The sequence below is a fragment of the Schistocerca americana genome, chromosome 2, assembly GCF_021461395.2.
Source record: "Schistocerca americana isolate TAMUIC-IGC-003095 chromosome 2, iqSchAmer2.1, whole genome shotgun sequence".
Lineage (NCBI taxonomy): Eukaryota > Metazoa > Arthropoda > Insecta > Orthoptera > Acrididae > Schistocerca > Schistocerca americana.
In genome coordinates, this window is record NC_060120.1 from 379528496 (window position 1) to 379772288 (window position 243793).

Genomic DNA, 243793 nt, shown 5'->3' on the forward strand with positions numbered 1-243793 from the left:
CTTATTAATTTGATTGGACCAACAACTGCAAAACATACCACTACATTTAGCGAGTCAGTGTCAGCCAAGGAAATGTTGGTTTAACATTACGATTTCTAGCAACAGGAGATTCATACACTAGCCTTCAGCATCTCTCCAAAATATCGAAACAATGTACATCTCTCGTTGTGCACACAGTTTGCAGAACTCTAGCTGAAGCACTAAAGGATTATATAAAGGTGAGTAATAGTCAGTTATACTACTATACAATTCAATTTTCATTTAATATTTTGCGAAGATGTGAAATGCACAAATACTACTAATGGTAATAAAGTGTTCTCTTCCAAGTTCGTAGGCGAAGATGAAACTGATGTCGATGGATTCACAAATTCTTCATCGCTCACTATGTTCGAGCCATTTTTTGAATTTTATGGTGTACCTGTACTTGCAGATGGGGAATTTGAGTACATGATCATCTCAACTTCATACAACAGGTTATCAAATTTATGAATCTAATTTGACTTTGTCACAGAATCAAAATTATTTAATTTCTCTGCAAGGTATTTAGCATATTTTCTTGTGGCGTCTTCTGCTCCCACAGACGTTGCAAAATTTTATAAGCCTCTTCGTCGCGGGCCGGTATTCATTTCCTCTTTGTTTTTTGACGCTTTATAAAAGATCCATTTTGCTGTTCCTCTGAACTGCAAGGAGGGGCCATTAATTTCTCGGCGCTCTGTCCTGTGGCATCGCTTTAGAATAGTCTGAAATTTGAATTTGAGTGTCTGTCTCATACAAATAAACAAGTTACATAAATTAATACAGAAATTATGTGATTATAAACTAACTAAAACAATAATATATTTACACTAAACTAGGTAGATAATGAAAATCAGCAAAAATCGTATCTGGAAAACAAATAACTAATGAGGGGACTTCCTACAAAATACAATGTTTCATTGCTGCACTTTTTTCCTTTGTTATTTGAGCAATTCTTTTTCCAGATGCCAAAACTGCTGAAGAATGATTGAAAATATCTGAAGATTTTGAAAGACTCTGGCAGTTTCCCAGCTCTCTTGGATAACTTAATGGTAAGCACATAACACTTCAAACGCCCTTTACTAGTGGCAGTGAACACATAAATTACGAAGGCTTTTTCAGCATAGTGTTTTTTGCCCTGGTTCATGCAAACTGCAGATGGAGGAGTGCTCCGTAGTAGTGAGTTACATCCCAAGATTGTGTATCACACTTCAAAACTAGCGCCTACAAAGCCCCTTCCTCAAATGCGTGAAGATGTCACTTACGTATTTGTTGGTGAAGAGGCTTTTCGATTAAGCAAAACTGTTTTGAAGCTATGTACAGAGGTGCAATGGACAGTTGCTAGAGGGTAGTTGGAGAAATGGACAATATTTAACGTAGAGCAACTTTACAGCAAAGGATATCAGAGAAGAATTTGTGAGTTATTTTTCTACAGCAGGAGCAAATTCAAGCAATCTCTTTATGCATAATCAGTTGTTCATATGCATAAATAAAAACAAATCTGTATGGGCGTGAATTATAAATGATAATTAACTCTTAACACACCTTCAGGATTTATTGTTTCTCTGGGTTCGTTTTTATCCAAAAGAAAAGCGAAACCCTTGAAGGCAAACCAGTCTGATTTGTATGTCTCTGTCGCTCCTACAAACTACACAATGAAAGTGTTTCAAAAATGAGTCACAAACAAATAAATTAATTACTAATTTAGTACTACCTAACATTTGTTTACTTATATTTATCGTTGCCAACTGATTTCCTCCCTTTTTTCTCTCTCTCCTGTAAGATCCCAGGAGGACAGCAATAGTTTTCTTGGTATCTTCGATGCAGATTCCTATCGATTCGGTTATCTCTTGCCACACATCGTTTTTCTTTATTTTATTGAAACGTTATTAATGTTTTGGGTCCCACAGTACATTTCGCTCTTCGTATTTGTGCATTAAGTGTTCGCCGAAAATTTTTGTAGGTGTGAACCTGGCTTTACACGGGTCGGTAGCTTCGTCAGACAGGTTCGTCAAAAATTGGTTCTTCCACACAATGAACTTGCAAAATCAAATTGATCGTAGTTCTTGAGCATAACATTGCTGTGTCTAATACGGTCCTGCATTGTCTCTGAACAATACGCGAACAAGAATACGTGATAGAAATCACCGTAAGTTTCTCAGTCTTGTACGAAATAACGCATTCTTGTGGCTGGTTGCTCTTTTAAAAAGCTGAACATAAATTCCAATTTATGAGAAGTTGGCTACGTAAGTGGAGGAGAATGGCTAAATTGTTATAGCCACTCTCAAGGGTGAATTCATCATCAATATTTTTGAAAACCTTAAACTTCCTAACAGTCCAGTGTGGAAATGGTTGTAATATAAACCATCATTACTATGTGAACATGAATTTGCTCTCACGCCACAAGCTTTCTCCCAGCTATCTTATCTCCGAAATCTGCTACATTCACGAATAGGCTAACCCGCATACTGAGTCCATTCGTTTGTCCGAATCTGCCAAATGAATACTGTTTCGCCTATTGTCGTCACCTGTTTGGTCGATTTTGTTTTCAACATGCGAAAGCTGTTGGCGCATTATCTTTAATTCCTGCTTGGTTTACCGGTTAATTGTCACCTGACCTTGTTTAACTCGTTTCAAAGATTGAAATGGGACAGGCTGCGCATGTTCAGATTTTTTTATCAGAATTTGTCGATCAATGTGCCACACTCATAGTGAGTTCCTCAATCTGATTTATGACGGTGCTCAGATGCTGATTAATTTTACTTGCCTCTGTTTGTAATTCTTGTGTGTCTGTATTTTGCTGACTCCCTTGTTTCTTTAGCTGCGCAGTTTCCATACATCCAGCTGTTCAAGTGTGGACTCAGTTTTATTTAACTCAGACATTTTTTCCTAATCTGCTTCGATAATTCCTTAAAGTTAATTACGCGTTCATCTCTGAATTTTTGACTACCCTCTTCTAGCCTCTCAACAAATTTCTCTTCCTGTATTTTGAAATTCTCTTCCTATGCTTTGCTATTTCCTGTAATCTGTTTAAACATGTCAGATATATTTTGGACAATATTCCCATTCCCAACTGTAGGATTACTATTTACTAAGAAATGGGTTACATTCGTCTGTGTCACTTGCAAGGTATCCTTCATACCAATTTCCACATGACTACTGGAAGGCGGTAAATCATCAATTTGCATTGGTATCACAGTGGCAAGACCTGAGTCTTCGAGCGCTGAACTTGTATGTTGTGATAAATCGCATCCTACAAAAGTATTATCACGTGTGGAATCTTCTACCACAGTCTCGCCTTCATCTCTAATTACTAATATATTTTTCCCTGATCCTGTCTGTCTGCCATCATTGCATCTGCCTGACAATCATTACTAGTATGAGCAGGCCTCTGTTCGCCCATTGTTTCTGCATTTAATAACTCATAAGATCAGCTTCCTCTAAACCTCAAACATTTGATTTGGATGTGGTGGATATCGACATGTTAACACAGTTGTAGACGATAACAAATAAAAAGTCAAAATTCTTTCAACACACTCAATGAAGAATAATTAATTCTCGGATAAATAGTTAACTGCAAAAAAAGAAAAAAATATGCTATGCAGCGTACAGGCACGTTATTACTAATACATGAAATATAAGAAAAAGGTCAAACCACATCAACAAATTTACGTTGTAGATGCAGTTGCAGAACAAAGCTTCATCTAACCACGAAACTGAAACAACTACCAAAAAGAACGTATCCTGAGCAGAAAGGTCGACAGATGAAAGCTGTATGTATGTTAAAAGTTGTATGCGGAAACTGTGTGTAATTGAATTTTTCACGAACAATCTGAAAACTGCTTCTAAATACCGATTACAGATTCTGATCTAGAATCGGCGTAGCTACGCTTCTTTTGAACATGGACTTATTTAAGCAAATTACTTTTTAGGAATATGATTTTAATTAAGCTGTAATACATTCGACTGTCTCAAAATCATATTGCATGAAAAGAATGATTCATAACAATACTCAAAATGACTAACTGTTACGTAATTTTAATGTGTCCTTTTACAAAAAACGCATCTATTGAATTTACATGACATTACACTAACTGATAAGTGCTCCTAATATTTTGTCAAAATGTTCACTAAGCTTGTACAACAAATTCTTACCTTACAACGGATAACTTGTCTCTGCTCTGGCTGCGCTGTAAGAATGACGAGCTGAAGTGTCACTGCACAACTGGTTGCCTTCTTATTCATATTTCTTTTAATTTGCTGTTTTATGAATTAGTTTTTTATCCTCTCTTCAAAATTATTAACTACTTTTGAGGAAAAATTGCTAGGCGAGACAGTGTAAATTTTACCAAACAAAAATTATTTTACAGTGGGGATATGCTGTCTGAAATAATTATGAATGACAATAAGGAATACTTTGAAATTATATTCAGTCCTTTTAATGACACAAAATTAAACGTAGACTAATGTGAAGAATCAGGATTGTCTTTCTCAGTATTATCATACACAATAATTTCTGTTTCTACAAAACGTTTCTAATACAAAATTTGTTTTCTTGGATTCTTAATGCAATAATATTTAACTAATCTAAATAACTGATAGTTGTCCCTGATTACAAACATGTACATATTATTATATACAATGAAATTTTGGCGCTGCAGTAATTATTGAACTCGCACTTGCAGATAGCAAACGCCAAATAAATTACTTTTTTCTGAAGTGCTGTCTCTTTATACATTCGTCTTCCTCCTCAGGTTAAACATCATGGAACACCTTAAACATAAATATCTGTGCAGCTCATGTGCTTTCCGAGCTCCTCGTTCTGTCATAACACAACACCATCTCTCCACGACTCTACAAATACTAGTACTCAGGGGCGCAACTCGACTCGACTCTTACCTACTTGCTTGCCCGCACTGTACATAGTAATGCTATTCCTGGAAACCAGAGATTGTGAATCGGTCATGCTTTCAGAATGCAAAGACGTTTAAAGTGGTAACATTCCGAATAAACTGATAATTTTTATTAACATTCCATAGTTTAGTAAATGAGTCTTTAATAAATCAACCTTTTGGGGTCATCAACTGCCAATACATATAAGGCTATATTTTAAAGAAAACAACTTGTCATTGGTTTAATTAAGATGACTCTTATATTAAAAATACAAAATGTACATTTCACAATAAAAAAAGTGGGCCACTGATGAATGCAACCACCATAACATAGTTGTGTCGAATGCCCTCTAAACGCCGAAACCCTGTGTGGTTCAATCGTTTGACTATACGCAGTGGTTATCACAAGTGACCACTAGAGAAAACTGCTCATTATGGCAGTTAGTCCAGATGTAAACTAATACCATCATCTATTAAATATTCAAAATACACGTTCTTAGAGACGAGACAGTCCTTAATGCTTGTAAATTAAACTTCACTACAATGAGCGACATTTCAGAAGTCTTATCACACTCATTAAACGTAATGATGAGTTGCTGTTCGTGATCTTATTTTGAACCCACTGTTCACCAAACAAAGCTTGCATGTTTGATCGAGAGTCGACTAGGCATAAAGAGACGTAAAATACAAAAGTGTTCACCAGTATCAGTTTACAGGGCCGAATGTCCGAACCTGGAAATAAATGACGACACGTTTAACACTGCACTGGGAACCCCATTAAGCTTATATTCCCCCTGAGAAATAACCACGAAAGGTATATGATAAAGTGCAATGCACATGTGTGAATCGTCATGAAGTAAAGTTTTGGTGATGGATGGAGAGTATAAAAAAGTACCTATATGAATTGTTAACCAAGCAAAATCAAATGTTAGATATTAAAAGTGTTCACCAATTGGATATTGGAATGTGAAACGACGATACAAATGATTTTTGCCTGCCAGGAATTCGAACACGGCACATTTTCCATTGTCTTATAGCTACGAATAGACATGAAATATGTTCCCCCACCAGTAGCGAGACACATACATGTTCAGCTAGATGTAACTCAACGAATAGTTCTGTGCTGTCTGGGACTCCAACCCCGCGCATATCGTCGCTGTTGACCCCGCAAAGGGGTACTTAGGATCGCACCGTTCGTAGAGACTTGGAGGAGTTTGGCACTACGAGGAAACAACAAAATGATGACACAGTATCATCTCGAAGGAATCGGATTCAGAGAAAGATTGGAATCAGAGGTCGAATCCCAATCCTCAGTCCAATCAACCACAAGTGTTATCATTTTTTTCTTAATAGGACACGCAGCAGACTATTCCATCTGTCAGCCAAGAGAATCCGTCTGGCAGAAGGTCAGAGACAGTTTCGCTTATTTTCGAACTAGCCAGTAATAGAAAAGTCTTGCGGAAACATTTTTGTGAAAGGGCTCGCTGGCAAGCTAATTTCAGCGCCATGAGCAGCGACTTCTTGATTGAGACCTGCATCCCCCCAAGTGATCACAACGCATAGGGCATACAGACTACGATCTCCAGCGAACTTTTCTGCTCTCGAATTAGCAAGTATAACATCATGTAAGTTGCGTTTGATACAATACTATGTTTCAGCATGCTCTGTGGCGATTTTGTATGGCATTTTGCTATAAGCGTATTTAACTATGGTCTTATTTTGTTGAAGTTTGTAGCATAGCTCGTGCCGTGACAACTTGACTATTTCTCATTGTTGACGTTATGAGGAGTGTCGTTAACGGATTGAAAACGAATTCTAAAATGGAGTTAAGTCTAAAATTTGTGACATTGTGTTTTGTTTGTGTTTTTAATAAAAGGGTAAAATCAGTGGAGGCAATTCGAAACACCTGTGCACTGTATGGTCCAAGTGCTATTAAGAAAGTCAAGCTGTATCGTTTCAAGTACGATCGTTTTCATTAAAATTAACTATCACATTCAGGAAGATAAACAGGCTTAGATGAAGGACATTTCTGAGATTTACAACTATGGTCAATGACAATGTATCCGATAATGGTCAAGTGTGACGACCAATTAACCTTCCTCTGACAATTGCCTTTATTAGTCGAATTAATATTAAAAGAAAGGAAGCAGGATTATGTGTGTGTGAATTACTAAGGGACCAAAATGCTGAGGTCATCGGTCCTTAGACTTACACACCACTTAAAATAAACTAACTTATGCCAAGAACAACACACACACGCACACACACACACACACACACACACACACACACACACACACACACACGAGGGAGGACTCCCAACCCCCGGCGGGAGAGGCCACGCAATTCGCGTCGTGGTGCCTGATGCCGCGCGGCCACTAGAAAACGAGATTAGCCACGAATCAGAATCTCAAACTGGGAAGGATGGAGAAGGAAGTCGTCTGTGTCCTTTCAAAGGTCTGATCCTGGCATTTGCTGTAATAGATTTAAGCTCACCGTAAATCTAAATTAGTGCGGCCTGATGGCGATTTGAAGTACCGTATGGTAACTTCAAAAAGCGAAAAAAGTGGGTAAGCCGAAATAAACATTATCTCAAATTATGGCCTGTATACGTCCATAGAAAAGCAATGTGGGTGGAAGCCGCTTATGAGGAATGATATCAAAAGCATTTTTGGAACTCTGTAGGTACGTAATCAGTTAGAGAGCTCCAGTATGAAGTAAGTCTTGCGAATAAAATGCCTGTTGCATCTCAAAAGAGTGATGCCTTCCAATCCACGTTGGTTTGGTGTCAACAGATATTTTATAGCGTTGGAACAAAGTACTTGCTCACACGTCCTGCTACATTTGATGTCAATGAAATGGATCTTCAACTCAGTTGATTACGCTTATTTTCTTTCGTACGTATTGCGGTGGTCTGTGCCACTTACCATTCTTCTCCCTCACCACAAATACTAAAATGCTCCTCATGACGTCGTAGGAAAAGTAATTAAGCCGCTGCATCGTTGATGTGTAAGTGTACTCCTAAATAGTTAGCCCACTCATGAAAGACGTTGCCTGCTACGACTATGATAGGTTCATGACAATATAGTGGAACATGTCTGGTGAGGCTGTGATAGTGTTGTTACTTCCTGGAATGACAGAGAGTTATCCTGCAAGATTCGCTATATATATTTATGGTACACCAATCATGCATTCTGAATGAAATCCACTTTGGTGTGTCATCGGCTTATCAAATATATGTTTACTGTGTAGACTACTTTCACATAGCAACTACAACTAATTTCGTTGTCTACCTTGCATCAGCCATAGCAAGGGTAATGAGCAGGTGCTGAACGCTGCAGTTGTCGCTTGCTCCATCAAAATGTGACACACTCCAAAGAGTAAGATGCAGTAGCTCTCAGTTCGGAACTGGTGCGAGAGTAGCATTTTACCCCTGTCCGACAGAGCTACAAACAGCTATAGCGAACTCAGAACGACATCTTTAGAAATTTTGTCACCACAAGACGTCTCGCAACGTTCAGAAGCCAGGTTAGAAACATAGAATACTGCGGAACTGCTACTAAAAGTACGTAATTCTCATGATGAAATCGTATTACTGAACACTCTGTTAAGCGTGTTTCATACAGCAAGTACTCTCAGAGCCACATTGTCGTATTTACGTTCTGTAAAGCTACGCAAGTATGTCGAAAGACTTAATGCTTACTTAAGACAGCCATTCGTTGTGTGCTCGTATAATGAGACACCAGTTGTATTAGTATAGTGCGTATTAATAGCGTTTGCCGCTACGTTATTGAACAATACAGACACAAATATCAGAGAAACTGTCAATAATATATTCCACCTAATCATCGAAAATCGTGTGACGATGCGCAGGTAGTTTTTCGATCCCACGCGTGTAGCGACTTGCTGATTCTGAGTTAAGCCAAGTTTAAAGTGCAATCGCCAAAACAACAGAAAACAAAAAAACTTTCTTGGTGTTTGATCATTAAGGGGCGAGAAAGGCAACACAAGCGTGTGCCAAATTAGAAGATGTGCAGTAAGCATGTTTGCCAACCAGGCTCCTTGGTATTGTATTCCGGGTCGCATTTGAAAATCTGCGACTTCAAGGCATCTCATTTGTTGGCAACAAATGTCAACTGCGAAGGACACATCCCTGTGAAGCAGTTCGTAACACAAAACACCTTCTTTGTGCCGCCAGATGTATATCAGTAACATTAAATTTTGTGTCATATACAGGCCACCATTGGAGATAATGTTTGTTGTGGCTTACCCACTATTTTCTCCTTATGAAGTAATCATACGGTACTTCAAATCGCCGTCAGGCCGCACGCATATGGGTTTACGGTGGCCTCCTTAAAATAGCAAATGCCAGGATCAGTCCTTTGAAAGAGCACAGACGACTTCCTTCCCCATCCTTCCAGTTCGAGATTCTGCTTCGCGTCTAATCTCGTTCTCGACGAGAAGTTGTACCACAATCCTCCTTTCTTTCTTTTAACTTCAATGAGACTAATGATGTCAAGTTTCACATGAATGTTAAATGGTAGTCACACTTGCCAGTTATCCGATACGCTGTCATTGACCACAATAGTAAATCGCAGAAACGTCTTTCATCGGCGCCTCCTTGACTTCCCACATGTGGTGATTAATTTGTCTCAAAACGATCGTACTTGAAATGATACAACTTGACTTACTCATCAGCACTTCCACCATACAAGGCACATGTGTTCCGAATTGCCTCCACTGCTTTCACCCTTTTATTAAACACAAACAGCACACAATGTCACAAATTTTAGACTTAACTCCACTTTAGAAACTGGTCTTACCTTAACAGACACCCACGGGGCCTTTCACAAACATGTTTCCGCAAGATTTTTCTATTAATAGCTCATTAGAAAATGAAGGAAACTGTCTCTGACCTTCTCTCAGACTGATGCTCTTAGATGAGAATTGGATACGGTTTATAAAGGAAAGAAAATGGATGGGTTTGATATGATGACTTCGCGTTCGCACTGTATGATGTTGACTTCTAGACAACGTATAGGTTATTCACAACAACAGCTCAAGTGGAAGTCAACACTTTTCGTACCCTGTGCTGCATACCCATTGTGACAAAGACATGATACTAAAACATGTGAAATTCGGTGATTGATTGGACAGAGCCTACCTTGTAATGGCTAAGGCGTGGGTTCGATTCCCACTGGGGGTACCAGCTATAACAGCCACAGACATACCCTCTTCACCTTCAATAACGCCAAGTAAAGAACGCAGAACTGTGTCATGGTTCCAAATCAACATTAAACATGTCCACCCGGTACTGGCTGGAACAGAGTTGGATTAGTTTTGGCTGTCAGAAGCAGAAGTCCTTGATTGCAGAAACTCTGTCGCTATTAAGCGTTCCTATACTAGTAATGTTATTTCAGTTCACGAACAAATCGTCATGTAAGGTCATAGGACCTTCATTTCTGATGTTAAGTGAATCTGAGATTTTGAAAATATTGTCACTGGACAGGGATACGAACCCGATTCCAATTTTTCTCTGAGTTTCAATCGTTTCGAGATGACACTGTCCCATCATTTCGTTGTTTCCTCATGAATCAGCCGGCCGAAGTGGCCGTGCGGTTAAAGGCGCTGCAGTCTGGAACCGCAAGACCGCTACGGTCGCAGGTTCGAATCCTGCCTCGGGCATGGATGTTTGTGATGTCCTTAGGTTAGTTAGGTTTAACTAGTTCTAAGTTCTAGGGGACTAATGACCTCAGCAGTTGAGTCCCATAGTGCTCAGAGCCATTTGAACCTCATGAATCCAAACACCTCCAGGTCTCTACAAACGGCGCAATCCTAACTACTAGAGAAAGACAATTTGATAGTTGACACCTCGTCGTGTGGTGTCAACAACGACGATATGTGTTGGTTTTGAGTCCCAGGAATCGCAGAACTATTCGTTGCGTTACATCTAGCCGAACATGTGTGCACGTCGTCTATCCTTAGCTGTAAGACAATAGTGAAAGGTGATGGGTTCGAATCCTTGGCACGAAAAAATCATTTGAATCGTCGTTCCACGTCCATTATCACGCTATTGGTGAACATAATTAACACCTAACATCTGATTACGCTTAGTTAGCAATTCACATAGGTTCTGGATTCTATCCCCGTTCATAACCACAACTTAACTTCATGACGTTTCACACTTGTGCATTGCACTATATTACATACCCTTCACGGTTACTTCTCAGGGGAAATACAAGCTTCATGGAATTCCCAGTGCAGTTTTAAACGCATTATCATTTACACACATAAAAATTTTTGCATCACCTCGGTCACCTGTAAAGAAAATTAGAATAGAGATCAACACAAACATCATTTCCGCTCTTTATATTGCTCATGAAAACCACACATTGCATGTTGTACCACCATACAGCGAGACCTTCAGAGGTGGTGGTCCAGATTGCTGTATACACCGGTACCTCTAATACCCAGTAGCACATCCTCTTGCATTGACGCATGCCTGTATTCGTCGTGGAATACTATCCACAAGTTCATCAAGGCACTGTTGGTCTAGATTGTCCCACTCCGCAACGGCGATTTGGCGAATATCCCACAGAGTGGTTGGTGGGTCACGTCGTCCATAAACAGCCCTTTTCAATTTATCCCAGTCGTGTTCGATACTGTTCGTGTCTAGAGAACATGCTGGCCACTCTAGTCGAGCGATGTCGTTATCCTGAAGGAAGTGATTCACAAGATGTGAACGATGGGGCGCGAATTGTCGTCCATGAAGACGAATGCCTCACCAATATGCTGCCGATATGGTTGCACTATCGGTGGGAGGATGGCATTCACGTTTAGCACAACCATTACGGGCCTCCATGATCGCCAGCGGCGTACGTCGGCCCCACATGATGCCAATCCAAAACAGCAGGGAACCCCCACCTTCCAAAACAGCAGGGAACCCCCACCTCGCTGCACTCGCTGGACAGTGTGTCTAAGGCGTTCAGCCTGACCAGGTTGCCTCCAGACACGACCCTCATCGGTGAAGAGAACGTGATGACAACCCTGAGCGGTCCATTCAGCATGCTGTTGGGCCCATCTGTCCCGCACTGCATGGTGTCGTGGTTGCAAAGATGGACCTCGCCATGGACGTTGGGTGTGACGTTGCGCATCATGCAACATATTGCGCAGAGTTTGAGTCATAACACGACGTCCAGTGGCTGCACGAAAAGCGCTACTCAAAATGGTGACGTTGCTGTTAGGGTTCCTCCGCGTCACAATCCGTAGGTAGCGGTCATCCACTGCAATAGTAGCCCTTGGGCGGCCTGGGGGAGAAATGTCATCGACAGTTCCTGTCTCTCTGTATCTCCATGTCCGAACAACATCACTTTGGTTCACTCCGAGACGCCTGGACACTTCCCTTGTTGAGAGCCCTTCCTGGCACAAAGTAACAATGCGGACGCGATCGAACCGCGGTATTGACCGTCTAGGCATGGTTGAACTACAGACAACACGAGCCGTCTACGTCCTCCTGGTTAGATGACTGGAACCGATTGCCTGTTGGACTCCCTCCGTGTAATAGGCGCTGCTCATGCATTGTTGTTTACTTCTTTGGTCGGGTTTACTGACATCTCCGAAAAGTCAAAGGGACTGTGTCAGTGATGCAATATCCACAGTCAGCGTCTATCTTCAGGAGTTCTAGGAACCAGGGTGATGCAAAACTTTTTTGATGTGTGTATTTCCCGGTTCGGGACATTTGGCCTTGTTAACTGATACTGGTGAAAACTTCGATATCTTACGTCTCTCTATGCCTTGTTGAGTTTCGATCACACACACAAGCTTTATTTGGTCAACAGTGAGTTCAAATCTGGATCACGAACAATAACTCATCATGTCATTTAATAAGTGTGATAACAGTTCTGCAATGTCACTTATTGTAAAGAAGTTCAGTTTACAAACGTTAAGGACTCTCTCATGCCAAATAGTGTGTTTTCTAATATTCGTTGTGTGGCGGTATTAGTTTACATGTAGACTGACTGCCGTAACGAGCAGTTTTCTCTAGTAGTCTCTTGTGGTAACCACTGTGTACAGTCAGTCGACTGTATTGCAGAGGGTTTAGAGTATCTGTGACACAGTTATGCTATGTTCTTTGCATACAGTCAGGTGCTTCCTACACATTGGTACTGAGGGGTGGCCCGTTTCTTTTGCTGTCAAGTGTACATTAATAAAGCCGATAAACTGCAGAGACGGATTTCTGACTCTAAATTGAGGAAAAAGGTCCTACTAACACATTTCCGTAAATGCATCGTTGCCATTGCCATGTGTTTCTTGTGTGTTGCAGGCTATGTAATTGACACATCGTAGTGTAAACAGCAGGATGATCCGGTATTTATGTTGGAAACAAACCGAGATAGCGTTTCTGTACGGCCAGGCAAATGGAAATAGCACAGCTATGCCAAAAGAAGTACATTCATGGACACCAACCACATCATACAACATTTCAAGCCCTTTTAGGGCGTTTGTGTGATCGTGGACCCTTTCAGACAGACGAACATTGTTTGATGGGGTTGGTGTCTGAGGGTACTTGTTCTGTTATAGCCGTGCTGCCTCTTAATCATTTCTATCTGCTTGGCCGTACCCACAGACATTCCCGGCTCGTTCCCGAAACGAATACCAGACCATTCTGCTGCCTATAGTATGCTACGTCTATCACACATTCTGGTTGTTGGTTTCTTTGGGAGAAGAGACCAAACAGCGATGCCATCGGTCTCATCGGATTAGGGAAAGACGGGGAAGTTGGCCGTACCCTTTCAAAGGAACCATCCCGGCACATGCCTGGAGCGATTTAGAGAAATCACGGAAAACCTAAATGAGAATGGCCTGACGCGGGATTGAACCGTCGTCCTCCCAAATGCGAGTCCAGTGTGCTAACCACTGCGCCACCTCGCTCGGTCACACATTCTATAACACACAAGGAACACACGGCATGTGGTAAGAGGAACTTTCATTCGCCAGCGCCATCATGGCAACGATGCATTTCCAGACACATGCTCATATGACATTTTTTCTTTCATTTACAGTCAAGAATTCGACCCCACAGTTTGCTGCTTTTATTAATGTTCATCCTGTATAGTACACAGTATAACCAGACTTTTTAACTGAAAAAACTCTAAGCAGCTATCTCTTATTATTAACTGATAAGACAGTTTTCATTCCTTAGAATCAGTTATAGGGCTAGAGTTACGTGCTTGGTTACCACGTGTTGTTACTCTGAAAAATCTGCTTTGACGGATGCTATTTGAGAAAATCTGGAGAAAGTGACTTTCCTATTTAGATTAACTTTACAATTTTTTGTTAATGTTATGCTTTTCATCAGAAAGAAACACATTTTTATATGGCAAACTTTTCTTATAACTTTTTGTGTTTCTTCTTATACAGGATCGTCCGTTGATCGTGACCAGGCCAAATATCTCACAAAATACGCGTCAAACGAAAAAACTACAAAGAACGAAACTTGTCTAGCTTGAAGGGGGAAACCAGATGGTGCTATGGTTGGCCCGCTCGATGGCGCTGCCACAGGTCAAACGGAGATCAACTGCTTTTTTTTTTTGAATAGGAACCCCCATTTTATTACATATTCGTGTAGTACGAAAAGAAATATGAATGTTTTAGTTGGACCACTTTTTTCGCTTTGTGATAGATGGCCCTGCAGTAGTCACAAACATATGGCTCACAATTTTAGTTGGTAACAGGTAGGGTTTTAAATTAAAATACAGAACATAGGTTCGTTTGAACATTTTATTTCGTTGTTCCAATGGGATACATGTACCTTTGTGAACTTATCATTTCTGAGAACGCGTGCTGTTACAGCGTGATTACCTGTAAATACCATATTAATGCAATAAATGCTCAAAATGGTGTCCGTCAACCTCAATGCATTTGGCAATACGTGTAACGATATTCCTCTCACCAGCGAGTAGTTCGCCTTCCGTAATGCGCTGACGACATGTTGTCAGGCGTTGTCGGTGGATCACGATAGCAAATATCCTTCAAATTTCCCCACAGAAAGAAATCCGGGGAAGTCAGATCGGGTGAACGTGCTTCGACGACCAGCCCACCTGTCATGAAATATGCTATTCAATACCGCTTCAATCGCACGCGAGCTATGTGCTGGACATCCATCATGTTGGAAGTACATCGCCATTGTGTCATGCAGTGTAACATCTTGTAGTAACATTAGTAGAACATTACGTAGGAAATCAGCATTCATTGCACCATTTAGATTGCTATCGATAAAATGGGGACCAATTATCCTTCCTCCCATAATGCCGCACCATACATTAACCCGCCAGGGTCGCTGATGTTCCACTTGTCGCAGCCATCGTGGATTTTCCGTTGCCCAAAAGTGCATATTATGCCGGTTTACGTTACCGCTGTTGGTGAATGACGCTTCGTCACAAAAAATCTGTCATCGTCCCGTAATTTCTCTTGTGCCCAGTGGCAGAACTGTACACGAAGTTCAAAGTCGTCGCCATGCAATTCCTGGTGCATAGAAATATGGTACGGGTGCAATCGATGTTGTTGTAGCATTCTCAACACCGACGCTTTTGAGATTCCCGATTCTCGCGCAATTTGTCTGCTACTGATGTGCGGATTAGCCGTGACAGTAGCTAAAACACCTACTTGGGCATCATCATTTGTTGCAGGTCGTGGTTGACATTTCACATGTGGCTGAACACTTCCTGTTTCCTTAAATAACGTAACTATCCGACGAACGGTCCGGACACTTGGATGATGTCGTCCAGGATACCGAGCAGCATACATAGCACACGCCCGTCGGGCATTTTGATCACAATAGCCATACATCAACAGGATATCGACCTTTTCCGCAATTGACAAACGGTCCATTTTAACATGGGTAATACATCACGAAGCAAATACCGTCCGCAGTGGCGGAATGTTGCGTGATACCACGTACTTATATGTTAGTGACTCTTACAGCGTCATCTACCACAAAGCGAAAAAAGTGGTCCAACTACAACATTCATATTTCTTTACGTACTACACGAATATGTAATAAAAAATGGCGGTTCCTATTTTAAAAAAGGCAGTTGATATCGTTTGACCTATGGCAGCGCCATCTAGCGGGCCAACCACAGCGCCATCTGGTTTCCCCCTTCAAGTTTGACGGGTTTCGTTCTTTGTAGTTTTTTCGTTTGATGCTTATTTCGTGAGATATTTGGCCCGGTCACTATCAATGGACCACCCTGTATACTTCAAAAATATTGATATAAATAGAACAAAGTTAAAAGATTTTGTATGAACGAGCAGATATCTGGCATGTGTTCTGCATCTGAAAAATTAGAGATTATGGGAGAAAACTGGTACAATTTTTTGATGTCAGCATTGTTAGTAAACTTGGAAAAATTTAAGTTTGGCCTAACAACATGTTTGTTGGTCAGTGGGGCTTTGTCGCGGTGAAAAATTATGTGTTATCATTTTATTACATCCATTTAATTGACGGGCCGCTCCATGAATTACCACCACTCGTAGTTTTTCTTTATCGAATCTGCAGAATCAGAATTGACTCCCACCGTTTTAAAACTGTTATCTGAAGAAATGTCGTCTGTTGGCTTCCTGGACTCACTGTGTTGTCTCAAAGCCAAAGGAAAGGAGACAACAAACCTCCTCCTACTTACAATTCCTTTAGCCAGAGCCTGAAGAACCACCTCAGGGTATCCTGCAGTTTGACCTTGGGCGTGCGCTTGTAATCACGCAGACAGCAGTGAGCAGAGTCTTGTATTAGTTACAAATCAAAAACTTAGAAGGGTGAGGGGAATATCTGACAAAGAGACTATAACAAGCTCGGGAAAACAAGCGTTTAGATCGAGAGTGATACGCGATTACTGGCAATAGAGTAGTGTATTTATCACATACCCCAGCGCACACTTAACAAACCTACACAAATTACAAACAAACAATAACGACAAGGGTTACACAGAGACTTGTTTGAGCGTAATGAGCAACCTAAATAATACCAATTCTTAGGGTCGGACCATACTGTATGTGGGAATTACAATACCAGAAAGGTGTAATCTTTCAATCATATTTATCCCTCGTATATCTTAGCTTGTTTGGTCTTCCTGCTTGCTTGTCCTGAATATACTCGGCTGATCTAAATCGATGGAAACTGTATACGTATTCTGAACAGTGTCTGATCCCAGCATCAGTATTTTCGGTTGCTGAATAAGAATTCATCTGAGATCATAATGCAGAACCTGAATTTCACTGCTAGAGAACTGTGTATCTGTATCGAAGGATATAAGTATTTCATAACAATACATTGTGCAGTTTTAACTGACGAATCAATCCCGTTATGTGTGTGGTTTTTGTAAATTATAAAAGCTTTTAATAACAGAGTTCCTTCACTGACTGTCAGTACCAATCACGTAACACCGAAGGTATTCAATGCATGTTTATCTTTCGTTATTAACCAAGCCTGTGAGAAAGATAAGGAACGAGTAAATAACGTCTAGGATATTTCTGATCGCCTGCATCATAATTTCACTGAAAAAGGTAAAAAAGGGAAAACATGGTGTTTTAACGTCTCGTAGGAATCAATGGAGCGGTGCACTAGTTTAATCAGATGATAATAAATTACGAAAACAGCTGTAACTTCGTTGTTAGAGGCCACACTCGAACTGAGAGAATTCAGAAGTTTGCACGACCATGCCAATAAACTCTTCCATTGCTTCTCCAAGTATCTTAAGAAGGGTTCTGCTGAGTCTCTGATAACATATTGGTCGACAGGACGTTGTATTCTAAATCTTCGTCCTTCCTTTTCAGAGGAAAGCCTTGGAATGTCAGATGAACGTCGCTAGGAGGTTGTTGTGAGTGGAGCAGGGTATCCCACATCGACAATACGATACGTCATTAAAAACTACCCTCGTCACACTCCGAAATACACCGAAACGATGTTGGCTATCATTGAGGACATCACTGTCCAGTCTGCTAATCATAATCAACTTACCACTTTCATTTCCGTCAACCGAGCAGCCAAGATTCCCGCAATTACGTTATCGTGATTCAGACTGGGTAATCTTCGCACAAGTCTCCTGGTTGAACCCTTACGAGGAGAAAAAGAGGATTAGGGTTTAACGCTCCTGTGACGGCAAGGCCATTAAGATAGTGTACAAACTGAGATCGGGGAAAGAGAGAGAAGAATAGCGAAGGATATTAATCCCTCCTTTTCAAGGAACCAACCAACCATTTACTTAAGCGATTTAATTTTACTACCGTAGTGACCTCGTTACGAAATGAAGTATTACAAAAAACTTTTCGCACATAGTGTATTACTTCTTTTTAGCTGTTTTGTTACTCATTACAATATTTATCGTAACTATTTATTTCAGTCAGGAAACAAGAGATATTCAAGAAAGCATACATGAGAAAACTATAAGTACAAGTTATGAGTGTATACACCTTTTATGTCTAGTAGAATTCAATCTAGCAGCAGTGTTCTTCTAATTAACAGAACAGCAATTAACGACTATTACTGCTTACAGCACTAGTTTTGAGTAAAGTAATCACTACTAACCATTGCCTTTTCCTTACTTGTGAGGCTTCTTGAGCGTATTGTGAAACTTAAGTGTTTGGCAGTCTTCTGTTGCTTCTTCTGTATCACTAGTGCTCAAGGCACCGTTAACTGCCAGGTGAAGGATGCCAAACATGGGTAGTATTCTTTCTCTTTTATGTTCACTTCGCGAGCGGGACAAGGAAAAAAATTAACTGTCTTTTTCTCAATGTCATGACGAATGAAATTCGCTGCGGTTGTATTTTCCGCATTTATAGACATACAACCTGTCGGCGATAGAATGAGTTGTTCACTTAAGGCGGTCAATAAAACCGCTCAAACCTATCAATTCTCATTCAAGCCACATCTGTGATCTGACAACACTGTAGGACGTGGGAGTATCTGAAGGAAGTGCCCTCTCCCTCTCGAACTGTGACAGTCTTCTGTCAGCATGTGCTCTAAAGGTAAATGTTATGCAATGTACACACAAAGTCGTGACTTTGAGTCCACTTTTCCTGCTGTTTTTAAACACCAGTTCGGCTGCACGCTACGGTTGTCAGTCTGATGAAACCGCAAAGATAATTCATTTCAGTTTCTAACTCACAAGAAATAGTAAAAACTTCCAGAAACAATTTCGCAGAACAACTGTGGCTGTGTCAAGATCAGAACAGATTACGATCGATAGTTTCCTCATCTACCGCAGCTAGTGACTACGAGCTACCAGCCACGTGTGAGGCCACACAATAGCAGTTGTGCACTATCATAAGGTTTTCGACCTTGCACTGTGAGGAACTGGAAGTTGAAGGACAACTTTTGATGGAGTGTATTCTTAAGATTTACTTATTGAATTTTAATGTGGATGCTTCCAGCTTTGTCATGGAAGGACTAAAAAATATGGTATTCTGCGTGACTCACACTGCAAGCCAAAGCAGCCTTCACTTTATGAGCGACGACATTACCTCATAACTAGTGAAAAAGAACTTATGTTTCTCTCCCTTATTATCGCAGTTATGGCTGGGACAGACAAGTTGCAGTATACAACACGAGATTAGCAGCAATGTCAGCGTGGAACGGCTTTCCTAGACACAAAATTATACATTGATAACCTTATAACACACCTTATGTGAAAATCACAAATATTATTCAAAGGAAATTGCTCGAAAAATCAAGTGACCTGAAAGCAGAATATTTCTGTGCCAACCATGAAGTAACGCATGGGCCACGGGGTTGCCAACCTCATTTTGAGTACATGCGTGTATATATATATATATATATATATATATATATATATATATATATATATATATATACTAGCAGCAGGAAGAATACTAGCTGATGTGTCCTTTGAGCTGGCTAGGGTATGACTCTCCCTTGCATCTCAACGCAGCTGTTAAGAGCCGGAGTACTCATACTACATGTCAAAGACTTTTATTTCTGTTCCTCTAACTAGGTTTAGGGACTAGATCGTAGTTACTAACAATACTCAGATGTACCGGCTGCAAAATAAATATCATCAATCAATAACTGTCACAACTGTTGGAGTTTTTCTGTCTTGAGTATACTAAAAACTAAAATCCTGGTTAAAAAGAGGAGATACAGGTTTTGAAAGCGTTGCAGTGGTTATACTGTAAACGTTATGGGTAAGTCATAGTTCTGTTGATCATTATAGACTGTGAAAATATTTTTCTTAAGAACGCTGTCTTTGGCACTATTTCCAAAACATAGAAACACAAATAAATAGATAACAACTCAAGGCTGATTGCATAACGTAAACATTCACAGAGAGACTTCGTAGGCTATGAATAACCTAAACTTCCAAATCAAGGTAGTCTACTGTGAACGAAAAACATTCGCTATCACCGAAAATGCGGGCTCGAAAAGGAGAGTAGGAAATCAAACCATATAACATGAAAGGAGAAGCAGTTCTCACCAGGACGTGTAATAAGGAACACAGAACAGTGAAATTAATGTTTACCGTAAGTCATCCTTAAGCATAGCTGCCATTCACTCTATAAACACTGAAAGAATGACTAAAGATCACCTGCTGGTACTGTAGATAATATTATCACTTCTGATGCTTTCTCAAACAAGTAAAGCTTCTATGTTAAAGAATTTCGCAACTTGTAGTACGCCGAAGACATCGAGAACCAAACTGGGCGCGGTGCTAATTTTCTGTGCAGCACTTTGCAGTCGGTGGGGAGTGTTATTAATTTAGTCCTTAATAGTTTCAAACAAAGGACGCCTCTAGGCTGGCACAAAACTCATATGAGAATTATCGAGGTATAATGCAAAGACTGTGGTAAGTAAGTGTTTTCCTCACAAGATGGTGGGCACAGAATCATCACAAGCAGTGGCGATCCTGTTCTATACGACCATTTGTTCTTCATCACCTCTATATCCTGAGAAAAACATGCCCCAAAAACCCTTATCTGTCCAAATCTCTATAATTCCTATTGAAACTTCCACCTCAATCCATGGAAAGAGACAGTTCAAATCTTCGTCAGTCAAAATGTCGAATATTAAACAAGCACACCCCAGGCTCAGAATCTCTCACTGAATCCGCAGTCTGCCCCATGGATACTGGGGAGAATGAGGGTGGCGGCAAAAAACTGACTAATAAAATTAAAGAACAATATAAACACAAAGGAAATGGGAAAAACTTCAACAAATCATTTTATACTGCAGGTTATACTGTTTCGCTCAATGAGATTCGAAGAACATCTCGGCTGTGAGGAACATCAATTCCAGAGCATCAAATGGGACGTAATCGGATTCAGGGTGACGAGGTTCAAAGGTGAATCGACTGCCATCCTCGTGTCACTGTATCTTTCACTTCAGAATAACGCAGACGTAAATTCGCATATTGGTGGCGTAGCTCTGCCAAGTCATAACAGGAGGGAAGCCTTTTCATCAAGACCGTATCCATTTCAGACAGAGTGACGAAATCATTTATACCTGCCCTATGGGCTTCAATTGCAGAACGTTGTCATTCGTTTCAAGAAAAATTAAGAGAGGAACTGTTTAATCTAGACATATACAATTCTAGACAGGTAAGCCTAATAACGTATTTTGAGAAACATTTGAACAAGACTCGCTTCTGCGATGAACCTATATTTTCAAGGCAAGTCTCCGATTCACATCAGAGAGAAGCTAGTGGAGGTACTTGAATCCAATTTTGAATATGTTGTATTGGCTGAAGAGCCAACACCGTGTTACGAGAGGAGGCCGAAATGCATGCGTTTTAGCTCTCGCAGGCTGGCGTGAGGAGGGAAGAACTATACTGACGTGAGGTCTGGAACATGTCAAGGAATTTGAATTCAGAAAGCGGACGTAATTAGTTTGATACTTAACTTTAATCCATTAATTATGAAGGTCGCTCTTGACGGTAAATGATTCACAATATTATCTGTTCAGAATACATTCTAGTACTGAATATGGCGCCTTGCTAGGTCGTAGCAAATGACGTAGCTGAAGGCTATGCTAAACTGTCGTCTCTGCAAATGAGAGCGTAAATAGTCAGTAAACCATCGCTAGCAAAGTCGGCTGTACTACTGGGGCGAGTGCTAGGGAGTCTCTCTAGACTAGACCTGCTGTGTGGCGGCGCTCGGTCTGCAATCAATGATAGTGGCGACACGCGGGTCCGACGTATACTAACGGACCGCGGCCGATTTAAAGGCTACCACCTAGCAAGTCTGGTGTCTGGCGGTGACACCACAGAGTACTTTTTATTTGTACTAGACTCAGAGGATGATTCTCAGCCTTCAAGGTCCGGCCAATCGCAGAGGGTGGGCTTATTGGTAGTTGGGAGCTCCAATGTTAGGCGCGTAATGGGGCCCCTTAGGGATATGGCGGCTAAGGAGGGGAAGAAATCCAGTGTGCACTCCATGTGCATTCCGGGTGGAGTCATTCCTGATGTGGAAAAGGTCGTTCCGGATGCCATGAAGAGCACAGGGTGCAGCCAGCTGCAGGTGGTGCCACATGTCGGCACTAATGACGTGTGTCGCTTTCTTTGCCTGCCATGCATATGGGGGATACTGTCCTACATTTTAGACTCCAGGTTGTCATGGCTGCCACACCTACGTGACTTGAAAGCCAGAACGCTGAAGGCACTGAACATCCTCAAGAGCCTCAGCCACAGGTTTTGGGGCGCGGACAGGGCGTGTCTCCTACAGTTTTATGGAGCTTTTGTGCGTTCACGGCTGGACTATGGGTGCACAGTATATGGGTCAGCGAGGCCATCTTATTTGCGGATCCTTGACGCTGTTCACCATGCTGGGAACCGACTGGCCACGGGTGCTTATCGGACCAGTCCCGTACCCAGCCTCTGTGCTGAGTCTGGCGAACCGCCACTTACCATCCGGCGGCAGCTCCTGCTGGTGCTCCAGGCTTGTAAGTTTCTTGCAGCTCCCAGGTCGCCTGCACACCATCTTGTTGCCCATCCACCTCTGGACCGCCTTTTTTCCCGCCGTCCCCGGGCTACGTTGCCGTTTGGGATCCGTGTGCAACGTGTACTAGAGTCCCTCGGTGTGGAGTCTGTACAACCCCAAATCCAAGGTTTTAACCGCCTGCCACCCTGGTTACTGAAGAGGCCCGGAGTGATTTTAGATTTATTGCAGTACAAGAGAGATTGCACTCCTGCCACAGTTTTTAATGCAGCATTATCTGCCATTTTATCTGAGCACCACGACTATGTAGCTATTTTTACGGATGGGTCGAAACAAGGGAATTCTGTTGGTTGCTCAGTTGTTTTTCCACATCGTGTCCTGAAGGTCCGACTGCCTCAGACTTTTACTGTCTTTGATGCAGAATTGTTTGCGATCTTGCGGGCACTGGAGCACATGAGACATTCTTCCTCTCCTAAATTTCTTGTCTGTTCCGATTCACTCAGTGCCCTTCACTCATTGCAACGTTTGTATCCGGCAGACAAAATTGTCCAGACCATCCAGGATGCCCTCCTCCGACTACAGCGACTGGGGAAGGTTGTAGCTTTCTGCTGGGTTCCGGGGCATGTTGGCATTGCTGGGAATGAAAGGGCAGATCTCGCAGCCAAGGAAGCGTGTCTTGTCCCACAAGTATCTCAGTGTGCTATCCCCTTGCACGCACTCACCTCGCTGTTGAGCTCACGGGTCTTGCAGATTCCTTGTCTTGCGCCATAAGGTGGTCGGGTTTCGGGTTCCGCTGAATAGGTCAGGAGTTCACTACACTCAGCTGGCGGCTACACGGGCAGCGGAGGCTGTGTGGCGTGGACTGGGCGGTTTTTTAGGTTAGAAGGCCTCGGGAAAGTACGGGGTGGGCTGCAATCCCAAAGGGCGGATGGCAAATACAGGACGTGCTTGGATCAAGGAACAGTCGGAATTGTAGTTGTAAATTGTTGTTGTGCTGGGAAAGCCCATGAGCTTCAAGCGCTAATAGAAAGCACAGAAGCTGAAATCGTTATAAGTACAGAAAGCTGGCTAAAGCCTGAAATAAGTTCCGCGGAAATTTTTACAAAGTCTCAGACGGTGTTCAGGAAAGATAGATTAGGCAGAATTGGTGGTGGAGTGTTTGTGTCTGTCAGTAGTGGTTTATCTTGTAGTGAAGTCGAAGTAGATACTCCGTGCGAATTGGTATGGGTGGAGGTTATACTTAACAGCCGAACTAAGTTAATAATTGGCTCCTCCTACCGACCCCCAGACTCTGATGATATAGTTGCTGAACAGTTCAGAGAAAATTTGAGTCTCGTAACAAATAAATACCCCACTCATACGGTTATAGTTGGTGGGGACTTCAACCTTCCCTCGATATGTTGGCAAAAATACTTGTTCAAAACCGGTGGTAGGCAGAAAACATCTTCCGAGATTGTCCTAAATGCTTTCTCCGAAAGATATTTCGAGCAGTTAGTCCACGAACCAACGCGAATTGTAAATGGTTGCGAAAACATACTTGACCTCTTAGCCACAAACAATCCAGAGCTAATAGAGAGCATCATGACTGATACAGGGATTAGTGATCACAAGGTCGTTATAGCTACGCTCAATACCGTTTCTTCCAAATCCACCAGAAGCAAACGCAAAATAATTTTATTTAAAAAAGCGGATAAAGTGTCACAAGGAGCCTTCCTAAGAGACAATCTCGATTCCTTCCGAACTGACTGTGCAAATGTAGACGAGATGTGGCTCAAATTCAAAGATATAGTAGCAACAGCAATTGAGAGATTCATACCTCATAAATTGGTAAGAGATGGAACTGGTCCCCCACGGTACACAAAACAGGTCCGAACGCTGTTGCAGAGGCAATGGAAAAAGCATGCGAAGTTCAAGAGAACGCGAAATTCCGAAGATTGGCTAAAATTGACAGACGCGCGAAATTTGGCACGGACTTCAATGAGAGATGCCTTTAATAGGTTCCACAACGAAACATTGTCTCGAAATTTGGTAGAAAATCCGACGAAATTCTGGTCGTATGTAAAGCACAAAAGCGGCAAGACGCAGTCAATACCTTCGCTGCGCAGTGCCGATGGTACTGTTACCGACGACTGTGCCGCTAAAGCGGAATTATTGAACGCAGTTTTCCGAAATTCCTTCACCAGGGAAGACGAATGGAATATTCCAGAATTTGAAACACGAACAGCTGCTAGCATGAGTTTCTAAGAAGTAGATACCTTAGGGGTTGCGAAGCAACTCAAATCGCTTGATACGGGCAAGTCTTCAGGTACAGATTGTATACCGATTAGGTTCCTTTCAGATTACGCTGATACAATAGCTCCCTACTTAGCAATCATATACAAATGTTCGCTCACCGATAGATCTGTACCTGCAGATTGGAAAATTGCGCAGGTCGCACCAGTGTTTAAGATGGGCAGTAGGAGTAATCCATCGAACTACAGACCTATATCATTGACGTCGGTTTGCAGTAGGGTTTTGGAGCATATACTGTATTCAAACATTATGAATCACCTCGAAGGGAACGATCTATTGATACGTAATCAGCATGGTTTCAGAAAACATCGTTCTTGTGCAACGCAGCTAGCTATTTATTCGCACGAACTAATGGCCGCTATCGACAGGGGATCTCAAGTTGATTCCGTGTTTCTAGATTTCTGGAAAGCTTTTGACACCGTTCCTCACAAGCGGCTTCTAATCAAGCTGCGGGCCTATGGGGTATCGTCTCAGTTGTGCGACTGGATTCGTGATTTCCTGTCAGGAAGATCGCAGTTCGTAGTAATAGACGGTAAATCATCGAGTAAAACTGAAGTGATATCAGATGTTCCCCAGGGAAGCGTCCTGTGACCTCTGCTGTTCCTGATCTATATAAATGACCTGGGTGACAATCTGAGCAGTTCTCTTAGGTTGTTCGCAGATGATGCTGTAATTTACCGTCTAGTAAGGTCGTCCAAAGACCAGTATCAGTTGCAAAGCGAGTTAGAAAAGATTGCTGTATGGTGCGGCAGGTAGCAGTTGACGCTAAATAACGAAAAATGTGAGGTGATCCACATGAGTTCCAAAAGAAATCCGTTGGAATTCGATTACTCGATAAATAGTACAATTCTCAAGGCTGTCAATTCAACTAAGTACCTGGGTGTAAAAACTACGAACAACTTCAGTTGGAAAGACCACATAGATAATATTGTGGGGAAGGCGAGCCAAAGGTTGCGTTTCATTGGCAGGACACTTAGAAGATGCAACAAGTCCACTAAAGAGACAGCTTACACTACACTCGTTCGTCCTCTGTTAGAGTATTGCTGCGCGGTGTGGGATCCTTACCAGGTGGGATTGACGGAGGACGTCGAAAGGGTGCAAAAAAGGGCAGCTCGTTTTGTATTATCACGTAATAGGGGAGAGAGTGTAGCAGATATGATACGCGAGTTGGGATGGAAGTCATTAAAGCAAAGACGTTTTTCGTCGCGGCGAGATCTATTTACGAAATTGCAGTCACCAACTTTCTCTTCCGAATGCGAAAATATTTTGTTGAGCCCAACCTACATAGGTAGGAATGATCATCAAAATAAAATAAGAGAAATCAGAGCTCGAACAGAAAGGTTTAGGTGTTCGTTTTTCCCGCGCGCTGTTCGGGAGTGGAATGGTAGGGAAATAGTATGATTGTGGTTCGATGAACCCTCTGCCAAGCACTTAAATGTGAATTGCAGAGTAATCATGTGGATGTAGATGTAGAACTAATTTGATAAATGAAGATGCAAGGGCTAATAGTAAAGAAAATAATCATCGGAATGGGAATGGAACGTATCGATCTACGCAGCCGCGTCACCAGTACGGCAACAATCACGACCGCTAGCGTCGGATTTGTTGCCTCAAATGTCAGTAGTTGTTAAGTATGCAAATAGTGACACTCCACAGGAGGAGGAACGATGACAGACACTATCCGAGCTATAAAAAAGAATGGTGTACGCCCCTGGTATAACCACAATAACCGTAATCCGTGGTAATCCAATGCTCAGTTCATTACAACACCAAGTAATTCAAACAACCAGTGGCATTCTAATCAGCAGAATCAGATACCCTTTAATGTATATAGTAACACTTATCTATAGCAGATTCCTGCAGTGTGAATCGTGATGTTGATACTGGTCGGCGTAATCAAAATCCTACGGTGAATATTGTCGAAGTCACAAATGAGACTCGTTCGTTAGTGGCTAGTTCAACAAATTAGTGTCACCTGTCAGTCACATCTAACCCCCCTCCCCCAATTCTGGCCGTGGGAGTGAGTGAAGTGAAACTGATTTACGTGATTTATGTAGATTTGAGACACGAATTAATAGATAGTTTTCACATACGTGCTGAAGGTTCAAGGGAAATAGTGCAAGCATTTATCAAAGCTTCTGTAGAAACTATTCCAATCGTTATCTTGGTCGACACTGGGGCAATGATTAAGGTTATGTCTAAAGTATAATTGGTTGAAATAAGTCAAATTCGAAAGCTCCAAAGTTAGCCAGTTCAAAATTGCAGGTTTGTTGGTTCAGCGGGTAATTAGTTGAAACAGTAAGTAAACATCGAAACCCATTGAACGTGACGGTAGGAGGCATTGAGTTCTGAAGGCAGAAGTGTGTCAAAATTGACGTAGAGATGCGTAAATGCTATATTCGTGTTGATGAGGAGGAAGTGCTGTAGATTTAATCAAAATTCCAAAGCCCCACGATAAGTATTGTCACAACATTCGATTACAGCTTGTCAAAACGAGATCGTTACTGGTTGATTATTCGTTTCATCAGAGTAATTTGAATTGTGAAGATGAAAAATTAATTCAGGATAAAATCTTGGAATCTACCGATATTACTCGTCAACAGCAGGACTAGTGGAAAGATTTACTGTCAAATTATATTCAGGTGTTTGACAAGAACCCAGGATTAATTAAAACCTATGAATACCTCATGGAGGTGAAGCTCCATGAAACTTTTCGTAAAAACCACCTATTCAATTCCGCTGTCTAAGAGAGAGGCTGTGACTCAAGAAATACGATATATGTTAGAGAGAGCGGGAGGGGGAGGGTCCTCATCTAGCTTTGTTTCTCTCCTTACTGTAGTCTATTTCTTCCTGTGGCCAAGCCCGATGGGGAAGTACGCCTCATACTCAACAGAAGGGAAATAAATCGCGTCCTGAAAACTCGGAGAAGCAACTACAGAAGTCTTTCGGTGTTAGGTATTTACCATCATCGACATGCGATCTTCATACTGGTGGGCTTTGGTCTCGGAAAATTCGAGGAAATATACTGCGTTTATGTGTGCTAGAAGATCTTACCGATCCCACTTCGTGTGTGAATGAGATACGAATTGTCACTCCCACTTGGCAGGAACATATTGAATTGTTACAAAAACACTGCAGAAATTTTTATCTGCTGAGTTACTGCAAATTTATCAAAATCAAGATCAGTTTCCTATGAAATGTAATTTTATACGAGGGTATAACACCAGATCCTGCGGAACTGCATCTTACTACAAATTTATCGTTTCCAAGGAACAAACGACAACTGAGAGCCATTATAAGGTTATGTTCATTTTTAGGTGATTTGTCTCACATCTGATGTTCAATAAGAATGGTTTATTAGGCCTTTTAAAGAAAAATAGTCCATGGACCTGGATGGAGCATTACGAGGAAGACTTTGAGGCTGTAAAGCATGCATTAGTACACTCCAATATATTGTATCATCCCGACATGTCGAAAGACTTTTACTTTGGCTCCGATGCCTCACATTCTGGGTTGGAGGTATACCTTTTTTAACTTATAACCAATGAAGGAAAAGATTAGTAAGGATAATCAGCTTCACCAGCCAGACATTATCCTAGAGCAAACGAGGATATTCTGCAACTGGACTAGAGGCCTTGGCTATTGTTTGGGTTTTAGAAAATTTAGCTATTATTTGTTTGGGAGAAATGCCAAGGTTTACTGTGATCACCGAGCCTTGTATTTCTTAACGTCGTGTAAGCTGTTACACAATCGTCTTGCCAATTGGACAATGTTTCTTCAGTCATATGACTTTGAGATTATTTACATAAAAGAAGTGACAATATTGTTGCTGACGCCTTATAGTCATTGCCTCAAGGATTAGCCGAATTTGAAGATCTGGTAGAACACAGCTCCGAATTCAATATTATACTCAAAGTATAAGCAATATTTTCTAGACTTGTGTAAGAAAATGAAGGAATAATGAAGTAATGACCGTAGGTGGAGTAAGGTGAAGCTTCCTCTTCAGCAGGGGAATAATCCCAAGATACATCATCATCAGTTATATGAAGGAGAGATTCTCTATCTGACGAGTGGTATGTGTGTGTCCACACAGCCTATCAAAAGGTTCTTGTATGGCATGATCATTGTATATGGGGGCATTATATCACGAAGAAGTGCTGCAGGAAATTGAACCATTACTGCTATTTCCCAAATATTTTGTGATAGGCGCAACAAACTCCGAAAGTTTGTCTACTTTTCCAAAAGGTAAAATCTTAGAACCTGGGTATTAGGACGGAAATGCATCCGATATTACCTACAAAACCTCTGAGAATTCTTTATATTGCCCATTCAAGGCCGCTACCTTCTGTCTGTGGGGGCGTTAAATACATTGTTGTCTTATGTGACATCTTTTCTAAGTATGTTAAATTCCATGCAGCGAAATCAGCTGCTAACCTCTGATTAATTAGGAGGATAGTAAATGACTTCATTCCTATGGTAGGAAAACGTGAATCGATTTTGTCCAACAATACACTCAATTTCTCTAGACATAAATGGACGCAGTTTTTGAAAGATCAGCCGATTAAGCAATAATTGGTCTCGCGGTTCACGCCAAAAGCCAACCTCATGGAGAGGATTTTTAGTAAGTTTAATCATTTTATGAGGATCTGCGCCCCTCACAAACAGACCAAATGAGTAGAATTTCTAGGTATTTAAGAATAAATAGTGAATAATCTTCTTCTATATTCCACCTCACGCACTTCAGATGATTTAGTGAAAGTGGTAAAGGAAAAGAATGAGTGCTTGAACCCATTCCATGTCTGCCACGAGCGGAGGAAACCCTGGAAGGACAGATAAATCAAATGTCGACCTCTGTCATAGAAAACGCTAATCTCGGAAAGGAACGGTATAGCAAGAGACTAGGCAGAATACAAGGATCCTCCGTATGCGAGGAAGTGATGATGAACACCTACTGTAAAGAAATTCCCATATACTGAACCATTCCAGAATCTCCAGATTCCCCATGAAAGTAGTTATTTGTTGGCCTACCCAACTATGAGGAAAATCAGAAGTCTGTATTCTCATCATTACTTGAAGAAGTATTTCCAATAGCTGAATGCATATATTGACAGAACCAATGAAATAGGATGAGTATAGCCTTTAGTAATACAACTCTGCTAATTACAGTGAACATAATTTAATGCTCAATTAATAATGTTAAGAAATTGGGACTGTAAATTACCTCGACCAATTAAGTTTTCGTACAGGAAATGGCTTGGCTGTGAGTACGTCAGAATGTGTATCTAATCCGTATGCAGGTGTTCTTGGTGTAGGAACAGGAACTTGGACATAGACGACTGGTCTCCCATTTCAGTGAAAACATGCACTTGATGTGTCAGAGGAGAATGTTCGAGTAGCATGACCACTGCAACCTTAGGTTAATACTGATTAAGGTAATCGGAGTCGCTGAACACAACCCGTTTAGTATGCAAATAAAAGCATTTGGTCATATGTGTATTGGTTAAGAGGAAACGAAGATTTAACGGCCCTATACTAAGTACACATGTGTTTTGTACAATGAGAGAGGGAGTGTATGTAAAAAATACTTCACATTTCACATGTATAGCCCGACTAATATTATATCCTTAAAAAATAGTCTGCTAAAGGTTTAGTAGTCATAAAATTTAGGAAAAAGATCATATTGTAAGCCTACCAGCCATCTGCAGCTAAGATCTAATGTAAATGCGCTAGACTATAATCAAGGAATTTTATGCAGCCATCATGTACCTGAATCTGGGTCAATAAGTGTTCTCATTACATCGTAGTATAAGTTTTCTGTCATGCGGTTTTAAGCCTGATGAGCAAGAATTTGATAAACATTTATCGTGTCTGAGTGTCATATAAGTAAATTCGTAGGAATATTTTTGTAATGGACAATTTCACTTTCATGGTTACATGAAATGCAAGTAGTAAAGATTGTCCACCGTGTCGGAAATTCAGTAAAATTTGTTAAGCACACAGTGAAGAGCAAGCCCATGATTGAAATTAACTATAATACCAATAAGGGTAGAACGCAGAATATTACTATAGCGTTGAAATAGCGACGAAGAGGTAGCATTAATCTTATGAATTACCACGTCAAAGTATGTTTGTACGTTTATATACGTAAATGTGTCCGCCGATCGTGGTCACGCGGTAGCGTTCTCGCTTCCAGAGCACGGAGTCCCGGGTTCGATTCCCAGTGGGGTCAGGGATTTTCACCTGCCCCGAGATGACTGAGTGTTGTAGTGTCGTCTTCGTCATCATCATTCATCCCCATTACGGTCGGAGGAAGACAACGGCAAACCACCTCCATTAGGACCTTGCCTAGTACGGCGGTGCGGGTCTCATTCATCGTACTCCTACGATCTGTCAAGAGGCATGGGACTTCTTTTCCATTTCCATACGTATATGTAGCAATAAGTTTTGTCACGCTAAATAGCAATGAGCTATTACATATGATAAAAGCAATGCAAAAGACGAAAGTAATGTCATACAGCAGGCACTCTAGGAATATTTCGATGCGTGCATTGTGTACAAAGAATGGTGTAACCTAGTCCAAGATCTAGGATTAATGTAAAACAAGCCTCACTCATAAAATTTTCCTTTCCCAAAGAAGTTACGCGAATAGTGATTTTACCACGTGTCTTCGATATTGAGACTTATTTCTTGCACATGCGTAATGGTTTTGAAAGTTGCGAGCTCTATCTTCTTATCTCGTATTTTCTACTGAAATCTCGTGCTTGTACTCTTGTTAACTTTACTATTACAGAGATCGCCAAAACTTTATTTTTTTTATTGGTCCTGTGCGCAACAAATAACTTACTTGGTCTTTCTGCTGCCACTGCTTGATCTGCTGCATTCCATTATTTAACAAAAACATAAAAAAACCTATTATTTTTGCTGAGTGTAATGCATGTTCTGTATGGCGGCTATAAACTATATTCTGAAAGCGATTCTTTCTCATTCAATTAACAAAACGCTAGCTCTTTGAACAGTCGCTTCGTTTAAAGCATTAAAGCAATATTACTAATTAATCAAACTCTTGAGACAGACTGAAATACTTCTCAATTGAATACATAGTGAAACAATTCCCTGACAATTACAAAAGAAATCAATGACAAAAATCAATACTTAATGTAACAATGGTTTCCCCTTATGAATTCAACTGCTATCATTATCAAAATAACCGTCTGCTGCAACGCACATACACAAACCCTTTCCTTTAAATTAATAAGCGCGCTGCAAATTATAAAAAAATACCAACTAAATACCAAATCCTGTGTCGCTGCTGGCGGACACGGCAGTACGGCAGCTCGGCGACGACCCTTCGCCCAACACACCCGCGCACCACAGCAGGCGGCCTGCTACACTGGCCTCCAAATTGCTACTAGTTAATCCGTGCGCTGCGAGGCGCGACAACAATATCTTAGATTCCAGAGCTTGTGTATGCGCGCTGTAGCCAACCTTTACATCCCAAGAGAGTATTGCCAACTCTCAGTTTTCATAGAAGGACTAAAATGACTGTAAGCTTCTGGTGAGTGATGGCAAACGTTAATGAGTGATCCTGCTGTGTTACGAACAATTTATGGTGACACTATCCGTAAAAAAAATTGTGTTTACGTAAAATGAGAATGAAATATTAAGACAATATGTAAATTTGTAAAATTGTTGTAACGAAATGTTAAGACATTAGACACGTCAGTGACTGTTTTCTGACCGGATTTCACGTGAGTGAGGCCTAGAAACGTGTATCCATATCAATACAACAAGGCGGAGATGAATCATGATAGTAATCAATTTCAAGCAGCCAGTATTAAAACTTCCTTGCAAACCGAACAGTGTAGGTAAATAGTACAAATAAGGTTGCCATATCTTGCTGGCACCTCGTCGAGACACTCTTATATTGGGATGCGGAACCGAAATGGAATGGAGCTGAAGTCCCGTGCTTCTTGACAGAGCGTAGGTGAACGGTGCAGGAGACAGGACCGCCGCAATACGCAAGGTCCTAATGCAGGTGGTTTACCGTTGCGTTCCTCCGACCGTAATTGGGATGAATGATGATGAAGATGATGACGACACAACAACACCAGCCACTCGGGTAGGGTGAAAATCCCTAATCATCTCCGTGAATCGAACCTGGGACCCCGTGCTCGGGAAGCGAGAATGCTACCGCAAGACCACGAGCTGCGAACAGAACCGAAATAAAAAATTTATTTAGTGTACTTACTTTTTATTTGGAAGACAATTACGTGGAACTTGTTGCGGCTGAAGTAGTTGGTACACCATATTTTTCGGAATATTTCACGTTTTCAGCAGTCCATTTTCCCTGTTACGTATTTATAAAACTTCATACAAGACAGCTTGCAGTTAAACTGGCGCTGTAAGATTGATTCAACAGTATCTGCCAAGAGTCGATTTCTTTTATCAGTCCACTGGGCCGACGTCAGCTAAAATATTCTTTGCACAGTTCCGTTGTTGCGGAAATAGAAAGCAAATACTCGTAAAATTTTAGCAGTTGGCATTGCATTCAGGATTTTTAATTTCCTTAATAAAGTAAATGCACCTTTCATCCATGCACTGTTTAGACTTCCATTCTTCCGAGTCACGCTTAGTTTCTAAGAAGCTCTTCAGATACATATACTCCTGAAAACAGTTGTTGCCAGAGATCTTCACACGATTTTTAGTCAGATATACAATAGTGTTTTCACTCACCACCCAATCTGGCATTTCAGGCAGCGTTATCCAGTTGAATACTTGATAAATGTTAAAAGAAATAGCCCATTTCTCTAAATAATCAAAAGCTATGGTACAGAGAGCCATTGTCTCTTCCTCACATTTCAAAATAAAATTAATTATTTCTTGGTTAGGGTTTTCATTCTTTACGAGTAATTCGTTCGGATTCGTCTTGGTTTGCATACCGATAAAACTGGTAATCTTCCTTTCATTGAGTCATCTTTGAGTGTCTATTAATACATTTCTTATTTCAATTATCGAGGCATTATTCAGCTCCACGCTTTTTATAATTTTTTTCAAATAGAGCCAAGTTTGACTGCAGAAACGCTAAGTAAATTTCACAGATCGGACTACTGAAAAAATTTGAAATTATATTAGGTGCCTTGTCTTCGGCGTCAAAAAATTGTTTTAATGGAATTTAAACCTTAAGGCCTCTCTCAACTGCTGCGATTAACGACAGCCATCTTATTTTTGAGTGATATAGAAGAGTACGATGATTGACGTCAACGTATAAGCAGAACTCTTCCTGCTTCTTTGTCCTTACTGTGCATACTGAAAACTAATAACATGTTCTCATGACTGTTATTTCAATGCCGACAGTAAGGACTCCAGTTGCGCTTGATACAATATTATGAAGAATGTGAGCAGGGCATCCAATTCCTTCTATATTTTTCCGCAGGCTGCGTCGATGAAGGCCTCCGACTTGGCATTGGTGTTTTCTCCACAAAAGCGATTAGTTTGTCTGATGGAATTTGCAGTTGCCTTAAAGTGTGTAGACAAAACATTGCACTTGTCTCCGACTTTTCGATATGAAGCTAATCAAACTTCAACAACTTCTCTTAGATTCCGTCTGTTTCAGTTAAGTAATGAACAACTCACGGAAACATCTTTTCAGCCTTGTGGTTCGATGTGTCGATGCCTATGCCTTAAAATGAAACTTCTTTTAATTGCTTCTACATCTACATCCATACTCCGCAAGCCACCTGACGGTGTGTGGCGGAGGGTACCTTGAGTACCTCTATCGGTTCGCACTTCTATTCTAGTCTCGTACTGTTCGTGGAAAGAAGGATTGTCGGGATGCCTCAGTGTGGGCTCTAATCTCTCTGATTTTATCCTCATGGTCTCTTCGCGAGATATACGTAGGAGGGAGCAATATACTGCTTGACTCCTCGGTGAAGGTATGTTCTCGAAACTTCAACAAATGCCCGTACCTAGCTACTGAGCGTCTCTCTTGCAGAGTCTTCCACTGGAGTTTATCTATCATCTCCGTAACGCTTTCGCGATTACTAAATGATCCTGTAAAGAAACGCGCTGCTCTCCGTTGGATCTTCTCTATCTCTTCTATCAACCCTATCTGGTGCGGATCCCACACTGCTGAGCAGTATTCAAGCAGTGGGCGAACAAACGTACAGTAACCTACTTCCTTTGTTTTCGGATTGCATTTCCTTAGGATTCTTCCAATGAATCTCAGTCTGGCATCTGCTTTACCGACAATCAACTTTATATGATCATTCCATTTTAAATCACTCCTAATGCGTGCTCCCAGATAATTTATGGAATTAACTGCTTCCAGTTGCTGACCTGCTATATTGTAGCTAAATGATAAGGGATCTTACTTTATGTGTATTCGCAGCACATTACATTTGTCTACATTTGATTCAATTGCCATTCCCTGCACCATGCGACAATTCGCTGCAGATCCTCCTGTATTTCAGTACAATTTTCCATTGTTACAACCTCTCGATATACCACAGCATCATCCGCAAAAAGCCTCAGGCAACTTCCGATGTCATCCACAAGGTCATTTATGTACACTGTGAATAGCAACGGTCCTACGACACTCCCCTGCAGCACACCTGAAATCACTCTTACTTCGGAAGACTTCTCTCCATTGAGAATGACATGCTGCGTTCTATTATCTAGGAACTCTTCAATCCAATCACACATTCGGTCTGATAGTCCATATGCTCTTGTTGTTGTTGTTGTTGTGGTCTTCAGTCCTAAGACTGGTTTGATGCAGCTCTCCATTCTACCCTATCCTGTGCAAGCTTCATCTCCCACTACCTACTGCAGCCTACATCCATCTGAATTTGCTTAGTGTATTCATCTCTTGGCCTCCTTCTGCGATTTTTACCCTCCACGCTGCCCTCCAATACTAAATTGGTGATTCAATACCTCCTCATTAGTTATGTGATCTACCCATCTAATCTTCAGCATTCTTCTGTAGCACCACATTTCGAAAGCTTCTATTCTCTTCTTGTCCAAACTAGTTATCGTCCATGTTTCACTTCCATACATGGCTACGCTCCATACAAATACTTTCAGAAACGACTTCCTGACACATCTATACTCGATGTTCACAAATTTTTCTTCTTCAGAAACGCTTTTCTTGCCATTGCCAGTCTACATTTTATATCCTCTCTACTTCGACCATCGTCAGTTACTTTGCTCCCCAAATAGCAAAACTCCTTTACTACTTTAAGTGTCTCATTTCCTAATCTAATTCCCTCAGCATCACCCGACTTAACTCGACTACATTCCATTATCCTCGTTTTGCTTTTGTTGATGTTCATCTTATACCCTCCTTTCAAGACACTGTCCATTCCGTTCAACTGCTCTTCCAAGTTCTTTGCCGTCTCTGACAGAATTGCAATGTCATCGGCGAACCCCAAAGTTTTTATTTCTTCTCCATGGATTTTAATTCCTACTTCGAATTTTTCCTTTGTTTCCTTTACTGCTTGCTCAATATACAGATTTAATATCATCGGGGATAGGCTATAACCCTGTCTCACTCCCTTCCCAACCACTGCTTCCCTTTCATGTCCCTCGACTCTTATAACTGCGATCTGGTTTCTGTACAAATTGTAAATAGCCTTTCGCTCCCTGTATTTTACTCCTGCCACCTTCAGAATTTGAAAGAGAGTATTCCAGTCAACATTGTCAAAAGCTTTCTCTAAGTCTACAAACGCTAGAAACGTATGTTTGCCTTTCCTTAATCTCTCTTCTAGGATACGTCGTAGGGTCAGTATTGCCTCACGTGTTCCAACATTTCTACGGAATCCAAGCTGATCTTCCCCGAGGTCGGCTTCTACCAGTTTTTCCATTCGTCTGTAAAGTATTTTGCAGCTGTGACTTATTAAACTGATAGTTCGGTAATTTTCACATCTGTCAACACCTGCTTTCTTTGGGATTGGAATTATTATATTCTTCTTGAAGTCTGAGAGTATTTCGCCTGTTTCATACATCTTGCTCACCAGATGGTAAAGTTTTGTCAGGACTGGCTCTCCCAAGGCCGTCAGTAGTTCCAATGGAATGTTGTCTACTCCGGGGGCCTTGTTTCGACTCAGGTCCTTCAGTGCTCTGTCAGACTCTTCACGCAGTATCGTATCTCCCATTTCATCTTCATCTACATCCTCTTCCATTTCCATAATATTGTCCTCAAGTGCATCGCCCTTGTATAGACCCTCTATATACTCCTTCCACCTTTCTGCTTTCCCTTCTTTGCTTAGAACTGGATTTCCATCTGAGCTCTTGATGTTCATACATGTGGTTCTCTTATCTCCAAAGGTCTCTTTAATTTTCCTGTAGGCAGTATCTATCTTACCCCTAGTGAGATAAGCCTCTACATCCTTACATTTGTCCTCTAGCCATCCCTGCTTAGCCATTTTGCACTTCCTGTCGATCTCATTTTTGAGAAGTTTGTATTCCTTTTTGCCTGCTTCATTTACTGCATTTTTATATTTTCTCCTTTCATCAATTAAATTCAATATTTCTTCTGTTACCCAAGGATTTCATCTAACCCTCTTCTTTTTACCTACTTGATCGTCTGCTGCCTTCACTACTTCATCCCTCAGAGCTACCCATTCTTCTTCTACTGTATTTCTTTCCCCCATTCCTTTCAATTGTTCCCTTATGCTCTCCCTGAAACTCTGTACAATCTCTGGTTCTTTCAGTTTATCCAGGTCCCATCTCCTTAAATTCCCACCTTTTTGCAGTTTCTTCAGTTTTAATCTACAGGTCATAACCAATAGATTGTGGTCAGAGTCCACATCTGCCCCTGGAAATGTCTTACAATTTAAAACCTGGTTCCTAAATCTCTGTCTTACCATTATATAATCTATCTGATACCTTTTAGTATCTCCAGGGTTCTTCCATGTATACAACCTTCTATCATGATTCTTAAACCAAGTGTTAGCTATGATTAAGTTGTGCTCTGTGCAAAATTCTATCAGGCGGCTTCCTCTTTCATTTCTTAGCCCCAATCCATATTCACCTACTATGTTTCCTTCTCTCCCTTTCCCTACACTCGAATTCCAGTCACCCATGACTATTAAATTTTCGTCTCCCTTCACTATCTGAATAATTTATTTTATCTCATCATACATTTCATCAATCTCTTCGTCATCTGCGGAGCTAGTTGGCCTATAAACTTGCACTACTGTAGTAGGTGTGGGCTTCGTGTCTATCTTGGCCACAATAATGCGTTCACTATGCTGTTTGTAGCCAGTTTTCTTTCTCCTGATAATGCCGTCCTCTTGAGTAGTCCCCGCCCGGAGATCCGAATGGGAGACTATTTTACCTCCGGAATATTTTACCCAAGAGGACGCCATCATCATTGAATCATACAGTAAAACTGCATGCCCTCGGGAAAAATTACGGCTTTAGTTTCCCCTTGCTTTCAGCCGTTCTCAGTACCCCAACAGCAAGGCCGTTTTGGTTAGTGTTACAAGGCCAGATCAGTCAAACATCCAGACTGATGGGCCTGCAACTACTGGAAAGGCTGCTGCCCCTCTTCAGGAACCACACGTTTGTCTGGCCTCTCATCAGATACGCCTCCGTTGTGTTTGCACCTACGCTACGGCTATCTGTATCGTCGAGGCACGCAAGCCCCCCCCTCCAACGGCAAGGTCCATGGTTCATGGGGGGGGGGGGGGGGGGCATATGGTCTTTCTTACTTTGTTCATTAAACGCATTTGGACACAGAGTGTGGTGTGACAATACTTTTATCAATCGCTGTAGACTGCTTTGCGGTCACTTTGGAGTCAGGATACATAGCGGCATTCAGTTTTACGGTACTGTCAAGAGAACTGAATTATTGACGATGGCCGGCCAGGGTGGCCGAGCGGTTCTACAGTCTGGAACCGCGCGACAGCTACGGTCGCAGGTTCGAATCCTGCTTCGGGCATGGATGTGTGTGATGTCTTTAGGTTAGTTAGGTTTAAGTAGTTCTAAGTTCTAGGGGACTGATGACCTTAGAAGTTAAGTCCCATAGTGCTCAGAGCCATTTGAACCATTTATTGACGATGCCTTACAACTTGTTACTTCTGCAGCAGTGACGAGAAATTCTTCCTGGGTATCTTCTTTAACCCCCCCATGAACCATGGACCTTGCCGTTGGTGGGGAGGCTTGCGTGCCTCAGCGATACAGATAGCCGCACCGTAGGTACAACCACAACGGAGGGGTATCTGTTGAGAGGCCAGACAAACGTGTGGTTCCTGAAGAGGGGCAGCAGCCTTTTCAGTAGTTGCAAGGGCAACAGTCTCGATGATTGACTGATCTGGCCTTGTAACAATAACCAAAACGGCCTTGCTGTGCTGGTACTGCGAACGGCTGAAAGCAAGGGGAAACTACGGCCGTAATTTTTCCCGAGGGCATGCAGCTTTACTGTATGATTAAATGATGATGGCGTCCTCTTGGGTAAAATATTCCGGAGGTAAAATAGTCCCCCATTCGGATCTCCGGGCGGGGACTACTCAAGAGGATGTCGTTATCAGGAGAAAGAAAACTGGCGTTCTACGGATCGGAGCGTGGAATGTCAGATCCCTTAATCGGGCAGGTAGGTTAGAAAATTTAAAAAGGGAAATGGATAGGTTAAAGTTAGATATAGTGGGAATTAGTGAAGTTCGGTGGCAGGAGGAACAAGACTTCTGGTCAGGTGACTACAGGGTTATAAACACAAAGTCAAATAGGGGTAATGCAGGAGTAGGTTTAATAATGAATAGGAAAATAGGAATGCGGGTAAGCTACTACAAACAGCATAGTGAACGCATTATTGTGGCCAAGATAGACACGAAGCCCACACCTACTACAGTAGTGCAAGTTTATAGGCCAACTAGCTCCGCAGATGACGAAGAGATTGATGAAATGTATGATGAGATAAAATAAATTATTCAGATAGTGAAGGGAGACGAAAATTTAATAGTCATGGGTGACTGGAATTCGAGTGTAGGGAAAGGGAGAGAAGGAAACGTAGTAGGTGAATATGGATTGGGGCTAAGAAATGAAAGAGGAAGCCGCCTGATAGAATTTTGCACAGAGCACAACTTAATCATAGCTAACACTTGGTTTAAGAATCATGATAGAAGGTTGTATACATGGAAGAACCCTGGAGATACTAAAAGGTATCAGATAGATTATATAATGGTAAGACAGAGATTTAGGAACCAGGTTTTAAATTGTAAGACATTTCCAGGGGCAGATGTGGACTCTGACCACAATCTATTGGTTATGACCTGTAGATTAAAACTGAAGAAACTGCAAAAAGGTGGGAATTTAAGGAGATGGGACCTGGATAAACTGAAAGAACCAGAGATTGTACAGAGTTTCAGGGAGAGCATAAGGGAACAATTGAAAGGAATGGGGGAAAGAAATACAGTAGAAGAAGAATGGGTAGCTCTGAGGGATGAAGTAGTGAAGGCAGCAGACGATCAAGTAGGTAAAAAGAAGAGGGTTAGATGAAATCCTTGGGTAACAGAAGAAATATTGAATTTAATTGATGAAAGGAGAAAATATAAAAATGCAGTAAATGAAGCAGGCAAAAAGGAATACAAACTTCTCAAAAATGAGATCGACAGGAAGTGCAAAATGGCTAAGCAGGGATGGCTAGAGGACAAATGTAAGGATGTAGAGGCTTATCTCACTAGGGGTAAGATAGATACTGCCTACAGGAAAATTAAAGAGACCTTTGGAGATAAGAGAACCACATGTATGGAAACCCAGTTCTAAGCAAAGAAGGGAAAGCAGAAAGGTGGAAGGAGTATATAGAGGGTCTTTACAAGGGCGATGCACTTGAGGACAATATTATGGAAATGGAAGAGGATGTAGATGAAGATGAAATGGGAAATATGATACTGCGTGAAGAGTTTGACAGAGCACTGAAGGACCTGAGTCGAAACAAGGCCCCCGGAGTACACAACATTCCATTGGAACTACTGACGGCCTTGGGAGAGCCAGTCCTGACAAAGCTCTACCATCTGGTGAGCAAGATGTATGAAACAGGCGAAATACCCTCAGACTTCAAGAAGAATATAATAATTCCAATCCCAAAGAAAGCAGGTGTTGACAGATGTGAAAATTACCGAACAATCAGTTTAATAAGCCACAGCTGCAAAGTACTAACACGAATTCCTTACAGACGAATGGAAAAACTAGTAGAAGCCGACCTCGGGGAAGATCAGTTTGGATTCCGTAGAAATGTTGGAACTACTGACCTTACGACTTATCTTAGAAGAAAGAGTAAGAAAAGGCAAACCTACGTTTCTAGCATTTGTAGACTTAGAGAAAGCTTTTGACAATGTTGACTGGAATACTCTCTTTCAAATTCTAAAGGTGGCAGGGGTAAAATACAGGGAGCGAAAGGCTATTTACAACTTGTACAGAAACCAGATGGCAGTTATAAGAGTTGAGGGACATGAAAGGGAAGCAGTGGTTGGGAAGGGAGTAAGACAGGGTTGTAGCCTCTCCCCGATGTTATTCAATCTCTATATTGAGCAAGCAGTAAAGGAAACAAAAGAAAAATTTGGAGTAGGTATTAAAATCCATGGAGAAGAAATAAAAACGTTGAGGTTCGCCGATGACATTGTAATTCTGTCAGAGACAGCAAAGGACTTGGAAGACCAGTTGAACGGAATGGATGGTGTCTTGAAGGGAGGATATAAGATGAACATCAACAAAAGCAAAACGAGGATAATGGAATGTAGTCGAGTTAAGTCGGGTGATGCTGAGGGTATTAGATTAGGAAATGAGACACTTAAAGTAGTAAAGGAGTTTTGCTATTTGGGGAGCAAAATAACTGATGATGGACGAAGTAGAGAGGATATAAAATGTAGACTGGCAATGGCAAGGAAAGTGTTTCTGAAGAAGAGAAATATGTTAACATCGAGTATAGATTTAAGTGTCAGGAAGTTATTTCTGAAAGTATTCGTATGGAGTGTAGCCATGTATGGAAGTGAAACATGGACGGTAAATAGTTTGGACAAGAAGAGAATAGAAGCTTTTGAAATGTGGTGCTACAGAAGAATGCTGAAGATTAGATGGGTTGATCACATAACTAATGAGGAAGTATTGAAGAGGATTGGGGAGAAGAGAAGTTTGTGGCACAACTTGACCAGAAGAAGGGATCGGTTGGTAGGACATGTTCTGAGGCATCAAGGGATCACCAATTTAGTATTGGAGGGCAGCGTGGAGGGTAAAAATCGTAGAGGGAGACCAAGAGATGAATACACTAAGCAGATTCAGAAGGATGTAGGTTGCAGTAGGTACTGGGAGATGAAAAAGCTTGCACAGGATAGAGTAGCATGGAGAGCTGCATCAAACCAGTCTCAGGACTGAAGACCACAATAACAACAACAACATCTTCTTTAAGCATGAATGCAGACATTCTTCTTAGAAATACATCTGCCTTACCTCCGTGTGTGTGTGTGTGTGTGTGTGTGTGTGTGTGTGTGTGTGTGTGTTACTGAGATGAAACAGCTACGAGTCTCACGCAACGCTTCCTGATCCGTACGTCCTTTTTTAAAAAGGACCACTCTTTTGTGTCATCATCCGAAAAGTGACACTTTCTCTTTCTGTCCTGAAGCATTTTCATAAGCTAAAATAAGTTTATTAGACGGTAAACAATCGACAATAACACTTAAGTCATCGAAGTACACGTCACTATACACTCCATGCCCCATACACCCGCAGTAAACACTTCAAACATTACTAAATTGCAATCGTTGTTCGTATGACATTTAGAAAGAAACGTCTTATCAGATCGCTATTCAAAAGGGAACTGCCCGATTCTTCCGTGTGGCGCTGCTTAACTAGCTCTGTACTACTGAAGTCTGGTATTTTCACGAATGATGGCCCCAGATCTAGAAGGTGCTTGCATCGTCGATACGCCACGTACAACGCCACCTGTGAGACGACCTTGTCAACATAAACTTGTTGACATAAATAAAACTAACTGAGGCTGCATTTTACATCTTGTGCTAACAGTTGGCGTTGCTTCAGTATTTGAGCCAAGCTCGTAACAGTATTTTGCAAAATCGGAACTTTCGTGATGTCGGGACAAGGAGGTCTATAAAGGTGACGGTCCCGATATATCGGGACGGATGGCAGTCCTAGGTACAAGCGTAGACTACAGTATATAACAGATTGGGAAAGAGCGCCTGGTCCCCGGCACGAATCCTCCCGGCGGACTTGTGTCGAGGTCCGGTGAGCCGGCTAGTCTGTGGAAGGTTTTTAGGCGGTTTTCCATCTGCCTCAGCGAATGCGGGATGGTTCCCCTTTTTCCGCTATGTCGGAGATTGCTGCGCGAACAAATTCTCCACGTACGCGTACACCACCATTACTCAACCACGCAAACATCGAGGTTATACTCATCTGGTGTGAGACGTTCCCTGGACGGGTCCACCGGGGGCCGAACCGCACAATAACCCTGAAACAGTGGTTCGGTGTGGGGCGGCGGAGTGGGTGAAGTGGACTGCGGTAGTCGTCGTGGGGTTGTGGACCACTACGGCTGCGGCGGGGACGGAGCTCTCCGTCGTTTCTAGGCCCCCGGTTAACATACAATACAATACAATACAAATAACAGTAATGTGCCATTTGTGTATGTGTCATACGCTATGGCGATCTTGAGATAAGCTCCCGTCGTCCACTCGGAATGTTATTCCATTCGAGAGACAACCGCTGTTGAGAAATGCACGCACAGAACAACACGAATCTTTCACGGGTGCTGCTACTGCCTAGCCTCCCGGTGGCGTGAGCACTGAACCGGCCGCTGCGGCGGTTTAGCTCTTATTGTTGGCGGTGCCTTGGATGTGGAAACCGCATTCCTGATTTTTAAATCGATGAGTGAAGACAACTAGTAGTCTACGAATGATGTAAACAGGCGATGCCACCTATAGCATCTGTTTCTGCTATTTTATATTTAGCTGCTATCAAGTGAATAAATAAATCCAAGAGCTACAGACAGCATTTTGTAAACAAAGTATGTACAAGGTGAGACCACTACAATTAGCTAATGGTAACACGGCCTCTCTTACACTCAAGGGGAATAATATGCAAATCAATTCATGTATCACCAAGAAAGTTCTGCAAGGTATGCAGGAGAGCTTCTGTGAATTTTGGAACGTAGGAGATGAGGTATTGGCGGAAATAAAAGTGGAAGGACGGGTGCTTTGGTAGCTCAGTTGGTAGAGCACTTGTCCGCGAAAGGCAAAGGTCCCGAGTTCGAGTCTCGGTCCGACACATAGTTTTAATCTGCCAGGAAGTTTCAATAAAGGTCAATGCCTAAATATCATCAAAGACCGAACAAATAAATGACTAATGATATTTATTCTGCTGCACGCGCAAGTAACTCGAGTGGGGAATCACTCCTATCCAAAGCGGCATTTAAGCACCTAACCTGATTGTCCTGACAGACTTTTCTGGAGGTTCCTGGTTCAGCCGGCGGATCCTTGGTCGTTACATCATTGCACATGCGATTCGTCGCTCCTGATCCATGTCTACCACAAGCATCTTCACAATCCAATGTGAATGAGGTACATTTTAGTTGAAATAAATGATTAAGGTACTATGTCTCAATTTTCTTTCTATAGAAACACTCAAAATAATTTTTTTTAACTTTCTGTTAAATTAAGTGAACACACTAAAATCGAGGGATGTAGTCTTTCGCCCCTGCTGTTCAATCTATACGTCGAAGAAGCAGTGACGGAATTAAAAGAAATGTTCAAGAATGGGATTAAAATTCAAGGTGAAACGATATCAATGATTAGATTCGCTGTTGATATTGCTATCCTCAGTGAAAGTGAAGAAGAATGGTAAGACACACTGAATGGAATGCATTGTCAAATGAGTTCAGGATATGGATTGTGAATAAGTCGAAGAAAGTAATGAGAAATGAGAACAGCGAGAAACTTAACATCAGAATTCGTGATCACGAAGTAGATGAAATTAAGAACTTCTGCTGCGTAGACAGCAAAATAACCCAAGACAGACGGAGCAAGGAGGACATAAAAAGCAGACAAGCACCGGCAAAAGGGGTGCTCCTGACAAACAGAAGTCTACTGGTATTAAAAATAGATCTTAACTTGAAAAAGAAATTTCTCAGAATATATGTTTGGAATACAGCGTTGTATGGCAGTGAGACCTGGACTATGGGAAAACCAGAATAGAAGAGAATAGAAGCATCTGAGATATTGTGCTACAGAAAAATGGTGAAAATTAGGTGGACTGATAAGGTAGGGAGTAAGGAGGTTCTTCGCAGTTTCGGCGAGGAAGGGAATAATTGAAAAACACTGACAAGAAGGGACAAATATAGGACATCTGTTAAGACATCATGGAATAAATTCCATGATAAAGTGACCTGTAGAGGGTAAAAACTGTAGAGGAAGACAGAGATTCGGATATATCCAGCAAATATTTGAAGACTTAGGTTGCGAGTGCTACTCTCAGACGGAAAGGTTGGCGCAGGATTGGAATTCGTAACTGGAAGACCAAGAACGAAATGCACGGATTAGAAAGGATGTAAGACAGGGATGTAGTCTTTGGCCCATGCTGTTCAATCTATACGTCGAAGAAGCAGAGACGGAATTAAAAGAAAAAAAAAATGTTCAAGAGTGGGATAAGAGTATAACACTGACGACTAAAAAGAAAAAAAGGGGGGGGGACGAAAATTGGAAGCGAAGAAACCATGAGTAAAGACTAACTATGAGTTAACGCAAAAATGATCTAGACAAAAAACTGTAATTTTTCATGTTGTATCTAAATCATTACGTCAAACGTATAGCAAGTTGTTTTACATATGAAATACGTGTCCTATATAGGCACTCCTTGCAGTGAAAGGATACACCAAGCGATTTGTATTTTGTATAGCAGATGCTATTAAATATATGTAGTCCATGTGTGTTATATATCATTGATTACGATGAAAATCAACAAAACGCAATCTCTGAATTTCTTGTAAGTTGTTCATCACTTGTACTTGTTTTCGAGACACTCTCGCTTGTTCTTTAAAGACAGACACTTCGCTCTCTCTCCTGCTTTGGCCACTCCTTGTGTAAGCATTTGTAAGTTTCGTTAATAATAAGTAAGTTAACACGAAATTGTGTAAGTATGTTTATTTCAAAGAATAATAGCCACAATATTCATAGCTGACGTACCTGGTGTTGAGTTTTTGTAAGTGCTTGTAACGCTTTCCGGAAAAACGGCTTGTCGACTAACAATTAACAACTATTTCTTCCCATCTCATCCAGATCGCTACTAGCGATAGCAAACTTTTTCAGAGCCTGAAATTATTAATTCTCTACAAAGTCCGATATCTCAGCGCTGTCAAATTGACGTGCCTGTAATAATTATTATTCACGGGCTCACGAATTAGAAACTGCGAGCCCATTATTCCGGCAACGGACAACGGTCTACATATCTCAATCTCAGAATCACAATAACTGACAATATTTGTTCTTTTGCCTACATAATTCTTGTTCTCTGTCTGAAAGGGAGAGTAATAGTCTCTTTATTTGCGTGCGTCTCTGTCCGTGTTTCGCCTTTATCCTATCTATTCTGTTTCGAGGCTAAACCGGGGATTTTTCCGTTTTTGGAGTACACTGTACTGTTTTTCAAATACTGCTGCTAATTTCTATCGAGGATACGCTCAGTTCTAGTCCCCTCATCTTTTCTAATGGTAGATTCTTGTCTATGCATTGGTTAAACTGACTTCTTTTCTCTTTCAGCTCCTTTATTTTAGGCCGGACCTTTCTTTCCAACATGCCTTTCTCTCGAGCTGAGTCTTAATATAGATACCGTCTCTGACTAGCCTATGGCAGCTACTGACTAGCCTATGGCAGCTACCTATGTTAGAGCGATTTATAATTCACACGTCTGAAGACATTTAGATGTTCAAGGCAAGGATGTAATCAATTCCATTCTTAACTGTGCAGCAAAGTTGTGTACAGGTTCACTTCCTTTCCGGATTTGTCTTGTAAAATGTGTTCATGCAGTATAAGTGTTCCTTGTTACTAAGATTTATCATCATTTGTCCTCTTTGACTTCGCATTGACAAGCTAAATTTTCCAATGAAGGGATCGTCTTCTGTGAACTTCAGTCCTATCTTGATATTAAAATCAATTCTTATGGAAAATGTAAAGGTCTCTGAACTTTCTGCTGTTGACAGATCTTATAGAAATGTTCTAGCTCTTTATCAGTAGACGTGTAGGCACAGATGATGTGAAGGCTGTCTTAGCATTCATCTCAAAGATCATGTAGAATACCTTGTCTGAAATGGACGTGGCCTTCGTGATAAGGTGTTTCCGCCTTTTATGACTTAGCAGATCTACGCCACCAATATGAGACATTACGTCCGAGACTTGAGGTTATTAGTCGCTTCATCTTTTGATCCTCCTCTCACTAAATCCGAGTATCTCCCGTTTGATGCTCGGCAACTAATGCTCCAAAAAGATGAGATTTTCGTCAAGTCTCATGGAGCGAGTAGTATATGCTGCGGTATAGGAAGATTTGTTGTTCCTATTTCCTTTGTTTTCATTTTGTTGTTTAATTTGATTAGTCAGTTTTTTGCAACCACCATCACTTTCCTCAGGACCCATGGGGTAAAGTGACTCTTCGGTGCGAGATTCTGAGCTTCTAGCTCTACTTGCGTGGGCTGTGTTTGTTTTAAAGTTCAACTTTTTCACTAAGGGACATTTGGACCAACTGTTCTCATTGGATCCAATATGAGTGGAGGTGAAGGGTTCGTAGAAATTGATAGATGTTTGGATAAATAAGGGTTTTAGGGTATGTCCTTCTCAGGATATGAAGACGACCAAGAACAGTTGCTCGTATGTGAGAGGGTCGCCACTGCCTGTGATGATCTTTCTGCCACCATGGTCTTGTAAGGGAACGACTTTCTTTCCCAGCTGACGCATTGCAGCTCGACAATATTCATATGAGTAGTATGGTAGAAAAGAGTTTGTGAGATAACACTCCAGGCCGACCGCGAAGTACTGCATAGAAAATAAGCACCACGCTCAGTGAACTGCAAGCTGAAATGCTCTTCAACACAGACGGTTTTCGTTTTTATTGAGAAAGCACCAGAAGTGGTATTATTGTCAACATTAGGACTAGCTGATCTTTTCGTTCTTTCACTATCCATAGAGTGAATGGCAATTAAGCTTCAGGATGACTTTTGCTAGACATTACTGTAATCGTTCTGTGCTCCTTATTACACGTTCTGATGACAACTGCCTCTCCTTTCATGTTAGCTGGTTTGACTTCCTCCACTCCTTTTTAAGCTCACTATTTTTGTCATGGCGTATTACTTCCATACACAGTAGACTATCTTGATTTGGAATTTTGGGTTATTTGTAGCTTATGAAGTCTCTCTGTGGATGTTTATGTTTTTCTATCAGTGCCGTGTTGTTCTGTTCATTTGTTTCACTAGATTGTGGAGATAGTGCCAATAACAGTGTATTAAAGTAAACGTTTTGAAAGCCTATACTGATTAAAAGTCATGTGATTTACTCATAACGTTTACAGTATAATGTCTGGGTCGCTCTAAAACTGAGAGTCTCCTCCCATGAATGAGCTCTTTAGTTTTCAGTATACTTAAGACAGAAAAACATATGCAATTGTGACAGTTTCTGATTTATAGTGTTTATTTTGCTATCGGCGCATCTGTGTGTTGTTAGTTACTATACTCTACTCCCTAAACTTAGCTACTGAAATGATGATAAAACTCATTGACTCAAAACTTATACACTTTGAGTACTCCGGCCCTTGACAGCTGTGTCTTTGAGATGCAAGCTGTAGTCAATTCCCAGCCAGCTGAATGAACACATTGGCTGCTATTCTTCCTGAGGGTAGTATAAATAAATCTTGGCAACAAAACAGAATAAATTTACCAGCGAATTGCTCCTGGTTGGTAGATAAAAACTCCGTGCTCAGTTCACTCGATTTTTCATCTAATTTCCATTGAATAACCATTGTGATTTTCATTGAAAGCGTGATATAACGTTATCAGTGTATGTATTTGAGTCTAGGAAAGTCGTTGCACATGGAAACTGCAAATAATCTCGTATTTCACACTGTGATTTATCTGCTCTAGCCACCAGTACGACAATAAGGGAAAGATATACACTGCAGCTGTTTGCTAGCGCTGAGGCAATGTGGTTTCCTGTGAAGTGAAGGTGTCTTTGGTTCGTGGTTCCTGTTTCGCTGAAGGCCTGCAATTACATCGAATATCAACAAATAAATTTTAACAATACTACTCCATCAAAACTTCTTCCACTATTTGCAGTAGCCCTTATAGTAATGGCGAAGTAAGGGTAGAGCACGATAATGCACAACTGATAATGCCTTTTTGCACTACTGCTGACATAATTTTTGGTTTTTGTGAGTACACATTTTTATTTACAAAATGCCATATTTCCATAGCACTTGAGTGTGACATAGGATAGCAAGTAAACACAGCTGTTTCGAAGTTCAAAGTGAGTAATATTTTACTAATTTGTACCCATATAGGCACACCCATGTTATAAACTCTTAGTGTTACGTGAAAACAGATTTTCGTTGTAAGGTTATCGTGGTAAGTTGAATTTAATTTTTATTAATACAATGCAGTGTCAGCCGACTTGACGCCACTGGAACTGAAGTTCGAAAATAATATTCAACTAATTTCCCAGGCTTCTACTGCAAAGCTAAACCAAGAGCCTCCGCCTGAATTTGCTTAGTTGCATGCATCTGATATTACACCTACACTGATTCAAAGTGAAGTATCATCCATGTTTAGGACATGCGATAAAAGGTACATTTTGTACTCTCTGTCAGTTATAATTAAGATGAGAATAAAGACAAACAAATTGATGTTCGCAGAGTGATCTTCCCTCTGTGCATGGGAAATATGAATCTGAAAAAAAAGATACCCTGCCTATCTTGATAAGACCAAACCACCAAAATTACGTGCGAGGCAGATTGACTTACACCTTTCAAGTGGATAAATACACTCATAGCGCAACGACATTGTCATCTGACCAGCTGGTGCTTGTCAAGAGGTGTCCAGTGGTGTGTGGCCAGTGGCCGCTGTAGGCGTGGAAACTCTCAAGGTTAAACCTTATTTTTCTGCACGTTTTTGCTATTACTGGTGGCCTAGAAGCTGAAGCGAATTATCTTAGAGGTTCCACGAGACTGTTAATTCTAGGTGGCAGCCGAAACGCTTTTTAAAAAATAGCGTAAAGAGTGGACGCGAACTCACGATTTTTACTCTACATTCGACGTTGTTCATGACTAGACGATGCGCTGATACTGCACTCTAACAGATTCTCCAGACACTTGTGCAACCTACAGTTCTGCCAGATTGTTCACATGGCCGGACTTAGTATTCTGAAGATCGGCCCATTTTATTGGCTGCCTTAAGTGAATGACTCAGATTTAATCACTATGGTAGCCGGTCGGTGGTCAGGTTTTGTGTCTAAGACTATACATTGTCTGGTTTTCAGAACACTAGTTTCATCTTCAGGTGCCTCTGTAAGTCTAGGTGGCACACTAAACAAAGTAAATGAACAGAAGAGGGCGGTTAAGACTGTGAACCAACCATACGACCTAACTGTGAATGACGAAATGTGCAAGTTACATGGAAACATTAACAAAATATTTATCCAGTAGTGTGAGACAGCTTGAGCAGGTGAGGAATGAAAACTGTGAGGTCAGCTGACGAGACTGATCAAGAGAACAGGGCTAAATCTCTAAATATGCACTGATGGACGGAAGTGACGGAACCAGACGACCTGCTGCAGATAACCAGATGTGTGGCATAGACTAAAGAGAGGCAACATCAAAGCAAAAACGGTTTCACAAACAACCAAAATGCCAATTGCAATTCAAAAAAAGGTATTTACCATATAAGTGCTCTAGCAGCCATATATTGAGTACAGCCAGTATGACCAGGATAACTGACGACCTTGTGAAGTGCAAGCAGGCGCCATCAGTACACACACTCCGTAATGTGGCCATGCCATACACTAGTACCGAAAGAAGCGTAATAATACTGAGAAAGTGCAGCTAATAACGTCCACGGTTCACCCCCACGATGTCTCAAAGCAACGCAATACATATACGGAAAAATAGTACTACTAAAAGAAAGGCATATGGCTTAGCAAAAAATGTGCAGTGCAGTGCACTGCAGTAAATGCATTTGTTGAGAAACATATACAGCGAAACGCAATAAATGCAGTTGCCAGGAAATGGTAACAAAACAATAGTATAAGATACGTAAAATAGACAAAACAGTAATACCGAGAATGAAGTTTTTTCCGTCTAGAATTCCCTCTAGAGACCACGGAAGTTATTCCCCAATTTCTTAACTTATGTTCTGTCATCCTGTACCCTCTTCTCGTCAGTGTTTCCCATATATTCCTTTCCTCACTGATTCTACAGGGAACCTCCTTACCTTATCAATCCACTTAATTTTCAAAAGTCTTCTGCAGCAGCGCATATCAAATGCTACGATTGTCTTCTGTTCCGATTTTCCCACAGCCCGTGCTTCACTAACACCCAACGCTATGCTCCAAACGTACATTCTCGGAAAATTTTTCCTCAAGCGGTACAAGATACATAAAAATATACGGAAAACTACAATATCAAAAATTTCAGAATATGAGGACGAAGATGTTGCGGCCTGTCACATTAGGACAGATATACGTATCAAACCAAAACCTGAGCACAATTTGCTTAATCATGGAGTATATAACCCACATTATGGCGCTTGTGTACTGGGGGCGGCTTCTTGTACACCGTACTGCTGTTAGTCAGGTCATGTTGGCTGTACTCGACATGCGGTTTTCAGAGTGCTTATATGGCATGTTGCACTTTGTACATCGACAGTTGGCATTTTGGTTGTATGTAGAGGCAATTTGCCTTGATGTCACCTTAACTGCCTGCGACATCTTTGACCGTTTGTAGTAGGACGTAAGTTTGTATTATTTTCGTCCATCGTTGCATATTTATGGAGTTATTGCTCTTTTCTTGGTCAGGCCCAGTTTGTGACGAGTCTCACCAGTGGACCTCACATTTTGCATGCCTCACCTGCACAGCCTGTCTGATAACACTGCACGAATTTGTTAATGTTCCAACGTGACTTGTACGTTTTGTCGTTCACAATTCAGGAATGTCCTACTGATGGTTTACTGCCTCAACGAGCCTTTTATGTTTATGTATGTTGTTTAGTGTTCTATGTAGGCTTTATTAATTCTATAGTAGCACTGAAGATGGAATGATTGTTCTGAAACCTGGATAGTGTACAGGCCTTCATCCAAATACAGGCACATTAAAATTAAAACTAAAGTGGATTTTATTTATCATTAACAAATCAAGTAACAGCTGTGGATGTCCCAATAAGAATATATCTCGTGACTGTAATTGCAGTCTCCCATGAAAGACATATCGTCTTTATTTCAAAAAGCCTGCGTCACACTCTAGTGTTGGGTGAATGTACAGATTATGATAATAAACATTAACGTGTCCTTAAATTTATTTGATCTTCTCACTTACTTTGACATGCAAATACACCATGAATCCATAATTATGTTACAGATTTTCAGGAACGATGGGAAAAGGTAAATCTATCAATCTGAGGTAAAGGACACTAGCCCGGTAAAAGCAATAAGCGAAAATCGTTCTCATTCCTCTAACAGCGGTATGTGTAATGGTACTGTTGTTGCTAAGACTCTAGGGTAGGTAACTTTCGGAGGCGGTAACAAGGGCCAAAACAATAAAAAAATGTTTGGTAAACATGGGCTCTGAAATGCATATCGTAACCCTTTCAGACCTGATTTTTTTTCTGAGAACAGGGAATTTCTCTTTATGCACTAATGCCATTAAGTGATTATTTCATGATTGTAGATGCAAGATTTATACAAATATATGTACCCATTTTCAACGTATGCTTTGTATACTTGGCTTCTTTCTGTGGACTAAAATGATTACTGTCAAATATTCACAGTTGTAATAAATGCACTGATAATTCAATAACTACTATGCAAAAACGGTAATAATACACCGTTATACAGTGGAATATGATTAACCAACATCTCCCGTGAATTCTTCACAGAAGCGTACGTAAAGTTTCCGTTGAGGAAAAATACTTCTGTTACAGATAACACACTCTAAAAATTAATGTACGCAATTATAGCCACATCGTCTGAAAGGGTTAAGAATTATACACTGTTCGTCTTCCACGCTATGAAACACATCTTTTCTAGTGCAAGCTCTTTGAAAATTAGAAATTTGTGGTAAGGTCTTTTGGGACCAAACTGCTAAGGTTATCGGTCTCTAAGCCTACACACTACTTAACCTAACTTAAACTAACGTACACTAAGGACAGTACACACACCCATGCCCGAGGGAGGACTCGAACCTCCGACGGGGGACCCGCCCGGATCGTGACAAGGCGCCCTAGACCGCGTGGCTACCCCGAGTGGCAAGCTCTTTGGTTTTCGCATATTTGGAAGGGATAGTACAGATAAAAACAAGTAAAAATTGACCAGTAAGCAAGAGCTCTAAAGTGCACAAAGAGCACTTGTTCATCTTCACTATTGTGAAACTATTGAGAAACACATATCTTCTGCTGAACAAATGCCCATACTCTTAAAGGACACATTTTAGAATCCATATTTACTGGACTTTTTTCCTTGTTCTGGTCCATGCTATCTCCTCCAAAAATATGGAAAACAAAGAGCTTGTAGTAGAAGAGAGATATGTCACAGCATCGAAGATGAACAAATGCTAACAGCTCTTAGGTTATGCATTTTAATGCCCAGGTTTATTAGACATTTTTTTCTTATTTTGGTCCATACAACCACCTCTGAAAATTGCCTATTGTACAGTATTGGCAATAGCAGTACTGGTACGTGTATTTCGCTGTCAGAAGAATCAGAACGAGTTTCGCATACAACTTTCGACTCGGTCGTTTCTGGACCAGGGTCTATTGCCGCTAATTAATAGATTTACCTTTCACCATCATCTCTGAACGCTTGTAACATCATTAGGAAATCATCCTGTATATTGCGTCTTTTATTAGTACGAAAACGCAAGGACATTTTACTGGTAAATGTTCCGCCGATATCAGCTGCAGATTAATTTTAGGTGGAACAGAAAAAGATTAAATACTTATGCAGCGCAGGATCTATTTTTTCCTTTATTGTTGTTTCTTCTCCCTGGCCCCCATAAAGAAGACCACCCCCCCTCCCCCTCCCCCCCCCCCCCCCCCGGTCAGCAATGCAGACTTCCCACTCTCCACTCTCCAACGAGAACATTCCTTTTCGTTCATTTTTAAACTGAAAACAGTAATAATAAACAACATTTTAAAAAAATATGGTGTAGGAAAAGGTAAGATCTGGGTAAGAGGCATAGTAGTTTATCTTAAATTTGAATAGGGTACACTGGGATGAGATGGAGTTAGGAGAGACAAGGTTAGAGTTTTGCAGGGTTGTAGGATGCGAATATAAACAAAGGGTTCAAATGTTGAATGGTAGGGAACAGAACTGGTGTAAGGGACTGGGGTGAGGACCAGACCATGGCGGAAAGAGTAAAGGAACCGGAAAATATGAGGAGTGAGAGGCGAGCCCGGATGTGGTTTGAGATAGGGAGAGATGAGTTACAGTGCATAAATATAAGGGTGGGTTTTGTTGTCTGGAAGAGGGAGTCATTCAAAACATGATTGGCAGAGGGTATAGAGTGTGTGCAGATGGTATAGTGCGTGTGCAGCTGTGAGGTTGGTAGAATGTGTCGGCATCATACCAGAATTGGAAATTAAAGGGAGAACAAGGGAGTGAAGATAATGTTGCAGATCTTTCAAGATGTACAGAGGTGTTCTGTATGGGTGAGGGAAGAGACGTGGAAAATTGATGACGCGGTGAAGTATCCATGTAAAAGAAGGTAAATGGATGCGGTTGGTACAACCTACTACAAGAAATTCAGGGATAGGATGGAGTGATATAACTTTGGTGGAGTCAATATCTGGTTAAGACTGATGTAGGAGAATGTATGTGAGATCACGGTTTTGTAGATGGGAATAATAGAGAAAAACTGAAATTCCTATGTTCAACTGGTCAATAGTTTTAGTAGTTACTAGATGACGTCAAGCTTTAGTGTGAGGTAATGTAGAGTGTTTGTTAATTGGATACAACGGTGCTAAATGGTTTGGTAATAGTCTTGAACGCCGAAACTGCAGGTAACTTGTACAGTAATTATTGCTGAATTTCGAGGGATGCATTTTGAGGAGTCACTGGCTTCATCAAGAGGTGAAATTATTGAGGCAGAGTTGAAGAGACTCTTGGGAATTCTGGAGGACAACAGAGAGAGCTAGGAAAGCGGTGTCATCAGCATGGCGGAGTAGGTGAGCAGTTCGTAGTGATTTAAAAATATTTGCAGTGAAAGGGAGACATGAGAGGAGTGGAGAGAATACAGAACCTTGGGACATCCCTGCAATGGAATGTAAGATGCGGGAATTTATGTTTTTGATGCTGACACAGGCTTTTTGGATAGGAAGGACGCAATGAGGCGGGCATAATTGATTGGAGGTGCTTATTTCTGGTATTCGTAAAGAAGACTGAAATGCCATACAAACTCATAGGATTCTTCGAGGTCAGTGGACATAAATATCGCGGATATTTGATTGTTCCGCTGATGGTATGTGAGACAGGTGAGGTACATTAGTTGATCGTCGAATGAGTGAGTTGGAGGAAAACAGAGAGCATACTACATCAATTGTGAAACACTGCATAGAAACTCCACCCCTCCTTTTTACGTGTTCCGAAGACAAGTGTTTCTCTTTTCATTGCCACTAGAGACTGAAATCGAACTTGTTTTGCATAATTTCACAAGTTTCATTTCTTCATGTTATTTGTAGCTTATATTTTTCGGTCGTTGTGGATGGTTTCCTTTCACAATTCACTTTCTTTAACTGAAATATTCAAAAACGCTTCAAATGGCTGTAAGCACTATGGGACTAAACATCTGAGGTCATCAGTCCCCTAGACTTAGAACTACTTAAACCTAACTACCCTAACGACATCACGCACATCCATGCCCGAGGCAGGATTCGAACGTGCGACCGTAGAAGCAGCGCGGTTTCGGACTGAAGCGCCTAGAACCGCTCGACACAGCGGCCGGCAACTGAAATATTGCATTACCGATAACTTGCGTTATTTCTCTGTAGACGTTCGTATTTTCCACTCCCAAAGGAAGTCTCTCATTTCCAACAGGAATTCCGTGTTCCAATTATATTTACAAGCTTTACGTACCACTGTCATTAGGAAGGTGAAAGCACTGGATTGTGTTACTCTTAGTTTGCCCACTTTCGGACTTGGAAAAAGTATATGAGGTTCCTCAATAAAATGTATGAAACCATAAGCCGAATCACAGTAGCCACTTTCGGCGAAAGCAGTATCTGGACAATCCTCAGAATCACATTCTTGAGCTGCAGGATCAAATGCCACTTGAATCACGTTCTTGAATTTCATAATATGTTCGGGGGGTATTGCACTGAAGCACTTGCAAGGAGTATTGAAATATAGGCTGACACACTGAATCAGACCCCTGGTTACGAATAACAGAATATATTTTTCACTACGAAAATTCTGTTTCCTAATCAAATGTCGAAGTCATTACAGAGAGTCCTTATAGAGCTTGATGTCCTTCTTGCATAAATTTCAAAGTGGTAGAAGAAATATACATCCAAACGCTGTACGTATTCTTTTTTTTTTTTTTTTTTTTTTTTTTTTTTTTTTTTTTTTTTTTTTTTTTTTTTGACAGCATGATCATGAATTCAATGTCTTTACACAAATGAATCATTTATTATTACCATACCTATACAACAGATCTAGGACTTCTACTGAGTGTACACATAACCAAAAAAACTGTATATTTGTCTTCAGCGAAAAACTTTCGGCCAGAGAGCCTTTTTAACTTTACCGTTAAACGAAAAAAAAAACAACCCTGAAAGAGGTCACTTGCAAAGTGACCGAAACGTCGGTAGTTTTACATACCGACAATGCGGTCACAAACCCAGAAAAAATTTATTCACAGAAAACAAAAGTCTTATTCTAAGCGTCGGGTCTTGTTTCGAGCGAGTAGATAAAGCAACGGACATCTCGATCGAAAGACTTCCTCCTAACACTTCCGTAGTGTTGTGCCACTTTGTGAAGATAACCGGACTTGGGGTTCTGAAGGCAGCCAACTCTATGGTCACCTCAAATAAATAGCTTGGTGTTAGTCACTAAAGCTGCCAGGTTTGCTGTCAAAGACTCTACAGCACATTCTCTAGGAAGTCCTCCCAGAAAAAATTCAACATACCGTAGAACAGGTGTACACCTTGGCTATTCAACGGGTCCGGCTTAACCTAACCAATGTTGCCCCAACTGAATGGTCGCAATGGCTAACACACTGGACTCACATTCTGGCGGAGCAAGTTTCCAGTACCCGACAGGCCTTCCTGATTGTTTACCGTGTGATCAAATGTGATCAGTGCTCGGGTAGTTTCTTTATAAAAACTGCCTTTATCCAATCCGAGCTTGCGCTCCATCTCAAATGATTGCGTCGCCGACAGCCTTTAAACGTTGATTTTCCTTTCGTACAACAGTCTTGAAATGTGCTGATGCTCCACTATACTGGAACCAGAGATTCTGTAAACAGTTCCGTTAGTGTGGTATGTAGAAACTACTGACGTAAGATGCTCCAGTTCAGCATGTTGTAAAAAGTGGAAGTTAAAAAGTATTTACACTCCATCATTGTGACAGCTTCACCTGTTGAAGAACAACCATGCACAAATTAGGTCTCATTTTTGAATACCTCAAGTGCTTGAAAGGCAGCAGGATTAGCATTTTCATAAAGAAATTATTGCACAAATCAATTCGCGTTGCGAGCCCTTTGGTCCTAGTGACTATACTGTTTAAAGGTGGTACACACGCAGCATGCACTCCTCCAGACCTTCCAAATGCTTATGTAACCTTTGCCCATAGCAAGTACCACAAAACGCATACTGGTCGGAGGTGCAACACGACATCTTCAGAATCCAGTGTTCTCATACAGTGTCATCACCCGCCAAGAAGTCACGACGAAGGCTTCCTCTTTCGAAAAATATGAGAAAAATTGAACAAAATGTGTGCCGGCCAAAGTGGCCGTGCGGTTAAAGGCGCTGCAGTCTGGAACCGCAAGACCGCTACGGTCGCAGGTTCGAATCCTGCCTCGGGCATGGATGTTTGTGATGTCCTTAGGTTAGTTAGGTTTAACTAGTTCTAAGTTCTAGGGGACTAATACCCTCAGCAGTTGAGTCCCATAGTGCTCAGAGCCATTTTTTTTTTTTTGTATTGTGGTGTGGTTGTTTACTGTTTAACAAGTCGACGCTCGTTTATATTAAAGGCGTCTGTTTCCATGCCTCCTCGCCTCGCCACGTTACATAACCATGTTTAACGACTCATAATTAATAATGTCATAAGTAAACAACATGAGCGAACTACGAGACCTCCGGTTTCAGTAGCAGATCTCTCCTCAGGGTGAAGTTCTAATTCGTGAAGCTACACAACCGATTTTGGACTAAGGGGTCTGGTGTACGAGGGACCTTAAGCACTGCATCCCGAGTGGGGTCTCTCTGAAGACTCGATAATTCTTTACTATGACATGAGATTTTCTGCCTGTGAAAGTACAACCTAAATTACAATATTCAGAATTTATTTCACAAAAAACGTTCGAGTTTGCAGCTTTCAAGGATTGAACATTTTTTGACTAAAGTTCAGCCTTGATCACATCATGTATGTTTTAATAACATAGGTAACCGGTTTCGGTTCTTTCTACAAAACCATCTTCAGACCCATGGCTCCCTTAGGATGGTAGGCGGAGCTCTCCTCGCTGCTACGCTGTCAACTGATCAGTTGACTGCGAAGCAGCGAGGAGAGCTCCGCCTACCATCCTAAGGGAGCCATGGGTCTGATGATGGTTTTGTAGAAAGAACCGAAACCGGTTACCTATATTATTAAAACATACATGATGTGATCAAGACTGAACTTTAGTCAAAATATAACAATTAATTGATCACTGCTTTCCAAAAATGTTTACCAAAATTGTTGAACATTTATGATTCACACTTTCTTCTCAGTTAATGACAATCATCATTATTGATTCATGAGATTCAGAGATGAGTATTGATGTCAATCAGGATACGGCGCCAGCCTATCGTACTTACAGATGCGAGAAGTAGTGCGGTAGGTAAGCAGTGATTCCACGGCAAGGGCCGGCGCGGCGGGAGTGGCCTAGCGGTTCTAGACGCTACAATCTGGAACCGCGAGACCGCTACGGTCGAAGGTTCGAATCCTGCCTCGGGCATGGATGTGTGTGATATCCTTAGGTTAGTTAGGTTTAAGTAGTTCTAAGTTTTCTAAGTTCTAGGGGACTGATGACCTCAGAAGTTAAGCCCCATAGTGCTCAGAGCCATTTGAACCATTTGAACCATCCACGGCAAGGAATTGAGAGTGACTGAAGATAACGCTCCTGTTGGGGCAGAACGACCGTTCTGAACGCCACTGCTTACACTCGAACGAACGAATCACGATGCCCATCTGTCCCTAGCAAGATGTTGCATTAGTGTATTCTTACCATGAGATGTGCCGACTAGCGTCGAACCGTGTACTCGAGGTGGCCCTCCGTCACTGCCAGTCTTGTGTGCCTTCGCTGATGTCCTCCGTCATCGTTGAGATGTTTTACTCCTGCTCTTTTTCGTGTATCCCTTCCAGATGTAAAAGTCTCCTCTTTTCTCATCCCGATTCAAATCTTAATAGTCAGCTCTTCTCCGCATCCCCGGTCCGAATGTTAATGTAACTCCGTTCTACTCACGAGGGGACCTTTTGGTAGGTGCATCAAGTTATGAGCTCCCACTTCGCCTGCTTATAGTGAGGGTAGGCACCTATCACACCCTAAAATTGTAGGTGCCAATGCGGCCTCGTTTTAGAAATATTGCCTGTTAAAGTTTCGGCAGCTCTTTATATACAGAAAAGTTTCACTATTGCGGCAAGTGAGCGAGTAGCCGAGTGGCTGTAATAAAAAAACTGAGTTAATGGATCAACGACGAACTGAAATGGATGTCTTGTGACGTCCGCCCCGAGCAGATACAACGAACGAAAACGAACAAAATGAGATTTAAAAAAAAAAAGTGGCAAGCGAGCGAGACCCCCGTCCAGGCGACCCTGGTTCGAGGCCCGTCTATGCTACTTTTGTTTTCTTTTTGTTTTTTCAAATGCTTATTTTAATTTATGATTACACATGAAAATTTTGCAAGGAATTGATTAAAAAGAATCACAAGCCTCTATAAATCAAAATTACAAATTGAATGTCACATTTTGTTTCAATCTTTTGCGTTTATTTTTTGTTTTAAACAGGAAATTAACCGTAATCAAAACGTTGGCATATATAAATTTGCCTACTTACCTAGAAAATTTTATACCTGTCAGATCGCTGACGCGTCGTCGGGCCTAATCCAGTTTATGGTCTGTGACTGTTGGCGTTCCCCTATTTGTACCTGCCGTTTTACGAATAAAGAGACTATACTGTCTGTGTACGTGAGTAGCGACGGTTATAACTGCCGAATAAACATTTCTCGTCAGCTGAAAGCTTGGCACATGTTTATCATTTAAAATGGAGCAAAAAGTGCAAGTTGTTCACGAGTTGTCAGTCAGTGCAGTTTTGACAATGTTGAACATTTGGCGGAAGACCAAGGAGGTCTTTTGTGGGCTCCACCTAACAATGAAGAACGGCAGGAGTTGACAAATTTTGACAAAATTTTACATTCAATGTGTAATTTTGATTTGTAGAGGCTTGAAATCCTTTTTTGATGATTATTTATAAATTAGAAAAGGCATTTGAAAAAAAAGGAAACGAAAGCACCATAGACGGGTCTCGAACCATGGTAGCCTAGACGGGAGTTTCGCTCCATTGTCACTCGGCTACTCACTCACTTGCCACAATAGTGAAACTTTTCTGTATATAGTTAGCTGCCGAAACTTTAACAGGCAATATTTCAAAAACGAGGCCGCATTGGCACCTACAATTTCAGGGTGTTCAAAAAATGTTCAAATGTGTGTGAAATCTTATGGGACTTAACTACTAAGGTCATCAGTCCCTGCCGGCCGAAGTGGCCGTGCGGTTAAAGGCGCTGCAGTCTGGAACCGCAAGACCGCTACGGTCGCAGGTTCGAATCCTGCCTCGGGCATGGATGTTTGTGATGTCCTTAGGTTAGTTAGGTTTAACTAGTTCTAAGTTCTAGGGGACTAATGACCTCAGCAGTTGAGTCCCATAGTGCTCAGAGCTATTATTATCATCAGTCCCTAAGCTTACACACTACTTAACCTAAATTATCCTAAGGACAAACACACACACCCATGCTCGAGGGAGGACTCGAACCTCCGCCGGGACCAGCCGCACAGTCCATGACTGCAGCGCCTAGACCGCTCAGCTAATCCCGCGCGGATTTTAGGGTGTGATAGGTGCCTAGCCACACTATAATCAGGCGAAGTGGGAGCTGATAACGCGATGCTCCTCCCAGAAGGTCCCCTCGTCAGTCCGCCATTCGAAAATTGATCTCGATATAAAAGCGCACTTCTCCACGCCAGTTTCCAGCTTTTCACACCTCCGCAAATTTTCTGTCCAGTCTCTTGGGTTGCCGCAACAGTGGCCTAATTTATAAAGTTTATCTTACTCCCTCATTCAGCTCCTTAAAAGGTCTTTAGCTGGTCCAGTATTTTATTGCCCATCTCAGTGTTCTTTCCACCATCACATTCTCGCCACCATGGGAGAATGGAAGAAAATAGGTTTTGTTATGTTAGCAGCTGCTGGAACAGTCACCAACACTACTACAACGGCACAGAATGTGATGTTTTTTGGCCAGTTTTTCTACAGATGTGACCTACGTCCGGAGCCAGTACTCCTGCATGCCAGGAATAGCGTTTATCAAAACACCCTCTCGCCCCCGCAGTGTTTTTGTCGTCCACCGTTATGGCATGCTGTCTGCTGACTGGCCTGGCAGAAACTGTGTGGTTCGCGTTTTTACGACTACAGCTTCAGCTATGCCGGAAGAGACCGGGGTCCCGCTCTGATTATTCGCCCGCAGAAATCCTGTCGTGCCGCTTTCTCCCTGCTGTGAGTTCACGGGTCAGCACTCAGAAGACAAGCTGCATGTGTCCCAGGGGAGAGACCGTTGCAGCGGCCCTTCTCTGCCTCGTTCTTGTCTGCCCCGAATGCATCAGTCTATTACACCTCCAGTTATGGAATCTCAATAAATAAATAGCAAGCATACGTGGTAAGTATTGCCTCTGCATTTGCTGCAATGCCCAACTTTATGATTCAATTCGCAATTACTGCATCCTGTCTGTCATTAGTATCTGCGTCAGTTCTGTCGCTACTCAAGGGTGAGGTGTGCCTTGCCGGAAAGAGGATCCACCTCTTAAAACAAGTACATTGAGCTGCTTTTCATGAAATGACCCATATATGTTTTCTGAGGAAATGCTGTCCTCTGGGTGGAACTTATCATCCACCAATGTTTGTTGATAAGGTCTTAATACTCTTTATATTAACATTCGAGAGTAGCAAAAACAAAAAGGCGATCTGCTACGATTTAATCGTAAGACAAGTAACTAATTTTCAACTTCCACTTATGCCAGTGGTAATTATTCAGTCATTTATACTATTGTTCTATTTATAGTTTACTGGCAGTTCTTGCTATAGTGGCTCTACTACAGGCGTCATTCTTCCATCTGCGTATACACTGCATGAACAGCGATACTTGATGCCGTGTCGATTCACCTCAGTGACACTTCTGTACTAATGCTGGAAAAAAATTATGCCTTTATTCTAGAATGCTTATGCTTGTCAGAAAGAAACTTCTACATGTTTCAGATACAGAAACACTAATAAAGCTTACTCTGAGACAAATGTGAAGAAATGAATAACTTCATTTATTGTCAAATTGTGTCGTTTAAACTGTGAAAATGTAGCAGACACGACGATGCTTGATGTATTAAAAGATTACTTACGAAGTATTTAGAATTGATTTTCTAAATATTTTGTAGGCCCTGGTAAACTTGATGCGTTTGGTGCAAATCATGGGTATCCCGAATAGTGCAACGCACATAAAGGGAAACAGTATTGCATCCATGTCACAAGAACTTCTAAACACTGCATTGTTGCTAACAAAACGTATAGATTCATTTAGTAATCCATCCTCTTTGTTATCTTCATTTCCCCATGGTTTCTTCGTGCTCTACTGACAGAATATTAATTTCAAATCTTGATATTTCTTTTTTTTTTTAAGAGCAAACCGCCATTTGACTCTGTGTTACCATAGTTATCTTCTGTATTATCTAGGTTTGAGCTTTTATCAAGTACAGTGCTAAAAGCTGTTAGGCCATTATTCTGTCATGCATGTTAAGACAGTCTAAAACTGCTTTGTACTTCCTTAACAAATATGACGTAATAATGGTCTAGCAGTTGTTAACATTGTACTTCATAATAGCATAAAAGCCGAAATCTAAATTTTACAGAAGATGGAATACAGTAATACACATGATTTACTCTTTTAAAAGGTATTGCATGACTGTGGATCAACACCACCGAGAACGTGATATTTACATTGTGCTGCTCTCTCAATACTGCCATCCATTTCACCTGCTCGACTAGCTTAATGCTGTTATTGTTATATGGATTCTGCAAAGCTTTGCACATTATCGTTATGTTGGGAAATGCACGGACAAGACTTGATAATATAAGCAGAATGAACCTACAACAATGCTGACTTCATGAACACCGTTGTAATTTATATATACACACTATATATACACTTTCAGGAAAAAAATACGAAGCCCTCAAGGACAAGGACATTTTATTGACAAGTGATGTTACGGGTATATCATCATTTTAGGAGTATATAAAGGAAATTCAACCCAAAAGAATCTCACACGTCACAGTAAAGAGTGCCAAACCAGCCGCATGAATACCTTGAGTACTTCTCTCTGCCGGCAATGCGGGCATCTGTTCTCACATGCCGAATGGCATCCTGCGATAGTGTCCCAATAATTTTCCACTTTTGTGTTGATATTCGACCACCGTTCTTGCAAGCTCTGGAGAACGAGTAACTTCCGGTTTCACCATGTCCCACATGTGTTCAGTTGACCAAAGATCTGATGAACTTGCTGGCCAGGGCAGTTGCTGTACAATACAGAGTGTACGTTCCGTCGCAGCAGCCATATATGCATTGTCCTGCTAAAAAAGTGCATCGCCTTCCTGTCGAATACATGGCAGTACCACTTGGAAAACAACCTTTGACACGTAGCAGGCGCTGGTTAGTCTGCTCTGCAGAAACACCCTAATGTGGCCAGGAGTTGCAATTGATGGCCCCCTACACCATGAAGCCTACGGTCGTGGGTGAATGCACCCTGGAATAGGCCGCTCACCAGCTCTACGCCGTACACGTATACGTCCACCACTCGCATGAAGACAGTAGCTACTCTCATCCACTCTATATTTGACGCTTTCACGAGACCAGAAAATCTGCACTTCGCGGTGTCACGATATCAATGGTAGCCTAGTCAGAAGCACACGTGATCTTCATGATGCTGCACACAGACAGTTTCCAACGGTATTTGTTGGCACAGCAGGTACAAGCTGTGCCCGAATTTCCGTCCTGGATGACGTTTGGTCGGCCGCCTCTAGTAGTACAATGCGTCGTTGTCGACAGGTGTGTGTACTACGCGGACGTCCAGAGCCTGGTTTACAGATGTGAGAGTGTTCCACAGACAACAGCTGCAAATTGCACCATATCACCTATACTTTCTTGTTCCCAACACCTGCAGCAACCCATCAATACGTCCCTCCAGCTTTCCGCAGGCCCACATTGTGACCCCGTTCAAATGGCTGAAGTTGTTCACGAGCGTTTGTACCCGCGTTCGGCGGTTGTACCCTAGAATGAATGTTTGCAAACACTGATCACTGACAAATTCAGCACAGTTACTGCCTGCAGAGTAAAAACAGATGGCACACAGACAGGCCTCCTGAGCGCCATCTGATCGGCGATGACCGTGGCAAATGAATCACTAATACCACAATGCCTCAGTATGCACATATTATACCATCGTGCCACTGAACAAAGTTCTTGAGAGTGTTGCATTTTTTGGGCAGTTTATTTGTGTTATATCTAATTTGCAGGTTTTCGACCTGAGAATCTTTACATGTAACTATATAAACATTCTGTATAACAAACACATCGCGGTATTGGGGTAAACTTTTAGCACAGAGGTAATTAAAAATCCCACGACATAACAAGGTGCAGATGAATATATAAATAAACATTCAAGTTTTGGTCTTGCAAAACCAGTCCACAACTAAATTTTAAATCATAATATGTTTACAAGGATTCTTAGGGCCATGTCACACTTGTCCGGCTGTCGTGTAAGTGGCGCCAGGTGCAACACATCCTTTATATTATATATGGTGAGCGGCCTATTCTAGAGTGCAATAATCTAACATATACACATGTTGGCAGTTACAATCAGCTGACTGAAAAACAATGAAACCGTTTAAATTTTATTGTAATTCTTATTCCAGTTTCAAAAGGCTTTAACAATATTATGTATGTGAAAGATGTAGAAGCGAAGATGCATGCATTAAAATCTAAATTTGTGATAGACAAAATTCTCAAAAGCCGAACGACATTTAAGAAAAAACTTTAAACATTTAGTTTAGAAACTGAATGAATCAAGTGATGAGGTTTCGGAGTGGTTTAAGACAGTGGGGGATATGCAAAATGTCCATATGAAGTCTTGTTAATCGGACTGTATGGTGTAGTGCTAGCTAACCTGCGCTGAGAGGTGTCCATAAGGCGTGCTGGAATAAGCAACCACACTTGCATTTACTGATGTCATTTTTGGTTCCTCTATCTCACGCCGATGAACGGTGGTGAATTCTTCTGTACAAAGAAGTACTGATAGTTCGCGTTTACTCGAAAAATACGGTGAGAAGTACAGTCAGCGATGGTAGTATTCTGCTATGTGTGACACTCACCTCGTCTTCTTTCGAACCCTTATTTGTAATGTTGGATATAGTGTCATCTATGGACGATGTCGATATTCTTACTGATCGCTTGGACTGATTCATGTCGAATGCCTTCTTTTCCAGATGCCGCAGAATCCATTTCGATAATTGTTCACATAAGACCGGAATCATGTTACATGGTTATCAAGGGTAGGCATTCAAGTGATGTGCTATCCTCAGATTACTCAGTATCAACCATATTAGAATTAGCTGGATCGTCCACTGCTTGTAAATTTATTATATTATTATTAGTAGTAGTACTCCAGGATTAATTAATGAAAAGATCAACTATTAAAGTTTTGCTGTGTTCCTGTTATCTTCTGCCAAGCTTCTCTATTCAAGGCATCCCCCTTGCGTACACAGTGATGGTCCGCTATTTTGTTGATGTGGCCATTTCAAGAACATCGTGGTTTGACCCGTTTACATCTGCGAGATGCTTTCCATTCAAAAATTTTGTTTGACCGTCGATAATATGGCATATACCTATAACACTTCAATGATTTTCTTTCAATTCTCTCTGTTTCATTTGCCCTCATTCATTCTAGCACTTACTACATCATTAGAATTTTCCCCATTGTCGTTATAGTTATTAGTCTTCTTTTGGGGTCAGTATTTAAAATCCATAGTTCTCATCCATAGCACAGGACGGTTTCAAACATTATTCAACTTTCTCTTCTCTTGCGGTTGTAAGAAATGTTGTTGTCATACCAGGAGGAATTCATACGGCATATTAGTTTTCTGCTTAGTTGTATTCTGTATTTTCCTTTTGTGTTGCTTTTGTCGGTATATGTCCTCACATGTTTAAATATTTCACCTGTCTCATAATTGCTCCATCACTGATGTGAACTTAAAATCTTGGGCCACTCTTCGCTACCAGATATTCAGTTTTTGTTAGACTAATTTGTAGTCCCCATTTATCACATTTGTGATATATACTCGTATCTAAACGGAGACTCGTATTCGTCTGGTATTAGAATGACTTGGTCATCAGCTCAACTTAACGAAAGCTCCTGTACATCACTAACAATGATTCCCGTTCCTCCATAGCTGTTCTTCCATCTTCTGAGAGACATTTCCGCGTATAAATTTAACAAGATGGGTCACATACTGCAACCTTGTCTCAGCCCTCTTGTGACATTAATACGTTCTGGTAATTTTGGCCCTCTTTTAATCTGTATTTTATTATCTTTTTACATCGTCATCATTATCGTCTTCAAGGATTAGGTCTTTTGGCCAATTTACCAATAGGATTGTTCACACCATATCTTTAAGCGAGGTCCACGTTGCTCAGGTCGGTTTCATTATATTATACTGCAACTTTAACTAACCTATCATTAGATATACGTTAGTCGTGGAAGTACAGAAACGTTCCTGCAACTCAGGAATTTAGAAATACAAGTCGCTGCGAAATGAAATAAGTACGAAGTGCGGGAAGTTACGACGAAATGGCCGCATGAAAAATGTGAAGAAATTGAAAAAAAAATTATTGTCGGAAGGACAGACTCAGCATACAGGAAAGTTAAAACAACCTTAGGTGACATTAAAAGTTAGGGTGATAACATTAAGAGTGCAAGGTAATTCCACTGTTAAATGCAGAGGACAGAACGGATAGGTGGAAAGAATACATTGAAAGCCTCTATGACAGGGAACTTTGTCTGATGTTATAGAAGAAGAAACAGGAGTCGATTCAGAAGAGATAGGGGATCCAGCGTTAGAATTTAAAAGAGCTTTGGAGGACTTAATATCAAATAAGGCAGAAGACATAGATAACATTCCATCACCATTTCTAAAATCATTGGAGCAAATGGCAATAAAACGACCGTTCACGTTGGTGTGTAGAATGTATGAGTTTGGCGACATACCGTCTGACTTTCGGAAAAATATCGTCCACATGATTCCGGAGACTGTGAGAGCTGACAAGTGCGAGAATTATCGCACAATCAGCTTAACAGCTCATGCATCCATGTTGCTCACAAGAATAATATACAGAAGAATGGATAGGAAAATTGAGGATGTGCTAGATGACGATCAGTTTCGCTTTAGAAAAGGTAAAGGCACAAGAGAGGCAATTCTGCCGTTGCGTTTGATAAAGGAAGCAAGACTAAAGAAAAATCAAGACACGTTCATAGGATTTGTCGACTTGGAAAAAGTGTTCTACAATGTAAAATGGTGCAAGATGCTCCAAATTCTAAGAAAAATAGGGGTAAGGTTTAGAGAGAGACGGTTAATATACAATATGGGCAAGAGCCAAGAGGTGATAATAAGAGTGAACGACCAAGAACGAAGTGCTCGGATTAAAAACGATGTAAGAAAGGGATATAGTCATTCGCCCTCACTGTTCAATCTGTACATCGAAGAAACAATGGTGGTAATAAGTGAAACTAAAATTAAAGGTGATAACATTGCTATCCTGAGTGAAAGTAAAGAATAATTACATGATCTGCTGAACTGAATGAACAATATAATGAGTACAGATTATGGATTGAGAGTAAATCGAACAAAGACGAAAATAATGAGAAGAAGCAGAAAAGAGAACAGCGAGAAACTTAACATCAGGACTGATGGTCGCGAAGTAGATGAAGTTAAGCAATTCTACTACCTAGGCAGTAAAATGACCAATGACGGTAGGAGTAAGGAAGACATGGCAGAGTGGGCATTCCTGGTCAAGAGCAGGCTACTATTGTCAAACATAGGCCTTGATTTGAGGAAGAAATTTCTGAGAATGTATGTCTGGAGTACAGCGTTGTATGGTAGTGAAACATGGACTGTGGGGAAACAAAAACAGCAGAGAATCGAAGAATTTGAGATGTGGTGCTACAGACGAATGTTGAAAATTAGGTGGACTAATAAGGTAAGGAACGAGGAGGTTCTGCGCAGAATCGGAGAGGAATGGAATAAGTGGAAAAGAGGATGACAGGACATCTGTTAAGAAATGAGGGAATGACTTCCATGGTACTAAAGGGAGCTGTAGAGGACAAAAGTTGTAGATGAAGACAGAGGTTGTAATTCATCCAGCAAATAATTGAGGATGTAGGTTGCAGGTGCTACTCTGAGATGAAGAGGTTGGCCCAGGAGAGGAATTCGTGGCGGACCGCATCAGACCAGTCAGAAGACTGATGACACACAAAAAAGGAGACATCCCAGAGCGGAGGAACTTCATCTCTGATGATAATCAGAATTAGGGTCCAGCATTCGTCACCATGGCAACGCTCTTACTTTTTACAGATTAATTAATGTTTCTTTCCATACATTATGCTATAATGTACGTTTTATAGTTCCACAGAAAGGGCTGAATCTGAGCAATTTTAGCTCTAGATCTGACCAGGTAAATTTAAAATTGCACCATAAATATTAAAACACTTTTACTTGGTCAATTATTTGTCCATCTGGAGACTAGCTCAGTACCCGAAGTTTCCTGGGTATTTATTTATTCCAGTCTTCTATTAATCCTTTCCCCTCTCTCTCTCTATTTCCCCCTCCTTCGTGTCTGTCCATCTCCTTCACCCAATCTCTCTCCACCTCCTTCACCCCTACTCTCTGTCCATCTACTCCTTCCTCCTTTGTCCATCTATTCCTCCTCACTCTAATTCCATCAGCTCCTCCTCCCTCTCTTTGTCCATATATTTCTCCCACTCTCCTTGTACACCCCCTCCCCTCCCCTCTCTTCCATTTCCCCTCCCCTCTCTTTGGCCATCTCCTCCTTCTCATCTATGTCTACCTCCTTCTCAGCCCTCTCTATCTGTCCAATCGCTCCTCCACCTTGTCTCTCCACGTTATAACCCCACCCCAAACCTCAATAGCAGGCTGGTGGTTTTTACTCCCTTATTATTTCTTTCCCGACTGCTAATATGTTTACCAAATTTGATTCAGATTGTTCCAGGGGTTTACCATGAGCTTTTTACCCTTGGCTTTGGCTCGGCACGTACATGTCAAATATATTTCAGATATATTTAAGGTATTTCATACGTGTTTGTATACATATTTCACCTGTATCTCTAGCGAATTTCGTTCTGCAGTTTCACTTTCATGTAGCTCACTGTTTAAGACGTCGTATGCCCTGAACTATGAGTCGTAGAATGATATATTTTTCCAAGTACTATCAAGTACACATGTGACAATTGTCTGCAAAATTTGTTGCGAATATAGTCGGTAGCAAAGAACTAATAAATTTAAATGCTGTGGATGATGGGGCAGTTTTTAACGCATGTCAGTGTTTGTGACTTCATATTTCTTGAACTATGTTTTGAACAACTATATGATTTTGCTCGTACATTCAGTGTTCTATGCGAATACTGTCTGCAAAATGTGTCACGAATACAGTTACCAGTAAACAAATAATAAATTAAAACGTCATGCTTCGTGCGGCAGTTTTGCTGCACGAACAGTGAAAATTGGCAAGCGATAAACGTTTTCCTTTCGTTATTTTGTGAGAATTATGAGCAAGAAAAAGTTCCGTAAGGATTTGAAATGACGTGTAAAGTTTGTTGTCAGCCGTTAACTGCTCTCATTCTGAAATACTGAAGGAGTAAAATATGGGTATTCGCGCGATATGGGCTACACTGCTTTTTCACCCCACCCCTTTGATACGGGAATGTGGAACCCATACCCATTTTAATAATATGTATGGATATTCTCATTCACTGTACAGCAGTAGTTTTACTCAGTTTATATGTTGAAATCCGAACCTTTTCTTCAGATTTTCCTATTATAATTTGATCATCAGCAAACAACATCGTCATAAAATTGCAATTATCACGTCTTAACATGGCATTTAATAAAATCAACCATTTACGAATGATATCGTCAGTATAAAAATTGTGGAAATGGGCCGCCTTGTTCGATTTCTTCATTAATGTCTGTAGATTCTGTCCCATTCCTTACAACATGGGTCCTTATTTGATTTTTGTATTATCACTAAATTGTTGTAATCAGAAAGGCTTGAACTCCCGTTTCCTCAAGTGATTCTCAAAACATCTCCCACTTTAACTTGTCAAACGCATCTTCATAGTCGGTAAAAATGTAATAAACTGGTAAATTAAGTTCTCTTCTTTTCTCAGTTACTTGTGCCACAATGAAAAGACGATCAGAACATGATCTACCTTTCCTAAAACCGTGTTGTACCTGTGTTTCCACATCTGGTGCTAATCTCTCGTTTACAATTTTAGCATACAGTTTCTAACAGGAATGTAGCAGACTTATTCCTCGGTAATTTTTGCACTGTGATTTATCACCTTTCCTGTAAGTAGGGTATATCAGAGCCTCATTACATTCGTCTGCCACGTTTCCTCTCGGTGTCTATGTCTGGTTTTCCTTCATTATCAATCGACAGTATATCGTTTCTCTCTCTCTCTCCGTCGTTTTCTCTTTTTCTTTATTTTATGAAAAGTATCGGTTTGTTACTTTTGGAGTAGTGGATGGAAATATCTGTAAGTCGTGACGTCACTTATATTTCACACACTCGTGGTAACGGCTAAAATATACACTAACAATCATCAATGTTGCTACACAAGCAAATAATTCTGAAAAAAGGTACTAGGTTGGGTTGTAACAATTTACTTACGTTGACAACACACACGGTTAGCTCAATAGCACGCGTGGCTTGTTTAAAACTGTCTTAGTTAACGCACGATCAACAGCTATTATTGCAGAGAGAGGCACTATATAATCACCTACGTAGCTGCACTATTACTCTCGATGTTAAGTAAATTATTTGTTAAACACTGACGTTTTATACTGTTAATTATGATTTGAATAATATTTACGGCAGTGAAAACAAGATTTTTACCAGTTAGCGGTTTACTCATAAGCAAGACTGAGGCTCTTATTATTATTTATTACCTTTGAGTTTGTCGTGTAAATTTAATAACAAATTTTCTGTAAAAATATTATTTTTCCTCAGAGAAAAATATTTAAAGTATTTTTTTCTTGTTGTCTTGTGGGTCAAGCGCCAAAATCATGTCATTAATTATATTTCACATAATGGCTGCCAAAGCGCCATTACGACAAACGAATGGCTGACGGCCAGTGATAAAACTTGAAGTCTAGAGATAATTAATTATTTTTACTTAATTATATTCACATGTGGAAGTGGAGAAAGAGATATGAACTGAGATTAAAAGACAAATACTTTTCATACGTATATTGTGAAAAATCGTGTGCTTAGAACCAACCGCATACAAAAGCACTTAATAGGTTAGACGGCTGACACCAGAGTCATCATTTTATTAATCCAAGTCTTTGTCCCACAATTGTAGGTATAGAAATTGCATGATATGGTATATTCATAGTCTTTGTTATTCTTAGAATTTGTTACACAGAAATATATTTATTATTAATGTTTTTATCTGCAAAACACGTGAAGGTGGAGAGTTTTCTCGTTCCAAAATAACATGTCACCATTTCTAGCACATTTACGTACATAAACATGTAAATCTGTCTTCGTTTTTGACACAATTGACTTGTTGTTATCGTAACATATCCAGGAGACGGTACAATAGACATTTAAAATATTTTAACAATACCTTAGACACCACGCTAGAGGTAGCGATAATCGATAGCGGTCCAGCACTTGCAACCTCTGGACTCGCTGGCGCTTGCAGCGCCGCCGTATGGCACGGACAGAGACTGGCAGATCGCACCGGCCGAGTCAGCTACAGGTCGTGACCGAAGTCAGATTTGAATAGCCTTCAGATCGCTAGGTTCGCAGTCTCTAGTTCGCGCATGTATTACGCATGTAATACCAGAATTGTGTTATCGTGCTTTTTGTATAAATCAGTTAATGTTTGTTAATGAGTCATTTGTGTTCAAGAAAGATAGTTATGATTAGTTATGTTCCTGGAGTGCAGTAGCAGGACAAAGTTATGTAAATGTTATTTACTAAAGTATTCCAGTACTAATTATTATAGAATGTTACAGATTTCTACAACCACCCCACTCGTGCTAGCCTCTATCATCCCACTGCAAATCCCAGGGGTACCGATCGAAAAGCATCCTACATTTGTGTGAGGTGATGACATGTTGCATCGACCTTCACATCACTTTACAGTTATTACATTTAATTATCAAGTATCTCGTTCTTGTTTATTTAAGTACTTTATAATTTTGTATTCTTTGTTTTGTCTCCCATGAATATAATGGTCTAGTTCACTCACATACCGACCCCAACGTCTCGTTTCCTTCTTCGTATTTTTTTCTTTACTAAAGGAGACTTACTTATATAATCCTTTCTGTAATACACATTATTAGGTAATGGAAAGATTTTTAGATACACCTTATTGTTGTCTTTTATTAGCCTGCTAATGTGGTCATTCGTAATCGTTAATCCCTTTTTAGCATATTTCTTTTTTTCGTTCCTAGTGCTACAGTGGCTACGTGCGTTACAATTTCTTTAATAGTACTGCATTCTCCATCTAGGTTGTTACTTGCTGGTTTCTCATTTAGTCTCTTTTGGTATAATAATACGACACTATATCGTTGGAGTAGATGCATCTTACAATCTCTTACATCCCACTGAGTGTTTATGACTGGTTTCTTCCATGTTTTTAAAAATATTTTCTCACTGCAGATTAAAAAGCGATATGATGATACATCCAAGCTTCTGTAGACTCTTGTATCTTTTGTTCTTGCCAGTGGCTTTTTTTCTATTTTTTTTTTTGTAAGAACATAGTCTATTACTCGAGCAGCCCATGTAAATTAATAGATGTCACGATGTTTAAAAAATATCCTGATATCTCTGCACATTTTAATAATGATATGTAAAAGATGGCCATCCATATATTTCAAAACTTCCCACAGTTTTGGTCTCAGAACAGTATCAAGTTTTGCTAATATATAAAGGAAGTGTGCAACTCATTTGCTACTGCTATAGATTTATCCTTTAGCTGTTGTATAATAAAGAGGTTATCTCTACAGGATCTCTCCTGCTTGTTCACACTCTGGTCTTCCCCGAAATAGTGGGGAGCCTTCTGTCACACTTTCTCATCCATAATTTTGCCAATAAGCGGCTCATAATGCAGTTCACACTAATACATCTGTAGCGGTTAGTGTCTAGAATAAGATTTTCACCCTGCAACGGAGTGTGCGCTGATATGTAACTTCCTGGCAGATTAAAACTGTGTCGCGGACGAAGACTCGAACTCGAGTTCGAGTCTCGGTCAGGCACACAGTTTTAATCTTCCAGGAAATGTCATATCTTCGCACACTCCTCTGCAGAGTGAAAATCTCATTCTGGAAACATCCCCAGGCTGTGGCTAAGCCATCTCTCCGTGCTATCGTCTCTACCAGGAGTGCTAGTTCAGCAAGGTTCGCAGAAGAGCTTCTGTGAATTTTGGAGGTAGGAGACGAGATACTGGCAGAGTTGAAGCTGTGAGAAGGGGTCCTGGGGCCCTATTCTGTATCGTTCATACCGATCGGTGCAGTAGGTTAGCCTCAGTAGTGACGTCACTTTCGGTTCTTTATCCGAAGTTCCTATTCAGTAAGCTTCTGAGACCTGTTACCGATCGGTCCTCCTGCCGATTTTCGATGACTCTATCGAGAGGTTTTAGATTTTGGTATGGCCCTCTCGTTCGGTTCTGGTGGCTTATTTACATCTAGAATTTGTTATTTCAAACATATTGAGCGGTTTCAGGTTCGAATTTAGTGACTGTGTTACTGAAGAACCACCAGGACGCGTCTGGGTAGAAAGTGAGTTCATAATAGACTATTTTTCTTTGTTAGAAATATGGTTTGTATTGTTGTTACTGTGAATAATTGTGACGTAAAACAACAGTTTTGGCCAATATTCTCACAAAGTACCTGTTATTTTTACGTAATTAAGAGTTTAAAAGAAATCATTAAATTTCAAAAGGTCGGCTCTCGTTACATATATCACATGAGTGTTAGCTGAAATTTCTAATGACTTCATGTACTATTTTTTCGCAGATGGTTTACTTATTCATTATCAAAAGATGTTTAAAACTTTTAAGTAACAATGCAAAGGAATTTTGTGAAGCCTGATAGAGGAAACTTTCCAAAATTTCATACATTTACAGCTTACGCCCACATCATTGGGCAACGAAGTCAGCCTGAATCTCTTGCGACTGGAATTCTGCAGAATAAAGGGCTGAAGGCATCCTGGTTGTTGTAGCCAAGTTGATAAGGCATGAACTGCCGTGTCAGATATCATAGGTTTACATAATAATGGGTACGAAAATATTTTTTTCCTCTTTGTGTTTGTAACACATTCTGACACTTCGCTATTCGTCAAAGTTTTCTGAAATATTCAATGTTATTTACATGTAAGAGCGCGTTTTCTCAGAAACTAGTATCTTCGATTTCGTGACTTCCATATGTTTAAGGAATGAAAGATGAAATTGCTGTGCATGGAACAACTGACAGTGACGTTCATTCGTAAATCAAATTCCGAAACGTAAAATCCAAAAGAAGACATCGATGTGAATCAGAACAAAATGACATATGTGACATTTATGACAGTTTCCAGAACACAGTCAATATCTATCATTATCATACATTCATGGAAGCACATGGCCAGTGAAATTTGAACATTAATACATACTCTAACCACAATTTTCGATACTGTGAAGAATAGCGTGCCTGTGTCGGCTTCTACCTGCTTCAAGATCTGCCGCTGTGGCGCTGCAGTTGGCATGCGCGGATCTGATGTAGATTGCTTTTGATTGGTTGGTGCGAGGAGAACTGACAACAGCGTTTCAATTAGCTAGGGCCGTTCGGCATCGTTTTCGAAATGCTTACAGAATAATGTTGGGCCTCTCCTTTGAAAACAAGACCGTTTGGTGCGCTTGCGTACCGAACCGATCGGCAAAATGACGGAAAGATACAGAATAGGGGGCCTGAGTCGTGCTTTGGTTGCTCAGTCGGTTACCAGCGTGATAGCTCAGCGTGTTTGGTCAGAGAGTTAGCTGCCCTCTGTAATACAAAACTGAGTGAATGGGTCAACGAAGAGCCTGAACGGGTGTCATCGGACGTCTGCTCTGAACGAATTCAGTGAACAATACAACAAAATCAAGAAAAAAGTCGGTAGAGCACTTGCCCATGGAAGGTAATGGTCCCGAGTTCGAGTCTCGGTCTGGCACAGAGTTTTAATCTGCCAGGATGTTTCAGTTCGTGTCTTTTTTTCTCCATCTAGAAAATGGAAATCACATACGATATTTCAGTACATTGATAACAGGTGAGTATAAGGTGCCTTATTCTTTTCTTGAAATTGTGTCCTCCAACTTTCAATAATTCCACAGGAATATTCGCAGGACCATTTGATCGGGCATTCTTCTTTTCGGCTAATGCGCTGTTCGCTTCTGTCGTAATGTTCATATTTCGAAGCGTTTCTTCAGTCTTACATTCCTCCTTTTTTATACACTGGAGTATGTCTTCAGCTATTGGATTATTAGATCTGCATAATGCTTTTCCCATTCCCTTAAAAGAAGTAAGTTTTTCATTGTCTTGTTTACTGATGTTTTCTTCTTTTCAGTAAGTGTCCTTCAGACTTCTATCTTTTGTATCCATCTGTTAAATTTCACTGTGAATGCATTTCTGTTTTCACATCTTGTTATTTTCTCATTTAATTCTGTTTCTTAACTCCTGGATCATTGTCTGGTAATTTTCATCATCTTGTGACTTATTTGATAATCTTTTTTTGTACAAATTCTTCTGTTCCCGCATCCTGTTCTCAAGGTTACCGACACCCATAGACCATTCTGTTTGTCTACACTCTTACTCTCTGCCCGCAATACCTCTAGGGCAATTTTGCTAATTGCTTGTTTAACATTCCCGTTTTCCCTTTCAACATTGTCGTATTCTGACATCTTTTTTAGTTCACATTCTAATTTTCGTAGAAATAAATCCTTTACGCTGAACTGCTTCAGGAGAAAGAGTTTGTACCCCATCTGCTCGTGTTTCTCTTCAATCTTCTGGCTATTCAGTTGTCTATTTCTTGTGTTTTCTCCTAATTGGATACGTCGCCTTTGAAAAACTGAGTGGCCATTAGATCCACAGTTGGTTCCCCACAAGGCTCTACAGTCTTGAAATATTCTTTTTTTATTTTTGCTTATTAATGATGTAATCAATCAATGATTTATCCTGTAATGTATATCTTTAAATATATACCTGTAAATAGCGTGTGACGAGATAAACTCTTTTGGTTGCAAAAAAAAATTTATTTGTAGACCAATCTGAAGACGCCCTAAACAAGCCGATACGCATTTGGCAAAGCAGAAAATAATAGACTGTTTTTCAGCCACGACTGTTTATCTCTTCCAAACATTTATCAGTGCTTGCTGTATCATCCCATCATGAACTGGAAAAAGTGAATAGTGTGTTCAGAATTCTCAAGTTATACTTTTTAAAGGATTCTGCAAAATTTTCTCCGGAACTATTACGATATTTTATCCATATTTCTTCCATATTTTTCTTATAAATTTCCCCCTCCTAATCTAAAGGAACTACCTGATTTATGCGTAAACTATATTGCGATTTATTACTGGTCATGTGCCATGCCCTCCAGAATCCACAACACAACAAAATAAAGCTTTTCTGTGAGATAAAGCTGGACCAAGCAGCCATTAACCTAGCGGTCATAGTGTTCCGGAAGATACATGAACGCTATACTGGTAGAATGATGACGTAATGTTGGGTTATCATTCACAGTCATGACTTCTTGTACTGTCTTAAATATCCTTTACTTGAGTAAGGTTTTGTGTATCGTATTCACATCGTTTCCAATTCCTGGCGCTACTTGCCTAGCAAACAAGGCTGGTTTGGGTGGAGGAGAGATGTCTACGTTTTCCCAATTGGTCACGTGCAACTTTGGTCACTTGAAACTGGCACATCAGTTCTTCCACTAGTAATTACTATTATGCTATTAAAACCTAACATGTATTCCGTCCGAAACAGATCGAATATCTTGTTAATTAGATATTGGAATATGTCAGAACGACTATATTTCTGGATTAACTGCACTCAGAAGGGCCGCATTTATAAAAGTACTCATTTACTAATGTTAGCCTAAAATATTTATTATTGTCTCGCACTGATCTGATAATTTTAGGAAAGTCGCTATTCCTAATAAAGAGAACTTATATACGTAACCTATTACCTCAGCACGGTAAAAACGTACGCGACAGATTACTGAAAAGTATCTTCTTTATCTAACTTATTATTGGATGTTGCTGTGAAATTACGCAGCGAATACTCAATGTCGTATATGGCGTATAAGTCATGAACGATATCCATTACCAGATGTTCTTCCGATGTGTGTAGCTATGACTGTTAATAAGCATGGTATTGTTTCGCTGAAAAAGAAATGGAGACCGGTAAAACATATATGATGAAACATAGTAAAATTTCTCTTTATTTTTGTTTTATTTATTGATTTATTTTTGCCTAAAAATTAACAAGATAGTAATACAGATACTTCAATTAAAACATTATAAATTATTTTAATACAAAACAGTTGATTTTTACGAATGTATAAAAAGTACACAATACAGACATGAAAAAATTGGAAGCGATTTTGACAGGAATTTGATGTAATCCATTTTAGATGTAGGGCGGTATAATTTTGATTCTATCTACATGTTGTGTTTTCTGCCACGTTCGTTTAAAACTAATCAAATCTTGAAAAGATTTATTCATTTACTTAAATTCTGGTGTTTGCCAAATCATTTTTCAGAAGTTTCACTTTTATTTTGATATAATAATGAAATAGGAAATCAACACTGAGATTCTATTTCACGATTCAAGATTGCCAGAGTGCCAGAAGTCGTTTTATTTCCTACGAATGGCACAAAGAATTTTAAATAATTTCCATCAACTAGTCATTATTTCAAAACACAAATTAAATGTTCTGCTTGTCTCAAAGAAGCGAGAAACTTAAATGGATGCAGGTATAAGAGATAAATATTGGTGAATACCGAGTTTTATTCTCATTCAGATTCCACGTAACAAGTTCCCATTTGAGGGGTCTTTTTTGGAGGATAAAATGAAAGAAAGAGTATCGGACGAAAAGGAATACAATTTTTTAGGTTAGAACGGTATTTGTCATCCTAAATGACCAGTGCTATTTTTGCTAAGAAGAAAATGTGACAAGAGTAGCTGATCAGAATAGCTAGATCCGAATAAATTATTGCTTCCTCGTATTGTTACAGAAATATCGTACACTAACAGTAGAATGTGCGGTATGACAAAATATGTGTCAAAGAGATGCTTATGCTAGGTATAAACTCTGGTGGTTAAAAATTGGGTGATCCAGCTCTCATCACTTTCTTGGGACATGGAAATATAATATGAACAGCCGATAGGAACAACGTAAACCTCAACTAGCTGTCTTCCATTCCTCTAGTGTTGAGACAGGTTTCCGCGACTGCAATAATTAAACCGGTTGTATCAATAAGCAGGAAATCGATTATCGTTTACTTTATACCTGCAAACACGCTTTGAATATGGAAAAGCTCTGTCGCAACCTCAACATTGTATTCCAGTCCTAAAATATGTCGTTATGTTTTATTTGCCTCTAGTATCCCGTCAGCAATGTAGTCGTGAGATATATTTGATAATCACGCAATAGAATTTCTATTCTGTAATGCTGTACGCAACACTAGGACAGGAACACGGACAGGTATCATACTACAAGCTATGCTAAAAGGACGAGAGACATAGGTGAATTGGTGGTGCCTTCTACGTCAATCACATACTCGTAAGTTCACAACTAAAAGCTGAAAATCTAGACATTAAGTTTCTCCACATAGCAGTTCGTCTCTCCACTTTCTGTGGCCCAGGACCACTATCATAATTATAGAAAAATTACACTTTTATTTTAAACAGACCTCGGGAAATTATAAATAATATATTTGCAAAAATAAATTAAATATAGTACATTTGTACAATTTTCGCCGATTCCATTTGTTTTCAGCACTTTTCAGCATGCTAAATAAATCAATAAATGTCCATGGCAGGAGCATTTTAGACAGCTTGTTCTTCTGCAGCTTCCTTACAAGCGAATCGTACCGTGATAGCACTGGAAAAGAAAATGAAGTCATGAAATACACGGCCAATGCAAGATCGGATAGGTACACTACAATACATGTGGAGCAAGTCAATGGCTTTGTTCTATTACACACTGCAACAGATACACATACACGCATTAGGCGTTCGTTTCTGCTGTGGCACATTATCCCAGGAAAGCATTAAAAATAGCTGCAATCCTCCCGTTCTCAACAAGGTTTTCGGGAAGCTTGCCCTGTTCTACGGTACACGCCGCAACCATAAGTCCGGGTTTTACAACAGGCCGAATTGTCATATAACTGGATTTGTCAGAGGGAGAGAGAGAGAGGGGGGGGGGGGGGGGAGAAGAAGACGATGTGTATCGTACGGTCCAAGAAATTCCTTCCGTTGTAGTTAATAATAAATTTCTCAAGGAGATGCGAATTCAGGAGCATAAAAATTTCACTCTAATTCTATGCTGTTGCGGTTTACCTCTTCAGCGACTCTTCGCAGTTGTTCTGCCATGGACGGGCCGGTCTGCTGCACCATCTTGTAGAAGTATCCCTCCTTATTTTGTAACAGCAGGTGAGGATGGTCAAATTCCTGTGTGCATAAAGTAATATGATACTTCCCTAATCAGAGCTTCCACTAAATTAACAGACTTTCATTACGTCCAGCTGCGTTCAAAAAAATGTTCAGTTGTGTGTGAGAACTTATGGAACTTAACTGCTAAGGTCATCAGTCCCTATGCTTACACACTGCTTAACCTAAATTATCCTAAGGACAAACACACACACACCCATGCCCGAGGGAGGACTCAAATCTCCGCGGGGTCCAGCCGCACAGTTCATGACTGCAGCGCCTTAGACCGCTGGGCTAATCCAGCGCGGCCTCCAGCTGCGTCAAAGGCGACATTTAAAAGCAATTAGCTGTGCAGACAACGTAAATACTCCGACAGATGTGAAAACACGGGAGTAGTACCTGAAGACATGTGGTGAGCCACCGACAGTTCATACTCTGTTGATTTAGCAACAATAACTGTCCACTTGTGTTAATGACTTTTTCAATAGAACAGTGAACACGAATTAACTAAAAATAAATTAATGAAGGACCATATGTGCATCACCATAAAGCCAACTGCTGTGTTTAGGAAAATTCTGGTAGGTGTATACGGGGTGTCACCTGGTGTGGGTCGACGGTCACATTTTCTCTGGTATTTCGGCGGATATTTGCAATTTCTTCTTTGCAGTGTGTGGCTGGAATCAGCCCACGTGAATACTGCTCGTAAAGTCTTCAATGCGACGCCCATGACGACAGAAAGAATCTGTTTACTTCCCGTTACGAGGAGAATGATTTTTAAGGTGGAATTTTACGCGCCCTTTTGATTGCGCGGTCCAATATGAGACTAGTGCAACATTCATTTTATCGACATGTATTAACAGGGACAGTGAAACACGAAGAATAGCCAACACTCCAGCAGCCACAGCCCCGCTCAGTAATTGCTGCCGGAGTTCTGGTTTATCTTCGTGTTTTCCTGTCCTTGTTAATATATACCGATAAAACTAATCTCGCTGTAAACTAATCTGGAACCGCTCAATCGAGCTGGAATGTAAAATTTCGCTTTAAAAAATAATAATTTTGCTCGTAACGGCAAACAAACCGACTCTTTCTGTCGGCGCTGGACGGCACGTGTAAGACTTGGTGAGCAGTATTTGTTTGGGCGGACTCCAACTACACATCGCAAATAAAGAAATTGCAAATATCTGTCAAACAGCAGAAAAAAATGCGATTGACGACTCTGTATACGAGATGACTAAAAACTGTCAGCGGCGGCTGTGAGTAACAATCTCACCACACCGATGTGCATTTTGTCCTGTGTTCCGTGGTATTGGTATTTAACAGTTACGTTTTAATGGTGCTGTGAGATGATGCAGTGTTAGAATTTACGACAAGTAAGCTGGCATCATCAAATATTATTACAAACCGCTGTGATATATCGGTGGACGATAGTTATTAGGAAGAATCAATCCCTAAACGAGACTGTTTCAGTTACAGAGAATATACACGGCAGCAAATTCTTCATATCAGCAATATGAGGGGAAATTCTTGAGGGTAAATTTAGATAACAGTTGCTCCTGATTAAGAAAGGTCTCAGATACGAAACTTCCTTGCAGATTAAAACTGTGTGCTGGACCGAAACTCGAACTCGGGACCTTTGCCTTTTGCGGGCAAGTGGTCAACACGACTAACGACCCGTCCTCACAGCTTCACTTCCGGCAGTATCTCGTCTCCTACCTTCTAAACTTCACAGAAGCTCTCCTGCGAAACTTGCAAAACTAGGACTCCTGAAAGGAAGGGTATTCCAGAGACATGGCTTAGCTACAGCCCGGGGTATGCTTCCATTACGAAATTTTCACTCTGCAGCGGAGTGTGTGCTGATATGAAACGTCCTGGTAGATTAAAACTGTGGACTCGATCGAGACTCGATCTCGGGACTTTTGCCATGGCTAAGCCATGTCTCCACAATATTATTTCTTCCAGGAGTGCTAGTCTTACAGCTCTCGCAGGAGAGCTTCCGTGAAGTTTGGATTATAGGAAATGCGGTACTACCGCAAGTACTGCCGTAAGGAAGCACCGGTAGTCGCTGTGGGGTAGCTCAGTTGGTAGAGCATTTGCTTCTGAAAGGCGGTCCCCAGTTCGATGCTCTGTACGGAAAAGATTTTTATTCTGCCAGTCACACAAGTGCATCCTCCGGCGCAGAAAGAAAATCTTATTGAACATTTCAATTAGTTTTGAAGCTTCGAAAATGTGTACAGAGAACTTTCGTTACGACACACCTGAGTGTTTGCTTTTTAGCTTTGTAGAAGAATAAGATACCTCCATTGCAAATTTCTGATTTTCGCACAAGTTTAGCTTTGTAAAAAAATAAAACTTACTACTTTTAACTTAAGATTTCGAACAGCAGAGTGGGGGTTCACTACTCAGTAAGTATGAACATTCACCGCCTTCCCCTTTTGTGCCAGCGGTACGACGCTTTCCCTTGTCGATTCCATTGTAGCTAAATTTGACCACCGCACGGATTAGAACACAACACAATTATCCGCCTCAATAGTCGAGCTTAATCACACTCCACCGATCTCCACCTAGAGCAGAGGTTACCAAACTTTGCCTCTAACGTAACACTTTGAGAATCCTAGTATTTTCATGGAATACCTAGTTTATTTTGAAGACCTTGTTTATTTTGAAGGTGAAATTTTTAAAAATGAGGAAAACTTTTCTTATTCAGTGATTACTGCAGTTTTAAATTATAACTACTAACACGGAAATCATAACAAAATTTTAAAAAGCAATTACTATCGTCAAAATGTCGAGAAAAGCGCCATGTTATTAATAGTTTTCGCGGAGCTCTTATTCACTTTCCGCGTAACACCAGTGTTCTGTGGGACACAGTTCCGACAAAAAAAATGGTTCAAATGGCTCTGAGCACTATGGGACTTAACATCTATGGTCATCAGTCCCCTAGAACTTAGAACAACTTAAACCTAACTAACCTAAGGACATCACACAACACCCAGTCATCACGAGGCAGAGAAAATCCCTGACCCCGCCGGGAATCGAAGCCGGGAACCTGGGAACGGGAAGCGAGAACGCTACCGCACGACCACGAGCTGCGGACACAGTTCCGACATTCTGAGCTAGAGGTATGTAGTTTGAATCCTGTTGTGGAGAAGAAATTTAAAAGTTCAGCAACGGCACACGACCAGCAATGGATAGAAAGTTAGTAGCGTAGAATGTGTACCAACGTTCGCTGTAAAGAGTAAAACTGTGCGTAGTAAGGAGCAAGCTATGTGGCAACACTGAGTTTCATCCTTCAACTTCTATCACCAGCACCATCATCACGGAAAACAATAACAACACAAACAAGACACTACACTATAATGCACTCATCAATCACCTTCACGAAACAGTTACACTCCTTTCATCCATATCTGCCAAATGGTGTCAACAAAATAAGCTTGTACCAGGACGTGAGCCACACAAGTATGTATACTGCACACACCAAAAAAAATTGCATTACCCCGGTTGCCAGAACTCTTCAAGATAGACGTTGACTGTGGATGTTGTATCACAGACACAGTCCCTTTGACTGTTCAGAGGCCCAAAGATGTAAACAACCAAACAACCATGCATGAGCAGCGCCTATTAGATGGAGGGTGTCCGACAGCCGATCAGTTCCAGTCATTCCACCAGGGCGGAGGTACACGGCTCGTGTTGTCTGTAGTTCAACCATGCCTAGACGGCCAACACCGAGGTTCGATCGCGTCCGCGTTGTTACTTTGAGCCAGGCAGGGCTCTCAACAAGGGAAGTGTCCAGGCGTCTCGGAGTGAACCAAAGCGATGTTATTCGGACACGGAGGAGATACAGAGGGACAAGAACTGTCTATGACATGCCTCGCTCAGACCGCTCAAGGCCTACTACTGCAGTGGATGACTGCTACCTACGGATTCTGGCTCGGAGGAACGCTAACGGCAACGCCACCATGTTGAATAATGCTTTTCGTGGAGCCACAGGACATCCTGTTATGACTCAAACTGTGCGCAATAGGGTGCATGATGCGCAACTTCACTCCCGAGGTCCATGGCGAGGTCCATCTTTGCAACCACGACACCATGCAGCGCGGTACAGATGGCTCAACAGCATGCCGAATGGACCGCTCAGGATTGGCATCACGTTATCTTCACCAATGAGTGTCGCACATGCCTTCAACCAGACAATCATCGAAGACGTGTTTGTAGGCAACCCGGTTAAACTGAACTCTTTAGACCCACTGTCCAGCGAGTGCAGGAAGGTGGAGGTTCCCTGCTGTTTTGGAGTGGCATTATGTGGGGCCTACGTACCCAGCTGGTGCTTATGGAAGGCGCCGTAACAGCTATACGATACATGAATGCCATCCTCCGACCGATAGTGCAGCCATATCGGCAGCATATTGGCGAGGCATTCGCCTTCATGGACGACAATTCGCACCCCCATCGTGCACATCTTTTGAATGACTTCCTTCAGGATAACGATATCGCTCGAATAGAGTGGCCAACATGTTCTTCAGACGTGAACCATATCGAACATGCCTGGGATAGATTGAAAAGGGCTGTTTATGGGTACGTGACCCACCAACCACTCTGAGGAATCTACGCCGAATCGCCGTTCAGGATTGGGACAATCTGGATCAGCAGTGCATTGATGAACTTGTGGATAGTATGCCACGACGAATACCTCCATGCATCAATGCAAGAGGATGTGCAACTGGATATTAGATGTATGGGTTGTACAGCAATCTGGACCACCACCTCTGAACGTCTCGGTGTGTGGTGGTACAACATGTAGTATGTAGTTTCCATGAGCAATCAGAAAGGCGAAATGATGTTTATGTTGATCTCCATTCCATTTTTCTGTACTGTTTCCAGAACTCTCGGAACCGAGGTGGTGCAAAACTTTTTTTTATGTGTGTATGTTTAATGTACGGGTGTAGACTGCAGTAGAGATCTTCGTCCCAAGAGCTGAACGTTTCTAATAGAATTTATGTCTCTAGTGAATTATGGTGAAAGTTACTAACTGAAAGAAAAAATGGTTCAAATGGCTCTGGGCACTATGGGACTTAACTTCTGAGGTCTTCAGTCCCCTGAACTCAGAACTACTTAAACCTAACTAACCTAAGGACATCACACACATTCATGCCCTAGGAAGGATTCGAACCTGCGACCGTAGCGGTCGCGCGTTTCCAGATTGTAGCGCCTAGAACCGCTCGGCCACCCACGGCCGGCTTATTAACTGAAAGTCTTCACAGTGAAGAATGGCAAGGAAACATATACGGGTTGGACAAAAATATGGAAACCCCGCGAGAATTGCATGCTTGAACATAAATACAGATATTAGCGAAGTTTGCAGGTTGCACTGTTATATTTGACCACGAACAGTACCTGTGCAATGTGCTCAATACGTTGAAGGTGTCAGTGGTAGTCAGTACAGTATTCTGTGTGGTTGTGAGTGCACTAGGTCGGAGCCGAGTGAATTCGAACGTGGGGAAATTGTAGGTGCTCATACGGTGGGTGCTTCCGTAATCAAGGTAGCCAAAGTGTTTGGTGTTTCAAGAGGAACCGTATAGGAGATTTATACCGCATCCGAGGAAAACAGAAGAACATCATCAGGTAAGTGACAACACAAACGAAAGTGTATGCTGAGAGAGTGTGACAGACGGTCATTGAAGAGTACTGTGACAAAATAAGGGGACGACATATGCAAAAGTCACTGCAGAGCTGAATGTCGCACTCGCGAACCCAACACGAACGGAGCTCCATAAGTACGAAATTACAGGGAGAGTTGGACTTCCAAAACGTGTCATCATTAGTGCAATGCCCGTAGCACGAAAACTTGGTGCCAGTGCCATAAAACCTGGACTATGGAGCAAGGGAAGAAAGTCATTTGGTCGTATGACTCTTGTTTCACATTGTTTCCATGTTTTAGCTGAATTTTCGTCCAAAGAGTGAAACAGGACAGGGATCTGACGATGATTTGGGCAACCGTATCGAGGTGTTCCATGGGCTCCAAGGTTATTCTGCGAGATCCAACTACAGCCAAGGATGTGACCATTTTCGCTGATGATGTCCATCCCACGGTACAATGTTTGCTGCCCGATTGTAATACAGTGTTCCAAGATGACGGGGCCGCTGTTCACACAGCTCACATCGTCCAGGATTGGTTTTGTGCGCACGAGCACTAATCGTCGCATCTTCCTTGACCTCCACAGTTAACAAATCTCAATATTAATGAGCCTTTGTGGTCTGCTTGGGAGAGAAGGGTGGGTGATTGCTATCCACCTCCATCGTAGTTAACTGAACTTGCCACCGTTTTGTAGGAACAATGCTATAAAATTCATTTCAATTCATTTCAAAACCGTACAGGCCCCGTATTTATCCAGTCCGAGACAACTGGTAGTTGTTTTCAGTTCCAACGGCTCTCCTACACAATATCGGGCATGGTAATGGGTTGTGTTTTTGATGTTTCCCTATTTTTGTCCACTTGCTATATATCTCTAACATAAAACGTGATCCAGAAAAACACTTGTACATACCACCATGCGACCAGCATCCATTACGAGCACCTTGTCGGAATCCATTATGGTATTGAGACGGTGTGCCACTGTCAGTACCGTACAGTGCGCAAACTTGAGGCGAATGGTCTTCTGAATCAACGAATCAGTGCTGAAAAATGAATTGGTTGTTTTGTAGCAACAGAAGTGAAACTCCACATCAATAATTAAGTAAATAAATATCCAAATACATGTTACATCTACATACACGCGATTACACTGCAGTTCACAATTAAGTGCCTGGCGGAGGGTTCATCGAACCATCTGTCAACTATTTCTCTACCTTTCCACTCTCTAACAGCACGCGGGAAAAACGAACACTTAAATCCTTCCATGCGAGCTCTGATTTCTCTTTTTTTATTATGATGATCATTTCTATCTGTGTAGGTGGGCAGAAACAAAATATTTTCACACTCTGAGGAGAAATTTGGTGATTGAAATTTCATGAGAACGTCCTGCCGCAGCGGGAAACGCTTTTGTTTTAATGACTGTCGCCTCAATTCGTGTGTGCAGTAGGCTCAAAAAGAACCTTAAGGCTTTGCTTTTTTTGTTTAATCGAATCCCGCAATATATTAACGTAACATACTAAGTTCAACTATATCACTATATTATTCGAATCTCCATAAGATATACAAATCATCACTAGATGCGTTGGTGATCATGACTGACTAAGTATCATGAACAATATATGAAAGATTAGTGATACCTAGTAGAAACTTCTAACACGTTTAGTGGGCCCTGTATGACTAACAGTTTTAACAGAAGCATATGGATAAGAAAATGCCGTTTTCCTGACACATGTACAACAAAATTAGACCATGTGTTTAAATTATCCGCTTTGGCAGAATCTCTGCACGGTTACTGCAGTTAGAATTACTAAAAGCAGAGTTTCAACCGAGTGAGTTAAGGAATGGAAATAAAAAAATGGCTCTGAGCACTATGGGACTCAACTGCTGAGGGCATTAGTCCCCTAGAACTTAGAACTAGTTAAACCTAACTAACCTAAGGACATCACAAACATCCACGCCCGAGGCAGGATTCGAACCTGCGACCGTAGCGGTCTTGCGGTTCCAGACTGCAGCGCCTTTAACCGCACGGCCACTTCAGCCGGCGAATGGAAATAACATCTATCACATAGTCCCAGAAAAGTCTAATGGTGTTAAATTCGACGCTAGAAGAAGTCAAGCAGTTAGACCTTTCTTGCACACCCATGTAACAAAGCCTTCATCTGCATATTGCCTGACACCACGCACTAAGTACAGAACAGACAGTTATCATTAGCAAAGAGAGACTGTTGTGATAACTCTTTAAAGCCAGTTAATACAATGAATTTGATTTTTCTTTAATTGTCGATCGTACGAGGACGTACGTTGCAAGTCTAACGAAATGACCACAAAGAAAAACTCAAAGAACTTTTTCACAGAATGGGTACATTTGGTGAAGGGGGAGGGGGGGGGAGTTGGGTGAGGAGTAGAGGATGGGGTACCCACCACACTGCAAGGTGACATGCGGAGTAGAGATTTGGCTCTACTACTAGTCCTGGAAGTCTGTAATAAGATTTTAGACCTATATAGTTAGAACGTGGGACAGAAACGTTAGCTCCCCCTCCACAGAAAACATCGCGCAAATTCTGTATAACATCACCTGTAGCGTTTAAAACGGCCTCAGTTTGGCGAGAAAGGGTGTTCAGCTATGCCATAACCATCTGAAGCCACCCTTTAGGGCTACCAAGTTGTGGGAATGATACATTTCACCCACTAACCCAAAGAGTTCTACATACTGTATATGTGATTAAGATGGGATGCTTTAGTGGTATGACTGAGATGCGGTAGGGTGACTGAATGTTCTTCAAACCAGTAACGTCTCTACGCTGCCCTGTGATCACGGTTGTTCTCGTCTTGGGGGACGGGAGAATCCGCAGCGTCCCCATCACGAAGATGTAGAAGAAAGGGAAACACATGGTCACCAAAGGTTTTAAAATAATTTTATTGGTTCAAGTACCATTAGCTTCGGAAATGCAGCTAAATAAATTCCATTTGAGTCTCTACTGACAGTTTCTGCAGCTACGCAACCGAAATCTAATGGGTCATTCCACGCAGTACGAAAACTTGAAGATGGGCGTCCTGATTCATCTTCATGGTAATCTGAATGAGCAGATTTAGGTAATTCTATGAGAAACCCTCCAAACATCACAGAACCATCTCCGGCCTGAAAAGCGTCCACACAGAGGGGGTTAAACGCCTCTTTGAACCGTTGGTGCTCTAGATGCTTCGCATAATTTGAAAAGAGACAAAATCGCTACTTGTCTGACCACACTACACAACTCCAATTTCTGTGTTGTTTGGCCCGTTTAAGACACGCTGTCACTGTGTACTCGATTCGGAATGTCAATTTCGTGTAGTTCTTTCCGCAATGATCACTCATAAACTGGCTCACGGATTTCACTGAAAGCAGACATTCCCGTCAGGTTTGCAACCGATTGTCACAAAAAAAGACGTGACACTCGTCTCTGGTCCCTTCCGGTTAGGGAGTTTTTTTTTAAGTGTTACGTTGTGTTACAAGACTGCAACTGGTGCACCATTCCTTGTAGACATCGTAATAGTAAGCATTGATATATCAAAAGATCTGTCAGTTTCATGGTGTGGATATGGGTGCATCAAACACGACAACCCCTTTCTGCCATTCTGTCATATCCCCTACGTCTATCCACACAGTAACCTGATTCTACACAACTGACTGATACACACGCCGCCTGATCAAAAGTATCGGCTCACCTATTAGTGGACGTTAATACACGGTGCCTCCACGCTTCGTCGTTATGACGGCTCAAACGCTGCTGTGGGCGCTTTAACTGAGTTGTCTGCATGTTTGTGGAGGAACAGCAAGCCATTCTTTCCCAACAGCCGAAACCACAGAAGATAGTGGCGTTGGACGCTGGGTGTGGAGCAAAATCGATGTTCAAACACATCCTAAAGCTGTTCCATTGAATTCAGACCAGGCCTTTGTGGAGTGTGGTGAATTTCAGGGATGTTATTGTCAGGAAACCATTGTCTCACAGATGTTGCTTTATGACAGGTTCGATTGTCATGATATAAGCATCATTCCTAGACTGTTCCTCTACTGTATGTAGTACACAGTGCTGTAAAATGTTTTCAAGTCCTTCTACAGTTTAGCGTTTCCGTTAACGTAGTAAATGTAGAACATCCTAACCATAAAAAATATCCTCATACCATATCACCAACTCCTCCGCACTTCACTGTTGCCGCTATACATGATGAGAGATCGTTCTCAGGGATTCGTCAAACCCAAACACAGCCATGTGATTGCCATAGGACATATCGTGAATCATAACTCCCACTGTCCAGTGGCGACGTTCTTTATTCTTTACACCACTTCAAGCGTCACCTAACACTGACAAAAGAAATGTGAAGCTTATGAGGAGCCGCTCGATCATTGTAGCCCATTCTTTTTAACTCGTTAACACATACTCGTTGTGCTAACTGGACTGTGGTAGCACTTTGGAACTCACGATTAATTCCTTCCTCGGATTTCAAGCGATTTTTTAAATAACTGTCCTCCACAGTGCTGACACACCCTGTTCCTCAGACACGAGGTCTACCTTGGTCTTTTACATCTACATCTACATTTATACTCCGTAAGCCACCCAACGGTGTGTGGCGGAGGGCACTTTACGTGCCACTGTCATTACCTCCCTTTCCTGTTCCAGTCGCCTATGGTTCGCGGGAAGAACGACTGCCGGAAAGCCTCCGTGCGCGCTCGAATCTCTCTAATTTTACATTCGTTATCTCCTCGGGAGGTATAAGTAGGGGGAAACAATATATTCGATACCTCATCCAGAAACGCACCCTCTCGAAACCTGGACAGCAAGCTACACAGCGATGCAGAGCGCCTCTCTTGCAGAGTCTGCTAATTGAGTTTGCTAAACATCTCCGTAACGCTATCACGCTAACCAAGTAATCCTGTGACGAAATGCGCCGCTCTTCTTTGGATTTTTTTTATCTCCTCTGTCAACCCGACCTGGTACGGATCCCACACTGATGAGCAGTACTCAAGTGTAAGTCTAACGAGTGTTTTGTAAGCCACCTCCTTTGTTGATGGACTACATTTTCTAAGCACTCTCCCAATGAATCTCAACCTGGCTCCCGCCTTACCAACAATTAATTTTATATGATCATTCCACTTCAAATCGTTCCGTACGCATACTCCCAGATAATTTACAGAAGTAACTGCTAGCAGTGTTTGTTCCGCTATCATATAATCATACAATAAAGGATCCTCCTTTCTATGTACCCGCAATACATTACATTTGTCTATGTTAAGAGGTCAGTTGCCACTCCCTGCACCAAGTGCCTATCCGCTGCAGATCTTCCTGTATTTCGCTACGATTTTCTAATGCTGCAACATCTCTGTATACTACAGCATCATCCGCGAGAAGCCGCATGGAACTTCCGACACTATCTACTAGCTCATTTATATGTACAGTGAAAAGCAATGATCCCATAACACTCCCCTGTGGCACTCCAGAGATTACTTTAACGCCTCTAGACTTCTCTCCATTGAGAACAACATGCTGTGTTCTGTTTGCTAAAACTGTGATTGTTCCTTCATGTTTCTACCGCACAACCGCTTCACCAACACTCGGTTTTGGGAGCTTTAAAAGAGGTGGAATGTCCGTGATGGAGCTGTTACTCCAGCAACATTCAGTGACTAGTCGAATTTCGATCTCACTGAGCTAATCCTGACCGATCCATTCTGCTGTCACAACTTCTATAGTGGCAACACAATATTCTCTGCCTCCTTTTATACTGGCCAGCCTGTCGTGACTTCTAAAGACCAATTCCGCTTTACACATGGGTATCCATATACGATTGAACAAGCAGTGTACACATCACTTCACTGCCATGACTTATGTCTGCGATGGGTGGTACCAATTCCTTACTCCCTACGGTGCTTCAAAGAGACAAGCTTGTTGTTCTGAGGGGATGACTAGTATTTTGGCATTGGGTTTGAAATCTGTTCAGAGAGTCGTGGAGAGGTGGAGGTGCGGGATACTGACTTGTTGTCGACGTTGGCCGTCGCCTCGTCCAGCATGAGGATGCGGTTGTCGCGCAGGATGGCGCGCGCCAGGCACACCAGCTGGCGCTGGCCCACGCTGAAGTTGCTGCCCTGGTCCAGCACGCGCGTCTGCAGACCCAGGCTGTCGTGCAGCGACTCCCGCAGCTCCACCTGAAAAACAACACGGCCGCCGTCAGCTTGTCCTCATTTATCACCCGCAAGTGCTTGCTGTACCTACACTCTTTACTGACAGCCACTGCATACACAAAAACTACGTCGGCCGATAACAGCACGCCGAATGATGACGAGATTAGAGAAACGTTAACAGAACTATTAAGTGTCCAAGTACAGAGTCCTATCACTGACAACTGAATGCACACCGGTAAGGAGCTGATCTGACTCGAGAACGTTTGCTTGCGGCGGAGAAGTTGCAAGTGGACGAGGCCCCGCTGGCAGTGGCTCGCCATGTTCGTATTTGTCGACAGGGATTGCTTCGCTCGGCCGCCGCTGGCGCCGAATACAAACGCTGCTGTGGCAGATTGCGTGGGCGCGCCTTCACAGTCCGTGTACTCTTCTCTTAGGGATAATGGGCAATTATCTGAGGTGATCGCTGAGAGTCTAAAGAGCAAATAAACTTAAATGAACATTTATTAACAACTCCCTTCATCAGAGAAAATGCGTCTTTGCCTAACATCGTGGGAAATGCTCACTGATGGTTTTGCGTTCGAATCAGGTTCAAATGGTTCAAATGGCTCTGAGCACTATGGGACTTAACTTCTGAGGTCATCAGTCCCCTAGAACTTAGAACTACTTAAACTAACTAACCTAAGGACTTCACACACATCCATGCCCGAGGCAGGATTCGAACCTGCGATCGTAGCGGTCGCGCGGTTCCAGACTGTAGTGCCTAGAACCGCCCGGGCACTCCGGTCGGCTTCGAATCAGGGGCGAATAGAAACAATTCTGCACAGACTCCATACAGTCTGTCGCAGTTTTGCGTTAGAGAGCAAACAGCTTCTATCGATTTTCCATGACAACCTTTCCGATTGGTTCGTGGATCAGTTCAAAATTTTAATCTGATCAAATTAAACTATGTGGTTCTAGAGACCTTCTCAAACATCTGTGATGCATATTTGCAGACTGAAGCAAATGAATGAAAATTTGTACCAAGCCCGGGACTCGAACGCAGTCTCCTACTCAGTAGCTAGATGTGTTGACCACTACGTCACCTTCTGTTACCATGTAGTTTCATTTGATTAAAGTACCAAAGCCTGAGTTTCACGCAGGATATCCCGTTTCGTTCGATGCTGAGGTGCTATTGCAATATAGATGTAGAGTCTCTGCAATGTTATTAGAGTTTATGGGAATATCAAAAGGGCTGAAGCGTGACGAGGAATCCGAACGGAGGAGGGAGGCATACTTGGGTGATCCGTGCAGTTTGTACAAAGCCACTGTCCGAGTATGCCGGCACGGTAGCTCAGCATGTTCGGTAAGACACCTGGATGGTCTCTGTAATAAAAGAAAAACTGACTGAAGGGATCAACAACGAACTTGAACGTATCTCATGTGACGTCCATTACGACCAAATCCAACGAACAAAATGAAAAAAAAAAAAAAAAAAAAAAATTGTGGCTTACTGGCTAGCGCATCTGCCTAGTGAGTAGAAGACTCAGGTTCGGATACCAGCCTTGGTACAAATTTTTATTTGCTGCTTCAGTCTGAATATGTAGACGTCATAGCTGTATGAGACTAGAAAAGGTCTCTGGAACCAAATAGTTCAATTTATTAAAGCACATACGCCTGAGTTTCAGGCAGGATCCCCCCCTTTCATTCGATGCTGAGGTGCACATACATGCACTTCTGAAGCATTGCCGAGTCTGTGACAATATAACAAGAAAACGTGACAAGAGGATGAAGCGCATTCTCTAAAAGGCGTATAATTATTAAAATAAATCTACACCAGCGTTTGAAAAAGTTATACAAGTGAAAGATAAGTTACACAATTCGCTATTAGCTCACAATCGCAAGGTTTCATGACCAAAACGATACAGAATAGGGCAGTTTTTGGTATTAGAGACATAACAGTGACGTTGCTATGTGTCCAGTTTTCAACTGACGCAGCAAATGCATTTCCCTACATTGGAGGTGGAATAAACAAGAATTCAACCACTATATGTGCATGTTTTCGTTTGAAGCGTCGAATATAGCATGGATCTTATGCCAGACATCACTCCTCCTCTAACGGAACACTTTTGCAATTGTACAGAATGCATCACTTAATTCTCATCTTACACCCTCCACAGTCTCCTTAAAGCAGCTTCGCTAAAGCCGTCTGATCCAGATAATCGGTTATTTCGCCTTGCCAGTGCTACTTTACAACAGCGAATTCGTGTACTCAACTTCTGTACTAAGTCACAATTACTCTTACACTCTCGCACGCCTTAGCTGGAGAGAACGAGTCTAAGAGTATGGAACGACCACAGGGTCGCATTTCTCAGACCCATCACACTTGCGGAGATACAGCTGGAAGGAAAGATGCCGGTTCAGCATGACCTAACAGAAGCGCCTTGATCTGTAAAGTACGCAACCCGCAACATTAGTCTCATACTCGCACCGTTTCTCATTTATTCACTACTGGCCATTAAAATTGCTACACCACGAAGATGACGTGCTACAGACGCGAAATTTAACCGACAGGAAGAAGATGCTGTGATATGTAAATGATTAGCTTTTCAGAGCATTCACACAAGGTTGGCGCCGGTGGCGACACCTACAACGTGCTGACATGAGGAAAATTTCCAACCGATTTCTGATACACAAACAGCAGTTGACCGGCGTTGCCTGGTGGAACGTCGTTGTGATGCCTCGTGTAAGGAGGAGAAATGCGTACCATCACGTTTCCGACTTTGATAAAGGTCGGATTGCAGCCGATCGCGATTGCGGTTTGTCGTATCGCGACATTACTGCTCGCGTTGTTCGAGATCTAGCAGAATATGGAATGGGTGGGTTCAGGAGGGTAATACGGAACGCCGTGCTGGATCCCAACGGCCTCGTATCACTAGCAGTCGAGATGACAGGCATCTTATTCGCATGGCTGTAGCGGATCGTGAAGCCACGTCTCGATCCCTGAGTCAACAGATGAGGATGTTTGCAAGACAACAACCATCTGCGCGAACAGTTCGACGACGTTTGCAGCAGCATGGACTATCAGCTCGGAGACCACGGCTGCGGTTACCCTCGACGCTGCATCACAGACAGGAGCGCCTGCGACGGTGTACTCAACGACGAACCTGGGCGACGAATGGCAAAACGTCATTTTTTCGGATGAATCCAGGTTCTGTTTACAGGATCATGATGGTCGCATCCGTGTTTGGCGACATCGCGGTGAACGCACATTGGAAGCGTGTATTCGTCATCGCCATACTGGCGTATCACCCGGCGTGATGGTATGGGATGCCATTGGTTACACATCTCGGTCACCTCTTGTTCGCATTGACGGCACTTTGAACAATGGACGTAACATTTCAGATGTGTTACAACCCGTGGTTCTACCCTTCATTCGATCCCTGCGACCCCTACATTTCAGCAGGATAATGCACGACCGCATGTTGTAGGTCCTGTACTGGCCTTTCTGGATACAGAAAATGTTCGACTGCTGGCCTGGCCAGCACATTCTCCACATCTCTCACAAACTGAAAACGTCTGGTCAATGGTGGCCGAGCAACTGGCTCGTCACAATACGCCAGTCACTACTCTTGATGAATTGTGGTATCGTGTTGAAGCTGCATGGGCAACTGTACCTGTACACGCCATCGAAGCTCTTTTTGACTCAATGCCCAGGCGTATCAAGGCCGTTATTACGGCCAGAGGTGGTTGTTCTTGGTACTGATTTCTCAGGATCTATGCACCCAAATCGCGTGAAAATGTAATCACATGTCAGTTCTAGTTTAATATATTTGTCCAATGAATACCCTTTTATCATCTGTATTTCTTCTTGGTGTAGCAATTTTGATGGCCAGTACTGTAATTAGCGACTCCACTGAACTGAAGGTTCAACTCTGCTGAGCCCGACGGGAAATGCTCTGACTTTAGCAATCGTCATGTACCTTGGATTGTTTGGGTTCTCACGCTGTTCGTGGGAAAATATGCTGATCCCTAGATGTGGAAGCGAGTTCATCGCTGTTCTGCAGGCAGGATCGATGCGAAACTGTTCATAAAGGTGCCGAAAGAGTGTTCTCAATCTTTTCTTTGTCACTTTCTAGCACAACCCTTAACGAACTGCAGACTGTGGCCCTTCGCCCGACCGCCGCTGGCGCCAGGTACAAATGCTGCGGTGGCAGATTGCACATGCACGCTGCCACAGTGCATGCATTGCATGTGTTGGTAATTTGCAGCGCTGAGACAAACTGAGTGAGGTAATTGCTGAGAGGGTAAAAAACAGTCGGTCTTACACGGCAGAGCTACTGCAGTACTCTCTGAAGAACACCACCATGGTATACTGTAGGTGTGTACATCTACACATAATTTAGGAAGCAAAAACATCATTCGAAAAAAGATAATACCGTTTTCTGTAATAGTAAAGAGGGAAAAAGTATGAAATTTCAAGGTCGGAAAGATGTCCTCTCCAGGGATTTAGGTCCTCTCAAGCTCTGTGGGGGGCAACACAGCCCTTCAGCCATAAACCTACGGATTGTGCACTCCAGTTGGCCTTAGTGCACAAGAACACGACTAACTGAAGAGACAAAGACTCCCTTGGTTCAATCCTAGAAGAATACGACAAACTGAAGAGACAAAGACTGCCTTGGTTCAATCCTAGGCCATTGAAAGTCGGTTCTACCGACCAATTAGAGAGCAGTTCTGGGAGATTTCTCACATCCATACAGTCCAATGCTTGTCCTGGTTGCACTTTTTCCACTATAATCAGACACGAAGTTTCATAAGTAAACAAAGTATTGTATATGTCATGAAAGTCGGTTTTTTTTTTTTTGTATATTCCCTCTTTCTCAACTTTGTGGAAAATCGAAATGGCATTTTTGTTGGTTATCCTTGTAGACACCCAACAACATTTTCTCGATAGTTTTGAATATTTATATTAATAATTTTTAATTTAATTTATTATTAATTTATTAGTGGAATATAATATTTTAAATATTTTAGGCTTATATTTCATAATTCTTTGGTTATCCTACATGTAATTATCTGATAAAATTACAGGTTGTTGAATAAAAGTGATAACATCAGTTTTCACATTATTAATATGAAAAGACTCATAACTATTGAAATATGCATATTGTTTAGGAATCAAGGTAATCTGCCGTTTTTTATACTTCGTGTTGAAATTAGTACCTGGGGCATGGCATGTTCTCATACTCTCCGAATCATCTACATCAAAAAGGGCAATTTTAGCACTCTGCACCATCTTCGATAAAGTTCTGCGGACGCCCACGTCTACACTTAGCTATAGTGAGCATCGTCATGTCCGGTATGACGACCAGCCATAAATTTTTAATTAACATCTCGAAAAAACAAAATTACATACCTATTCGTTTATTTGTGTGTAGACGGATGTCTGCAGTCATGGTATACATTGAAGTCCCCGAGATAGAGTGCCTTAGGACGCCACTAGAACTCCAGAACACAATGGCGCAACCCACTGATAAAATGGATTTTTCGTTTTATGTATCTGGAGGAGAACAATACTGCAACAATCCGTGCTGAATTGGAGGAAGTGTTTGGCAGCAATGCACAATCATATGACACAGTGGCCCAACACTTCCGCTATGGTCGAACACGTCTGAATAACGAAGAACGAAGTCAGATCATCTGTTCGAAAAGAACCTGGAGGGGAAGACAAGTGGATGCCCTGGTGCTCCAAGATCGGCGTATAACACTCGAGACGATTGTGGAAATAATGAAAATCAGTCACGGACCAGTTTTCAACATCTTGCACACATTTTGAACATGACAGTTATCAACCCGCCAGGTTCCGAGACACTCAAAAAGCCCACCAAACGGACACAGTAGCAGAAACGTTGCAGTCATTTCGACATGAACCCAAATGACTTCTTTAGCTGCTTGATTACCGTTATAGGCGGCTATGTCTTCGAGGCAAAGCAGTGAAGCAAGCATTAGAAACATATGGGATAAACACTGCCGGAAAAGGATAAGACCCAGCCGTCATTGGGAAAAACGATACTGGTGTTTTTTGGGATTGCTATGGTGTGGTGCTAACAGACTCTGCTCATAATGCGCAAACCGAAATCTCCTGACGAGGTTAGGGGATGTTGTCAACACGAAGTGTCGTATGAACTGTCTAAAGAGGTGCTTTTCGCTTCGCAACAATGCCACAACTCATTTTACAGAGGACACACTCACACATGCTGGTTCTTTTCGCTATCAAATTTTACGTGAATGCCACACCTCCCTCCCTCCCTCACGGATTCTCCTGTACTTTATCTTTCCTTGTGTGAAGAACCTATTGCATAGCAAGCGTTTCCGTAATGAGGAAAAGGGTATTTTCGAGACAGATCATTTCGTAAACAGTCAAAATGAAGACGTTTACAACAAAGGTTTCGCCAAGTCTTTCATCACTGGGGAAAATGTGTAGCATTGCAGGGTGAATGTGTGGCGGAGGACTATGGCTATCACCGAGTTCCATGGTCGCAGCTTGTTTTTTCCCCGATCATATTTAAAGCTTTCTGACTTATGAAAATTTTTTTTCGTGTTGCATGCCACAACTACAAATTTATTGAAAGGCAGTTCCACTTTCTACCATGGCAGTATTATGATCAGTTTTTTATTTTCTCAGTGTCGCTGATTTCAACAGTATGTCATTCTAAAGAGCTTACTGATGTGACGTGCATTGTGTGTTACTCATATACTCGTACTTTACGAAGTCAAGTGTGCGGGTGGAAGCAGTGTACATCTGTCATGTTGGTATATAACTGCTGGCTAGTGAACTCGAGCAAGAACAACGTTCCATGCTCGTCGACGATTTAATTAAAACTACTACTGTAATGGCATGTGCAATTAAATAAAAAACTAATGATACTTTCACAGAACGTTTCTACCCTCGTGTTGATTTGAGATGGTCTGATCTACAGGAACAGCTGTTTATTGTCATCCGTCAAGTTTCTAATCCCAGGCTCCTCTCAATCATTACACAGCAAGGTGACATCCGATTTAACCACTATAATTTTCGAACTTCTGAGTTGTTGCGTTGTATTTTGGTATTCTTGATGCGTTGAATCAACTAAACAAATCTTTGTTTACAGTGCGAGCGTTGTCAGGCATAGGTGATACGAAAATGAAAGAAACTAGTATGCTATGCTTTTATTCATTCCATAATGCCATAAGGGATTATTTTTGGGAGGTAACTCATCAAGACAAGGTACAGTTTTCCAGGTCGAAAAAGGTGTAATAAGACCCATTTGTGGCGTTAACTGGGGAACATCCAGTAGAGGAAATTTGTCATTGCAAATATATCTCTTTTTCAAATCAAAAGCTCAGTTCAAGGAATCAGTACAAGAAATAAGAATAATCTTCACAAAGATTTAATATCTCTTTGCTGCAGAAAGGTGTCAGTTGTTCAGGTACACACATTTCCCATAACTTGACAGCAGCCATAAAAAGTTTAACACTAATAACGTTCAGTTTAAAAGGAGCCTAAGGGATTTATTGGTGACCAACTCCTTCTGTTCCACTGACAAATATCTAAGTAGAATAAACTGATGGGAGTGTGTTACTTACTTACTTTACTTTACATTACATGTATCGACCATACGCCTGCTCTATGAGCCTCTTCCACTTCTGCCTGTCTAATGCGCTGTTTGTGCAATTGCTGTTGCTGTTCATCCCAGTTGTGTCCTCCCGAATGTTATCCAACCATCTGATTCTGGGTCTCCCTCTTCCTCTCGTTCCATCTATTGTTCTGCTGAATGCCATTCTAGGTAGTCTATTGTTTGTCATTCTTGCTATATGGCCTGTCCTAGTCAACCTTCTCCTCTTGAGCGAGGATGTTACGGTGTTTGTACAGCCCTCTTAATTCTTCATTTCTTCTTATTCTCGATTCCATGTTATTTTCGTCGTATACAGGTCCAAAAATTTTCCTTAGTACTTTTCATTCGAATGTCAACAGTTTTTCTTCATCTTTATTTCTAAATATTAATGTTTCACATCCATATAACATCACAGGTATAATAGTCGATAATTTTGAAGTTACTGCTAAGTGATCTTTTTCTTAGAATTTTGATGAAACTAAAGTGTCTTGTTTGCTTTTGATAAACGGGCATCTATTTCTATATCTGTTCTGTTCTTAATACTAAAAAGACTTCCTAGGTACTTGAGTGGGTTACTATTAATATCAAATAATGCGAGTATTAGTTCAACCTAAGTTGTGTGCAAATTCACCGCAGCAATGCGTTCATTTTAAATAAGTATTGAAAAATTATTTTTTCTATTTCATGACACATGGATACTGTAGCTTAAGAACTGACATACGCGCCTCAATGTATTCAACAGTAGTATGTTTTGTGGCAAGCTATTTACTACCTTTTAAATGAAAATATGATTAAGATTTTTTGACTTATTCCACACCGATTCAGGACCATCTCAGCTGGTAGGTACACAACATATTTGTTTTTCTTTGTAAATATTTATTGTGTATTGGTGTACTCCGAAATTTTCTAAATCCTGGAGGCTCCCCTAAGTATATATGTATTGGAACGGAAAGTACCAAGTGTCCCAAAAGTCTTTCCATGATTACAAACATTCATAAAGCATAAAATATGACACGTAAAGAAATACTTTTTATCTTTAGCTGCATGTGACATGTTCAAGTTTTTGTATACTTACTGGGTGATCAAAAAGTCAGTATAAATTTGAAAACTTAATAAACCACGGAATACGGAATAGTGTAGATAGAGAGGTAAAAATTGACACACATGCTTGGAATGACATGGGGTTTTATTAGAACAAAAAAAAACAAAGTTCACAAAATGTCCGCGTGAGAGATCTCTTGCGCTCGTCGTTTGGTGATGATCGTGTGCTCAGCCACCACTTTGGTCATGCTTGGCCTCCCAGGTCCACAGACCTCAGTCCATGCAGTTATTGGCTTTGGGGTTACCTGAAGTCGGAAGTGTATCGAGATCGACCGACATCTCTAGGGATGCTGAAAGACAACATCCGACGCCAATGCCTCACCGTAACTCCGGACATGCTTTACAGTGCTGTTCACAACATTATTCCTCGACTACAGCTATTGTTGAGGAATGATGGTGGACATATTGAGCATTTCCTGTAAAGAACATCATTTTTGCTTTGTCTTACTTTGTTATGCTAATTATTGCTATTCTGATCAGATGAAGCGCCATCTGTCGGACATTTTTTGAACGTTTGTATTTTTTTGGTTCTAATAAAACCCCATGTCATTCCAAGCATGTGTGTCAATATGTAGCTCTCTATCTACATTGTTCCGTGATTTATTCAGTTTTCAAATTTATACTGACTTTTTGATCAGCCGGTGCATAGTTACTGATACTTTGTTTGCAACAGAGCGCAGTGACGTAACAACAGCGGAATCGGACACCATTTGCAAACATGTACTCAAACCAGGAGAAAACCCAATACGTCTTCTGGTATCACGAGACACAGCCACCAAAAACAATACAGAAAAAATTCCACGGGGCACACCACAGACAGAAGTGACCGTGCGGTTACAGGCGCTGCAGTCTGGAACCGCAAGACCGCTACGGTCGCAGGTTCGAATCCTGCCTCGGGCATGGATGTTTGTGATGTCCTTAGGTTAGTTAGGTTTAACTAGTTCTAAGTTCTAGGGGACTAATGACCTCAGCAGTTGAGTCCCATAGTGCTCAAAGCCATTTGAACCATACCACAGACAGCCACCGGCTGTTAAAAGCATGAAGATGTGGTATACGAAGTTTAAGGAAACAGGTAGCATCTCTGATTTCCCTAGAACAGACAGGCCTGGACACAATGAGCAGAATGTTCGGACAGTGAGAAACACCTTCGTGAGAAGTCCCAAGAAATCAGTCTGGAATTTTCTCTGTACTGTTTTTGGTTACTGTGTCTCATGATACCAGGGGACAAATTAGCCTCTCATCTGATTTGAGTACATGCTGTTTGCAAATGGTGTCCGATTCCGTTGCTGTTACGTCCCTAGGCCCTGTAACAAAATAACTATAAGTATGTATATACACAAAAACTTAAATACGTCACATGCAATTCAAGATAAAAAGTATTTTTCTACGAATTATATGCTTTCTGAATTTTTGTAACGAGGGAATGACTTTTGGGACACCTGTTACAGCTAACGGGTCTGTGCTCTCTCGTTAAATCTCTCCACCAGTGAGCTCGTGGGAGACGCATTGCAGCAGTAACTGATCCAGTGTCCGTAGTGAACCTAACCAATGTCGAATTACGATAGGTACAAGTAATCGGGGATAGATTACCATAAGGTGTCATATGTTACCTGCATGGCTACCTGCATACGACATTACAAGTTTCGGTTGCTGCAATTGATGACACAGCATTGACTTTGATGACAGCTGAGACTACACTTATTGATGCTGACATTTTGCTGTGTTGTCATATAAACTACTCTTCCTTTAAATATTCATTTAAATGAACCCTTTTTGGAGGCTGATGGGGCATTTCTTTGAGCAATGTACAAACAGGTGGACTAAAGTACTCCTGTTGGTGAAATAAACTACAACATCTTCGTGTTTTACCTCATCAAGAGTTCTCCAGAGGACTTCGTCAGAAAATTCGTCGAAAGGGTCCAGGTTGAAGCGCAGCGTGCCGGCGAACAGCACGGGGTCCTGCGGGATGATGGAGAGGCGAGCTCGCAGGTCCCGCAGGCCGACCTTGGCTGTATCCAGGCCGTCGATCATCAGCTCACCTTCCAGGAACGCCAGCCTGAAGAGCGCCGAGATCAGCGACGACTTCCCGGCCCCCGTGCGTCCCACCACGCCCACCTGCAAGGCATAAAGGGGTTTCTAGGTGTGTGGCAGAGTGAGTGTTGTGCTTCGCAGGAGTTCTTTATGTAATTAGACCACAATACAACGCAGATAGCAGTCGCAAATAGTCGATTTTCATTGCTTCATATGCATCTCGAATCACGACGGGCCATCTTCAGAGCCTGGTTCCAATGAAACTATACAATACCTATGCATTAATGAAAAAAAAATCCCAACACCAAGAAGGAGTTTTGCGAGATAAAAGAAAGTTGTTAGACGTATTTGTACATATAAAACATGACGTCTATCCAGATCTTGTTCCAGACACACAAGTGTGACGCTAGTAGTGCCACTACGAGGAAGCAAATCAGGTTTGCTTTAAATATGTGCTGTAATGGTCGTGAGCTTTAGTTACCTTTGAGGCTGGACGTAATGGGTTGATTTAGCCAAGAACACCTGTAAGACGACGAAGACGCGATTGTCAACTACTCACTGAGTTTGAATGGGGTCGTGTAATAGGGCTACTAGAAGCTGGATGTCCCTTCCGCGATATTTCAGAAAGACTTGGTACGAATACAGTCACTGTACATGGCTGCTCGCAGTGATGGTCACGGGAAGGTACGGTCGCAGGAAGACTGGTCTCTGGACGGCCACATGGCACTGCCAAGAAGGAAGACCACCGCGTTCGGAGTATGGCTCTGGCGCATCGTGCTGCGTCTGCTACAGCAATCTGAGCATCTGTTGGGATCACAGCGGCACAACGAACTGTTACAAATCGGTTACTTCAAGCACAGATCCGAGCCAGACGCTCCGTAGCGTCCATTCCACTACCCCAAAGCATCAGTGTTTGCGACTTCGGTGGTGTCAACGGAGAGCTTATTGGAGGGCGGATTGAAGGTCTGTTGTGTTTTCTGATGAGAGCTGGTTCTGCCTCGGTGCTAGTGATGGCCGTGTGTTGGTTAGAAGGATGCCAGGTGAGCGCCTGCAACCAGCCTGTCTGCAGCCTAGACACACTGGACCTACGGTTTTGGGTGCTCCCTCCCAGGAGCCGTCTCGTTGTCATTCTGGTGCTGTAGTTCATTAACAGTGTTTTCAAACTGGATAATGCTCGCTCACACACTGCTGTTGTAACCCAACATGTTCTACAGAGAGTCGACATATTCTCTTGGCTCCTCGATCATCAGAGGAGCATGTACGGGACATCATCGGACGACAACTCCAGCATCATCCACAGCCGGAAATAACCGTCCCTGCGGTTCAAACTCGCGTCCGGCCATCCCAATTTAGGTTTTCAGTGATTTCCCTAAATCGCTTTAGGCAAATGTCGGGATGGTTCCTTTGAAAGGCCACGGCTGACTTCCTTCCCCATCCTTCCCTAATCTGATGGGACCGCTGACTTCGCTGTTTCATCCCCTCCCCCAAATAAACCAACCAACCGTCTCCGTGTTGACCGATCAAGTGAAGCAGGCGTGGAACTACTTCCACCAAACGGACATATGGTACCGGTACGGCACAATGCATGCACCTTAGGATGCTTGCCCTCAACATTCTGGCGGTTACACTAGTTATTAAGGTGCCTGCATTCCAAATTTACAAAAGCTTTTCTCGCATATACACTAATCTGTGATCCTGCAACGTTAATCGCTTAAATATCGAGAGAAATGTATTCCCGAAAATTAATTAATCTACGTCAGTTATTTCTTGGTGTCCGGGTTTTTTCTATCATTTTACGTAGCTCTTTGTGGCAAAAATTTTGCGGCATCATGTTCGTGCTTTTAAACTAGCTTGTAGTTCTATGTAAATGCTGTGCCACGACGGCTCTCCAAACCGCACCACTGACTTTTTGCATCAATGTTCTTACCAACTGGTCTACGTGGGCACGGCTTAGAGCCTGACCAAAAATATTAGTCCTTATAGCCTTCGAGTGCGTCTCTTCATCTTTCCAAACTGTACAGAGCTGCTTCTTCAAATTTATGGAGCTTGAAAGTAAGACAGACATGGAGTAAAATTTAAGCATTGAAGCCAGCTGGCAGGTGTGCGTATACAGCTCAGCTTTAAGACGATACCGAGGAAACGGGCTGTAGTTCGCATTGTTGTATAGTTTTAATCTATCACATTGCTGTACACACTTCGTTTAAGAGTGAAAGATTCCTTCCACATGACGAAATTTGCTTCAGTTACAACCAAAGTGATTCCATACTAAACAAGTACGGAAATGGAGCAGGCATGAAATGGTTTTAAGAGCGATTGCGACTAGCAGTTGAAGAAGAATGCAGAGAGTTCATAAAGCATTTTATAGAAACGAAAAAGATTTTTTTATCACTGAGAGTAGCGTTAATTTATCACTAAATAGTATGAAACTGTCACAGCTGTAAAAAAAGTTTAATTATAGATGAAGCACTTTATATACTTTTTACTTTTCTTGCTGTGGGTCAAACAGACTAATGACTTACCTTCTCACCGTGTTTAATCCGCAGATTCAAGTCTATTATAACAGGGTCGGTCTGTGGCCCGTATCTCATGTAGATGTGTCGGAACTCTATTTCCCCTTTTGATGGCCAGTCTTTGGGTGTTTTCTGTTCTGAAATAAAAATAAAGGCCGAAGGTATTAGCAAAATGAACTAATAATAAAGTCTCTGTATCCAGAATGAGATTTTCACTCTGCAGCGGAGTGTGCACTGATACGAAACTTCCTGGCAGATCAAAACTGTGTGCCGAACCGAGACTCGAACTAGGGACCTTTTCCTTTCGCGGGCAAGTGCTCTACCATCTGCGTAACCCAAGCACGACTATCGCCTCGTCCTCACAGCTTTACTTCTGTCCGTGCATCGTCTCCTACCTTCCAAACTTCACAGAAGCTGTCCTGCGAACCTTGCACAACTAGCACTACTGGAAGAAAGGATACGGCAGAGACATGGCTTGGCCACAACCTGGAGGATGTTTCCAGAATGAGATTTACACTCTGCATTCCTTTCATCCACGAGTGCTAGTTATGCAAGGTTCGCAGGAGAGCTTGTGTGAAGTTTGGAAGATAGGAGACGAGGCACCGACAGAAGTAAAGCAGTGAGGACAGGGCGTTAGTCTTGCTTTGGTAGCTCAGATGGGTGGCCGAGTGGTTCTAGGTGCTTCAGTCCGGAACCGCGCGACTGCTACGGTCGCAGGTTCGAATCCTGCACCGGCCGCGGTGGCGTAGCGGTTCTAGGCGCTTCAGTCTGAAACCGCGCGACTGCTACGGTCGCAGGTTCGAATCCTGCCTCGGGCATGGATGTGTGTGATGTCCTTAGATTAGTTAGGTTTAAGTAGTTCTAAGTTCTAGGGGACTGATGACCTCAGATGTTAAGTCGGCCGTTCGATACAGGATGTCAAATTAAACACCTTCCACCCCTCTAGCTTCCAATCTTATTTTATTTGGCAATCAGTTTCAGCGTTTTACTACGCTATCTTCGGGCCATCCGTGTCTGTTCTCAATCTGACATGGATGCACTTCCTCTCCCTGCTTTTTCCCATTTGTTTAGTCCATGCCATTGTGTTAAACATTCTTTCACATGAGGGGTTTTATATCATAACCACGGTCGATGGCTTGTGCAAAACTTTGTTTCCTTTTCCGTTTAGGATTAGTCTACTTGAAAAACAGGAGCTAGGTTTCCCATGTATGGTGGTAGACTAACGTACGACAGACTGGGGGAATAAAAATGGGGTTCTACTTTACATTTATGTTTGCCTGTATATTAAAATACATCAACATAGTTTCCTGGTTATGACTCAGCACTGAGTCTCGGTCCGGCACACAGTTTTAACTGCCAGGAAGTTTCATATCAGCGCACACTCCGTTGCAGAGTGAAAATTTCATTCTTGAAACTAGTAAAGAAACCAGGCAAAAACAAAGGAGCTGGTATGTACCAGTCAGAATATTAGGACTACAAATCAGTGAATCTGGGAAAAAAAGACAAATTTCAAAACTAGATGTCATGGAGCTGGAAATATGAAAATAGTCGTTTCTCCTTTCCTGATCAACTAATAAAGCGTGGTTGTGAACCTTCTAACAAAGAACATGGTATGAAAATTGTTGGGATGAACAATCACAGCAGAAAGCTTATAACATTACGGGAAAACTTTCACACGCTAAGAGCCCTTGAAGTGAGCAACAAAGTAATAAATGACTAAATCCATATAATAAACAAATCATTGATCATGTTAGCCATTAAAACAATAACAAACAAAGATGTAGAACATAGCTAGACTAAATAATAACTCAGTATCACCAAAGACACGCACACACACACAACAAATAAAAGATTGTCAAACTCTATGCAAACAGCACAACACACTCAGAAGACGAAGGAAAAAGACAGAGCGACAGATGGGAACACTACTGTAAGCTACAACAAAGAGAAACATTGTGAACATTGAAAGTGAGATGTTAAATCGAACTGTGTTCGGAAAACGCCACACCTCGTGACTATCCGTAAAACATCTATGATCTGAGCACCTTCGAATGAGACAGACTGTGTGTGTGTGTGTGTGTGTGTGTGTGTGTGTGTGTGTGCGCGCGTTCGTTTAGGGACGTGGGTAGGTGACACCTTCAGGGAAAAACCTCCATGCATTTGTTCGTGAAAATGTGACGGCGCTGCTCTGTAGACATGTGACTCCTTAGATGTGCTTCTATCATCACCCCTAAGGCTGGTTGTCGCAGTCTTTCATTCCTATTGCTATTCTCTTCATTTCAGCATAACTGCTACATATGTCATCATCTACGATCTGCCTTTTATATCAATACTAGTGAACCTGTCGATACTTCACAATAGCTAAATATGTATGGGAATTGGATAGACATTCTAATCTCATTCTCCCCTCTCTCGTTGTCAATCTCCCTTTCTTCCTCCTTGACCTTGAATCTTGTTTATTGCTGCTGACAGCGAATCCTTGACTCGGAACTGAAGTCACATAAAATGAGTGGGCAAAATGGTTAGGTTTATTGGTATACAAGTTATGAGAGGCCTCTCTGGCTGCTGGTTCTATGAGGATAGTAGCTTTAATGACAAGATTTCGGTTGCTTTTAACCTGTAAATGGGTAGGATTACGAACTTTCGTACGATTCAGATTCCATCGTACTATTATAGGCTAATACTAAACCGTTAAGCCGTGAACACAACTTCCCTGTTTCCTGTTAAAACTGACTGTGAAGAAGAAACAAAACAGTACATAGCTGTTTACGTAATTTGTGTTTAAAATTACGAAAGAATATATATGGGAGAAAATTTTATCTACTGGTTTAAATGCCTTGCTATTGTAGTTAAGCCGGCCGTTGTGGCCGAGCGGTTCTAGGAGCATCAGTCTGGAACAGTGCGACCGCTACGTTCGCAGGTTCGAATCCTGCCTCGGATATGGATGTGTGTGATGTCCTTAGGTTGGTTAGGTTTAAGTAGTTTTAGGTTCTAGGGGACTGATGACCTCAGATGTTAAGTCCCATAGTGCTCAGAGCCATTTGAACCATTATTGTAGTTAGAACTGACTATGAGAAAACAAAACCGCACATTTTCTCAGCGCTGCATACCACCCCATTTTCCTTTTCTCAGTCAGTTTTAATAGAAAACATATACATAGTGACTTAACATATAGCCTATGTCCACCTGAGTTTTATTAGAGTATCGTTAAAGAAATTCACGTAAATCAGGCAAGATCTTTTCGAGATTATTGTTGATAATGTTTCCTATAGATGTTCCAGTATTGTGACCTTCCAGGGGGGGTTTCTGAAATTTGGACATATTAAATCGTTATTTCAACACTATTACATCCACGCCGTTGTTCCTGGATCATGCTAAACGTAGTTTGTAAATAGACGTGGGAACTGCTAACCGTGGTATACTGTACAATCAAATTTGCAACACTAAAGTAAATTTCGAACATGAAAATCAGCTGTTACAGCACATTTACATCGTAAATAAAATGTCAAATTAAATGCATCAGTTCTTAACTGCAAAAATAGGCACACTTGGTTTTATTTTATCGATCACATTGTCATCTACCACGAATGGTAAACGATGGTTGGAGTAATTCGTACGTGTTTTTTGGCGTAGTCAGAATACGCAATAGAAATAAGGGGGGGGGGGGGGGGGGGGGTAGGAGTTCCCATTTGAAAATACAAAGTTGACCCCACCCACGCCGGAGGGGTGGTCGATAGGTGGTGGCCAGTCGTAGCACAGACACGTGTCCTCCACCCAGAACATTTTTTTCGTGCGATTGGTGGTTTCCAAGATATTTAGTTGTCTCAAGTTAAAAAAAAAAGAAAAAAGATATTCTGTACGTACCATATACATCTAAAAAAATTGTAGCTGTGTCCAAGCGAACGTTCGTTAGAGTAGGCCTACCGTTTAAAAATTTGAAATAAATCGACCATGAACTTTTCTGGATGTTTCGTTAATAACCTTAACCAACAACTTCTCGTTGTATGGTAATATAGATAGAGGTGTACCCCTCTGGTTCTTCTCTTGCATCAACTACTCGTGTCGTAGTATAAGGTGGCCAAAACAGAACCTGGCCTGTGTGGCTTACACAGGCATGACCTTGTAAATGAAAAGGAGAAATACACATCATTAAAGTAAAAAATAAATAAAATTTAAAAAAATGCTGACAACCGTATTTCGATGCATCAATCAGGTGCTGCCACATGTTTGCGTTTCTCCTGCATGCCCTGTCATTACGTCTGAGTGAGAGATAGAGAGTACCAAACGTATTTAGTGACTAGTTGAATTCAACGCAAAATGGAGCACACGATAAGACAGCGCATGTTCATTGTCTATTGTTATGTGAAGCACAGTTCGTGGATAACGTATACGGAAAAGAAGAGTTTAAGATTGGAATTGTTTTGGCAAAGCCTCCAGCAAAGTCTATTCTGCAAAACTTGGAGCCAAATTGTCACGAAACTGGCTCTTTAGCAAATAAAACCTGCAACGGTCCGAAAATAATTCGAACACTAGAAAACGTTGCTCCCGTGTTGTTGTAAATACATTCTGGGCGAGTTTGGTTTTGCCCACCCTGTATGTGCCCAACCATTCTGTTTCTTCAGTTCATTATGTACTCTATCCGGTACTTCTTGTAGTGGACTTGTTGCAAGAAGTCTTCACTCCTTATTCGATCAATCCACCTAACCTTCAACCCTCTCCTGTAACCCCGCTTTTCAGAGCTCCCAACAGTGTTATTTATATCTTCCCCATTGTCCCTACTTCACTCCCATGGTGAATTGGGCACCAAATATAGCGATTCATTGTTTTTTCTTTCTGCTCTAAGGCGTCATATCTTTGGACGCTAGGAGCTGTCTGTAAAAAGATCTTTTCTCTGGTGTGACCATTTTCTTTTGTGGCTTTCTTGCACCTTACTTCTTTATCTACTCCATTTCCGAGAAGGTAGAAATGTTCCACCTCTTCAGTAGTCTCTCATCCAAGTATAACTCAAGCATATCCACGTGCTGCAATACACCAGTATCATAGTCTATAATATTATTTTTGTTCGTGTGCGTATTATAGTAATCAGCTAGTACGCATTCCATTGTATGTAGCTTCCAAATCCGAATCTGTTCTCTTTTGGCCAGTACTGCTATGTCATCAACGAACTGTATCTTTCCGATTTTCTGTTCGTTGCGAACCGCACCCATGAGCGTGTTCAGTAAAGTGCGTGATCATCAAACTGCGCCATAGTCTTGGATTAAATACCTAGACTCTTCGCAGCGTCTCAAGGAATTGGGGCATGTAACACAATTGGTGTTCTGTCAGTATGGTGGGGACGTTAAGCTTGACGACCCTTTAGTACTACTTGAGAAGAGTAGCACCAAGTTTCACCCTCTCCCTTCTACTGCCATCATACAGTGCAAGCGTTACACTACACTGTTCGCAAATCTGCTACAATCACCCATACTCTAAAGACACACTTAGGATGCAACTCTCACACACAGTGTAGAGGAAGGATATCGTGTGGCCGGCCGGGGTGGCCGAGCGGTTCTAGGCGCTACAGTCTGGAACCGCGCGATTGCTACGGTCGCAGGCTCGAATCCTGCCTCGGTCATGGGTGTTTGTGATGTCCTTAGGTTAGTTAGGTTTAAGTAGTTGTAAGTTCTAGGGGACCGATGACCTCAGAAGTTAAGTCCCATAGTGCTCAGAGCCATTTTTTGATATCGTGTGTGGTGGAAGAAACCACTTACTGATTATTTTAGAAAGGGAAGCAGTATGTGCCTGTTCTGTTATTAAGTGAATTTTTTCACCACAAAAATTACAATGATTGACACATTTCAGAGTTTGGTAGGAAGAGCTATAATTTTATAAAAAGCAACCGATGGAATAGTGTGTGGAATTGTTGACAGAGACCAAATCTGACACACAAGTCGACATGTTACAGAAGTACGTCAGATCGAGTTCGACTATCAGACAGTGCTACACGAGAATCAAGATACAGAAGTACCATGAAGAGGAAGAGTTCTGGGTGTACGAGCACGAGTGATGCACATGCGGACTGGGTGCAACCTGCGTTTATCGAGAACCCAACCAAATCAATCCGTCTAGCGTCTCAACAGTTTCAGCGACCACCAATCAGGTTGCTCAGGGTGCTACACAAGAGACTGAAGCTTCATGCTTGCTAGATGCAGCTGCTGCATGGCCCTCAACCTGATGACTGGCCAAAGCGCGAAGCAATTGCAGCTGAGATTCTGAGATGCATCGATGATGACCCAGAATATTTGAAACAGGTGGTGTTCATGATTAACCGGACACGCTGAAACAGTTTTCATTTCCCCAGGTCAAAGAACTGCAACCTGAAATCATGCGGCAGCAGTATGGTGACCCTACTCACTGGGCCTCTATAGCTAGGAAGGCTTTGGACGACACATTTCCAGGTCACTGTATTGGCTCAGAAGGAACCAATTCCTGGCTCCCAAGGTCTCCAGACATATTCCCATTAAATATTTTCATTTTAGGCATTGTAAAGTATGTTGTTTACCAGAGGACGGTGCGAGACCTGCAGGATCTACGAGTTCGCATGAGAGCAGTAGCGGCACACGTTAATGAGGACATGCTAGAGTGGGCATGGAAAGAAGCAGGATATGGCTTAAATATATTACATGCAGTTAAATGGCTACTAAAGCTCTTTACGTGCGTGTGAACATTATGCTGCAAACTGCACCTTTCTACCTAACCCCATTTCGGAAATATACATGATCAAAGTTATAATGATCGTTCTTGAATGCTCTATATTTTGGCAACAAAATGTATTCTCAATTAAAATGTTCTTTAATCAGCTGGTGTTGTTACAGCTGTCACTTTAAAATAACACAAAAGGGACACTCGGGTTGTGCTGTATAAATACATTTAATCAGAGTCCAAATGGAAAATGTTCTCCTTTCTAAAATGTTTCAGGATTGCAGACACAAGTAAACAGAAAATGACTTTATTTATTAAGGAGGTTGAACCTACAACTCAGAAACTCTCATATGACTTTTACTCCTTTCTTTCTGTATGTAGAAAACAGCTCCCACATCGATATGGTCTTTTAGTTCCCCCATTGCCTCATCAGTACACAAATAAAATGCCAGTCCTGACAGTGAGCAACTATGCTCTGCACTTATCCCGACTATGGCCACATGTGTGACTTTTCCAGTCAGCTTGCTATTGGCGTAGATTATATCGCACTGCCGAAGAAAATATATTTTATTCCTGTCCACATTATCAAAAGCTGTCTCTAAATCAGCTGCTAAGTAGCTTGATAATTAAATGAAATTACTGCTAAAAGAACATTTAGTCTAACAAAACTTGCATATAATACAAAGAAAAAGTGAATAAACAAGCAAGAATAAAACTTTTGGGAAAACTAATAAGGAGAATAAATCAATCCTAGTGACAGACATAACAAAACACAAATATTTCAAGAAAATAAAACAGATAGATGAGTATAAAAAAAGAAGGCGCTCTAAGGAAGCAATGTGAAAGCCCACCCTATTTATTTAATCAAATGTTTGAGTGGATCGAAAACAAGACTCTCTAAATAATTAAACAACAGATTTTTATTCATATTTTCATATCCAAACGAAGGGTGATAAATCGACAAATGGGAGTTCCGGTATCAAATAACTGACCAGCGTAAGGTTTAGCTGTTTAGTTTTGCCAAAATATATATATATATATATATATATATATATATATATATATATATATATATATATATATATATATATATATACCATTTAGTTCTCCGTGAGTAACCAGGGTAATTAAGAAAAGATTAGTGATCTTAGGGGAAACTCTAGTATTTCACGAGAGCTGTTGCAATGAAGTGTCGAAACGCAGCGTACGTTGAAATGTCTCTGTATTCACTCGATTTACTCTATATGTTTTTAACAGTAACAGAATACCGATCGGTATTTATATACGTTGTACGGTATTTCATAGTTTCTGAACAAAACTTGAAAATAAAAAAAATAAAAGAACTGTCAAATTTTTGTGTAGTGATTTGTCTAAATGCAAAGAATAAAATTGAGAAAAATTTGACACGCCTTTGATTGCTCAATGTTTAAGCCAGAATTTTAAAGAGCGCTAGAGGATATTTGTCTGGCAGAAATCCTCTCGCAGATCTCATTACGTCACTCACGTAGGAGCATTTCGGCAGGTGTACAGTACATGGTTTCAAGTGTCATTCAAAGGCATGCCACATGTTTCTCTGATCTGTTTTGTTTCTTACTTTTAGACAAATAATTTTCTGAAACATTATACCACTCTTTTTTATTTTGGCGAAATGTTTTTATCTTACTTTATCTGGAAATTCATAACAGGCTACGACGCTGGTTTTATGCTCTGAAATGTTACCCCTTTACATCAAACCTGACCAATATGTAAATAATTGAAAATTCTGAGCTAGCATGATAGCAGAAATTATCTCAATACATCCGTCTCCACTGAGACGCGTCTCAAAGCTCAACAGCAACACGCACTTACCTGTATAGCTGATATTTTTATTTAATACATCTGCAATCTCTGCTTAAGGCAGGCTACTTCACCCTAGCTTTGAATACAGTTAAAATGAGTGGGATATGTTTCAAGGACGTGGTTCTTAAGTGAAAACATGTGGAGGTACGAAACACGTGCAAAAACTGATTAAACTGGGGCACGGGGAGCGGAGGGGGGAGGGATAATTTTCAAACTCTGGCTGTACTAACTCATAATATAATGATCATTACCTGGTTCCAGGACAACAACCTTCATGTACCAACACCATGCAGTGGGTCATTGGTCTTTATATTCCCATCTGCCGTTACAGACAACAGAAAATCAGAGCGTATTATTAATTCCTGAAACTTTGTTTTACTGTTGGAAGAGCATTGAGATAATTTCTTTTAATTTTGACTAAACAAAAAATGAATATTGATCCCCACCTGTGCTAATGATGCGAAAAACGTGAACAAATGCCTAAGATTCCCGACATTAAATATGACACCAAAAGACATGATGCACAGAAATGTAATCCTCCTTGATCTGAGAAACAATATAATTTACAATCATGTTAATGCTGCACCAATGTGCAAAGCCAACACAACCTCTCTATAATCCGGTACGAAGTAGCTTCAGTATGCACATTCTACTATCACAGAAATATGGGGTAAATCGGCTCATCCAGTCACCACGGGAGGAGAGCAGACTACCTTTGTGTGTCGGCCACGAGACCACCTAAAACGAGTTCTGCCGTCTAGCTTTCCTGTTGGAAAGCTTCAGTCAAAGTTCGCACGATCTGTCAAGAAAAACCTTACTGTTTTCACGCAGAGATGCACTGCTGTAGCAGACAGATAGGTGACTACAGGTCTTTGAGGCAGACAAATATTATTGCGCTCATGAATACACGGCATGACAGGTGTTTCGCGCCAAAGTCTCTGTATATAGGCTCTTCGCGTCAAAGCAGAGGCCTTTCATATGTTTCTTTCCTTATTTTCCCAAGTTTTCTGTGTATTGTTAATCACAAAGTTCAAATTACTTCTCAAGCAACTGGGAGCCCTCTTCTGGTCTACTTTCAAACTTTCCCTTCCATTCTTTGATAAACTATTCTTTATAAATATGGGACTACTGTTGAATTTACTTACACCTTTACACTCTTGTGAATGTTGATTTTCAATCTGTACGACGACAACAAAGTATGCCAACACATAGATCGTCTTGTAGAGGTAGACTCAGCACCAACAAGTCAGCGTGTGAAGTTATTAGCGCTAGTAATGGCTTGAAGTGGGTTCCTTATGTCCTCCCTCGTCTCTTGTTGTGATGAGAACAGTTTTTGCAGAAGAATATCATTCAATTTGTATGGAGTTTGCCAATAATAAGCTCAGTTCTACAGTAGCTCTTTTTCTTCTGCCTAGCAGCAGAGTTCAATGTCCATGATGTCCTCTATTGTAACACCATGTAAGAACAAATGGAATCATGTGGATCGAACTCACTAAAAACTACCTCTTTTATAATCTCAGCTCATTTGCCTGAACAAAAACGTCTAACAGAAACAACATATTAATGCTGAATAGACAAATGTCTTGGACGTTTACACAGTCTGTGCATCTATATGGTGGCGCACGATAAGTCACCTGATTTGTTTCGTGAATAACACATTTATTGTTGACAACATTTGTAATTTATTGATGTAGAAGTAAATAATACAGCTTGGAAATACAACCTTATGAATCATATGTTCAACATGACTGTCATTTTGGTTTGCAACTTCTTCAACTTCACACATGCATTTGTCACAACTCTCTGACACAATTCTTCTGGAATGGCGCAGCATAACTCCACAATTGTGGGTATCCCTAAGCAGCACTACATTTTCGGGTTTTCTGTGGTGCACCTTCTCTTTAAGGAACCCCCAAAAGAAGAAATCACGTGAGTTAATATCCGGGCTGTGGGGCGGCGAGATTCCTCCTCCTGCATAACGTTCTGGAAATCTGTTTGACTTTACCCTAAGGCCTAGTCTTCGTTTAGGAAATCAAGCACAACGTTGGCAATATGGGGGCGTGCTCCATCCTGCATCAACCATTGTAACTGCAATGGAAGACATGAGGCCATGAGTTGAGAAAAGAACTGGTTTTGCAGCATGTGTACATAGCGTTAACCGGTTACTGTAGCATCGAAGAAGAATGGACCGATGATTCCATGGCTTGACATCGAGACCCACATGCACACTTTCTCCCCACAGGTGTCTTTTGTGTGGATTAATCGCAGAGGTACACGTGCTCAGAATCAAACGTTCTGTTTGTTCACAACACTGTTCACGTAAAAATAAGCTTTGTCAGAAAACCATGTGTTGTGTAGCACTGCCTCTTGGTCTTGCTTGATTGCCCACCCTGCAAACTGCAGTCTCCGCTCCTTATCTCTCGCAGTAAGCCTATGCGCCACAATCATCTTGTATGGATACAAGTGCAGGTCGGATTGAATAATTCCTCGTACAGATCGGCCTGAAATTCCCAAGTCGGCACTGGCTCTTGTTGATTTACTCGGACTATGAATCAAAGCCACTCGAACTGCTTCAATGTTTTGCGGCGAACATACAGTACGTGCATGAGGCCACCGACACTCCAAAACAGATGCAATCTGCGTATTGTCTGTGCGCTGGGAGCTCACCGTGTGCCGAAATGAGCACGCAACCTCCTCTGTGTCAATGTAACGCTGTTCGTCACCGCGAACAGTAACACAATCTTTGTCTTTTGTGCGACGGGCAACCGTCCTTTGTCCACCATCGCGGCAAACTGAAATGGCGGACTCACAACGGTAGCGATTAGAGAGCCTGTATACAGACAGAGTGGCCATAGATGAAGTTGCCCGTGATTGGTTGATTAGCTTTGGCGCCATTTTTCTGCCAAACGTCTATCGCGCTTCCTATGTTCGCTGTGCTTTTGAGTTGAATTGAAGTTCAGAGGACTTTTGTAAACGATCAAAAGGTATTTGAATTATTGAGACACTTCTTATGCGTTGTGCATGCATGTTCGATTTAGTTGTTTATCGTTTTTAGTACGTAATTAGCGTCTGCGATCTTAAATACGAGTTGAAATAATGAAGCGTTTTGTGATGAAGTCGGTAGGCGTACATGTTTGAAGTAAACACGTTAGTAATTGTACAGTATTGTTTTCCACATCTGTACTTCGTTCTGCAGACGTTCGTAAACGTATTGCCTGACTGTTGACGCAGGCAAGTTGTAAGCACGTTTTCCGCAGTCGTCGTGGTTGCTGAAACATTATTCGTAGTAAATAATTGTAGGTACTCTTGAAGACAGATTTTAATAGGCCTACTTACTGTGGGGTAGAAGGGATACGGTAGTTTTCTTGTTATATTTGGTCGTTATTACAGCAACCTACATTTAAAATTACCTGGTTTTTGTAATCTTTTTCGTTTGTTATCTACGAGAGGTATTCAGTATATACAGGGTGAGTCACCTAACGTTACCGCTGGATATACACTCCTGGAAATGGAAAAAAGAACACATTGACGCCGGTGTGTCAGACCCACCATACTTGCTCCGGACACTGCGAGAGGGCTGTACAAGCAATGATCACACGCACGGCACAGCGGACACACCAGGAACCGCGGTGTTGGCCGTCGAATGGCGCTAGCTGCGCAGCATTTGTGCACCGCCGCCGTCAGTGTCAGCCAGTTTGCCGTGGCATACGGAGCTCCATCGCAGTCTTTAACACTGGTAGCATGCCGCGACAGCGTGGACGTGAACCGTATGTGCAGTTGACGGACTTTGAGCGAGGGCGTATAGTGGGCATGCGGGAGGCCGGGTGGACGTACCGCCGAATTGCTCAACACGTGGGGCGTGAGGTCTCCACAGTACATCGATGTTGTCGCCAGTGGTCGGCGGAAGGTGCACGCGCCCGTCGACCTGGGACCGGACCGCAGCGACGCACGGATGCACGCCAAGACCGTAGGATCCTACGCAGTGCCGTAGGGGACCGCACCGCCACTTCCCAGCAAATTAGGGACACTGTTGCTCCTGGGGTATCGGCGAGGACCATTCGCAACCGTCTCCATGAAGCTGGGCTACGGTCCCGCACACCGTTAGGCCGACTTCCGCTCACGCCCCAACATCGTGCAGCCCGCCTCCAGTGGTGACGCGACAGGCGTGAATGGAGGGACGAATGGAGACGTGTCGACTTCAGCGATGAGAGTCGCTTCTGCCTTGGTGCCAATGATGGTCGTATGCGTGTTTGGCGCCGTGCAGGTGAGCGCCACAATCAGGACTGCATACGACCGAGGCACACAGGGCCAACACCCGGCATCATGGTGTGGGGAGCGATCTCCTACACTGGTCGTACACCACTGGTGATCGTCGAGGGGACACTGAATAGTGCACGGTACATCCAAACCGTCATCGAACCCATGGTTCTACCATTCCTAGACCGGCAAGGGAACTTGCTGTTCCAACAGGACAATGCACGTCCGCATGTATCCCGTGCCACCCAACGTGCTCTAGAAGGTGTAAGTCAACTACCCTGGCCAGCAAGATCTCCGGATCTGTCCCCCATTGAGCATGTTTGGGACTGGATGAAGCGTCGTCTCACGCGGTCTGCACGTCCAGCACGAACGCTGGTCCAACTGAGGCGCCAGGTGGAAATGGCATGGCAAGCCGTTCCACAGGACTACATCCAGCATCTCTACGATCGTCTCCATGGGAGAATAGCAGCCTGCATTGCTGCGAAAGGTGGATATACACCGTACTAGTGCCGACATTGTGCATGCTCTGTTGCCTGTGTCTATGTGCCTGTGGTTCTGTCAGTGTGATCATGTGATGTATCTGAACCCAGGAATGTGTCAATAAAGTTTCCCCTTCCTGGGACAATGAATTCACGGTGTTCTTATTTCAATTTCCAGGAGTGTATTTCGTAAACCACATCAAATACTGACGAATCGATTCCACAGACCGAACGTGAGGAGAGGGGCTAGTGTAATTGGTTAATACAAACCATACAAAAATGCACGGAAGTATGTTTTTTAACACAAACCTACGTTTTTTTAAATGGAACCCCGTTAGTTTTGTTAGCACATCTGAACATATAAACAAATACGTAATAAGTGCCGTTTGTTGCATTGTAAAATGTTAATTACATCCGGAGATATTGTAAACTAAAGTTGACGCTTGAGTACCACTCCTCCGCTGTTCGATCGTGTGTATCGGAGAGCACCGAATTACGTAGGCATCCAAAGGGAACGGTGATGGACCTTAGGTACAGAAGAGACTAGAACAGCACATTACGTCCACATGCTAACACCTTTTTATTGGTCTTTTTCACTGACGCACATGTACATTACCATGAGGGGTGAGGTACATGTACACACGTGGTTTCCGTTTTCAATTACGGAGTGGAATAGAGTGTATCCCGACATGTCAGGCCAATAGATGTTCAGTGTGGTGGCCATCATTTGCTGCACACAATTGCAATCTCTGGCGTAATGAATGTCGTACACGCCGCAGTACATCTAGTGTAATGTCGCCGCAGGCTGCCACAATACGTTGTTTCATATCCTCTGGGGTTGTAGGCACATCACGGTACACATTCTCCTTTAACGTACCCCACAGAAAGAAGTCCAGAGGTGTAAGATCAGGAGAACGGGCTCACCAATTTATGCGTCCTCCACGTCCTATGAAACGCCCGTCGAACGTGTACCTCACCCCTCATGGTAATGTACATGTGCGTCAGTGAAAAAGACCAATAAAAAGGTGTTAGCATGTGGACGTAATGTGCTGTTCCAGTCTCTGCTGTACCTAAGGTCCATCACCGTTCCCTTTGGATGCCTACGTAATTCGGTGCTCTCCGATACACACGATCGAACAGCGGAGGAGTGGTACTCAAGCGTCAACTTTAGGTTACAATTTCTCCGGATGTAATTAACATTTTACAATGCAACAAACGGCACTTATTACGTATTTGTTTATATGTTCAGATGTGCTAACAAAACTAACGGGGTTCCATAAAAAAAACGTAGGTTTGTGTTAAAAAACATACTTCCGTGCATTTTTGTATGGTTTGTATTAACCAATTACACTAGCCCCTCTCCTCACGTTCGGTCTGTGGAATCGATTCGTCAGTATTTGATGTGGTATACGAAATATATCCAGTGGTAATGTAAGGTGACTCACCCTGTATATAAAAGAAAGTCGTAAGCAGTTGTTTACTTGTGACATGCAAAAAGTTTGAAGACGTGACAAGCAGTACTAATACAGTTGTTTACTTGTGACATGCAAAAAGTTTGAAGACGTGACAAGCAGTACTAATACAGTTGTTTACTTGTGACATGCAAAAAGTTTGAAGACGTGACAAACAGTACTAATACGTCTCACACTTTTTGGATGTCACAAGTAAACAACTGCTTACGACTTTCATTCATCTTTAGCGTTATGCACTTCCGATACAAAACAAATGCTATACACTATTTTTTTTATTTGCGTTACTTTCATTGCAATATGTCTAGTAAACGAACTTTAAAGGAGATAAATGCAAGTAACAAATAATTTTTACAGCCACTGTATCAAATTTTCCTGTGCTGTACGTAGTAGGTTACTATGAGTATATTATAGCTGTAAAGAAAGGCATTTAACGAATGATTTCGCCACATTGTCTTGTGCTTTTGATTCTGTGAGTGTGTACTCCACTACTGGCCATTCAAAAGTCCCGCCAGCAGTTTGGCAGAAGAATGGCCGCCGTATCGTCCGGTTGGCCACTCTCTCCCCATACAGGCTTTCTACAAGCGATGAACTCACAACGACATCTGGCATTACTTCCATGAATTGCACGAATTTGAGCGCACAATTTGAAAGCTATTGCCCCAGTAGTATACTTGTAGGGTCAAAATTCAATTGGGTGACTTATTGTGCACCACCCTGTACTATCCAAGAGTACTGCCTCAAGATTTACATATTTTCTAAACTGTTTTCCCACTTCTTCAACGGTTTCCATTTTTGTTACCAAGTATTAGCTCTCCATAGAGCAACACCTTTAGAATGTTCCTGTAGGCTCTATCTATTTAAAGCTGTCAGAATATTAAGTATATTGAGTTCTGACAAAATATTCTTAAAAGATGAGGCAGTACAGTTTTAACAAAGTGCATCTTTATGTTGAATGCTTATTGGCACCTACGAAAATATGGTGCCCATTGCAATTAAAAAAACAGGCAGTCGCTCTGAGTAGCAGTTAACACAAAAGCTAGGCTGTAGAATAGTAGGACACAGATATAATACCTGGAGGCGCCTCAAGCAGTGGTTCCTCTTCCAAGCCAAGGTACTCCATGACTCGCTCCACAGACATCATCTGGTTGGCCACTTCTGCCGACTGCCGCATACCGAATTGAATCATGCCTGTAAGGCTCATGGCTTGCGTTATTGCGAGTCCAACTTGCCCACTAAACAGATCTGTAAGTGTTTCATATAAATATATTTCTTTTGTTATTGTGATTACTTATACATAAGTTACTGCAGTTAGAAATATCTGATAATTCTGCAATCGTAAGCTGAATGCAGAAACAAAGGGGCGCTGGCAAGGGGGCTATAGCATCCATAGCCCCCCCCCTTGCCACCTCCCCTTTGTTTCTGCATTCAGCTTACGATTGCAGGGCTATAGCCCCCCCCCCCCCAATGGAGTATCATATTACACTGGATAAAATGACTTAAGAAATCAGCGAATATATTACTCCAACAGATTCAATCATTTTTTAAATAATTATGTAGCAATATAAGTTGCAACGTATTTCAAACACATTTTAACAAAAGAATAAGAGCAGCAAATAGCTTACTATCTAAACCAATAAATATCATTTAACTTAAAATGGGCGTCTTATTATTTATTAATACACATTTTTTACCCTAAACTTCAAAACAGTTACCAAAAACTTCTTTAAGCAAAACCAAATTTTACTAATTTGTCGGCGGAGGACCCCAACTCTCCTTTTGTTAAGCGATATTCCATTCCCCCAAATCCTCTCCTCCCCCCCTCTCCCCTCCCCCTGACCGGCTTCTAGAATCGCTCCTGATTATGAATGGTTTCGCTTTCATTGGTGACCATTCTTGGTGAAATGTTAGCATTAAATGTCAATTTCAGCTGTCCGCTGTGGATGAAAATAACAAATCTCTGAAGAGTGTACTACTGTTGATGAGAAATGAGAGAACTTCTCCTTCAGAAAAGCAGCAAATGAGTCGTCAAGTTTAACATTCCCTTTCAGCAGATAGTTCAGCTTGCCGGTGTGCGTTCAACCTGTGAACAGGTGCAATGGCTCTTCCTCCCCCCACTCCCCCTCCACCAATGACCACCACTCTCTTGAAGCATCCACCTTGCGATGGAATATATTTACGTAGTTATGCATCTCCGAAGTTATGGTACCTAATAGAGTACATTAGTTTGGCAATGGTAAGTATTATATACGTAGTTTTATTTGGGTGTGGCTATGAGTGAAGTGCTTTTGGGAAATCAAAAAATATGCCCAGTCCGAATTGCCTTGGTTCACGGATTTCAGGATGTCATGCGAGAAAAGCATGAGTTGGGTTTCGTATGACCAATGTTTTGGAATACACACTGACTACCTAGGGTCATATACTTATTTCAATCTCTTAATTAAAATTATATTAGAACAGACATGGCTGGTATTTTATATGTGTCATTTGAACTATTCAAACATTTTCGTGTGATACCACTCTACATAAAATGGTGTGCCTGTCATCTGTTGCATGAAACACATGCACCCTACAAGCCACATATTTTGAGCTGCCTCTCTTTAAACTTTTTCCATATACAGGCTGAGTAATGTGTGGCTCTCGAACAAGTTAAACGCATCAAAAAAGAGTACTACTGAAATATGAATGTGTCTTGTTCCAAGCTAAATTTATTTTGAATAAATCGAGATCAAAGTGCATTCCATTATTTAATTTTTTATTGTTCCCATTGTTCAGAAAAAGATGAGGTATTCGTAAATTTGAATTTGAATATGTGTTATTCTGCGTTTCTTGCTCTGTAGTCGTCTTTTTGCGGTTATCAGGTGCCTCCTTAGTAATGTAGAAAACCATACATACGCAAACTATCACACACACTGTTTGTGAAACACCACAAAAATACATACGTACCGGTAAATATTGCAGATGGGAATGAGAATAAATTCTCGAAACTCGTCTTGCTCAGCACGAAAAAATACGTAATTGGCGCTGTGTTTAAGCTGAAAACTTTTGAGTTAGCAAACGTGTCAAGTAGCGCTACATGCGGCCAAACGACGAGACACGCTAAATATGGTTCGACAAAGATGTCATGACGATCGAAACAATCTCGAAGCTACGCATGTGCAGTAGAGACAGGTTGGAAATCATTGTCATTGATCATGGTATCTTTATTCGAACTCATCTAGTTACTCCCATTAGCCACCGCGCCGAGTTGGCCCTGGCAGCGGCAGTAGATATGACACTAATTGTTCCAACTTTGACCCAATTACCGGTTCAGATCCACTGACTAGAACGCCATGGTGTCAAGAAATTTACGACGTAACGTTTGTAAACACTACTCGACGGCCAACGGCAATCACATCAGTTTTTTCTCTACGAACACTTTTTTATAAAGCGCGAATCGCGGGAAAATTATAAAAATGTTAACGCAAAATCGAATGCGAATTAACATTGTGGACATAGGGAATTTGACAAGACCCATAAAAACGTTAATTCTGGGAAGGTAAAAGCAGGGTTCTACTGTATTTCTTTTTAGAAATAACATTGCTAAATGGAGTGGACTTCATAATGACGACCAGAATATGATTTGAGAAACATGTGTAAGGTACAAAAACATTGTGGCCCCATCCTCATTTATATACTGTAGTAACTCTGCAAGACATGACTGGTCATGTGTTTTAAGCAAGTTAAGGCATTAAGTGAATTAGGCAAGATGAACAGTTTGAAATACAAATTCTTGAAGCATTAAGGCAATATATCTACTAAATAATTAAAATATAAAAAATATGAGATTTGATGCTGCTGTTGATACCATTTTCAAATAACGGAGACAACTTCTGGACCAAATCTTAATTTTTAACCACAGCATGTTTTGGGCAAAAACAAGCAATGACCAATACTGTGAGTACATTCAGTAGTTTCTGCACAGTTACTGTTTCTTATCATTGAACATAACTGCATTAACTTATAAAATAATAATTTACACATACCTTCCAGAAATAAGAAGCTGAATGAAATGAATGCCATGTAAATGGTAGACATAATATCTAATGTGAATCCAAATGTCTGTGACGTCGTCAAAAACATGTACCAAGCTGAAGTGTGTAAATCCTGAAACATGATACAGTAAAAATGTAACCATTCACTGTTATCTTATTAGTGTTAACAGATAATTTCCTAATGTAGGCAAAACGATTTACTACATTCATTATACAATTTATTTAATTGTATTGAAAGAAAAGTTTACTTGAAAAAACTCTCAAATTATGAGATACGATGGTGGGTAAGTACTTATGCTACTGGCCATTAAAACTGCTACACCACGAAGATGACGTGCTACAGACGCGAAATTTAACCGACAGGAAGAAGATGCTGTGATATGCAAATGATTAGCTTTCCAGAGCATTCACACAAGGTTGGCGCCGCCAGTGGCGACACCTACAACGTGCTGAAATGAGGAAAGTTTTCAACCGATTTCTCATACACAAACAGCAGTTGACTGCCGTTGCCTAGTGAAACGTTATTGTAATGCCTCCTGTAAGGAGAAGAAATGCGTACCATCACGTTTCCGACTTTGATAAAGGTCGGATTGTTGCCTATCGCGATTGTGGTTTATCGAATCGTGACATTGCTGCTCACGTTGGTCGAGATACAATAACTGATAGCAGAATATGGAATCGGTGGGTTCAGGAGGGTAATACGGAACGCCATGCAGATCCCAACGGCCTCGTATCACTAGCAGTCGAGATGACAGGCATCTTATCCGCATGGCTGTAACGGATCATGAAGCCATGTCTCGATCCCTGAGTCAACAGATGGGGATGTTTGCAAGACAACAACCATCTGCACGAACAGTTCGACGACGTTTGCAGCAGCATGAACTATCAGCTCAGAGACCAGGGCTACAGTTACCCTTGACGCTGCATCACAGACCGATGGTGTACTCAACGACGAACATGGGTGCACGAATGACAAAATGTCATTTTTTTGGATGAATCCAGGTTCTGTTTACAGGATCATGAAGGTAGCATCTGTGTTTGGCAACATTGCAGTGAACGCACATTGGAAGCGCGTATTCGTCATCGCCATACTGGCGTATCACCCGGCGTGATGGTATTGGGTGCCATTGGTTACACGTCTGTCACCTCTTGTTCGCATTGACGGCACTTTGAACAGTGGACGCTACATTTCAGATGTGTTACGACCCGTGGCTCTAATCTTCATTCGATCCCTGCGAAACCCTACATTTCAGCAGAAAAATGCACGACCGCCTGTTGCAGGTCCTGTACAGGCCTTTCTGGATACAGATAATGTTCGACTGCTGCCCTGGCCAGCACATTCTCCAGATCTCTCACCAATTGGAAACGTCTGGTCAATGGTGGCTGAGCAACTGGCTCGTCACAATATGCCAGTCACTACTCTTGATGAACTGTGATATCATGTTGAAGCTGCATGGGCATCTGTACCTGTACATGCCATCCAAGCTCTATTTGACTCAATGCTCAGGCGTATCAAGGCCATTATTACAGCCAGAGGTGGTTGTTCTGGGTACTGATTTATCAGAATCTATGCACCCAGATTGTGTGAAAATGTAATCACATGTCAGTTCTAGTATAATATATTTGTCCAATGAATAGCCGTTTATCATCTGCATTTCTTCTTGGTGTAGCAATTTTAATGGCCAGTAGTGTATGTTCAGGAGGTAAAATTCCATGTACCATCAACAGACACAGATAACTGCAGAAAAACATTTATAGCTTTTGGAAAGGTTCTTTTATTACAGAGGACAAGGAAGGTAGGGACGGAGGGGCATGTTGTTCATGCCTACTGTTCATAATTAATCAATTGTACTGAAAAATATATGCAGCAGCATTACTAAAATTGCACAGTAAAAACAATTTTATGAGGTCAAAAATAAATAAGTAATCAATAACTAAATAGTAAATAAACCACTTAAAAGAAAACCACCTACAGATTCATTTAAGGTTTTCCTCCATACCACACTTGAATCCTGTTTTCCTTGGGTAACAGCCCAGAGACCCCACTTAGTTTTTAAATTGTCAAAATGTCAAAGAAGGTAATCTGAGCACTGTGAAGCCACTTTGCCAATTCATATTTCTGTCCATGGGCTGCCTTTATGAAGTGTAGTCATAAACAGTGTGAAAAGCTTTTAAAGATGTTACAGTGTAGGATGCGCTAAGAAATAATTGTTAACAATAAGTTAGGTACATTGTGACACATATTTAAGCGACCCACCAGTTGCAATTAGTGTCAGTTGCATAGCATAGGTGATAGCTCATAAGACTGCTCAGCCTTTGGTTTAGGTTTGATTCTTCCTACTGTCCAATGTCTAATTTTTGTATTGTTCTCAAATTCAGTTTTATAAAACTAAACAAAGAACATGTTTGGTGACACCGTCTGTGGTGGCCTGCTTGAATATGTGTGCACAACAGTCTGATTGGCTAACTTCAATGCTAATTAACATGGAAACAATGCAAAATATTCAGTTTATTTCTTAGCAATTGTTCCTGAATAGAGTCTCCCTTACAAGCTTATCAGACTTGACACCCAGTATAATCAAGTTCACTTGTTTTACAGTGCTGCCTTTCACAAATTCTGAAGCAACATGACAGTGCTACTAGAAACAACATCCCACCTCCCAACGGGCATCAAGATAAGAAACACTACCCCTTTTTTTCTTTAAAAAAAAAAAGTTGCAAATGATCCGCAAGTACTTTTATTAAATCAGCTCTTCCATCCTAAATTTCTAATATACAAATTGTATTTTTTTTAAATCTCAGATATTTGCTGACTACAAGGTGTAGAAGTTCTGGTCCCAACAGTAAAGCTGTAATCATTTCATATTACAATCCATCATAGCAAAGATAATGTTTTACAAGTTACATAATTGAATATTTTCGTTTGTGGTTTCATGTATTACTACAGTCTAAAGTTAGGCTCCTTTCACCAACTTTCCTGGTTATTGATACTCTTAATGTAAAATTACATCTAGTTTAATAAATTTGGTACATCCCAACATATATGCACATTGTTCGGGTTTGTCCCGTATCAGTCGGTCTGAACAACAGGAAAATAAAAATGAAGTGAGTTGATAGTATGAACTGTAAACGAGATATGCTTGCATGTACTTGACTTTTTTTCAGGTGGCAATGAGAAATATCCCATAAAATAATAACAGAAGCCACACACTGTATCTTTGTACTTTTCTGGAATGTATTACCTGATGTTTGTCAAATTCTTCTCTCAGTATACTCTCAGCACCATAGGCTCTTATGGTAGTAAGGCCTTGCAGAGTTGCAAGAAGATGAGTAAATACGGGGCTCTTAGCTGAAATGAAATTATAGCTTGTATTTATTTGCAGGAAAACCGAAATTTAACACTCAGAATTAGAAATAAATATTTAAAAAAACTCCATATGATGCAGACTACCTACAGTGCATAATCAGTCAATAGTTTTATAAATTACTTTTTTTAAAAACTGGAGACACCTGACAATGAAACAGAGATGAAAGTCAACTAACACTACAGGAGGCTTTAAATGAACTGACAGTGATTGTGACAACAATTACACAGTTCTAATTTATACCAAAACTATATCTATGAGATTGAATCGGACCACTTAGATTTTGAAAGTGTTATATTCTGTTAAATTAAAAAAAAGTTAGCACATGAAAGTATTTTTAAGGTTACACAACCATATAACTTCTATAGATGAATTTCAGAACTCAAAGGTGGAGGAGAAATTGGTCCATATCACTGGTTTGATGACAGGATAAATTGAATATCAAGTTTAGAGACAGTCATGGACTGTAATGATGTTTATTGGTAGTGCTTGAATGTCTGAGTAAATCTATTAAATGCTGGTTTGAATTTAATCATTTATTTTCAGTTTGAATGCGTGCTCACATTATTTATTTGTTTCCATTAAATTAGGTGGTAAGTGAAACTGAAATATTGAGTTTCATTTGTGCCACATCTACAGTCTGGGAACTGCATCTGATTTTGTGTAACTGTATTAAATAACTCTCCTAGTAAAATTTTAGTTTCTCTGTAAACACATACAGGGTGAAAAGTATTTAAATCGACAAACTCTGGGAGGTTGCAGGAGGTATCAAAACAAATACTTTTCCCTAATGTCATCTTTTCCTATGAGGATTATTTAAACTGGCGGAGGCCGTATTATGCTCTTCAGTTGTTAAAGGTTGTATTACGCTCTTTAGTTGTTAGAAGGCATATTACACTCTCCAGTTGTAAGCAACTGCTGTCCACCAGTGTAGTAGTGCATTGTCTCTGTTTACTAATGGGTGATACACCTGGAGTGAGTATACTGATATGGTTGGTGGTACTACATAGCGCACCACAATAGATGAGCTGCACAATGGGTTTATCAACAACAATATCCTAATCACCGTATCCTGCATCATACAACCTTTTGCTGCTATGTACTGACGTCTGTGTGAGACTGGGTCATTTAGCAGATTACCGAGACAGGGACGCAGTCACATGGTAAGAACGCTGCAGTTTGAGGAAGCTGTCTTGTAGCATGTGGAGTGGGATCCTTCAATCAGCACTCGTGCAATTGCACATAACATGCGAATGAAACAGACAAATGTAATGACAGTCCTTTGAGAGCAATTGTTACCTCCATTTCACTTACAGCGTGCCCACAACCTGGAACCAGTTGATTATCCACCCAGAGCACAGTTTTCACAGTGGTACCTGGAACAGTGTGAAATGCATCCTACATTTCCATCCTCTGTGTTGTTTACTGATGAAGCAACGTTCGGGCGTGATGGAGTCTTCAACATGCACAATTCGCATGATTGGAGTGAGGATAACCCACATGCCACAGTTACTATCGCTCATCAAGTGCGGTTCTTCATTAATGTGTGGGTCGGTGTTGTTCGGGACTGTTTAATTGGGCTGTATCTGCTACCTAGGCCATTAAATGGTAGGCACTATTACAATTTTCTCGCCAGAGCATTGCCAGAACTGCTGGAAGACATCCCGCTACCTACAAGACAACACATGTGGTTCCAACATGATGGGGCACTGACACATTTTAGTCCTCGTGTGCGTCGATTCCTGGACTGACGGTTCCCAGAAACGTGGATTGGCAGAGCTGGTCTTGTACCATGGCCTGCTTGATTCCCAGACATGTCCCTCTGGACTTTTTTTGTGTGGGGAGAGATGCACAACCTTGTTTATGCAACTCCTGTTGCATCAGAAGAGAATCTGGTTGCTCGGATAGTAGCAGCAGCAGGAACAATTCAGGATATGCTTGGGGTTTTGTGTGTCCGACAGAACATGATCCAATGGTGTAACCTTTGTTTATGTGTCAATGGAGGCATTTTTGAAAATCTATTGTAATTGAAATTGGGTTGTGTTAATGTGTTGTCTCTTGGTCATAAAAAAATGGAAAAGTGTTTGTTGGTTTCATTAATTTGTGCCAGAGAAATCTTCCTCTACTGGTTTAAATACTCCTCATAGGAAAATATGACACTAGGGAAAAATATTTGTTTTGATGTCCCCTACAACCTCCCAGAGTTTGTCGGTTTTAATACTTTTCATCCTGTATGTTTACTGCATATTTGTTCCTTTTTTGATAGGTAACAACGTGGAGGATACTAATAATATTTTTTTTTTTATCAGAGGATACTTTAATCCCATTCTATCACCATATTTGGGTTCAGTTATACACTTATGTAACTAAGTGTTCGTTATGTGCATAAAAATAATGGGCAGTAAACCACAGGAAACCTAAATCATGACAGCTGGATGAAGATTGGAGCTTCCATCCTCCTGAATACAAGACCACTCTGTTTAAAACAGTGCAAACCCCAATGTGTCTGCTCCCTTAGCTAAGTGGTCAGCGTGTCTGACTGCCATATAGCAGGCCCAGGTTTGATTTCCAGCAAGGTAAGAGATTTTCTCCACTCGGAGACTGTGTGGTCTGTTGTCCTTATCATGATTTTGTCATCATGGACGTGCAACTTGCCCATTGTGGCATCAACTGAAAAGATTAGCACATCAGCAGCTGAACTTCTCCTGGTGGGACCTACCAGACATCACGGTCATACAATCATTTCATTTAATTTTAGCCCTAGTGTACAATACCATTTTACAAGAAAGACATGTCAGATTGCAGACAGGCATGATTAAAAGACACTCAAATGTAGCTTTTGGCGCAGCCATCATCATTAATGAGACACACACACACACACACACACACACACACACACACACACACACACACACACACATACAACCACCAACTCCAGCATCTTGGGCCAGAATGCCACTGCTGGTGTTGGTGATCATGTGTGTGTGTGTGTGTTTACTGACAATGGCTGTGGCCGAAAGCAACATGTGAGTGTCTTTTAATCATGCCTGTCTGCAACTTGACAGATCTTCTTTATGGTAAGCAGCAAGATGTCTTTTTCCTACATTGTTGATATTCCTACCTGGAGTTTTCCATTGTTTCATTTTACAAAAAATTATTTAGTAAAATAAAGGCCACTGATACAATATTTAGTCATTTCTAACTTCCAGTCAGTGCAATCTTTTAATTAAACACTTGGTATATATGCCTCAGAGCTGTATGAGAGTGATCTGAACTCAAATGCTCATCTGTAGAAGTAAACTGTACTAACCCATGTAACAGGAGATTTAAGAAGAGCGAAACTGTTAGAAAATTAGAGTAATATAGAAGTGAAGGTAACAATTCATCTAATAGGATAGGCACTGAGTCTTCAACAAACACATAAACAGCACTGAAAACTTCACTAGCTTAAATCCTCTTTCAAGCTAAAGTATACATACACATATTAGGGATCACTCTGGCTGGGCTTGTAGATGGAGGTGTCGGACTATTGACAAATCCCTAATGTCAAATAATAGCTGCAATTCATTATGATGGTGGTGGAGCTTTTATCTGTGGGGAGGATGATTAAATATTGGTCTGTCTTGCTGAGATTGTGGATGGCTGTTCTTTCTTTGGTTGTGAAGTTTCTGTTCTTGGGAAAGGAAATGTGGAAGGATGGTGAGGCCACGTTAGAAGTAAGGAATTTGTAGAAGGTAACCAGAGGGCAGTTTGGTGGCAGAGGAGCATAAACCCACCACCTCAATCCATATATATCTAACTAATTACATCTTCACACATACCTCTTAGTTTTTGAGAAGATATACAGACAAATCTGAGGCAGAGCCAAGGGCAGCCACATGGCACCCTACCTCCTATGCTAGTACATGTATGGACCATCTGGATGAAACCTTCCTAGCCTCCCCATACTCCTGTCTTGTTTAGGTTCATTAATGATGACTTTATGATCTGGAATCAGAGCAGTGATACTCCCATTCCACATAGCTTCAACATACATTTCTCACATTTGCTTCGCCCAGTCCTCCTCAGGACAAAATGTCACCTTCTTGGACAATGACCTCCACCTCTCTGATGGCTCCATCACACTTCTGTCCACTAACTATCAACCATACCTGCATATTGACAGCTGTAATCCCTTTCACACCACTCCTTGATATTCTGATCATCCATCTACTGCACCTCTGCAGTGACTAGAATTCCATTACCCTGTATGCTGGAGGTCTCATCAAGTCTGCCTGAAGAAGCAGCCACTGGCTCCGAAAGTGTGCGAATCATGACATTCTTACAAAGATTCCATGACTTACCAAACGGGAAAGCGCTGGTAGATAGACACAACAAAAAAACACACAAAATTTCAAGCTTTGGCAACCAACGGTTGCTTCGTCAGGAAAGAGGGAAGGAGAGGGAAAGATGAATGGATGTGGGTTTTAAGGGAGAGGGTAAGGAGTCATTCCAATGCTGGGAGCGGAAAGACTTACCTTAGGGTGAAAAAAGGACAGGTATACACTCGCACACACATATCCATCCACACATGTACAGACACAAGCAGACGTATTTAAAGGCAAAGAGTTTGGGCAGAGATGTCAGTCGAGGTGGAAGTACAGAGGCAAAGATGTTGTTGAATGACAGGTGAGGTATGAGTGGCGGCAACTTGAAATTAGCGGAGGTCGAGGCCTGGTGGATAATGGGAAGAGAGGATATATTGAAGGGCAAGTTCCCATCTCCGGAGTTCTGATAGGTTGGTGTTAGTGGGAAGTATCCAAATAAGCCGGACGGTGTAACACTGTGCCAAGATGTGCTTGCCGTGTACCAAGGCATGTTTAGCTACAGGGTGATTCTTTCCGCCGTCCACCTAACCTTCGTAACCTCTTGGTTCATCCCTATGAAATCCCCAAACCACCTTCCCTACCCTCTGGCTCCTACCCTTGTAACCGCCCCCGGTGTAAAACCTGTCCCATGCACCCTCCCACCACCACCTACTCCAGTCCTGTAACCCGGAAGGTGTACACGATCAGATCACCCTGTAGCTAAACATGCCTTGGTGCACGGCCAACACATCTTGGCACAGTGTTACACCGTCCGGGTTATCTGGATACTTCCCACTAACACCAACCTATCAGAACTCTGGAGATGAAAACTTGCCCTTCAATATATCCTCTCTTCCTGTTATCCACCAGGCATCAACCTCCACAAATTTCAAGTTGACACCACTCATACTTCACCTGCATTCAACAACATCTTTGCCTCTGCACTCCCGCCTTGACTGACATCTGTGCCCAAACTCTTTGCCTTTAAAAACGTCTGTTTGTGTCTGTATATGTGTGGATGGATATGTGTGTGTGTGTGTGTGTGTGTGTGAGAGTGTATACCTGTCCTTTTTTCCCCCCTAAGGTAAGTCTTTCCACTCCCGTGATTGGAATGACTCCTTACCCCCTCCCTTAAAATCCACATCCTTTCATCTTTCCCTCTCCTTCCCTCTTTCCTAACGAAGCAACCGTTGGTTGCGAAAGCTTGAAATTTTGTGTGTGTTTTTGTGTGTTTTTTTATTGTATCTATCTACCAGCGCTTTCTCATTTGGTAAATGTTATTCGAGAAGATAGTTATTCCCAAAATACCCCATTATATATATATATATATATATATTCCAGAAGACAGTTATTCCCAAAATACCCCATTTTCAAGCTTAATAATGCAATTATTACTCTAAGACGACAAGTAATATGTTGAACCTAGTATTAGAGCTTTTTCATGGCTTGTATAAAAATTTCACTCCACCTGCTGCCTTGTACAGTATATGAAATTATATTTGTTTGTTTTTATTTACTTGGCATTAATTTATTTCTATATGTATCATTTACTTTTTTCTCATCTCATTCCATCTTGTCGATTTTGATTGGTTTTTCTGTCATTGAATGCCAGTCAATGAATAAACTATTTATTCCTCTTACTGATAGGCAATATTAAGTCAACTGTCTTGATACTCTTTGTGCAAACAACAGTAAAGGGAAGCATTATGTTACCAAAAATGTGACAGTTGTTGGTAGTTGAATGATCAGTGTAACTGACTGTCATGCAAATAACCTAGGTTCAATTCCCGGTGCTACCAGAGATTTTCCATTGGTGGGAAGACTGTAATGGAGTCCACTAAGCCTCATGGTGACAGTGGAAGGGCTACTTGAATAAGAAGTAATGCCTCCATGGTCTGGAAAGCCCATAAACGCTAGGAGAGAGGTGTGCTGGCCTCAGGCTCCTCCACACTACATCAGAATGACACCATATGATGACATATACAAGACATCTGGTTGGCATTACATGGTCCCCTGACTCTAGTCACAGAATTTCCTTTCTTAAAATTGTTGTCAAGAACAGAATTTAATTCTTGCAGTATCATGAAATAAATAAGAAAATCAGTCACAATTATCTTCATTGGCTCAGAACTACTCTGCATGTGCATGGGACTAATATAATGTTCACATTAATTCCAGCTCTGAAAAATTGTTGCCTCTGCCAGCTTATATCGATATACTATGTATCTTACTCACTCATTCCTTCCAGTCGTTTAATGTTCATTGACGACCTCAGATAAATTTTTCTCATAAACCAAAAGAGTAAACCCATGACAATAATAGGAATAAGATACACCCAGTTGATGACCACTGCTATAATTAGTGATCCACATACAGTCATAATAATCTGGAATTTACAAAAGAAACAAACAGTCAGAGAAATGATTGATCATGCAACATAATTATAAATGGTAAAACAGTGGAAAAAGACATTCAGATAACAGCACAAGTAGTGAAATGATTAAAAGAATTATATTCATCACATGTTAATGCATTTAAAGAGTGGAATGGATAATCAGAGGTGCTCTCTGTCTATCAGTATGTCTCTTATAAAGAGTCTCTTAGTACTATTAGGCAGCCTGATTAAATATTTGGTTGCTATATTTTTTTTTTTTTTCAAAAATTCATGAAGATCACTGAGATCTAACTCAAGGTCTCAAATCAAATCTCTGTTACCATATTACATGTCACACAATCACAGATATAAATGACACATCAATTATGAGATCACCACATGGTAACTATCTATAGTTAGATATTAATACTTCTTTTGATTATGGTGAAACACCAATGCTGAACTATATGTACCTTTGCACATGGTAGTTGCTAGTTACCAACTGCAGTCTTTTTTATTACTGGAACAAATCATAAGTGTAGTAATCAGCAAAATTCTGTACTTTCTAATGTGTAGTAGTTTATATGATCAAATTCAGTTTTGTCATAAATTCAAAAATAGAGTTAATTTTGATGAATATGATTTTTTTCAATTATGATGACATGAAAAAAAAACTAAGTATCATCAGTAAACCATTGATGTTAAGAGCTGTATTATATTTTCTAAGCTGTGGCTTGAATAATTTTGCAACACATTGTAGAAAACATCATATCTGTAATGCAGTTAATTTAAAAAAAATTCATCATGAAATACTAACTTGAGTAGCATCCAAAATAGCCTTTGGAAGAATTTCATCAATTGCACCCATGTCTTTTGAAAACCGATTCAGTATACGGCCTGAAACAGAATGTTTACAAAAAAAGTGAGTAGAAGCGTAAATGATACTGGAACAAAATGGTTCACATATTCAAATCACAGAAAATTTTTGTTTATGTGTCTGGTAATTATTAAAAAAATTACATTTTTTGCCTGATTAAATGAGACTGTTCATTTCTCTGTGAGTGCCACAAACCCATACTTACTGTGTCATTCAGGTTCAAGCATTATTTTCTATTAGGACAATGTTAGAACATAACCAGTCATAATGCAGTGTCCATGTTTCAGTGCCACAGAATTCATTGCTAATTACTAACTATTGTTCACTTGAAACTTATGATGAAATTAATGCTTAGTAACAAATGATGGCATTTTATAGCTAATATTATGGTATAATTTTATTATTTTGTCATTAATTATCATCTTATTCATAGGAGTAAAGTTAATAGTTCACAACAATAAGCAAGAGATGATAATTCATTCACTTTCAAAACTTAGTGGATAGTGTATTCATTGTAAAGAAAATCAAGACTGGTGATTGAAAAAGGAAAAGTATGATGTGAAAGAGCAAGAGCAATGGATTAATTATTCCAATACGTCCACTGCTAACAATAAAAATTCTATTCCTGAACAAGCTGTAGAACGTAACAGTGCTTATTTCAATGGTAAAGTCATCTTGATACCAAACACTGCACCAGTACTGGTGTCTGGAGATGATAACTAAGTTTCAGATATACTGTAGGTTCTAGCCATCCACAAGTTCATAATTTATGCTGCATTCCTCTTCTTTTCCTCTTTGTAATTCTCATCCACAGATAACTTCTCAACGATATTACTTTCACAGTTAATCTCAGAATTTATTGTCACAATTTTTGTTGACTTGTTTCTGCTAATTCATTGAATTCTTATTTCCTTCTTTGACTTTGATTCATTTTTGGTTTATTGGTGTTATCTTCAGCATTTAGTTATAGACATGAGGCCCAGATGGGGTGTCATTAGTACCTAAATATCTTAGTTGAAACTGTACACATTTTTTATCCATGATAGATGCTTGTCTTCTACAGATAATTAATAACAGACATCTATTACAGACAAACAATAATTTCAAATCTGGTATATTTAATTTCATGTGCTTGAACAAAATTTCTCATTACGTTGTGCATAACAGTATCAAAACCAAAATACAGTGTTAAAAATGATGAAAGATTGTTGAGTAAGACTGCACACTGCCACGGGTAATGTTGAAAAGCTTTTAATTTAAAATAATGAAACATAATACATGAGGCACTTATTGATGCTTTCGATGGTATCATAATAATATGAAGCTTTTTTTGGATATTCTTTTGCATTGCTTGTGGTTGCTGTCTGTCACCTTTAGCCAAAGTCTGTGACTTAACAGAAATCTGTATTACTTCTAAAGCCATTTACTGTACCACATTTTAACACTACCTGATATTTTTATAAAATGACTACCCAGTAAATGCAACATAACACTTATTGTTTTGTATATGACTTTTAGATAATTACCTGAAGGATTTGTGTTGAAAAACCGCATAGGTGCTCTCATCAAATTAGTAAACATTGTATCATGGAGTTTCCTTGATGCTTTAATACAGATATTGTAGAAGGTAAGAGAGCGAGTGAATGCAATGACAAGTAGTCCTACAATAATTGCCACATACATGTAAATAAGAGTTTCGGTTTCATACAATCCACTCAACAGACTATCTTGATTTGTTTCATTATTAGTAGTTACAAACTCCATTACATTAAATGTTTTATTTCCCTGGCTTGTCATGTTATTTTCAGTCAGTAACTCATCATAAACAGCAGAACTGTTCGTATCAAGTAAACTGTTCAATTTCTGCATATACATAATTCTAGTCTCTTCTTGTGTAGTCCTGAAAAAAAAAGAAATGGTATTTACTTTTTATGTTCTGATATCAGAATGTTAAGAATATTAATCTCATGACATTATTTTAAAACTTATATTTAATTGAAAAACAAAATTGCACTTTTTGATGCTGGAATTCCTTTTACTGAAATGGAAAGTAAAACAGATATATGGATACCTTCACACACATGATATCTGCATTGCAAAGCAGTATTTCACTGCAGCATTCCAGATACTGTACAAATAGAAAGACAATTGGGAATTCACTGTAAAGATTTCTGAAATTGGTTAAAACAAAATATTTATCTTCCATAAGGACAGAAGCTGAAGTAACACACCATACTTTGTGCCAAGGCCAGGGCTTGAAACCAGGTATCCTGCTGATTAGGCAGATGTGCTAATCACTGCATCACTAAGGCACTGGGGCTTCTACAGCTGGTTCAAGTTACAGTCTTGGCACAAAGTATGATGCATTACTTCAGCTTCTGTCCATATCGAAGGTAGAGATGACACTTTTATGTCTCCAGGAAAATGTAATTCCATTAGATCAAAATATTTCTAGTACGAGGTGCATTCAAGTTCTAAGGCCTCCGATTATTGTTGCAGTGCAGGAAGGAATTTGTTCTTCAAAACATTTTCGTAGGATGCACCTGTTACCGTAGTGCCCTTTGGAACGCAATGGGTAAGGATTACTCACCCGAAATCGATGAAACTGGCGTTACTTCTCGACGTAATCGCCCTGCAGTCGTACACATTTTTCACAACACTGACGCCATGATTCCATGGCAGCGGTGAAGGCTTCTTTAGGAGTCTGTTTTGACCACTGGAAAATCGCTGAGGCAATAGCAGCACGGCTGGTGAATGTGCGGCCACGAAGAGTGTCTTTCATTGTTGGAAAAAGCCAAAAGTCACTAGGAGCCTGGTCAGGTGAGTAGGGAGCATGAGGAATCACTTTAAAATTTGTTATCACGAAGAAACTGTTGTGTAACATTAGCTCCATGTGCGGGTGCGTTGTCTTGGTGAAACAGCACACGCGCAGCCCTTCCCGGATGTTTTTGTTGCAGTGAAGGAAGGAATTTGTTCTTCAAAATATTTTTGTGGGATGCACCTGTTACCGTAGTGCCCTTTGGAACGCAATGGGTAAGGATTATGCCCTCACTGTCCCAGAACATGGACACCATCATTTTTTCAGCACTGGCGGTTACTCGACATTTTTTTGGTGGCCGTGAATCTGTGTGCTTCCATTGAGATGACTGGCGCTTTGTTTCTGGATTGAAAAATGGCGTCCACATCTCATCCAGTGTCACAACCGACAAAAAGAAAGTCCCATTCATGCTGTCCTTGCGCATCAACATTGCTTGGCAACATGCCACACGGGCAGCCATGTGGTTGTCCGTCAGCATTCGTGGCACCCACCTGGATGACACTTTTCGCATTTTCAGGTCGTCATGCAGGATTGTGTGCACAGAACCCACAGAAATGCCAACTCTGGAGGCGATCTGTTCAACAGTCATTCGGCGATCCCCCAAAACAATTCTCTCCACTTTCTCGATCGTGTCGTCAGACTGGCTTGTGCAAGCACGAGGTTGTTTCGGTTTGTTGTCACACGATGTTCTGCCTTCATTAAACTGTCGCACCCACGAACGCACTTTCGACACATCCATAACTCCATCACCACATGTCTCCTTCAACTGTCGATGAATTTCAGTTGGTTTGACACCACGCAAATTCAGAAAACGAATGATTGCACGCTGTTCAAGTAAGGAAAATGTTGCCATTTTAAGTATTTAAAACAGTTCTCATTCTCGCCGCTGGCGGTAAAATTCCATCTGCCATACGGTGCTGCCATCTCTGGGACGTATTGACAATGAATGCGGCCTCATTTTAAAACAATGCGCATGTTTATAACTCTTTCCAGTCCAGAGAAAAAAAATCGGAGGCCTTAGAACTTGAATGCACCTCGTACTTACTTAAGCTTAAGTTACATTTTCCTTGATGTAGTGCCCTCAAATATTGAAATACTGCAACACCATTCATAAGTGTTAAAAATACTCTTCTATGACAACCATTTATCAAAAAATTCATTCAGTTTCTCCATTTCATTTTCCATCCTTTTTTCAGGATTCATAAAATAATGGCCCCTCAGTACCATTTTGCACAACATTAACAGGTAAAAATTATTAGGTGTAAGGTTAGGCAACTACAACGAATCCAGAATGAATCTTTCATTCATGAGTGGAATATGCAATGTTTTGAAACTTCCTGGCAGATTAAAACTATGTGTTGCCCATGTACTTGAATCTGGACCCTTGTATTATGGAAAGCTTCTGTGAAGTTTGGAAGACTGGAAAGAGGATCAGGCAGAATTAAAGCTGTGAAGCTAGGTTGTGACTTGTGTGTAGACAAGTCAGTAAGGTTTGAGTCCCAGTCAGGCATACAGTTTTAATCTGCCAGGAGGTTACAATTCCAGTGGGGGTTCCAATATATTAAAATAATTCTTGGCACTTCTGATTTTAAGTAATTATGACCAATGTGTGAGAGTACTGCCATGAGAAAATAATCTGTTTCCTGAATTTTTAAGGAATTTTGTTTCTGATAGTGTCCTGTAGCTGACAGTGGACCTCTACCTTCACAATTACTTTACCTACTTTTCTTGATATGTTTTTTAAATGTATTTTCTCATTTTCCATTCAGATGAGTGCCCTTTTATTTAGGGTTTATGGAAAAAGCACAGTTTTTCATTACCAGTGAATATGGTTTTCAAAATGTAGTCAGCTGTATGTATGGCTACAGCAAAATCAATTGTCATTGAGTCAAGCTTCCGTCTTCTCAAGCAACAGTGTTTTTGAAACCACACCTCTTTGGTGGTAAATTATAAAGCATTATAATCACTGTTGTTACAATTTCATGTGGTTTATGGCTTGAGAAACAATGTTTTTAATTGTTTGCCTGTCTGTCTAGATTACCTGATAAATGTAATATTCCCTTCAGTGTCCTCACTGTGTGTCATATACAGTGCTTGTTTATCGTTCACAACATTACATGTGATGCTCAAACACATCATGTCAGTTCCATAGGTTTCTAACCCATATACAGAGCCTCAGATGATGATTCTCACACTAACATGTGGTGTCAGCAGTTCAAATGCTGTTCCGAACATAATTCACTTAAATTAAATCGAGTGCAAACATTTGTCAACAGAGGCACTGATAACACAATTAATGGCATCTATAAAGAATATGGAATTGCCTGTATGCACCATATACAGTGCTACCAAACGAGAAAATGAAAAATTTCCCATTTCATTTCCCCAGCAGTCACTTGTCCTTTATGTTCTACAGACCCATTTGTGAAAGTGAACAACTGAGAATGTGGAATGAGTCAATTTATATGTTAACAAAAATGGCACTGAAAGTCATCAGTAAAGTTTTGCAAAGCACTTTGTGCTTACTCAGCCTAAATTTAACACAGAGAAATTAGCAGGGATTAGACGACTTTGGAAAATAAATAAATAAATAAAAAGTATAGTACTTCTTTTTCAGTTATGTTACACAGCTGCATTTCATCTCCTACTGCTAGCTTAGTTAATATCTACTTGATCAAACTAATAATTCTCAGAGAAAAAAAATTATCTGCATGAGTAACAACAGGAAAGGGGTTACGATGAATATTTCTAAAAGTCACACACTTAATAATAGGAAACTTCAGTTTAAACAACTAGATAATTTGTAGAAGAATTAGCTAATCATGTATTTTTTATGAGTTCCCAGTTTCCCTCTTTATGTCTCATGGAAGCACACTGAAAACATTTTCAGCAATAAGAAACTCATTCTGAATCCTAGACAATGATTCTGTCTCTAAAAGCCTGTTTTTGTGCTGAGATCATGGAAGTCCCAGCTCAAGCAAAACATTTTTTTTTAAATGCTCAGCAAAAAATATCATTGAGGAGTGAATGGACAGAGACGTGACAATAATTCCAATATCTTATGAGTTATTTGTAAGGAATTTATGCATGTATTTGACATAATATTCTTAGCTCTTGCATTTGATGAGAAAATAAGCTCACCAGACAAAATGCTACTCATCCCCTTAAAAGAATGAAATAGCATCTTTGTGGATTGTGTAGAACTGATACAAGGTGGTCATGTGAACTTCATTGCTCAGTATGTCATGGCAGTTAAATGGTATGGTATCAGCACAGTAAGATGGATCACTTTGGTCATGTGACTGAATGGCAGAAATGAGCTCTTGTATTTGGAATTGCCCATGATCCCATGGTGAATGAAGTTTGTCCAATTTATTGATGTATTGTTTGCAAAATATTTGGGGGAGGAGCTATTGTATTTGGACTTGCCCTTCACCACACAATGAATGAAGTTGCCCAGTTTATTGATGTATTGTTGCAAAATATTAGAGTCTACAAGGAATACCATAACAATGTAACGTGGCATAAGAACAACAGTGATACAAGGTCATGGACTGGATATGCAAGTCTAATTTGTCAACAACAACTAGTTTCACTTCTGACAGAAATTGCCAGTGTCAGTGAATGCACAGCAGTATCATCAGTTTCTGAGCAAACATTGTGGTGCAAAATGCTTGCAGTGGACATTTTGAGTTAGATACCACATAGGAATCTGTTGCTCGCAGTAATACATACAGCTGTACATCTTCAGTGGGCCAAACAACATATCATCTGGACAGTAGCTGGCTGGAGGTGTGTAGTGTGGTCAAACAGGTTGTAATTTTGACTGTACTGCAAGACACTGAATACACATATAGTCTGATGAGGCATTGAACCCAATCTGTATGGAGCAAACAGTTTAGGCTAGAGGTGTTTCTGTGGTGTTTTCGGTAGTACTTTTTATACCATGACCTGAGCCCACTCATTTAGGCTCCAAGAACATGAACCAGGATGTTTATTTCAACATTCTTGGTGACAAACTGTTGGTCTTTCATATACATCTTCACAGTGAGTTTGTTGTGGACACTCCCATTTTTCGAGCAAGCAAAGCAAAGAAGGGAAAGCAATAATGTAGAAGGAGTATATAGATGTACTTGAGGGCATTATTATGGAAATGGAAGAGTGTGTAGATGAATATGGCATAGGATATATGATACTGAATGAAGAATTTGACAGAGCACTAAAAGGCCTAAGTCAGAAGAAGGCCAAAGGAGTAGATAACATTCTGTTAGATCTACTGATAGCCTTAGGAGAGCCAGTCATGACAATATTTTTCAATACGATGGGCAAGATGTAAGAGACAGGTGAAATAATCTCAGACTTGAAGAAAAATGTAGTAATCACAATTCTAAAGAAAGCATGTGCTAACAGGTATGAAAATTACCAAATGATCAGTTTAATAAGACACAAATGCAAAATACTAACATGAATTCTTTACAGAAGAATGGAAAAACCTTGAGAAGATCAGTTTGGATTCCAGAGAAATGTAGGGACACATGAGACGATACTTACCCTACAACTTCCCATAGAAGATAGGTTAAAGAAAGGCAAAACTACATTTATAGCATTTGTAGACTTAATAGAAAAATGTTGACTGGAGTATTCTCTTTCAAATTCTAAAGGTAGCCAGGGTAAAATACAAGGATTGAAAGGCTATTTACAACTTGTGCAGAAACAAGATGGCAGTTATAAGAGTTGAGAGGCATGGTAGGGAAGCAGTGGTTGAGAACAGAGTGAGATAGGATTGTAGCCTATCACCAGTGTTATTCAGTCTGTATACTGAGCAAGCAGTAAAGGAAACAAAAGAAAAATTTGGAACGGGAATTAAAGTCCAGGGAGAAGAAATAAAAACTTTGAGGTTTGCTGATGACATTGTAATTCTGTCAGAGACAGCACAGTACTTGGAAGATCAGTTGAACAGAATGGACAGTGTCTTGAAAGGATAGAATAAGATGACCATCAACAAAAGCAAAATTAATATAATGGAATGTAGTCAAATTAAATCAGGTGATGCTGAGGGAGCTAGATTAGGAAATGAAACACTTAAAGTAGTAGATGAGTTTTGCTGTTTGAGCAGAAAAATACCAGGTGATGATTGAATAGAGAGGATATAAAATATAGGCTGGTAATGGCAAGAAAAGCATATTGGAAGAACAGAAATTTGTTAATATCAGGCATAGATTTATGTGTCAGGAAGTCTGTTCTGAAAATATTTGTGTAGAGTGTAGACATGTACGGAAGTGAAACATGGATGATAAACAGTTTAGACAAGAAGAGAATAGAAGCTTTTGATATGTGGTGCTACAGAAGAATGCTGAATGTTAGGTGGTCAAGTCACATAACTAGAATTGGGAAAAAATAAATTTGTGGCACAGCCTCACTAGAAGAAGAGATCAATTGGTAAAACACATTCTGAGGATCACCAATTTAGTACTGAAGGGAAGAAAGGAGGGTAAAAATCATAGAGAGAGACCAAGAGACGAATGCAGTAAGCAGATTCAGAAGGATTTAGTTTGCAGTAGTTACTCGGATATGAAGAGACTTCCACAGGATGGAGTAGCACGGAGAGCTGCATCAAACAAGTCTTCAGACTGAAGACCACTACAACAACATTGCCATAGAAAATAATCCCCAATGCAGCAGAGAATGATTTTCAAATTTGAAATTTGCCAAACTGAACTTTGTGGTTAAACTTGGTACATTATTATTAATGTTTACTTTTAGTACAAGTAGGTTATTTTTTTGCTTGGTTTTTTTTCCCCACTATGATCCTGTGTGAAATTAACACAAGTTCTCTGCTATGAACCCTCTATAGACCTGTTCTGATTAATCTGATTTGTATGTGGTAGGACTGAGTTTGGGCCCTTGATTAGTTTGCTGATGTCATAACCAAATGTTAGTTTTTGAAAAGATCAGTTGTTCATTGTTTCAAGGAACTTTTGCACTATATCAGATGTTAATTTGGTCTTGCCAATGGTAAACTAATTTTTATGAGGGTATTGTTATGTATTTTACAGGTACACTCTTGTGAAGCAATAGTTTCATTGATGCCTGACTGTTTTGTGGTAGGTGGCAGCAAGGAAGGAAAATGGAGAGAAGCAATCTTACACTGCCATTGTATCACTAGGAACTGGCCTCAGCAGCCAGAGACAGTGTCATGTCTGTGTGAGTTGCATTTGTGCAAGTGCCTGTGTGTATGTTGCCTAACTCAGAAGAAGGCCTTTTGGCCGAAAGCTTACTTGTTTGACAGGATTTTTGCTGTGCCTATCTGCAAATCAACATCTTCCTACATGGTGAGCAGCAGTCTGTTCTTCTCATAATATTGTCATTGAGAATGTTAAAATAATTTTTAATTACTACTGACTTCCAAGATATGAATACTGAATTAATTATGATAGACTCAATGAGAAAGAGAAGAATTGATAAGCATCTATATTCACTGTTACATTGAGGTATGTGTCATTAACAACCCTTAAACTAGACAAATATCTTGAAATTTCTTTTAAATAGCCGAGATTTCACCTACTTTTGTGTTGAATTAATTTATATTGGGCTATGCCTAGAGAACAGAAAAGAGTATAACTGCAGGGTGCAGCAAATAAAATTGGCCTGGATGAGTGGATACAATTGGACATAAATGTGCAGATATAATCACACTCTGTGACATGTGCACCATGTGTATGCCCACCACATGATCCACACAAGTTCAGACCATAGTGTGGACTGAGTCAGTGTGATTGGAACAGTGCAAAGGAGATGCTGTTACTCTCAGTCGAACAGCTAGTGTTCATTGTGGAAAGTTACATCACAAAAAAGTCCTGGAAAGAGTGTGGTCAGTTTGCTGAGAAGTTTAATTTGCAAAAAGTGCCAGCAATGAGTGTCATTCTCCTCAGCACCTCCAATTTTGTGAGTAGCTGTTTACTAAGATAACTATGAATTGCTTGGACATGGATCTGTTCTTTATGTCTGGGAAGCCAGGTTTTACCTGAGTGGTTATGTCAACTCACAGACTCACAGGTTTTCAGCAGCAGGTTAGGTTAGGTTAGTGGTGTTTAACGTCCCGTCAACAACGAGGTCATTAGAGACGGAGCGCAAGCTCGGGTTAGGGAAGGATGGGGAAGGAAATCGGCTGTGCCCTTTCAAAGGAACCATCCTGGCATTTGCCTGAAACGATTTAGAGAAATCACGGAAAACCTAAATCAGGATGGCTGGAGACGGGATTGAACCGTCGTCCTCCCGAATGCGAGTCCGGTGTGCTAACCACTGCGCCACCTCTTTTCAGCAGTAACTTCCACAAAACACAATTGCATTATCACAAGGTAGGGGTTTGGTGCACAGTGTCTGCACGCTGCATTATTGGTCCCGTCTTTTTGCATCAGATGCTGACTTCGGCATGTTGCATTGCCAACAGTTTGGAACCGTTTATGGCAGCATTAACAGAGGAGGAAAGGACCTACAGTTACTTCGAACAAGATGGAGCAACTGCTCATGCAGCCAACTCAACCTTGGAACACATTTATACAGTCACCATGCCTGACAGAGTTGTCAGCAGAGGTCAGCCTGGTCACCACCCTAGTTAGCCACCCAGGCCACCTGATCTGTCAGTATGTGATTACTTTGTGTGCGGAGCCTTCAAGCCTAAGGTGCGTCACAACAATCCTCATAGTCTTCAAGAACTTCAGCAGGAAATTTTGGATGAGATTGCACCAATTCTAGCAGTTAAGCTTTGATTCTCTGCAGCAACTCAAAGACAAGGGCCCAAACGTGCCAAGTGATGTATGGTGGTCACTTTCAACATCTGCAGTAGTCAGGTTTGTACCGTATTTCATTTCCTCTGCTGTGTTTCTTTGTACCCTGGAACTCCAGTCTAGGGGTCACTTTCATTTGCCCCACACTATAGACACAGAAATGACTGCTTTGGATATCACCATTCATATGAAGCAAAAATCCTTCAGAAGACAAATCTTTTTTGTTATTTTGGTGAAGGGGGAATTAACACTTGATCATTTGATATTATGGGGAAGAGGAGCTAAAAGGTGCCTTGTAGTAACAGGAAGCTCTCAATGTGTCTATAGTTAAAAATGATTGAAGTTGATAAATTGGAGTAAAACATTGATTACAGACATAGGGCTCATGCTCCTATTTCACACTGTCACAAAACAGCTCACTCACTCTTTTGTCCAGCTCTCTTTATTTACCCTATATTTTCAGTCATAATTATTTTATTTCAATTAGAATATTTCATTGCAATGAAAATATTGAATGTAATATTTCATTTCAATGAAAAAACTGAACGTAGAAGGATACTGATAGCCCTTCAGTTCATAATTTTAGTAAATCATAGTCTTGGCAATGATGGTAACCATACCTGCACCAGAATAACAAAGTGACTGACATCTAGTTTACCAAAGCAACAACCAATAAGAGCAGTTTTCATACTGCTCTGCTGCCTCAGCTGCAGGTCACCAGCTAGCTGTAGATGTCAGTTATGATCAGTAACATAACTGTTGTGATTTGTTCCTATATGACTTGTTTTTCTATGTGGTGTGTTTCTTTTATGAAATTTTTAAATATAACCATATTATTGGTTGGGAAAGCAGAGAGACTACTATGATCCTGTAAAGTGGACTGAACATTGTATTTTAACATGGAATACAGTATGGACAACACAGCTGCTGTTACAAGAGACATATTGCACTTTCCCATAATGGCAAACTGACAACATCTTCCCTTTCTATCCTCAGCTATGGATCACTTTTTTATTGTGATCCAGGCTATACTTTACAACTACTGAGCATCATGTAACACATGGAATGGTCCTTTGATATGACACTGTCAAATTTTTGAGCAGCTAAGATAATGGATAGAGTTTGTTGGATTCTTACATGAAATGTTCAGACAGACATGACTGGCAGTCTATTTGAAGAGAAAATCATAACTGGGATCAAATGTGTGGATGAGACATTTCAAAAGGTATGGATGACAACTTTGAAATTGTAGATGCTGTTCTTTATAGATAGGTTTAATTCTTATGGCACAGTTAACATGGCTGCCCATAAGATGAAGGTTAACACTGGGGAATGTAAGGTGTGGTATGTAAAACAAATGAACAAATTTGACTTGCATAAAGAATTACAGTGTTCACAGAAATACATGCACATAACACACACAAATCTCATCACTGTAACCTAAGTAGCTCATAAGATGGTGGCCCTGCATACAGGAAAGCTCTTTCTGTTTGATCAGCAAATGAAAACACATGTTGCGCTACTCAGTGACTACGCAGGTTCAGTGCGCGAACAAAAAGTACACACTGATCAATGCACACACGCCCACTAACCAGAGTAATATGAAAGACCCACAGGTCTCAGGAAAATTCTGGTCTACCCTTGAGAAAGTGATCTCCAAAGTCCCCAGAGATGACGTCAAACTCCTCCTGGGCAACTTTAAGGCACAGATTGGCGGATAAAAACGATGCAGGAAAACAGTCAGCAATTATCCAGCACATAAATTTACTAACAAAAATGGCACACAGCTCATAGAACTCTGCCAACAGAACAACCTCAAGCTCATGTTGACATCCCTCAGAAAAGACCCCAGAAAACAGAAAACCTGGTGCTCACCAGTCAAGCAGTTGTGTGAGTTCCGAATCTACTATGTGGCGATCTTTTATCCAGCACAGAAAGAGATCCCCCTTACCAAAATTTGGCACAAAGAAAAATCACAGAATCTGAAGTGAAAGAAGCATGGGAAAAAGAATGTGTAAATGACTGGCAAAATTCCCACTGGAAAATCACAGGAAAAGCACGAGCCCTCATTCCTCTGAAGAAGAACACCAAACAGCCTTGGTGGTACACCAACTGTGAGAATGCACTTGTCACTAGGAAAATTGCATACCAGAAATACAATAAAAAAAAATCCCCAGAAAATTTACAGGCTTTCAATGAAACATGAAAAAGAACCTCAAAAATTATCAGGCAATTCAAGAGAAAATTCATGAAAGAGCAGTTAGATTCCATAGCAGACACTTTCTGTAACTACAACACAAGAGATTTCTACAAGATCTTTGCAGGGCAAATCCGAGGATACACACCACTGAACCTCTGCTTCAAGAAAAGTGATGGAAAATTGGCACTGACAAAAAAGGATAACTGCAAGGTGTTGGCACAGTATTTCTCAGAACTTGTCACTAGGAAAATTGCATACCAGAAATACAATAGAAAAAAATCCCCAGAAAATTTACAGGCTTTCAATGAAACATGAAAAAGAACCTCAAAAATTATCAGGCAATTCAAGAGAAAATTCATGAAAGAACAGTTAGATTCCATAGCAGACACTTTCTGTAACTACAACACAAGAGATTTCTACAAGATCTTTGCAGGGCAAATCCGAGGATACACACCACTGAACCTCTGCTTCAGGAAAAGTGATGGAAAATTGGCACTGACAAAAAAGGATAACTGCAAGGTGTTGGCACAGTATTTCTCAGAACTTTTGAATTGCCCAGAACCCACAGAGAGATTCCTAGAGGAAGAACTGGCAGAGGAGCACACAGACTCACCACCCCTAACACAAGAAGAGGTCCACAGACACATCCTCAAACTCAAAAACAACAGAACATCTGATGAAGATGGTATAGTGGCCAAGCTACTGAAAAACCTTGGAGGACACTCACTTACAGAACTCACACATATTATCACAGACGTCTGGATATCAGAAAAGCTGCCAGGTGACTGGAAATGCGCACTGACTCACCCATACAAGGTCCTTTCGGCATGACTACTCAGAAGGACACAGGACCAGCTGGAACACAAGATCAGCAAGTACCAGGCAGGGCTTCTGACCTGGTTGCTCCTGTGCAAAACAAATCGTCAATTTGAAGATTATGCTGAAAATAAAAAAATCAGAAATATGCCAGTCATATGAATTTTGTTGACTTTAAGAAAGTGTATGATTCTGTTGACCACCAGTCATTGTTCAAAATCCTATACAAACAAGGTCTGGACAACAAGACACTTTTTTGTGGCTGATCAAACTGACACTAACAAACACGACATCAAAAGTGAAATTTAGAGGGGAAACCTCAGAACCTCTTGAGATCAGGACAGGCTTGCATCAAGGTGATGGTCTCTCACTACACCTCTTCATCCTAGTATTGGACAAAGTCATTAAGGAATGAGAGAAAGAGCTGAAATTACGAGGATACTGGAAGCCAGTGCAACTAGGACGACCCAAGGATGAACTGGAAGTTGGCTGTTTAGCCTTCGCAGATGACCTTGCACTACTTGCAGACAATTAAACAACAGCAATCAGGCAGGTAGAAGTACTCAAAGAGTGCTCAAAAAAAGTAGGGCTACAGATCTCCTTCCAAAAAACAGAGTTCTTCTGCACAAAATTCAACTTAGTGAATTTAAACACAAAATATGGCAAGATTCACAGAGCAGCACATTTTAAATACCTAGGGGAAGTGCTCGAACTGACAGGAAAGGAGAAAATCATGCAGAACACCAGGTTGTACAAAACACAGGGTATCTACAACAAAAAATGTTTATGACCTCCATCAAAATTCGTCACCACATACTGTAATCAAACCTGAGGTGCTATACGCCTGCGAGACTCTGATGCTACTCACCAAGGGTGACTGAGAGAAGATCCTCACAGGAGAAAGAAAAAAATATCAGGAAAATTATTGGACCAAAATTCACATATGAAGGATATAGGCTTCACTCCAGACACCACACAGCAGTTGTCACTGAAAAGACATAAGCTAGTGCTACGACAACCACACACATTTGTAATACATGACTTATCAGTATAAATTTTTAGGACTAACCAATAAGAAATAAAGTAATCAGATCCACTGGCAAGGGTTTGAGCCAAAGCAAAGAGCAGAATTATCATAAAAATGACGAAGTAGTTGGTTCCGGATCTGAAGTAGCCAACATATGGGGACTTTTTCACCACTCCTTTAGTTGTAGCTTCCATCATGTCTGGTGCTTCTTCATCCTCTTCTTCTTCTATCAGCGATCCGTGGTATGAAGATGCGCTCTTGAAAAAATAATGAGTAATATTACTTCACAGAAACATATGTTATTTTCATGCTTTTGGTCTGTTTAAAGACAACTAAAAAAACAACATGTTACTAATATTTTAGTAATTTTTGAGAACATTTCTCATGGAGAAACAGTTGCCTGGGTTAAAGTACATTAAGAATGGATTATAAACAGTCTCAACTGCAGAAGCATTTATTTCGATAGTAGCCAATTTTGGTCAGAATTTGATCATCCCTTGACCACCATACTGTGATAGTGTGTGGTGCTGGTGAATGGAGTGGGTGTTGTGATTCCATGGACATTAATTCCAGTTGACGTCCATGGAGTTGCAACACCTTCTCCATTCAGAGCCACCGCCTACCATCATGGGTGAAGGTGATCAAAAAGTGACCGAAACTTGTTACCATCAAAATAAGTGTTTTTACTGTTCATATCATTTGTAAGCCATTTTTAAACAGACATTTTTTTGCTCTTACAGCATGAGATCAAGACCAGCACACAATAGTCAGTTTCTTCTTTTAATGTAACTTAAAACAAGCTTAGCATTTTTTTAAGAACTGCCTATTGTGTTGATATCAGGCAAGTGTTAAGTGAAGTGCAAAATACCCTTCTATTCTTTGTGTTGATCAAGGCTGTAAATAATAGGTATGAAGCCTACTGACAACAATGGGCTTCAGGTTGACTGGATGTTTGCATTGTGTGTAGGCTCTGATGAGTATGATGAAGTATTTGTATAGAGTATTATAGCTAAAACAGAAACAGATCCCTTTCACACTTACAGGGTAAGAAAAAGTATGTTTGATGATTACTGAAAACAAAAGTGTGACAACTAGAAAAATGTTAAAATTATTGCATACTTTCAAACTTTCCCCTGTGAAACATAATATAAATACATTTGGATAGCCAACTAGGTTGTGAATTTCATTTTAGTGTAAAATCTTGACAACTGCCAGAGCTGTTTTCAGATACTTCATGACATATAGTACGTACTCATATGCCTTGTGAAAATGGCATTGTGTCCCACACTATGTGTACTGAATATATACGTTTGTGTTAGATTTTTTACCAAATGATGTGTTGTGTTGAGGAAGGCAGAGCTGATTTCAATAGTGTATCCAATATCCTGGGACTCCAAGAAACGCATCTCTAGTCAATAAATAAAAATATTTATGCAAAAGAGAAGCATTGTAGCCCAGACTGCATTTTGTATAGCTGCACCTTAAAAGTAAAATGCTTACTCTCAATCACTAAGGAAATTAATATCATAAGAAACGAGGTAATGAGTTTCCTGGACATTTTTATGCTGCATATTCAACGTCTGAATGGCTGCATGTATGAAAAGTATTTGTGGAACAGAAGGGGGCCTCAATAATGATGAAAACAATAAGGCTTGGACCAACAGATATCAGATGACAATATTACTAGGTGAAATTTTTATACGTAAATGAAGATAGGGGGTAGAGAGTTGATGCGTCAGAGAGAATATTTGGCCAAAGAGTCTTTGAAGGTGACAGCAGTAATGTTACGAAATGAAACTGATATGAACATTTGGAGGATAAGCAATATAGGAACAAACTAAGAGATCCAGCAAGTATGTGAATTTTAGTGTGAGATAATTTATGGATGTCATTATAGTAATGTTTCAGGGTATTTTCCAACCGTTAAACCTTCTAGATGTAAAACTGTGTCATTTGATCTTGTGAGCATCAGGAAATAATTGAATACTACCCTACAGTTACTAATATTAGTTCTGAGACAGTAGAGGAATATTATCTATTGGCAGGATAATAAATAGCATCTGATAATGCATAATTTGGATGATTCAGCTGGAAAAGAGATGATTATTGACAAATCCATGAAAATATAATGCCATTGTTTTGTATTGTTATGTATAGTTTCAGGTATAGGAGGATGGGATTGTCACATGAGCATATAGAGTAATTTTGGTAGTTAAAATTTGATAGAAAAGAAGGCAGACATGCAAACTCCTGTTGCATTTTTAATTTGATACAGAAAAAGATGAAATCCATTGTTAAAAATTTTTCTCTTAAAAATGCATTTACTTTTTGCTATAACAGAATAATGCCAGTAACAAATGTAAGCTATATCCTCACACACAGCACACATTGAGAATGGAGCTCTTTAAAAGTAGACAACCATTTGGGTCCCTAAATGTTACTCACACGTGTGGATGCTCGAGATATTTGCCTGGAGAATCTCGAAAGCTGCCTACCAAATGTTTGTGATGATTTATTCTCTTCAGACTCATCTTCATCTGTGTTTTTTCCTGAAAGGCTCAGCATCATTGCATACTCTGGGTTTTGTACAACTGATGCATATAACCCTTGAATTTTGACTTTCCCCTGTTGGATAAAAAACATAATTATTGTACAAAATCAGTGATACTGTTTGATGGTTTAAAGAAGAAATATTTCCAGCAATGTGCCTTATATATAGATCATAATAGCCACATACACATATAAACATTATGCAACTGCAGTGGAAATACAAAATTAACAGTAATATGCAGACTATAATCCTAAAATGATAAAAAAGATGGACTGTGCATGAAGAGAGTACATGCATCCTTTTGATTAAACACTATTAACTTTTATTCTTATTTAACTCACAATGAGAGACTTGTATGTATGCAGCAAAATATTTGGCAGTTTTCAGTGGCAAGATCAGCTATGATACACTGTGTTTACATGCACATACAAAAAGGGCTGAAGATTTTTCAATATGAAAGATTATAATTTTGTCTCTCTCTCTGTCTATAGCACCCCCCCCCCCCCCCACATCCCCTTTCTCTCTCTCTCTCTCTCTCTCTCTCTCTCTCTCTCTGTGTGTGTGTGTGTGTGTGTGTGTGTGTGTGTGTGTGTGCGTGTGTGTGTGTGTGTGTGTGTGTGTGTGTGTGTGTGTGGATGCAACTGTGCACTTGTCAGCAACTAAATGTTTCTAGGCTAATATTCAGTGAGTGGTCTCCATTACTCCTAAATTATCCACATTATACCAGAGTTTTCAATATGCCTCTTTGTTGTTATAAAATGTGCGTGCTATTCATTGTGAGATAGTTGAGAATATGGAGTCATATACTGAGTTAAGAAATGCAAGAAACATTTATTGTTGCAAAATATTTCGATTTCACAATATGATTTCAGAGGAACTACTGCATTTTGTCCTGAAAAATTCAGTTTTTTTTATTTTCTCAGAAATAAATTTGTTTTGGAATCTTTTTATGGTTGTCTATAGCATAGGTCATCTCCTCATTTGGTGAGCATATTGTATCTCCAAGCGATTTTTTTTTAAATTCAGGAAACAGGGAAAAAAAGAATCACATGTCTAAATCTGAGAAATAAGAGGCACCATCCATCCAAAAAGACCCAAGACTGGTTTTATTCCTGGCATATAAGTGGCATAAGTGCAGTAGCTATCATGGCTGCTTGAACTAACAACTGTAACAACAGATGTGCATTTGACCACTCTGTTGTAAGCAAGCAATCTCAGTAGTTGACATGTGACCATAATGAGTCAACATTGTTGTTTCACAATTCACAATACAGCAATTTTTCTATATCAAGTGTTCAAGATATTCTCTAGAATGTTTTGAAAAAGAGAAAAGTATGCACCAAGTTTGCCCCACACACCTTGACTCCTGGACAAAAATGAATGTGGATATCTGCTGCAACTTGATTGAAATGCAATTCACAGACAGTTCATTCCTGGGAAAAATGATCACAGGTGGCAAGACTTGGTGTTATCAATAAGAACTTGTCTCTAAATGACAAAGTGTAGAAATTCATGAAGGCTCAATGCTTTGATGGCATAACCAACGTTCAGTCCACTGCTGAGTTGATGTGAGTTGAACAACATTCCACAGAAGAACTTTTCTGACAGTTTTACATGGTTGTCACAATGGTATGTGTTTTGCAGTCTAGTGGGGAGGGGGACGGGGGAATATGTTGAACACATGATGTATTAAGACCACCTTTTTAATCATTTTCTGCTTTTTGCTAATCCTGTCTCAAACCCTTATGGACTGTAGCAGTACATAAGAAATTATTTCTTTGCTGAACTCGTGCACTTTTGGCATAACAGCATCCAGCAGAAAGAGCAATATTTGGCATGCTACTTGTAGTTTTTAGGGCTCAACTAACAATTCAAATGGTCCAAGAACATTACATAGTAAACCCACACACTCTTTTATGCTTTTCTAAACAGACAAACATGATTATACATTACTCTTTATTTCCTTTTATTTTTCCTTCTCATATTTGGTACTTACTATTTTAACTGCAGATTCATCTCCAGGTGGAAGCACGTTTCATCTCAATCCATATAATGATGACAGAAGTTCTTTGGAATATACTTCAACTTTTACAAACAAGATTCCGAAATGTCTATGCTCAAATATTTACAGTTGGGAGGCGATCAATGCTAAGCCCATCAAGTAATCAGTTTCTTCATGCAGAACCATTCAACATATTACATATTCATTCAAATGAGGTACCAAAAGTCTGAATAACCTCATGAATCTTAATTTGAGGTGAACTTTTACCATATTTTAACAATTTTTATGAACCATTTCATCAGAAGAAACCAGCACAAGTCAAATCTGCAGTATTTAGCACAATCTCTCTTATAAGTTCTTACATGCTGGTGCAGAATTTCCATGAATTTCTCTCAACTACATTACATAATAATTTTCCAACCTCTCCCCCCCTCCCCACACACACACACACACACACACACACACACACACACACACACACACACACAGACACCTCCCCTCCCCCACCTCCACGCACACACACAAAACGAATCATTAAACTGACACATCAGTGAGATAAATATTTAGAAAATTGTTGAAATCAAAAATATAAGACCTGGTATTTTATTTCTGGGTGCAACTCTTGACACTCAAGACTTAATGCTCTTGTTATATGAGTATAAACTCACAACATACTTACTGCATCAATTAGCACAACATGATCCGTATGAGGTAGATTTTGTATTTGATGTGTCACAAGTATTCTTGTTTTATGATGCAAAAATTTTACAATGCATTCTTCAAACAGATGTTTTCCCACATGGGTGTCCACTGCTGAGAGTGGATCATCAAGAAGATATACGTCTGCATCGCGATAAACAGCCCTGAAACACACAAGTAAACAGCTTATCTTATTATTAGGCAACAGCAGCATATTAAATGATTACAACCAGAACTTATCAGCCTCTATAATTAATTTATAAATATGTGTTCACACATGTATTTACAGTAGCAACTCTGTGCAGAAGATGCTAACTGAAAGCTGAGTCTAAACCTAAGTAACACCCAGGGTATGGAGTTAGAATTACATTTTAGATAACTACTCATTCAAATCTACTGCTGAAGCTCAGCACTCAAAAGACTGTTAAGGGCAGTGCAATAATTTTTAATTTTTAATTTTCCACTAATTAGTGCAATTGTGCCTGCAGATGTTTATCAGCACTTCTTTCAGAGAGATTTATTCTAAAAATGAACTAGTGAAAATGTCAGAACTCACATGGATTGAGCAGACACTGCTTTGGTAACACTGAGTGCTTCTGGGAATTGCTCATGCATGTAACCTCTGTCCAGAAACATTAGAATGTAAAGCATGCCATGTGTATGTAACTATGTGAGGGGTGATGCATCAGTCACACACGTGTGTGATTGCCTGCCATGTTGAGAGAAAACTGAAATTCACTCTTATAGTTTGGGAAGAATATTTCATGTAGAGCTTGTCGTATTGCCAACAGTGACTAAATTTTTACATTAGTGGAAGGAGCATTCTCAGTGATGTGCCGAATTTCATACTCAAATCCATAACTGAAATTTCAGTGAAAACTGTAACCAGAATCCCCAATAATCTCTACATGATATTCTTTACCAAGATGATTTGCGAAGAGCCAAAATCACAGATCACTTCACTACATTTGCCTTAAAAATCCTAGTTACTTAGTATTCACTGCCTAAGGAGTTCAGTACTAATTCTGATATTCCCATTAGTTGACTACTCCATAGCAGAAGAACCTTATTGGTCTTTCGACACATATTATGACTTTTTTCAAATGAAAACATCGTCTGCTATAGGCTGTAATTTTTTTTTTTCATTTGTTGTTGGCCAGTTTTGACTGTTTAGTCATTATCAAGCAATATATGGAATATCTCTAGCAACATGCCACAACAAGATATTTTGTATGTTGCTTGATAATTGCTATACTTGTCAAAATTGGTCAATAGCAAATAAAAGAAAATAAATTCTGGCTTGCAATGGGTAATGTTTTCTTTTGAAATGTACACTGAGACCATGAACCTGTGTATAAATAAGATCATCATATGATGACTGTCTTACCAGATTGTTCCTGACAAGCTTTTGATGTATGCACATGAATGTCTAAAGCTTCAAGGACACTGCTGTGTTAGAGGCATCTAGACTAAATATGGCAGACTGGCACCATTTCTGAATCCTCTTGCTGATTTGGCAGGACTCCACAGTCCAATCGTTTACCCAATTCCTAAACTTCATATCCTCACAGTTCTAAATTTTGATATTAAGTAATGGACAACACTGAGTATGGTTCAGTATAAACATCTCTGTTAAATTATGTTTGAGGCATTGTAACAAAACCTGCTAGCTATACCAATTGAAGTAACATTAAGTGACACTAGCACTTTGACCTGATCTTTATGAATTAGCACCAGTAAACTTAGATAAAACAAAGGCATCGTACTAGGTAGAAACAACTACCAGCTGTAACGTGTATGCAAATCTGTTAATGTTGATAACAGATCAAATGGAAAGCAATAATTTGTGGGTATGTTTGAACACCTCAGCCATTTTTGCATGTTGTGTTAGTGATGATTTTTATGATGGAAATGCCAGCATCTTGTTAACTTCCTGCTTTTTTATGTATTAATGACTTAATAAAAATATTTTGGAGCAGATCGAATTTAATATAGTCAGAATTTATTGCTCCAAAATATACTTGTATAGTAATTATGATACAGTGTTATAAATATTAATAGCACCCAAAAATATGGACAGCATTCCACATGCTGAAGAAGTACTAGACTTTCAACTTGTGAAAAAAGTGTGTGACTTTCAGTGTCATGCTAGCACAAAGTATACAGCCCTTTATTAGTACCAGCACTGAATGAAGTACGAAGAGCTTGTTGTTCCCAATCCTCTCTTTACCCTCTCGCAATCTGTATATTGGATGGAATCTGATTCATCTACTTATCACACTCCCTTGCATTAACAGACAATGGAAGTGTGACATACATAAAAATAAGTTCTCATAATCAATCACAGACTGAAGGAAACAGTGGCCCAAGTAGCAGCTGAAGGAAAATAATATCAACTATTCACTGCTTAAAATTATTCTGGGGCAAGCCATAAAATTTCATCACTGTTTACTCACTGAATTAATGCTGTAAGATATAAATAATTTTAAAAATAAATGGCAAATGAAATTACTCAAGCTTTTAAACCATTGATTAAAATGTTATCCAAAGTATAGTTGTCAAACTATTATCCTGTGAATAACATAAAAGAGATCACTTTTATGTGATGGTGATTTCTACAACAAACAAGAGTGTCTAGATATACAGGGTGTTTAAAAGCCTTTGTGAAAAACATCTTGTTACAGAGAACAACTTTTGCTGCAGACAAAATGTTCACTGGCATTTCCTGGGAGGTGAGGTCCCATCTTACTGATTTTCTAGCCATGGGACAATATGATTTCACCAAACTAGCAGGTACTACTAACCAGTTGTGGTGCATCTGATAGATAAACTGATAGATTTTCAACCAAAAAAACCTGAAGTATGTGTGGCTCTTTGTGGAAAAAGACATTTTAGAAGCTTGACCTACCAACTTTCCTTTGGAGTATATGACTAGTTTATAGGCAATACACATTGCACACGAACACCACAGAATACTGACACCCTGATACCTCTCAGAGGCACAATCAATTATTATAGACACCTGATGTCTCCAGGAAGCATGGATGAATATTTTGTCTCTAATGATAGTTGTTCACCATTATGTGATCTATCACCCCTAGATGTTTGTCACACTGACTTTGAAACACCCTCTATAATAATTAGATATTTTAATGTTTTGTGTTTGTGAACATTTGTTTGTTTATTAAAGTGATTAGCAAATTAAATGTCAGGGAGTGACCATGGATTACATTTTTATATACTAAAAAGGCTATATGTTCTCTAGAAAGAAGAAGATCTCAGCTTGAAGTTAGATCCTCCAAAAACTTATACCCACAAATGAAGAGTCCATCCATCCATGCTAAATACTTCAGCTCTTGCTGTCCATTTACCTGCCACAGAGAATTCGAGCCATGTCTTGTTCAGTTTGGTCCACAGTGGTGATTTGACATTTGACAGAAATAACTCCTTCCTTGTTGCAAGGATCCTACTGCTGTCTCTGTATTACACATCTCTGTCACCAAATGCCTCAATCTCACCATTTTTCCTCATCTTCTTCCATTTCACTTCTCTCCATCGCTTCCTTGATACCACTTTGCCACAATTTTCATGGTCTTCTTCTCCTTCCAGGAGGTTGCCATGAAAGTACTTTCTTGAATATTTTCATCAATTCTTTTGACATGCCCAGACCGTCCTTGCTGTCTTTCTTCTATTTTATGTGTAATACACAATGAACACTGTATTAAAAAAATTAGTGTGTGGGAGGCATTGCATTTGTTATGCATAAGACAAGAGTAGGCTGTTAAGTATCAGAGAAAAAAAAGCAGGTTTCAATATGGCCAACCAACAACAGTCAGACATTGACATCCTTGAGCTTTATTTTGGGACAGGAAAAAGTGCCTCAAATGGTACTTGGTGAAACTTGGCACTGCAAAATTTACATTGCATGCTTAACAGGAAAGACATTCTCTAATAAAAACACAATGATCAGGTACTAGTTTACACAGAATTTTGATTTGGATGTGCAAATATTTACTGAAAGTTTTAGAATGCTGACTTGCACCAGATTACAGAAATACGTACCAATGGCTGCTAAATACACTACTTTTCTATATGTGTTTTAGTACACTTTTGAAGTCAGAGCATCCTTTCTGAGTTAGCATTTTGCATTTTCAGTTTGTTGTTGTGGGTAGTAACCTTCCTCATATGTATTTGTGGAAGAATGTAGACATTTGTTAACACACTACTAGTCTGTTGCTATTTTCATATCACTGGAATCCTCTACCAAAAATTTCAGTATAGTAATTATTCACAGCAGCTCAATGCTGGGATGGTTTGTGATGGACCAGGAATGTGGTATCCACTCTCACTTACCTCCCAAAATATAAAAGTGGAGATGATGAATATTTACACTTGACAGTACAAAATTTGGCTGGCAGAAATCACATCTACACCTACATCTGTACTCTGCAAACCACCGTGAGGTGCATGGCAGAGGGTACATCGCATCATACCAGTTATTAGGGTTTCTTCTGGTTCCATTCATGTATGGAGTGTCAGAAGAATATTGTGTGAATCCCTCTGTGCACACAGCTATTATTCTAATCTTATCCTCACAATCCCTATGTGAGTGATACATAGTGGGTTGTAGCATATTCCTAGAGTCATCATTTAAAGTCAGTTCTTGAAACATTGTTAACAGACTTTTTTGGGATAGTTTATGCCTATCTTCAAGAGTCTTCCAGTTCAGTTCCTTCAATACTCTGTGACACTCTCTCACAGGTTAATCAAACCTGTGGCTATTAGTGCTGCCCTTCTCTGTATATATTCAATATCTCCTGTTAGTACTCTCTGGTACATGTCCCACACACTTTAGCAATATTCTAGGATAGGAGAATGAGTGATTTGTAAGCAGTCTCCTTTGTAGACTGATTGCACTTCCCTGGTGTTCTAGTAATAAACCAAAGTCTACCAACTGCTTTACTCATGACTGAACCTATGTTATCATTCCATTTCATATCCCTACAAAGTTTTATACCCAGGAATTTTTATGAGTTGGCTGATTCCAACAGTGAGTCATTGATATTGTAGTCATAGGATACTGCATTTTTCCATTTTATAAGGGGAGCAAAATTTTACATTTCTGAACATTTAGAGCAAGTTGCCAATCTATGCACCATGTTGAAATCTTATCAAGATCTGACTGAATATTTATGTAGGCCTAGCTTCTTTCAGATAGTACTTCATTATAGATAACTGCATCATCTGCAAAAAGGCTGATTTTACTATTAATATTGTCTACAAGGTCATTAATATAAAATATGAACATAAATGGGCCTAACACACTTCCCTAGGGCACACCCAAAGTTACTTCTACATCTGATGATGACTCTCCAACCAAGATAACATGCTGTGTCCTCCCTACCAAAAAGTCCTCTATCCAGTCACAAATTTCATATGATACCCCTTTTGATCATACTTTTGACAATAAACATAGGTGTAGTACTGAGTCAAAGGCTTTTTGCAAATGAAGAAATACTGCATCTACCTGGTTACATTGATCCAAAGCTTTCAGTGTTTATTGTGAGAAAAGTGTGAGTTGGGTTTCACATGATTGATGTTTTAGAAATCCATGCTGGTTGGTATTGAGGAGGTTGTTCCATTAAAGATACCTGATTATGTTTCAGCTCAGAGTATGATCTGAGATTCTACAACAAATTTATGTCAAGGATAATGTCAGTAGTTATGTGGATCATTTCTACTACTCTTCTTGTAGATGGATGTGACCTGTGCTCTTTTCCAAGAACAGGATATGGTTGTTTGTTTGAGGGAACTATAATAGATTATAGCTAGAAGAGAGGCTAATTCAGCCACAAATTCAGTATAGAATCTGGCAGGGATTCCATAAGGGCCTGGAGCTTTGTTCAATTTTAACAACTTCAGCTGTTTCTCAACCCAACTGACAATAATACTTATTTCATTCATCTTTTCAGTGGTACAAGTATTAAATTGGAGCAGTTCTCTTGGGTTTTTCCTTTGTAAAGGAACATTTGAAAATGGAGTTAAGCATTTCAGCTATTAGTTGATACCCTCGATTTCCATTTCTGTCTCATTTGCTAGGGACTGGAAAGCAACTTTGGTGCCACAAACAGACTTTAAATATGCCCAGAATTTCTTTGGTTTTTGTGAAAAATCACTTGACAGTTTTCTGCTATAGGAATTATTGAAGGCATCACACATTACTCTCTTGACAGCCAAATGTATTTCATTCAGCATCTCTCTATCTATAGCCCTGCACTTTGTTTTAAACCTATTACACAGCAAGATTTAAGGTTTGATACAGCTTTGATGTGAATGAAATATAACCAGTCATATTTTTTATATATTATTGTAACATACAGACAAGGAAACATTACTCAAAAATTACAGAAAACTGATCTTGGCAGTTTTACAAATCTGTTCCTAGAATACACAAACTCTTTTCTTCAAATAGAATATCCTGGTTTTATCTATAGATATAGTGCATGTTAATAAAATAGATATAATGTTGTAAACAGCTTTTGTAGCTGAATAAAAAAGGTATAGGATTCATATGTTTTATAAAGAAATCCACTGCTGTACAGCTGCACTATTGACGACAAACAGCTGAAGATAGCGTCTGCTATAAAATATCCAGGCGTAACTATCCAGAGCGACCTTTAGTGGAATGACCATATAAAACAGATACTGGGAAAAGCAGACACCAGACTCAGATTCATCGGAAGAATCTTAAGGAAATGTAACTCATCCACGAAAGAAGTGGCTTATAAGACGCTAGTTCGGCCGATTCTTGAGTACTGTTATTCTATCTGGGATCCCTATCAGGTAGGACTGATGTAGGAGATAGAGAAGATCAAACGAAGTGCGGCGCGTTTCGTCACGGTATCGTTTAGCTGGCGAGAGAGCGTTACGGAATTGCTAAATAAACTCCAATGGCAGACGTTACAAGAGTGGCGTTGTGCATCACGGAGAGATTTACTATTGAAATTTCGGGACATCACTTTACAGGTGGAGTCAGGCAACATAGTAATGTCCCCCACGTACACCTCGCGTACTGACTACGAGGAGAAAATTCGAGAAATTAGAGCTAATACAGAGGCTTACGGACCATCATTCATCCCATGCACTATTCACGAGTGCAACAGGGTTGGAGGGATCAGATACTGGTACCGAAAGGACCCTCCGCCACACACTATTAGGTAGCTTGCGGAGTATGATGTAGATGTGGATGTAGATATGTGAAGCGTCTCCTGTTTTGAATCCCTCTGATTTTTTTTTTTGCACCACAAGCAACAAATTTTTCTGGTTTAACAATTTATTTTTTATGGGCCCCACCATCGTATTATGTGAAACACATGTCGACATTTCAATGAAGTGCAGTTAATTTGCCACTAAATATGAGACTGAATTTTGTCTATGAATCAATGAAAGTCACTTCTGGTGGAGAATGACCTTCCTGGAGCTGGAAAACTAAATTTACTACCTCTGTTTGACATTATGGCTCTGAGCACTATGGTACTTAACCGCTGTGGTCATCAGTCCTCTAGAACTTAGAACTACTTAAACCTAACTAACCTAAGGACATCACACACATCCATGCCCGAGGCAGGATTCGAACCTGCGACCGTAGCGGTCGCGCGGTTTGACATTATGCATAAGAATCATTTGCACGGTTTCATTGATATTACACAATATCAGTCGTAGTGATTCTGGTCTGCATGCACAACATTTGTCCTGACGTCAAATAACTGCACCACATCGCTTTCAGTTGAGTCACATTATTCGTGCGCCATGCCTCATCCTAGCAGTCTATTCGTGCTCACATCATTGCTCTTGTGGAGGAACCGAAGCTGACAGTCTCGGGGGCTAGGGCACGGGGTGGCATTCCTGAGTCGATGGGATGACAATATATAATACGTTGCCGAGATACTGGAGAAACCAGAAGACGTGTGGAAATTGGACTTTAGCGTGTAACAGCACTTGTCCAGGATAATGAACTTGTCAACATGCCATGACTAAATCCTTTTTAAACATTGTGCAGTTGAAACGTACTACCGCGTTTTCCAGGTCGGCGGATACGGTTCGCTGCCGGCTTTGAGAGGCCGGGCTAACTAGTAAAGATGCTGCCATTAGTGAGATGCTCCATGATAATGGTCGACTTTACCGATTAACTTTTGCCAAGGGCAATGTCAGTCGTGACTTGCAACATGTGATGTTCCCAACGAATTGGTATAGTCCACAGTGGATCATGGCCCGGTACGAGTATACAGGCAACACATCCGTTTCAGTCCCAGATACACCCATGAGTTATGTCGCAGTGGCCTTCTTTCGGTGGCAGTTTGAGGCTGGATGTGTTCCCGTGGACTTGGAATGCTTCACAAGATTGATAGTTGACTTCATGCTGTCCATCTTATGAGCAATATTATGGCCCCATCAGTGCGACAACTACATCCTGAGGGCGTAATCTGTTTCCAACAGGACCAATTTCCTATACACAAGTCAACGATCGTGCTAGCGTTGTTTGTAAAACAGATTGAGATATCCCTTTTCGTTTGGCCTCTTCCTGCACCAAACCTAAACCCTACTAAAAATGACAATTCGGACCATGCGAGAAAACTGACCAGACCCCGCGTCAATAGCACAAGATGATTTGTGGAACATTACACTAGCTGTGTGGAAGTAGATGGCAGAGTCTGAGACATTTGTTACTCACCTCATAGACGTCTTTTCTCGCAAGCTGCAGACATTGAAGTTAAAGGCCTGTGAAGAGATATTAGGTGCTAACTAAGTCACATGCTGTGCCTGTGAAGTGTTCTTTCTATTAATTTCGTGATTTCTAGTAATTAAACGAATTAACGTAGTAACGCAAAAAAACTGGACACATCAAACTTTGTCGCCAGGCAGTTGCCTGGTAGATCACCGACTATGCCACTTTTTTCCAACTTCTTTTTTTGACCGAACTAGTTGAACTACCGTACCGGCATACCTCTGAGCTACGAATGCATTATGGTACAGCTGTCGACATTTGTATATTTCTGTTATGAAATGAAGTGCCTTTACTAGGTCTGTAACGCTACGAATTAACGCTATAAATGGCGCGACGCAGTTTTCTTGCGTGTTTTGAAGGGTGCGTCCTTATGCTAAGTGTCGAAAAGGTGTTAATCCTTCTAGTGCACTCACAATTACAAGTGTTCTTTGCTTTTCTGAGCAGATCTGTGCAACCAGTGATGAGACTGGTTTCCTATCCAACATGGCGGGTAATTCAATTATCACCCAGGCCATTTTTTGTGCTGTCAGATGTACATTGTCCACATTTCTGAAATGCCCTTCCTTCGCTCATGCAGCAAGAAATAAAAGTGGCCTGAGAAGTTATTCAGCATTTTGTGACAAAATATAGTGGTTTCTGCGTCAGTATCAGTGGTGGTGATTACCACCATTTTCTATTAAAAACTCATTTCCTGCTACTTTAATTAAGGTAACTTATTTCGTGTCAGACTTATAAAGGTCTTCCAGTCCAGTTTTATTTGACCTCCATGTATTTCGATGCTTAGCCATGTAGAACTTGACAGTGTTGATCATTGAAGAATTCTCTGTTCTTTATAGACCGATCTCAGCAAGCTGAGAACAGAACAACAGGAGTATCAGATGGAATGAAGATTCGAATCGATGTCCGTCAACATCCTTGTCATCAGAGCGGAGCACTAGTTCGCTTAAATAAGGCATGATAAGAGAATGAGCATGATGCTGCTGAAGAACTCCTGTTGTTCGACACTAATTATTAGCGAAACCAAACGCTGCTCAACAATGCAGACCGCCAGATATCAATCATTGTGTTTGAGTACAAGATATATGTTAATGAAAAAATATATACACGCTCCAGTCAAATTAATGTTACCACAGCGTATGCTCGACGTCAACGCACACTAACCACTCACAGTCGCCGTGTGGCAGCACTAGCAGTGGAGGCTACATGAAGCACATCAGGGGGACGCGGAGAACAGTGCAGTCGTTGTCGTATTGGCGAAATAGAGAGATTTATCGCATGTCCAAATGTGTATGATCAGTGGCTTTCGAGCGACGGGTGGAAGTGTTTCCGAAATGGCTAAGTCTCTAAACTCTAGACGTGCTGCTGTGCGTGACAAATCTGTGCTATCCAAAACCAGTGCCGAGGTGGCTGTAATGCACTACGAGCAATAGATGACAGGTGTGAATTATAGTTGTGGAGATGTGCACAGTCGATAAACGTGTAACTGTTGAGCAACAGACCGACCAGATGAACCAAGGGGCTATTAACAGTGTCCCATCAACGACCGTTCAGCGAACGCTGCTACGTGTGGGCCTCCGCAGTAGGCGCCTAGTCCATGCATCCATGCTGACCTTTGTTCAGCGGTGAGAAGCCTAGAATTCGCAGGCCAGTACCGGGACTGGGCGTCCAGTAAGTGGAGACAGGTGGCTTTGGAGATGAGTCACGTTTCATGCTCCATCGGACTGAATGCAAACGCCCTGCAACAATCGTCGGAAGGGTCCAGGCCGGAGGGGGGAGCGTTATGGGCCGGGGAATGTTTTCGTGACATTCCTTGAGGGCTCTCGCCATTCTGAAAGGCACAGTTCAAAAATGGTTCAAATGGCTGTGAGCACTAAGGGATTTAACGGCTGAGGTCATCAGTCCCCTAGAACTTAGAACTACTTAAACCTAACTAACCTAAGGACATCACACACATCCATGCCCGAGGCAGGATTCGAATCTGCGACCGTAGCAGCAGCGCGGTTCCGGACTGCAGCGCCTAGAACCGCGTGGCCACCGCGGGCGGCGAAAAGCACAATTGATCAACACAAGTATGAATCTACCGTTGGGGGACCATGCCCACCTCTACATGCAGTTTGATTTTCGTTGCCACTATGGCTTCTATCATCAGGACAATGCAACATGTCACACAGTTCGCACAGTATGTGCGTGGATCGAAGGGCGCCAGGATGAGTTTATCGTGCTCCGCTGGCCACCAAACTCCCCGATTTTAAACCCGATCGAGAATCTGTGGGACCATCTTGATCTGGCTGTTGGAGCCGTGGATTCTCAGCCGTGAAATCTAGCACAACTGGCCACGGCGCTGGATTCGGCATGACTCCACATTTGTGTCGGTGCCTTCCAGAGCCTCACTGACTCTCTTCTTGCGCGTCTCGCACAGGTCCGCGCTGCAGAAGCTGTTTATTCAGGCATTTGACTGGTGGTGGCATTAATGTAACTGGAGAGAGTATAATTAGTCTTTGAGAGACAAAGTAGACAGATGGGGGAAAGACGCATCTCTGGGAAAGTTGGCAATGTGCGGCGAGCAGAAAGGTGTGGAGAAGTAGTCTGACGGCGGTGCTCGAGCTGAGTGACGTGTGTGGCATTCTCAAGCGCGCCAGTGTTTTTATCGTGAAACTGATGGAATGGACCAACATTTAAGCTCCTCAGATGAGCATTGGTTGGAAGGATGTCGCAACTATAAAATCTCATTCACGTCCCCAGCTGTATCTGTGTGTGCGGTCCGCGCTGCAGAAAATGGTTATTCGGGCTTTTGACAGATGGTCACACTAATGTGACTGGACAGTGTAATTCTGCAACAGTCACGAAGTTTTAAATCCGCTACGCATTTTCTTGGTTAGCCGTCATCATCAGGTGGAAAACATATTTTACATGGGTCATGTTAGTGGTAAACATTGGCGATATCGTGCAGCAGCATGTCTAGCGCCTGAGATGTTGTGACTTGCAAGTACGAGAATAGCAAGAAAAGTAAGTGTGCTGCGTTCTGCCGCTGAAATTCGCGTATGTTGTTCTCACTGTAGGACAGATTACAGCGGAAATCGCCACACGTGGGCGTCAGAGGAGTCGGAAGGAAGGGGTGGGTGGATTGGGCGGTGCAGGGTGCGGCAGTTGCGCCCCTTCCTGGAATCTGGTATACCGTACTGATTTCCTGTCCATTACAGCACTATCATGTGCCTTCCCTCTTCCTGTAATCTAATGTACCTTAATGATTTTCTATCCATTACAGATTTATCATGTACTTAGGAATTGGATGTTTTGTGTTAGCAGAAGAGCCAACACAGTGTTACGAGAGGAGGCCGAAATGCACGCGTTTTAGCTCACGCAGGCTGGCGTGAGGAGGGAAGAAATATACTGACGTGAGGTCTAGAACATGACAAGGAATGAGAATTCAGAAAGCGGACGTAATTAGTTTGATACTTAACTTTAATCCATTAATGATGAACGTCGCTCTTGACGGAACATTATCTGTTCAGAATACCTTTCGGGAGATAGTAATTATAGTAACTGAATATGGCGCCTTGCTAGGTCGTAGCAAGTGACGTAGCTGAAAGCTATACTATAGTGTCGTCTCTACAAATGAGAGCGTATGTAGATAGTGGACCATCGCTAGCAAAGTCGGCTGTACAACTGGGGCGAGTGCTAGGGGAGTCTCTCTAGACTAGACCTGCCGTGTGGCGGCGCTCGGTCTGCAATCACTGATAGTAGCGACACGCGGGTCCGATGTATACTAACGGACCGCGGCCGATTTAAAGGCTACCACCTAGCAAGTGTGGTGTCTGGCGGTGACACCACAGGATGCGTATGAGATTAAGGATATTTCAACATAACGTGAACGACCCAAATGACGAGTACTGTGGCTTTAGCAGCCGCTGCGTAATTTACGTTTGTTCGGTTATCACACTGTTCACGGAAAATAACGCCGTTTCCTTCAGCGTGATTGCGTTCTTGCGCTGACGTAAACTCAAGGTAGATGCAAAACTTTGCAGAATTGTACTGAAACAGAACGCCATCCTTTTTTCTGTCTACCCCAATATGCGTTACTATTGGTACAGAATCGGCGCGGGGGACTTCTCATTGTCAGCTTCACACGGAAGATCGCTGACCTGTCCCCCGAAGAACGAGTCGTGTTATAGAGTGGTTTTGCTTGTTTCAGTCACAGAAAAGACTCTGTGAAAATCTTTTATGAGGTAAAATATGTTTTCTAGAGCGATAATTACTTTTTATGAAGCTATTAATCCATTAGTGTACACTACATTGTCTGTTTTGTATGAAAGCTTTAAATTTTTAAGGCACCCAAAAACTTCGCCGTGTAAAACTTGCTGTAGTAATCACAATTTTCTAGTAGTTTTCGTCTTTTTCAGGGGCACAATCTGTTGTTTTTTCTTCTGTATGTCGCCATTCACAAAGGCCTGGGAGAGGCGGAAATATGTCCAGGGATGCCTGCTGACTTGGCTGTGCAAAGTATGCCATGTGCTCGTCAAACTTTTTTGAAAGCAAGCGAAAGGCAAAGGTCCCGAGTTCGAGTCTCGGTCCGGCACACAGTTTTAATCTGCCAGGAAGTTTCAGCAAGTGAGGGGGCTGGAAACAATAATTTTGGCAAAAGAAGCTCCCTTTTATTACATAGTACGTCACGTGAGTATAACAGTAGTATATGCGTATTCTAAGAAGACTCTCAGCACGATCACTGTTTGGAGTAGCTGCGTCGATTGAAATCGAATGCCGTTGATCGGTATTGGCGCCGGTCCAATAGCTACCAACTTTAGACAGCAGATAACGCTGTGGTTAATGGGTACAGCATGTCAGTACATAAGATGACTGCAAAATCAATTACGTATTACCATTCAGCGATCGTTAATCCAGCACATCACTTCTGCTCTCGTAGATGTAGATGCAATAAACAGCGCTGTCTGATAGTTCACGTTAGCAGCGGTCATAAATCAATTAATACGGGTAGATATCACTTGATTTCTACCGATTCAAATAGTCCCATCAGCCCCTTCATCGAGAGTCTTTTACGCTGCGCATTGAAGCGAACAGAAGCGAACGAGCAACAGCGAAATAGAGAGAATTCTCTCTGTTGTGACAGCTAGGTGTACATGCGCAAACGGCATTCGATCGTGTGCGGCTATGAGTCACAGTTGTTCGCTCGAGTTCCACTGGCTATCGGTTTTCCAGGGAACCTTGTAGAAAGTTCACAAATTCTATGATTGTGTGCGAGCAGTACAGAAAATCAGCGAGGTATCGACACATGTGGAAGTAAGGTCACAGATCAGTAGTTCATGTGGCGTGTGAGGTGGGTTAATGACGTCACAAAATTACCAAATTTCACCAAAATTCTGCCCAGCTCCACCGTGGACCTTTCACACAACTGGAAGCTCGTGACACACCGTCATAGCCACATTTAACCCCCTCTTTGATGCCTCTGTGATGGAAGACAGAAACGCGACGCCCAGTGTTGAAATAAAGTGGTTTTCTTATGGATGGCCGAGGATAATATTTCAGTCACGCCACCACACAGGAGCGACAAGAAAAGGCCTCAAGGGATGGTATGAAGGGCCCCAACGAAACCAACCTTTACCTTGAAACATCGATTCCCGCACATTTCGCGATCGAAACGAGAGCTGGCATTGTGATGAGCAACAGGACGACAGCTTTTCACGCTCTGACACCCCCGAATGTTTCAACCTTTCTCTGAGTACATTGTGTGACTGCATACCCGTTGGACGTGACCATACCCCTTCGGAGTGTAGAACGACTGCAGTTCACGCTCTCGTGTTCAGGCTGGTACCAATAAAGATCATTCAATACCATTCGACGAAATCTGAACGTGATCCAAAGTAGCAATGGCTGCTTATTCATTTTCAGCCATCCTGTTTTCTGCCTTCCTGTGGTGTGATGACGGGGTGGGAGAGGGGGGCGGGTAGTGTGCGACATTGACACAAGCGTGAATATATCAGGAAAGGACCCCTCTAAACCCCCCCCCCCCCAATCAACATTTACTGAGAGTTTTTAAAATGTGAAACTTCCTGGCAGATTAAAACTGTGTGCCGGACCGAGACTCGAACTCGGGACCTTTGCCTATCGCGGGGAAGTGCTCTACCAACTTTTTTTTTTGATCGTTGTGTTTGGTCGTTCTGACCGAACACGCTGAGCTACCGTGCCGGCGTCCAACTGAGCTACCCAAGCACGATTCACGACCCATCCTCACAGCTCTAATTCCGCCAGTACCTTGTCTCCTACCTTCCAAACTTCACAGAAGCTCTTCTGCGAACCTTGCAGAACTAGCACTGCTGGAAGAAAGGTTATTGCGGACACATGGCTCAGCCACAGCCTGGGGGACGTTTCCAGAACTCGTTTTTGCAGAGAAAAGCTGCGAAGCAGTCCTAGGCGCCTTCAGGTAAGAAACCACTTGATACGTCGTCGATGCCAGATTGCTGCCTGCAGGCAGCTAGGGCTACTTCGCAGATTTTCTCTGTAAAATCATATTTTTGAAAATTCTCAATAAATGTGGGTGTGTACGGTATTGTAGAATTGGGGGTGGGGGGTTTTAGAGGAACTTTTTGTTGTTTTATCCACGCATGTGTCAGTGTCGTACCCTTCTCCCCTACCCGGCGATGAGGCCAAAAGAGGGCACAAAACAAGAAGATTGAAAATGCACAAACACCCTTTGCTGCTCTGGATAATGTTCAAATTCCCTCGAATGGTTTTGATTGGTGCCTATTGTTACCAGCCTGCACACGAGAGCAGAAATTCGGTCGCGCTGCACTCCAACGGGGTGGAGTCACGTTCAGTGGGAATGCAGTCCCACGGTGTCCTCATAGAAGGACTGAAACATTCGTGGTTGTCAGCAGTGTCAAAGGTTGTCGAGAACGTCGCCCTGTCTCTCATCGCAATTTCAACTGTCGTTTTCGACCGCGAAATGTGTGGGAATCCACGGTGCAAGGAAAGGGTGGTTTCATTGGCGCCCTTTATGCCATCCCCGGAGGCCTTTTCATGTCATTTCTGAGTGGCGTTATCCGAAATGTTTTCCTCGCCCATCTGTAATAAAACCGCGTTATTTCAATGCTGGGCGTCGCGGTTCTGTCTGTTATCGCAGAGGCGTCAAAACAAGTGGTGAAATGTAAGATGGGATGGACGACCTTCCCATTGGGTGAAAGATCCACAGTGGTACTAGGCAGAATTTTGGTGAAATTTGCTAACAATATGACATCATTAACCCACATTACACGTCACATTAATTTCTGAACTGTGACAATTTTTTGGCATGTGTCGACACTTTGCTATCTGAAGCGTTGTCGACCCCGAAGGTGAGGTCCTAGGCCACCACACTTTTGCACCTTTATAGAGAAAGGTTGTAGGTACCTTTGAGCGAAATTTCAAAGAATGCATCTCAGTAGGAAGCAATTACGGGGATTCGAAAAAGTGGTCCTTTAATTGTGTTGCGCAGGAGAGATACCATACGTGCTTCTTGGATCCAAGAGATTGACGACAGAAATACCGAAAGAAAATGAATATGACTAGCAGAAAATTGACAAGGTCCTACGGTGAACGTGAGAAAGACGACAAGATTGTTCATTTTTAGATGCTTGCATCAGGCGGGAACACATTGAATAAGCACAAGCTTCGTTATTCTTTTCATTAAAAAGGAAAACCATGCTAATACGTATTATGTTGATTAAAACTGAAAATATGCTAAAGATCTGATCGTTCTAATCAGTTAAGTTCATGCTATCTGTAATTTCATGGATCAAAGTTTTTGTTAATAAATAAAAATGGTTTACCTGGGATCGCGCTGTCTGCCCTCTAACAAAGTGTGTAGGAGATTTTATGAAGTAGCCTATGTGACACAACGTATGTGTAAAGGGGAGTCAAATGAAAACGAGGCGGATGGGAAAAAAGTAAATAAACTCTTTATTAAAACTTTCCTGGCAGATTAAAACTGTGTACCCGACCGAGACTCGAACTCGGGACCTTTGCCTTTCGCGGGCAAGTGCTCTACCATCTGAGCTACCGAAGCACGACTCACGCCCCGTACCCACAGCTTTACTTCTGCCAGTATCTCGTCTCCTACCTTCCAAACTTTACAGAAGCTCTCCTGCGAACCTTGCAGAATTAGCACTCCTGAAAGAAAGGATATAGCGGAGACATGGCTTAGCCACAGCCTGGGGGATGTTTCCAGGATGAGATTTTCACTCTGCAGCGGAGTGTGCGCTGATATGAAACTTTCCTGGCAGATTAAAACTGTGTACCCGACCGAGACTCGAACTCGGGACCTTTGCCTTTCGCGGGCAAGTGCTCTACCATCTGAGCTACCGAAGCACGACTCACGCCCCGTACCCACAGCTTTACTTCTGCCAGTATATCGTCTACTACCTTCCAAACTTTACAGAAGCTCTCCTGCGAACCTTGCAGAACTAGCACTCCTGAAAGAAAGGATATAGCGGAGACATGGCTTAGCCACAGCCTGGGGGATGTTTCCAGAATGAGATTTTCACTCTGCAGCGGAGTGTGCGCTGATATGAAACTTCCCTGGCAGATTAAAACTGTGTACCCGACCGAGACTCGAACTCGGGACCTTTGCCTTTCGCGGGCAAATGCTCTACCATCTGAGTTACCGAAGCACGACTCACGCCCGGTACCCACAGCTTTACTTCTGCCAGTATCTCGTCTCCTACCTTCCAAACTTTACAGAAGTTCTCCTGCGATCCTTGCAGAATTAGCACTCCTGAAAGAAAGGATATAGCGGAGACATGGCTTAGCCACAGCCTGGGGGATGTTTCCAGAATAGAGCACTTGCCCGCGAAAGGCAAAGGTCCCGAGTTCGAGTCTCGGTCGGGTACACAGTTTTAATCTGCCAGGAAAGTTTCATATCAGCGCACACTCCGCTGCAGAGTGAAAATCTCATTCTGAAAACTCTTTATTATTTCAAAAGTAATCGTTATAACTGTTAACACATTTATCCCTCGGTGAGACAAGATACGCAGTGTCTTTATGGAAAATATTTGCGGTTTCCTGAGGTAAACGATTGTCCCAAAGCGTTCGTCCAAAGCAAATCCACGGCCATGAGTGTCTTTTTTCAGGGCTCCAAAAATGTGGGAATCTCACGGGGAAAGGTTGGGACTGTGCGAAGGATGTGTAAGTAAATACGAGTGAAGCTTCTACAGCGTGATCGAAACAAAGTCGGCAACATGTGGGTAAGCATTATCCTGCCAGAAAATGGTGGCGCGCTTGAATTAACGCACGGAGGTACGTGGATACTTTTTAAAAACTGAAGCGCGCCGTCAATCCCAAATGGCCAGGTATGTTGGCGGACGGCAACATTCTATTGTAGGACGGTGGGTGACTCACCAACTTAGCTATGTGAAAGTTACAACTACAGAGTTTTGCCTCCCAGTGGGTAAATTTCTGCCGACTGGAGACCTCTACGATATGTTCTACAGCGTCAGGCTTGCACCTGGTGGTCGAAATATGAACTAATTTTTTCCAACGTAAATAGGTTCCGCATCAACACATTGGCATACCTACCGAGTTTTGTTGCCATACGATAATTACAGTCCACACATGACCCCCATGAGTAGTTGCACTGTAGTTATAACCACCCACTATAAATATTTAGGGGTAACATTAAGAAGCGATATGAAATGGGACGTTCACGTAAAATGTATTATTAGGGAAAGTGACTGGAAGACAGATTTGTTGGAAGTTTTCTGGTGAAATACAATGCATCTGTAAAAGAAAACATGTGCTAGATGTTAGTTCGACTAATGGTAGTGTACTACCCTCATCAGAACGGTATGAGAACAGGTCCCGAATGAATTCAGAGACGCTCTGCTACGGTCGTAACAGGTCGCTGTGGCCAGTGAGAAACAGTAACAGAAATGTTCGGCCAACTTAAATCGGAATCTCTGCAAGAAGGCGACATATTCAGGAAACCCCGTTGGGTAAATTTAGAGAGACTGTATTCGGAAAAGGCTGTGTGACCATCGTGCTGCCACCATCCTTTATCTCGCGCAGAGATGTTGAGAGTAAGGTAACCCGCCGGGGTAGCCGAGAGCGCTAACGCAATACTTCCTGGACTCGGGTAGGCGCGCTGGCCCCGAATCGAATCCGCCCGGCGGATTAACTACGAGGGCCTATGTGCCGGCCAGCCTGGATGTGGTTTTTAGGCGGTTTTCCACATCCTGCTAGGTGAATACCGGGCTGGTCCCCACGTTCCACCTCAGTTACACGGCTCGCAGACATCTGAACACATTCGCACTTCTCCATGAATTAAACTCGACGCAGACAGTTGGGGTACACTGATTCCGTCCCGGAGGGTACGCGGTGGCGGCAGGAAGGGCATCCGGCCACCCCTTAACCATTAACATGCACAATCCGATTAACGATGGCTGACCCTGCGTAACTGTGGGACAAGGCTCGATACATAGGTAGATAGATAGATAGATCTTGAGAATAAGGTAGGAGAGAATAGGTCACGTACACAGGCATATAGTCATTTTCTCTTGCTTAACACGGGAATGGAAAACGAATGAAAATCGGAAGTATTGGTACGATTTACCGTCTGCAGCGCACTGTATAGAGGACTGCAGAATACGAGTATGTGTGTTGATGTAGATGTAGAGTGAAGAGCAAACCCCGCCTGTTGTTACAAACGAGGTGGTGTAATAGTTGTGGCCACTTAATGTTTGCAGGTGGGAACCTATAGTGTTGTATACAGCAGAGTTACCTAGCGAGGTTGACGCGCGCCTTCTGCCCCCCGGATAGCGAGGTTCCGCGCTCGCCCACGACGGTGAGGTCTCCCTGGGGCAACAGGTCCAGGTCTCGCTGCAGCGCGCACACCCGGATGACCTCTCGGTAGCGCCGCCGGTCGAAAGGCAGCCCGAAGAGGATGTTCTGGCGCACCGTGGCCGCGAACACCCACGGGTCCTGACACGCGTACGACAGCCTGCCGTGCGCCTTGCACGTCCCCTCGCTCACCGTCAGCTCTCCCAGGATTGCTTGCAGCAGGGAGCTCTGGAACAGTGACACGTACAGGTTAACAAATACTAATTTATTGCCAAACACCAACTATTAACTAATACTTAATTCCGTTTAGCGAAATTGTCACACAGAAGATCTACAGTTTCTCATTTCAACCGCACGAACTCCAAAATTATACATATTGGGATAAGCTACTGCGGTGTAGAAAAGTAAGTAAAATCGCTCAGAAGAGGAGTGGCGAATGGAAGTGATGCGATACCTACACAATTCTCCTCAGCGAATGTGAAAGAAATTGCTCCTGTTCCAGCAGCAGTCTGTCCTACATCTCTACGGGAAGGGAGCGTTCCAAGTCATTGCAATAATGCGCAGGTTGAGATTTTCACTCTGCAGCGGATTGTGCGCTGATATGAAACTTCCTGGCAGATTAAAACTATGGGCCGGACCGAGACTCGAACTCGGGACCTTAGCCTTTCGTGGGCAAGTGCTCAGCCAACTGAGCTACCCAAGCACGACTCACGCCTCGCCCTCGCAGCTTAGGAAGATAGGAGACGAGGTACTGGCGAACGTAAAGCTGTGAGGACGGGGCGTGAGTCGTGCTTGGGTAGCTCAGTTGGCAGAGCACTTGCCCGCGAAAGGTAAAGGTCCTGAGTTCGAGTCTCGTTCGGGTACACAGTTTTAATCTGCCAGGAAGTTTCAATGCGCAGGTTATTCACATTTTCAAGAATGATCATTGAAATGATGCACACAACTATAGCTCTGTATCGCTGACGTCGGTCTGTTGTAGGATTTCGGAACACGTTTTATTCCCGCGTATTATTACCATTAATGCGGTGTCGTCGAGTATCGAGAGCGGCGCGAGAAGTATCGACCGCCGCAGAGATACTGCACAACATAGCGGTATCACGATGCACCAATGAGATACTAGGAAAAAGCCATGTCTTCCGCAGTTACCGAGGTGCCACCGCCGAGCCTCTGCTCTGAAATAACGTCACGAGAAGCCAGGAGGACAGTTCTCTTCGAGGTCGGATCCTGCCCACTTCCAGGAAGTTCCTGTCGGAGTAACGTTGTTGTCCGGTTTACTTGCCGTGAAACACCGATGTCAACCGTCAGGGGGTGAAAAGACTTCCGCCTCCGTTGAACTGTGCCTACGCGGCAATGCTATTACAACTGTGTCAACATGTGTCAACGAGCTTGAGTTTTCTGGTAGCTGTAGTGAAGCCACAATACGGACACTCTGATCTTGTATCAGTTCGTGGCTCGTGTGGTGTGTTCTGAACCGCAAGTCCACGTGTGCAGTTTCATAGCTACACCCGGGCCTGGAGAGCAAAGATAATTTTTGTTTTATTAATAAAGTATTACGTATTCAGAGTGTTCTAATTAACTGTATTGTCATCTCAGTGTCCAAGAAGTCGGACACAACAATTAATATTCACAACATATAGATGTAGACGAAGTCATCCCGAACAATACCGCTCATCACATGTTTCATACGACGCAAAGTGTCAACGGAAAGCGTCAGTGTGTTTCCTGTTAGAAACAGAATTATTTTTGAAGCTTAATTTTACGTGCCTATTCGGTAGAGTGGTCCCAGATTAGTGTAGTGCGATATTCGTTTTATCGATATGTATTAGTGGGGCCATTAATACATGAAGAATAACCAGTACTCCAGCAGCCACTTGCGTGTAGCCCTGGCCCTCGCAGAGTGCAGTCGCCAACAGCAGCGTTACTCGGTCAGGTTGATTTCTGGTAGTTGTTGGAAATACGGCAATTTCATGAAAATTTGAGCTGAAGAAGTATTTGAATATTTAATCTCTCAAGGCAGCTGAGGATTATGGTTTCTGATGCACGAATTGGAGGCTAAATTTTAAGATACTCAGTTGAATAGTGTAGAAACGACTGAACGCTAGTATCGAACACTGCAACTCCAAAGACAGGGGAGCGGTAGAAAGCATTGGTTTCAAGAATCTTCACTTGATTCTCCCAAATCTGATTACCAAGAACCTCCAAAAGAAAACTCAAAAAGCAAAATTTTCCTTATTGACAAAGCTTCCACGGCCAACATCAAATTGAATTAACTCCTGTTGAGGATTAGGTCACGTTAGTTTGCATCTAAAACCACTAATGAAACCGACGTTTCGACGTCCTTGCCGTGGTCCTTCAGGGCGGCTAAACTACTGGTTCCTGAGGATGATTTTCTTTATATATTGACGTATTTCGTTTGTCACATGGCAACTTCTAGTTTCTGGGAAATGTCACGTGAATACCGAAATACGACGGTGTATAGAGTAGACCATCCTCAGAAACCAGCAGCTTAGTCCCCCCCCCCCAAGAAGACAGCTGAAAGGATTGTCGAAACGTCGGTTTTAATAGTTGCTGCAGTTTCAGAATGACGCGGCCTAATGGTCGAAAGGAATTTACTCAAATTAAAATGGTATTTTCACTAGACTAGAGTTCGAAGTTCTCCGTTCCATATCTTTGCTCGTCAGCCTAGATGAAACTGCAAGTAACGGTAGAGACAAGTGGAGGGCAGATGCGTGCGCTGACTGGCGGCACACAGAGGCGCTTCCTCCTGAGATGACGTTCTGCACCGTACCTTGCCGGCGCCGACGGGCCCGGCGACGCCCACAAGCTGTCCGCGGTGCACGCGCAGGTCCACGGCGTCCAGCGTGTTGTCGCTGAGGCTCTCCACCCACTTGGCCGTCACCCCCTCCAACTGGACCGCAACGTCGTCTACCTTCTCCTCTTTGCCTTCCTTGTGGTCCACTCCGTTCAACAACACGCGGGACTTTGTTTCCGTTTCAGCGATCTCTTCATTCGCCAGGAATTCCTGTGTGAGAACAACATATAATGTATAATCGTTATTACGTAAAATGTCAAAATAGTCTACATGATGTAGGCTGGGTAGTTAACCGACGTTTTTGAGCCACTAATTATTAGAGGGACTACTGTTTCACGAGGAACCCGAAACACTTAGAAAATATGGTACGTCCAGGAACGAACAATTAAAATACATGCATTCATATGTCACCTTGACTGAATCAGTTTTTTTTACTATTTTCTCTCTCTGCGTAGCATCCAATATGCAAGTTAGTTGAAGCTATGTGAAGTTCAAAACTACGTGAAATTTTTAGTCTGTTAAGTTGTCAGATATTTTCTCACTACCATATGGACCCTAGACCGTGGCAGTGATTGCTGTTGGAACGGTGTTTTCGACGAATGGTAGACAAACGGGCATCTGTGCCCACGGAAAATATCGCAGTCAGGCACATAGGGAGAAATAGCATTCCGTACATCCGTAAATTGGCCTCTTAACGTCCCAAATCAGTGCTCACAATTGCCATAGCTTGCAAAATGATAGTTTAAATCGGTTCCTTTGAAACGGGACGGCCGATTTCCTTCCCCACTCTTCCCTAATCCGATAGAACCGATGACTTCGCTGTTTGGTGCCCTCACCAGAATCAACCAACTAACCATACTTTTTTGTAAATAAAGGAAAAATTATTATCGTTTGTACCGTGATCTCGAAGTCTTTTAACGTTTTGACATGGCACTTGTAAAGCAGCGGAACCAATGTGTACAGAAGCGTTCGTAGCTGTATTTTGCATGGACCACGGTGTCCCGAGTTCGATTCCCGGCCGGACTCGGGATTATCTCTGCTCGAGGACTGGGTTTCTGTGTTGTCCGCATCATTTCATCATCATTCGTGAAAATGGCGAGAATGGACTTTTTTTGATTGGGAATTTGTACGGGTGCGGATAACAGCGCAGTTGAGCGCTCCACAAATCTAATATCTATACCTTGCGCACTTGATATAGTGTTTCTGCCCGCAGCTGCCGAAGTAGAACTTGCCGCACAGCGATCCGAAACGCAGAGGTCGACCGGCCCGCGGCAAAGAGATTCCAGAGTGCTCTGCTCGTGCAGGCGAGACAGTAGTTATGCTGTCCGTGCGCGGCAAAAATAACCAGCGAGACGTATCTTGCCTGATACAGCTCTACAGCGCAAAAGAGGTGTTGCGGAACCGAAAGAACGGAGACTAGCACAACAAAAATACACGTGAGGAGGCCTGGTGGGACATCAGCAAAATGATGATAATTCAAGAACTGAAAAAGAAATTGACGATTTTATTTATTTATTTAATTTATTTATCTACTTATTTATTTAATCTGATCTGATTTACGGCCATTCAGTCCCTCTCATCATGGAGAGCTGCATCAAACCAGTCTCAGGACTGAAGACCACAACAACAACAACAGTCCCTCTCATACATCGGCCAAGGGTTTCAGACATACAGTGTATATTACACCACAGTGACCTAGGAAAACAATAATTTTATCGTGACAACTAGTATTAAAATTGAGCGCCCGCAGTAGCTGTGTGAGTAAAGTAGACTACGAATCAACAAAGTTAATACTGGAATTACTTGTACTACTGCAGCCGCTAATAGTGATAATAGTAATACTGCTACTACTAATAATAATAATAACAATAATAAGCTAATAATAATAGCAATAATGCAGAATTATGAAATTAATAACATTAATTATAATGACCCATAAAAGAAGAATTTAGAGCTCAATAAAATAGATGTTTTCTGATAAAGAAAGTTCTGGGAAAAGGAAATTTAAGGAGACGTCATCGGCTAAGGATACTGGGAAATGAGGAAGATTAGGTTGGAAAGATATGTACATAAGGGGTGCGTGCAGCGACAATGGCAATCATTTTGTCTTTACTGGATATGTAATTAACTGTCTTCTGAAGCTGGAGATGTTATTTAGTAATATAATGCAGGAGGTTGTTCCGGAATCGGTTTCCTACTACTGAGATGTACTTCGAGAACGTGACTGAACGATGGAGTGGGAGAGAAAGGATGTTGCTCTGATGGGGACGGATGTTTCTACGATGTAGTTCAGACAAGACCATTAAGGTCGAGGAGAGAATAAGAGACAGTGTTCACTGATAAAACAGTAGAAAAGACAGAGGTAAGGAAATGTCTGTGCTTGTCTGCACGCAGCCAGGATAGCTGTGCATTCGATGGTGAAATGTGATCAAAGAATAGAATATCACAGATATAACGAACACAGCATTGACAAGCAGTTTCTGGGGCCGTGAGCTTTACTGAGAAAGGCCTTGCAGGATTATATCGCTACAGTCAATAACTGGAAGCGTAAATCTGTGTACAAGTTTCTTTTTCAGGCCAAGAGGGAAGATCTTTTTATACTTTTGTAGGGCATGGAGACTTCCTGATGCCTTCTTTCACGTTACAGTTACGTACTCAGTCCAATTTAGATTTTCGTCTACTATGACTCCTTGACTCTTTGCTGAAGAAGAGAAGTTGATATTTGTCCCATTTAGATGGTTCAGATGGCTCTCAGCACTATGGGACTGAGGTCATCAGTCCCCTAGAACTTAGAACTACTTAAACCTAACTACCCTCAGGACATCACACACATCCATGCCCGAAGTAGGATTCAAACCTGCGACCGTAGCGGTCTCGCGGTTCCAGACTGTAGCGCCTAGAACCGCACGGCCACTCCGGCTGATTGTCCCGCTTAGAGTTAAAAATTGTAGGGATTCCCAATATTTCGGGTTTGTGAGCCTAGAATGACCAGCCAGTACCCTTTGGGTTTTGGACGGGTTCAATTTAACCCTAGGAAAGAGACAGGAACTTCTTCTCGTTGGTAATGACCTATCGAAACTGCGTCTCTACTTTTCTTATTTTTGGCGCGATTATCACATTCAACTGTTCGAAATCATGTAACGACAATCTCGTGAAATTGTGTTTGTTGCTTTGTGGTTGAAATTGCTGATAACAGGTACGCAGAACGTTTTAGCACACATCAAAGTGGGCGCCACTTGACGTGCGGGTTGTGTTTGGGCGAAACTATAGCTTTCTCCACACTTTTCGAAAACTTAGCTGGAGTGGTTAATCATATCCCCCTCGTAATTCAGCAGTCAGAGAGGTGACGCAGTCTCGTTGAGCATCTCGAAACACGATTTCGCTGGCCATTGGGGCTCAGTTCGAAGCAGGACTCATCAATGAAGACAGTTCTACTCCAGTCAATGGGGTTCTGGAGACGCCCCGGACAGCAGTGGGGTACAATACCGACTGTCGCACGCACTACAGCCCGACAACAAAAAGTGACGGTCTGGGGAGCGATTTCTTTTAATAGCAGGATCCCTGTAGTTGTTACCCGCGACTCAGCGTTAAGTCGACGATATTATAAGGCTCGTTTTGCTACCCATCATGGCAAGCCACACTGGCTTACATTTCAGCAAAGGTAATGCCCGCTGGCACACGGTGAGAATTTCTACTGCTTGTCTCACTGCTTGCCTAATCCTAGCTTGGTCAACAAGGTCACCGCATGTCTCCCCAGTTGAGAGCGTTTTGGAGCATTACGGGCTGGGCTCTCCAACCAGTTCGGGATTTTGACGATCTAACGCCCCAGTTGAACAGAATTTGCCACGATTTGCCTCAGAAGGACATCCAACAACTCTATCAATCAATTCCAAGCCGAATAATTGCTTGTACAAGGGCCACAAATGGACCAGCGCGTTATTGACTTGCTCAATTTGAGAAGCTCTTTATCTTGAGTAAATCATTCTCTTTTCTGAAATTGTAATCATTTGCTTGTCTGTACATCTACGTCACATCCAACAATTTCCGCCCCATTCGGATAATTTCATCGTTATGCGTCGTTTTTTGTTCCCTTAGAGTGTAATTATAAAATTAATGGATTACAACTTCCACCATTTTTCACTTGTTTACACGTGCTTCCACGATGAGAGTAATAAGGAACTACGGATCTTCAGTGATCGCACCTCAGTTGTTCCCATTTGTTGTTTTACTGTTTCCTGTTGATTCTTGAGCAAATAATGAAGGGTACCACTTCTTTGTGAAGTGGCAAGAACGCAATCATAGGCGTTCGTGATCCCAGTACTCCTTTCAAAGCAAACTGAGAAAAGTGAAATAAGAGAGTTACAGAGCTAAAAACCAGGAAAAGGTTTTTGTGCAACGTGTTGTCACCACACTGAGTTTGATAATACACTGTTGCAGTAAATTTAGAGCTGACATTTTGTGCCTTGTGATTAACTTCCCATGCATGGTGTTCTCAAGTGATGATACAAACTATCTGAGATAAGGAACACTGTTCTTGGAACGACGGACTCGGAAGTTAAGAAGGCAAACGGGTTGTGGGATAACTTTGCAAATATTTGTCTATGCGCTCTAATAAACGTACGAGGGTTGGAACTTTAATAGTGGCAACTACTTATTTACAGTTCGTACAAAATAGATACGAACAAAATAGATACATACAAAATAGATACGTGTTTCAAAGTTTTGCTGACCTTCAAAGTAATCACCAGCCTTGTGTATAACCCGTTGCCAGCGATGTGGAAGTCGTAGGATACTCTTAGCAGTGCCAGTTAGGTTTGATAGTTCGAGCTGCCCGGTTTATTGCCCGACGAATTTGTAGCAGTTCTGAAGCGAGTGCCGTGAAGTGTTTCCTTCAGTTTAGAACTCGAACTAATGAGGGCTTCAGTGAGGGAAGTGCAGTAGGTGGTATAGCACACAGCTGCCCCATCAGTCAAACAAATCAGTAACAGCTTGCACTGTACGTGCTTGAGCGTTGTCCTGCAAAATGATGGTCATGTCTTTCAGAAAGTGTCATCACTTCTGTCTCTATTCTGTTCATTTTTGGAACAGGGCCTGTGACCAGCTTCAGCCAACAATTCTGTTGTGGATTGGCAAGAGAGCCAACCCACTATGAGAGGAAGCCGAAAGGCACGCGTTTTAGCTCATGCAGGCTGGCGTGAGGGCTGGAACAGGTCAAGGAAATGAGACTAGCAAAAAAGGACGTAGCTGTGGAATACTTAACTTTAATCCATAAATGGTGAACATCGCTCTTGACGGTACATGTTTTACAGCATCAATAGTAACTGATAATGGCGCCTTGCTAGGCCGTAGCAAATGACGTAGCTGAAGGTTATGCTATCTATCGTCTCGGCAAATGAGAGCGTAATTTGTCAGTGAACCATCGCTAGCAAAGTCGGCTGTACGACTGGGGCGACTGCTAGGAAGTCTCTCTAGACCTGCCGTGTGGCGGCGCTCGGGCTGCAATCACTGATAGTGGCGACACGCGGGTCCGACGTAAACTAACGGACCGCGGCCGATTTAAAGGCTACCACCTAGCAAGTGTGGTGTCTGGCGGTGACACCACAAATTCTCGCTGCCTGAGGCATTTTTGGAGCAACCCTGGGGTTTTTCGAAAGCGTCAGATTGAACTCTGTGCAATGTTGGTAGTCCCGCATAAAAATTGGGAGTCGCCACAAAGAACAAGTGTTGCAGACATAGCACATTGCGCAAGTCGCGTGGATAAATAAATTTTCTACTGGGATTTTCACTTTCGTCAGCAGACCAACTTAAAATTCTCATTTTCACTTGCAAATTTCGATTTGACAATTTTCGGATCAGATTTACCTTCGTCATCGCTGCAAGTTTACTTCACATTACAGAAATATGTTGCATATGTACCATGTGTGATCCGATTGTCATTGGAATACCGGCGAGATACATATAACGATGTCACGAACTGCACGGCCCCTCCTGCCGGAGGTTCGAGTCCTCACTCGGGCATGGGTGTGTGTGTTGTTCTTAGCGTAAGCTAGTTTAAGTTAGTTGAAGTAGAGTGTAAGTGTAGGGATCGATGACCTCAGCAGTTTGGTCCCTTAGGAATTCACACACTTGAACATATAACGAGAAGACATACGATGAAAAGGAAACAATAATCACTGTATACTTCCGTGTGAGTGTGTGTGTGTGTGTGTGTGTGTGTGTGTGTGTGTGCGTGTGTAAAGCGTGATGTAACCACTGAGAGTAATTTGCGAGTGGATGGATTACTATCTTCGGTTGCAATTATAATGAGTGGGATGAGCTATTTGTGTTGTGCCGACATGGTTTTCTACGATAAGGCTGTGCCTTACCCCCTCCACTGTCACTTATTACAACTGGGTCTCTCCTCCGTCTTAATGACCTCGATGTCGGCCAAACGCTCCAGTCTTCCTTCGTTACTTCTTTGCATGTCTCATTCAAATCATGAGTAAATAAGAAGTTTGTTAAGTCATCTGTCTTGCTTCGTGAAAAGATAAAAATAAACATATCGAAAACCTAGCGTATGAGTATTTGTTACTATTTGGTCTACCATTTCGAAGGATGTATGTGTTTACCACTATATGCGAAAACAATGCATTCAGTAATTATCATTGTGTACTTACCTCGATTCTCCTGACTGAAACGAGCACCTCAGCTAATTCAGCTATGCCTCTAACGAAAACCATGGACATTGTCTGGGCCAAAACATTGAAGTAAGTCAGAACAACGAACACCTGAAACATCGTGCACATTGACCGGTTAGATAGATATGTACAATAGAACTCGTTCTTTGCAGTTATGAACCTGTAATTGACAGGGCGCATTCCAGTTAGATAACGACTTTGGGCTGCTTTATGCAAGTATAGTATGGGAATATTTGGGAAACATGCACATGTAACTCAACTTTTAAATGCTACAAAATTAATTTTCATTTAAAGGAAATGATTTTGATTTACCTTGTCTGCTGTAAGGTCGTTTCCTGTTAGAACAAACGTGATCAATGAGCAACACAGTGCGACTCGGGTGGTGCATAGGTTGAATGACATAAAAATTCCACGTATGTAGGATGTTTTAATGATAACCTTCAGCTCCAGCCTGAAAAATACGATATTTTAATTTGTGCCATCATATCGGAGAGGTGTACTCGATGAACGTAAGGGATTTCTAACATGACATCACATGAGGCAGCGGTATTTAATGATGCAGAACTGATAGTCGTGAGTGGCATGAATGACAGTTTACTCACATTAAGATAACGCGCGGAAGTGGTTACTTACTTTCTGGCCAGCTCAATTAGCTTAGCGAAAGGTTTCTCCCAGGCGTACATCTTTATCACTTGCATTCCGGAAATGATCTCATCCGTGAGACGGACTCTCTTGTCTGTTTTTAGCGCCGTCTGACTGCGGTATTTCGATGAGAGCTTGCCCAGATACGCTGAAAGATAATTTTGACATGATATTTAAACGTGTGATCTATTAGCTGTTAAACGACGTTAATGATAGCTCTGACACTTCAGATACAAGTTTTTATTTATAAATGTTGACAGTGTTTCGGGAGTCATTAACAGATAAAACTAATGAAAATATACATAGATGCACAAAAAACATTCGATTCTGGCGCCTTTTCGTCATGTATTACCATATCAAGAATTAGATCACTAGACAGATCAGATAAAATACATCAATGGCAGAACTACACATACAAGACTGTTTACATAAAATTTTGCCTCACTGTAGCTTTTAAATTGTGTAATATGTCTGAGAACTAAGGAAAACATAACTACTGTTTGTGTAGACGTAAAGAGAACATCTACCATCTATCTCCAAAACCTCTACACAATGTACCGATCTATGAAAGGGCCTTTTGACAATCTCCGTTGACGATGATTATGAGAAGATACAATGTCATACTCATAGTGTGCGGTAAAGAAACGTTTCTTTTTACATCCATGGTTGCAGACGCACAGAACTAAATAACTGAAATCGAGCAGGAAGTAACAAAGGACTATTAGAGAAAAACTGAAAATATTAGACTCCTGCAAAGGAAATAGAACACCTTGAAGAATTCAGGCAACATAAATAAACTCATATTTCTAACTTAAAACAAAAACCATACGTGTTGGAATAAATCTGTATTGTGTAATACTTATCAGGTATTATTTTTCCTGTGCAATGTAATCTATCACAAAGGGACTTTAGCATCCTTTGATGTAGTGGCCATTGTCTTTCTATAAGACAGGTGGGAAAAAAGTAATTAAACTGTTTATTATCTCAAAAGTAATACATTTATCCTACTGTTAGAGAATATGGTCACTGCCTTCGTGGAAAAATGTTGGCGTTTGCCTATGGAACCATGGTTGTACCCAGACGTTCACCTCTTCGTCCAAAGCAAGTCGATAGCCATGGATGTTCTTCTTCAGGGCTCTAAAAATATAGTAATCGAATGGAGAGAGATCGGGGCTACACGGAGGATGTGTAAGGGCTTCCTAGTGAAACTTCTGCGCGTAGACGAAACAACCTTGGCAGCATGTGGAACTGCCCACATGTTTCGAGTACGTTGCAGAAGTTTCGCTGGGGAGCACTTAAACATCCTCCATGCAGTCACTATGTCTCCTCTTGCAATTTGCGTACTTTTGGAGTCCTGAAGGAATACATTCGTTGCCGTCGACATGTTTCGGATGAACAGGTGCTCGCTCGGATACAATCCGTATGGCTATTACGTTTGAAATAATAATCATTTTATTTACTTTTTCCCCATTTGTCTCGTCTCGATTTGGCAGCACCTTATAGAAGCTGAAATAGACTTTCCTGTTTTACTGCAGGTTCAAATGGCTCTACGCACTATGGGACTTAACATCTTAAGTCATCAGTCCCCTAGACTTCTTATACCTGACTAATCTAAGAAAATCACACACATCCACGTCCGAGGCAGGATTCGAACATGCGACCGTAGCAGCAGCGCGGTTCCAGACTGAAGCGCCTAGAACCGCTCGGCCACAGCGGCCGGCTTTACTGCAGGATCCCACTGCTTTGAGTGAAGTTTCGTTCCTGGCAAGAAGTGGTGGATTCATGCAGCATCCAAAATAGTAAACTGGCGCACAAAGCCAGTAAAATCCTCATTAAAACGTCCCAAACGATACTAAGACGTACATGCACCAATAATCGCCGGTTACTCAATTCCACACATCGAACGTTTTCGATTTTTCATGTGTGACTGCAGTTTTGGATGTTCTTCAGCTGGATCACCTTCACGAAAAGTATGACCATGTCTGGTTTCAGCCGCGCGGGGTAGCCGCGTGGTCTTGGGCGCCTTGCCACGGTTCGCGCCCCCCCCCCCCCTCCCCCGTCGGAGGTTCGAGTCCTCCCTCGGGCATGGGTGTGTGTGTTGTCCTTAGCGTAAGTTAGTTTAAGTTAGATTAAATAGCGTGTAAGCCTAGGGGCCAATGATCTCAGCTGTTCGGTCCCATAGGAACCACCACCCGTCTGAATTTATCTGTCTATTTGTAAAGCACTGCAAAGCAGGAATGTATTTCATATAAACCTTCATCTAATTTAAACGAATTTCCATTGGCGATAAACTGTTCAAAAGAAATATATGATAGCTTAGTATTCCAATTAATCCATTTGAACGACACACACAGGATACGACTTTTCAAAATGCGTGTAAACAAAACTATTCCGTGGATCAAGTGTACTCTTGACTTTTGTTGTTGTCAAATATAGATCAATAAAATAAAATTTCATTGATGGCAGCGCCAGCTCTGGTGTAGCCCAATAATCTTTCACCTTTTCCTTATATAGCCAACAGAGATGTATAATCAAATAAAATATCACTGGATTAAGATATGTTTTGAATAAAAATGAAAGCAACTGAAGGTAAGTAATTTGTTACAGACTGAGTAAAAGTGAGCTACACCTACAAAGTAGAGTCACAGAATAAATAATTTGTTCTTGTCACCCACAGTTAGCTGGAATGGCAGAAATAAGCGAATAATAGACCGGGAAAAGTTCGTTTTTCTTAAGGTTAATGTGGTGTCACCGCCAGACACCACACTTGCTAGGTGGTAGCTTTAAATCGGCCGCGGTCCATTTGTACATGTCGGACCCGCGTGTCGCCACTGTCAGTGATCGCAGACCGAGCGCCACCACACGGCAGGTCTCGAGAGACGTACTAGCACTCGCCCCAGTTGTACGGACGACGTAGCTAGCGATGCAACGGACGAAGCCTCGTTTATTTGCAGAGAAGATAGTTAGAATAGCCTTCAGCTAAGTCAATGGCTATTGATAGTTATCGTATGAAGCATGTCTCATCAAGAACGATGTATACAAATGATGGATTAAAGTTAAGTATTCCAGAAGCTACGTACTTTTCTTTATAGCATTCATTACGTATCCTGTTTCAGACCTCACGCCATCCTGCGTGAGCTTATAGCGTGCATTTCTGTCTCCTCAAACCACACTGTGTCGGCACTTCTGTCGAGACATCAGTTAATGCAGTCTGTTTCATTTTATGTGTGATCGTTATAATCGGCTATGTAGCCATTAAAATGAGCGTGTCTAATGATCGTGGAATGTAAGTGGCGAGGCAGGAAAGGAACATGATTTGGAGCGGCTTGGAAATAAATCATTCGCTCGATTCCGGAAACAGGAAGTAGGGAAAGTGTTCTGGACGAGCAGATTGTAATGCCACAACGATTCGAGACGACAGTAACACAACGGTCACTGAACTAGCATCAGCAAACATGCGTGTTCTTGAACATATTGCATTTGAGTCAAGCTTACACATTTAGTTAAGATACAATGCAAGTTGGTGGAAGTAGTTATGTAGTCCCCAGAAGTAATTGTGTTACTTCGACTAGAATAATTTCGCTGTTCACAACAAGAATATAAAAATAAAACAATAGACACTTGATGGCTTTACCTTGAGTAGGCACGATGACGAAGACCAGGCCAATTCCAACGAAAGCGGAAGCACCAATCATAGAGTAGATGAAGTAGGCACAGATGCAGCCGGTGACTGGTGCGCACCACATGCTGTGCATGAACACGGACACCAGGTCGAACCTACTGACGTCGTTGGACAGCAGGTTCACCACCTGCCCAGCAGCCGTCTCACCCAGCGCCGTGCGGCTCAGCCGTAAGGACTGAAATACACGGTGTTATTTGTGTCTATTGCTCTTTTTGCAACGTAAACCTCTTAGCTTATTGATTCAGTATGTTTCAAAATATACTGTTGAGGAGACAAGAAACGCAATCAAATTCCAATAACTATTACCTATATACACTTAAGAAATAAAGAAGAGAGAGAGTGAAGGCAGGCTTAAAATTTAAGACGCAGCTAACTACGGGGGTAATCCCAAAAGTAAGGTCTCCAATTTTTTTATTAGTACATAGACCTGTTTATTTCTACAATGGTTTACATCAGTTTACAGCTTGAACATTTAGCTATTTTTCGACACGATCACCATTTCTGTCGATGCATTTTTGTAGACGATGTAGCAGTTTTTGTATGCCCACGTCATACCAGCTCACCGCCATGCTGTTCAGAAAGTTATGAACCTTTTCTTTCACCTCGTCGTCGGAGATGAATCGCTTTCCGGCCAAACGTTTTTTTAACCTAGGGAACAGGTGATAGTCACCGGGCGCCAAGTCAGGACTATAGCGTGGGTGGGTGATTATGTTCCACTGAATCTGTTGTAGGAGAGCAATGTGTGGGGGAGCGTTGTCATGTGTATGTGTACGCCCTTGCTCAACATTCCTCTTCTCCGGTTCTGAATTGCCCATTTGAGTTTTTTCAGAGTCTCACAGTACCTGTCAGCATTAATTGTGATCCCAGCGATTCAGCCCCGACGACAAGGTGAAAGAAGAGGTTGATAACTTTCTGAACAGCATGGTGGCGAGCTGGTATGAGATGGGCATACAATAACTGCCACATCGTCTACGAAAATGCATCGACAGAAATGGTGATCGTGTCGAAAAATAGCTAAATGTTCAAGCTGTAAACTGATGTAAACCGCTGTAGAAATAAACAGGTCTATGTACTTATACGAAAATAGAAGACCTTACTTTTGGGATTATCCTCGTAATTGTGTCACAAAGAAGTTGTTAAAGCATCGTGCCAGCCTCGCTCTACCAATGTAACAGCGCCATTTTGTTAAGTCGTTACTGATATCAATAATTGCTTCTTAGCCTACAAACAGTCTCATAATTTTTTTTTTTTTAAATGTATATATCGAGAAACTGCAGTTCGTTTTGTTTCTTTCGTGCTGAAGTATCAAGGGTTTCATGAATATTTCATGAAACTCTTAAAAATAATTCATTGATGATACTTAAACCTTCCACTTTCTTTGACAGAATTTTCAAATATTTGGAAAATGTCGTGGAAGATGGCTTGTTGATCATCGAAGATCTTTACAGTGACCATTTACAGTGCGAGAAAGTAGTTCTTCGCGGATATTGACTTTCCATCATTCGTCATGCCAAATAAAAATCCATGGTCATGGACTTCTCAGACCGGGCTAACTGAAAGGTAGAAACAACTGCGACCATTTCATCGACTGGAAAATACACTACTTTTGCAAGACTTCAGAACGACAGTAACTTTCACATGATGTTACTGCCAAGTAACATGAACTTGGACGATACATAGAAAGAACAGCTACATTATAATACAAAGGGTAACTGAAAGAAATATCCAATGAGACGACCAGAAACGACGCTTTTATTTAAAGACACTGAAGTCTCTGCGGTTCATGATAGACCCCTGGACGAAACAAAAGGCGTGACGCGGTTCTTAATAGTGTGTGTGACCACCACGGAAGGCAATGCACGCTCTATAGCGTGTTCCCATGCTGATTACAAGGTTGGTGAGGAGTTCTTCTGGTAGGGCGTTTCATTCCTCCACCAAGGCGGATGACAATTCGTGGATGGTCGTTGGTGCCTGTGGACGTGCTGCAACACATCTCCCCAACGCATGCCACTCGTGCTCGATGGGATTTAACTCGGGGGAAAGGGAAAAACCAGTCCACTCGCCAAATATCCCCTCGTTCCAGGAGCTCCTGAGCTTGCGTTGTGCGATGCGGTCGCGGACTGCCATCCATAAAATTGAAGCCACGGTCGAACACAACCCCACGTGGGGATTAAGTACATTGTCAGAACATCATTGACGGGCGAGTGTACTATTTTCAAATATTTCGAGATCAGTATGCCCGTGCAACTGTTTGACTTCGCACACCATAGCACCTGGGTCACCAAAATGATCATATTCTGTTCCTGGGTGCATTACATGTTCCCATCTATCGCCATATAACAGCACTTCCAGTATCTTCGAAATGATAGTTTTGGGTCCAAGTGTTACAGTGTGGGAGGCGTAATGTTGTATGGGCGTACTGGTCTCCAAATCTTTGACCACAGTACACTCACCGGTCAACGTTATTGTAACATTGTACGTCTTCCCAATGTGCACCTCATCAGGGATGCATTCGGCCCTTATTTCAATTTTACGAATGACAGTGTGCAACCTTATCGAACAGCCGCAGTTGGAGGAGCTGTTGGAACGAGAGCATATGCAGCTAACGGACTGGCCTGCACTTTCACCCCGACTTAAATCCCACACAGCAGGAGTGGGATGCGATGTGGAGATGTATTTTAGCCCGTCCACATGCACCAACGACCATACTAAAGCTGTCTACCACGCTAGTGGAGGAATGGAACTCTCTGCAATATTCCTTGACTTCTGCAATGCGTTTTACTCGGTGCCCCACTGCAGACTCCTAACTAAGGTACGAGCACATGGGATTGGTTCCCAAATATGTGAGTGGCTCGAAGACTTCTTAAGTAATAGAACCCAGCACGCTGTCCTCGATGGTGAGTGTTCACCGGAGGTGAGGGTATCATCTGGAGTGCCCCAGGGAAGTGTGGTAGGTCCGCTGTTGTTTTCTATGTACATAAATGATCTTTTGGATAGGGTGGATAGCAATGTGCGGCTGTTTGCTGATGATGCTGTGGTGTGCTGGAAGATGTCGTCGTTGAGTGACTGTAGGAGGATACAAGATGAGTTGGACAGGATTTGTGATTGGTGTAAAGAATGGCAGCTAACTCTAAATATAGATAAATGTAAATTAATGCAGATGAATAGGAAAAAGAATTCCGTAATGTTTGAATACTCCATTAGTAGTGTAGCGCTTGGCACAGTCACGTCGATTAAATATTTGGGCGTAACATTGCAGTGCGATATGAAGTGGGACAAGCATGTAATGGCTGTTGTGGGGAAGGCGGATAGTCGTCTTCGGTTCATTGGTAGAATTTTGGGAAGATGTGGTTCATCTGTAAAGGAGACCGCTTATAAAACACTAATACGACCTATTCTTGAGTACTGCTCGAGCGTTTGGGATCCCTATCAGGTCGGATTGAGGGAGGACATAGAAGCAATTCAGAGACGGGCTGCTAGATTTGTTACTGGTAGGTTTGATCATCACGCGAGTGTTACGGAAATGCTTCAGGGACTCGGGTGGGAGTCTTCAGAGGAAAGGAGGCGTTCTTTTCGTGAATCGCTACTGAGGAAATTTAGAGAACCAGCATTTGAGGCTGACTGCAGTACAATTTTACTGCCACCAACTAATATTTCACGGACAGGCCACAAAGATATGATGAGAGAGATTAGGGCTCGTACAGAGGCATATAGGCAGTCATTTTTCCAACGCTCTGTTTGGGAGTGGAACAGGGAGAGAAGATGCTATTTGTGGTACGAGGTACCCTCCACCACGCACCGTATGGTGGATTGCGGAGTATGTATGTAGATGTAGATGTAGATGCCAGAAGAAATCCTTAGCAGCCTTGTGTCTAACATGGGAGCACTTTGAAAAAGCGTGCACTGCCATCCGTGGTAACCACACACCCTGTTAAGAACCATGTTCCGCCTTTTGTATTGTCCAGGAGAGCATCGTAAATCGTGGGGACTTCATTGTAATTATTGTCTTTGAATGATAATGTCGTTTCTGTTGGTCTCATTGTGTTTTTCTTTCAGTTACCTTCTATGCTATGCTGAAGCAGTTATTTCAATCAGCGGTCGAAGTTTCATCAAGATATGTTACTTGGCAGTGACGCATCATGCAAAAGTTGGAGGATGACTGTCTTTGTGATCCTTACAATGAGGAGGAGCTGTGTCATACTGAAACTACAAACGGTCCTCAAAACGTATTTTGAAAAATCTTAAGTATAGTTGTTTATCTATGTGATCGAGTAAATGATGAATCTGGCAGCCTGCCGGTCAGCTAACGACGTCAGACATTTAATGTGACAAAAAATTTGCAATACTGTGTGAGGTGTCTGTTTTGCAAGACCACGAATAACTGTTACTTGTATCATGTAAGCCAGTGTGGTAGAAGCCTCGTTCATCGCCGATAAGTATACTGGAAACAGATCAACTTAAAAAAAAAAAAAGTGAGAAATATAAGAAACTGAGAACTGGTTCTTATTTACAGATGTTCAAGACACTAAGACTTTGACTCACTTGATTTGTCCTGCTGTATCATGTGTGAGGGAGAGACAGTCACAAAAGGAAAACTGCCTGTAGACAGTTCGAACGTACGGCGAGTAATGGTATCCCTCAGCGAAACGGCAGCAGGGAATTGGAAGGATCGTCTTGTGCACTCAGCGTGCATGCCTGGGAGCCTCATTTAATATGTTGAACACAGTTTTATCAGCAACCGCCGAGGAAATACGGTACAACCGCTGTAGACTGGCGCACGTTGGAATGAGCAACGCTTGTCGTCTGGTCTGACTTGTAAGACACAGTAAGAGCGTGGGACTGCGAAGGAAAAGTTGAAACGGTGTTGTGTTTTTACATGGTGTTTTGATCATTAATGCTGGAATTTTCTGGAAGTGAATGGCCATGCACTTGGATGTCCAGCGACTGGCAGAGATGATTGAGAAGGGCAGCATTGCTCACGGAATTTCAGAGAAACACACTATCTACAGCATGGCCCCAATAACTGCTCGTGGTCGACCGGTCCTGAGTCGAGTGGAAGACTTGAGCCAGATGTTTCGAATGTGCTGTAACAATCTGGGCTGCTACTTCTTAGACTTGTGTCATGGAGCTGAAAACCATGCGGTGCTCTTGAATGGCTACATTTCAACCGAGGCAGCTGACTGTGTCTAGGGTCCACAAAAGTTCTTTTTTTATTTTATTTATTTACTTACTTTTTTTTGCGGCTCTTCATCGTTCCAAATAATAATAGCTGTAGGAGAACCGAAGTGTTCGAAATATTAATGTCAGAACCAAAGACTTCCCGCGAACTAGACTATTAAAATAGTAGTGGTTACCTACCGAAGTATTCGCATCAAAGAACAGAAGTATGACTCTCGCATTATATGTCCGTCGAAGGGAGTGATGCGTTTGAGTATCAGTATGCTAAGTAGCATGCTCCAATACTTGGAGTGGAAGATTTGGAAAGATGGCACTTCCGAATAAATTGCCAATATATTGGGTACTGATACTTTTTTTTTCATTGTAAATTTATTTCAGAAGGCTTTCTGACTCATTCCATGTCCCTTTGAATTTTTAAGTTCACAGATTCATAGATATGCTTGAGAAATGTGGCAGAGACAAGTGTGGAACTCACCTTGCGGTAGATGAGCGAGCAACAGGAGGTGCGCATGCGCATGCCTGTCCTGAGTGCGCCCAGCATGTAGTGGTTGAAGGAGACCGTGCTCAGAGCCGTGATGACGACGATGGCGGCGGCGTACAGCACCGCCTCTTCTCTCGGCATGGTGCGCGGGGGCGTGAAGTACTGCAGCAGGTAGCCCAACATCAGGGGCTGCAGCATCCTGCCGGGCAAACAGGCATTTGCAGTTACCTGACTGGACAGCGGTTTCCTGACTCTAGCAGCCGGTGTTTTTCTCCGGTGTGAGGAATAATCACTCAGTGTTTAGTCGTTGTTTTCGCCATTTTCAGGAGTAGTACTGGCAAACTTGTAAGACACAGTAAGAGCGTGGGACCCCGAAGGCAAAGGTGAGACGCTGTTTTGTTTTTACATGGTCTTTCGATCACTACTGCTGGAATTTTCCGGAAGTGAATGGCCATGTACTGAAAATGGCACAGAGATTCCGAAGTACCCTATTTGATGAGAAGTCTCACGATACCTATTATTGGACATTAATGGGGGGGGGGGGGGGATGTGCGATGGGTATACTTTCAATGATGATCCTCAAAAGCCGAAACCAGAGATAGCAGTGATGTTGGACGCTGGGGCTGATGTCGGAGCTCTGGGCAGGCCAATCCATTGGAATGGTACTGTCTACAAACTATTGCCTCATAGATACTGTTTTATGACAGAGTGCATTGTCTTACTGGTGCAAACAAACGTCGTCTCCGCATTGTTCTCCTGCTGTACGCTATACACAGTGCTCCAAAATGTGTTCATATCCTTCCGCATTTAGCGATTTCTTAAGGGCAAGTAGGGGACCACACCACAACCGCGAAAATCATCCCTATACCGTAACACCATCTCTTACGTACATCAGTCGCAGTTGGCACTACACTTGATGACAGGTAACGTTCTCGAGGTATTCGCCTAACCCAAATCATCTCATCGGATTACCGCAAGGTACAGCGTGATTGATCTCTCAAAATCACTCGTTGTTAGTCATCCACTGTCCAGTGGCGTCCCTCTTAACGCTACTTCTTTGTACTGAAAACAAAAATATAGAGCTTATGAGAAACTGCTCGACCATTGTACCTTGTTCTCTTTAATTCCGCACATGTGACTGAAGTACAAAAGCGAAGAAACAACCGCAGATAAACCCAAACACCGCGAGAATATTGAAAATCTCGCGCGACGCGCGTGCTGTATAGCTTAGGTGCTTTTCGTAGGCCAGTTTGAAGTAGTTTTCCGACTTGATAGAAAACAAGCGTCCTGTATCAATATGTTCGTCTCAACTTCCTCTATATTACTGTGGCACGTTGTAAACAGTGACAATGTATAATACAGGAACAAATAGAAATGTATTTTAAAAGTGTTCTGTCTCGGAAACCATTCGGAATAGGGCGTATATCCATATCAAGTTTTTTGTTCAGAATCACTATGCTATCACTCGTAGAAATACGTTCCTTTCCTCCTGACTCACCCTATATAACGAAACATACCCTATATATATATATATATATATATATATATATATATATATATATATATATATATATATATATATATATTCTCTCTAGCTCCGCACACGCAGTCATTGTGCTAGCTTGATTGCTGGTGTCATTTTGGAACACACGAATTATTCCTTCCGCTGATTACAAGTGTGGTTGTAAAACATCGCATGAAATATATAGGGTGAGTCAGGAGGAAAGGTACGTGTTTCTACGAGTGATAGCATAGTGATTCTGAACAAAAAACTAGATATGGATATATGCCCTATTCCGAATGGTTTCCGAGACAGAATACTTTTAATGTACATTTCTATTTATTTTCTGTATTATTCGTTGTCATTGTTTACAACGTACCACAGCAATATAATGGAAGCTGAGGCGAACATATTGATACAGGATGCTTGTGGTCTATCAAGTTGGAAAACTACCTCAAACTGGCCTACGAAAAGCACCTAAGCTACAGCGCACGCTCGTCGTGCGAGATTTTCAATATTCTCACGATCTCCCCTCGCAAACTGTTAGTCCTAGACAAAAAATAAATAGGACCTTTTTTTGCAGCAAACTGAGACACGTTTTTGTTGGAGTGTGGGACTCGTCACCCTTCTCCCTCCTAGTGCTGCGGCAAAGGGAAAGGCTGCATCCCACATGCAGTCTGGACGATTGTCCGTTCGCGGTCTTATGCCACAGGCTTTAACTTTACCTTTATAAATTTATTAAAGAAGATCATACAAGACCGATATTAAACGTGTTCTATCTCGGAAACCATTCGCAATATGGCATATGTCCCGTTGAAGATTTTTTGTTCAGAATCATTAATACTATCGCATCTCAAAGCATGTACCTTTCCTCCTGACTCACCCTGCATATACATATAAGAGAGAGAGGGTGGGGGGATAATATACGTGGGAGAAAACAACGTGTTCAAACGCTCTGCTATTGTAGTTAAATCTGACTGCGAAGAAGAATACGAAACAGCAGATTTTTACAGCTCACCACAGAATTTTCTTTCTAGCCGCCATTTTTAACAGAAAACGTGCCGTCGGAATGTTTCTTAAGAATATCGTGTAAAAATTTGAAATAAGTCGAATAGGAACTTCTCGAGATTTTTATTAATAACGTTTCCCCTATATATTTTAGTATAACGAAACATATACTATCTGATTAAAACAAACTAAACACCCCCTATGTAATGCGGAATTGACCAAAAAACGTCACGAGAGATGGACCCGCCAGTATAAAAGGAGGCGGAGGATATTGAAACAGTAACGGCAGAAAGGGGTCGATCAGGAGACTTTAGTGACTTCGAACGTGAGTTAGTTTTTGCATGTCATCGGGGTAACATATCCATCAAGGATATTTCAGCCCTTCTAAAGCTGCCCAAATCGACTGTTGGTGATGTTTAAATAAACAGTGCACTGTTTTATTTCCTTCCGTGCAGTAGGTTTTAACAGAAAAACTGTAAATTCGTAAAGTTGTGTTTATGATTTATCAGCTAGTGATTAGAAAACCACTAGAATCAGAATCGTCCGAAACTTTGTAATGTTACCTGTTCGCAGATTAAAACTGTGCGAAATAGTGTCAATGAAGCTACTATCATCCCATATGAAAAAGCTACAGAGGTCTCTCTCATACCCTGTACTCTAATGATCCTAACCAATTTGAACGAATCAAGGTATCATTTGCAGTAACAACAAAGAAGGCTCGAGGTCACAAATACAAATACGTTGGAAATGATTCACGATCAGCGTGTTTTTCGTATGGTCAGATTTAAGTTACCCTTTCACGAAATGTTAGTTCAGAAAATCAGTTCATATTTTTACCACACAGTACCCAAAAAAAACGAAAAATTCTTTACATTCCGAATTTTGTGATTGTATCGCGTATGAAAAATTTAATCGTACCCTGTGATTTATTATAATTTCGAGCTCTATGTCTCAAAAGTGGACTATTTCACAGCAAAGGGTCGAAATTTGCTTCCTTACACAATGACCAGGGATACCCTAGATTAGGACGTACATCCAACTCCCATAGCCGAGTCCACTGCTATGAATATAACTGTGTTCTTGAAATGACGAAATCTTATAGTTGGTGGCAGTTGTGAACACGGAAGAAGTAGTGTGACAGTCTAAAGATGACCAATATAGCACTCGTTCATTTATTGTTAACCAGGCACAGAACACGTCTGGTACATGTATTGTACAGCGTCTTGTTAATTCTAAGTTTCTCTGTAGACGCAAAGAGAGTCATAGCAGGCAATTGCAGCCTCAACTTACCTGAGGACTATATCGTAGAGAAATATAAGACATCCCATTCTGAAGTACTCCAAGCCGAACGTCCGCACTATTGCACCTATGAGGCTAGGTTTCTTCTTCTTGAGCTGTTTCTCCCATTGCCTGAAACAAGAATGACAGATATATAACTTACTCCGAATCTGCAAATCTTTTCGTATATAATGGTCGGAGTTTTTGCTTTCACTGACAATAGTAACCAACGGATGCTATCCATTTCGTCTGTAACGTTGTTATCTCTGTAGATCTCTCTGCGCCAAGTATTTCCCAGATTGTACTTTTTGAGAGCTTCCCGACATAATAACTGCTTTAGTGGTTTACGGGCGTCGCTTCGGATAGTGACCGTTTATCCAAACGAATAAAACACGAATTTGCCGAATCTTTCTTCTCCTGTGAATGGCGAATCTGGAAAATTAAACAATAAGTCCGAATTTCTGCAGCCGTGTGTTCACCATACCACACATTCCGCACCTAAATTGCTTTTTCAGATGCAGAACAAACGTATTTGGGCAGATTGTTTACCGGTGTTAAAGAAGTGCAAGACTATCAAAAGGCCAGAATTTTATGTCCTCACGTCATCGAATATAGTGTGTGCCGTAAATGATTTAGTATTTGATATTTTAACTATATGAATACATTAATAACCTATAGTTCAGTAATACTACTACAGTGACCATTATCTTATTTTAGCTTTATGTAGTAACTAATAGAAATTACTGATAATTGTTTCTTGAACTTTTCTTGTATCGCGCTTTATCAGTGCATAAGTGTGCGCCCCTGGTAGCTGAGTGGTCAGCGTGACAGAATGTCATATCTAACGGCCCGGGTTCGATTGTCGGCTGGGTCGGAGATTTTCTCCGCTCAGGGACTGAGTGTTGTCCTTATCATCATCATTTCATCCCCATCGACGAGCAAGTCACCGAAGTGGCGTCATCTTGAAAGACTTGCACCAGGCGAACGGTCTACCCGACGGGAGACCCTAGCCATACGGCATTTCCATTTCCATTGCATAAGTATGACTTTAAATCTGCTCCGCCTTCATGGAATCTCTTCCACCCTTCTCAGGTCGTCTTATGCGTGTCCTCCACATGGTATACATAGCAAAAGTAATTCGGGAAGTCGTTTGCTATCCACTCCTCGTTTGCATTCGAACCAGAAAATGCAATTTTTAGTTGATTGGTCTCACTTAATACATATTCCGATTCGTATTGATTAACTTCTTGTGTGATTCGTTGTAGAGGAACTTATTTATATGCAAAGCTTCCTTTTCTGCATCCTGTATCTAAACTAGAATCGCATTCATTGGCACCAAGTTTTCGCTACCATACAGCAATACTAAGAGAGTCAGAATTACTCAAGACTTCATTCTTCGACGTCTCGAGCATGCATACGCAGTTGTTTTCCGAGAGTTTCTGTTGCTATTATGGAGTATTCGACAACCTTCATACTGTATCTAAAACACTTGCGCTTCAGGTATTATCTGTATCGCAGAAGCCCCTAATTTTCTTCTTGTCTTTTGAATTGTTGAACATGATTTATAATGCAAATTATTTAAATGGTATTGTGCTGATTGTACGTAATCTCCCATTTCCTGGTATCTTAAACCATATGAGCGTCCTTGACAAAGTGAAACGTACATATTTATGTCGAGTTCCATACGTCACTTCGATGTCACATAGTGTGAGTGATGCTGCAGGTACTCCCTAACTAAAATTTCACCAGTCTTCTTTTCTTGTGAAGTTTTATTTTTTGGTTGTTATTAACTCGGATATCTGTTTGTAATATCCCGCCGCTCCAGTGTTACAGAGGCGGACTCAGACTAAGGAAGCGCAGCCGCGAGGATGGGGTTCGCGGCAGACACTTCACATGGGGATGTCTGTTATCTCTCTACCGGGAATACGCTGCCTGACAAAAAAGTAAAGCACTCAGAAGAAATGGTCGGACGTCAGTGTGACTTTATACGCGTGCAGACTATCGGCGAGTGTGTAAAAATTACTGCTGCGACAGGCAGAAGTGCCATGAGAGTGCATTAGTGTTGTTTGTGTTTAGTGTTGTTACCGGTCTGGTAGAGTATGTAAGTGTCAGATGTCGAATGATCGCTGTGAAAGACACGAAGATGCCACACACTCGTGTGTGACAGCGTTATCAGGACCTGTCAGAGTTTGAAAGCGGCGTCCTTGCGGGTCACTATTTGGCCGACTGGTCCAATCGTGCAGAACACGGATGCGTGGGTAAACTGGATATTAAAATGTCCCGATTCCTTATCTGTTTGACATTCGGATGTGACAGCGGCCCGATGATGGACTGCATGGGAACATGAGGGCAGGTATACGCGTCGTCAAGGTTCTGATCGACCACGTCTGACGTCTACAAGGAAGGACTGCCTTACTGTATACCGTTCAAACTCGCTTCACACCTGTGCCTGCCTTCAGAGAACAATTAGTGGACTCCCTGCAACATTCGGTATCATTCCGCACCATTGAAGACTAGCATCAGTCACAGGAGTGAATTGTCATGATACGTATAGGCTGCCGTTAACACCACAACATAAAAGGTTGCGTTTGGAGTGGCACCGTGACCGGCAAACATGGATTGGCGATTATGATAGCAACCTGTGTCCCATTACTCCAATGTTTTAGAAAGGAATAGCAGTATTTCTGGTGTTACGGTACGTGTAGCCGTCGGATATGACTTCACCTCACGACTGGTAGTGACTGAGGGAACTCTGACGGCACAATGGTACATCACAGACATCCTGCGTCATCCTATGTTATCCGTCATGCAACAGTATCACAGTGCCATTTTGCAGCAGGACAACGCATTCGATGTTGATGAATAGCGTCGTATTGCGTTCATTGCTGAATCACACTTATGCATTACCTCAAATGACTGTTGAAGGCGAGTTTTGCAGTGGCGAGAGAGACAACATCAGGGACATCTCTGCATCCTGTTTTTTCTCTTGTGTAGCAGTGTTATGGTAGCATTTTTTAACAGAACAATGCACTTACCCACACACATACGACATGTGGCTCTGTGAACTGTCTGCGTGATATTGGCTTATTTCCGTGGCCAGAAAACCGCAAGATTTGTCTCCTGCAGAAAATGTGTGTAGCCAGCTCGGACGTCAGCGCCATCCCACTGGCAGTAGCTTAGATATCAAGAATAATTTCCGACAGTACTGGACCAGCTTGCCTCAGGAAAGGATACAACGGATTTATGATACCCTTCCCAAATGAATTAGGTGCCTGCATGCACACCAAACAAGATGCAGCGTCATACTGATAAATGAGCTCAAACTGGAAACTTTTTTGTAAACCTGACTCGAATTCATATTCACTGAAATGTAATCGCATACTCACTCAAACCGTGCGGTTTAATTTCGTTTCCTCCCCCAATTCTGGGTGATCCACGTTTTTGTCAGACGGTGCAAATATCCTGTGGTTCGTATCTCGCTACTTGGATCCAGAGTTACGCCAACGGTTGAATATTGTTATTACCTTGATTTTCGAACCAGAACTTTGATTTGGAACTGTTGTGGATTGTATGTTGTCGTGTGAGACGATTCTGGCTTCCGTTCATCGGCGCTAATTCGGGACTCACGTATTTGTTGTAACGTTCGCCCTCTTATTTAGTTTGTAGCTATCGACTCAGTGTAGATCTCGATTTCCGTACAGTACCGGTTCACAGAAGGGTCTTGCCTAGTGAACTGTGGATTTATTTTCAAAGAACACACTTAAGAATTTACTTTATTTACTAGCGATTCATCAAGAACATGAACACATTTAATCACACTACGTGAGCGTGGAAGTAGTCATTCTCAAATTGCTTTTAACAAATGGAAATTTTATTCGTAAAAGTGTTTTTTTTAAGGAATCAGATTTAAAATTAGAATAAGAAAACACCCTCTAAATATCAAGTTACAGTTTATTCAGAGGCAGAAAGAAACCAAATTTTCGAGTGTATGAGCTTTTGGGCTGAGAACCTTGCCGTTCCCTTTTGACACGGCCGTAGTCTCGACCGCTCACAACAACCTCTGAAAGACTACACTGGTACAAATCTGCATCACACCAGATTACTTTAAACTAAAAGTTTTAACAAATCACACAAGCACACAAACTATGCACCCCATAGGAGGGATGTAAATGGTGCAAAACACTAATATTAAAAGATTAACTTTGCCACCGAAGGTGCAACTTGATTTTAACTTCTAAAAAAAGTCTTACGGTGGAAGGGTGGCAACTTTATATACTAAAATGACCATTTAAATAAAAGCCCATGAAATGCAATCTTATATAAAATTATACAAGGTTGGCCAAACGAGTTAACATGCTCTACAGTACACATATACCGCCTCTCAAGATGATAGGCAAGATAATAACATATTTCAGGAATTAGGCCGTTACACTCCAAGCAATGAATTCGTTAACACACCGAATCCGACAAACATGACAGAGGCAGCTCCGAACGACAGACAAACTGCCTAACATATGCGGACGAGAGACACACGAGCAAGCTGCTGACGAGAGATTGACCAAGAAAACAAGTAGAGTTTAACAAGAGCAAACCACCCAACGTATCACCAATCACTAAACTTCTAATAAACTGCGATTTCTCGAGAAGACCTGGCGCAGCACCCCCAAATAGCTCTCCCGAACCGTCCGCTGCCAGCCGCTTCAACGGGCGCAGGAAGGCGCGCCGATCTCCCGTCTCACGGCGTCGCAGCTCGCACCGGCCAGACCGATGTCGTTGATTGACTCCTGTTGCTCTTCTGTCGGCCGCGAAGCCACTACTTCTCGCTACACGGCGCGGCCCACTGGACTCACGTGGCGACCTCACATGCGCCGCCGCTCAAGACGGACAAGTCATCTTGTGTCTCAGTGCGCGACCGACCAACCGATCGATTCAACCGCCAATGACCATTGCCTGTGCAAATCGAGCAGACTGGCAGCCTAATGCGCAGACTCAGATGCAGGAACTAAGCACCGGCCGACCACTCGCTGAGCTCTCTTACTGACGGAGTGGAAAGACTCCCATTCTGCCAGCTTTAACGGTTGATCCGAACGAAAGACATACTAGCACTCCGAACGACAGACAGACACTAACTGCCTCACAAATGCGGACGAGAGACAGACTAGCAAGCAGGGAACAAGAGACTGACCCAGATTGAGTCCAGACTGACCAACTGGCGAGCTGATAGCGCCCCTGAAATGCACGAGGACAGGCAACCTTTCCGCTTTCCGACCAGAGGGACACAACAAAGCTGCGACTGCCACAGCGGCGCCACCGCCAGAAACGGGGGGCGACTGCTTCACACAACGCGCTGCGGCGCGCTCTTCAAAACAGCAATTTTTATCACGGCTCACCTAGTTAATAGTGTTAGGCTACGATACTTGACTACTATTTTGCGTTACTAATCAGACTATGATTCTGTGAAAACTGTCAAATACTTAGCAGAGATCTACGACGAACACGTGTACTTGGAGATTAAATTCGTACCACTTCCATCTCACATGTCGCAAAAGGAAAATGTTATTCGTGGTCGATTGTCTTCTTCGAGTTCTTTTTAATTATTCCTAATAAATTCGTTTGAACCAATTATTAAATAATCTTGCGTATGCTTGTCTATGCGTTTTAGGAAGCTTATAACTGTGTACGTTTTACAATATTTTCTCTTTCACGCAAAACCAAATAATATGGACGGTTTGAAGCACTGCCGGGAATTATTCATACTAAATAATATTATCTGATCTGATGTAGATCATATAAAAAAGTGAAGGAGCCATTTTGTCGCTTTTCTGTTTTTCATTCATTAGAGTCCCCTTCACATTTGTTTGTGTTTGGTCTTCCTCATATCTTGCACGATACGGTCGATTTTTATAGTGTTCAGTCCGCGTATCCTTATCTTTACCTACATTCTACTGTATCTTAGTCAAATATTTTGAAGTCTTTGTGATCGAAACTATGTCCGTTATAATTTTGTATCTCTTTGTACCTCTGGTCGCTGATTTACGCATGTATTAAAATTTTGTTCGTCAGGTTGGAGAGAATAACATCTCATAACTTTCATTCACCAAAGCACGTGATGTAAATAATGCGTGATTCTGCACTGTGCCATGCAATAGCGTAATGCCGCAGCATACTAAACACTTTAAAGACATTCAAAAAGTAATCCGGAGAATGAATCATGAAATCTCTTTCATAAGTCATCTTTGATGGACTATCTCCTTCCTTCATACCTGAATATATTAGGTTGGTGCATAATTTCGTAGCGTTTTCCCATAAGTTTAATAAACACAGCAGACATGCACAACAGAGACTTTAGTCATCAAAAAATATTGTCATTCACTATTCACGCCGGGCGGAGCGGCCGCACGGTTTAAAGCGCCATGTCACGGATTGCGCGGCCTCTCCCGCCGTAGGTTCCAGTCCTTCTTCGGGCATGGGTGTGTGTATTGTTCTTAGCATAAGTTAGTTTAAGTAGATTGTGTGTCTAGGGGCCGATGACCTCAGCAGTTTGGTCCCTTAGGAATTCACACACATTTGAACACTATTTGCAACAATCTGCCAATGCTGGGGTAACTTCTCGATTCCGCGGCTACAGAAATCACGCGGTTTTGAAGTGAAGAACTCATCGAACGATGTTCGCGGCGCATTATTATCCGGAAAGAAAGTTCCTTGATTGTTGTTTGACAGAGAGTGGAAAAGCTAAAAATCTGAGGGCACAAGATCAGGTGAATAGACTGCTTGCGGAATGACTTCCCAACCTAACTTCTGTATAGTGTGTTCTGTCAGTCTAGCAGAATGCGGACGGGCGTTATCTTGGTGTAATATCACTTCACACAGTCTTCCTGGCCATTGTTGTTGGACTGAGTCAGCAAGATATCTCAGTTTTTCACAATAAATGTCAACAAACAGAAGAATATGTCGTAAATGTTCCGATTTCTCCACTTGGTAATCTATTTTGTAGTGTCCACAGCTCCACTCACAATTTTCTAATGAGAAAATGACGACATGGAAACTCAAATATAACAGTGAACTACAAATAAAAATGACAACCTATAAATAAACCCATAGCAACCGGAATATCTAATTGCAAAACAAAAACACCTAATAATTCATATCAGGTAGCATAGTTTTTTCTTAATTTGTCACTACATTCATCGATTATAATCCCGAACAGGGGTCGGCATGACGAATGTTATCCCTCTTTCTTATTTTCTCCTCCAATTCATATACCATACATTTCAGTTACTTATTATTCCTAGTTAGCCATTGACCAAAAGAGATAAGAAGAAAGTCATCAACTAATTATATAAAATGTCACTTACTGTTCTAGTTGGTCCCCCAGAAGAGCAGATGTATCTTCGTCAAGGGGTTCAAAGAGGTCGTCCACTGTCAGATCGCGCGAGTAACCCTCTCTAAAAAGCGGGAGCGTGTACCTGTAACAGATGAACGTTACTTGTGTGTGTATGTTTAGATTAGATTAGGTGGTACTCTTCGTTCCAATAGATCCAATGTCAGGAGACTTTCCAGGGTGTAGAACATGTGACAAAACAAGAATACACAATAAATATTTACAAAGAAACAAAATTCTAATGTACCTCCTCCAGATCAGAAGTAAAATCGTCCTCATCGATGTGGTATAATCCACAAGATATTAAAACACATTATCATATAAAAGATAAACATGTAAATGTTCAACACACCGAGGTGCACATGAGAATTCATAGGCATCGTCAAGTAGAATAACACTAATTTGGCCGGCCGGTGTGACCGTTGCGGTTCTAGGCGCTTCAGTCTGGAACCGCGCGACCGCTACGGACGCAGGTTCGAATCCTGCCTCGGGCATTGATGTGTGTGATGTCCTTGGGTTAGTTAGGTTTAAGTAGTTCTAAGTGCTAGGGGACTGATGACCTCAGATGTTAAGTCCCTTAGTGCTCAGAACCATTTTTGAACACTAATTTGCATTGACTGTATTACTGCGCTGAATTTGTACAGAAGTCAGATTGTATATAATACTCGCATATTTGTTATTATTAACAACGTATACACGTCAGTTGGTTCTACTAAGACATTCGTCAATGGAACAGGACGACCTGGCCGCCAATAAATCCTTTAGACCTTCTTAAAGCGAACTTCATTAGCAGTTACACTTTTATGGCAGCTGGCAAGTTATTGAAGACGTGTGTAATTGAATAATGGACACTTTTTTGTTCCAAGGTAAGTGACTTTAAATCTTTGTGAAGATCATTCTCGTTTCTAATGCTGATTCCAATAATTGAACTACTGGTTTGAAAACACATATATTTTTAATGACGAATTTCGTTGAAATAAATGTATATTGCGAAGTAGTATTTAGTATCCCTAATTCCTTAAACAGGCCTCTGCAGGACGCTCTTGAGTTTGTACCACAAATGTTTCATGTTACACGTTTAGGACTCCGAAAACTTTAGCTTGGCTTGAAGATGTACCCCAAAAAATAATCTCTTATGACATTATGGAATGAAAGTAAGCAAAGTGTGCTAGCTTTTTTATTTTTTTATCACCTATGTCTAACAACATCCACATTGCAAATAGAAGTTTGTTTAGGCGGTTCAGCAGTCCCATAGTATGCTGCCCCCCTAGATGAGTTTACCATCAAACTGTAATCCCAAGAATTAAACACTGTCAACCGCTTCTATCTGCCTGTTGTCATATTTTAGGCATATGTTGCGCGACAATGTGTTTCAAGTTCTAAACTCAATATAGTGTGTTTTTTCAAAGTTTACCGACAGAGGTTTGCCCGGGAACAGTTTATTAATGTCCGCGAAAATTTCGTTCTTTCTAAGAGTGTACCTGATTTGCTATTTATTGCAGTATTAGTATCATCTACATACAAAACGAAATTTACTGATGAAGGGTCATTAGTACACACAAGAAAAAGTAAGATCCTAAGATGGAACCATGTGGGACACTAGACGTAATTAATTCCCAGTTGGAAGATGCCTTATAGCTTAATATAAGTCTGTTTCCTTTTGACACTGTCTTTTTCCTGTCAGAAGTTTTCGATTTGAACCATTTCCAGCGTTTCTTGCTGCACTGTAATATTCTAATATACTTATGATGCGATGTACACTTGTGATGTACACAGTCAAATATCTTTGATCAAAAATGTAACAGTAGCCCGTAACTCGTTGTCCAACGAATTAAGTGAATTCTTGCTGTATGTGGAGCCAATTAGAAAAACAAACTGTGAATTTAACAATATATTGTTACTGTCACGTGGTTAAGAAACCGACTGTATATCGTAAAATATACGAGAGTGCTGGGAAAGGTAAAACTTGACTGATGCTTGTCTATTTTCTTAAACAAGTGCTTAACTACAGTATATAACAATATATTGTTTCTGTCACGTGGTTAAGAAACCGACTGTATATCGTAAAATATACGAGAGTGCTGGGAAAGGTAAAACTTGACTGATGCGTGTCTATTTTCTTAAACAAGTGCTTAACTACAGTATATTTCAAGCATTCAGGAAGTGTTTCGTTGATAAACGACTGGTTACGCTAGTAATTTATATGTTACTAATTTTTAATTAACGTTGTTGATATTACATCATAACCACAACACTTTTTTTATTTTAAATGATTTATTACGGACATTATGTCCGCTGATATAAGGAGGGTCGTATTCAAATTGCTGAGGTTATTTTAATGAACATTTTCTCCTAGTTCAGAGGGTATCGCAAGTGTTATGTTGAATGAATGAAATGCCGTCCATTTGCTAATACAGTAAAATCTTTGAATCCACTTTACATTAGGCCATTCTCAAGCGTATATGAATCTGCCATTGTTAATTTATAATGTGATGGATATAAAAAATATTTTATAACAGGAGAAAACGAAGCCTCTGTATTTGCAGAATAAGTACAAAAAGAAATATAACTTGCACTATGCTGTTGAGAAGCAACGTAAAATGATGAAAACAACAAAAGTCAACTGGATTTAAAAAGTTATGTGGACAGTTACATCGTGAGAGAAAGTAGTAAGAAAAACTGTACAGTCTGGTATGTTAGAGCTATCAGCATACTTCAGATTTAAGAAAATTTATATTTGACGGCTCCAGATTTTCATTTGCATGCTTTTGCACTAAAGGTCGAAAGTAATTTTTAGATTTCATAAAACGGCAAAATAGTTGGGCGAAAGTTAAGTCCTCTGTCGAGTAACAGTTAAACCAGAAGGAAGTGTAGAGGGCTCTAGTGTAGCTCGGACCTTCGTGGACTACTTACAGCAGCATGTTGCCAAACATCTACAGACAGCTACGAAATTGCGGAGTTATTTAACGGAAGTTGCAGGAACTGGGCTGCTGATATTCGCGAAACTGCTGTTTCTTAGTGTGCATTGTCCGTTGAGCGTAATTTCCTTGGATTTTTTGAGGTAGGTGTAAATTTATATTTTTTCGCAAATGTCCGTAAAGTATCCTTTCCCCATTGTCTGAAAGATTACTAGGTTGTTTTCGATACTGTGCATCGCTTGATTATCTGTTATAAGGTGAACTGCGAAAGTGAATTTACTTCCTTTGTCTTTTTTTCTTTATATTTCTGTGTGTTCCGTGTATCGCATTTTAAAATTTCACCTTACAATGAGAGCAGTAAATTTTCTATTGCCACATTTTTGTTATATGTTTTGTCTTGTGTTAATGTTGTGAATTAAGAGTCGTTTTAGAGACCCATATCCTTACTAAACTGAGTGACAGATGCACTATAGTTGACATGATAAGCAAGCAATATTGTTCACACATTAGTTGTATAAGTAATAGACCCTTTGACGACGTGTAACATGAAATTGTGACTATTATCGATTTCTTGGATTGTTTCCTGTGTAGAAGAGGCCGTGTGATGATGAGATTCATCTAATACTAGTCTGGATTAATAACAACGAAGTGCAGCAAAGTCTTTAATACAACACATAAAAGAAATACAAGCTCAAATCCTGCTGCTGCTGCTACCCTTTCCATCAGTAATGGAGAGTGAGACAGCACAATGAACAGTAGCAAACACTGAGGAGTTAAGGACACAAGACAAAAGGGAAATAGAGGGTATAGCGTAGTGTCAAAAATACTTATATACTTAGAACATTCTTAGATAGCATTCGTCACCGAGAGGAAAAATACGGCCAAGTAATTCCTGAACAAATAGTCGCCCACCTCACAGTGACACAAACGCTGGCCAAGGTCTGCCCTGCAGCACAGGTTACGTCACACGAGCAGTCTGAGATTACCTACAGCTTCAGGACAGCCGAGCTCCATGTACTTTGATTCATACGCACAGTGTCTGGATCACTGTATGACGCTCCCGAAAGAGGCCTGTGATGGTAGCACGAAATTGTAAAGGTTTTAATTCAACCACAACCTGAGATACAAAAGGATACAAGTAATATACACAGGTGCAAAATAGTTCTTAATAGAAGATGGAAAACACGCCCAAACGTGAAAACAATCTAATGTCCTTTCGATGTTTCACGTAACGTAAAGGATGTGCTAAGTCACTAGTGGAAGGAATATCTTCCGCTTTCCAAAAATGCAACTAAATGTCGTTTTACTGAATGTTTATTGAGTTCAGCACCTGTTTTGGTTACATTTTTTTCATTAACAAATGACACAATTTAAGTGAAACGTGACGATAATTATGAGGGTGCACTATATTGTTGTCTTTTTTTTCTAAAAAGTGCTTTTCTTGACTCTTACGAAGCAGTGTCTGTAGCTGCCAGTCAGTATGCTGAGATGCCGCATTGTAAAAGTCAATGAATGTTCTTTATTTACACCACAATGGGCATAAATGTTTGCGGTCTTAGTAACAGTTCTAAGTTCAGTTCTCACTGTTTGCTCTTTGAAGAAAATTCACATATCTTTTGGAGCGATATGCGTCCCTGGAGAACCAGCATGATATGTTCGCTGTCCGTTGTTTATAACAATATCAGAACTTACATGCCGCTGTCGTATGTGGAAATGGCATAATTTGGAGCAATTAACATCTACTTCCACATTCTGCAAACCATTCTGAAGCGCATGTCAGAGGTAATTCCGATTATAGTACGCATTAGGATTTCTTTCCGTACCACTCGCGCCTCTATACGTCTGTAATTAGCCTAACTTCGTTTTCGCAGTCTTTGCGGGAGCGGTATGTAATGGGCCATAGTGCAATCACGATCAGAAACAAACAGAACACCATGAACGACTGGAACAGGACGTTCATATTCACAGGACATATACATTAGAATGTGGAAAGACATTTAATTTTGTCCTTTCACTCGGTCACATGGCGTAAAAGAAATTTACACAGTAAGTATTGCCACCTTCGACGGAGCTCACAGTGGATTAAACAGGAGAATTATATTAGCGATTTACGACCAACAAGGGCCGGCCGCAGTGGCCGAGCGGTTCTTGGCGCTTCAGTCTGGAACCGCGCGACCGCTACGGTGGCAGGTTCGAATCCTGCCTGGGGCATGGATGTGTGTGATGTCTTTAGGTTAGTTAGGTTCAAGTAGTTCTAAGCTCTATGGAACTGATGACCTCAGATGTTAACTCCCATAGTGCTCAGAGCCATTTGAACCAACAAGGACTACCCTAGACAATCTAACACAAAAATTCATGGTTCATTACCTGACACAAAATCATTTAGTGTGTTTCTTTTCGTGTTACAGATTGATCCGATTGGTCTATCTCTGTATATCAGTTGACGGTTGCTGTTCTCAAACATTGCTCGGAGACAATTTGTAACGCCGGAAATGCATATCCTCCTATTTCCAGCTATTGCACTGCAAATTTTTTTCCTTATTTTGTTACCTGAACGTATAACATTTCTGTGTCTTTATATATCGTAATTGTTTTACAATTTGTATATATATATATATATATATATATATATATATATATATATATATATATATATATATATAATTGTTTTGTGAAGATTATTTGCATTTTTACGCTGGGCCTGGCCTAGGGAAAACTATGCTATCGAACGGTTACGTCGATAGGTCGTGTGGAGAACCAAAGTGTTTAAGATCTTTGGTAGTGTCAACTCACCCGCAAAAGAGATGGGGCCCCTCCACGCCGGCACCAACGTGGTGACCAAACCAAAAGTTCTACTGTCACCTCCGTAAACATGTTAGTTATCTAGTAAGTGGATCACAGGATGCTGGGCTGTGATGTTGTCCGTGCGTCTGGGTAAGGCTACGCATTAACACGGTCCATCAGGTGATAGATAGTAGACGAAACGCGAGTGAGGGTAGCGATTTGAAGAGCAGAGGGAAAAAAGTGCCATGGCTCGTGCCGTGGGTAAAAAACCTCTGCGACATTGGGATGGGTAGTAAGAGCAGTAGTGGCTTACTAGCTGCGAGAGCTCATGCAAGGTTGGATTTGTTAGTATAGGTATCATGCATCATTACCGTGACAAGCGATGGCTATGTGCCCCAGTTGCTGCAGCTGCTACATTCCTGGAATAATCAAGATCGTTATACAGTAGTGGGAGATCGGCCATAGATCATTTCACTGTGTGGGGGATGTGTGGAGCTTGTTTGCGTGCAGTGTACGGTACGGCTTCCCTGTGTGGTGCCAGTTATTCGGCAGTGTATTTCAGCTGGATATCCAGTAATGGCGTCTGTGCCGTTATGTTTGCGTATGCTTGGCCACAGATGTTATGTCCTTACAGGTATGTCTTTTGATCTTTTATGTTTCCATCTATGGTTGTGGTCGTAGTTCCCCAGATCTGCCGCATGGAGCGCGAGAGCAGAGGGAGAGTCTGGCTGGAGGAGGGCAGTGTAGCAGGTGTGTTGTGTGACGCTCCCGCGAGTTGCCGCGCTTTCGGGGTTTGGCAGCATGTAATTGCGCTCGACTTGCTATGATAGTTTCTGACACGGTGTCGCGGGCGGGAAGCATTAGCTGGCGCACATCTAGAGACCGTTTCGCCTGGTGACCGTGTCGAGAAGAAGGCGCGCCAACACCAGCTTCTGCAACAGCGACGCCCGACAATGAGTGACTGTCGTCTCCTCCTCGATCGACGGCTTCAAACCTTCAATCAGCCAACAAGGAAGACTGGAAGCACGTAAAGTTTTAGAACTGTATGGCAGACCTCAGTTTTTAAAATTGTTGCATCACAAAATTACAGCAACTTAGCACGAACCTTTGTTGCTCGTTGTCCCAATTGCATTACCAAGCAGGGTCCCTTCCTTTTCCGAAATGAACCCGAGTGTCGTTGAAATTCAGACGCCAGCATTAAAGTAATATCATTCCATTTCACTGCTTTAATTTCAAAGTACAGTTAAAGTATTCATAGCTGGCTACAATATTTAGATTACTCAAGCACAAATTAAGAGTGCGAGTTTTGTTAGCATATTTTAGCTTACCTGTGACTGCAGCTCAGCTTGGTACGTACTAAATGTTACTATTGTTAATTGTCCAGAATCATTTAATTCAAGTTCAAAGTTAAAGCTCTTATTTCTAAATTGCGTAGATTCAAGTAGCTTTTGAAATTATTGTTGAGGTAGCCCAAGACTAACCGTATTTTACTGAATTTCGATATTCTTCAGAAACAAAGTTCACTATTAATTTCAGTCACTAAATTAACTTCCAATTTTCCGGTTTTATTAATTCTTTTGCTAAATTAAGTCAGAGTGTAGCGAAGTTTATTACTTCTGACAAACATTCAGTTTTCACACAACACGTGTCAACCTTCAGTTGCCACGCTTTTAGTGCTAATTATATGTGCAATAACCTTTCTTTTTCAGTTACTGTACTAATTGTCCTTATGACTGGCGACCGTAATTTTCCCAAAATCTCAAATATCTAATTACCGCTAGTTAACTGTTAACGTAACGGCAGCACATTTACTTTCTTTTTTAACTTTACCCCTTTTCAAAATTAATTTCCACCAGTTTCATTTGCATTTTTCCTTTCATTTAGATGTAACCCTTTCCTCCCTCTTTACCGACAGATTAACTTCGGTGACGATTGCTTTTCCCAAATTTCCATTAGGTACACGCGGTTTAATTTTTCACTGTCATTAAGGTCGATAAGTGAGGGGGAGGTTACACGTGGAGACCTGGTGACAGGACAATCTTCAGATTTGAGGTTGTTCTGGACACGAATTTTGTATGGTGCAAATCTCGTAACAAAGTATTGGTTGCGAACAGGTCGTTACGTCAGCGAGATTAAGTACTGCGAGGAATCCTAATTAGGTTTGAGATTTGTCATTTATATTGAAAATTATTAAAATGAGTGAAGGCAACAATTACCAAAATTTGGTAGACTTGGATACGGAACAATCGGTCGAACAGTGGGAAACGCGCACCGCGGTACCTATTGTTCAGGGGCAGGCGGCTAGCATGAAAGACGCGACCGCCGAAACGCAACAAAGGGCAGAAATGGAATTCCAAGCTTTAGAAAATGTATCGGAATCGGAAGTGAAAATCATATCTGAACCCCTTGATGACGAATGTGGGGGGGACAATTAAAGAGTAGGCCGCTACGGAAGTAAAACCGGTAGTTTCCGGGAATTTAACTGATTTATTGAATGTTTTGATTAACGAAATCAAGAGTCAATCGGCAGAAATTAAAGCTCAGGCTGCCAAGCAAGAAGCCCAGTCTGCCAAGCAAGAAGCTCAGTCTGAAAAAATTGAACGGAAGCTAGACAATCAGAACAAAGCTATTATGTTGTTAACAACAATGTTGGAGTTGTTAACGCAAAAGTTGCTAAAATCAAAAAAGATATTGTTGTAATTAATACCGAAATCGGTAATCTTAAACAGGAAATGATAGGCGTTCAGGCGGAAATTGCAAGCATAAATACTCGTTTTTATTCCGAAATTAGCAGAATCGAGAGAAGTGTAGGAGAAGCAGTTGCTCCGATCATCGAGAATAAGGTGACGGAACAAATTCAATTAGTGAAAAAAGAGGATCAACAGAAGGTGGAAACTTTAAAGGCTTTAGTATCCGAAGTAGATATCAAAGTGAGGAAGCAGGCTAATACATGCGAAGAGAAAAATAGGGAAGTGGAAACCCTTGCGACAACCACTTGTCAAGTAATTACGAGAGTTTCGGAATTAGAAAAAAAACTTGACGAAAAACAGAGCTATGTGCCAATGTGTGCACATAGTTCGGAATTGTTGACGAAAGAGGAGCGGTTTGACCTCTTAAAAAAAGGCGGTATACACGCGTCGGATTTCATTAAAAATTGTGAAAGAGTTTTACCCAGATCATGGACTAACGAGAGAAAAATTAATGCGGTTATTGACGTGTTGGCCGGTGATGCCAACCGTTGGGGCTTAAACCTCAACATTACGAACCTGACTTTTGACGAGTTTAAAAATTTGTTTCTGGCTGAATACTGGTCAGAGAAAAAACAACAAAGTGTCTGGCGCGAATTTGTCATATCGAGGCCTTTCGATGCGAATTAGCGCGGCTCGATGAAGGAGTTTTGTGGGGGCTGGATCCGCAAGTTGGAATATTTGCATGATCGCCGCACGGAATCCGAAATAGTCTGGAAACTCTACAAGAAGCTTCCAGATGATACAAAACGCTGCGTAGGAAGCAATTGCAGGACAATCAATGATTTCCTGGAAAGAGTTGAGGACGAGGACAATTGGCGCAATAATCGCGACAGTGGTAGAGGGCGTGGTAACAACAACGGGTACCACAACAACCACAGCAACGATAACCGTGGGAATAATGCATACCGCAACCAGGGCAGTAATAACAATAATTGCTCGGACCGTAATAACAATCGGTACAATGCAAATAATAACAGGAATGACGGAAATCAGTATCATACTAATGTGATACGGGCTTCACAGAATAGTAATAACGCCAGAGGGTGCGAGAAGCCGCCTCAGCAGCATCCGGAGAGCAGATCTGCTGGAACGAGACAGGGAAACCATTAGCCGCGTCGGTGAGGGGCCGACCGGGCGTGGAGAAATTTTGGCGGCCCAATAACAGTAAAAACCGAGGTGTCGTCGTTATGAAAATTCCGTATGGAATAATCAACGGCGGGAGAGTGTGCCAGTGTTAGGAGAAAGGAGTGCGCCCACAAGTAGTAGATCAGCTGTAGGCATGACAGCAGAAAATACATTCACTGTCAGTGAGAACAATTTAAGCAGTGTTCCGGAAATCGATTATAAAGTGGCAGCTGTAACACCCACAGCGGAACTGGGGATTGAGTTTAAGAATGATTCGCAAGTGTTGAGAGAAGATCAGATGTCGGATAAAACGTCCGTCATCGAGCGAGGGGATGCAGGGAGGGATGAGGTTTGGTTAAGGCAGTTCGGTCGCTTATAGGACGAACTAAGACATTATAGGGGCCTGTTTGGGAGAAGTGCGTGCAGCGCAGCAGGATTTTCCGCGTCTCGTCCCGCAGGAAGATAGTGTTTGTGAAATGATAGAAAGTTCTGGTCCTAACCGGCAGACTTTACCAGAAATAGTTGATGTTAATGGGTAGCACGAGCAAGATTCGTCGTGTTTCATACCGCAAGAGTTGGATGTTGAAGTAGTAACGGAAAGTTCTGGCCCTAACCGGCAGACCTTACCGAAAGTTATAGTGGTAGAAGTAGCCGACCCATCCGACGCAAACCTCCAGTTTAAACATTGCGAGAGTATTAAGGAGAAAGATTACGAAAATTTTAGTGATAGCCGGACACGATTGGTAGAAAAGCACGTAGATTACAGCGTGTATGAGATTAGAGCTGACGGTATACGGTCAGACGGTAGCAGTGTGGATTGTGCAGATCCAGAGGAAGTAATTGCAGATACTACTGGGCACATTCCTCCAGGTAGATTGGCAGGTGAGATCAATCTGACCAAAGAGGAATCAACGAAGGTGACAATTAGTTAATTGATAGCAAAGCAACACTCACTAGTTGACGAGTTACAGGAAAAGGGTTCGGTATTGGAGGCGAAGCTACAGACTAAGCCTCAAGACAAACGTGTTGAAATTAAAACTGTATGTGAACAGAGGCTGAAAAAGCCGCCAGATAAGCCGGATTTACGATCAAAGCCGGATGGTTTTTTCTGGAATGACCTGGATATAGACGAGGATTTATTGTGGGAAAATAAAGAAACAGTCGAGGACAAGTGTAGACAGATAGTAGTGTCAGTTAATATGCACGACCTACAACTAAACGTGTTGATTGACACCGGTGCAGAACTGAGTGCTGTATCTGGGAAAATATTTGAGTTACTGAAAGACAGACCTGGCATCATAGTTACGCCAGTAACAGAAGTGAAAATTATCGGTGCTACTGGGAAGGCCAGTAAACCGGTCACAAAACAGATTTATGTCAACTTCGAGATATGTGGGGCACGATTTGAACAAGAGTTTGTCGTCGTGCCAGACTTAACTACGGAAGTAATTAACGGGTTGGATTGGCTATTGAAGTACCGTGCAGTGATTAATTGCGAAAGCAAAACTTTGACATGTACGTCACGAGATAAAACAACAGTAATTAGTTTTGACGAGGCAGGAGACGGTGTGCGTAGGCAATACCAGCCTATGCACATTGTTAATTGGCCGGATGCCATTGACATTAGTATTGGTGTGAAAAAAGATCGTTTGCGAGAAATAATGAAGCTAAAAGCCGATGCTCGCATAAGTCTTCATGACGCTAAAGCGCGTTTTGATAAGTTTGCAATTGGAGACTTAGTACTTGTAAAAGCTCATGAGAAATCGAGCGAGATAGACAATGAAATCTCTAAATTTAAGTTTGTTTATAATGGACCATATAAAGTCATTGGTATACCTCACACAAATGCTTATTGCTTAGAGTATCCAAGCTCTGGAAAACTATTAGGTATACGGTTGTATAATTGAAATTGTACCAACCAAGAATTGATTAATACAACAGAATGGGTAACTTGTACAGGATGTAATAGAGTGTAAGATTTAAGGATTTTCTAGGTTGCCATGCTTTTGCCTCACGAAGAGGCCATTAAACAAGTTGCAATTAATAAGTAATTAATTTTGATTAAATGAATTAATAGTAACTGATTATAAATCAATTGAAAAATCCAAGCTACTAGTTTGAGTTTTCAGCTGAGTCACAGTAGATTAAGGAATGTAAATATGATTTTGTAACTAGCTGTAAGATTTCATAAATATGTGATTTACTAATCATTGCCGATGTACTTAGACGCTGTTTTAAGTTTCAGGCTAGTACATGGGTGTGATGATGGACAGTGTTGAGTTATCCACTGTGATAGTATTAATGGACTCCTTGGGATTACTCGGGAGTGAGTTTTTCCGAAAGATTTCAGTGAAACGGACATTCTGGAAATGCCGTTACACAGGCGAGTGAGATCAAGCGTGCCGCACAGGCGGGCGCAACAATACTGGCGAGGCGGAGCCGCTGTCGGCTCTTGTGCCGCTCTCGGCATTCTTTGTACTTGCGAGTACGGAAGGCGGAGTTGTTTTTCTTCCCGGACAGCTGGTGTGAAAGACTTCTGCTGTTAATATTTATGTTTTTTTTCGATCTGCTGTGTATTATTTTCTTGTTTAGAGTTAAGTGGACTCTCATGACAAGAATATTAATTATCAAAAGGTTATATAAAGATGTGTATTCTATGTAATTAATTATTAATTTGCGTATTTTGAACTACCTGTTTTTATGACCATGTACTCTGGTTAATTTTATAAATAGTATTCCATTTCTTGCTGATTTTAGAATAGCTAAACCATTTTCTATGTTTTCTATGAATTTTAGTATATTGTCAACCTGTTTTCTTTTGTGTAAGATGACAGAGTGGAATAATGTTAGGAGTGTCTCCACTCAATTATTATGGTCTAAAAATTGGTTTATGGTTGATCAGCCTAATGCTAAATTTTCTTGATGTTTTGAGCATATGCATTTCCACTGTTTTTTCCTTTTTGGGACATTTTCTGAGTCTGTTTAGGTTACACGAACATCCTCAGACAATGTGGGGCACATGTAACGCCAGAAATGCATATCCTCCTATTTCCATATATTGCACTGCAATTTTTTTCCTTATTTTGTTACCTGAACATATAACATTTCTGTGTCTTTATATATTGTAATTGTTTTACTCTTTGTATATATATATATATATATATATATATATATATATATATATATATATATATATATATATATATGCATTTATGTCGGTGAATAATTGGTTTGTTTTGTAAAGATTATTTGTATTTTTACGCTGGGTCTGGCCTACGGAAAACTATGCTATCGAACGATTACATCGATAGATCGTGTGGAGAACCAAAGCGTTTAAGATCTTTGGTAGTGTCAACTCTGCCGCATGGAGCGCGAGAGCAGAGGGAGACTCTGGCTGGAGGAGGGCAGTGGAGCAGGTGTGTTGTGTGACGCTCCCGCGAGTTGCCGCGCTATCGGGGTTTGGCAGCATGTAATTGCGCTCGACTTGCTATGATAGTTTCTGACACGGTGTCGCGGACGGGAAGCATTAGCTGGCGCACATCAAGAGCCCGTTTCGCCTGGTGACAGTGTCGAGAGGAAGGTGCGCCAACACCAGCTTCTGCAACAGCGACGGCCGACAATGAGTGACTGTCGCCACCTCCTCGATCGACGGCTTCAAACCTTCAATCAACCAACAAGGAAGACTGGAAGCACGTGAAGTTTTAGAACTGTATGGCAGACCTCAGTTTTTAAAATTGTTGCATCACAAAATTACAGCAACTTAGCACGAACCTTTGTTGCTCGTTGTCCCAATTGCATTACCAAGCAGGGTCCCTTCCTTTTCCGAAATGAACCCGAGTGTCGTTGAAATTCAGACGCCAGCATTAAAGTAAAATCATTCCATTTCACTGCTTTAATTTCAAAGTACAGTTAAAGTATTCATAGCTGGCTACAATATTTAGATTACTCAAGCACAAATTAAGAGTGCGAGTTTTGTTAGCATATTTTAGCTTACCTGTGACTGCAGCTCAGCTTGGTACGTACTAAATGTTACTATTGTTAATTGTCCAGAATCATTTAATTCAAGTTCAAAGTTAAACCTCTTATTTCTAAATTGCGTAGATTCAAGTAGCTTTTGAAATGATTGTTGAGGTAGGCCAAGACTAACCATATTTTACTGAATTTCGATGTGCTTCAGAAACAAAGCTCACTATTAATTTCAGTCACTAAATTAACTTACAATTTTCCGGTTTTATTAATTCTTTTGCTAAATTAAGTCAGAGTGTAGCGAAGTTTATTACTTCTGACAAACATTCAGTTTTCACACAACACGTGTCAACCTTCAGTTGCCACGCTTTTAGTGCTAATTATATGTGCAATAACCTTTCTTTTTCAGTTCCTATAGTAATTGTCCATAGGACTGGTGACCGTAATTTTCCCAAAATCTCAAATATCTAATTACCGCTAGTTAACTGTTAACGTAACGACCGCACATTTACTTTCTTTTTTAACTTTACCCTTTTTCAAAATTAATTTCCAGCAGTTTCATTTGGATTTTTCCTTTCATTTAGATGTAACCCTTTCCTCTCTCTTTACCGACAGATTAACTTCGGTGACGATTGCTTTTCTCAAATTTCCATTAGGTACACGCGGTTTAATTTTTCACTGTCATTAAGGTCGATAAGTGAGGGGGAGGTTACAAATTAACACTAATTCACGCAGCTAATGTACTCCTGTCAACTGGATATTACAGCAGTGTGACTCGCACTCTCATAAGGAAAGGCATATCCTAGCATAGGTTGACGACGGTTCTAATGAATCTCAAACAATACCTTTCTGTTGACATTCAGCCTACATGAAACCATTCGAAACTACATGAGATGCGGTAAAAGATATTAGCTTCCTCTACTTTCATATTCAAAAAACGTTGTTTTTGAGTTTTTCGTTAGTCCTTATTTGCTTCTACATCCTTGGCATATGGGTAGTAATCGCAGCTAAATGATATGCTGTTCTTATTGTGGCATACGCGATTCGCTTATTTTTATTTGTGAAGCCCCTTCAGTGGCAATTTGTGATCATATTAGTGCATATGTGCCGTCTTTGAGTTGTACTTAGATGGTTTGCCCACCCAGGATGTGCAAGTTTCCGCGATTTACGATCGGATTTCATCTTCACACCTCACTTTCACTGATCACTGTGTTTCGGTTTTATTCGTTTGCCGGCCGGGGTGGCCGAGCGGTTCTAGGCGCTACGGTCTGGAACTGCGTGACCGCTACGGTCACAGGTTCGAATCCTGCCTCGGGCATGGATGTGTGTGATGTCCTTAGGTTAGTTAGGTTTAAGTTGTTCTAAGTTCTAGGGGACTGATGACCTCAGAGGTTAAGTCCCATAGTGCTCAGAGCCATTTGAACCATTTTTTTATTCATTTACTGTAAACCGTCTAAATACAACTCCAGGACGGCACATATGCACTAATAAGATCCGAATCTCACTGCAGATGATTCACAAACAAAAAGAAACTAAATGTCTATGGTATATCATTTAGTAGCGTTAGACTATCTACATCCCAAGGATCAAAAAGCATCTTGGCAGCAATGGGATTAAAGTAACTCATTATTAATGCAGAGCTGTGAAAAGATGCCAATTCGACTGGCCGCACACGTGGTCTTGAGAGATTCCTGCAAGATACTAGTAAACATTATTCACTAATTTTTTCGTCCCTTTGGTTTGATAATTTTAGAAATCCGTACTTTGGGAATTTCCCTGTATTTGTTACTATAAACAATCTGTTGCGCGTTCTTTCCTTGTCGTGGTAATATGTGAAATTGTGTTCTTCGAGATATCCCAGACTTAACAAAAGCAGATATATAATTTATACCAATCCGACAGAGAAATCTCAGAAATAAAGTGTAATGCTGTTCAGTAGTGCGGAATGTCAGCAGACCGTTTTGCTTTTTGTTTCGTATATGAGGGCAGTTCTTCCAAGTAGAAATTGTCACCGTCTTTTTATCCAAGGTGTGTGTCACACGTTATTCGAAGCTCCAGTTTGAAAGACAAACATGAGTTCACTGTGAGCTGAACCTACAAACATTTCCTTTGCTGATAGCGAACGCTTCTTTATGCCCTATAAAGTGAGAGACGACACTTGCGTTCAACATTTTGTTTTTAAGGCAAGGCGTGTTTCGCGATGACTGCATCTGAAAAATAGGTTCAGCTCCTTTTGATAAAGTCACCAGCACTGAATGGACTTGGTGTCCGAGACCGCTCACTAGTCCACTAGCAACGTAACTTGGTTGTTATCAGGTGCGGTTTTAGCTGTGCAAACCTCATTATCAGCTGTGGCGTATTGCAACGACTGCGGCAACGATTCCTATGTTCTCCATGTCATCGCATTAGAAATACGCAGATGGCTGGATGTTTTCTTTTCTTTCTGTTCCTGCTGCAATACCTTAACCAAATACTCGCTCAGCTCACAATTTGCGAAGATTTAAGCGAATGCGTACAGCATGGTACAGTATAGTTCTTCAGCGCTTCCAGACATATTAATCGACCGTTTCGTGGGGCTTTAGGCTCTAGATCCAGTTGACGGACTTGTTGATGTGTCGTTCGATGAAAAAGATCATTTTCCGAGTATTAGCTTTACTGCAGCTGAACTCGACAGAGCTCTGTTCTTTGGAAGATACAGCGTCGCAGGAATTGCTAGTTTACATTAATGCAAGCTATCTTCGCTATCGGGGAAAGGGAGGAGTCACATCTGTAATCTCCACAAAAATATTTCGAACAAACCAATCAATACTGACGGATGGAATGGGGTGCCAATAATACCGATAAGAGAATGTGATAAACCTAACGAAGCACAATCGAATAGACTAATAACACCCCTAAGTTGCACACAGGAAGTGTTGAAAAGGATTTTTTAAACAATGACTTGAGTTGTTCTATTCCATCGCTCACCTGTGTTTTGTTTTCGGAGAGGATATGGCACGAATGAAAATCTTATAAAATTTGCAGCTGATTTCCAACCACGCTTCAGCCGAAATGAATATGTCACTGCAGTTTTTACTGGCGTAAACAATTCTGCTGACAATGTCGCGTTTCTTCGCGACCTAACTTATTCACTTAATCTCTCAGCAGACTGATAATAAAGAAAACAAATAAAGAGGAAAAAGCTCTACGGGGGCCTCAAGGCGAAAGCAAAGGCCTGCCACAAGGTTCAGTTCTATATGATCTCTTATTCGACATGTTTGCAAGGAATCTGATGACACTTTGTCACAAAGTGTAAGAGTTTTGTAGTACGTTTATTCAAGGAGTAATACTCTACGTATACGATATTGCAGTGCCTGTGTTATTCTAATTACGTTGCAAAGCTCCTTTGGACATTCAAGCATATTTATCTGCCGATACCGGGCAAGCGACTTTCAAATACAACGTCTGACCTGTACGGGAATCAAGCTCTGTCAAGACTACATACATAAACCGGGTATTCCTCCTAAGAGTCTTCAGGTACATTTTCTCTGATGCCCGCCCCCGGTAGCTGGATGGTCAGCGTGACGGATTATCAGTCCTCTGGGCCCGGGTTCGATTCCCGGCTGGGCCGAGGAATTTTCTCCGCCCAGGGATTGGGCGTTCTGTTGTCATCATAATCATCCTGTCATCCCCATCGACTCCAGGTCGCCGAAGTGGCGTCAAATTGAAAGACTCGCACCCGGCGAACGGTGTGCCCGACAGGGGGTCCTAGCCATACGATTAAACAAATAAATGAACTAAATAAATAAATTCTCTGATGTTTCGATAGCTATTTGCAGTTTCGTTTTTTGCAGTGTGTAGTTGGAGTCAGTTTCTACTCACAACGTCTTCCATGCGACGCCCAGTGTCAACCCAGTGTCACTGTAAAACCTCCATTTGTTTCTCTTTACGAACAAAATGACTTTTAAAGCGAAATTTTACGTGCCCATTATATGGTGCGGCCCCAAATTATTCTAGTGCAATATTCTTTTTATCGATGTATATTAACAGGGACATTAAAACACGAAGAATAACGAGTACTCCAGCAGCGACTGAGCAGCGCTGTTGTTTGACGGCAGCAGTCACGGCTACAGGCATAATTTTGGAGTGCTCCATCTAACGCGTACGTAAAATTCCGCTTTAAAAATCAATTTGTTCGTAATGAGAAACAAACCGACGCTTACCGTCGACACTGGGTATGGCATGAAACACGTCATCAGCAGTCTGCGCTGACTCTAGTTTCAGATTTGGCAAAACACCGAAGAAGAAGCGCCTGACGGCTCTTACGATGGGTACCCGATACAGAGGAGACTAGTAGCGATGTGTTACCTACAAAGTTCTCCGTTTAGCTGCTTAAGATAAACCCTATGTGGCAGATACTTAAGGACGAAAGTTTTACTAAAAAGATCGCAGTTGGCTCAAATCAGATAATACAAGACATTCATATCTTAATGTGCTTGTACTCCGTATCCAGAGACTGGCTCCTCTTGTTGTGGCGTATGTGGGAACTAGTCTATTTATCAAATTGAGTTTGTCTGGACAAAGACGGCTCTACTATGGTTCACATTACAAGCTCAGTACACTTGAAACACAAGTTGAATTACACCTAGGCTTTCATTATGGATACCCATATGATTACGTTTTTAAATAACGTACCACTCCTGCATATTTTCGTACCATTCCTGAATACTTTCTTACAGATCTGGGTTATTGGACCCTGGAGGGTTACTTGAAACCAAAACGTTAAAGGCACTTAAGCTGTTCCTTGTACTGGTTTACTGAAATATTCGACGCAGTCCTTAGTTCATCCACGAGGTAGCAGGGCTCAGCAGGCTCTGGCGCACTCTGTGTATTTCTGTTTTTCTAATCCAACAACTTATTTGTCCAACGTGCGAAGAATCGATATTTTGAATGCAGTAAGGGCACAGTTTTATTCCTTAAACAGTAAATTATGTAATTTTACGTAAATGTTCAACTATAAATCACCTTTAAAACGTTACTCATCAGAGTGTATGCTGGTGTACTGATAACCACATACAAGGGCTACTTGTACCCACGATCGGTTTGGATCCAAATAACACTTGGACATGTATATTCTTCAATTACATCAAATTAAAACACCTGTTACAGGTTGTAACAAGTTATTTTCAATTTGTGCCTAATACAAAATAAGTTTGAAATTATTTAGGTTTAAGGCTCACTACAGCGTCTAAATACAGAAGATTGTCTTGGAGATAGATGTACAATGATTTTGCAGAAGAACAACTGGAAAAATGCTTAAACGGTAGGGTAAAACATTAAAAATGTCAACCAAAACAACTGCAGAAAAGGGGGAGAATAACAGAGAGAAATCGAAGAAACCATTGAAACAAGTGGACAGCGAGTCAACATTAGAGGATGCTGATGTTTTCAGCCTCCAGTCACCAAAAGTAGGCGATTTTAAAATGTCTAACAGTAAGGATGAGGCGTGTGATCTGAGGGATCTTGCTTTGCCATCTACCGGTAGGCCTATAGAAGGACAGCATAAGATGAGCATTACAAAAAGCGCCGAAGAAAAATAAAGACACTCTGGAAGTGGCCTAAGCAAAGGCACATTCTCCATTATAAATGGTGCGATATTAAGGAGAAGATTAACCCTCCAAAACCAGTCAAAAGGGACTTATTTTCTGTTCCATCAGTCAAAGACAGTGTTTAAAGTTGGTTAAAGTTGTGTGATTTGTTTCATAACTCTACGTTTTCATTACTGTTTTATGTTGCTAAAAGAAAATTTTTGTAAATGAACATCAAGGTATTTTTGAAGATCCTGTGGCTTACTTGAATCCATCACACGTTTATAATGCATTTGCATGGGAAAATATGAGCAGAATATTGGTTCAGGCAACTTAAGCTAAGGACTACTTGAACCCTATTTTGTTTTGTTTTTTTTTTCAAAATCGTGAAATGCAAAGAAAGGGAATAATTGTCACAAATAGTATGTATATAAGTTGTGCATTAAGAACAGTACCATTCTTTTGTAATAATGATTTTACTAAAACATGCATCAGGAATATGTAAAAACTGGAGTCATGTAACCCTGGTTTAAGGTAAATGCGAATAAATCTTGAGTAGCGGAATAAGTATTTCACCTGATCGACGAAAGAAGGAAGCAAACAAATGATCATGGTAACACAGAAAAAAAATGTGATTCACTTAGGAATGAAATGAATAGGAAGTACTGGGAAGTTAAGGCGGAATGCCTATAGGAAAAATGAGAAGAAATCGAAAACGAAAAGATGGTCCGAAGGATTGATTCAGCATGTATCAAAGTCAAGCTTTCGAGAAATTAAAAGCAATGACGCCCACATTAAGACTGCAATGGAAATTGTTCTGTTAAACCCAGAGGAGAGAGTAATAGGTACCTTGAAGGCCTCCACGACTAGGAGAAAACTTGTCTCATGCGACTGAAGAAGAAGTGGGACCAAATAGGCAATACGTATGGCACCCAGTATTAGGGTTTAGCAGATATTTGGAAGACTTGCGGTCAGATAAGGCAGAATGGATAGTCAATGTTCGTTCGGAATTTCTCAGCTCGTTAGAGGAAGTGGCTACCAAGCGACTATCATAATTGGCTTGTAGAATCTATGATTCGTGAGACATACCACCAGACTTTCGGAGAAAGATCACCCACACAACCCCGAAGATGGCAGGGGCAGATAAGTACGAGAACTATTGCACAATTAGTGTAATGGCTCTTTCATTCTTGATGCTGACAAGAATAATATACACAAGAATGGAAAAGAATACTGAAGATATGTTATGTGGCGATTGTTTTGGCTTTGGGAAACGTAAGGGCACCAGAGAGGCAGTACTAATGTTGCTGTTCGTTGTGGAAGCAAGAGCAAAGAAAAATTCGTACATGTTCATAGGCTTAGTCGACCTGGAAAACGTGTTCGACAGCACAGAACAGTGCAAGATGTTCTGAGAAGTAACTACCAATGACAGAATGCAGCCCTTCGAATTTGCCATTTTCACGGAGTGTAATCATAACATTGCTACCGGATGGGAATTCTTGCAAGCTTCACAAGCAGTCGTAGACTGTGGAAGATCAGAGGTCCAGATTGATGAAACAATTCCAACAAGCACACATAGAAAAGATTGCTGTAGGCGGTTGTTTACCTCTGAAGACGTTGTTATCACACCACCATCGACGAGACGAGTTCCAGGCGTTAGTCGAGATGCCCGTTAAACTCTGAAGTTTTAATTTGAATGCGTGATATATGTCCTTTTGGACATGTCCCAAAGAACAGACACCACGCATTCACATAACTGATTCGTCTCGATGGACAATGAGTCTACAACCTTCAGTGTGGATGCACATCAATGTTTGACTTCCAGTGGGCATCTAAAATTAGCGAAGATGAAAGACACTGACATAGACAAGGACATGGTCGTGAAAATTGTACTGAAATGCAGGAGGATCTGCAACGAATTGACGCATGGTGCAGGGAATGGCAGTTGAATCTCAATGTCGACAAGTGTAACGTGCTGCGAATGCATAGAAAGAAAGATCCTTTATCATTTAGCTACAATATAGCAGGTCAGGAACTGGAAGCAGTTAATTCGATAAATTACCTGGGAGTAGGCATTAGGAGTGATTTAAAATGGAATGACCACATAAAATTCAACGTCGGTAAAGCAGATGCCAGATTGAGATTCATTGGAAGAATCCTAAGGAAATGCAATCCGAAAACAAAGGAAGTAGGTTACAGTACACTTGTTCGCCCACTGCTTGAATACTGCTCACCGGTGTGGGATCCGTACCAGGTAGGGTTGATAGAAGAGATAGAGAAGATCCAGCGGAGAGCAGCGCGCTTCGGTTCAGGATAATTTGGTAATCGCGAAAGCGTTACGGAGATGACAGATAAACTCCAGTGGAAGACTCTGCAAGAGAGACGCTCAGTAGCTCGGTACGGGCTTTTGTTGAAGTTTCGAGAACATACCTTCAGCGAGGAGTCAAGCAGTATATTGCTCCCTCCTACGTATATCTCGCGAAGAGACCATGAGGATAAAATCAGAGAGATTAGAGCCCACACAGAGGCATATCGACAATCTTTCTTTCCACGAACAATACGAGACTGGAATAGAAGGGAGACCGATAGAGGTACTCAAAGTACCCTCCGCCACACACCGTCAGGTGGCTTGCAGACTATGGATGTAGATGTAGATGTAGATGTAGAACTGAGGACAGCTGGCGCTAGGGGGGATGTAAGTTGGCCAGGAAGCGTGCCGAGATAGTCTACGGATATACGATAAACACTGGTCTGGATGGTGCAGTGGTTAACGCAACTGCCTAGTAAACAGGAGATCACGGGTTCTAGATTCAGACTGACACACATTATCACTCCTCGCCGCTGATATGTGTAATTTCTTTCCTTCCCTCCAACTTCAATTTATATAATCTTAAGCTTTTGTCGTCTGCAAATACAGTAGTTAGTCTCACAAAATAAATCTACATGCCAGACGTTTATAAGCATTGTAGGTGGTCAAGGAGAACTTTGGATCATTGTCAAGAGTAGTCACAATTAATCCCTAAATATATTGCGTAAGGGCAGTCAAACCAGTTCAGGTGAGCAACTTACTGCCAACGATGAAGAATCGTGCTCTGTCACCATTACAAACAATGCAAGGGAAGAAGCTGCTATCGATTTGACAGTAGGATCTGCCCTGACCTAACAACATTGTCTGCGACTGATAGTCGTTCTGCGTCAGTTTTCGGATGCTTTCCATTCTAGAGTGGAGGAAAGACAGACCAACTGCCTTTGGTAAAACACCATATCTGCACTAAGGATCATCCGCTATCGCTCATATAAAGTACCGCCGAATGAACATCGTATAATCTAGGAGAAAATGAGCAAGACGCTTCAAGATGATGTCACTGAACTTTCAGAGAGTCCTTGGTTCTCTCCAGTAGTCCTTATGAAGAAGAAGGACGGCAGATGGCGCTTCTGCGTCGACTACTGATGACTAAACAAAATCATCAAGAAAGATGTTTATTCAATGCCGTGCACTGATGACACCCTAGATTGCTTTAAAGGAACAAAGTATTTTTCATTTATGGAAATGTTGACAGGCTACCATCAAATCGAGATTGACAAGACAGGCTGGGAAAAGATTTCCTTTATAGCTACTGATGGCGTCTATGAGTTTAAAGTTATGTCGTTTGGACTATGTAACGCTCCAGCCACCCAAATGCACAATGGACAATCTGCTTCAACACCTTAAATGGACGATGTGTCTTTGCTATCTGCATGACTTTGACATTTATCCAAAGACATTTGAAGAACCCAAGTTATCTGACAACCATGCTGAAATGTGTTCAGACTCCAGGTCTCCACCTGAATGCAAAATAGTGCTTCTTCTTCAAATGAGAAGTATAATTCTAATAAATGACGTTGGAGTTTGTCCTGGTCCATAGAAAATAAGAGCAGTCAGATTTCCCGAATCTTCGGCTCATTCGTGGTGTAAGATGTGTTTTTAGAGTACTATTGACGATTCATAAAGTATTTCCGGACCCAACTTCGTCCCTTGCAAGAACTACTCAAGAGAGACGTCAGATTTTCCTGGAACGACGAGCAAGGAATAACTTCCCCGTCCTTAAGAAGGAGGCGCTAGCATCCTCTCCTGTTTTAGAATTGTATGATGAGAATGCCGAGACAGAATATCACACAGACACTAGCAGTTTTGAAATAGGGGTACTTCTAGTATAAATTCAGGGAAGTGCTGACACAGTGATAGCTTATGCTTCCATAGTAATCCCTTCGTTAGAGATGAACTGTTCTACAACCGACAAAGAGTGCCTTTCAAAGACTCCTTTGGCAGAACGCAGCAGTTTGTATGAATTCTGAAGTACGGCTACCTATGACTGGTGAAGTCTCTACCGATCCGTTAGATCCTATGTGAGCCACTGTAAGGAAAGCCAAAGACAGAAGCAGTTAAGAGGGCTTTTATATTTTTTATTTTATTTTTATTATTTTTTTAATGTCAGATCGGTTGCCAAATTAGAACCAGAAAATCAGATGAAGCTCTGTCCTTGTGTGTTGCACGGTGTTTTTAGTATGGCCATCGAGCATGTCAGAGCAGACTTTCCAGTTCTGAAAACGCAGTGAGGACGTAAAGATGCCTACAAAAATAGTCTCCCGCCGTGTGAGACGTATGTGCTGTTTTCGATTTCTTCATGGGGAGAAGTTCCTCCCGATTTCCATGCATTCCACGTAACATATCTATGTTGAATGACGGCAAAGTACGGCAGTGTTGTAGGAACTTTGAAGTAGGCTAAGGAACTTCATGATACAGTTGATCAGGGAAGGAAGCGAGTGACAATAAATCATCTTGTTTAGCGAGTGGATCAAGTGATTCGAAAAAATCGTCTACGAAGAGCAGTTTAGAACAATGAAGAGGAATATTGTGAACAGGCATTCTTTTTTTACAGTACAATGGTTAGCTGCACGCTGCTGTTGCAACAAATATGCGTCTGCACCATTTTCGATAGGAAATGTTTGATTACCCACCACCATCACACAGCTCAGACTTAGTTCCCTCTGACTTCCATCCCACATGAAACGGTGGCTATAAGGACAGCATTTTGCCACTGACAAACAGCTGCAGACCAGTGCAGAGAACTGGCGAAATGCATAGGCAGCTGCGTTCTATGGCAAAGGTATTGGAATCTTGGTACAACTGTACAAAAAATGTCTAAATCAGAGCTGGGACAAAGTAGAGAAGTAGCTAGAAGGTGTAGCTAAATGCTGTAGAAAAAAAAAGAAAAAAAATCAGGGCCGATATGGCCTAGGGAAAAAAGTTTCGTTTGTACATCCAGGGCATCTGCTACCAATCCCACCGGTAGCAGCGCCATTTCACCGAATTGGAATCGATCTGTTGGGGAAGTTCCCAAAATTGATAAATAGGAATCGATGGATAATAGTCTGCAGTGACGAGCTGACCACTGATGTCATCATTAAAGCTGTGCCGACTATCGAAGCTCCAGAAATTGCGTAGTTCATTATAGAATACATCATTTTAGCACAGAGCACACTGTCTGATGATATCTGATCATAGAAAAGTTTTCCAATCGAGACTAGTAACAGAAAAAATTTCACAGGTTGGTAGCTGCGCACAATCCGGAGACGGATGGCCTGACGGAACGCTGTAATAAGATTATTATATGTGTGGTGTCTGCTCTGTCGGACACAATTGGGCTCTAAATTAAATTCAGCAGTGACAGGTGAAAATTTGTGCCGGTCTGAAATTCAAACCTGGATTTTTCCACTTTGTGTGATCGGTCAACTCAACCACTGAGGCTGTCTGGACACACATTCCGTCCAGTTCAATTTCTCAACTTGTTCCACACTATACATGTAACCTCCGCCGTCCATTATCGTCAGTGCTCGCAGCTTTACCGGATTCCTACAAGAGTTATATGTGTGGTGTCTGTTCTATCGGTTATATAATAATACATGTGTAACCTGATGGCAGTGATAACGCCCGGGTTCCCGGGTTCGATTCCCGGCGGGGTCAGGGATTTTCTCTGCCTCGTGATGGCTGGGTGTTGTGTGCTGTCCTTAGGTTAGTTAGGTTTAAGTAGTTCTAAGTTCTAGGGGACTTATGACCACAGCAGTTGAGTCCCATAGTGCTCAGAGCCATTTGAACCATTTGGCAGTGATAACTTCAGTGCGGATGCACACTATGTCCAAACTCTTGTGGAAAACAGGTAAAGCTGCGAGCAATGAAGATAATGAACGGTGAACGCTACATGTGTTGTGTACAAGCTGAGAATTTGGGCTGGACGGTAAGCGTGTTCTAATAACCAAAGCGGTTAAGGCGACCATTCTCGTAAAGCGATAAATCCGGCTTAGAATTCCAGTCCGGGAAAAATTTTCACTTGTTGCCACTGAATTTAATTCAGTGTCAAACTACGGCTGGGATCTTAATTAATAAGACGTTGGCAGATTTGTTCTCTATGTACGTTAATATCGAACATAGAAATAGCCACACAATATTGCCAGTAGTGACATTCGTGCAAGACAATACATTCTTTCTGCTCCACGGTCACGAGGTTGAAACGACACTGGACGATACTGAGGATGACTATGTGGAACATCTCTTCATCAGGACCGAAGAAGCAAGGCAGCTTGCTAGCATAGGGATTCTGGATGCCCAGGAGGAAGAGAGAGAGCAGTATAAGGAGTGGCCAGTGATATACAGCTTAGAGGCTTGTACGGACTTCTACGCCTGTGCGGCAAGTGGGACTATCAGAAAAGGTACTAAAGCGCTGCTTTGGGCTGTACAGTCTCCTTCGTCGCTTATCGGACGTCACATATGAAGTCGAGGATCATGACCCTTCATCAAGAGCATAAAAGAACGGAGACTTGGTCCACTCCTTCGTGAGAATCCCTAATGGTTGTTTAAACACCAGCATTCTGGATGTTTGTATAAGTAACAGCACTCTTCGCGCGGGACGCCAGTTCAGTTCTGGATGTACGTTGGTATTTGTAATAAATGTGCGCTTAGTTATAACTTATATTTAATTCAATAATCTGCTTTCACATTTTTACCTGAGTGTGATTAGGACATGACAATATTACTGCTTGCACAATGGGTTCTTCCATATTTTCATATACCTCTGGGCATTTTCATTTTTTTAACAATGCATAGGTGCTCAAAACTCACATCTGCTAATAAAACAAAGATCTAACCAGTTTGTCTTCTTATGTCTTTAGTTGGAAGGCCAATGTATGTACCCCATGATTAATTTAATGTTCTCGTCCTCCGCATAAGTTGCGAGTGTCGGATTATATTGCCGTTTATTGTCGCTAATGACGTACAACATTCCCACCCGTTCATTGTGTAGAGAAAGCAAGATGCGTCGCCACTTTATATTTCATGTAAACACCTGGGCCAGTTAATGCTGATGAATCCAGCTGCCTCGTGAGATAACAGCAGCAGAGCTTTAACTCATGAGACTGTAAACACCGCCGCTGCATACTGGTGATCTCTTTGTGATTTTCTAACTTCCCCATGAAGATCGTGCCGCATGTACTATCGTCTGAAATAGTTTACTCGACTTACTACGTGATCGAGAACGTCTATGACAGTAACGTAGTTCGGCGTTAACAGATGTATCAACATGACTCGAAAAATTTCAGTCAGCAATACATCGGCTTACCGATTTTCCAGATCAGTGGAAACGTAACACTACACTCACTTCGAGAAAATAAGTGGCTTCTGTCAGTTACTGTAGTGCCTGAAACGAATGAGTAGAGTGTAAGCTTGTTTGCCAATAAAATTGCAGGAGCGCTTTGTTGTCTACTTGTCAGTGGCACAGTAGAGATTTAAGAGGACATGAAGACAGTCTCTGCTGGGCTTTGCTGTTTTTCTCATCAGTTTTCTGACCGGCTCGATGTGGCCCGCCACAAATTATTCCTCTACACTGACAACTTCTTCATGTCACTATAGCACTTGCACCAACCGTGTCAGTTCTTTGTCGGACATGTTCCAGTCTCTATCTGCCTCTATGGGTTTTATCCGCTACAACTTTCTCAAGTAAGGCAGAAGTTTTTCCTTGATATCTTAATACATGTACTGTCATCCTTTCGTATAATATCAGTAATGAACGAGCATTTGACGATGAGCGTTCGTAGAGGGAATCGTTCCTCGACAACCCTGTATACGTATTGGTCCTCTCAGCGTCATAACTGGAACCCTACTGAACACTGATGGAATATCCTAAGAAAACATTGCATAGTAACGACAATTCTAAATTAAGTATCGATGGATGTGGTACGATAAGCTTAGGATGTATGCATTTGAAATTCAGTTTATTTGAGATGAATCTGTAATTCCGTAGCAAAAACTCCTAAGAAGCAGGAAGCAGTGGGCTTGTCGAAGGGTGCCCTTCAGTGATCACCAGATATGCAGGAGAACCTGGGACCGACTCCTCTCACCGAGCGGGGTGGCGCAGTGGTTAGACACTGGACTCGCATTCCGGAGGACGACGGTTCAATCCCGCGTCCGGCCATCCTGATTTAGGTTTTCCGTGATTTCCCTAAATCACTCCAGGCAAATGCCGGGATGGTTCCTCTGAAAGGGCACGGCCGACTTCCTTCCCAATCCTTCCCTAATCCGATGAGACCGATGACCACGCTGTCTGGTCTCCTTCCCCAAACCAACCAACCGACTCCTCTCGAATAGCACCAAGAGGAGCGTCGAGCATACCGTCTCCAGCCCTGTATTACCTACCACTGTATGAAGTGGACCCAGAAACGAATGGCGACTGTAGTTTCAGCTTTGTATTTGTACCTTCACCTGTTAAACGAGAATAATGATTATAATAAAAACAGTGTGCTACCAGTCACGTCACTGTGGAAGGTTACAAGCCGTCTGGCTTTCCACCTTCCATTTATATTAAATTTACCTGCCACTTGTCACAACTGGCGATATGAAGGACACTTCAGTTGCTTCCACTTAAACTCTCATTACGTTGATTTATTGCGGCGAAATATATTTTATAAAATTTCAGTGGTCGTCAGTAAAGGGGCTAATAGTTCCAGACCGTGAATACTTGAAAAATGCACAGCCCGCACGCTGCTCTGAATGCGGCAGGTGTTTCGTCGGCTCAAAGCACTTAGTGCTGGCTTGCGCGGGTCAAGGGACCACCGACGGAAGGTCACGGAACCTACTGGTCCTTTTCACTAAGTCGGGGTTAGCAGCCTGTATGATTTCCCCCCAAGTATTTAAATTGAGAAATCCTTTTTATTTTTCCATATTTCGTGTTCAAAAACTTTGGTGCTTGTTTGTTGCCAGTCATATATACCGTTTCTTCGAATGATGTTTGTAGTCCTTTCTTTTCCACAAGTTCTTTAAGAACTTCAATTTGTCTTTGAGCTGTGGTAATATCCTTAGTTAAAATCACCATATCATCTGCAAAGGTGAGGCAGTCTCCTCTAATATTACTTCTACCTAACTTGATTGATTGATCTATATTTTGGCTTAACTTTTGCTCTCGCCATTCTGTAATTACCTTTTCCAAAACACTATTAAACAGTAATGGGGAGATTCCGTCTCCCTGCCTAACACCAGTCTTTATATCAAATGGTTCAGAAATTTCTCCCATGAATTTATCTATGTTTTCTCAATCAGTGTTAGAGTTTTATTATCTAGCATTTGTTTCTCTAAAATTTGGAAAATAGATTCATGATCATCTAAGTTGTAGGCCTTTTTAAAATCCACAAATATACATACAATATTGTTACTAGAAAACCTTTGGTGCCTAAGGATTAGTTTTAAATTAAGAATTTGTTGTCTAAAGCCTTCTTGGTACTCCCCAATTTTAGGCTCTAACTGTTCTTGGGTTTGATCAAGTAAACATTGCGAGAGAATTTTGTATGTGAATGGGAGAAGAGAGGTTCCTCTGTAATTATTAACATCAGTTCTACCCCATTTTTCATGCAATGGATGAATTAGGACAGTTTCCCAGTCCTCAGGCAGTTTCTCAGTTATCCAGAAATGTCCTCTTAGTTTAGTGAACCTTTTTATAGTGTTAGGGCCAGTTGATTTTAGTGGTTCTGCAATTATACCGTCTTCTCTAGACGCTTCATTGTTTTTAAGTATCTTAATTTGTTTAGTTATTTCGTTTTCGTCAGGTTCTTTAGAGTTAGGGATGGTGTAACTAGTTTTCTGTGGTTGGAATTTATCCTCTGGTTCTGCACAGTTTAATAATTTTTCAAAGTAATTAGCAGGTGTCTTACAATTTTCCTGGTTGTTAAGAACCAAACTGCCATCTGCCATTTTCATTTTTGAAGCAAAGACTTTGAGGCTGGTAACCGTTTGGTTTTGTTTTGAATGTTTTATAAAAGTTTCTTGTATTGTTCTTTTGAAAGTATTTTCCGATTTCTAATAGTTGGGCGTTTTCGTAGTTTCTTTTAGTCAGTCGGATTAATTTAGATGTTTCTTTTCTTACAATTAGAAAGGTGCTGCACGTATTTTTAGTTTTATTACTATTCCAATTTTTGAATGTCTCATGCCTACACTTAACTGCTGTTTCACAATCCGCATTCCACCAAGGGTGTTTTTGTTTCTTTCTAAGCGGAATTAAATTTTGTACTGTTTTGATGAACTTTTCTTTTAGGTTTTGCCAATTGTGGGATTGTTTCTTGTCAAGTTCGCTTGTTAGAGTTGGGGCTATTTTAGCAGTATCAAATTTTGGGATAACATCTTTTGCTTTACTTTTATTCGCCTTAAATAATGGTTAGAATCAATTTTAGCCCCTTTCCTAAGCGGACATTTAAAATTTCTTTGTAGTTACTGTACGAAATTGTTACATGATCGATTTGACATTCCCCAATAAATGTACTGGGTGCCCTCGAAGATTTTGTTCAGGAGGGTTCTTTTTAAAATTGTTTGACATGATTGTAAAGTTAAAATTTTTGCACGTTTCAAGAAGCCTTTGGCCATTTTCGGTTTCTCCATTTATGCACAGGAAATCGATTCACCGTTTTCTTATATTTTTTTCTCGTTACTTGATTGAACATTAAAATCACCTACTAAAATTTTAAAATGGTTTGAGGGAATTTTCGAGATGATTCTTTCTAACGTTCCCCAAGCTTTGTCAACTTCTTCAGGTTTTGTACGGTTTTCCTCATTGACTGGCATATGGGCATTAATTGAAGTATATGCTGTATTTGCACATTTAAGAAAAATTGTCATTAGTCTATTATTAACGGGTTTTACCTCTGTTATTGAATTTAAAATACTTTTGGAAACTGCAAAAGCAACTCTCAGATGTGGTGTATCGTTACACATCCTTTTATAAGTTTTTACTTTTAAATAGACATAATCGCCGAAAACCATGGTATTTTTTTTCGTTATCCGTGTTTCTTGAAGTGCCAAATTTCGAATCTTCTGTTCTTTAAATGTATCTCTCAGTTTATAAAGTTTACCTGGTAGCAAAAGTGTTTGTATGTTAACTGTTGCAAAAAATGTGTTTGTTTTGGTTTTCAGTTGGCCAGAGAAGTAGTTATATACAGGGATCATTGCAATTTCCCACCTTATGATTCTATTTTAGGGCAGTTCAAGACAACGATTCCGTTGCGTAATTTACGATTTACATCGAATCGTAAGGGGAGTGTGACGGAGCCTAGATAGGTCCGTTACTCTGATTCTGATAGATTTCGCAACCTCACACATCGCGGGATATTGCAGTTGGGCAGTAGTGGGGTTCAAATGGCTCTGAGCACTATGGGACTTAACATCTGAGGTCATCAGTCCCCTAGAACTAAGAACTACTTTAACCTAACTAACCTAAGGACATCACACACATCCATGCCCGTGGCAGGATTCGAACCCGCGACCGTAGCGGTCGCGCGGCAGTAGTGGGGTCCATGAATGTTATCAGGTTGATCTTCCATACTACAACAGGATTTATTGAGATTGTACGAAACTTACTAAAGATAAAAGATACAAAGAGTATGAAAGTAATGGTCTGCCAGCATATATTCAGTGATTCATTTGTAGAGGGAAAGAATCCGTGACAGAAGCTGCTTTACCACTGAAGTTTATAGCCTTCCGAGAGCAAGGAGCTGTAACAAAAAACTGTCACGATTTGACAGTACGCACAACTGACAAACGTTTCCAAGCAAGCGAAGAGGTGTGAGTTACTTCAGATCTCTGGGGAAAGAACGATTTAACCTCAGTTACAGGTGGCCTCAATGAATGGACACATTCGTGACATGATCACCGAAACGCGCATTTTACATAAATTTGTGACACTCTAGTGTTATCCGTCGATATCGGCTGGCGTTGAAGTACCTAGTGACAGAGCCACTGCTCGTCAAGGGCCTCTTATTGTTAACGACCTGTTGTCCTGCCTACTTGGGACGGTAAGCCCTCTATTTTCAGATAGTGTGGTTACGCTTTTGGGCTGCTTACGATCCCTCCAACAGCGAGCTGTATTATGTGACATACAACTTTTCCTATCGCCAGGCAGCTGCTTCCTTAAACGCTCTCTAACCTGTCAGGTTGTTTCCTAAAAAAGTGTACGTTCGTGGGACGATGTTACAAACAGTAAGAAAGTAAACCATGTGGTTACATGGCATATCCTGAAATATTTTAGAGTTTATTCTTTTGAACCAAACGAATTGATAATCTTTTCTTTTCCCGCCGGCCGGAGTGGCCGAGCGGTTCTAGGCGCTACAGTCTGGAACCGCCCGATTGCTACGGTCGCAGGTTCGAATCCTGCCTCGGGCATGGAGGTGTGTGATGTCCTTAGGTTAGTTAGGTCTAAGTACTTCTAAGTTCTAGGGGACTGATGACCTTAGAAGTTAAGTCCCATAGTGCTCATAGCCATTTGAACCATTTTTTATTTGGCGGAGGAGCTACACTCCCGTATAATTTCGCAAACGAACTACAGTGGAGTATCTGCTATTTTTTTCCTTGTAGGATTCATGGGGTCACTCATTCTCATATCCCTCTCTCTGGACTCTCTAAAGTCCTCGAACGGTGCGGCAGTTAGTTATTTATCACCGATTCTATACTCAAACACTAATAGGAGTTTTCATCACATTCCACTTCAAACGAACAAAATTTTTATGTGCGCACTGGCTGCCACGAAGTTAGTGATCGTGTTAGTTTACTTTAAGCAGGCCTACAATTCGATCGACAAAACACTTTGGAGGAATTCGGACGCTATGTGAAAATTAAGAATTTCCTCTAGAAAATCATGACTACGTCTGTGTAATGTATTGTCCAAGTAAGCTACAGTTTACGAGTAGGATATTGACGGTATTAACCATTAGCTCAGGTGATAGAAAGGGGGACTGAGAGGCTTCAGGTGATATCGGCGAACAAATGATGTCACCTCAGAAGGATTCAGACATCACAACCAAAACCAGAGCCTTAGATACGCAACAATATCAACTCTACGGATCATGGAAAGCAAGTGCAGAACGATCAAGAAAGTGCGAACATAAAGTTACGCCGGCCGGGGTGTCCGAGCGGTTCTAGGCGCTACAGTTTGGAACCGCGCGACCGCTACGGTCGCAGGTTCGAATCCTGCCTCGGGCATGGGTGTGTGTGATGACCTTAGGTTAGTTAGGTTTAAGTAGTTCTAAGTTCTAGGGGACTGATGACTCAGATGTTAAGTCCTATAGTGCTCGGAACCACCATAAAGTTACCTTGTGGAACTCGTAATGATGATATGGCTACCAGTAAAGCACAAAGCAACTGTAATCATATTAGATGCTACCGGAAACATCCATAACAAGTAATCGATTTCAATCATTCTAATGAATTCCGACACAGCTACATCGTATGCCTATTGCGTCACTGGATTGCAACATTTAAGGTTCCATGTGGCAGGCACACAGCTCTTCCGACTGTTGTCGAAGACGCTACTATACCTCCCCGAGAAGTAGATTAAGGTTTGATCTCACGAAGCTGAGTGATTTCCTCTGTAGTCGTCCCGACAAGGAAAAACACGTGACTGTGACTTTCGATAGGGAATCAGAGTTTGCTGGTCGCTCAGCTACGGAAGAGAGCACGTGAGTACGTAGGGAAAAATGACGATAATATTGGGAAGGATTCCACAGAGTAGGAAAAACGGGACTAATTTAGAGTATGACTAATTGATGAACTGTGGTACAAGAGTAAATAAACCAGGCCAGGCTGGGAGAAGATAACGCTGTACTTCTCTGAAGTCAGTAGAAGAATGACATCAGAGAGAATAGCTAGGAAGATCGTAGAATCTGTGAAAAACAAGAAAAAATTGTTTGAAGAAAGTCTTAGAGGATATATTAGAATAGGAGCCGGCTTACAACAGACCGGGATACGGGAAGACTGCATGAAATTTAAAAATCCCGAGATAAAGAGTTAACTGTCGTTCGGTAATACTAGGTATTTTCTTTGATTTAGCAAGGCTTTTTATGATGGATCGTGCAGTATTTTTGCATAAGATGGAACATTATGGGATTAGGGAAACGCTCAACAATGGTTCACGTCTGCAAAAGAGGGAACAGACTGTTGCCCTTTAATGTCAATAAACAGGGAAAATATTTGAATCTGACAGGCATTATGTAAAGTGGAAAATGAGACATGGTTTTACTCCTGTTCCATTCCTATTCTTGATATAAATTTCTTATCAGCCACTGGACACGACGAGTCTTAAAAAATTTTCTTTTTTAAGTTGACAAAAGTGTTGTTGTAAAATACGTGGAATTTAATTTAAATGATCTATCGATTGCGGTAGTCGGTAACAGAAGCACTTGGCTTAACAGTATACAACGTGGTTATAAAAAAACTTTTCGGTACTTGAGAGGACCCCCGTGATGGAAGGATAATGAAACTTTGTGGAAATATTTGTAAGTACATGCGGCAGAAAAATAACAAATGGACTATTGAAACAAACACGTTTTAATTTCCACAAGAGAGGTTAACATTTGTTAATTGTTTACCGTGTTAACGTTCCACGTTACAAAAAATTTTTGAACGGTGGACCGTGGAATGTTCAGATGTCGTGACCAATACCGCCGCCTAACGGAAAGTAATGACCGTAACACTAATAATAACGCAAATCGTGCAGCGCACAGTCTGAACATCGTTCCTACAAAGTCTAGTACCCAAATGGTTACTAGTTTTCCGTCTACACTGGCTCAAATAGCGTAAGCTTAATTATAACCAGCGAGTACATTTTCTCACGAGGAATTCTTGTGGAAGCGAAATTTTACTGTCCAATAGGGGTCAAACAGTCAGTGACAACGATTATTTTAGAGTCTTAGACAAAAATCATTTTTGGAAGTATCACGTTGAGGGTCTGACTCGTAAACTGAATGCTGCATCAGCGAATCTCCACTGTATTTGACACTGAAATGCGAAGGCTTCATTACGTTCAGGCTACAGTCTCTTATGGCATCATATTATGGGTCAGCTGTGCGCACTCACCAAGAATATTTTCAGTCCATAAAAGGACTGTCAGGAAGTTCTGAGGAGTCAGTTGTCTGTTGTTCAGCTATCTCTAGATCCTAACTCCGCGAGATTTGTTGTAGGCAATACTGACTCATACGGAAGAATACATTTAACATAAATTTTCTCAGCATGCTATAGTCTTAGGTGGAGATTTCAATTTACCAGATATAGACTGGGACACTCAGATGTTTAGGACGGATGGTAGGGACAGAGCATCGCGTGACATTATACTGAGTGCACTATCCGAAAATTACCTCGAGCAATTAAACAGAGAACCGACTCGTGGAGATAATATCTTGGACCTACTGATAACAAACAGACCGGAACTTTTCGACTCTCTAAGCGCAGAACAAGGAATCAGTGATCATAAGGCCGTTGCAGCATCCCTGAATATGGAAGTAAACAGGAATATAAAAAAGGAAGGAAGATCTATCTGTTTAGCAAGAGTAATAGAAGGCAGATTTCAGACTACCTAACAGATCAAAACGAAAATTTCTGTTCCGACACTGACAAAGTTGAGTGTTTATGGAAAAAGTTCAAGGCAATCGTAAAATGTGTTTTAGACAGGTACGTGCCGAGTAAAACGATGAGGGACTGGAAAAACGCACCGTGGTTCAACAGAAGCTAAACGATGTCAAAGTTAGCGTAAGGAAGGCTATGCGTGAAGCGTTCAGTGAATTCGAAAGTAAAATTCTATGTACCCACTTGACAGAAAATCCTAGGAAGTTCTGGTCTTACGTTAAATCAGTAAGTGGCTCGAAACAGCATATCCAGACACTCCGGGATGATGATGGCATTGAAACTGAGGATGACACGCGTAAGGCTGAAATACTAAACACCTTTTTCCAAAGCTGTTTCACAGAGGAAGACCGCACTGCAGTTCCTTCTCTAATTCCTCGCACAAACGAAAAAATGGCTGACATCGAAATAAGTGTCCAAGGAATTGAAAAGCAACTGGAATTACTCAACAGAGGAAAGTCCACTGGACCTGACGGGATACCCATTCGATTTTACACAGAGTACGCGAAAGAGCTTGGCTCCCTTCTAACAGCCGTGTACCGCAAGTCTCTAGAGGAACGGAAGGTTCCAAATGATTGGAAAAGAACACAGGTAGTCCCAGTCTTCAAGAAGGGTCGTCGAGCAGAAGCGCAAAACTATAGACCTATATCTCTGACGTCGATCTGTTGTAGAATTTTAGAACATGTTTTTTGCTCGCGTATTATGTCGTTTCTGGAAACCCAGAATCTACTCTGTAGGAATCAACATGGATTCCGGAAACAGCGATCGTGTGAGACCCAACTCGCTTTATTTGTTCATGAGACGCAGAAAAAAGTAGATACAGGCTCCCAGATAGATGCCATTTTCCTTGACTTCCGGAAGGCGTTCGATACAGTTCCGCACTGTCGCCTGATAAACAAAGTAAGAGCCTACGGAATATCAGACCAGCTGTGTGGCTGGATTGAAGAGTTTTTTGCAAACAGAACACAGCATGTTGTTCTCATTGGAGAGACGTCTACAGACATTAAGGTAACCTCTGGCGTGCCACAGGGGAGTGTTATGGGACCATTGCTTTTCACAATATATATAAATGACCTAGTAGATAGTGTCGGAAGTTTCATGCGGCTTTTCGCGGATGATGCTGTAGTATACCGAGAAGTTGCAGCATTAGAAAATCGTAGCGAAATGCAGGAAGATCTGCAGCGGATAGGCACTTGGTGCAGGGAGTGGCAATTGACCCTTGACATAGGCAAATGTAATGTATTGCGAATACATAGAAAGAAGGATCCTTTATTGTATGATTATATGATAGCAGAACAAACACTGGTAGCAGTTACTTCTGTAAAACATCTGGGAGTATGCGTGCGGAACGATTTGAAGTGGAATGATTATATAAAATTAATTGTTGGTAAGGCGGGTACCAGGTTGAGATTCATTGGGAGAGTCCTTAGAAAATGTAGTCCATCAACAAAGGAGGTGGCTTACAAAACACTTGTTCGACCTATACTTGAGTATTGCTCATCAGTGTGGGATCCGTACCTGGTCGGGTTGATGGAGGAGATAGAGAAGATCCAAAGAAGAGCGGCGCGTTTCGTCACAGGGTTATTTGGTAAACGTGATAGCGTTACGGAGATGTTTAGCAAACTCAAGTGGCAGACTCTGCAAGAAAGGCGCTCTGCATCGCGGTGTAGCTTGCTGTCCGGGTTTCGAGGGGGTGCGTTTCTGGATGAGGTATCGAATATATTGCTTCCCCCTACTTATACCTCCCGAGGAGATCACGAATGTAAAATTAGAGAGATTCGAGCGCGCACGGAGGCTTTCCGGCAGTCGTTCTTCCCGCGAACCATTCGCGACTGGAACAGGAAAGGGAGGTAATGACAGTGGCACGTAAAGTGCCCTCCGCCACACACGGTTAGGTGGCTTGCGGAGTATAAATGTAGATGTAGGAAACTGCAACGTCACTTCAGCGAACACTGGACGAAAAAACGATTTGCAGATGGGTAGCACTTTCTCTATCACTATGCAGAAAGGAATGTGCTATTCAGGAGGTTTCATCATCAGTAGGCATCCAGAAAAAATGAAAAAAATTAGTGATGAACTTCAACTCTTCAAATATGAATTGAAAGATTTCCTTGTGGTACACCTCTCCTATTCTGTACAGTAGTTCCTCACAGTAGGTGGTTACTATTTTCTGTAACGCGTCGTTTATTTGTAAGCTATCTCAAAATTTTTTCGTATTGTATTTATTATTTAATCTCCTTTTTCTATAAATTTTACAAACAGCTGGAAACTATTTACTGACTCCTTTCATGACCAAGTTGCTTTGACGCTCAGTGTCCCACGGAACATGCTAAATAAATGAGGAACAAGGAATTGACGGACATCACTTCCAGGTGGCTACTTGTGAGGGCAACGTTCCGCTGGCGCTAGCGTTGCAGTGAAACTTGGAGGAGCTGTAGCGACTCACGAGAAGAAGAGCACGGACAGCGGGTTGGCCGTCTTGCGCGGGTTGTGGCGGGTGCGCTTCTTGCCGGCGTCCATGGCTGCCGGCGTGTGGTGGCTGGTGGCTGGTGCTCAGCGCTTGGTGCTCGGCGGCTGGCGCTTGGTGTCTGGTGTTGGTGCGCTGCGCGACGTCTGGTCGCCAGTAAGGGCGGCGGGCGACGCCGCTGCGTATATAGCTGAACGCAGTGCGGAGTGGCGCTTATCAGACCGACAGGTGTGGGCGTGTGCGAACAGCGCGAGGCCGGGAGGGCTCAGACCGGGCGCTATCAGCTGCTGCCAGGACGTGCGCTAATCGCTATTTCAGAACTGCTTTCTAACATGTTTTCACTCTGTGGTTCTGACATCCTGTCTGTCAGCTATGCGAGAACTTTGCTGGATGTTAGTATATGCTGTACATACACTTGCCTGCAGTACATAATGATACAACAGCTTGCAGCGTGCAGGTTGACCTTTGCAGTTAAAACAA

The 243793-nt window shown here is 41.4% G+C and overlaps 1 protein-coding gene across 1 annotated transcript; it reads right to left on the bottom strand.

Moving 5' to 3' along the window:
- Nucleotides 1-80191: 80191 nt before the first annotated feature.
- LOC124594828 (ATP-binding cassette sub-family C member 4-like) lies at nucleotides 80192-243464 on the bottom strand. The gene is made up of 25 exons (XM_047133275.1): nucleotides 243293-243464; nucleotides 205750-205860; nucleotides 198407-198526; nucleotides 194602-194806; nucleotides 188901-189123; nucleotides 185258-185414; nucleotides 184937-185075; nucleotides 184604-184714; nucleotides 177924-178157; nucleotides 175077-175363; nucleotides 155507-155690; nucleotides 152720-152899; nucleotides 150317-150531; nucleotides 137153-137526; nucleotides 135567-135646; nucleotides 134611-134761; nucleotides 127907-128013; nucleotides 124656-124776; nucleotides 121705-121875; nucleotides 105915-106042; nucleotides 103234-103479; nucleotides 92487-92656; nucleotides 87392-87521; nucleotides 80757-80867; nucleotides 80192-80298 (listed from the first exon to the last, which is right to left on the bottom strand). Exons 1-25 carry the CDS (start codon nucleotides 243364-243366, stop codon nucleotides 80272-80274), a joined length of 4056 nt encoding a protein of 1351 aa, XP_046989231.1. The 5' UTR covers nucleotides 243367-243464; the 3' UTR covers nucleotides 80192-80271.
- Between the last annotated feature and the right edge of the window lie 329 nt (nucleotides 243465-243793).

Bases quoted from the DNA above. Each gene is read 5' to 3' on its own strand.
- LOC124594828 (XM_047133275.1), bottom strand. From the start codon at position 243,366: ATGGACGCCGGCAAGAAGCGCACCCGCCACAACCCGCGCAAGACGGCC. The intron at 128,014-134,610 runs GTGAGTAAGATA...ATTTCATTTCAG, and splicing joins TAAACGACTGGAAGGAATGA to CTAAGAGCCCCGTATTTACT. The intron at 80,299-80,756 runs GTAAACCGCAAC...TTTCTTTTCCAG, and splicing joins TGCGAAGAGTCGCTGAAGAG to TGCTATCACGGTACGATTCG.